General features: G+C 37.5%; 4 protein-coding genes, 1 long non-coding RNA gene and 1 pseudogene across 12 annotated transcripts in view; 2 read left to right on the top strand and 4 right to left on the bottom strand.

Annotated features, from left to right (window-relative positions):
* The window catches only part of BTBD8 (BTB domain containing 8), a 107,045-nt gene extending 17,508 nt beyond the window's left edge, over positions 1-89,537 (bottom strand). Inside the window, exons 1-9 of the mRNA XM_039236475.1 lie at positions 89,263-89,537; positions 83,452-83,649; positions 63,123-63,358; positions 56,786-56,903; positions 25,913-26,002; positions 17,813-17,893; positions 16,452-16,548; positions 9,936-10,024; positions 9,397-9,499 (exon numbers count right to left, since the gene is read on the bottom strand). Of these exons, the coding sequence (XP_039092406.1) occupies positions 9,397-9,499; positions 9,936-10,024; positions 16,452-16,548; positions 17,813-17,893; positions 25,913-26,002; positions 56,786-56,903; positions 63,123-63,358; positions 83,452-83,649; positions 89,263-89,411 (1,161 nt within the window). The 5' untranslated portion in view covers positions 89,412-89,537. The remainder of the gene's footprint in view (positions 1-9,396; positions 9,500-9,935; positions 10,025-16,451; positions 16,549-17,812; positions 17,894-25,912; positions 26,003-56,785; positions 56,904-63,122; positions 63,359-83,451; positions 83,650-89,262) is intronic.
* Positions 89,538-102,081: 12,544 nt separating this feature from the next.
* LOC120234554 lies at positions 102,082-104,050 on the bottom strand (annotated as a pseudogene).
* A 1,914-nt stretch (positions 104,051-105,964) lies between these two features.
* On the bottom strand, positions 105,965-140,065 carry EPHX4 (epoxide hydrolase 4). The gene is made up of 7 exons (XM_039236474.1): positions 139,835-140,065; positions 137,478-137,563; positions 124,577-124,734; positions 122,880-123,008; positions 119,179-119,282; positions 115,235-115,383; positions 105,965-106,565 (listed from the first exon to the last, which is right to left on the bottom strand). Exons 1-7 carry the CDS (start codon positions 140,063-140,065, stop codon positions 106,334-106,336), a joined length of 1,089 nt encoding a protein of 362 aa, XP_039092405.1. The 3' UTR covers positions 105,965-106,333.
* An 18,564-nt stretch (positions 140,066-158,629) lies between these two features.
* Positions 158,630-219,826, bottom strand: BRDT (bromodomain testis associated). 6 transcript variants are annotated; one of them, XM_039236486.1, is made up of 20 exons: positions 219,592-219,826; positions 218,153-218,253; positions 208,940-209,189; positions 208,000-208,137; positions 206,151-206,265; positions 201,628-201,800; positions 200,661-201,014; positions 196,955-197,083; positions 195,850-196,032; positions 195,109-195,275; positions 194,736-195,025; positions 194,536-194,649; positions 194,292-194,459; positions 186,651-186,709; positions 185,740-185,905; positions 182,213-182,254; positions 179,086-179,186; positions 164,776-164,981; positions 163,992-164,166; positions 158,630-158,831 (listed from the first exon to the last, which is right to left on the bottom strand). In XM_039236486.1, exons 3-20 carry the CDS (start codon positions 209,126-209,128, stop codon positions 158,763-158,765), a joined length of 2,838 nt encoding a protein of 945 aa, XP_039092417.1. In that variant the 5' UTR covers positions 209,129-209,189; positions 218,153-218,253; positions 219,592-219,826; the 3' UTR covers positions 158,630-158,762. The 6 variants fall into 6 exon arrangements, with proteins under 6 accessions (XP_039092417.1, XP_039092416.1, XP_039092418.1 ...); XM_039236485.1 differs by lacking the exon at positions 219,592-219,826 and adding an exon at positions 218,346-218,417; XM_039236487.1 differs by lacking the exons at positions 182,213-182,254; positions 219,592-219,826 and adding an exon at positions 218,346-218,417.
* A 29,160-nt stretch (positions 219,827-248,986) lies between these two features.
* LOC120234577 lies at positions 248,987-253,183 on the top strand. The gene is made up of 2 exons (XR_005529133.1): positions 248,987-249,144; positions 252,951-253,183. It is a non-coding gene; the product is annotated as an uncharacterized LOC120234577 (long non-coding RNA).
* A 20,103-nt stretch (positions 253,184-273,286) lies between these two features.
* TGFBR3 (transforming growth factor beta receptor 3) overlaps positions 273,287-288,358 on the top strand; it is a 208,871-nt gene continuing 193,799 nt past the window's right edge. The window contains exons 1-2 of one of the 3 annotated variants that reach the window (XM_039236462.1): positions 273,287-273,596; positions 286,837-286,890. The gene's annotated coding sequence lies outside the window, so the exon portion shown is untranslated. Of the gene's footprint in view, positions 273,597-278,903; positions 278,925-286,836; positions 286,891-288,358 lie in introns of those variants that run through there. The other 2 variants (XM_039236461.1, XM_039236463.1) reach the window with 2 other exon arrangements.

Raw genomic sequence — 288,358 nt, 5'->3', positions numbered from 1 at the left:
ACTCAATCTCAGGAACTGAAATCAAGAGTCAGGCACCTAGGGGCGCCTGAGTGGCTTAGTCGGTTAAGCATCCGACTTTCGCTTAGGTCATGATCTCGCGGTTCGTGGGTTCGAGCCCCGCGTCAGGCTCTGTGCTGACTGCCAGCTCAGAGCCTGGAGCCTGTTTCGGTCTGTGACTCCCTCTCTCTCTGACCCTCCCCTGCTCACGCTGTCTCTCTCTCTCCTAGAAAAAAAAAAAAAAAAAAAAAAAAAAAAGAGAGTCGGGCACCTAACTGAGCCATCCAGGCACGCCTCCTTCTTAACCAAGAATTTTTAAAAATTTTATTATATGTTTCCCTGCTTTAATTAGAGTAAAAAAAATCATGCAATGCTATTTGGGGGGGTACCATCATCCTTCCCCCATCTGATGACATCCTGAGTAACTGCTTTTAGGCAATAAGTCCAATTTGTTCTACTGTAATGATTGTTCTGGTGGTGAACCCAAATGTAGAGTATTCAAATACTTGGTAGATATCTATAAAGTGTTTATTACATATGTTATGTGCTATGACAATTTTTTAAAAAATACAGATACAATGTAAGGTTGTAATAATTTAGATTAGGACCTACTGGAAAACTAAAATATGGTTTTAAATGATAACATAGGTGGTGTGTAATTTTATTTCATACTGAACTGAATATATAACATTAAATACCAGAGTTCAAAGGAAGAAAACAAAATACATTTCTAGGCCAAACACATAAAATTTTAATCTAATTGTTAACATAACATACGCTTCAAACTTTAACAATATATAAAGACTAAGAAAAGTCTCCTTCTCTTTCCTGTCCCCAGGCACTCATTTTCTCTCTTCCAAATCAGTATTACTTATTTTCTGGGGGCCTCTAGGTGGCTCAGTCGGTTAAGTATCTGACTCTTGGTTTCAGTTCAGGTCATGATTTCATGTTTCATGAGCTTGAGCCCGGCATCAGGCTTTGCAATGACAGTGTGGAGACTGCTTGGGATTCTTTCTTCCTCCCTCTCTCTCTCTGCCCCTTCTGTACTCTCTTTTTCTCTCAAAATAAACTTAAAAATATTATTTTCTGCATCTTTCTAGAGTTACTTTATACATACACAAACAAAAATATATGTAATATAACCTTTATTTTACTCAAATGTAAACACTAATATGCATAATTCTCAATACCGTGTCCTTTATACTTAGCATACATCTTTTTTTTTTTTTACAAATAGTTTATTGTCAAATTAGTTTCCACATAACACTCAGTGCTCATCCCCACAAGTGCCCTCCTCCATGCCCATCCCCCCCTCCCCCCCATCCATCAGTCCTCAGTTTTTGTCAGCATTCAAGAGTCTCTCATGGTTTGCCTCTCTCCCTTTCCCCCACCATTTCCCCCCTTCTTCTCCCCCTTGTTCCTCCATCAAGTTCCTCCTATACGTATACTTAGCATACATCTTAAATATTTTTCTTATCAGAATATAAAGAACCTTGTTACTGTTTTAGTACCTATATAATAGCCCACAATATGGGTAAGTCGCTTAATTAATCCTCTATTTATATTTACATTGTTTCCAAATTTTTGCTGTTACAATGTTGTAATGAAAGATCTTGTAGATAACACTTTTTCACATGTGTGTGAACATATCTATAGGATAAATTCCCAGAAACAGAATTGCTGGGTCTACTACTTGTCTTAGCCTAGGTTCTGCCAAATCCTGAACCTGAGAAATAGGCTTGTATGCAAAGAGTTTATTTTGGGAAGTGATCCCAAGACAATCTGAGGCATTAGGAGAATGAAACATACCCAATGTTTTCTAGCTTCCTGCTACTCAGTGTGACCCACAACCATCAGCATCCCCTGGAGCTTTTTAGAAACATGCACTCTCAAGCTCCACCTCTGACTTACTGAATTAGAATCTGCATTTAACCAAGATCCTGAAATGTTTTGTATATATATTAAAGTTTGAGAAGCACTGATACAGTATTCACCATCATAGGTAACTGGGGCTCAGTCTCACGGGGGCCCTCTGAAGAGCCACAAAGAATGCACCTTGATTATTCTGCCCAAGGGACAAAACAGGAAAACATAACCAGTGACTCCAATCTCCCATTAGTCAAGTCTTGTCCCTTGGGCTGTTAACTTCTTTCTACTTCCAGGTTTGCATATGTATCAGAATTGCTGAGTTGTAGGTATCCTGTGTGGAGTGATAGTGAAGCCTTAGGACAAGAAATGAGAAAGAAGTGTGATGTGGCTGAGGGAAAATGCTGTCAGACTCCATGCATATGAAGCTGTATGCTGCAGCAATGATTGGAGTTCACACATCGGCCAAGAGGATATGAGGTGGGGCACCAGAAGTATCCTAAACACTGCCAATATATATTCGATGAAGGGCTGTTTTCCAAACTGTAGATTTCTCTCCTAGCAACCTACAGAAATATTTTTAGTGGCTTACAATCCGCGTTAGAAAACAAAACAAAAAAAGAGAGAAAAGAGAAAAACAGGAAATATTAGTACATCATGTAATAATGGTAAGTATTCTTTTGTGAAACTTGTTTTAGTTTTCTATGTGTGAGTGTACTGAGTTACAATGTAAAAGGAAATTCTCACTCTTGGTCACAGTGAACAAAGTTTGAAAAACACAGCAAAAGATGTGCTAATTTATACCCTTCCCAGGAATGAATAAAAGCACTTCTTCCTTACATCCTTATTAACATAGTACACATTCCCTTATTCTTTTCATTATAAAAGACATAAAATGGTTTGATACTGTAATTTTCATGTCATTTCTCTTAAATGAAGTTGAGGATTTATTAATCAAATTAAGAGGTATTTGTATTGTCTTTGTAAACTACCTAATTTCGTCCTATTTTTAAAAACAATTTTTTAACGTTTGTTTTTATTCTTGAGAGACAGCATGAACAGCAGAGGCGCAGAGAGAAAGACATAGAATCTGAAGCAGGCTCCAGGCTCTGAGCTGTCAGCACAGAGCCCGAAGCGGGGCTGGAACTCATGGACCATGAGATCATGACCTGAGCCAAAGTTGGACGCTTAACCGACTGAGCCATCCCTCGTCCTATTTTTTAAAATCAACTTGTGGGAATTCTTTATATTAGGAAAACTGGCATCAAAAGTATAATATTAACTGTCATTTATCTTTTGACTTTGCTTGGTTGTTTTCACTAAATAAAGTTTTGTGTTTTTATGTCATCAATTTTTTAAGCCTTCTGAATTTTATATCCCTACCCTCCTGTCAAGGTTATAATTCCCCCAGGGTTTATTGCAGTATTTTAACAGCTATTTTTTAATTCACACTCAAACTTTGATCTATTTGGAATGTATCCCTTGTGTACTAGGATGTGAAGTATAGATTCAACTTAAAATTTTTCCAGCTAGCTTCCTGGTTAATACCATATATTGAATGAATACTATGACTCATTTTATTTTTAATCCTTATGATACTGTGTTGATCAAATAGGTCTTAAGCTATCCTTTGGCCTTAGGAATAACAGCATAATAAATACAACTTTGATTTACCCTAGTGACCCTACTTTTGTTTCAACTTTCCTAAATTTAAAAACTCTTCATAATTTGCTTTTATAAGGGCTTAAACATTTTGGCACAGAAAAATTTAATGTTTTGAAATAGTTCAAGTAATTACATTATAAAATCATAACTTTTCTAACACCTTTCTCTCTTATACTCCTGCCTTCACCCTGCTTTCTCTTCTAATCAAAAGCAATGGTTGTACATGGTAGGAGGGAGCAGTCACATTTTACTGAACCACTGCATAGTGCAAGAAAGGGAAAAAACTCAAATCCCCTCACATTCATAAAAGACAAATGGGCGCCTGGGTGGCTCAGTCGGTTAGGCCTCCGACTTCGGCTCAGGTCATGATCTCACATTCGTGGGTTCGAGCCCCGCATTGGGCTCTGTGTTGACAGCTCAGAGCCTTGAGCCTGCTTCGGAATCTGTGTCTCCCTCTCTCTGCCCCTCCCTCTCTCATGCTCTCTGTCTCAAAAATAAATAAAAAACATTAAAAAACATTAAAAATAAAGACAAAAGCCTCCAAATATAGTTCAATGTAGTACTTTCTTATCTCCCTTGGTATATGACAGCGTTGGGCATATCACTAATGCAGTAAAGTGCCCACCATTGGCACATGAAGTTGAACTGAGTTAGAACTAAAGAAAACTAAGAAGACTGCCTGCTCTTTCACTTTTTGGATAACACACTTCTTATTTTAATTTGAAAAAATTAAAAATACTTTCTTAAAAATTTTTAGTTGACACATTACATTAGTTTCAGGTGTACAACACAGTGATTCAACTTCTCTATACATTATGCTCTGTTCACCGCAAGTGTAGCTACCATCTGTCACCATGCAATGCTATTATGCCACTGACTACATTCCTTATGCTGTGCCTTTTATTCTTGTGATTATTCATTCTGTAACTGGAGGTTTGTACCCACCACTGCCTTTCACCCATTTTGCCCATCCTCCCACCCCTTCCTTCTGGCAACCCCCAGTTTGTTCTCTGTATTTATAGGTCTGATTCTGCTTTTTGTTTATTCATTTGTTTTTTTAGATTTCACATGTAAATGAAATCATATGGTATTTGTTTTTTGCAGTCTGGCTTATTTCACTTAGCATAATACCCTCTAGGTCTATTCATGTTGTCACAAATGGTAATAGCTCATCCTCTTTATGGCTGCATAATATTTGTGTGTGTGTGTGTGTGTGTACATCTTCCTTATTCATTTGTCTGTCAGTAGACATTTAGGTTGCTTCCTTATCTTGGCTCTCGTAAATAATGTAGCAATAAACATAGAGGTGCATGTATCTTTTCAAATTAGTGTTCTCTCTCTTTTTTGTTTTATAGTTTATTGTCAAGTTGGTTACATATAACACCCAGTGCTCATCCCAACTAGTGCCCTCCTCCATCTTTGGGTAAATACCCAGCAATGGAATTACTGGACCATATGACAATTCTATTTTTAATCTTTTGAGGAACCTCCATACTGTTTTCCACAGTGGCTGCAGCAGTTTGCGTTCCCACCAACAGTGCATGAGGGTTCCCTTTTCTGCGTATCCTCACCAACACTTGTTATTTCTTGTCTTTTTGATAACTAGCCATTGTGACTGGTGTGATATGATGTCTCACTGTGGTTCTGATTTGCGTTTCCCTCATGATTAGTGATATTGAGCATCTTTTCATATGTCTGTTGGCCACCTGTGTATATACTTTAGAAAAATGTTTATTTGGGTCTTCTCATTTTTAATTGAATTGTTTGTTTTTTTTACTATTAAACTGTATAAATTCTTCATATATTTTGGATATTAATCCCTTACTGGATATATCATTTACAAATATCTTCTTCCATTCATTAGGTTGCTTGTTCTTTTTTTTTTTTTTTGATGCTTTCCTTCACTGTACAAACAGTACATTTATTTTGATGTAGTCCCAATAATTTATTTTTGCTTTTGTTTTTCTTGCCTGAGGAGACATATCTAGAAAAATGTTGCCACAGCCATGTCAGGGATATTATTTACTTTTGTTTTCTTCTATGATTTTTATGGTTTTCAATTAGGAAACCATAAAACTTCCATTTCTAAGCTTCCAAATTTAGGTCTTTAATCCATTTTGAATTTATTTTTGTGTACAGTCTTAGAAAGTGGTCCAGTTTCATTCTTTTGCATGTAGTTGTCCAGTTTTCCCAGCATCATTATAAATGTCCCATTTTTTAAATCAAAAGCTAAATATATTTTATTTACATAATAAAATATGAAAAATATATAGGGTTACTATTTCTGAAAGCCTGACTATTCATTGACAAAGAAAGATATAATTTCATGGGCACCTGGGTGGCTCTGTTGGTTAAACATCCAATTTTGGCTCAGGTCATGATCTTGCGGTTTGTGGGCTCAAGCCCTGCACTGGGCTCTGTGCTGGTGAATGGAGCCTGCTTGTGACTCTCTCTCCCTCTCTGTCCGTTTTCCACTAGTGCTCTCTCTCAAAATACATAAAAATAAAAAGTTAAAAAAAAGATAATTTCAAAATGTCAATAAACTGCATGTTTGTCTGTTCTGATGTCATCTTTTCTCACCTGTCTTCAAAGTAAAAAACAAATATTCACAAAGCTTACAAGGACCTGATTAAAGTTATAAAATAAAAATATTGTAACAGAAAGAGAGGCATAGTATGAAGGGCTTATTCTTCAATTAAACTCACATACCTAACACATAAAAAAACCAATCCTTTTTTTTTAAAGTTTATTTATTTTTGAGAGAAAGCTCAGACGAGTGGGGAGGGGCAAAAAGAGGGAGACAGAGGATATGAAACAGGCTCTGCACTGACAGAAGAGAGCCTGATACAGGGCTTAAATTCAGGAACCATGAGATTATGACATGAGCCGAAATTGGATGCTTAACCAACCAAGTGAGCCACCTAGTACCCCCCAAAGTCAAACTTCTTAACAAGGCATTCAGTTAAAATCCCTCCCAATCTGGCCTTAGCGTCTCCCCAGACTTACTTTTTCTCATTCCAGTTATAGCAGAATATTGGAACTGCCTGTCTCCAGGTCTCTGGTTACAATTTAAAAGTCTGTCAGGAATATCCTAATGTACTTGTTTTATTTTGAAATTTTCCTCCATCTTTAGGTTCATCTCAAATTACTTCTCTCATCCTTGTAATCAGAATTAATCATTTTAACCTCTATAATCCCAGATACATACCTGAATTATACTAGTTCTTTCATTTAACAATATACACTGAGTTGCCTAATATGAGCCAGGCAATGCTCTAAGGCTGAGACTACCAAGGTAAATTAGACCGACAAGGAACTTAATATTAGTACTCATCATAGTCTAACTTGTATTGTACTTATTTATTTAAACACCCATTCTTCCACCAATTTGGGAGATGATGAAGTCAGGTCCACATTTCTTTAAAGAACAATTTGCCCACAGTGAGCACCTACCATATTATCTTTAGAATGGCAGCAAATGGTTTTAAGATCTGGCTTTGGGGGTGCCTGGGTGGCTCAGTCAGTTAAGAGTCTGACCTGATTTCAGCTCAGGTCATGATCTCACAGTTCATGATCTCTGCACTGACAGCACGGAGCCTGCCTAACATTCTGTCTCTTCCTCTCTGCCCCTCCCCTGTTTGTACTCTCTCGTTCTCAAAATAAATACACAATGACAAAAAAGATATGGCTTTGTCATTTCCCTATGCTCGTACTCTCTCCCAAAATAAGTAAACAACAACAAAAAAGATATGGCTTTGTCATTTACTGACACTGTGAATTTGAATAGAGCACTTCTAATTCTCTTTTCTCTTATGTGAAATGGAGGTTAGAGTATCTGTCTTATATAAAAAATTTTAAAGGCCAAGTATGTTTTGAACTATAAAAGTCAAAAAACACCTACTAAATAATAATAATAACAACAACAATAAGAGCAATAGTAGTAAATGATGTTTCTACTTCTATGAAACTGAATTATAGCTGGGCCATTGGTTTGCCTTTATGAACAGGGAGTAGCTATTCACTGACTAAAGAAACGAATGTGAAATATTAAGAAATTAAGGCACAAAGTCCTTCATTAGCATAAATGTAGATTGAGATTTATTTTTTGCTGGTAGTATTTCACCAGCTGATGGCCTACACTTATTTTCCCAGTTAGGTTTAGATGTATCTGCTATGTAACCCTGTCTGATGTATCATTTTGGGTTCAGAGAAAGAGAACCACTAGGAATTAATTATATATGTAAAGCGTTTGTTAGAGGGATTTGATCTTATGTAATCATGGGAGCTGGTTAAATGGTCTTGGTAAATGATGATGTAGTTTGAAGACCACAGGGAAGGGAGCTGAGAAGGGAAGACAGGAAAGCAAGGACATACTGACATCCAGGAACACAAGCTGTGACCCACAAGGATGGACTCATTTCAGTTCTCACTGCCTCCAACGTGGATGAAATGGGTGTCCTTCAGGAGACGCTAGTACACTTCATCATTGTGGTAAACATATCTCTGGCACGGAGGTAAGAGCAGCCAAAAAAGGACACAGGCCAAGGTGCAGGAGGTGTGGCCAGGCTGCCGTTTCATGCCAACAAGGTGAGCCAGTAAGCAAGCAACACGTGTGAGATAAAAGTGCCTGCCCCAATAGTCCTGAGGTTTAAAAAAAAAAAAAAAAAAAGGCTGCTGCTTCACTTTTACCCTCCAAATCTCATGACAAATTGTCTCCTGTGGCCACTCAACTGGAAACATTCAAAGAGGGAAATTCTGGGAATAACAGTTTATCTGAGCCAAGCTGACAATGTTGCAAAACCACTGCAGTCCACCCCTGTGGGCTTGTCACCCATACACTTCTCTTTAAACAATACTTAATTCCCAAATGGAGACAATAACACAGTTATGCTTTTGTCTGACATGGTAGTAATATCCTGTATAACAAACATGATAGCTCTTCCCTGTAAGAGGATATAAAGTCCTTTTCTTTGTCTTTGGGAGATATTTATTGTTCTTCTGACTGACTCACACTCCCCTTTGGTATCCTATAACTTAAATATGGAGATATAAAATTAACTATTATTAACATGTCTTACATTAGATGGTAGAGATATGACACAGTGGAAAGAGTATACATAAACAGTGGTTTATGTAAACAAATATTCACGTAAGAAGAAGGAATTAATATTTATATCATAACTACTAAAGCACTCATTTCTGTAACTGGTAACTTGGTCATGGCTGGTATTTACCAAGTCAGTTGTTTCAGGATGAATGAAAACATGGTAAGACCAGTGAAATCATGAAGCAGACTTGCTTTGCTGTGAAGTGAGTTCATTAGTCACAAGTGATGCTGTGTGAAACACCGTGATTGTGGAAAGGCATTCTGTAAGACCACGGATAGTGGTTTTAGCAGAAACACTGGGAGCCAGGAAGGCAAATCTATATCTAAAGCAAATGTCTACTCCACTGAGAACACAGCACTGCCGTCTCCATGATGAAGAGGTCCAATATAATCAACTTGCTGGTCCTCTTGGGAATGTTGCCACAGAGAAGTTTCAGTGCTGTATCCAAATCCACCTTAGTGAGTAGAAATCCATGTTGTTGATACCAATGCATAACCTCTGCCTAGTAGCACCAGGCCCTTTGTTCACTAACCAGACTGGTGGTTCTGCTTCTCTGAACCCTAACTAATGAATCTGGTACAGGGGAACAAAATCTTAAGGGCAGGTTCTCAATTGGTTCTGGGTTACCTGAAATTGGGTCTCTCATCTTGCTTTTATAATAGAATTCTACATTTATATTTAAAACGTTGAAAGTACCTACACAAAATTGAATGAACTTTTTGATGACAAATACAAACAAGGGTATTCGGCTTGTACTTACTAAAGACTGAATCAACATGTTAAGACAACTTTTCTGAATCTCAGGAGGTACATTTGCAAAACTTCTCTCAGACCAAAACCTTGCAAAATGCTTTACAACCCACCTGTTAAAAAATAAAAGAATCCAAGTTAGAAAAATGAAAATATTTTGAATTATAATATTCAAACAATACTTTTATTTTCAGTGATATAAGTTGTACATATACATATGATGACTAACTCTTACCATTAATTTTGTGAACTCTATGATGGACTTAACTGTCCTCCTTTTTCTGTAAACATATATGTTAATTCTACTTTAAGTCCTATGCATAGCTTTTAACATAAATAACCATATTTCAGTTAAAATAAAATAGATGCCAAGCATCTTGAGTAATATCTAAGTCAATTAATACTTCTCAATTGTTACAACTAGTTAAACATTAAGTTGTGCAAAATGAACCCAAAAAAATAGGCCAATTCCAAATTTTCCCAGAAAATTAAGAGAATAGAACAATTATCTCTATATTAATAGCATTGACACTACTTCAAATCACTTACTTCATGCAGTCAGCAAAAAGACTGTCCACTCCAACTGAATGAGCAATAATCAGGCATTCTAATACAGACGCCAACGTTCTGGGAATAGGCTAAAATTGATAGAAAACACCACATGTATTCTTTTTCAACTCTCAGAGGCTAAAAGTATTTGGTTCATAAAGATGATGTGATTTATATACCTCAACTGCAGAAGAAATGTGCATAATTCAAAAGTCTGTTCTTTTAAAACAGAGTATCACTGACAACCTTTAGTTTTTAAATCTTGTTTATTCATTTTTGAGAGAGAGAGAGACAGAATGTGAATGGGGTAGGGGCAGAGAGAGAGGGAGACACAGAATCCAAAGCAGGCTCCAGGCTCTGAGCTGTCAACACAGAGCTTGACACAGGGCTCAATCCCACAAACTTCGAGACTATGACCTGAGCCAAAGTTGGACACTTAACCAACTGAGCCACCCAGGCACCCCGACAACCTTTAGTTTTCTAGAATAGCATTTGCGCTCTCTTAGCTGCCAGAATAAACACAAGTTTTATTTTAATTACATTTAGCTTATTTTTTAAAGAAAAATAGTATAACTTCTGGCATATCACATTGCAATGCAACCATATGATCTAATCTGCTTCCTAAAGTATATATATAACTCTAAGTGCATGTGCAATGGGAAGTGCTACTCTGACCTCAGACAAAATGATAGAAAGTAATTAGATAATACTTCTATAAAATCAATTTTTATATTAATTTTATATTTATATTTAATTTATATTAATTTTTTGTATTTTTAAAAGCTCATATATGGAAGTAACTAAGTAAAACAAAAAAAAAAGTAGATATAAGTAGTGACAACAACTCATTGCTCTTGATGTTAAGCCTCCTTGCTACATATTGCCCATATCACTTATTTTCAGGTTTTGGATTATTCCCTAAGCATATCTATTGCCTATTAGGGTGAACAGAGTTCAACTTCTCTTTGTATACATTCATTTGTTGTAATGTGGGGTTTATATACTTAATAAAGATCATCAATCAGCCAATTTGTGCATGTGGTCTCTAAGTTTAACTTTCTGATTCCCTTGCTCTCAGAAGAGCAAAAGCTTCTTTAGAATTACATCCAGGGTAGTCTTTCTAATAAGGTCAGTGATTTGCAACTTCTAAAATTATGAACTGCTATTAATTTGAGTTTCTAATACACTTCTCCTAAAAGTACTACATCAGTGTTCAATAAATTGAATGTAAATATTTTGCTTTGCATATTAAAAAACTGGTTATTCCTCTTGCATTAACTGGAGGTACTCTAGGCTATTCTAAAGTCAAAAATGCTCAGCTGATTAAGCATATGTCTCTTGATTTCAGCTCAGATCATGATTTAATGGTTTGTGAGTCAAGCCCCACACTGGGCTCTGTGCCAATGGTGTGGAGCCTGCTTGAGATTCTGTATCTCCATCTCTCTGCCCCTCCCCAGCTTGTGGGCTCTCTCTCTCACAATAATAAAAAAAGAAGTAAAACAAATAAAATAAAAAATGGCTATTACTATATAGATTAGACAGCGATAATTCTACTAAGTTAAATAATTTGCTTTTCTGAACCACTTCAGACAAGAGTATCAAACTTCTGGAAAGAAACTACTGGTATAAACATAAAAACACTCAGAAGTCTTAAAAATTATAAAAGTAAACATAAGAGTTAAAAAGTCCAGGAATCTGGGGTGTCAGGGTAGCTCATTTTGTTTAGCATCCAACTCTTAATTTAGGCTCATGTCATGATCCCAGGGTTGTGCGATAAAGCCGTGTATCAGTGTGGACCCAGCTTAAGATTCTCTCTCTCCCTTTGCCCCCCTCCCTAGCTCATGCTCTCTCTTTCTAAAATAAAAATACAAAAGTAAAAAATTTAAAGATTCTCTCTCCTTCCTTTGCTCTCTCAAAAAAAAAAAAAGAAAAGAAAAGAAAAGAAAGGAAAAGAAAAGAAAAGAAAAGAAAAAGGTCCAGCAATTTAATTTAGGAATAACCAGTTCTTTACAACACAAAGTCCATTAATTGATGTATAAGAATAACTTCCAGGGGTGCGTGGGTGGCTCAGTCGGTTAAGCATCCGACTTCGGCTCAGGTCATGATCTCGCGGTTCATGGGTTTGAGCCCCACATCGGGCTCTGTGCTGACAGCCAGCTCAGAGCCTGGAGCCTGTTTCGGATTCTATATCCTCCCCTCTCTCTGACCCTCCCCTGCTCACGCTGTCTCTCTCTCTCAGAAATAAATAAAACATTAAAAAAAAAGAATAATTTCCATAAAAAATATTAAGATACAAAGTAACTTGCTGCTTAAAGCAGAGACTAATGAACTATAGTTGTGGGCCAATCTAGCCCACCACTGTTTTTGTGAATAAAGTTTTATTGCAATACTGCTATGATGTTCCTTTACATGTTGTCTATAGTTGCTTTTGTTCCACAACAGCAGAGCTGAATAGCTGTGACAGAGAAGAGCCCATAAAGCCTACACTATTTGCTGTCTGGCCTTTTACAGAAAAGGTTTACTGACCACTGGCTTAAAAGGTTACTTTAACTCTGAGAATTTCACCTATATAAAAATGCTAATTCTCAAGTATTTTGTAACAGGATGACTGACCTTTAGTCATTTTCAAAACCTGCTTGCAGAATTTGGGAAGAGATATATTTAAATCACTACCTAAGTTATGCTTTTAAAGATGTGGCAAAAAAGGGGCACCTAGGTGGCTCAGTCGGTTAAGCATTTGGCTCTTAGTTTCAGCTAATGTCATGATCTCACGGAGTTCAAGGTCCACATCCGGCTCTGCGATGGCACTGTGGAGCCTGCTTGGAATTCTCTCTCTCTCTCTCTCTCTCTCTCTCTCTGCCCCTTTTCTATGCACACGGTCTCTCTCAAAAATAAATAAACCTGAAAAAAAAAAGAAGCACTGAAAAATATATAATGTAAACCTCATTGTAATTGTATAAATGAAGTCCAAAATTTTTAATTGTGTAAAAGGTAAAATTGTGAAGTTAATGAAATGACTAATGCTTGTCAGGTGTTTCAGGGCCAGTTACCCATTATTTTATATCAAAATTTGTATTACTGTGCAATGTGTTACAATAGGCTTACCTTATGTAAGAAACTGGCAAGAAACTACACAATTGAGATCTAAAAGTTAAATTTTTTTAATGCTTATTTATTTTGAGAGAGAGAGACAGAACATAAGCAGGGAAGGGGCAGAGAGAGAGGGAGACAGAGAATCTGAAGCAGGCTCCAGGCTCTGAGCTGTTAGCACAGCTAACATTGACACATGGTCAGTGAGACCATGACTTGAGCCAGTCAGATGCTTAACTAACTGAGTCACCCAGGTGCCCCTGAGATCTAGAAGTTAAAATTATATTTTCAGACATATATTTGTAAAGTTATACATTATAGAAATATGTAAAGCAAAAGTTTAAAGATCAAGCAATAAAAACAAAAATTATTCTCTCAAATGTGTTACCACAATAATAGATATTAAAACAAGTAAAATAAAGTAAAAAAAGTTTTCAACAAAGTACCATATTAATAATCTATTTAAAATTACATTTTATGTTGTTTTAATGTTAACAAATATGCCTTTTGTGTTTTATAAATTAAGGGAATTATTGAAAGTAAAATGTAAGAAGCTGCATATAACCTATGTATACTTATACTAAAAACGAGAGGCAATGGTCCAAAGACTGTCCATAAAAGAGATTATTTTTAAAATGATAGCTGTCTGAAAACATATATCTGTCGTTCTCTGAGTTATTTCACTCAGCATAATACCTTCCAGTTCCATCCACGTTGTTGCAAATGCCATGATTTCATTCTTTCTCATTGCCAAGTGGTATTCCATTGTATATATAAACCACATATGTTTTCACTCATATGCGGATCTTGAGAAACTTAACAGAAGACCATGGGGGATGGGAAGGGGAAAAAAAAATAGTTACAAACAGAGAGGGAGGGAGGCAAAACACAAGAGACTCTTAAATACAGAGAACAAACAGGGTGGATGGGGTTGGGGGGAGAGGGAAAATGGGTGATGGGCATTGCGGAGGGCACTTGGGATGAGTAGTAGGTGTTGTATGTAAATCAATTTGACAATAAATCATATTTAAAAAATAAAATAATAAATAATAAAAAGAAAAATAAATAAATTAAAAAAATGTTAGATGTAATTGATGTCTTGAGGAGTCTCAGTTCAGAGGAGATACTAACATAAAACTGTTTTTCCAGATAGTGCTGCCAACTATGCTGTGTCAATTTCTCCTTCTTTCCATCCCTTCATGACATTATAGGTAAATTCCAGTATTTTCTTTTATTTTTCTGGTATTGAAATCAGCACAGTACTGTTTAAACACCTATCTTACATCTAGCCTTACATCTTCCTCTCCCCCATCACTGGTTACAGTTATAGTTGCGGAGATATGGAATCGGGAGTAGAGCATGGTCTGGTCTCGTCCTGCTCCTCCATTTTCTTGGTCTAACTTCAGTGGCAGAGGGCTATGGATGGCCATATAAATAACCAGACACAGCATGGAAGTAGGTTGATGTCACTGAGTTTGCTCTAATTAAGATGTTGATGGCCTTTGCTGATGAGTCTTTTAGGAGCAGACTACATGTCACCCTAGCGTTTCAGTAGATAAAGATTCATGATGCACAGTGCTAGCATCATTTGGCCCTATACCAGCAACCTCTAATCTTCATAGAACCACTAAGGTCCTCTTCCCTCCCTGCGTACCAGGTGTAACTGGGGTGTGGAGTGGACTCCCTATACTTTTTTCTTTTCTTTTCTTTTTTAAAGATTTTATTTTTAAGCAATCTCTACACCCAATGTGGGGCTTGAATTCACAACACCAAGATCAGTAGTCGCACAGTCTACCAACTGAGCCCACCAGGTGCGCCCTTACTCTTTTCTATACATGACAAAAGCTATTGTCCTTAGTCACCAAACTAGTACTGGCTTCTCCCTTTAAAAATCTCCACATTTAAGGGTACTCTCACTGGTTTCTGAGGCATATTCCCAGGTTCTCCCAAGAAATCTCTTACATTTTCTTTTACTCTTTAATGGAAGCTCCAGAGTGGGCTGGTTTTATAGATGTGGCATATGAGGATAAGACATATCTCCTCATTTACAGATACCTTCTATCTTTATTTTTTATCAGGTATGCTTGGATCTCTTTCCTAACTTTCACTTGGCTGGGAAGATGAGGGAAGCAGATGAAAGAGAAGAAAATTCTTTCATCAGAATTCTTCACTTTCTACAAAGTTGAGGATACCACAGACTGCCCTCCTTCTTCTAGTTTCCTTACTTCTAGAGGCTGAAATAAATGATTGATTAAACATAGCTGAGAAGTTTGACATTTCTCATTAAACGCTGGGTGGCAGTGGTGGTGGTGCTATATGCAATTGTTCATGGCTCTCTTAGTACATGGGGTGCTTCTTCAGTTACAACTTATATAGAGGTAGGGAAGTCCTACCCAACACAAAAACATAAAATTTAAGTGTTATTTAAATTATTAAAATTACCTAATTAAAATCCATACAATGCATACTATTGCCTCAGGTACCCAATAAGAAGGGAATATTGATGTAAAACAATTATTTTAAGATTTGTTTTTTTGTTGATTATAAAAGTAATACATGACCACTGTAGAGAATCTGGAAAATGAAAAATAAGTAAATAAAAAATAACCTATAGTCATAGAGTAAATTAAAACAATGGAGAATCTAAGAATAATGTATAAAATGGCATTTGTAAAAATGTCTAGTAGTAGATCTTCTTTAGACAATAAACTTACGTTTATATAAACTAAACTTAAAAGTTAGTGTTTATACTCCACCTGCTGAGAAAAGAAATATATTCCATCCCAAGTAGATGCTATAAAGAAGCGTGACAGGAAGGAAGAGTGTACTTTCAGGGAAAAGAACCAATGAAACATTTGTGATAAATGTAGTTTTTTTCTTTACACTTATTTATTTTGAGAAAGAGAGAGTGAGAACGCATGCACGCAAGCAGGGGAGGACAGGGAGCCAGGGAGAGAGAGAATCCCAGGCAGGCTCCACCATGTCAGTGCAGAGCCCAATGTAGGGCTTGATCTCACAAACTGAGATCATGATCTGAACCAAGATTAAGAGTTGGACGCTTAATTGACTGAGACACCCAGATGACACTCTGATAAATGTGTTTTGTTAATGGAGAAGGTAACTATGGTTGCTGACTTCATTTCTCTTAGCTCTAAACCCTGACTCAGTCCCAGATGCACACCCTACTTTTGAATTATAAAGGATACGCCTATATCCTTTCAATAAACTCCATGTCTATTTTATTTTACTTAAATGATTGGAATTAATTTGTTTTTTTGCAAGCATATCATATGAGAGTTCCTGTTAATTAAATTGACAGTATTCTTAAGATTCAAAGCACTATTCACTATCAGAGTTAAAAATCTAGTAGGTAATAATGGGTGACTTTAAGTGCTGGGTAAAAGATTTCTGAGACTCAATAATTACCTTCTGAAAGAAATTACAGTAATCTCTTCTTAAAATATAGATTGCTACTTCTTTTAATCCTTCTAGTCCATACATATCAGCCATATTGAGTATCTGACTAAAATAAAAATAGACTGTTAATTCTCCAATTGAAAAACCAAGGACTAATACACAGTAATGTACTAATAATTATAGCCTGTTTAAAAAAATAATAACCTGAATTATTTTAACTCTTTCTGTTCTCCATACTAGATATCCTTTATGGATAACAAAAAGGACACAGGTCAAAGGTTGAAAGCACTGTCACATGACTTGGCTAGTGGAGAATAACATGAAGTAAATTTGGAGATGTTTAAATTACCCTCATATTCTGAGTCACATATTTAGCAAAGTCCAAGAATCTGCTTCAAAGGCTGTAAAAGTTATAAAACTCTTTGCAACAAATCTGTATAATAAAAACTTGGGAACAGTGCAATTAATTGATGCTTATCATATTGAAAATACTTACAAATGAATCTAAGATTGAAAACAGTATCCAATGCCTCAGTAAATTTCCATTGCTTCTTTCATTTGGCAAGAATTTCCAAGCACCACACTTACATTAGGTACTTAGAAAATCTACAAGCCTTGAGAGCATGATACAATTTCCTATAGGTTTCCAGGGGAAGAAGCTTCAGTACTTAATCCCTCTGACTCATGACACTTTCCCCCCAAAATCACACTTATTCAGTTTGTAATTTAAAAAACCAATGACTATTTAAATTAAAAAGCAGCCTTCATTTGTTTGGTATTAAAACAGCAATAAAAGAAGACATCCAAAAATTAGAAGAGCAAGGTAGATTTTATTCTCTACTATGATTTCAGCGCTTAGATGGCATTTCACTGAAGAGCACTTAAGAACCATTGTTATTCTTTAGGATGTCTATATTCCTAAAGTAATTTTAAGGTTTTTCTTTTTCCTTTTCTTTTGCTGTTTAAAAGAGTAATTCTAAAATTTGAAAATAAAGTAGTAAAATAAGTGTTCAAAATTTGATAAAGATTCCATTTTACTTTATAAAAACTTGTCTTTTATTTTCGAAAACAGATATAAGGTCTTTCTAACAAAATTTGAGTCAAATGAAGACTTTTCTTAATTTTATTACTGTGAGTTGCTAGATCATCTTTTCTTCTAAGTAAGACAACTTACTGTTTTTAGATATTCCCTAAATACACATGATATAGCAAAATAATGAAACTGAAACTTCTACTTCCTTGACACTTTGAAACAAAGCTCAGTAAAGAAAAAACAAAACAAAACAAAAAAAGCCCCCAAAGCTCAATAAAGCAGACACCACAAAGTATCAATACTTTTATATTTAAAATGATTAAAAAATAATACATACCCAACATTAGCTTTGTCTGGAAAGTCCAAAGTTCCTCCATATATAAAATACATCATTACATTCATTTCTACATGGTTTATACTGAAATATAAAAGAAAACCAAATTCAAATCCAGAAATAATTAAGGTGTAACTTATATCAATGATACATTCTATTGTCTCATAAAATTTTAGCTAAAATAAAGTTTTAATCTCACTTTTATCTGAAGAATATATTCTTCAAGTAACATCCATACAGTTATTCCATTAATTTAAAATGAAGCAGCTATAGATTTTTATATGTTATAAAATATTATTAGTATGTTATTCAAATCACTAATTATTTGTTAAGCATCTTCTATAATGAACTTTTAGAGTCAGAAGGGATCTGAGAGGTCACAGCCCAACCTCTGGCCTATTAGGAAATCCTCTCCTCAGCATCACTGACAAATGGCCTCTGGTCTTCTTAAAGCCTCTGATGAACAACTCTATTCACTAAAAAGATCTTGTTATGCTGCACAGATTTCTTAATTTGTAATACCTATACAGCATCTCTAGCTTGACCAACATCCTCATTACACAGATGAAAAGATGCAACCTAAAGAAGTAGTCTGGAGTGGTAACTTCTATGTCCTACTGACTACTGGATCCCAAACTGAGTTCATGGGCTCCTTCCTCTTCCCCACCTCTCCTAGTACCCCAGATTCAGTCTTTTTTCTGCTGTTCCTATTTTGTTCATAGCACTGTTATAGGGCTTCTTGCATCTGGTTCATGGACAACAACCACTGGTCAATGGTCCAGAGGAACCCAAGATGAGAGGTAATGTGATTTCTGTTTTTCCTTTCTTCTCTGCTGAATGAGTTTGAAGCTGGATTGGAAAAAGTACCTCTGCTATCCAATTTCAGACTTTCTTTCAAGTGGGTTGTCAAAGAAGAGACACAGTAAGCAAGTCAACTTTGGCTCTTACCTTAACACACATTTTTCTGCTTTAAGAGTTTTTATCAATAATAAAGAAAATGTTTTCTTCAACTATTGACTCTTTCATATTATTCTGAACAGGAAGAAGTACATAATTTATTGCCTCTCCAAAAACCTCTCAGCATCTACATTATCATCTAGATACCTAAATTAGAGCATGAGCTTCATCTTAATCCTCTATGCAGTGGAATCAGGGTGGGAACAGTGCTGATAAGACTCCCATCATTTGTTAAGCATAGTATCTAATATCTGCTAAAAGTAAGAAAAAAGGAAAGAAAAGAAAAGAAATGGAGTTCCACAGAACAGGACTCAGAAAGGTGCTTGATTCTTTTTTTTTTTTTTACGTTTAATTTATTTCTAGGAGAGAGAGAGAGACAGCGTGAGCAGGGGAAGGTCAGAGAGAGAGGGAGTCACAGACTGAAACAGGCTCCAGGCTCTGAGCTGGCAGTCAGCACAGAGCCCAACGCGGGGCTCGAACCCACGAACCGCGAGATCATGACCTAAGTGAAAGTCGGACGCTTAACCGACTAAGCCACCCAGGCGCCCCGAAAGGTGCTTTATTCTATGGTCTTATACAACATATGCTCAAGACATATTTGAAGAATGTTTAATGAATGGCTTACTAGGGCACTTCTAGCATTGCCCTAAACCCTTCTGAGGAATACTGAGTTGAAAATATAGAAGTATTTTTAAATTCATTTAATACATATTTACTGGCCCCCTACTATGGCTAAGTACTGGTGTCTGGTGATTCAAAAACTCCACATCTTTAATACTTAGGAAAAAAAGTCAAATCCATATATACTATGGATATGGTAAGATTTGATCTCAGAATAATCATGTCATATTATCTACAGTCTGCTAATCTAAAACACTAGCATAATTACTAGGTATACTAGTCCATGCACTTTCTATTAAAATTTCAGGAGCCATTCTTATTACTGTTAATGAGGATTCGTCATTTGTGGTTAAATAATAGTTTCTTTCCAGACCTGACTTTTTAAGCAAAAGATAATAATGAATAAATAAAAACAATAGTTTTATTAAACTAAATAGCAACATCCACACATTTGGGCCTATATATCAATATATAATTATAAAAGCAGCAAGAAAGCATTTTCCCTCCATTTTACGGATGTTTTCTTAAACTGCATTCTCATTACAGTGTTGTAACTCATTTGTATTTTGTATTTATAAAAACATGATCAAATGACCTAGAAAAACAACAAATCATCATTTTGATAGACCACAGTTTAAATGGAAAGATTGAAACCACTATCTCTCTTTAAATGTTATCAGAATAAAAGCTTTTAGAAGATGAAAACATTACATATATTCAGTGAAGAAAGCCCTATGAGAGGACAGAGCTCTAAGATCAGAGAATAAACATACACCTAGTCTACTAAAATCTCTGTGCTTTATATGTGCTTCCTAAAGTTTTAGGGTCTTGTGTACATGGACTAAGGTAACATAGGAACTCATTCATTCATTCGTTCATTCACATTCAATTGTTTACTGAATAATAGGCTCTATTCTAGACCTTAAGGATACAAGAAGCTTTCATTCTAGAGGGAGGACAGGGGCAGTAAATATGTAAACAAATATATATAAAGAACATACTTTTAACAGTAAAAAGTGCCATGAAAACAACACAACACATAATATTAAAGAGGGTAAATGGACAGGTGGGTTGTACTTTAGGTGGGATAGTCTGGAAAAACCCAGGGGCCAGATCATAGAGGGTCTTACAGGTTTGTGGTAAAGAGTTCATTTAATTCACACTGCGATGAGAAGGCACAGAGCAATTTTAGTCAGAAGAGATATACATATATCTAATTTACATTTCAAAAGATCATTCTGAAAATTTAGTGTAATCCCAGGAATCTCTCAAGGGAGATGAGAAAATCCAGATTTATGTTCCAAAGCCCCAAGCTACCAATGTAAGACTTCTATTTATATAAAAATGGAAATATGTGCAGTTATAGAAATACTGGCTGTGGTTCAATTTCCAGTATAGGATGTGGAAAATTTTCCCCTTTGTCCACGAAAACTGGAGAACTTCCACCTTTCAACACTGGGGCACAGGTAGAGCTAAGATTACAGGACTCTACTATTCCTACCTCAATTTACTGAAGGCTGTCCCTCTTGAAAAATATCATGTGCATTATAGGTCTATGAGTTACCAACTCATTAAAAACTGTAATTCTTTTCTGTGAGAACAGACAGGATTTTCATTCTAATCTACTGCAGAAAACATCCTGCAGACATCCAACAGTGGCACAGTTCCAAAAAAGGCTGCTGATCAAGCAAAAGCAGGCATTGCTGTCCTGGTATTAGTAATGGCCCTTACTTGAACCCATTTCTCTCTAGAAAATGAGAACAATCTAATCAAGGGAAAAAAGAAAAGACAAATATTAATAAGCACTATATATTACATACCAAGTACTATATCTCATTTAATCCTATATCCTCATTTAAACCACTTCAGGAAACTCTGGGAAGGTAAACAATGTCCCTAAAGTCATGTAACAAGTTAGGACTAGACACTGGACTGCCTATACTGACACCAAAGTCCGTGGTCTTTTTACTATACGACATTACCCATGCAAACACCTACCAAAGTACACAATACAAGCTCATGTGAAAAAAGAATTTGTTTTGTAGATTACTTTATTATAATATAAAATTTTTTTAAAGGTGAGGTTTTATAAAAGTGGAGTTCCTAAATCCCTTTTAGCCTCAAAATTCATAAATTCCCTTTAGCTTTCCTATGGCTTTATATCCTACGATACTAACATCATTTTAGGTAGTAATTTGACACAGTCAATTTGATACGTGGTACAAGAGGGAAAAGCAAAATGTATTGTGTGATGATAATAAAGGATATGGATGAAACCCAGTATTTGTCAGGAGAAACTTTCTTCCTTCATTTTAGTGTTAGAAAAACTTGCTTTACCAAACAAGATAAAACAGTTGAGCCAAAAAGAAATGTATCCTTATTTCCAATGTGAGATTTCCAGCAGTAAGTCACCGCTGCTGATCTAGTAGCTATAGGAAAAGTGAACCAGTGAGGAAAAGAGCCTTGCTTATCACAATCGAAGTGATAGGAAAATACTGTAAGGGGAGTGAGCCTCATCACTGCTGTCACTACTACAACATACTTTTTATTTTAATGACATTTTCTTTAGTATAGCTGACACACATCTTACTTAAGTTTCAAGAATACAACACAGTGATTCAACAACTGTATATGTTACACTATGCTCACGTCAAGTGTAGCTACCATGTGTCATCATGCAACACTATTATAATACCATTGGCTACATTCCCTATGCTGTACCTTTTATTCCTGTCACTTATTCTTTCTATAACTGGAAGCCTGTATCTCCTACTCCCCTTCACTCATTTTGCCCACTCCCACCCCCTCCACCTCTGTCAGTCATCAGTTCTCTGTATTTATGGGTCTGTTTCTGCCTTTTGTTTGTTTATTCATTTGTTTTGCTTTTTAGATTCCACATATAAGTGAAATCATATGATATCTGTCTCTGATGACCATTCACCAACTTTAGTAGCTTGATCAAGGGAAAGCCAAATTAAACTCTGAAACAAGTTTGGCTACTTCTATTTGGCTTTCCCTTGAGCAAGCTACTAAAGTTGGTCAGTGGTAGTCAGGCCATATTATAACGGGAGATATTCATCTATCCCATCCATCATAATCAAGTATAGAAAATTACAGATAAGAGAGTAGAGACCAGTAATTGATGCTACTACTTTCTTCTTATCTACTAACCTCTTAATAAATAAACTTCATCTTTAAAAGCCTATATGTTTTGAATGTTTAATCTGATCTCTCATGAGGGCTGATTAAGGACTGCCTTTATTCCTATAGCTAAACTCAGAGGTCATCTTAAACAATATAAAAGAGATAAAAGCAGAGCAGTTCTGGCTGAAGGGGCAGCCCTTCCCATATAGTTTTCCCCTCAGATCCCAATCCCCTGCCATGTGTTTCCTAACATACTACCAAGAACTTTAGGGTCCTATGGAATAAAACTTGAAAATCAGGGATTTAAACAGTGGAGAAGAGCACGCATTAGCTCAAGAATACATACCAATGGGAAACTTGGTATGTATAACTCAAATTCTTTAGTGACTGTGGTGGAATGGACACTGAATTACTTATCAAAAACCATGTGATTTATATTCAGCATAAGCACTTATTTACCAGGTGACTCCAGGAAGACATTTAACTTAACTGATCTTGTTTTTACTCATCTGCTATATACGAATTCACCTGCTCTCTCAAAGACTGATTCTAAAAATCAAAGGGCATAGTAAATGTGGAAGAAGCCCAGAAAAAACATGTCCCTCCTGAGGACAAATCTACTTGGGAAAGGAAGAAAGAGCTACATAATAGATATCAGATAGTAAAAACTGTCACTAAACCTACAAAGAACTAAGATTTCTTCTAAGAAAAAATGAGACATGTGCTTTCTGCAAATTACTTTCCCCTGCTGCAGAATGAGATCTCTTAATCACTCTTCTTTTGACTTTTTCACAGAATCATGGGATTTTTTGTGAATGTCTAAAGTTGCACTTTGATTCAAACTAGTGTTATCTCTCCATTTAAATTCTTTTTAATTCATTTCTAAGGGGAGTGGATTGATAGCTTTTTAAAATGATGTCTAAAATATCTAAAAGTTTCCAAAATTACACCAATATAATTATCCCTAGGATTGGCACACTTAGAAAGACCCTAGCCTCTACTAGCACTATTTATTCAGCAGACATTTTAAATTCATCATAAAGGAAAATATCTTATCAGTAGGATACATACACCTTTCAGATTGTTTTTCAATAGTGATAACAGAATTTCAAGAATTTCACCAACTGCTCCATCTATACATCCCTTTTATACAGGATAATGAACTCTTCAGCTTGGCATATAAAACCTTCCATAATCAGAAACTACCTGGTTGTCAGGGGCAGGGGGAAGGAGGATGGGTAAAATGGGTGAAGGTGGTCAAAAGGTACAAATTTCTAGTTATGAGATAAATAAATGCTAGGGATATAATTTACAGCATGGTGACTACAGTTAAAAATACTATATTGTATATATGAAAGTTGCTAAGAAAGTAGATCTTAATATTCCTCATCACAAGAAAAATATAACTATATGAGGTGATAGATATCAACTACATTTATTGAGGTAATCATTTTGTAATATATACATACATCAAATCATGTTGTACAACTAAAACTAACACAGTATTTTTTATAAATTATATCTCAATTAAAATTTCTAAAAAAAGTTAAAAGAGCAGTTCAGATGAAAAATAGGGAAACAGGGTTACTTAGATGTAAACATTATTTTTTTAATATCACCAAAGCAATTCATGTTATGTTTTAATGCTGTATTAGTGAGAGACAGGAAAAACAGAAGAAAACAAATCTGCCATGTATAAGTATTTTATGCATGTGGAAGACAAATTAGAGAAGACCTTTATTTTAGTAGCAATAGTAAGTAAAACGGTGGTGATTATATGTGAGTTTACATCCTCCATTATTTTCTTTATTACTATTTCATTAGTGTTTTTTATCAGTTTAAAAAACACACTGGAATAAAGGAATTCATAAAATTTCATATCATTGAAGTCACTAACGGTGACAGCTACTGAAGCTACATCCAAAAGATAGGCTGCAAAATACACTGTGATATATGTATTGAAACTGTGGTAGTATGAAGAAAACATAATCTTCAAAAGGCCCTAGATGAAGAAAATGGGGGTAGAACCTTTTGCATGTGTTTCATTTGTATTAAATGAATAAAATATGAAAAAAAAAATCCCACATTATATATTCTTACAAGTCATGTTTCAAAATTCCACTTCTTACAGAGTGAAAATTTACAAAATGATAGGCATTTGGAGATCTGTTCTAGTTAGTAAGAGAACCAGATGATTATAACCAAGAAGATCCAAGATTATAGGTTAGGGTGACAAACAAATGGTTAAGAATTTATCGATAATTTCCATGCAACCATTGTCATGGAATTGCCACTATCACTATTTCATACCCAAGATTCTGGCCAAGATGCAGAGGTGAGAGGTTCCCTCAGAACTTCCAGGCAATTTTCCTACCCAGAAAACCCTCTCCCATACTGTATACTACAGACTCTCACAGTGATTATCTGTGACCAAGGGTCCTGTTCGGGGTGCCTGGGTAGTTTAGTCAGTTAAGCGTCTGACCTCGGCTCAGGTCATAATCTCGCAGTTTATGGGTTAGAGCCCCACATCGGGCTCGGTGCTGACAGCTCAGAGCCTGAAGTCTGCTTTGGATTCTATGTCTCCCTCTTTCTTTGCCCCTCCCCTACGCACTCTCTCTCTCTTTCAAAAATGAATAAACATTAAAAAAAGAAAGGGTCCTTTTTATCATTTAAGGTACTAGTTTATCTCTTAATAACTACCTTAGCAGTTTATAAAAACTGCCACCAATTGTGTAGATTCAGATCTACCTCTGACAGATCAACAAAATCCACACCTATCCAAATTATTCTTCAAGCGAAAAAAAAGAAACTATCTTTTACATATTAAATATTTGTGTTTCCCTACCCACCAAATTCATATACTGAGCCCTAACTCCACAATGTGGCTATATTTGGAGACAGGGGTTATAAGGAATTAAGGTTAAATTAGGTAATAAGGTGGAGCCCTGCCCTGAGGTGCTAAAATAGAAGAATCACCAGAGAGCTCTCTCTCTCTCTCCCTCTGCCTTCTTTTCACCTCCCCTTGCCCTCATGCACTAAGGGAAGGCCATTAAGCACACACACAGAACAAGCTGTCTGCAACCCAAGGTAAGAGCTCTCACAAACCTTGCTGGTACTCTGATCTTGCCATATTGTGAGAAAATAAATTTCTGTTGTTTAAGCCACTCAGTAGTGATATTTTGTTATAGCAGCCTGGGAAGACTAACATGCTATCTCTATTACTAAATGTTCCCTACTATCTTTCATTTTCAGAAGATGTACTTCACTGAATTCCATAACATGAGAAACATTTCATTGAATATATGGAGAAATCAGATTCATAAAAGTGTTTTGTATGAAGTATTATTTGCAGTTGAGCTGCCTTGTAAAAATTATGCTTACCCTTGAAGAGTAATAAACTTTTGGGAGCTTTCAGCCCAACAGCCACTGAGCATTGCCGCAAAATAACTGGATCTGGCACTTAAAATGGCTCTAAAGGAAAAGGGAGAAAAACACAGGTAAACATTTACGTATTATGCAAGATGTAATTTTCTTAAGAAATTCTTCATCTTTACCTCTTAAAACATGACAACAAGCTATGTGTCTTGTTTGTATTCACTGGAAGAATTATAACAATAATAAAAATTACAAACCTATATTTATACCTAAATATTTTGATTACTTAATTAGAACATTAATACCAATGTCCTGTTTATCTTTTTTTATTTTTCCTCTTCAAAGCTCTTTATAACAATTAAAACTATTTCCATGAATAAGATAGTAATAAATAATTTACAAATGGAGAAATAAAGATGTTATTTAACATTTTGAGGGAATATCAATAAAAAGGCACTAGAACCATAAAGGTCCTGAGTTCAAGTTCAGACCCACCCAATTATGCTAAAGAATAGCTATTATCTTAAGTATGAGAAATGACAGGGAAGGTATTTTTTTCTGAATTTCCACTCTATCTTTTCATAGAAAATGGCAATGTATTATTCATTCTTTAATTCGACAAGTATCTATTCACTTCTATTTTCTGCTAGGCAGTATACTAAGTGCTAGGAATACAGCAATAGATGAGATACAGAGAACAATGTTATATTCTAATGGAGAATGAGATGGAAGGGTGGAGGGGAACAAGAAGAAAAATATACTTCTGGCAATGGCTTACTAGGTTGTCTCAGACCAACAATCCTGAAAATAGCTAAGAAAAAAGGAAGATACATACAGATATAGACATTTACATAGATACAGATTTTGTTTAAGAAAGCAAGAATGATTTGAAGGCATCAGAAGGATACCATGGTCACAGATTTTGAGATAAGTTATAAAAAAGAAGACAAAAGAGGTGACCCAAGTATTTTAGGTAACTTTCCATTAAGGCAATTGCCAAATCTGAAAGAAAAAAAAAAAATGTTTAAGAGGTAAGAAGGTGAGTACATCTTCTGGCAATCTTTATAAGCTTGGAGGCATACAAGTGGAAATTCGGGTCAATCAAAGAGGGGAGGCTTTGGTGGATATCCCAAAATTTCAGTTGGATTCTGAAGGGCTATATCTTAAATGAAAATGAACAAGAAAGAGAAAAGCCCTTATTGACACTTAAGTTCAGCTTGGAATGTGCTCAATCCCAAACTGGATTAAAGTGACCTACATCTAGCCTAACATCTGGCCAGAAGCAGAAATAAATCCAGTCTTTGTTAAAATAACATCACTTGGAAGGTCAAATTATGTCTACAAATATTCAATAAAATTTCTAGCAATCATCAAAAGATAATCTGGTGTAATAGTGAACAACTAGAAAATGAAGGGAAAGAACTTCATTTACACTATTATCAAAAGAGGTCAACAGGAAAAAAATGTAACAAAAAAGTGAAAGACTTCCACATTAAAAGCTATAAAACATTGCTGAAATAAATTTTAAAAGATCTAAGAGAGGGCTAAACTATACTTATAATTTGAATACCCAGAATTGTTAACACATTCATTTTGCCTAAATTAATTTCTAAATTCAACACAATCTTAACCAAGTTTTTTAAGTGGCAATTGATAAGTTGATTTTAAAAGGTAGATGGAAATATAAAGGAACTACAATAGCAAAATAAGCATCAGAGAGAAGAACAAAGTTGGAAGACATGATTTTCAGACTTACTATAAAGTGACAGTAATCAAGATAATACGGTATTGATATAGGGATAGAAACACAGATTACTGGAACAGAAGTGAAAATCTAAAAACAGATCACACATATATGGCCAACTGCTTTTCAACAAAGGTGTTAAAGTAATTTGATGGGGTAAAGATAGTGTTATCAACAAAAGGTACTGGAATTGGAGACCTGAAGGGAAAGAAATGAACCTCGACAGTTAACCTCGCACCATAAACAAAAACCAACTCAAAATGAACCAAAACCTAAATATAAAAGCTAATGCTATAAAATCTCTAGAAGAGAAAAGATGAACATCTTTGCAACTTTGGGGTAGGCAAAGATTTCTTAGGGCAATAAAAAGCATGAACCAGTTTGTAAAAAAACATAAAATATAAAAATTTAACAAAATTAAAAACTTCAGTCCTTTAAAAATCACTTGCAGGAAAATGGAAAGACAAGCAAAATGTTCAGAGAAAATATGTGTAAAACATATATCTGCCAAATAATTTGAATCCAGAGTATAGACGGAACTATCACAACTCAATACAAGCACATAAATAATCCAACTAATAAAAGGCATACACAAAAAAATTATCAGATATTAGTCAAATTGACAGAAGCAATCTTCCTTCAAAAACAAGTTTATAGCCAGTTGTATAATAAGATACCACATCAGGATTTGAGCATTAGATTAGGATTGAAAAAGCTATGGTCAGAACAGGACATGATTCATTTGAAGGGGGGGAAGATACATATTTGTTTCTCTATTGTTTACTTAAATTAAAATTTGTGCCAAATCACTTTCTTTAAGAGTGCTTTGAAAAAAAAAAGGGCGAAAGATGACCAGAAAAATCACAAGATATGCAAATGGCCAATAAGCTTATGAAATGATAGTCAACATTACTACTGATTAGGGGAATGCAAAATAAAGCCACAATGTGATACCACTATACATCTACTAGAGTGGCAAAAATTAAAAAGACTGACAAACGTCAAGTGGTGTTGAAGATGTGGAACAACTAGAACACTTAATAGCATGTAATAAAATGGCACAACCTCTTTGAACAAATGTTTGTCAACTTCACAAAAAGTTAACACTCACTTACCATAAAACTCAGCAATTATCCCTAGGAATTTACCCAAGAGAAATGAAAATATGTATTTACACAAAGTTTTGCACAGAAAAACCACCTTCTTTAAAGTAAAAGCTAAATGCAAGAAACAATATATTCAAAAACAGGAGAAAGAGCCAACTGTGGTATATCCATACATATTGCAATACTGTTCACCAATAAAAACTGAATAAAATACTGATATGCATAATATTCAAGGATAAAGCTCAAAAACATCATCCTGAGCAAATGAAGCCAGACACAGTATGTCTGAGTTCATTTACATGAAATTCTAAGACAGGTAATATAACCTATGATTTAAAAAACACAAAAATAGGAAAAGAACCCAATTTAAAAATGAACAAAAATATGAACACAAGGTACCAAAGAAGATATACGCATGGCAAATAAGCATATGAAACTCAATTTGTGGGGCTAGGGAGAGGGGAGGTAAAGGGACACAGGAGAACTTTTGGGTGATGAAACTTCTCTATCTTGATTGTGCTGGGAGTTCCACAGGTTTATACATTAATAACAACTCATCAGGACTTCCAGACAGATGGCAATGTACTAGGCTTCTATGCCCACCTCATCCCATGGATACAACTAGGTAAATACCCACATCAGTGTAATATCTCAGAAATGATACAAAAACTGGCAGAACAGTCTCTCCACAGCTAAAGGTAGAGAAGAGGCCACATTGAAAGGGTAGGAATGGCAGAGATGCTGTGAGAAGCCAAACAGATAGGTGGGATTGTCTGCAGTGGGAGGGACACCAGCAGTGCAGAGAGGGGCAGACCCCCACACCAGACACCCAGGTATGGGGGAACCTGCACAGAGAAGCCAATCTCCAAAAAATTTGGCTTTAAATATCAGAGAAGCCTAACAATCAGTGAGGCTTAACACCTGGAACTCTAAAAATTAGACTCAGCTCTGCAAGAGCCAGGAACACAGAATCCCTGCCCTTACAGAGAAAACAAAACAAACAACCCTGCTGAGATATAGCATAGAAGCACCAGTTTCAAAGACACCTGGGGTATACAGGAAGAGATTTATTTACTAAGCTCTGAGTATATGCCGGAGGCGCAGTGATCATTGGGAGACTTCTCCAATAACAAAAGAGGGTAGGTGCCATTTTTCTCCCCCACCCCCTAGTCTACATATATAGACACTTGTGAGAACCAGTGAAGCATGTACACTCTCTACCTTGCTTGTTAAGAGCATGTCCCACCCCACAAGTTCCCCTGGGGACCTATCTCCTTCATCCCAGCCTGCATAGGTGTTTTCCTAGGCAGCTGCAGGTCCTCTCCTGCAGCAGACTAGCTCAGACCCTCCTGACAAAGAGCATCCTACCTCCATATTCTCCTGCGAACATGCCCTCTACAATATGCCCTTGGCAGATCATCCAAAGCAGTGCACAGGCCTGGCAATGTGCAAGCAGCCCTATAAAGGGCCAGCACCACTCCAAAACAACCCCTGCCATCAGGGAGAGGAGAAGATAACCACACATACTGGTCCAACTCCAGCCCTAGCAGTGGGCTGGGGGCAAATATTGGGTCTGAGCGTGGGAGCCAACCACCAAAAAAAAAAGCTTCTCAGGAGACCACAGGAGGAAAGTGCCCTACAGTTCCATATAGTAGCATCTCTGGCAAATGCCTGGTCTGACTCAATCAAGTCCAAGGTAGCCCCAGACTGGCCCACTAAGAACACAAGGAGCAAGCCCTACCAACAATAGGCAAAGAGAGCCAACTGGACTGAAGCAGAAGTGGTTCAGCAATAACAATAGGTCACACATACACACACAAGAAACCCCACTAAGTGTGAGGTTCTGATGAACAGAGCACCGCACTGCAAAGCACTATAGAATCTCCTCTTCATAAGGCCACTACTTTGAAGACCAGGAGATGTAGATGACTTTCCTACTACATAGAAACAGACAGAGTTAGACAAAATGAAGAGAGAGAGGAATATGTCCCAAGTGAAAGAACAAGACAAAATTACAAGAGATCTAAATGAAATGGAGAATTTTAAGTAAGAGTCATAAAGATACTTACTGGATTTGAGAAAAGAGTGGAGGACCTCAGTTAGACTCTCAATAGAGAGATAGGAAACATAAAAAAGGACCAATCACAGATGAAGAACTCAGTAACTAAAAGTAGAAGTACATTAAAGAAAATAAATAGTAGTCTAGGGGAAGCAGAAAGGATGGAGACCTGGAGGAGAGAATAATGGAAAGCAATCAACCTGAACAGGGGAGAGAAAAAAGAATTAAAAATAGATGTAGGAAACTCAGCAAAACTGTCAAGTCCAGTAACATTCACATAACAGGGACACAGGAAGAAGAGAGAGAAAAGAGGGCAGAAAATTTATTTGAACAAATAGCTGAAAACTTCCCAAACCAGGGGAAGGAAACAGAAATCCAGATCCAGGAGACAAAGAGTGCCACCAACAAAATCAACCCAAAGAGGTCCACACCAAGACACATAGCAATTAAAATGATAAAAAGTAATGATGAAGAGAAAAATTTAAAGCAGCAAGGAAAAAAAAAAAAAAAAGAAAAGTTAACCCCCCCAAAAAGAAACCCCATAGAACTATCAGTTAATTTTTCACTAGAAAGTTTCCAAGACAGAAGAGAGTACCATGACATAATCAAGCTGATGAAAGAAAAAAAACCCTGCAGCCAAGAACTCTATCCAGAAAGGCTATCATTCAGAATTGAAGAAGAGATAAAGAGGTTGCTGAACAAAAAAAGTTAAAGGGATTCATCACCACTAAACTAGCCCTATAAAAAATGTTAAAGGGAATTTTTGAATGGAAAGGAAAGACCATACATATGACTAACAAAAGTAGGAAGCACAAAAGCAGTGAAATAAAGTATGTCTATAAAAATTGGTCAAGCAATTCACAAAATAAAAGGATGTAAAGTATGACACTATATACATAAAACATGGAGGGGAAGGGTGGCGGGGAGAGGTATAAAGAATGCATTCAAACTTAAAGCGATCATCAACTTAACAGAGGAGATGTTACATATAAACCTAAAGACAACCATAAATCAAAACCGGTAATAGATATGCAAAAAAATAAAGAAAAAGGAATCCAATTATATCACTAAAGATAGCCAGCAAACTGTGAGAGAAGAGAGTAAGAAAAGAAACAGAGAAGAAATACAAAAATAACCATACAAGTAACAAAATGGCAGCAAGTCTACACCTATCAAGAATTACTTTTAATGTAAATGGACTAAATGTTCCAATCAAAAGACACAGGGTAATGGAATGCGTAAAAAAGCAAGACCCATTCATATGCTGCCTACAAGAGACTCATTTCATACTAAAGACACATGCAGATTGAAGGTGAAGGAACAGAAAAGCATTTATTATGCAAATGGAAGTGAAAAGAAAGCCAAGGAAGCAATATTTATATTGGACAAAATAGACTTTAAAACAAAGACTGTAACAAGAGACAGAGAAGGACACTATATAATCATAAAAGGAACAGCCTAACAAGAAGATATAAGAATTGTACATGTTTATGCACCCAACACTGCAGCACCCGAATACAAAAGCGGCTAATAACAAACATAAAAGGAAGTAACTGACAGTAATAAATAATACTAGGGGATTTTAACACCCCATTTACATCAGTGGAGGGATCATCGAAACAGAAAATCGATAAGTAAACAGTCGCTTTAAGTGACACATTGGAGGAGATGGATCTAACAAATATATTTAGAACATTCCATCATAAAGTATCAAACACATATTCTATTCAAGGGCACATGGAGCATTCATGTATAGATTAGCATTAATGTACAGAACACATCAGGTCACAAAATAAGTCTGAACAAATTCAAAAAGATGGAAATCATGCCGTAAAGCTTTTCTGACCACAATGCTATGATATCAGAAATCAACCACAAGAAAAAAAGAAATTTGTGAAAAGAACACAAATATATCAAGGTTAAATAACATGCTACTACACAACGAAGGAATTAACAAAGAAATCAAAGAGAAAATAAAAAAATACATGGAGACAAATGAAAATAACACAACAGACTAATATCTTTGGGATGCAGCAAAAATTATTCTAAGACTACAGTTTATAGCAATATAAGCGTACTTTAAGAAGAAAAATCTCAAATTAACCTAACCTAAGGTGTAACCTAACCTTACACCTAAAGGAGCTAGAAAGGAAAAAAACAAAACAAAACAAAAACCTCAAAACCAGTAGCAGGAAAGAAATAATAAAATTAGAGCAGAAATAAACAAAATAGAAACTAAGAAGAATAGATTAATGAAACCAGAGGGTGAACCTTTGAGAAGATCAACAAAACTGATAAATATTAAACTACTCACAAACACACAAAAAAGATAGAGGACTCAAATAAACAACGTCAGAAATGAAAGAGGAGAAATAGTAACTGACAAAAATATAGAAATACACAAGATTATAAGGATATTATACAAAGGATTATAAAAGGGAAATACAAAGGATTATAAGGGAATATTATGAAAAATTATATGCCAACAAATTGGACAAGAAATGCATAAATTCCTAGAAACACAAACACCCAAAACTAAATCAGATGAAGTAGAAAATTTGAACAGGCCAATTGCCAGCAATGAAATTAAATCAGTAATAAAAATCTCCCAACAAATAGAAATCCAGAACCAGATAGTCCTGACTGAAGTCCAAAAAACATTCAAAGGAGAGTTAATACCTATTCTTCTCAAACTATTCCAAAAAATAAAAGAAGCTTCCAAATTCTTTCTATGAGGCCAGTACTGCCCTGATACCAAAATCAGTTAAAGACACCACAAAAAAAGAAAACTACAGGTCCATACCTCTGATGAATATAGATGCAAATATCATCAACAAAATATTAGCAAACCAGATACAAGAATACATTTTAAAAAATCATTCACAATCAAGTGGGATTTATTACTGAGATGGAAATATATGGTGGTTCAATTTCACAAACCAATCAACATAAAACATAAACACAAGAAAGGTTAAAAACCATACAACCATTTCAATAGATGCATAAAAAGCATTTGACAAAGTACAACATTCATTCATGATAAAAACCCTCAGCAATAGGTTTAGAGGGAACATACCTCAAAACAATAAGAGTCATATATAAAAAACACACAGCTATCATCAAATTCAATGGTGAAAAACTGAGAGTTTTCCCCTAAGATCAGGAATAAGATAAGGATGTCCACTCTCTCCACTTTTTATTCAACACAGTACTCAAAGTCCCAGCCACAGCAATCAGACATGAAAAAGAAATAAAAGGCATCCCTATCAATGAGGAAGAAGTAAAACTGTCACTATCTGCAGATGACAAGATATATACAGCAAACCCTAAAGACTCCACCAAAAAAAAAAAAAAACACAAAAAAAACCCAAAAAACTAGTAGAACTGATAAATGAATGCAACAGGGACAGAGGACATAATCAATATACAGAAATCTGTTACATTCTATACAACAGAAGTAGCAGAAAGAGAAATTAAGAAAACAATCCCATTTACAATTGCACAAAAATAGTAAGATACCCAGAAATAAACCTAACCAAGGAGGTGAAAGACCTGTACTCTGATTACTATAAAATGTGATGACAGAAAAAGAAGATGACACAAACAGAAAGATGTTCCATGCTCATTTACTGGAAGAACAAGTATTCTTAAAAGTCTATACTTCCCAAAGCAATCTACAGACTTAATGCAATCATTATCAAAATACCAACAGCATTTTTCAGTAAATTCAAACAATCTTAAAATCTGTATGGAACCACAAAATAGCCAAAGCAATTTTGAAAAGAAGAACAAAACTGGAGGTATCACAATTCAGGGTTTCAAGATATACTATAAAGCTATCATAATCAAAACAGTAAGGTAATGGCACAAAATAGACACACAGATCAATGGAACAGAACAGAGAGCCCAGAAACAAACCATGATTAACCTCTGAGGTGGATTAATTTTCATACATAATTTTTTTTTTCTAGGAGAGAGAGAGACAGCATGAACAGGGGAGTGTCAGAGAGAGAGGGAGGCAAAGACTCTGAAACAGGCTCCAGGCTCTGAGCTGGCAGTCAGCACAGAGCCCGACGCGGGGCTCGAACCCACGAACCGCGAGATCATGACCTAAGCGAAAGTCGGACGCTCAACCGACTAAGCCACCCAGGCGCCCCTGACGTGGATTAATTTTCAACAAAGGAGGTAAGAATATGCAATGGGAAAAAAGTCTCTTCAACAAATAGTGTTGGGGAAACAGGACAGCTACAAATAAAAGAATGAAACTGGTCAATTTCTTTACACAAAAATGAACTCAAAATGGATTAACGATCTAAATATGAGATCTGAAACCATAAAAACCCTCTAAGAGAGCATAGGCAATGACTCTGACATTGGCTACAACTACATTTTCTAGATATGTCTCCTGAGGGGCACCTGGGTGGCTCAATCAGTTACCTGTCCAACTTTGGCTCAGGTCATAATCTCATGGTTTGTGAGTTCGAGCCCTGGGTTGGGCTCTGTACTGACAGCTCAGAGCCTGGAGCCTGCCCCTTCCATGCTTATCCTCTGTCTCTCTCTCTCTGTCTCTCAATAATAAATAAATGTTAAAAGAAAATTTTAGATATGTCTCCTGAAGCAAGGTAAACAAAAGCAAAAATTAACTGTTGGGACTACATCAAGATAAAAAGCTTGAGAAAGCAAAGGAAATAATCAACAAAACTAAAAGACAACCTACATAACAGGAGAAGATATTTGCAAATGACATATCCAATAAATAGTATCAAAAATATATAAAGAACTTATACAATTCAACACATAAAAGCAAACAATCCAAGTTAAAAATGGGCAGAAGATATAAACAGGCATTTCTACAAAGAACACACACAGATGGCCAACAGATACATGAAAAGATGCTCAGCAGCACTCATCATTAGGGAAACGCAAATCAAAACCACTATGACATATATCATACCTGTCAGAACGGAGAAAATAAAAAACAGAAGAAACAAGTGTTGGCAAGGATGTGGATAAAATGAATCTTCATCCACTGTTGGTAGGAATGCAAACTGGCAAAGCTATTCTGCAGTATGAACAACAGTTCCTCAAAAAGCTAAGAACTGAATTACCCTATGATCCATCACTTGCTCTATTAGGTATTTACCAAAAAAAATAAAAAATACTAATTCAAAGAGATACATGCACCTGGATATTAATAGCAGCATTATCTACAAAAGCCAAATTATGTTAGCAGCCAAGTTTTTATCGATAGATAGATTACTGGATAAACACACACACACACACACACACACACACACACACACAGAGAAATATTACTCAGTCATAAAAAGGAATGAAATCTTGCCATTTGCAACAACATAGATGGGGTTAGAGAGTATAATGCTAAGTGAAATAAGCCAGCTGGAGAAAGACAAATACCATATGATTTCATTCATATGTGGAATTTTAGAAACAAAATTTCCAAACTCATTCTATGAGGCCAGCATTACCTTGATTCCAAAACCAGACAAAGACCCCACCAAAAAACTACAGGCCAATCTCCCTGATGAACATGGATGCAAAAATTCTCAACAAGATACTAGCCAACCAGATCCAACAATACACTAAAAGAATTATTCACCATCATCAAGTGGGATTTATTCCTGGGATACAGAGCTGGTTCAGTATCTGCAAATCAATCAACATGATACATTACATTAATAAAAGAAAGGATAAGAACCACACGAATCTCTCTCAATAGGTGCAGAGAAAGCATTTGACAAAACATACCATCCTTTCTTGATAAAAACCCTCAAGAAAGTAGGGACAGAAGAATCATACTTGAAGATCATAAAAGCCATATATGAAAGATGCACCACTAATATCATCCTCAATGGAAAAACACAGAGAGCTTTCCCCTTAAGGTCAGAAACACAAGAAGGATGTTCACTCTCACCACTGTTATTCAACATAGTGTTGGAAGTCCTAGCCTCAGAAATAAGATAACAAAAAGAAAAGGCATTTAAATTGACAAGGAGGAAGTCAAACTTTCAATCTTCACAGCTGACATAATATTCTATGTAGAAAACCCAAAAGACTCCACCAAAAAACTTCCAGAAATGATCCATGAATTCAGCAAAGTCACAGGATATAAAATCAATGTATAGAAATCGGCTGCATTTCTATACACCAATAATAAAGCAGCAAAAAGAGAAGTCAGGGAATCGATCCCATTTACAATTGCACCAAAAATCATACCTAGGAATAAACCTAACCAAAGAGGTGAAAAATCTATATACCAAAAACTATAGAAAGCTTATGAAAGAAATTGAAAAAGACACACACAAAAAGGAAAAATACTCCACGCTCATGGATTGGAAGAAAAGCAATCTACATATTCAATGCAATCCCCATCAAAATAACACCAGCATTCTTCACAGAGATAGAATAGTATGGAACCAGAAAAGACCCCAAATAGCTGAAACAATCCTGAAAAAGAAAACCAAATCTGGAGGCATCACAATCCCAGACTTCAAGATGTATTACAAAGCTGTAACCATCAAGACAGTATGGTACTAGCACAAATATAGACACTTAGATCAATGGAACAGAATAGAGAACACAGAAACGGACTCACAAATGTATGGTCGACTAATTTTTTTTTTTTAATATTTTATTTATTTCTAGGAGAGAGAGAGAGAGACAGCGTGAGCAGGGGAGGGTCAGAGAGAGAGGGAGTCACAGACTGAAACAGGTTCCAGGCTCTGAGCCGGCAGTCAGCACAGAGCCCGACGCGGGGCTCGAACCCACGAACCGCGAGATCATGACCTAAGCGAAAGTCAGACGCTTAACCGACTAAGCCACCCAGGCGCCCCTGGTCGACTAATTTTTGACAAAAAAGGAAAGAATACCCAATGGAAAAAAAAGTCTTTTTAGCAAATGGTGCTGGGAAAACTGGATAGTGACATGTAGAAGGATGAACCTGGACCACTTTCTTACACCATACACAAAAATAAACTCAAAATGAATAAAAGACCTAAGCATAAGGCAGGAAGCCATCAAAATCCTAGAGAAGAAAACAGGTAACAACCTCTTTGACCTCAGCTGCAATAACTTCTTATTTGATATTTCTCCAGAGGCAAGGGAAACAAAAGTAAAAATGAACTATTGGGACTTCATCATGATAAAAAGCTTCTGCACGGTGAAGGTAACAATCAGCAAAACTAAAAGGCAGTCTACAGAATGGGAGAAGATATTTGCAAATGACATATCAGATAAAGGGGTAGTATCCAAAACCTATAAAGAACTTATCAAACTCAACCATCTGAAACCAAATAATCCAGTAAAGAACAGTGCAGAAAACATGAACACTTTTCCAAAGAAGACATACAGATGGCTAACAGACACATAGAAGATGCTCAACCTCACTCATCATCAGGGAGATACAATAAAACCACAATGAGATACTACCTCACACCTGTCAGAATGGCTAAAATTAAGAACTCAGGCAACAACAGATGTTGGCAAGTATGCAGAGAAAGGTGAACCCTTTTCCACTGCTGGTGGGAATGCAAGCTGATGTTTACATTTGGAAAACAGTATGGAGGCTCATCAAAAAATTAAAAATAGAACTACCCTACGACCCAGCAACTGCACTACTAGGTATACATCCAATGGACACAGAAGTGCTGTCTCAAAGGAGCATATGCACCCTAATGTTTACAGTAGTGCTATCAACAACAGATGAAGTATGGAAAAAGCCCAAATGTCCATTGATGGATGAATGGATAATGAAGATGTGGTACATATATACAATGGAATATTACTCGGCAATTAAAAAGAATGAAATCTTGCCATTTGCAACAATACGGATGTAACTAGAGGGTATTATGCAAAACAAAATAAGTCAGTCAGAGAAAGACAAATATCATCTGACTTCACTCATATGTGGAATTTAAGATACAAATCAGAAGAACATAAGAGAAAGGAAGCAAAAATAATACAGAAACATGGAAGGGGATAAAACTTAATAGACTTAAATACACAGAACAAACTGAGGGTTGCTGGAGGGGTTTTGGGTGGGGGAATGGACTAAATCGGCAAAGGGCATTAAGGAGGACACTTTATTGGGATAAGCTCTGGGTGTTATACGTAAGTGACGGATCGCTAAATTCTATTCCTGAAAAAATTATTACACTACATGTTATCTAACTTGGATATAAATTAAAAATTAAAAATAATAATATGAAATAAAATAATACAATAAAAACACTTAAGGCTTAAAAAAAAAAAAGTAAAAGGAGACAAACCAAACAGTGGACTCTTAACTATAGAGAATAAACAGATGTTGGGGGGGTGAAACAGGTGAGGGGGATTAAAGTACACTTATCAATGATGAGCACTGAGTAATGTAAAGAATTACTGAATCACTGTATTGTACAGTGTATTAGTACTGAAACTAATATAACACCGTAGGATAACTATAGTGCAGTAAATTTTTTTTAATTTAAAAAATTTTTTAAACTCATTAAATTGGACTTTTAACTGTCTGCACTTGATTATATGTTAATTCTAACATAATAAACCTAACTGTAAAACAGAAAGAATAAAAATAAAAATTACTTAATAAAGAAAATTACAGGCCAAGATGATTTCCCTAGTAAAGTCAAATAAACATTTAAGGAAGATATAAAATCAATCTTACTCAAATTTTAAAACATAATAGAAAAAAAAAAAGAAGAAATACTTCCCAACTCATTTTATGAAGTTAACATAATCTTGAGACCTAAACCTAACAAGGACAGTACAAAGAAAAATTACAGGCCAACTTCTCTCAGAAATATAGTTGCAAAAATATTCAACAAAATATCAGATAACTTATCTAGCTATAAATTGAGTAAAACACTGCAATCAAGTTGAAATTATTATAGGAATGCAAGATTGCTGTAACATTTCAAAATCAAGTAATTTATTTTAGCACATTAACAAAATAAAGGAGAAAATTGTGACCATTAAAAACAGATGCAGAAAAATATTTGACAAAATTCGACACCAATTTATGATTTTAAAAATTGGCAATTCTAATCAAAATCTCAGAGAGCTATTTTATAGATACTGACAAAGTGATTCTAAAATGTATATGGAAAGGCAAAGAACCAAAAATAGCCAACACAATGCTGGAAAAGAAGAACAAAGTTGAAGGATTCAGACTATCTGATTTCAAGAGTAACTATACAGCTACAGTACTCAAGACAGCATGTACTTTTGAAAGAGGAGACACACAGATCAGTGGAATAGAACAGAAGCCAGAAATAGACCTACAGAAATATAGTCAACTGAGTTTTGACAAAAGCACCATGGCAATTCAGTTGTGAAAGGATAGTCTTTTCAACAAATAGTGCTGGAACAACTGGATATCCACATGCAAAAAAGTAAACCTAGACAGAGACCTTATATCTTATACAAAAATTAACTTAAAATGGATCAGATATATAAATGTAAAATACAAAACCCAAAATTTCTAGAAGAAAACATAAGATCTTATGTTTGGTGATGAATTTAGACTCAACACCAAAGTATAATTTATTAAAGAAAAAACTGATAAGCTGGATTCTATTAAAATTAAAATTAAAATTTTTAGCATGGCAACTATAGTCAAGAATATTTCATTTTTATTATTTTTTTTTAAGTTTAGAGAGAAAGCATAAGTAGGGGAGAAGAGCCAGAGAGAGAGAGAGAGAGAATCTTAAGCAGGCTCCACGGTCAGTGCAGAGCCCAATGTGGGGCTTGGTCCCACGACCCTGGGATCATGACCTGAGCAGAAATCTAAGAGTTGGATGCTCAACCAACTGAGCCACCCAGGTGCCCCTCAATAATATTATATTGCACATTTGAAAGGTGCCAAAAAAGTAAATCTTATAACTTCTCATCACAAGGGAAAAACACTTTATGTAACTTTGTATGGTGATAGATGGTAACTAGACTTATTGTGGTGACCACTTCACCATGTATACAAATATCGAATGATTAATTTGAATACCTGAAACAAATGCAGTATGTCAGTTTTACTCAATAAAGAAAATGAAAAACTCTTGCTCTGTAAAAGACCTGTAAAAGAGAATAAAAAGGCAAGGCACCATCAAGGAGAAAGTATTTGTAAATCATATATCAGATAAAGGACTTTTCTCCAAAATATAAAAGGATTCTTAAAATTCAACATTAGACAACAAACAACCCACTTAAAAAAATGAGCAAAAGATATGAACAAAAAACTCCCAATACACAGATGGTAAATAAACCTATAAAAAGATCCTCAAGATTGTTTTTTAGGGAAATAAAAAGTAAAAGTAAGGGGTACGTGGCTGGCTCAGTCAGTGAAGTGTGCAACTCTTGAACTCAGTGTTGTAAGTTCAAGTCTCATGCTGCATGTGGAGCCTACTTAAAATAATAAAAAATTTTTTAAAAAGTAAAATGAGATACTACTATACACTTATTAGAATGACTGAAATTAAAAAAACTGACAATATCAGTTGCTAATGAAGATGAGGACCAAAAGGAACTAGTGGAAATGCAAGTGCAATAGCCACTTTGAAAGATAGCTTGGCAGTTTCTCAGCAAGCTATACATAATCTTACCGTATGATCTGACAACCATACTCCTAGGTATGTACCCAGCTGATCTGAAAACTATGACCACACAAAAACACAAATGTTTACAACTTTATTCCTAACCACCAACTCTAAGGCAATCATAATGCCCCTTAATAAGTGAATCAATAAATTATGGTACATTTTTGGGGCAGCTGGGTGGCTTAGTCAGTTAAGAGTTCAACATCTGTTCAGGTCACGCTCTCACAGTCTGTGAGTTTGAGCCCTATGTCAGGCTCTGTGCTAACAGCTCAGAGCCTGGAGCTTGCTTCAGATTCTGTGTCTCCCCCTCTCTGCCCTTCCCTGCCTCTCAAAAATAAACATTAAAAAAATTTTTTAATAAATAAATCGTGGTATATTCTTTACAACAGAATACTTCTCAGTGATAAAAGACGAATTAACTATCAAGCCAAACAAAAACATGGGTGAATTTTAAATACATACTGTCAAGTAACCAGTCTGAAAAGGCAACATATTGTATGATTGTATTTATATGACATTCTAGAAAAGTCAAAATTCTGAGGGCAGCTAAAAACACTGCCAGAAATTTGGGGTAAGGGTCAATCACAGGGAATTTTTCACCTAAATCAGCCTGTATGATACTGTAATGGTAAATATAGGTCAATACACATTTATAAAAACCCAAAGAACTTTATAGCACAAGTGAACCTTAATATACTCAAATTAAAACAAAAACACTTAGGAGGAGGTCAGAGGACCCTAGGATGTAATACAGACTCTACCAAAAGTATCTATCTGCATTGCAAATGTATGAAATAACTTCACTGAAAGGAGTGGGAAAAAAAGATCCTGGCCTAAATAACTTTGGAAATGAGTAGAGACTACAGGAATAAAGACAAAGGAACTATATATAAGCACTATACTCTAGTTGGTGAAGTTGTTTCCTATGAAGTAGGGATTAACAATTCTGAAATCATTAGTGAATACTGGAACTTAACAATTAAGTACCAGATACTGGATGACGAAAGCCAGTTTGTAATCTCCTCCTACTGACAAGCAAGGGGGTAGATTCGGATGATGTATGTGATGATAGATTAGTGTTAAAGATATTAATATAAATTTATATTTAACTTAATGTAAAGATGGATTCACACAGAAATATTTATAGATGAGTGCATATATGCAGGTTAGTACATGTACATATATTTCTTTGCTCTGTCAGCTGATAGGACCTAAAAGAAACAGCAAGAAGGACACCCAGTATCCAGATACTAGTTTCTAATACCATCAGAATAAAAGAACCAAGGTTCATTAGAGAAATGGTTGGTTATAGGATAGATGATCTTAGAGCATTTTTACTGTCAGAAAGTAAGGAAATGCTACACACACACACACAAACGCACGTGCGGGTGCACACACACGCACACACACACAAAGTGATATGGGGGTGGGGGTGTAAAAGGGACAAGAGAACTGAAAGAGCTCCTGTATTTAAAGCTGGAACAATTTCAGCAACAAAATAAATAAGCCAAAGTACAAAATAAGCCAAAGCACAAAATAAGCCAAATTACAAACCAAAGTAATGATTGATAAAATGACTGAATGATTGAAATGACTGAATAAATAAGTAGGGGGCACCTGGGTGGCTCAGTCAGTTAAGCGACCAACTTTTTTTTTTTTAAAGTTTATTTATTTTGAGAGAAAGAGTGAGCAGGGGAGGAGGAAAGAGAGAGGGAGACAGAATCCAAAGCAGGCTCCAGGCTCTGAGCTGTCAGCACAGAGCCCAACGTGGGACTCAAATTCATAAGCCATGAGATCATGACCTGAGCCCAAGTCATGACCTAAGCTCAACTGACAGAGCCACCCACGTATCCCTAAGCATCTGACTCTTGATTTCAGCTAAGGTCGTGGTTTGTGAGTTAGAGCCCCATGTCAGGCTCTGTGCTGACAGTGAGGAGCCTGCTTAGAGTTCTATCTTCCTCTCTCCCTGCCTCTACCCCATTTGCATGCTCGTTCTCTCTCTCTCTCTCTCTCAAAAAAAGATAAGCACTTTTAAAAAGGCATTTAAAAATATATATCCATGAATCACTACTGATATACAGAAATGACTGAATAAATGGGGGGAAAGAGACAAATTTCTTGGGTAGAAGAATTCCAAATATTTTCGGTAGATACTATCCCCTCAAGAAGGTGGGCTATAACTTCCCATCCCTTCAGTGTGAGCTATATTGTTACTTCTTTCCAGAGAGTACAGTGTGCAAATGGAAGATGGGTGGGAAGTAACTTTGAGGATGGTGATGAGAATAACTTTACAGTGCAAGAACCAAACAAAAACTACCTTAACCAGGTGATCAAGGAGTCATGATGATTTCATGTACCCTTGAAATGATGTATTAAGAATGACACTTTATCCCTGTGAACTTCCTCACCAAAACCTGTAACTTATTTAATGATGAAGCTTCAACTGAGGACCATTTCTATACAATAATTGCCTAGAACTCAAACCGTCAAAGTCATTAAAACAAGTAAAGCCTATGAAACTGTTATAGGCAAGAGAAGATTACAGAGATAGGACCACTAAATGTAATATGGCATCCTGAATGGGATCCTAGGGGGAAAGAGACATTACGCAAAAACTAAATAATTCTGAATAAACTATGGACTTTAGTTAATAGTATCTCAATGTTGGTTCATTAACTATAAAAAATGTACTACACTAAATGTATACATAAGATGTTGATAATATGGGAACTGAGTATGGGAGCATATGAGCAATCTCTGTACTCTCTGCTCAATTTTTGTAAATTTAAAGTTGTTCTAAGAAACAAAGTATATTGGGCTGCCTGGGTGGCTCAGTCAGGTTAAGCATCTGACTTCAGCTCAGGTCAGGATCTCATGGTTTGTGAATTCGAGCCCCACATCAGGCTCTGTGCTGAGCGCTTGGAGCATGGAACCTGCTTCGGATTCTGTGTCTCCCTCTCCCTGTCCCTCCCTCACCCATGCTCTGTCTCTCTCTCTCTCTCAAAAATGAATGTTAAAAAAATTTTAAAAACACAAAGTATATTAAGAAACACTTAGAGATTCTGTCTCCACTTTTGAAAGATAACTTTTCTACATCAATGACTACAAAAGTGAATAAAATAAGACACTGGAAAAAAGAGGCAGTACAGGACTAATCCCTAAAAGAAGAAAAACAATTGAGGTAAGCCCTGCAGTTATGATGTTTATTCTTGTGGAAACAATTCCTAGATCATGGCACAGCTAGGACAAACACAAGCAGAACCTGGTTGTCTTACTCAGTTGAAAAGACTAATAGAGGAGCTTTAGGAAGATGACTCAGCTGGAATTTATGGGGCACAGTACTATTTAAGAGGGAGTTATAAGAAAAAGAGCTCCAGAAATTAAAGGAATAATCCCCTTGAGCATTTGTCTGAATATAATCTGAACATACACAGAATAAATTCCATGAAGTCATGCAAAGAATAAAAGCCAGGAAGTATATACCTATTCACATGGGACTGGTAGACATTCAAGTCCCTTTCCAGTCAGAACTGAACACTTGGAGCACTAAGTTTCCAAAAAGGTCACATCTCAGTAAAAGAGCTATGCAACATTTAGAGCAAAGCCTATGCTAAATCCACCCTAATGAAGTTTAAAAGCAAGTCTCATAAACATAAAGTGGATCCACAATAACTAAATTACCTGGTAAAACAAACTTCAACAATCTTTTTAAAGACAGACAACAAACTTCAAATACTCAACAAATAACATCCAGCATCTAAAAAATTACTAGGTACGTAAGGAAGCAGCAAACTGTTAACTATAACCACAAGAAAAATCAGCCAATAGAAACAGATCCAGAAATGAAAGATGGAATTAGCAGACTAAGCATTTTAAAAAACTACCACAGGGGTGCTTGGGTGGCTCAGTTGATTAAGCATCTGACTTTGGGTTTTGGCTTAGGTCACAATCTCACGGTTTTGTGAGTTTGAGCCCTGCATCAGGCTCCATGCTGACATGGACTGCTTGGGATTCTCTGTCTCTCTCTCTGCCCTTCCCTCACTCATACTGTCTCAGTCTCTCTCAAAATAAACTTAAAAAAATAAAAAAAATAAAAAGCAATCATAAATATGTTCAAGGATTTTCTTAATAAGGAACATAATGAAGAAAAAAATGAAGGATTCAAGAAAAACTCAGAAATTTTAGAGATGATATATACAATATTTGAAATGAAGAAATTTATGCATGAACTTAAAAGAAAATTAGATACTTAAAAGGAAAGACTAATGTACCTGTGCACAAAGCAATACAAATTATCAAAATAAAATGTATAGAGAAAAGAAACTTAAAAAAAAAACCCAAAAACCTTGGGGCTTCTATGTGGCTCAGTTTTTGGCTCAGGTCATGATCTCACAGTCCATGAGTTCGAGTCCCATGTCAGGCTCTGTGGTGACAGCTCAGAGCCTGGAGCCCACTTTGGATTCTGTGTCTCCCTCTCTCTCTGCCTCCCCGCCCCCCACCCCCGGCCACACATTTTCTCTCTCTCAAAAATAAATAAACATTAAAAATAAAAAAGCTTAAGTGAGCTATGGGACTAACATATATAGTTCCATCTGTAAAGGAGAGAAAGAAGGGGATTGTAAGAAAATTTGAAAAAAAAATGATCCTTGTAAATTTTCCAAATTTCAGAAGAAACCACAAACCATAGATCTAAGGAAGCTCAATAAATCATAAGCAGGATGAACATAAATAAAATCACAAAGTACATCATAATAAAATTGCTGAAAATTAATTCTAGAGAAAAAAGCTTTTAAAACAGCCGGAGAAGAAAGGCACTTGACACACTGATAAGCAAAACTAGGCATAATCACAAACTTTTTGTCAGAAACAATACAAGCTAGATAACAATAAAACTGTATCTGTAAAGCACTGAAGAAATTAAAAATTGCCAAGTTCTAAGTCTGTATCCAGCAAAAGTTCTTTAAAAAACGAAATCTAAATGAAGACCTTTTCTAGACAAAAGCTGATAAAAGTCACTGGAGTCTGACTTTTATTAAAAGAAATTTAAATACAGTTCTTTAAGCCTATCAAAAATTTTAACAGATGGAAATATGGACTTAAATAAAAGGTTGAAATTGCAAGAAATGGTAATATGTAGGTATATATGAAATACTTTTTCCTCATTAAAAAAAATTACCTAAAAAAGATAATTGTTTAAAAAAATAGTTACAATTTATGGTGGAGTTTAGAATATATATAAAACTAAAATGTATAACAGGAATAGCACAAAGGACAGGAGGAGAAAAAAATATATACATCTTCATATTAACTGGACATAAATGACGGGAAGTTAACTGCATATGGTAAATACTAGAGCAACCACTAATAAACATAGACAGTAATAAACACAAAGACAGTACATACACAATGTGGCTAATGTGTCAACACTAGAAATAGACTGTAATTTTTAAAAAATTTTATTTCAATTAATACAATAGAAAGGAGGCAAAAGAGGAAAAAGAGAACAAAGAAAAATAAAAATAAATAGTAAATAGTAGACTCAAACCCCAATATAACAACATTACTACACATGGTCTAAATTATCCAATTAAAAGGAGATTATGAGACCAGATAATGAAAGTAAGACACAACTATATGCTGTCTACAAGAAATACATTTTAAACCATTTAAAATATAAAGACACAGAGGGGCACCTGGGTGGCTTAGTCAGTTAAGTGTCTGACTTCGGCTCAGGTAATGATCTCGTGGGTAGTGAGTTTGAGCCCCGCATCAGGCACTGTGCTGACAGCTCAGAGCCTGGACCCTGCTTCGGATTCTGTGTCTCTCTCTCTCTGTCCTCCTCCCACTTATGATCTGTCTTCCTCTCTCAAAAATAAATAACCATTTAAAAATATTTAATAAAAAATTTAAAAATAAAAAAAAGAGTCAAACGCTCAATTGACTGAGCCACCCAGGCACCCTTTCAAGTTAGTTAACTGGAATTTAGTTTAGTAATGTAATATTAGTTTCAGGAGAATTTAGTGATTCGTCACTTATATATTAATACCCAGTGCTCATCCTAAGTGCCCTCCTTAATATCCATCATCCATTTAACCCTCCCCTTCAGAAACTATCAGTTTGTTCTCTATAATTAAAAGTCTGTTTTCTGGTTTGCCTCTCTCTTCCCATCTTCCATGTTCATGTTTCATTTCTTAAATTCCATGAGTGAAATCATAAGGTACTTGTCTTTTTCCGACTCTAGCTCTAACTACTTAATTGCAAATGGCAAGATTCTATTCTTTATTCTTTTTATGGTCGAGTAATATTCCATTGCGTATGTGTGTACATGCATGTGTGTATACACACACACCATTTCTTTATTCATTCATCAGTCAACAGACATTTGAGCTCTTTCCATAATTTGGCTACTGTTGATAATGTTGCTAAAACACCAGGATGCATGTATCCCTTCAAATCAGTATTTTTGTATCCTCTGGGTAAATACTTAGTAGTGCAATTCGCTGACTCATTGGGTAATTTATTTTTAACTTTTTGAGGAAACTCCGTATTGATAGTTGCTGCATCAGTATGCCCTCCTACAAACAGTGTAAGAGGATTCTCCTTTCTCTGCATTCTCACCTACATCTGTTTTTTGTTTTCTGTACTGTTAATTTCAGCCATTCTGATAGTTTTGAGGTGCTATCTCATTATAGTTTTGATTTGTATTTCCCTGATGATGAGTGATGTTGAGCATCTTTTCATGTGTCTGTTAGCCATTTGAATGTCTTCTTTGGAGAAATGTCTATTCATGCCTTCTTCCCATTATTGGATTATGGGTTTTTGGGTATTGGGTTTGAGAAATCCCTTACAGATTTTGGATACTGACCCTTTATCAGGTATGTCATTTGCAAATATGACTGCATCTTCTTCCAATAAGCTATTTCATCTACACTGAAAATCTGTGGTTTAGTATAGTCACCTTCATGAATTAGCTAGATCTGGATAATTTGCTGCAGCTTCTACATCAGCATTTGCTGCTTCACTTTGTACTTTTCTATTAGGGAGAAAGCTTCCTTCCTTAAACTTCATGACCCCATCTCTGGTAGCTTCCAAATTTTTTTCTACAGCTTCCTTACCTCTTCCACCCTTCACAGAATGGAAAAGAGCTAGGGCCTTGCGCTGGATTAGGCTGTGGCTTAAGGGAATGTTGAAGCTGGTTTGATCTTCCATGCAGACCATTAAAATTTTCTCCATATCAGCTACAAAGCTGCTTCATTTTCTTATCATTTGTGTGTTCACTAGAATAGCACTATTCATTTCCTTCAAGAATTTTTCCTTGGCATTCACAACTTGGCGAGTGTTTGGCACAAGAAGTTTAGCTTTCAGCCTATCTTGGCTTTCAACATGCCTTCCTCACTAAGTTTAATTATTTCAGCTTTTGATTTAAAGTGAGAGATGTGCAACTCTTCCCTTCACTTGAATACTTAGAAACCTTTATAGGGTTGTTTATTGGCATAATTTCAATACTGCTGTGTCTCAGGGAAAAGGGAGACCTAAGGAGAGGGAGAAAGATGAAGGAATGGTTGACTGGTAGAGAAGTCAGAACAAACACAACAGGTATTGATTAAGTTTACCATGTTATATGAGTACAGTTCATGACCTCCCTGCACAATAAAAATAATAACATCAAAGATCATTGATCACAGATCACCAAAACAATTATAATAATGAAAAAAATTTGAAATATTCCAAGAATTACCAAAATGTGACCCACAGACATGAAGTGAGCAGATGCAGTTGGGATAGTGGCACTGATAGACTTGTTTGATGCAGGATTGCCATAAACATTCAATCTGTAAAAAATATATTATCTGCCAAGTGCAGTAAAGCCAAGTGCAACAGAAAGAGAAGTGCCTGTATAAACAGAAAGCACGTCATGACTTACACGTGTGGCAGTCACGAGAATGCATCTCTCTGATCTTTGACTGTGTAAGTGACCTATGGCTCCAGGAGAGTACTCTGTATTCAGTAGCACATGGGTGCCAGAACCACTTTCTCACAGGCTGTTCCCTGCCAATGACTGAGCACATCAGGGACACAAAACAGGCCTATTCCAAAGAGACAGGGTCTTTTCTGATGGGTGATTGTGGCCTGGGAACTTTCTAACAGTCTGCCGACTTTCCTTAGAACTGTACCACAGCCTAAGCCATTCCTATCCATGCTTCCATCCTTGCCCTTCTCCTTTACTTAGCGTCAGATCAACATGACAGTTTAACAGCTCCTCCAATCACCTATGGAGTCTTTCCCACATTCTCTCACGTGCATTTACCTAATACATTTCTTTTAAGTCTAACCTTCATCCTCATGTCTGTTTCTCAGAAGACTTGCACTAACACAGCATGCTATTTCCATTTAAGTAAGATTAAACACATCTGAGACTTACACAATTGGCCTGACTTTAGAATATAAACTTAGAAAACATTCCTACTTAATTAGGATACAAGCCTCAGTTTCAAAACTAATGCTATAGATGGCATGGTGTATTAAAAATCCTTGCCAGATTTTTCATTTTCCAAAACACATGCCAAAAACCATTTTCTCCTTTTGATTAAATTTAATCTCAACTGACAAGGCTGCTTCTGGCTCTGTCAAGATGCCCTAAATTCCCCCTTGCTCTTGCTTTAGTACAATGCTCACTATTCAATACTTCCTGATGTTAGCTGAACTAGATTCACTACTCTAGGCAGAACAGTGGCCTGGATTACTCTGAGAAGCTGTAAAGAAGGAATTTTTTTTTTATCACAACTGTTTTTTTTTTTTAAGTAATCTTGCTCTAAGAACACTTTTTAAACTTTTAGTTCTACCAAACTAAAGGTTAAAAACCCAGGGTAGTGAATCCAAACATTCTGGAGTTGTCACTATTACCCCATGCACTTCTGTGTAAATGTTTTAGAGAACGTAAACTTTAAATAAGCCAAGAGCTTTCTCTTGAGACATTCATCTTAACATCCACTGACTACAGCTTTCATAGGATTAGTCTTTCCTAAGTTTAAAAAGTGATTTGTAAAGTGTAATGGATGCCCTGTTATTCAACAAAATTAAGACTGATAGTTGTTTGATAAAAAAATTAGGAGGATTTTAAAAATTACTTGTAGATATCAGAATCATTTTATTGTAACTTAAATATGGAAAAGTACAGCATAGGAAATACAGTCAGTGATACTATAGTAACTGTGTATGGGGACAGTGGTAACTACACTTATCATGGGGAGCATTGCATAATGTATAACTTGTTGAATCATTATGTTATACACTTGAAACTAATATAATATTACATGTCAACTACAATTTTAAAAAATAATTTTACTGAGCATTATAACATCTCCAGAAATTCTAAATTATATGGGTGGAAGCTAAAAAAAACTTCTATATTCTTCAAGGAGAGAATACCACCAATAACTACTTGATAATGACCCTGACTTCTTGCAGGAAATTAGCAGTCTCAGAAAAACTCTTTACCCCTAACAATGAACAATCCTTCCTCTTCTGAAATTCTCCAAACTGTCTGCTTGATTGGCTTTCAGCCAACCAATCACTGAGAAATGTACCTGAAGACCAGTTAGAACATCTCTCCCACTTCCAAAAACCACATCTTAATAAAATATCTGCCAATTATTTAAAAAAATACATATGTATTCATTCACAAATCTTTCACTGTAAGGCCAATCCCCCCTTTTCTTTAATGTGAGTTCACTGACTAGAGCCTTTAACTTCTTGCAAAAACTATACATATACACACCCATAACTTCTAATTCAAACTTCTCTAAAGTGAAGATGATGAGCACTTTGGTGGCTCAAATGGTTGAGAGTCTGACTGGATTTCAACTCAGGTCGTACTCTGGTGGTTCATGAGTTTAAGCCCTGTGTTGGGCTCTGTGCCATCAGTGCAGATAGCCCCTCTCTGCCTCTCCTCACTCTCAAAATACATAAATGAACTCTAAAAAAAATAAAGAATAAAATCTAAAACTTTTGTGAAGCAACTGAAGCATAGAATCATTTTAGATTTTCATAACTTCCCCTCAAACTTTTATATTGTTCATCTGTACTAAATTCAACAGCAATTTTTAAAGTCTCTCCTTCACTGGATCTTTCCAGTCACTTTAGTTTTCACTGACTCTTTTCATTTTCATGTATCATCGGTTTCTTTGATATTTTGTTAAGTTATGCCATGAAAATAATAAGTTCAAATGGCATTAAACAGATTTGGGAACAACCCAAGTGACTCCTGGAACACACAAACTCAGTGATAGGAAAGGAAAAGTAGAAGTACCCTAGAGAATGGCCTCTTAAGCCTTGACAGTTCTGCCTGCTGTGCTGTTAACACATTCTATAGAGAATATCTAAAGAGCAGTTTTAATTAAGTGTGGTTAAGGAGTTTCTACTGCAGGTGGTTTGCTCTCTTTCAGGCACCCAGAGCCTTTTGCTTTGGTTCCTCACTGAAACTTCCCTCAAAAGCCTGCGGCACTAAGGAATTTTATCACTTTTCCCTCTACTGTTCCCATATCAAACCTCGTAAGTGGACAGGGATGACTATTTATCACTTACAGAGTAATTAATATTAAGATGTCAGTGACTCGCTTTACTGCACGGTACTTTGGAATTTCATTATAATTATTTCATTAAAGCTTCCTGGCAATATGAGTAAGAGAAGGGACAGCAAACTTTTTCTGTAAAGGGATAGATAATAAACATCAGATATAAATATCAGGCATTACAGGTTACTGTTGTATACGCTTCTTTGTCTTTGGTTGTTTTATATAGAAAGAGGGCAGTGACCAGATCTGAACCATGGTTTACCAACCTCCACTATAAGATAAAGTACAATAGGCAACAACGTGTCCCTCTTCCACATACTGTAACACATTTGTAGCGACTAACATTTACTGAAAGCTTACAGTGTGCCAGCTATTGCGTTAAGTGTTTTGTGTATATCACCTGATTCAATCATCACAACTATTCTATGCTATTACTATTATTATTCTTTTCAGAGATGAAGAAATTGAGACTTGAAGACATTAAGTAACTTCCCAACCATTCTATAAATGGTAGAGCCATAATCTAAACACAGTAAGACTGACTTCTGCATTACTAAAATATACACTTCTGAAAAAGCTTTCAGGTGAACATATAACTAATACATACTTATGGCACAAACTAGAACATTGACCTGATTCAGTGCTGATTTGCTAAATGTTGAGGAAGAAAAATTTAAGGGAGAACTGAACACTTTAAGTCAATGAATGAAAGTCTAATGGTATAATATTAGGCACTGAAAAGAAACGTATTTTGGAAAGGATATCAGATCTAGAATGTCAAAGCTAAAATCAAGAATCACTGCCACACTTTTTCTTTTTTTTTTTTAATTTTTTTTTTTTAATTTCTAGGAGAGAGAGAGAGAGAGAGATAGACAGCGTGAGCAAGGGAGGGTCAGAGAGAGAGGGAGTCACAGACCGAAACAGGCTCCAGGCTCTGAGCTGGCAGTCAGCACAGAGCCCGACGCGGGGCTCGAACCCACGAACCGCGAGTACATGACCCAAGCGAAAGTCGGACGCTTAACCGACTAAGCCACCCAGGTGCCCCACTGCCACACTTTTTCAATAAAGCAGCACAATGAAATCTTAATTATGGAACACAGAAGTGTAAGAAGCAGACTATCTTAAAAATGTAACAGGTTTGGGGTGCCTGGCTGACTCAGTCAGTAGAGGGTGGAACTCTTGATATGAGGGTTTTAAGTTTGAGTCCCATGCTGGGTATAGAGATTACTTAAAAATAAAATCTTTAAAAAAAATGTAACGTTCAGGGGCGCCTGGGTGGCTTAGTCGGTTAAGTGTCCGACTTTCACTTAGGTCATGATCTCGCGGTTCGTGGGTTCGAGCCCCACATCGGGCTCTGTGCTGACTGCCAGCTCGGAGCCTGGAGCCTGTTTCAGAGTCTGTGACTCCCTCTCTCTCTGACCCTCCCCTGCTCACACTGTCTCTCTCTCTCTCTCCTAGAAATAAATAAAACATTAAAAAAATTTTTTTAAAAATGTAACATTCAACTTCTCTCAGAAAACACTACAATAATAAATAATGCCATAATATAGAAGATGGGCAATAGATTGGGTCAGGTACAAACTTAGGGGTAGGCTGAAGATGACAGAAGGAAATATAAGAAGATACAAACGTACACTTCATCTAGTGACTGAGAGCAATTTGGGCAGGGATATGATGTTACAGAGGTCTATAAAAAAGAATAAAGTGTAGTAGTGTCCCAGGAAGCAGTACTCAGGAAAGGAGTAACCTAACAAACAGGATCAATGAACTCTAATGGGTACTCCTTTTATTATATATAACCTCCCTCCTGTCAAATAAAAAGAGCTCTCTTCAGTTCTCCTTTGAGTAGAAGTATTGGAAATAACAAGGACATGAGTGAAGAGGATGTGTCAGAGGGTGAAAGACCTATGTAGATGGGAAAAAAGTACAGTAAATGTGACTGTTCCTGGAGGCTTATTGCTGTTCCACCATTCCTTGGATTGGGGGGAAATGCAGGTGATTCAAACCATGTTTCTCTGCTTGCCTCACATAAGCAAAGTGCATACAGGCGGTTGCTGCCATCACCACAAAAGCTTGTATCAAAGGCCTGGATGATAATAGCAAATACCCATACAGTACTTTAAAGTAATTTAATCCTCATAATCACCCTGTGAGATGAGTACTTTGAGAATCTCCATGTTTAATGAGGATGGTGAAGCACAGGACAGTTAAACACCCAAATTTACACAGCTAAAAGACAGTAGAGTTAGAATTCAAACCCAGGCAGAAAGGTTCCACACACAGGTCACATGCTCTTAAACACTGTTATAAAATTACTTCTTTGGCTTAACTGTGCTACCACAAGCAACTGATTGGCATGAGACTGTGTTAAAGCACTGCTGTGAAGAGCTCTAGGCACTAAGCTGGGGATCAAAATAAAGACAGGACAGAGCAACTACCAACTGGAAAGATAATCTTGAAAGATCCAGATATCAGGCATGTTTCTGAGGGAGGAACTTGACCACGAGGGAAAGACAGGGACTCAAAAAAGAAGAAACTACATCATTACCACAACAATTTGGACATATTAAACTAGCAAACTAAACTGTTATCAAATAGAGATGCAATGTGAGTATAATTCTGACCATGAATCCTGGTATTTGTGAGTACTTGCCTGATTTTTTAATATGAGTACATATAAATTACAAATTAAAAGAGCCATATCACAAATGGATTTTTAGTCACACCACTAAGATAAGTGCTGACATTGATTAGCTAGAACAAGAAGTTATTCAGAAAGTTCTGATGTTGGGCTTTAGACTACATGACATGAATATGTGTCTTCTGAACTACTGACATAATATTCCTTAAATTGAGTAATAAAATTATTATGTACTAAATAAACAGAGAGTTGTTCAAGTTTGGACTAGAATGGCAATCTTGAGATTCAGAATTTGCCACTGTAACTCACATAAGTGTGCTAACAACAAAGTAAGAACACTTAAGCCAGATCTTCTTAGCACATATGCTCAGGAAACTGCCTTTCTAGGGAGTATATATTTTTATTGCTATGTGAACAAAATAAACCAGAAATGTGAGCAAGAACTCTTCTGGAATATAAACCTAATATTCTAGATCCAGTTCCTAAAACATAGTCCACTGTCAAGTAGTACACAGAGGCCAAATATAGACACTGAGAATATACTGCAAATGATCACAAGGTCGTGCTGTTCCTGTATGACAACAATAACCTTAGGGCTCTGTAACTAAAACTCTGGGAGGATTGCATGTGGTTTCAAGAAAACCCTGAACACAGAATATAATTAATCTTTATAATAAAATTGCATTGCCCCCCTTCCACCAAAAAGAAAGACAGAAACATACACATGTATACACACACACGATTTGGGAAATGTATATCCACGATATGGAAAATATATTAATGAATCTGTATTGGGGCGCCTGGGTGGCTCAGCTGATTAAACGTCTGACTCTTGGTTTCAGGCAAGGTCATGTTCTTAAGGCTCGTTGAGTCGGAGCCAGATTTTGGGCTCTGCGCTGATACCATGGAGTCTGCTTAGGATTCTCATTCACTCTCTCTCTCTCTCTCTCTGTTTGTCCCCTACTCACGCTTGCTTCCTCTCTCTCAAAATAAACATTTAAAAGTATAAATAATTCTGTGGTATACTCTATTTTACTATATATAATGCAGATTTCATAAAAATTTGAAAAAAATGTGGATATGTATGTACTTATAGTTACAAAATATATGTTCCCAAGAGAAAAGTTCAAATTTTAAATGATAAACAGACTGATTAAAACTGGTAATCCTAGAGTTTAGTAATGTACTTCTGTCACAACTGGCAAAGTCAATATGATTTTTGAGAGCACAAACATCACTACTGTTGGCATGATGGAGTCTTATTATCTGAACCCATTGCTAATTTCATCAAGAATGTGCACCCTTGAACCTACAAGACTGCTTCTTGCCATTGCAAATAGTCTGGCTCTTTCTCTTCAGGAGAACCAGAGTAATGTATTAACATTCTATCTGAAACACAAAAAGAGGGAGAAAAAAGACTGGGCTCTTCCATTTTCTGGTTCTGTTTCTAGTCCCTTCTGAGGCCCATCTGTACTTCTTTCCCTTGAATTCCAAAAGAAAATCTGTATTTCTTATTAAAATTTGTTCTTCTTTTAAGCAGATTTTAGTTACTTGCAAAAAAGAGTAGGATTTAATTTGAAATCCAAAAGCCTAGAATGTCTAAGCAACCCAATTCTAAAGGATAATACTGGTTTTTAAAAAGTACATTGAAATATTAAACCTTCTAATCAACGCTATTCATAAGAATATCTATTCTGAATCAAAGACTTTGAGCCAAAATGCATCCAGAGAAAATACATGCTATTCATGTAAAAGTAATCATTCTCAATACGATAATGCCTGCGAAATTAAAAACTGCATTTAATTACATTTTCTGTGACAGTGGCTTTCAAACCTATTTTAGGCAACAGAATATTTTCTCCTAATGAAATCTTAGGTTCATGCCCAAAGCAAAGCAGAGACCAGCTCTGGCTGCAGCACGCACACATGCCTGGGTGGGCCGATGCGTGCCTGTGTGAGCCTCAGGCAGGAAACCCTGCCTGATGTCCAATATTTTCCCCCTGTCAGAGACCCCATGAGTCATCACCATGAAACCCTTGTTACTTTTGTGAATAAGAGCTTGAAAACCACTGTGCTAGAAAGAGACAGCCACCATTTTAATCTTTATTTTCACAACCAAGACATCAAATCAACCATGTGCCTATTTACCTGTGAGCTTTAAAACTTTTTCCATCAACATAAATATCAATATCTGGGCAACACTGTCTCACGTAAAGTTTCAATAAATCTTCTCCTAATTCAGATGCAGGATCCAGGTCATAATTATCTTTAAAAGAGAAAAAAAATAATTTATTATAAATATTATTATATTTTATATATAATTATATTATATAACATATAATATATTATATAATATATAATATAAATAATATATACTATATATTATTATTATTATAAATATTATTAACAAAAGGATTTCCCCATAATTATCTTGATTAGCTACTGAGACAGCAATAGTAACTGAAATATTTAACTGGTATATTCAAAATAAAACAATTTAAAAATCATCTATATCTTGCTTTGAAATGTAAATCTCAACTTGTATTTAAATATAAATATACCTTTTAATATATATACACATTTAAATGTAGAAAATATTATATAAAATTATATACCAAAATTGAAGCCACTTAATGAACTCTGACTTAGGATGTTAGAAAATTTTCCAATTTTGATATCCTTTTCCACTACCTAATTCCTTCCTACTTTTGTTCATGAATTTTTGGTGAGAATGACCCTAAAGCCAACAGATATTCAACTGTAACCAGTGGGATTTATGGAGTACTTACTATGAGTTTATATACAGTATAGAAAAATAAAGAAAATAAATATTTTAAAAAGTATCTCTACTTCAAAAGATTCATCATTCAGAAAGTGAGAAGTGAAATACAAAACATGTTTACATTTTAAGAAATTAAGTAAATCTGGTGAGGATCTGTCACTGGGGACAGATTCCCACTAACCAAATGTACAACTTTATAAATTATATATTTATAAACCTGAATGTCATTATTGGCTCTATACCAAAAGAGAGCCAGAATCCAACCATAACTCAGTATCTCCATGGCTACCACCACAGTCCAAGCCACCATCACCTCACACCTCGATTTCTGCGATAACTTCCCAACACATCTCCCACTCTTGACTCCCACAGTCTATTTTTGACAAAGCATTCAGAGGCATACTTTAAAATGCAATTCAAATCATGATCCATCCCAGTTCAAAACCTTATGGCTCTCTCCATTTTTTTTACAGTAAAAGCCAAAGTCTTACAATGGTTTACCAGTAAAAGCCAAAGTCTTACATCTGGCTCCTCACCATGCAGGTGGCTGGGGACTAGTCCGAGCTTTCTGATCCTGGAGGGCCACAGCTGCCCAATGCAGGCTGATGGTGTGCATACTGTGCACTTGACTCTTACCTGCATAATAGGATAACCCTTAGTGTCAGAAATGAATTGTTGGATACCCAGTTGGTACTGGAGAACGGGTTGGTGTGGGGGAAAAAACCACCCATATTTGGGTGTCAGAAGTGGTGCCAAGAAAAAAACCACAATCACAGAAACCCCGAACTCAATGCTCCTCAAACTGAAGTCATCATTCCACTCTACTCTAATCTTCCTCTGCCTATAGTCCATAAGCCTGCCAAATAGTGCCACCCAAACTCTCTAAAATGGCTTATAAGGAGGGGTGCCTGGGTGGCTCAGTCAGTTACGCTTTCAGTGTCAGCCCAGGTCATGATTTTGCAGTCCATGAGTTTGAGCCCTGTGTTGGGCTCTGTCCTGACAGCTCAGAGACTGGAGCCTGCTTTGGATTCTGTCTCTCCCTCTCTCTCTCAAAATAAACATTAAAAAATGGTTTATAAGGAAAGTGACCACTTGTCTTGTTTTGCCTGGGACAATCCCTGTTAATGCCTGTTGCCCCAGAATAATTATAAACTGCAATAATAATGGAACTTTTCACTCTTTCAAAAGTATCCCAATTTGGACAATAAGAAATAAGATCATCCTTTATATAAGGCTTTCAGTGATCCAGTTTCTGCTTATATCTCCATCTCTTATATCTTCATCTCTTACTGTGACCATTGTTTTCCCCTCTTCCACCCCAGTCCTAAAACAAACTATTTCCAGTCTTCAAAATTTGCTACATGCCTGGGGTCTTTCTGCCTCTAAGCATGTTTTTTCCTTTGCCTATATTACTTCTCCCCTAAACTCTCTTGCCTGGTTAACGCCTGCTTTTTTCCCCCTGAGATTCAACTCAGATATCACTCCTTTCCTGTAGCTTTCTCATCCTTTACCTGGACGCCCAGATCCAGGTAAAATGTGCCTTATCTATGTCCTCATCACACTCTGTGTATATTCTATCTGACTGTATCTCCTTCTAGACTTCAGGACAGGAACATTATCTGTTTTGTTCACTCTTATACCTTCAAAACCTATTGCAAAGTCAATACTCCATTTAAAAATGTGATAATTAGGGAGCACCTGGCTAGCTCAGTCGGTAGAGCATGCGATCATTGATCTTGGGGTTGTGCCCCACGTTGGGTGTAGATATTACTTAAAAATAAAATAGTTAAAAAAATGTATGTGATAATTAGAATAGCATTCCAGGAACAAAGAGCAAATGCAGAGCACAGAGGTAAGAATATACAATTCTGTCAGGGAAATGCCAAGTAATTCAGTTAAGACTAGAGCTCAAGGAATATTAGGGGGTTGTGAAGAGAAGCAGCAACAGAGTTCCAGGCAGGAGCCAGTACACAAATTCCCTTATGTCACTGGAAAGATTTTGAAATTTATATTAAGGCTATGGGAAACTACTGAAGAATTTTAATAAGGGAAGTGCCATGATCAGATCTATAGTTAACAAACATTATTCTATAATATATAAATGGAAAGTGGCACAATGAGAAGCCTGGCAACCAGCAGGCATGCAAAATCTCAAGGAAAATTGCCAGGACCCAAAATTTAAAAAATGGCATGAGGATAAAGAAGTATTTAAGAATATTTAACAGAGGGGCACCTAGCTGGCTCAGCCGGAGAAGCATGCAACTTTTGATCTCAGTGTCATGAGTTCCAGCCCCATGTTGGGTGTAGAAATTACTTAAAAAGATAAATAAACTTTAAAAACTATTTAGGAGATAAATCAACAGGGGCACCTGAGTAGCTCAGTCAGTTAAGCATTTGACTTCAGCTCAGGTCATGACCTCATGGTTTGTGGGTTCAAGCCCTGTGTCGGGCTCTGTGCTGACAGCTAGTTCAGAGCCTGGAGACTGTTTCAGATTCTGTGTCTCCCTCTCTCTCTGACCCTCCCCTGCTCACGCTGTCTTTCTCTCTCTCAGAAATTAAAAAAAAAAAAAAAATTAAAAAAAACTTTTAAAAGGAGATAAATCAACAGACAGGGTCATGGATATAATGAAGAGTAAAAGAATAACTGAGTAGACGGTTAAGAACAGAATGGGTTGGGGGGCGCCTGGGTGGCTCAGTCGGTTAAGCGTCCAACTTCGGCTCAGGTCATGATCTCGCAATTCGTGGGTTTGAGCCCCATGTCGGGCTCTGTGCTGATGGCTAGCTCAGAGCCTAAAGCCTGCTTCAGATTCTGTATCTCCCTCTCTCTCTGACTCTCCCCTGCTCATGCTGTCTCTCTCTCTCTCTCAGAAATAAATAAAACATTAAAAAAAAAAAAAAACTAGAATAGGTTGGGAGGTGGTCACTTTGGGACAGATTAAATTTTGAGATATTTAAGGTATATTTAGACAGATATGTCTACTCAGTGGTTGGATGGTAGGATACTCCAAAAAAAAATGTAGGATCCTAATTATTTAAGGGCAGAAAGATGATGTGCTCGTGAAGGAGACTGAGGAGTGCCAAGAAGGAAAATCAAGAGAACACAGTGTCATAGAAGTCAGAAGAAGTTTCAAGGAGGAAGACAATGACAGTCAGAAAGACTGCAAAGAAGTTAGTAAGGTGTAAACAAGTATCTGTTAAGCTGGTAGACATGAGGGTTTTCCAGGGAGTAATGGAGAAAGTAGTTATAAGGTAGGAAGTTGAGGGGTAAAGGAGCTCTTTTCTCTTACATTAGCAACTTGTTTGGCCACTTTAATGGGCTGCTGTGGAGCTGTGGCAGAACTCTACATGAGAGCCTAGAAAAATGGGTATAAATATCAGCTGTGCCAACTGCTCTATCTGTGTGGCCTTGCAAAAGTCCCTTATACTATTTTAGAGTCCTCATCTATAAAAATCAGCCTACAGGGGCACTTGGGTGGTTCAGTCGGTTGAGTGACCAATTCTTGATTTCAGCTCAGGTCATGACCTTGAGGTTAGTGAGTTCAAGCCCCTGTCAGTGTGGAGCCTGATTGGGATTTTCTCCCTCTCCCTCTCTCTCTCTGCACCTCCCCCCCGGCCCCCCAACCCCCGCCCCATGTGCTTTCTCTCTCAAAATAAATAAATAAACTTAAAAAATAAATAAAAATCAACCTATAACCACTTACTTTTTAGAGCTATCTGAGATTAAATGAGATAAACTATATGAATGTATCTACTTCAAAGCCTAAGAGAGACATCCATTCATTGATTCACCATAGTTAGATATGGTTAACATACATATGAGGACTGTAAGTGGGCTTAAATCAATTTGGTTATTGTTATTGTTGCTGCACTAACCATCAGTAATAAAATCCTTTAGTTAACAGATATTTTCATATACATTACATTCAATTTTGCTACAATGCTTGTTTTGAAAATATCAGTTTGAGCTAACACAATTGATACATTAGGGAACAATTTGAGCATAATGTGAAATTTTCATTTGCTTTCATGCATTTCATTTCCTTATAGTTCATTCACAAGAAACACTAGGTCTGTGTAAAAATCTGCACCCAGATGAATGGAGCCATGGAAGAATACACAGAGCACACACAAACACCTTAAACATCTCCCAGATACCTCAGTTCACTGCATATGTTATGAGCCACATCCTCCACATCTGGTGTTACAAATTACCATCTGATAACCAACTGTTAGGAGATCATTTTCTATGAATATTTTTGCTTTTCTGTATAGTCTGACTTTAAAAAAATTTTTTTTAATGTTTATTTTTGAGAGAGGGAGAGAAACTGTAAGTGGGGAAGGGACAGAGAGAGAGAGGGAAGGAGACACAGACTCTGATGCAGGCTCCAGGCTCTGAGCTGTCAGCATAGAGCCTGACACGGGACTCGAACTCACCAACCACAAGATTATGACCTGAGCCAAAGCTGGACACTTAACGGACTGAGCCACTTAGGTGCCCCATGCATGGTCTGACTTTTCTGAGCAGAGCGTTGGAAAATTTGGATTAAGAAAGATTAAAGAACAAACATGTGTTGGAAGCTAGAGACAATGTGATGTTTCAGAAAGATGTGCAGATTTTCCTCCCCTCAAAATCATTTCCCTGAAAACAAACAAACCAACAAACAAACCATTTCCCTATACTCCAGGGTGGGGAAGCTACCTTTCTCACTCTTTACCAGGGAAGACTTATTTGGTAAATAAATACCCCTCCCTCCTACCCTACCTCCTTGTCTCTCTCTCTCCATCTCCACATCTACCTCTATATGCTGGGGAGGATGGGCAGATCTGCCAGTAGCCTATGAAAGTCTCCTAATTTTGGTGTTCCTCTCTTGTGTTGCAACGCCACTCCATGTGCAGGGTAACATCAGGCCACATAACCTTGTGGGAACTGGGGGTTAGGAACTGGTACTAAGACACTATGTAAGTAATAAACAGTCAATTTTCTGATCCAGAGACTTCAAGTTTCCTGTTAGAATATCTATTACTGTATCTGTATCATTTATACTTCTGTCTATCTGTACCTATTCCTGTACACTTAACATCCTCCTTCTGCCAATTCACAATAGTTCACAAACTGTAACCCTTCTGACACTCAATTCCACAAGCTAAAGTTACTTTTCAAGGTCAAACACCATATTTACTGTAGTGTTTATGTATCTCTTAACAACTTAACATATGTAAAACCATATCATTTTTGTCAGATTCCTATTTTTTTGGAACATGTCACAACAAAATTTTCAGTATTTTTTTGTCACAATAAAATACAATGATGATTTTTATGTTGCATATTGTTTTTAAGTAGTGCATACATTGTGTTATAACAGAACTGACTCTATAGTCTGCTAAAGCTTTTACTGGTATAGATTAGAATAAGGATGATGACATGTGGAGGTTTAAGAGGAGAATTGTGAATTATATGTGTATTCATTCATAAAAATCCCATCCTAAATTGTTTGGGAAAACTAGGAGAACTAGGAGTTGACTATAGTTCACTTACCCATAAAAAATTTACTTTTATTACATCTACTTTCATTTTACCTTTATTTCATTTACCTATAAATTGAGATCAGTGGAGCTGATTTTTGAAATGTGTTTTTCTCCAACTGTATGAGATTACTTTCTCAGCTATAAAATTTTATAAAAATCCACCAAAAAATACCTCACCATTAGAAATTAAATTGTGCACTCCATCACTGATATCCTCTGGAACTTCATACTTCTGGAGAGAACAATCAGATGACTTTTTACTGAAGAACTCTACAGATGATCTTCCATTGTTATCAGTGCAGATTCCAAAGCTGGAGTCACATTTCTTTTGTGGCATTCCCCTCTCCACTATCTTTTTCCTAAGAATTTCTTCTTCATAGTTTCTTATGTTTCTGTCTGATGAATATACAATCCTAAAAGAAAATGTAAAGTATTACTAAAAATGTTAGCTCTTCTTAAAAATTAGTTTACCAAGTGCTGCTTTCTTATAAAACAACTACATAATTTTGACTATATCTATCTGGACCAAATGGAAAAAGATCGATCTTAAAGAGCAGAAAATTTTAAAAGTAGTCTATAAAATATTTTGATGTTAGGAATATATAATGCTATCAAACTAGATAACCTAGATGAAATGGACAATTCCTAGAAAGACACACACTACCACACCTGACTTAAGAAAAAACAGAATAACTGAACAGACCTATACCAAGTAAAGAGACTGAACTAGTAATCAGAAACTTTCCACAAAGAAAAATCCAGGACTAAACTGCTCCACAGGTGAACCTGACCAAGTGTTTGAAGAATTAACACCAATCCTTCACAACCTTTTCCAAAAAACATAAATCAGAACACATCCTAACTCATTTGGAGGCCATTATTACCCTGATACAAAAGCTGACAAAGACATCATAAGAAAACTACAGATTAATATTCCTTATTAATATGGATGAAAAAAATTCCTTAGCAAAGTAAAGGCAAACTGAATCTAGCAACATATAAAAAGTATTATATACTACAAACAACTGGGGTTTATTTCGGGAATTCAAGAATAGCTAAACAAATAACAATCAATATTATACAATATATGCCATAATCTGAATATCTGTATACCCTCAAAATTCATAAGTTGAAAACTAATGCCCAATATGGTAATATTAGGTAGGAGGTGGGGCCTTTGAGAGGTAATTAGGTAGAGCCCTCATTAATAGGATTAGTGCCTTTATAGAGGAGGCTCCAAAAAGATCCCTCTCTTCCTTCTACCACGAGCACAGTGAGAAGTCAGCATCTGCAACCCAGAATAGGGTTTTCACCAGAATCCTACCGTACTGGCACTCTGACCTTGGATTTCCAGCTTCCAGAATGGTGAGAAATTTTTGTTGTTTATATGCCACCCAGTCTGTAGTATTTTGTTACAACAGCCCAAAGACCTCACAAAACCCTTTAAACTTAGTCCTCTTAGCAGGACTAAGATACCTTATCAACAGGACAAAAAACCACATGATCACCTCAATAGATGCAGAAAAAGCATTTGACAAAATCTAATACCCTGTCATGATAACACACTAAAAAACACTAGGAATAGAAGGAAAGTCCCCAACCTGATAAAGAACATCTATGAAAAACCCACAGCTAATACTGTATTTAATAGTACAAGACTGAAAGCTTTCCTTCTAAGATCAAAAAGGATGCCTGCCTGCTCTTACTATTTCTATTCAACATTTACTGGAGGTTCTAGCCAGGGAATTCGGCAAGAAAAAGAAGTAAGAGGCATCTGGATTGAAAGAACAAGGAAATCTATCTCTATTTACAAATGGCAAACTTATATACAGAAATCCTAGGAAATCCACTCCAAAAACTATTTGCTAAACAAGTTCTATAAGGTTGCAGGACACAAAATCAATATGCAAAAATCAACCATATTTTTAGATACTAGCAATGAACAATTCAAAACAAAATTAGAAAATAATACCATTTATAAAAGCATCAGAAAGATAAAACACTTAAAGATATATTTTAGAAAAAAGCATGACTTGTACGCTGAAAGCAATTTTATAAATGGAAATACATTCTACATGATTTAATATTGTTAGGATGGCAGTACTCTGGGGCATCTGGGTGGCTCAGTAGGTTAAGCATCCAACTTCAGTTCAGGTCATCATCTCTTGCAGCTTGTGGGTTCAAGCCCCATATAAGGCTCTCTGCCGTCAGCGCAGAGCCCACTTCAGATCTTCTTTCCCCCTCCCCGCCCCTCCCCCACTAGCACTCTCTTTCTCTCAAAAATAAATAAACATTAAAAAAAAAGGTGGCAGTACTCTCTCAATTGATCTACAGATATAATGTATTCCCTATCAAATTTCAACTACTCTTCTGCAGAAATCAAAATGCAAGGGACCCAGAATAGTCAAAGCAATCTTGACAAAGAACAAAGTTTGACGATTCATAAGTTCCCAAATTCTAAGCTTCCTACAAAGCTACAATCATCCATATATGTGCTACTGACATGAGAAAACGTATAAATCAGTGGACTAGAACTGACTGTCCAGAACTACATATATGTGCAACCAATTTTTAACAGTGTTGTTATTTTTGTGATTTATAACATTAAATATATATTTGGTCTTTGTCTACTGTTCCTGGCACTTATTTTCTAAAGCCCTTATATGTAATTTCCTATGCAAGAGCCATAGAGACATCTTTTGTTATAACACTTAGCTTTGTTCCTGGCTTCTGAAATAGCTCCAGAGGGATAAAAGTGAAATGGATGGCTTTTCTTATTCATAACAAGCCCTTTGAACCACAGCAGAGTTTACCTTAATGAGCCAAGTGACATTTGGAAAGCTACCAAGGATGGGCACTGGTTGGCAAGAAAGAATCATCAACAGCCAATAATTTAATCCATCAGGCCGAGGTCATAAAGCCTCCATACCTAAAGGATGGGATTTGGAGAACCTCTTTGTTGGTGAACACATGGAGGTGCTAGGAGACTGGTACACCCAGAGAGGGCATGGGAGCTCCAAACCCCTTCTCATATCCTAGCCCTTTGAATCTCTTCCATCTTCTTGTTCTTGAGTTATATCCTGTTTTAGTAAATTTGCAATCTAGCAAATATAATCTTTTCCTGCATTCTGTGAGCTATTCTAGCAAATTAATTGAACCTAAGAAAGGGGTTATGGGAACCTCCAACTCACATCTGGTTGGTCAGAAGCACAAAGAAGAAACGACTTGGACTTGCAACTGGCATATGAAAAGGTTGGGGACAGCCTTATGGGATTGAAGTTTTAATCTGTAGGATCAAATAATATCTCCAGGTAGTGTCAGAATTGAGTTAAATCTGTAGGACACCCAGCTGCTGTCTGGAGAATCTCAGAATTGCTTGATGTGGGGAAAAATTCCCACCCATTTAGTGACTAGGAAGGTCAGAAGTGACATATTCTCTGAGTAGAGTATTAAAAGTAAAGGAGACACACAGTTTTTCCTTTATAGGTGTCCAGACAATCCAACAGAAAAAGACTTGGCTCTTCAAAAGTTGGTGCTGAGACAACTGGATCTCCAAATGCAAAAAAGCTGGTACGAGCTTCACAGTAGACATAAAAATTAATTGAGAATAGTTGAAAGATCTAAATGTAAGAACTAAAAAAGTATACACAAGCATAAATCTTCATGGCCTTGGATTAGGCAACAGTTTCTTACGTATAACCCCCAAAACACAAGTAACAAAAAAAGACAAATAAAATGAAAATCATAGAAATTATAAACTTTTGTACTTTCAAGAACACTATGAAGAAAGTTAAAACACAACTCACAGAATGGGAGAAAACATTTGCAAATCACATATCCGACAAGAAACTTGTACCTAGAATATATAAAGAATTTTTTAAATCCTTTTATATAGAATAAAATTCTTATACAGAGATTATATAACAAATAAAAACAGGGTGCTTAGGTGGCTCAGTCAGTTAAGTAGCCAGCTCTTGATTTTGGTTCAGGTCATGATCTCACGGTTCATAGGATGAAGCACCATGTTATCAGGAAAGAGCCTGCTTGGAATTCCCTCTCTCTCTACCCCTCTCCTGCTTGTGTGTACTCTCTCAAAATAAACAAACATTATAAAAATAACAAAAAATAAATACAGAATATATAAAGAATTTAAAAATATAAACAATTCAATAATATAAAGATAAATGATTCCATTTAAAAATGGGCAAAGAATATGAATAGAGATCAGGACACCTGGGTGGCTCAGTTGTTTAAGAATCTGACTCTTGATTTCAGATTGTGTCATGATTTCGCTGTTCATGAGTCCAAGCCCTGCACTGGGCTCTCCTTGGGATTCTCTCTCTCTTCCTCTCTCTCTGTGACTCCCCAGCTTATGCTCACACTCTCTCTCTCTTTCAAAATAAATAAACTTTTAAAAATTATATATAAAAAAAAGAATGTGAATGCAGTTTACCTAAGAAAATATATAATAGCCAATATGCACACAAAAAAGATATTCAACATCATAAGCCATCAGAGAAATGCAAATCAAAACCACAATGAGATACCCTTCACACCTACTAAGGTGGCTATAATCAAAATGACAGATAATAACAAGTGTTGTCAAAAATGTAGAGAAATTTGGAATCCTCATACATGCTGGTAGGAATGTAAAATGGTGTAGCCTCTTTTGAAAAGAGTCTGACATTTCCTCACAAGTTTACCATATTACCCAGCAATTTCCCTCCTAGGTATATAATACAAGAGAAATGAAAACATGTTCACACAAAAATTTGCACGTGAATGTCACAATGAAATTATTCATAACAGTCAAAGAGTGAGAACAATGCAAAGGTCTATCAACTCATGAATGGATAAACAAAATATGGTATATTCATATGCATAGAAGAGATTTAATATAGCAGCCTTGACTACTATCTTTTAGAAGATTTAATTATAAGGTTTATAAGGTTTAATTATAAGGTTATAAGGTTAGCCCTTGGCTGGTATCTGAGAACATGATTTCTAGAGTTTTCCTGGCAGTCTAGAAATGATAAGGGTGGCTTGTTATGGCTAAACTATTTACACGAACAATATGGTTAATGCTAAACATCTGCTTGCCTTCCAGGAGTATGGACTATGGATGCACAATAGACACAGGGTGCCTAGAGGACAAATGCCTAGTAAAAACCCTGGGCACTGAGCCTCTAATGAGCTCCCCTGGTTGGCGACATTTCAGAAGTGTTGTCACAACTCATTGCTAGGTGAATTAAGCATGTCTTGTGTGACTCCACTGGAAGAAGACTCTTGGAAGCTTGTGCCTAATTTCATGGACTTCACTTCATATGCCTATTCTCTTTATTTCTTTTGTAATAAATCATAGCCTAGAATATGACTATATGCTGAGTCCTAGGAGTCCTCCTAGCAAACCATCAAACCTGATGATGATCTGGGTGATCCTTTATCCATCATACAATGGAATATTCAGCCATGAAAACCAATAAAGTACTTGATAAACACCACAACATCAATGAACTTTGAAAACATCACACTAAGTTTAAAAAGCCAGACATAAAGGGATATGTACTATATGATTCCATTTATAGGCCATTAGAGTACTAGCTGGTAAAGTATTAGTTGGAAGGGAAATGAGGTCAAGAAAGGGTTCTGTTATTTTCAAGGTGGGGATAAAATATCGTGTTTATACACTAATGAGAAGATTCAAGAGAAAAGAAACTCCTTTGGGGAAATTTGAAGTTGCTGGAGCAATGTCCTTCAATAGGTGAAAAGAAATAGGGTGAGATCTGATAGACAAGTGGAGGGAAGGTTATAGAAGCACTAATAGTTCATCACTAGTAATGGGAGAGAAGACAAAACATACGGTGCAAATGCAACTAAATGAATATATGTGGGAACAGTTTGTGAAATTTCTCTTCTAATAGCTTCGATATTCTTAGTGAAATAGAAAGAAAGGTCATCAAGTGAGAATGAAGAGGAGGGAAGAACGGCAGAAGGTTCAACAAAAAGGAGCTGTGAAATAATCTAAGACAAAAGGAGAGCAAATGAGACTAGGGAAATAAAGTATGACTGCATGCAGTATGACTGACAGTCAGCACTAAGTGCCTACTTAAGGTTCATGGCCTTGATTTAAAGTGAGACCAATTAGCATGTGTTTTTCTCCAGCTATTCAATTGTGTGGATGCTGGAGTGGAATAGTCAAAGAGCTGGATTTAAGGTTTGGGGTTTTGATTTGCAAATAAGACAAATTCAGATGGGACAAGGGAAGAGAGACTGTATGTACAGGAAGTGATATAATGACAAAAAATTTTAAGCTAAGTAAGGACAGAATTGAGCACGTTAGAGGATAAGAGACAATAAAAGTGAAAAAAAAAAAAGTCATTGCAGGCCCTGATAGAAGCAATAAAGTATTAGATTTGGGAGTTTTAAAGGAGTGTGCTAGAAAGATAGGAGGTAGAAGTCGGAGGTTGAAATGCTCGGAATCAAGATTATAGAGGGTTGCAGTTATTGATAACAATACGACTTCGGATTTCACATGGTACTGTAGTGTAGAGAACAAGATTATTGGAAGACAAGAATTAAAGAAATCAAGAGGCACATACTGGAAGCAATACTTACGTGGCAACTGTAATAACCAAGAATTACACTGCCAGAAAAACTGACAAGAATTTCTTTGAGAAATGAGGAGGACTGACTTCTGGAAAAGATGGTGGAGTAGGAGGATCCTAAACTCATCTTACCCCATGGATATAACTAAGTAACACCCACATCAGTGGAAATAGCCCAGGAAACAAACTGAAGACTGGCAGGACAGACTCTCCACAGCTAAATGTAGAGAAGAGGCCACATTAAAAAGGGTAGGAAGGGTTGGAGATGCTGTCAGGAGGCAAAGAGCCCTTGGGGCTGTCCTTGGGAGGGAGGGAGGCCATGGGTGTGTAAAGGATGCAATGGGTATGAAGAGGACCAGACTCAGCAACAGGGGATCCATAGGGAAAGCTGAATCCCCCTAACATTTGGCTTTGAAAATCATGCGGACTTAACACCTGGAACTTCAAAAATCAAAAGCAGAGCTGTAGGAGAGCCGGGAGTCTCTGCCTTTAAACAGAAAGCACAACAAACAGCCATGAGGAAATACAGCATAGAGTTAGCAGTTTGAAAACTGCCTGGGGTTTATGGGAAGGGGATTTATTTACTAATCCCAGAGTGTGTAGGGACAGGGATCTTAGGGAACTTCTCCATGAACAATAGAGCTGAAGGGCACCATTTCCCTCCCCCACAGCAAAGCCTAGATGCACAGACACCTGCGGGAACCAGCATAGCATGTACACTCTCCACCTAGCTTGCTAATGGTGTGCCCCTCCCCCACTCCCATTCTCCTATAGAAATGCCTTCCCCATCATGACCTACGCAGGACTTTTCCCCAGGGGCTGCAGGCCTTCACAGGCAACTGACACAGACGTACTAGCTCCTCACAGCCCATCCTGCATTCTCCTGCAGATGGGCCCTATTCAACACACCCTTGGCTAGAGCCCATCCAAAGTAGTCTACAAACCTGGCAGTGTGCAAGAAGCTCTATGAGGGGCCATCACCACTTCAATGTGACTCCTGCTCCAGGAGAGAGGGGAAAATAACCACACACAAAGGGAGCCCCAGAGTAGGCTGGGGACAGACATCAGGTTTGACTACAGGCCCCACCTACCAATGAAAGCTTTTTAGGGGACAACACAGGGAGCGTCCTTCCAGTTCCATGCTACTGCATCTCTGCCAAATGCCTAGTCTGACCCAATTAAGCCCAAAGCACCTCCAGACTGGCCCACTAATAAGAAAGGGACCAAACCCTGCCCACAATAGGCAAAGAGAGCCATTGCAGACAACTAGACTGAAGGCAAACATGGCTCAGCCACAACACTGCGATGCACGCAACCTCACATAAAAGACACCTTGAAGCACCAGGTTCTGGTGAACAGGGGATATTATACTGCAGTGCACTATGGGACCTCATCTTCATAAGCCCACTACTCGCAAGAGGAGGAGACATAGATGACTTTCCTAACACAAATAAACAAATATTTTCTCTCTCAGAAAAGTAGACAAAATGAGAAGACAGAGGAATATATACTATATGAAAGAAGAGGACAAAATCTCAGCAAGAGAGTTAAATAAAACAGAGATAAGTAATATGTCTAATAAAGAATTTACAGTGATGGTCAAGAAGATACTCACTGGACATAAGAAAAGGGTGGAGGGCCTCAGTGAGACACTCAACAAAGAGAGAGAAAATATGAAAAAGAACCAACCACAGATGAAGAACTCAGTAACTTAAATTAAAAATATACTAGAGGGGTAACTGGGTGGCTAAGTCGGCTGAACATCTCTTGATTTTGGGTCAGTTCATGATCCCAACGTTGTGGGATCAAGCCCTGTTGCAGGCTCCATGCTCAGCATGAAGCCTCTCTTCAGTGTAAAGATTCTCTCTTCCCACTAATACTCTCTCTCTCTAAAATTAAATTAAATTAAATTAAATTAAATTAAATTAAATTAGGGGCATCTGGGTAGCTGCGCTGGTTGAGCATCCAACTTCGGCTCAGGTTACAATCTTGTGGTTCTCGAGTTCGAGCCCCATGTTAGGCTCTGTGCTGAAAGCTCAGAGCCTGGGACTCCTTCAGATTCTGTGTTTTCCTCTCTCTCTGTCCCTTTGTCCACTCACACCCTGTCTCTGTCTCTCTCTAAAAAATAAACATGAAAAATTTTGATTAAATTAAATTCACTAAAGGGAATAAACAGTAAGGAAATGGATCTGCAACCTGGAAGACAGAGTAATAGAAAGTAATCAAGCTTTACAAGAGAGACAAAAATAATAAGAAAAATTAAAATGACTAAGGGAACTCAGCAACACCATCATACACTTGCATTTGCATTTCCATTATAACATTTGCATTATAGAGATCTCAGAAGGAGAAGAGACAGAAAAGAGGGCAGGAAATATATTTGAAAAATGATGCCTGAAAACTTTCTAAATGTGGGGAAGGAAACAGAAATCCAGATCTAGGAGGCACAGAGAGCACCCAACATAATCAACCCAAGGAGGTCGACACCAAGACATAAAGTAATTAAAATGGTGAAAAGTGGTTGTAAACAAGAGAGAATTTTATTTTTTTTAAAAGGGAATTTTTAAAGCAGTGAAAGAAAAGAAAACAGTTAAATTCATGATTTTTCAGCAGAAACTTTGCAGACCAGAAGGGAGTGGCATGATATATTTAACATGGTGAAAGGAAAAATTCTGCAGCCAAGAATACTCTACCTAGCAAGGACATCATTCAGAATAGAAGGAAAAATAGTTTCTGAAGCAAACAAAAGTTAAAGCAATTCATCCCACTAAACCAGTTCTACAAAAAATTTTAAAGGGAACTCCTTGAGTGGAAAGGGAAAACCATAAATAGTTGTAATAAAAGTCAGAAGTACAAAAATAGTAAAATTAAGTATATCTACTAAAATCAGTCAAAAGATTCACAAAATAGAAGGATATAAAGTAGGACACCATATACCTAAAACAGAAAGGGGAGGAGCTAGGAATGGGTTCAAACTTAAGGGACCATCAACTTAATACAAACTACATGTTTAAGACGCCATATATATACCTAATGGTAAACATAAATCAAAAGCCAGTAATAGATATGCAAAAGATAAAGGAATTCAAGTATATCACTAAAGAAAGCCAGCAAACCATGATAGAAGAGAGTAGGAAAGAAACATAAAGAACTAAAAAGATAGCCATAACACGTGACAAAATGGCAATAAGTCCATGCTTATCAATAATTACTTTGAATATAAATGGACTAAACACTCCAATCAAAAGACATAGGGTGATGGAAATGATAAAAATACTAAGACCCAGGGCACTTGGGTGACCATCTGGTTTAAGTATCTGATTTGATTTTGGTTCAGGTCATGATCCCAGGGTCATAGGATCAAGCTCCACACTGGGCTCCATGATGACCATGGAACCTGCTTGGGATTCTCTCTCTGCCCGTCTGTCCCTCTCCCCTGCTCACGCTGTATCTCTCTCTAAAAAAAAATTTTTTTTAAAAAAGTAAGACCTATCTATGTGCTGTGGATAAGAAACTCATTTCAGACCTAAAGACACATGCAGATTGAAAGTGAAGGGATGGAAAAGCGTTTATCATACAAATGGAAGTGAAAAGAACATCAAAGGAGTAAAACTTACAATGGAAAAAATGGACTTTAAAACAAAGACTATAACAAGAGACAGAGAAAAACACTATACAATCATAAAGGGAATAATCCAACAAGACGATATAATAAGTGTACATATTTATGCACCCAACATGAAAGCACCCAAATACATAACACAGTTAATAACAAACATAAAGGAATTAATCAATAGTAATACAATAAAAGTAGGGGACTTCAATTCCCCACTTAATTCAATGGGCTGATCATCCAAACACAATCAACATGGGAACAGTGGCTTTGAATGACACACTGGACCAGATGGATCTAATGGACATATTCAAAACACTGCATCCTAAAACAGCAGAATACATACATTTTTCAAGTGCTAATGGAATATTCTGCAGAACAAATCACCTATTAGGTCACAAAATAAGCCTCAAAAAAATAAAAAAGATCAAAGTTGTACCAAGCATCTTTTCCACTCACAATGCTATAAAACAACTAACTATAAGAAAAAATATGGAAAGAACACAAATATACAGAGGTTAAGTAACATACTACTAAACAATGAATGGGTTAACCAAGAAGTAAAAGAGGAAATAAAAAAATACACGGAGACAAACGAAAACAAAAACACAGTGGTCCAAAATCTTTGGGATGCAACAAAAATGGCCCAAAGGGCAACTCTATAGCAATTTAGGCCTACACGTCAAGAAGCAAGAAAAATCTCAAATAAACAACCTAACCTTTCACCTGAAAGGAGCTAGAAAAAGAAGAAACAGAACCCAGAACTAGTAGAAGGAAGTAGTAAAGATTAGAGCAGAAAAAAATAAAGGAACCAAAACAAAAACAAACAATAGATCAATAAAACCAGTAATTGGTTCTTTGAAAAGATCAACAAAAGATCTAGCCAGACTATCAAAAAAAAATTATAATAATAAAAAAGAGAGAGAGAATGAGAGAGAACTCACAGTCACAAATGAAAGGGGAGTAGTAACAACCAACACCACAGAAATACAAACAACCTAATAAGAGAATATTATGAAAAAGTATATGCCAACAAATTGAATAGCCTAGAAGAAATGGATGAATTCCTAGAAACATATAACCACCCCAAACTGAATCAGGTGACATCAACAATTTGAACAGACCAATTACCAGCTATGAAATTAAACCAGTAATCAAAAAAAAAACCCCACAAACAAAAGTCCAGGATCATATGGCTTTACAGGGGAATTCTACCAAACATTTATTTAAAAAAAATTTTTTTTAATGTTTATTTATTTCTGAGAGACAGAGAGAGACAGAGTACAAGTTGCGTAGGAGCAGAGACAGGGGGAGACACAGAATCTGAAGCAGGCTCCAGGCTCTGAGCTGTCTGCACAGAGCCCCAAGCAGGGCTTGAATCCATAAACCTCGAAATCATGACCTAGCCAAAGTCGGACGCCTAACAGACTGAGCCACCCAGGTGTCTCTCTACCAAATATTTAAAGAACAGTAATACCTGTTCTTCTCAGGCATTTCCAAAAAAACAGATGAGAAAGGAAAATTTCCAAATGCATTCTACGAGGCTAACATTACCCTGATACAAAAACCAGATAAAGATACCACAAAAAAAGAAAAACTACAGGTCAATATGTCTGATGAATATAGATGCAAAAGTCCTTAACAAAATATCAGCAAACCAAATTCAACAATGCATTAAAAAATTGTTCATCACAATCAAGAGGGATTTAGGGATTTATTCCTGCAACTCAATCAACATGATACATCACATCAACATGAATAAAAATAAAAAGTATTTGATCATTTGAATAGATGCAAAAAAAGCATTTGAAAAAATACAACATCCATTCACAATAAAAAAAAAAAAAAAAAAAATCCTGAACAAAGTAAGAACAGAGGCAACATTCCCTCAACATAATAAAGGCCATATATGAAAAATTCACACCTATCATCCTCAATTGGAAAAAAAACTGAAAGCTTTTCCTCTATGATAAGGAACAAGACAGGGATGTACATTCTCACCATGGTTACTTAACATAGTACTGGAGGCCCTAGCCTGAGCAATCAGACAAGAAAAAGAAATAAAAAGCATCTAAATCGGCAAGGAAGAAGTCAAACTTTCACTATTTGCAGATGACATGATACCCTATATAGAAAACTCTAAGGGCTCCACCAAAAAGCTACTAGCTACTAGAACTGATAAATGAATTCAGTAAAATAGCAGGATACAAAATCAATGTACAGAAATCTGCTGCATTTCTAAACACTTATAATGAAGCAGCAGAAAGAGAAATTTAAAAAACTACCCAATTTACAATTGTAACAAAAATAATAAAATACCTAGGAATAAACTTATCCAAGGAGGTGAAAGACTTGTACGCTGAAAACTATAAATCATGGATGAAAGAAACTGAAAACACCACAATGAAATGGAAATATATTCCATGCTCTTTGGGGCACCTGGGTGGCTCAACGGAGTATCCAATTCTTGATTTCGGCTCAGGTTGTGATCCCAGGGTCATGAGATCTAGCCCTGCACCGAGTGTGGAGCCTACTAAGAATTCTCTCTTTCTCCCTTCTGCTCCCTCCCCTATTTGTGCTCTCTCTCCCTATAAAAAAAAAAAAAAATGTGTGTGTGTGTGTGCACGCATGCGCATACACACATAAACTCAACACCAAAAAACAAATAATCCCATTAAAAAAAGGGCAGAGAATCTGAGTAGACACTTTTCCCAAAGAAGAGCGACAGGTGGCCAGCACATGAAAAGATACTCAATTGCATTCATCAGGGAATTGCAAATCAAAACCATTAATTAGCTATCACCTCACACCTGTCAGAATTGCTATAATCAAAAACACAAGAAACAAGTGTTGGCAAGAATGTAGCGAAAAAGGAACCCTCATGCATTGTTGGTAGGAACACAAGCTGGTACATCCACTGTGGACAGTAGTATGGAGGTTCCTCAAAAAATTAAAAATAGAATTACTAAATGATCTAGTAATTTCACTACTGGGAATTTACCCAAAGAATTCAAAAACACTAACTGATAAAGATTATATGCACCCCTATGTTAACTGTAGCATTATTTACAATGGCAAAATTATGGAAGCAACCCAAGTGTCCATTAATAGGTGAATGGATATAGAAGATGTGGTATATATACACAATGAAATATTACTCAGCCATAAAAAAAAGAATGAAATCTTGCCAATTGCAATAACATGGATGGATCGAGAGGATATAATGTTAAGGGAAGTAAGTCAGCCAGAGAAAGACAAATACCGTATGATTTCACTCATATGTGGAAATTAAGAAACAAAACAAAAGACAAACCAAAAAGTGGACTCAACTATAGAGAACAAACAGATGGTTAGCAGAGGGGAGGTGGGTGAGGGAATGGGTGAAATATGTGAAGGGGATTAAGAGTACACCTATCATGGTGAACACTAAGTATTGTACGGAATTGCTGAATCACTGTATTGCACAACTGAAACTAATATAATATGGTATGTTAAATACACAATTAAAATTAAAAATTATTAATTAACAAATTTTTTAAGTAATAAAATAAAGAAATGAGTCGGACTGACCTGTAGGTCTACAGATGACTGGCTAGTGGGACAGGCTGCTAAGATGAGATTCAAAGAAAGCAGTATAAGAAGATGGAAGAGAGAAAGATGTAAAGGTAGCAATGAAGTTTTCAAGCATTTTAACATGCACCTGGGAATTGGCTATATTCAGGTATGCTGAAGCCAAATGATTAGGCAATGAATGCCATTGAAAAAACAGTTTATAATATACAATTCCCAAGCAGAGAGGCACACCCCAATCAGGAATGGCCACATGGGGAAGTAATACGGTTAGTCTGGAGGCTGAAGGAGGGAAAGCAAGGCATAGGCAGAACGCTTTCCTCTTTTTTCTGAGGGAAGGCATGGGTGAGGTAAGGTAAGCAGCTGAAGGAGCTTAATATTAGATAGTCTGAATAATCAGGGCTGGGGTAGGGGGTGAGGTGGGGTGCTCTGGGCTCTAAGGGTGGCCTTTAATTATCTGATACTTGGCTCTGGGAAGATTAGAGCAGAGGAATATTGCCTTCTGGAGTATAAGAACCAGATAAAGGAGGTAGGTGTTGGAATGGATTCAGGATTATTTGGTGTGCTCACACAAATTACTTAACCGTGGGAGGAGCAATCTCTCCCCAGTGAGGCCCCAGATGTCAGAGCATCAATAATACAGAAAATATAGTTAAATACAGTTACAACAAAACACCTATCCCACCCACTTCCAGCCCTACTAATATAACAAATATGAGAGAGAAAATAACCACTACCTGAAAAAGCTGCAGGAGAAACAGAATCTTTTCTTCTGTGCTGTTCTATGTGTTTACCTTACTGACAAGTTATCTTGGCATCCCCCAGTTATTGATGGTAAGTTGAAAATTGAAAGGTTATTCCTCTTAAAAAAAAAACAAAAACAAAAAAAACAGAACAATGGCATAAACAGGTGAAAAAAGGTCTTTCCTCTTTTCTTTCCTCACACACACACGCACATACATAAACATGCATACACTCTGACAACTTTAACAGGGTAAGTCTTGGGAAATCAAAGCTTTTTATGATACTAAGTTAAGTTGAATTTTAACCATGAGGTCATGAAGGAAGAACTATGTTTCACTGCCAACTCTTTGAACTATATATGATTACACTGTATATAAAACAATTTTTCAAAGACTGCATTTCCCACTCTAACTCAAGTGCATAATACCAAAGGACTCTACAGTGAGTAGCAATATAACAGTACTTCAAAAATTTTATTGGTTATCTAAAGAGAAAGAATGTGCAATAAAGCCACTAATAATAGGGCTGAATTTCATAAGTAAAAATTTTAAATATTAGTTTTTAGAAGTTTTACTAAAAGAACTAATCTCAATATTTTACATTATAATCCTCTCCTTACACTTTATATTAATACAGACAAATCACAATGCAATCTGCTGAAAAAAAAAATGGAGTACATCACAAGCATTTTCTATGTGCAAAACACTATACAAAATACCAGTGAGCATGTTCACATCTACGAGATGATCTAATTTCAAGGAGCTTACATAACCACAGACATATATGACTAACCTAATACAAAACAAAATGTGATTAACTGCTTAAAATAGAGGGCTGTGAAGTGCTATGAAGCACAAAACCATCTACTCCAAACCTCCTTGTTCTAAATATGAGAAAAATGAGGCTCAGAGAAATCATAACACAAGATAATGCACATCCCAGAGGCAGATCTCTGCCTTGCTGCCAAGTCCAATGCCTCCTCCACTCTACCATGCTGTCTCTCAATCTTTTCATCTATCACTTTTAATGACAATAAACACAGGAAAACATTAATGTCGTTTCCCCCTTTCTCTGATATGTAAAAATGTGACAGATCCCATCATCTCATCTAAACAAACAGTCAAGGGGTGCCTGGATATCTCAGTTGGTAGAGCATGGAACTCTTTATCTAGGGAATGTGATTTCAAACCCCATGCTGGATGCGGATTACTTTAAAATGTTTTTTAAAAAAGAACAAAATAATAAACTTACACTCAAGAAATGTGTCATGTTATAGGACCTACTACTATAAACAACTTATTAAAATAAGTTGAATAAAATATATTCAGTGTTTACTGTATGCCAAACCATTGTGCTAAGTGCTTTATAAGCATCTCATTTAACCCTCACAATAACACTCTGAGTAAGGTAGATATTGTTATGTCCATTTTTCAGATCAGGAAACTAACAGTAAGTGATTAGTCAAAGTTCACACAGTTAGAAGTGAGGCCTGACTACAGAGCCTGCTCTTATGACAATATCACTATACCACCTCCTAGAACAAAAATAGTACACATTTTAAAACTGATATTCAGAACTCAGTGATGAGCCTAAGATCATTTTATATTGCACTTAAAGTATCTGTTTAAATTATGTCATACTATTCTTACACACAGAGTGAGACAAGGTTAGGCAATTTTCCAATTATGCATATAGGAGTTTCATATAACAAACTCTGAAATAATTAACAAATCAGATCATTCAAGCATGTCAGAGCATAAAAAGAAGAAAAGTAAGCCAAATGACACAAATATACTTAAAATTTAATTACCCAAAAAGAATTTTCTACACTAAAGTCAATATGATTTGGATTACAGGCAAAATGTATGTCAGCAAATAAATAAAAGACTAGGATGCAGGACATAAAAACACAAAAATCCAACTTCGATTTCTCACAAAAGTCCAACTGACAATTGGCACTGGCATTAAAGACAGACATACAGACTAAGAGAACAGAATCGAAAGACCAGAAATAAACCCTAACATTTACATGTGGACTAGCTCAGGCTATCATAACAAAATATGGCTAATGGCTTATGGTTTAGGAGTAAGACTGGCTTCAACAACAGAAATTTATTTTTCACAGTTCTGGTGGCTGAACATGCAAGATTAGGGAGCCACCATGGTTGGATTCCAGTAAGAATTCTCTTCATAGCTTGTAGTCAGTCACCTTCTTACTGTGTTCTCACACAGTACACACGGTATAGAGAGAAAACAAGCTCTCAGGGGAGTCTTCTTTTAAGGGCACTACTACAATCTTGAGGTGGGACCCTCATGACCTCATCTAAATCCAATTACCTCCCCAAAGCATAATCTCCAAACACCATCATCTTGGTGGTTAGGGTTTCAATATATGAATCTGAGGGGGAAACAATTCAGTCCCATAGCAGTGGGCAAGTGATTTTCAACAAGAGTACATAGACAATCCAGTAGGGAAAAAACAGTCTCTTCAAAAATGGTGATGAAACTAGATACCCATACACAAAGAATGAATTTAGACCCCTTCTTTACATTATACATAAAAATTAACTCAAAATGGATAACAGACTTAATGTAAGAGCTAAAAGCATAAAACCATAAAATTCTTAGAAGAAAATATAAGAGTAAATCTTTATAACCCTGGATTAGACAATGGTTTCTCATTTATAATATAATATAGCAAATATAATATACCAAAAGCACAAGTGACAAATGAAAAATTAGATAAACTAGGCTATATTAAAATCTAAAACTAAAAAAGATTAAATAAAATCCAAAACTTCTGTGTTGCACGTGACACCATGATGAAAGTAAAAAGACAACCAATACAATGGGAGAAAATGTCTGCAAGTCATGTGTCTGATAAGAGTCTAATAACCAGAATATATAAAGAATACTTATAATTCAATAATAAAAGATAAATAACCCAATTGAAAAATGGACAAATGATGTGAATAGACAGTTCTCTAGAAAAGATATATCATGACAAATAAACACAGGAAATATGCCAACATCATTAGCCATCAGGGAAATACAAATGAGTATGAGGTACCACTTCGTATTCCCTAGAACATTTATAATAAAAAAGAAGATAATAATATGTATTACAAGGATGTGGAGAAAATGCAGTCCTCTACATTGCCAGTTAGGATGTAAAACAGTACAGCCTCTCTGGAAAAAGAATCTAGCAGTTCCTCAAAAAGTTAAACAGAATTGCCATATGACCCACAATTCCACTCCTAGATATATACCTAAGAGAAATGAAAACAGGTTCACACAAAAAAATGGCATACTAATGTTCACTGCAGCATTAGTCATAATAGCCCAAAAGTGGAAATAATCTAAATATTCACCAATTGACAAATGGGTAAAGAAAACATGGTATAGGCATACAATAGAGTATTATTTGGCAATTTAAAAAACAGAGGTTCTGATTCATGTAACTAAGAGGAAGTCTGAAAATATCATGGTTACTGAAATAATCTAGTCACAAAACCCCACAAATTTTATGATTCCATATCTGTGAGAAGTCCACAACAGGCAAATCCATAGACATAAAAAGTAGGTTAGTGTTACCTGGGGCAGGGGGGTGAGGGAATGGAAAGTGATACCTAATGGCTCTTGGGTTTCTTTTTGGAGTGTTGAAAGCACTCTAAAATTAAATTATGGATATGGCTGCACAACTCTGTGTAAATACTAAAACCACTCAATTATATGCTTTAAATGGGTGGATTATATCTGTGGTATATAAATTGTATCTCGATACAGATATTCTTGGGGCACCTGGGTGGCTCAGTCGGTTAAGCGTCTGACTTCGGCTCAGGTCATGATCTCACGGTTTGTGGGTTCGAGGCCCATGTCAGGCTGTGCCAACAGCCTGCTCAGAACCTGGAGCCTGCTTCGGATTCTGTGTCTCCCTCTCTCTCTGACCCTCCCTTGCTCACACTGTCTCTCTCTCTCTCTCTCTCTCAGAAATAAATGAAACGTTAAAAATTTTTTTTAAAAATACAGATATTCTTAATAACTGGTAATTGACAAATGTGTAGTACAATTCAGTGACATCATTGCCCGTACTGGCTTTAAAAGTTAGTTCCACATTTACTTGTCATCATTAAGTACTCAAATCAAGAACCACTAACTGGTACATACCTAGCCCTATACACAGAGCCCTGCACATAATTGGGCACAATAAATACCTGCTGAATAAGTATATGTGAGGGGTGGTATGACAGAAAACCACTAAAATATTTAGAACAACATCGACTTCCATATATTAGAAAAGGGGAAGAAATGGGAGGGCAGGATTTAAAAAACTGAAATGAAATACAAATAAACACCTCAACATTTAAAAACATAAAAAACTTAGTGAATTTTTATGATGCTTATTATGTGCCAGGCATTTTACATCTGAGGAAATTCCAGGCACAGAAGGATTAAGTTTGTGACACACAACTACCAAAGGCAGAGAGAGGAGCAGCGTTGGTGGTATAGTGGTGAGCATAGCTGCCTTCCAAATGGCAGAGAGAGAATTTGAACTCAGGAATTCTAGCCTTAGAGTCCATGCCATTTAAATGTCATAAAGTCTAAGAGATATAATTTTGAGGAACTACGTTAGAAAATAATTCCTTCCTGGATACATTTAGCAAAAATGAGTGTCCAATAATTACACATATGTGCAGAAAATAATAAACCATTAAAGTGAAATTCTATTCAATTAGAATGGGGATTAATTTAAACTGATTTCTCCCATTACTTAGCTGATGAAATCTCTAAGTTGAGCAAACACAAGTCCCCAAAATTACTAGTGAGTTCAATGGATATTATATTTTCAAAAATTTTGACCATGTACAAGCCATATGAATAAACAGTTATGGGAAGCCTGGGTGGCTCAGTTGGTTAAGCGTCCAAATTTGGCTCAGGTCATGATTTCACAGTTTGTGAGTACAAGCCCCACGTCGGGCTCCAAACTGACAGCTTGGAGCCTGGAGCCTGCTTCAGATTCTGTACCTCCCTCTCTCTTTGCCCCTCCTCTGCTCTCATTCTGTGTGTATGTCTCTCTCTCTCTCAAAAATAAACATTAAAAAAAAGAATAAAAAGTTATGATCTCATATTTTTATAAACATAATCTATTTAAAGCTTCGCATACCAACAATACAGAAGTTAGTAGGGGCACCTGGGTGGCTCAGTTGGTTAAGCACCTAACTTCAGCTCAGGTCATGATTTCACAGTTTGTGAGTTCAAGCCCCATACTGGGCTCTGTGCTGATAGCTCGGAGTCTGGAGCCTGCTTCAGATTCTGTGTCTCCCCCTCTCTCTGCCCCTTGCCCTCTTGTACTCTGTCTCTCTCTGCCCCTTGCCCTCTTGTACTCTGTCTCTTTTTCTCTCTCAAAAATAAGCATTATAAAATTTAAAGATATATATAAGTGGTTACATAAATACATATGTGAACTTATATGTTATATAAATACATAGCAATGGTTCTTAATATGGGGTTAATTCTACCCTCAGGAGGACATTTGGTTATGTCTGGCAGACATTTTGGTTCTCACAATTGGGGGTTGAAGGAACTCAGGAAGGATGCTACTGGCATCCAGGGGCCAGAGGACAGGGATGATGCTAAACATCCTAAACTGCACAGCACAGCCCCCACAACAGTGAATTACCCAACCAAAAATGTCAATAGTGCCACTGTCGAAAAACCCTGGCAAGGAGTAATTCACTTGAATTACTAGAGAACACACCATTTCTCCTCTTTCAGGCTTGATCTCAAATTAGTACTTAGTCGTTTCCAATACTAAGGCTCTAATACTCTAATACTAATACTTAGCCTCTACTAAGATAATTGGAATTTAAATGAATGGATTTTTCTTAGGTTATAAAACAGATATGAAATGTGTTTAAAAGATAAGCAATCATATATTGGACTTTAAGAGAAAAAAGATAAAGAAAGCGCTTACTGTAAAAATCTTCTAAATTCTGAAGCTTCAAAGTTCTCCACAAAAGCAGGCTCATGATTTGTTAAATTATCTGATGTCTGTCCAATAGTATGAAAATAGAAGTCAGGAACCCTTGCTAAAAGGACTGCTTTGTGTGCTTTGAACAAAGTACAGCCTATAGAGAAAGTAACATCTGTATGGATTTCTTCTGTTAGGAGCCTGAAATGATAAAAAGGAACCATAGTTTAATTAGTGATACTCAGAAATATGTAACATACCCATTTTTATAAAATAACTTTTCAAAATAACTAAAAATTACAGAGATAAGGTAACAAAACAAAAATAGGTTAACATGAAATGGAGTTTGTTCTCCATTCATTCCAAAAATACTATTTAATATTAGCTTAGAATCTAATTTTCTAAAATTTATAGTGAAAACAAAGGTAATTACACTAAAAAGTAGGACTTCTGGAAAATTTCTTTTTAATTTCCTCTGGTAATAATAAAATTTATCTTCTGCTATTTGTGTTGATTTTCCTTAAAAATGTACCTACTTGAGACTTATTTCAGAAAAAGAACACAAAGTAATATTGTCACTGACTATTGAAAAGAATCAATTTTTTAAAATCTTACTAAAAGAAGCAAAAAAAGTAAAATGTCAACAACACATGCAAACCGAATATAACAATAGACAATCCCAGATTAGAAACTGGTACATTTTGTTCCAACTATTGTTAAATACCAAGTCTGAAAAGGCAGGCTTGGCCATCAAGAATGTGACATTTAAGCCCTTTTCCATTTTTTTCCTCACACATGCTCTAATTTATTAAAATGGGCTCATGGGGTAACCCATTCAACTCCTTTTTACTAATACACAGGCACAGTTATGGTAAAGCCCATTGATTACATGTCAAGAGATGGAAGAACAGAAGTCAGCATCATAATACAAACTGTCATAATCTTTTGTCCCTGTGGAAACTCTATTTTTCTACTCTCTAAATACTAATACTTCCTATGACTGTATCATTATCCTTGGCAAAGTATGTATTTTCAGGGGATTTCTGTATTGCAGAATAAAACTGGCAATCACACCAGTACGCTAGAGGAGGTACAAGTAATGGATTAAGATATCCATTACAGTGAAAGCTTCGAATGTTACCACTGACACTCATATTCCCCCAAGACCAAGTTAATGGCTCCTGCCTCTGATTCCAACACACTTGGTGCATACCTCTACTACAGCACTTGTCATGGCATCATTATTTGTGTCTTTCTCTCTACTAGATGATAAATTCCCCAAAGGCAAAAACTGTATATTTAGTATGTACAGCTCAGTATCTGCTTGTTGAATTTTGTTGTATTTTACCCTAAACAAAACAAATGCTTCAGAGCACAAAACTTTCAGAACCCTGGAAACAATGAAAAGGCAGAAGCATTTTAGACAATATTTTCATCAATAAATAATTTCCATAAGTGGTTTTTAAAGTTATGCAAAAATGTATTTGTCTCTCAAACATTAATAAAAAAAAACTGTACAAATACTCAATTTGTTCCTTTCTCCCACCCACCTTCACTCCATCCTACACTCCTCCTCAAATGCATAAGGAAGCAATGCAACTAACAGCCATATAACCATTACTAGGGTATCTCCCTTGTTCATAATGCATGCTCATGAGTATTTGTTAAATAAAAAAAATTAATATGTTTAAAAAATTGTTAATATGAAAATATAGTGCCCTCTTTTTTAAACAAAATCATATCAGTTACAAGGAAATGTTGTGTGTTAAAAGTAACAGAGGTATCTGACTCAGACTGGCTTAAACATTAAAGAGGTTTATTGGCTCACCTAATAGTATAGTCTAGAGGAAGGACAGGTTGGAGCAAAGCTTCAACCATGTCAAGGCCCAGCTTCGTTCTATGACATTTCTCTGCCAACTATGCATTAACCTATCTAGTGCATTTTGGACTGACTATCACTATGTGCATGTATGATGTACCAAGCACTGGGGACAGATAATGACTAAAACATCTTATGTACACTCAAGAATTTTATTGAATAGTAGGAAAGACAGGTCTGAAAACTACAGAGTGTGATAATTCAATAACCCAAATAAGTAAATATTTTTCAGAGACAGACATGTAAAAAGACCTTATAGAGGACACACAATAAAGAGATTTTAAAGATTGAATAAAAGTTGGTCGGGGGAACAAGGCAAGGTCCCAGAGAGTTCTTGGTTCCATGTTCCTTGCTAAGGTATGTGTGAGTGTGGAGCTACAAAATGGTCAGCAGAGAGTACTGAGCGACTGAGAAGTGACAAATGAAGATAAATAAGAGGCAAAGAGTTTCACTCTATGTTACAGTTGAAGGGGAATCAAATGATATGAAACATGGACAAATTCATGTTTCAAAATATCATCTATTAGTTGTGTAGAAGAGGAATTAGGGGGAAATGAGAACAAAAATGAGGAAAATGCTGCACAACACAGATGAATGATGTTAAGGCTTGAGCCAGGAGAGATCAATGGTGACAGAGAACAGGGGATAAAACTAAAATATACTACAGTAATAAAACTGGCAGGAGCTGGTGATCGGATGTAGAAGGTGAATGGAAGAGAATACCCCCTCTTTTTGGCTTGAACAACTGGGTGCTGATGGTGCCACCAACTTTTAACGTATACCTGCTACTCCAACTTTCATCCTAAACTCCAGACGTATTTCCAATTATCTCCTGGATACGGTTTCCTGAACATTCACCATACTCCTCCCTTTCAAATGCTCTAAGATTTGTTTCCCTTTCCCTATACCTTCACATGTAATTGGTCACCAAGCCCATCAATTGCACATGTGAATCCCTTTCGCTTTTTCCATTGCCACTGCCATTACGTATCCCTTGACTATTACAAAAATCTGCTAGCTGATTTCCTTGTTTCCTATTTCTCTTCCCTCAACTCAAGATCTAAATATGTTAATTCTCTCTCTAAAAAATACTCTCCACTGCTTCCACAATACATTCCAAACTCTTCACTGAAGAAAAAAGGCCTCCATGGTCTAGTCTTAGTTTCCCCATTCACCCTCATCTGCTGTCGCTTTGAATGGAAACTATACCCACAAGCCTTTCCCCAAAAGTTACCAAATTCATTTATCATTTATATATGGCTCAGCTTTGTAGCACATGACCCTGATGCTCATAATCACATCTGAATGGACAATGGAATGAGCCAACATTTGCCATTAGCCAATGTGGTAAACAAGTCAACTCTAGCAGAGATGTTCTATAATAAATAGCAACCGACTGATGACATTCTAGGAGAGTTTCAAAGCAAATCCAAGGTAGAATAAAAAAAAGAAGTGGGTAAGGACAGAAGCAGAAATGGAGGAACAAAATTAATGGAAGATCAGTTTGCATAACTACTGCAGAGAAGGTAGACTCACTGGGTTCATAGTCTGGTCGTGTGACCTTGAGCAAATCACTTTCATGTCTCTGGAGTCAGACTAGGCTTTTATTCTAACTCTACCACTTCACCCATAATGTTCAGTTTCTTTATCTGTTAAATGGGAACAATAACAAGACTTACCTCACAGGGTAGTGAATAAAACATTACATGTCAACCCAGCATCTAGCTAAAAGTAGAATAGGCAGTATTAGCTATTTGCATTACAATTGTCCTGAATATTGGTCCACTTCTCAGGGAAGTCTTACTGTATAATTGCTGTCATATCCCAACTTTCCAACTCTACATCAGATATGGCTTCTCAACCACTGAAAGTTTCCTATGTTACTCATTTCTCCATATACCTTATTATCTCAAGTAACCCAGAGGTATCTCTGTTCCTTGCTGTTGGGAAGAATCTAATACAACTTGCTTTCCCAAAATAAATCAAACCCTTTCAAATCTCTGTGCCTAGTTGTAAAAGCAATTCCCTTTGTTTAGATATCCTCTGGCTTCTCTCTTCCTAATCTTTACCTAATCAATTTTTAATCAATCCTCAACAGATCACTCAAATGTCACCCTAAAAAGCCTTCCCCAAACTCACCCCAGTTCCCATCACTATTGTTTGGCTATTATCTCTTTAACTAGAGGGTAAGCACAACACCAAAGCTATGTCTTCTTAATCTTTGATTCTTCAGGACCTAGTACAAATCTAGGTACATGGTGGTTGTAGATATTTCATTAATATTTGCAGAATAAATCAATTATATGGCTGTGCTTGAAAAAGATTCATTTGGCACAGCAACTAAGGTGGCTGGGTGCACATATGAAGATTTATGTTTAAAAGGGGGGGGAGCACCTGGTTGATGCCATCAGTTAAGCGTCTGACTCTCGATCTCGACTTGGGTCATGACCTCACAGTTTGTGAGTTGGAGCCACACATCCAGCGCTGATGGCCTAGAGCCTGCTTGGATTTTGTCTCTCCTTCTCTCAGCCCCTCCCCCACTCATGCTCTCAAGTGCACACGCATGTTCTCTCTCTCAAAATAAATAAACTTTTAAAAAAAGAATTAAACAAGAAAGAACTGCTGCATCTATTTTGCTTTGCTTGTAACAGGAACTTGGGAGTTCAGGGTTCTATTCTCAATTACTACTAGGATGAGCATAAACTGTTCACTTGCTATACTCTAATTTTATTTTCTTTACATAGACACATTATCTTCCTTAAAATCTTGACACCTTAAGCCAGGAGAATAAAGCCACTAAAGAGAAGGAGTGCCTCATCCTTACAGATTTAGCCTAGAAACGGAACAACTTCAGTTTTATTTTTCCATCTTTTACATTAATCTCCCACTGTTGGACTCAGAGCAGCATCTTGGGCAGATAGGCCCAAATTAAAAAAGGAAATTTTTTTACTTTATAGAAAGCTCATCTTACAGCTGCTGGAGCCTTAAGTGCGGGCCACAGAAAGCACAACAGTTGGTTATTAGTGGTAATTATGTTTACTCTAGCTCAGTGTTCTTAAAGTGTAACCTGGGCCATCGGCATCACCATCTCCTGGGACCTCATTAGAAATGCAAAAGCTCTAGCCCAGACCAACTGAATGAGTACAATGGTCTGGGACCTAGTAAATCTAAACTTTAACGAGGCCTCTAGGTGATTCTGACCAACACCAAAGCTGGGGAATCAGTTTCGGTGGAAATGGCAATTGGCTAGGGAACATTCCTAAGCTTCATTTTCTTTATAAACTGAGATGTCATTACCTGGATTCACCAAAGCCTGAGTTAAGGTTCATAACAACCCTCCACTTGCTTGGGCCCTCATGGGAGCTGGGAGTTGCTGGGAGCTGTAAAGTGTTTTAGGTGGAGAGGGGAAGCCAGGTTACAACCAGGAAGTATTTCCATGCATTTTTGATAAACTGTTTAAAGAGTGCTCGGAAGAAAGTGACCTGTAATGCTACACTAATTGTTCTATTTTTCCTTAACCTAAATATTTATTTTCATACCGAATTTTATCATTTTTCTGAAACTCTTTAAGCTTATTTTTGTTTTAAGTGTACTTTTCAGGACCATGAAATCTGGATCCAACTCGACCTTAGCGACAGGTCTTTCCAGAACTAAGCCTGCTCGTGTTATTTCGGCATAAACTGGTGCTGCACGTAACTATGATGATAATTTTGGTTTCCTTTTTGAATCTGGTACATAGTCTCCGAGGTGCTCGGGGCTTTTTTTAGGGCGAGCGAACGGCTCTGTAGTGAGGAGACTGGTACTCGTCCCTCAAAAGCCTGAGGCGAGGAGAACGCGGAGAGGAGGGATGAAGAGGCAGAGAAGGAGCCACCGCTGCTGGGGCGGAGACGGATGCCTTAAGAACTGAGGCAGCCAGCGTTCCCGCCTCCTCCTACCTGAGCAGATCCTGGCTCAGCTGCTCCGATATCACCGCCTTCAGCCGGCGCCGCTCACAGGGCCCTTTCCTTTGCAACCCCTTCCTGCAAACTCCAGGGCCCCTCAGAAGTACCACGGGCGCCGCGCTGCCCTCCCCACAGCGGGCCATGTCCCACAAAAGGAGCAGCGGCGCCCCGCAGGCCCAGTAGCGGCTCTTAATCTCCGGCGGTGGAAGAAAGGGGCGTTTCCGACCCAACGCTCCTCTTCTACCCAAATCCTCTCCTCAGGGAAAGGCTGACGCCTCCGGTCGGTTTGCACACGGTCCCTTACTGCAGCCACACAGCTATCTGGGGCATTCTCGGAGGCCGGCGCCTGCACGTGACCCGGGAAGGGTGTGCGCAGGCGTAGTAGCTCTGTTTACTTCGGCCGGCGAGCACCCCGCCCCGATTGCCCAGGGATCAAACCATCTCTGGGGATAATCAATCAGTGCGACTCCTTGTCCTCTTCCGCTTTGCGTTGCGGGTGGTGCTAGCTACTCATTTTAATAGATGTTTTATGGCGAGGCGATCCCTTAATGTAAATCAACCTGCGCGCGTTTCCACCACATTATATCTTATTGGGTTGTCAGAGCTTTTTTTCTAGGGAAGAACAGGTTCACGAGGCCTTTACTGTAGCGAGTCACGCTCCCTCGCTTTGTTGTTTTGGGCAAGAAAAACGGGATGTGAGGAGCAGGGAAAGAACTCAGTAAAATCAGCAAGAGTTAGAACATTCATGAATCCCCTGAAAAGGTGTATCCAACGTCTAAAAGACCGCCATCGCTTTATAATCCAGTGAGTGGCTCATAGAACTTGTCATCAACTTTAGGTGAGAAATGTAAGGATGTATTCCAGCGCTTTGCATATAAGGCCATAATATTTATGACGAGGAAGGGAGAAGGTAAGGTTTAAGGGGCAGAGCCTTTAATTGTGAGGGGAAGTGAGTGGATTGGTGAGGTAGAGAGTTTTGAATATTTTGCCCTGAAGAAAATAGCTGGACTGGATATCATTTTAAAATCTTTTGGTGTTTTTTAAATTTATTTCCTCCAAAGGAAGAAGGCTCAATAGTTCTGCTTCATTGAGAAGTTCTACCCAAGGTATCCTTTATAGTTGGTTGGTTTGAATTAGTTTTCAAACGTTTCAGTGGTTACATTTGGTTTTTATGTCTCCTGAGTCTCTTCTAATACCAGGGATTTGGAAAATGTATGGACCTCTTACCATAAGATTGCACAAAAAGCAGTCGTTTCTTCAAATAATGCCCCTTTCACATATTCAGACACATTATGGAAAGTATAACTGGAAGTAGTAACCGTAGAAAAGAGGAATGTCAACGATAATATAATAATAGCTCATATTTATTGAGTGCTTATTAGGTGAGAGAACTGCTTTCCTTGCTTTATACGCATTAACTAAATCTTCACAACCACCATGTAGGTAGGTACTATTATGAGTCTAATCTACAGGTGAGTAAACTGAGGCGTGACAACATAGGGCCAGGTCATACAGCCAGTATAGTGGTAGTCTAGATATTAAAACTTAGGCTGACTAGCATCCAACTCTTCTCCTTCAAAGTCGTGCCAGATTTCTACCATGCCCCTTTATCAGCCGTTGAAGTAATAGTTGATCACTTTTATTATGCACAATTGCATTTATCATTAACTCTGGTTAGAAAAGGATGACAGAATGGTTTCTGGTTCATGTAATTTAATTCTCTTAAAACACTTTAGGAAACTGACTACATGAAATGATTAAAGAAAAAGCCCCCCTTTAAAAAACAAAACTCTCATTAATTATGCTTCACATTAGAGAATTTTTAAAGCATTATTTTTACTTTAATTAAATCAGGCTGTGAAGTTATTTACCTTGATGTGAGAGAAATTATCTGATTTTTTTTTTCCTGAAAGACTTTCAGGAAGAAAAGAGAGTTCTAAGAAACTAGTAATGGGAACTTTGAAGGTAGACACAGCTAAACCCATAATTTTGGTTAGGATTGGCCTTAATTATCATTCTCATGTGTGACAATTTTAGGTAAAATTGCCTTGGAAGGCAAAAGACTCTTCCAAGGGCTACAATTTCATGAAAGAAAAGTGATTTTTTTAGGAGCATTATTTTTTCCTTCTTTAGAAATATTTTAATATGATATATTTCAAATTTTTTATTTTTATTTTTTAGAGAGAGAGCACATATGAGGGAGGAGAGGGCCAGAGGGAGAGAGAATCCAAAGCAGGCTCCATACCTGGTGCATAGCCAACAAGGGGCTCAATCCCATGACCCTATGATCATGACCTGAGCCAGTATCAAGAGTTGATTGTTCAGCTGAGCCACCCAGGCACTCTTCATATGAAACATTTCAAACATACAAAATAAAGAGAGATACAATGAACCTCAGTTTACACATTACCAAAATTCAACAATTACCATGATTGGGCATATATGCTTTATCGAGTCTTCTTTCTCTTTAGTCCTTTCTTAACTTTTTCCTTCTTTCCTTCCTTCCTTCTAAAATTTTTAAAAGTAAAGCCACAGACATTAATTTTATTCCAGCATACTTCAATATGCATCTCTAAAAAAAAAAAATTGGATGTTTCCTAACATAAACACATTATATAACCACTAACATTCCTTACAAATTAATAGTAACTCCATTTACTATATGGCCCATTATAAAAATTTTCCGGGGTGCCTGGGTGGCTCAGTCCATTAAGCATCTGACTTTGGCTTAGGTCATGATCTCATGGTTAGTGGGTTTGAGCACCAGGTCGGGCTCTGTGCTGACAGCTAGCTCAGAGCCTGGAACCTGTTTCAGATTCTGTATCTCCCTCTCTCTCTGACCCTCCCCTGCTCATGCTGTCTCTCTCTGTCTCTCAGAAATAAATAATTAAAAAAAATTTTTTTTAAAAATAAATTTTCAACTGACCTAAAAAATATACTGTACAAATGGATACAGAGTCAGTTTTCAAATGATTCAGAGGTTGCATTTGGTTCTTATGTCTCCTGAATCTCTTCTAGTCTAGAACAGTTCCCTCTCATTTTTATCTTCATGCCATTGATGTTGTGGCTGAAGCTTGGCCAACTAAGCTGTAGAATATGCCACATTTAAAATTTTACTGTTTGTGTTGTTGTAGGATCACTTACTATGTCTATGTGTACCATACATTTCCTGAAAATGTATGTTTCAGAGGCTTAATTAGATTCAGGTTCAATTTTTTAGCAAAAAAAAATTAATAGATGGTATATTAGTTTTCAACTTCAGCTTTAATTCCAAAAATTTAGTGGCTTAAAAGCAATGCAAATTTTTTACCTTCAGTTCTATAGGTTGGAAGTTCCACATGTTTCTCACTGGGCTAAAATCAAGGCTTAGGCAGGGCTGCATTCTCTTAGGGATGCTCTAAGGGAGAGTTTTCTTGATTTTGCAACTTCTAAAGGCTGCCCGTATTCCTTGGCTATTGGCTTCCTTTCTCCCATTTTTCAAGCCAGTAGGTTAAGTCTTTCTCACATTGCATTATTCTGACATCTTCTGCCTCCTTCTTTCCTCTTCTAAGGACTCTTGTGATTACACACAGTGCAATTGGATAATCCAGGATAATCTTCCTGTTTTAAAGTCAGCTAATTAGCAACCTTAATTCTATTTGCAACCTTAATTCCCCTTTGCCATGTTCTGTGATTAGGACAAGGACATCTTTCAGGAGGGTGGGGGCAGGCATAATCCTACCTACCACAGGTGGTAATTCGTTTTGATGGTATCAGGAGGCATATAATGTTTGGTTATCCTTTTAATGTTGCTAAAATGTATCATACATTTCATCTGATAGTTTTGATAATTCTTGTTTGAACCAACTAGGGATTGCAAAATGATTTTATAATTTATCACAATCTAAATGTATTTGCTGGAAATTTTCTGGAAATATTTCTTAAAGAAGAACATCGGTTAGAAATTGGATATCCAGAAAGACATTTCACACTGTAAGGGCAGGATAAATGCTTAATTCTCTTATTTAAGTTATTTTTCAGACTAAGAAGTTGGTATCCTTGTTAATTCCAATGTGTTCAGTTCATTTTTGTTATCTTCATGAACCCATTGATTTTTATAAATTCAAGGGTGATAGCATTTATTACTCTTTTTGATGCTCAGTCTGCTTTATCTGGTCAATGGGAGTTCCTTTATATTGGCTCCTGTGTCCTTTTGACACATTCTTTAATCTGTGATAGTATCTTACTTTCTGGCACAACCAGATACCAGATACCTTGTTTACTTCCCACCTCAGCTATTCCTCCAAAGAACTACAGTTCCTCCAAAGTGCAGAATGATGGGTAGAACCCACAATCTGGGTGCTAAGTGTGCTCACTGATATTGAAGGGCCATGTTGTTTCTAAGCAATTTATAGTTTTATAAGAAAAACAAGTTGCTGGGGCACCTGGATGACTTAGTTAAGTATCTGAGTCTTCATTTCATGGCTTAGGTCATGATCTCATGGTCATGAGGTCAAGCCCTCCATCATCAGGCTTTGCAGTGGGCCTGGAGCCTGCTTGGGTGCTTGGGATTCTCTTTCTTCCTCTACCCCTCTCCAGCTCAAGCACATTCTCTCTCTCTCTCTCTCTCTCTCAAAAAAAAATTAAACTTAAAGAAATTGATGAATTTATACCATATCTGATTCAAATTTAACATTATGAGATTTTTCAGATACTTTATTTTTAAACTCCATTCTTTTTTCTTTTTTTCCTGCACTGAAAAACTCCTGGTTCCTAACAACATTAACAGAATTACTTATCAATATGTTCCTGTAGGAGTTTATTAGAGTTTCATAATAATGTGAATATTACTACTAACAATTAGATGGCATTCAGTTTAAGGTATTTTGCATTATAATGATGAGAATATCAAGTTGGGTGGATACTACAGAATTACTGTTTGTGTCCTCCCAAAATTCATATGTGGAAATCTAATCCTCAATGTTATGGAATTTGGAGTTGGAGACTTTAAGAGGTGATTAGGACATAAGAGTAGAGTCCTTATGAATGATACTAGTTCCAGTATAAAAGAGACCCCAGGGAACTCCCTTGCCTCTTTCACCACAGGAGGATTCAGGGAGAAGACAGCTGTTTACACACCAGGAAGCAAGCTCTTCTGAGAAACCAAATCTGCAGTCCATTGATCTTAGACTCTGCAGCATCTAGAACTATAAGAAATAAATGTTGGTTGTTTAATCCACTCATAGTATTTTTGTTACAGCATCCTGAATTAAGACAGTGAAGATTATAAAATATCATTTATCCATCTCCATTTTGCATTAAGAAATGCATGGAAATGATCTCAAACCAATATTTAGGGGTACCTGGGTGGCTTAGTGGGTTAAGTGTCCTACTCTTGATCTCAGCTCAGGTCATGATCTCACGGTTCTTTGGTTTAACCCCATGTTGGGCTTCTCGCTAACAGTGCAGAGCCTGCTTGGGATTCTGTTTCTCTCTCTCTACCCCTCTCCTGCTCTTTCTCTCTCTCTCAAGATAAACTTAAAAAAAAATAACAATATTTAACTTTTTTCTTTCCCTTTCCTTAAGCTTTCCTCTTCTGCTCACCTTCCCCTCACTCATCTCCTCTTACTTTCTTCTCAAAATATCAATATTCCTGTATGGTGGCACCAAGTGGCTACATTTTTGGGATATGACCTCAATGAAACTAAGTTAAGGATACAGTAGTTTGGGCTACCAAGGGATATTTATTGGTTCACAGCCATTTCTACATGTAGATAATTGTTGCTCCCTGTTCTGGGCCAGGAATTGTTTCTAGGAATTCTTCACTGAATCATCCTGCATAGTGACATGAAGGGATAGGGCCCACGGTCACATCATATCACATGTGAAGATGTCTTACAGCAAAGGGTACTAGATGTAAATGGATAGTAAGGAGCTCTACAAGATTAAGTAGAGGCTCCAGTTCTCATCTGTGCCTAGTCACAATAAAAGGAGTATTCTCAATAATGCAGACTATGCAATTATAAACACAAATTTCCCCTTTGATGAGACTCAAACAAAATAGAATTTATCAGAATTCTTGTGTTTATATCTTATGTTGGTGATATTAGTGAGGTTTCCAGAAATTGTAGCTTGTTGTAATTTCTTTACTAATTCTAAATAATCACTTTCATATCTAGAAAAAAAACAATTTTAAATAGCAGCCATTATACCGTTTATAATCTTTTCAATGTTATTCCCAACACTATATCTTCCTGATATTTGTTTTTATTCTGCCTTGTAAGAATAACAATATTTGGACTATTTTGAGAAAGAACAAAGAAGCATTTATCCAGAAGATCCTTCTTGGAGACAATAAAAATGATAATTTAGTGTACTTATTTATTACCAGTGGAGCTCTTAATGAGATTTTTTCTCTGCAAAAATGAAGTACAGGTAATGAGCTATTAATGCTCCTCTGGCCTTACTTTAGCACTAAACAAAATGAAGGCATTCACTAGAACAAAGTGAACAACATTTATGAATAGATCTCTCTTTTCTTATCTTACTATTTTAAGTTTGTATTTAAATTCCAGTTAACATACAGTGTAATATTAGTTTCAGGTGTAGAATTTAGTGATTCATCACTTATATACAACACACAGTGCTCATCACAACAGTGCCCTCATAATTCCTATCACCTATTTAACCCATCCCTCTGCCTGCTCCCCTCCATAACCCTCAGTTTGTTGTCTATAGTTAATGTATATATGTTATATTACATTATATATACTTTATTGCCAATAATGCTGCTATAAACATCTGGGTGCATGTATTCCTTCAAATAAGTATTTTTGTATCCTTTGAGTAAATACTTAATAGTGCAATTGCTGGATCATAGGGTAGTTCTATTTTTAACCTTTTGAGGAACCTCCCAACTATTCTCCAGAATGGCTGTACCAGTTTAAATTCCTAACGGTACAAGAGGCTTCCTTTTCTCTGCATCCTCGCCAACATCTGTTGTTTCCTCTGTTGTTGATTTTAGCCATTCTGACTGGTGTGAGGTGGTATCTCATTGTGGTTTTGATCTATATTTCCATGATGAGTGATGTTGAGCATCTTTTCATGTGTCTGTTAGCCATCTGTATGCTTTCTTTAGAAAAACATCTATTCATGTCTTTTGTCCATTTTCTAACTGGATTATTTGTTTTTTGAGTGTTCAATTTTATAAGTTCTTTATGTAATTTGGATACTAACCCTTTATCAGATATGTCATTTGCAAATATCTTCTCCCATTCCATCAGTTGCCTTTTAGTTTTGTTGATTGTTTCCTTCACGGTGCAGAAGCTTTTTATTTTGATGACATCTCAATAGTTCATTTTGTTTTTGTTTCCTCAGGAAACCTATCTGTTAAGAAGTTGGTTTAGCCAGTATAACCAAAGAGGTTCTCCTCTAGGATTGTGATCGTCTTCTGTCTCACATTTGTGTCTTTAATCCATTTTGAATTTATTTTTCTGCATGGTGTAAGAAAGTGTTCCAGTTTCATTCTTTTGCATGTTGCTGACCAGTTTTCCCAACACCATTTGTTGAAGAGACTGTCTTTTTTTTCCCATTGGATATTCTTTCCTGCTTTGTCAAAGATTAGTTGACCATATAGTTTGGGTTCATTTCTGGGTTTTCTATTCTGCTCTCTTGATCTATGTCTTTTTTTGTGCCAGTACCATACTTTAGTCTTGATGACTAAAGCTTTATAATATACCTTGAAGTCTGATGCCTCTAGCTTTGCTTTTCATTTTCAAGATTTCTTTTGCTGTTCAGGGTCTTTGTGGTCCCATACACATTTTAGAATTGTTTGTTCTATCTCTGTAAAAACATGCTGGTGGAATTTTGATAAGGATTACATTAACTGTGTAGATTGCTTTGGGTAGTATTGACATTTTAACAATATTTATTCTTCCAATCTATGAGCATGGAATGTTTTTCCATTTCTTTGTGTCATCTTCAATTTCTTTCATGAGTGTTTTATAGTTTTCAGAGTACAGAACTTTTATCTTTTTTGGTTAAATTTATTTCTAGATATCATGGGTTTTGGTGCAATTGTAAGTGGGATAGATTCCTTGATGTCTCTTTCTGATGCTTCATTATTAATGTATAGAAATCCAACAGATTTGGGGCACCTGGGTGGCTGAGTTGGTTAAGCACCCAACTCTTGATCTTGGCTCAGGATTTGTGAGTTCAAGCCCTGAATCAGGCTCTGGGCTGATAGCATGGGACCTGCTTGGAATTCTTTCTCCTCTTTCTGCCCTACCCAACTTGTGCTTGCTTGCTCGCTTGCTCTCTCTCTCTCAAAATGAACAAACTTAAAATTTTTTTAAAAAAGAAATGCAACAGATTTCTGTATGTTGATTTTGTATCCCATGACTTTACTGAATTTGTGGATCAGTTCTAGGAATTTTTTGGTGGGTTATTTTGGGTTTTCTATATAGTGTATCATGTCATCTACAAACAGTGAACGTTCCACTTCTTCCTTGCTGATTTGGATGCCTTTTATTTCTTTTTGTTGTCTGATTGCTGAGGCTAGGATTTATGTTGAAGTATGTTCCCTCTATCCCTACTTTGTAGAAGGTTTTTATTATGAATGAATGTTGTACTTTGTCAGATGCTTTTTCTGCATCTATTGAGAGGATCATATGGTTCTTATCCTTTATTTTATTAATGTGGTGGATCAAATTAATTGATTTGAGAATATTGAACCACCTTGCAGACCACTTGATCATGGTGGATGATTCTTTGAATGTGCTGTTGAATTCGATTTGCTAGTATTTTGTTGATAATTTTTGCATCCATGTTCATCAGGTATATTGGCCTGTAGTTCTCTTTTTAATTTGAGTCTTTGTCTGGTTTTGGAATCTGGGTAATACTGGCCTCAGAGAATGAGTTTAGAAGTTTTCCTTCCATTTATATTTTTTGGAACAAACTGAGAACACTAGGTATTAGCTGTTTTTAAATGTTTTGGAGAATTCCCCTGTGAAGCCATTTATCCCTGGACTTTTGTTTTGGGGAGATTTTTCATTACTGCTTCAATTTCTTTGCATCTACCTGGGTGGCTCCATCCATTAATCATCCAACTCTTAGTTTTGGCTCTGGTCATGATCTCATGGTTCATGGGCTTAAGCCCCATGTTGGGCTCTGTGTTGACAGTGCAGAGCTTGCTTGGGTTCTCTCTCTCTCTCTCACTCTCTCCCCCCTCTGCCCCTTCCCTGCTCATGTTCTCTCTTTTACTCTCTCAAAATGATTAAACAAACAAACAAAATAAAATAAAATAAGTCTCTGGGGTTCCTGGGTCCTGGGTGGCTCAGTGGGTTAAGCATCTGACTTCAGCTCAGGTCATGATCTCACAGTTTGTGGGTTTGAGCCCCATGTCTGACTCTATGCTGATAGAGCCTGGAGCCTGCTCAGATTCTGTGTCTTCCTCTCTGTCTGTCCCTCCCCCACTCATTCTCTCTCACTCTCTCTCTCTTTCCCTCCCTCCCTTTCTCTCTCAAAAAATGAATAAACAGTAAAAAAATGAGTCTCTTGTAGGTAGCATATATATGGGACTTGTTTTTTGTCCATTCTAACACCTATGTCTTTTCATTGGAGCATTTAGTATATTACATTCAGAGTAATTATTGATAGATATGTATTTAGTGCCATTTTATTACTTGTTTTGTCATTGTTTTCAGATATTTTCTCTGTTCCTTTCTAGTTTTTGTCACTCTTGGTCTTTCTCTCCCACTCAAAGTGTCCCCTTAGATATTTCTTGCAGGGTTGGTTTAGTGGTCATGAACTCCTTTAATTTTTGTTTGTGTGAGAAATTCTTTTTATTTAATTTTTTAAATATTTATTTTCGAGAGAGACAGGGAACCAGCAGGGGAAGGAAAAGAGAGAGGCAGACATAGAATACAGAGTAAGCTCCAGGCTCTGAGCTGTCTGCACAGATCTTGTCGTGATGCTGGAACTCACGAACCATGAGATTATGACCTGAGTGAAGTCAGATGCTTAACCGTTTAACCAACTGAGTCATCGAGATGCCCTGAGAGACTCCTGTCCTTCTATTCTGAATGCTAGCCTTCTTGGATAGAATATTCTTGGCTGATAATTTTTTTTTCCCATTCAGCATGTTGAATATATCCTGCCACTCTCTGGCTTGCCAAGTTTCTGTAGAGAGATCTGCAATTAGCTTTACTGGTCTTTCTTTGTAAGTTAGGGACTTCTTTTATCTTGCTGCTATTAGGATTTTTTTCTTTATCAATATATTTTTGCAAATTTACCCCAGTATGTCTTGGTGTTGCCCTGCTTTTGCTTATTTTGATGGGAGTTCTCTATGCCTCCTGAAAATTGGGTGTCTGTTTCCTTCCCCAGATTAGGGAAGTTTTCAGCTATTATTTCCTCAAGTAAACCTTCTGCCCCCTTTTCTCTCTTCTTCTGGAACTCCTATAATAGAAATGTTATTATGTTTGATGGACTCATTGAGTTCCCTAAGACTACTTTCATGACCCATAGTTTTTTCTCTTTTGTTCAGCTTCATTATTTTCCATTATTCTATATTCTATGTCACTTATTCATTTCTCTGCTTATTTCAGCCAGTCTGTTTTGCATCTCTGTTATTGTATTTTTCATTTCTGACTGATTGTTTTTTAACTCTTCTATCTCTGTGGTAAGTCTCCCTTATGTCTTCCATGCTTTTCTCAAGCCCAGCAAGTATCCTTCTGATTGTTGCTTTAATTCTCTGTCAGTCCTAGTACTTATATCTGTTTCGATTAGATCCTTAGCTATGGCTTTTTCTTGTTCTTTCTTTTGAGATAAACTTCTCCATCTTGGCATTTTGTCTAGGTCTGTATCTTTTTCTATGAGTTAGAAAACCCCGTTGTGTTTCCTACTCCAGAAAGTAATTGCTTTATGAAGAAGAGGTCATATAGTGTCCAGGGCCTGGCACTTCAGGGAGTGTCTCTGGTGTGTGCTGTATACACTCTGCTACTATGTTTTGGCTGCTTTATCCCTCAGGTCAAAGGGTAGCATTTGGACCTTAGCCAGAGTGTATTGTGTTTTAATTAGATGTACTCTGGTCTGCTTGTTAGATAAGACCTGATACTACTTCCACGAGAAATGAAGCCTTGTAGAACTCTATGGTTGGTTGACATCATGCATGTGGGGTTTGTGCTGATCTACTAGGGAAGAGGCCCACTGCGCTGGTTCTTGGCACATCTGCCCAAGAAAAGCAGCACCAGCAAAGTGCAGAGCAGTGAGACTTGGTGTAAGTAGGTTAGGCAGCCACTGTGCTATGCTACTTACTGAAGTTGGATTTATGCTGAGGGGTGGGGGAAGGAAATGGCAGTAGCCAGTTCCTTTGTCCCCAGACAGGGGTCTCCATGCTTGCTGCTCTTAGGGAAGCACCTCCCCCCCAGAAGATAGAATAATTTTCCCTCGGGGCGCCTGGGTGGCTTAGTCGGTTAAGCGTCCGACTTTCATGATCTCACGGTTCGTGGGTTCGAGCCCCGCGTCGGGCTCTGTGCTGACTGCCAACTCAGAACCTGGAGCCTATTTCAGAGTCTGTGTCTCCCTCTCTCTCTGACCCTCCCCTGCTCACGCTGTCTCTCTCTTTCTCCTGGAAATAAATAAAAATATTGAAAAAAAAAGAATAATTTTCTCATCCATCTCAGGCGTTTTTCAAATAGCTGTTTTCACGCAATCTGTCTCTAGGTTGCTTTACTTCCTGGTGCAGAGCAGTGCCCTTTGGGCTCTATCGCAGCCAAGCCTGCTGACTTTTAAACTCCAAACCTTAGGGACTTGCTGTGCAGGGGGTTTGTGCTGGTTTTCTGTGGGAGGGATTTGCCATGCTGGACGGAGAAGGGCAGTAACACCAGAGCACAGAGGCAAGGGATTTGGAGCAAAGCAGGGGCTAAACAACCAATGTCTGGGTTAGGCACCTTCACCAGGTGTTTCTGTGCCTATGCTAAGGGGAGGGAGAAGGAAATGGTGCCTGCCAGCTCTTTTGTCCTCAGAGAGGCAACTCTGCAAATGCCACCTCTCACAGATGTACTCCAAGCAAAGCAAACAGTCTCTCCCCATGTGCTTAGGTGATCCTCACATTAGGGCCATCTGCCCCAGGATTGCTCACATGTCTTGTCTTCAGTAGAGCAGTGCCCTCAGGGCTCTATCCTAGCCAATACCACCTAACCTAAAACCCCAGTCTTTGAGCCCCAAAGGTTGCAAAAACTCATGAAGATCAGCTCCTCTTATCTTCTCAACCAATGGCTTTATGGAAGTGCTCTCCTTGTGTGCTCCCTTGTGTGCTCCACTCTCACTCACCTTTCTCTGTGACCACAGCTCCCTCCACTCTGCAGCACTACTGATCCATTTCTCCCCCAAAGCAGGTCTCGGTCTCTGCACTTCCTACCTTCCTCAGTGACGCCTCTTATCTCCCTCTAGTTGTGCAGTTTGTCCTTTCCTTTCTCAGGTTGATTTCTTGGGTATTCAGAATGATTTGATAGTTATCTAAGTGTGTTCATGGGATGAGGCAAGCCGAGGGGTCCTCCTACTATGTTGCCATCTTAGCTTCCCTTATGAGTAGATCTCTTACTCTATCTTTAGTCACACTGAAACAAACATATATTAAGCAACATAGGTACTATAAGATCTAATTGAATTATATATTTCTCAAGCACATTAGACATAGCATAGTTAAGTGCTGAAAGTAAAAAAACTATAGTGTTTTTCCTCAAAGGATAATTTTATTTCAATCATAGTTTCTATCTGGAAAGTAACTTCAGAATTTTCAGGGCTGACTTTAACATTTGAATACAGCAATTAAACTCATACTTGATGTGCTAATGAATATATATAGGCTGCCTCGAGGTCCAAGTATGACTTAAATAACTTGTTATATGCTGAATGCTTCAGGCAAATTTCTTAAAGTTCTTATACAATATGTACTCTGAATTTTGTCTATCTATTTCCTGAAAGAGTCTGGAAACATCAAGATCTGGCACTCTAAAGGTTGCCCAAAGTATAGCAGCTAACTCTTGCTGTGTTATGAAACCATCCTCATCAAGATCAAAAAGCTTAAATGACATTTGCAGAACCTTTTCAGTGTTGATAGGATTGCACAGGGCAGTCAGTCCTATCACATATTCTCTGATTTTTATGCTACCATCATTATTCCTGCCAAAGGAGGCAAAAAGTTGTTCCAAGGGCTCTGAAATTAGAATTTTTAAATAATTTGCAAACTCTTCAAGTCCTATCTTCCCTCCATTAGAGGCAACTGCAATTGCAGTATATTTGTCCAGATGCTAAAGAATATTATCCCAGTCTCACTTCTATTTCTGGTTAATTTCTATGAATTCCACCAAACTAGCTTCCATGGGTAGTTAAAGGTTACCTGTGAAAAACGTTAGTCTCCAGTCTTCATAACTGTGGTCTGTCATAGACACTCAGAGCATTTGCCACTTTGATCCTCACTATATCAGCAAAAGGGACATGTCATCTTTTTTCTTGATTATTTGGTATATAAATAGGCATAAACTCCACTTCTTCTCTGGTGAAGAGTTGACTCAAGGTCAGTATATAGACCTAAATACCTGTAAATCCCTGCTAGATCTAGGTCACTGTGTCCAGTGTGTTTGGGTACCTAGGTAGCACTGGCTGCTCAGAAACACCCAGAAAGAAGTCCCCTAGTTTAAAAGTGACCAGGCAGGTGCAGTTGGTACACATTCCTTCCAAGAAATCAGGATCCATGGCTACTTCCTTTCAGATGTCAGTAGCTTTAGGATTTCATTCCAAGTATTCTTCTTGGAATTGGGATCCTATCGGGTCACAAGCAGAGGCTGTGTTGATATTAGGAGTTTTCCAGCCACTGGAATCTGTGTATTTTGACTTGGCAAGTCCACCAAGGGTAACCCTGCCACCACACAGGCAATTGGGTCAAAGAAAATGGAGTGCGACGCTATAACAAAGATGACAGCATCCTCTCAGGCTGCATTTTCCCCTTTCACTTTAACCAGGAACCCTGCTAAACAGAATATTGACTGAAAGAAGAGTTTGAGGGCTGGCTGCAACAGTTTCTTCCCCCAGCTCTTAGTGGTGTTGGCTGGTTGAGCAGAACTGCCCTTGGTGGAAAGTGTGGCCACTGGCCAGAGGCCAATGAAGAGAAAGGCAATGCAGGATTCACATCCCAGCACCAGCACAGTCCCAATGCAGATGGTATAGGCCCAGTGCCACTGGCTGCCATGCCTCTGCCATGTGAAGGGGTTGGCTACTGCAGGTGGGTATGACATGCTCATCCCATGGCTCACAGAGGTCTGCCACACCTCCACCTCAAAGTCCAAGTTCTGCTGAGCCCTGTGGCCAACTTCTGAGTGGTCTCAGAATGTGGGGAGATTGGATCTGTGGACAACCCTCAGAATGCATTCCTTCCCCCACATTCAAGTGCTCTTTCTGTTCACACATAATTAGAACTCTCAGATATAACGAGGGCTAATAGGAAATGATGATGAATTACCTCTAAAATCAGAAAACTTAAAAATGATAAATGGTGTAATAGAATTAGAATCAAATCAAGAGTACAATCATTTTTGCTTTTTGAAAATGTTTTCCTTTTGACATACATACTAAATAAATTATTTTCACATAATTTCTGACATTTATTAAAGGACATATTATAAACCTACTAGGGATATATTAATTTAAATAGATGAATATTAATTACAACTTTTTAATTTAAATGCTGTTACCACTAAAGCTTACTTACTGTGAGATGCTTTGGGAGCTGGTAAGTCAGATTCATTTACTCTCCCTACAAATTGATTTCTACAGAGACAGTAATATCACTTCATGCTAAGAGGTTTAACTGATGGCACCCTTGAGCCTTTATATCTGTTACAAGCACTCTTCCACATGCATAGAAAATTAGAATACATCCGTTATCATAGGCTGGAATTTGCCATGGCACATTTGATTCATATTCTTTTTTTTTTTTTAATATTTTTATTTATTTCTAAGAGAGAGAGAGACAGCGTGAGCAGGGGAGGGTCAGAGAGAGAGGGAGACACAGACTCTGAAACAGGCTCCAGGCTCTGAGCTGGCAGTCAGCACAGAGCCCGACGCGGGGCTCGAACCCACAAACCGCGAGATCATGACCTAAGCGAAAGCCAGACGCTTAACCGACTAAGCCACCCAGGCGCCCCACATTTGATTCATATTCTTAACACGAGTCCCCACGAACCAGTCAGCATTCCAAAATGACATTAGGTAACAACAACAAACCCTAAAATCACCCTTGTCAGTAACAAGTTTTCAGTAAAGTAAGTCAGGACTATTTTACTGGGTCAACATACACTGTCAATGAAGTCCTATTCCTCCCTTTGTTGCTGCCCTACAGAAACAATCAAGAGGAAAACGTAATCAAAGTTGGTGTGAACCAGGCTTTCTTCTATACCTTGTAAAATCTGCAATTCTGACAATGCTATATAGGATATTCTTATATTTGCTAATTACTGACATAAATTCCTTTTCCCAGGATTGAAAGTCAAATTGTTTCTGAGAAGCATTTCTATTTATTGGAGCACACCAGATCACTAATAAAACAGAAAGAGCAGTGTAGATATAGAGTCTGCTATCTTACTGGAAAGATTAGAGGCTTTATAACCAGATGAATCTAGGTCAGATCCTGGTTCCAACAATTATGCTGTGGGCATTGGCCAACCTTGTTTTCACATCTATAAATCGGTAATACTCTCTACCTTGCAACGTTACTATGAGGCACAAGCACAAATGTATACAAAAAATTGGGGTTTTATTAATACATTCAAGTTGCTTAAGATACAATGATGAGAATTCTTAGAGACATTCCGCTTTCTTCTGTCACTCTCAGAACTACACTTAGTGAGGAAGACATTTTTTCCACCAGCTTAGTCTTGTTTAGGAACACAGTTGCAGTTTCTATGGAACCATAATTTGGCAATGTTATTGGTTGTCTCCCATGTTAAAGGAGAGCAACCCAAGAGAATGAGTAGTATTCCCTTGAGTGTGTATCATTCTCTATTTGTAACTCTTCCCATTCTTATTTGTAATGTTTATTTCTACCCTTGAATCCTTGTTTAACTTAACTGCATTGTGTGTATGCTTCTTTAAGGGAAAGTTCCATGTTACCATGTCATATTTCCTTTATATTTCCCCCACAGTGCCTAGCAGTGTGTCAGATATGTTATTTATTCATTAAGCAAATATGTGAGTGCCTACAATGGAGCCAGGTCCTTATTCTAGATGCTGGATATATGCCTATTAAGAAAGCAGTAAAAAATTCTCTGCCTTGTGGGGCTTAGATCCTAGTGCACATAGGAAGTACAGAATTCAATTCTGGTTCCCTTCATGGGGCAAAAGGACATTTTGATCCTTTGTCTAAATCTCTCACCAATTTAGCTGGAAAATTTAGACAAGTAATTTGATGGATGTGCTTTCCTACTTTGCAATGTTTAATACATATATATGTATACATGAGAATTTCTACATCACCTCTTATTAGTCTTCCCAGTATAAGTAGTATTATGGCCTGTTTTAAAAATGCGTATTCTTCTAGTCATATTTGCCCTCAAACTAATAAATATACTATAAATCCAAGAGATTTGACACCAGAATTTTTTAATGGTTGAAAAATAGTAAAAAGAACATTTGAACAATAAAATAAAAATTTATACCATTGTAGGTCCCCCCCGCCTTTTTTAAATATGGCACAGCTAATCTTTAATTTACATTTGTAAAAGGCACCAGATGTTAACAGGGTAAAAAAATGCAAGAAGCCAAAACTGAGCCATTTTCCCCAATTCCTTTTTGTACTATTGTACACATTTTAAGGCAGATGCTTTTCTGTGCAAAATTCAACAGAAGAAAATTGATATCATGTTACAAGTTCACACATTCTCAGATTTTTTCTTCAATATGGTTTGTCAGGGTACTTATGATAAAGGATATTAAAACAATTTTTCCTAATGAGCTTAAAGAGGTTGATGAACAATTATTAAAAATTATTTAGAGATTTCATTACAGACCCCTCATAGAAGATATAGAAAAGTCAATCTTTTTTTCTTGTTTCTTCTTTCAGAAATGTCCATATCAGTTTGTTCACTATGTCAGGTTGTTCTTGCTGAAGCCAGTGACTGACTTCTGACAAAATGGTTAGCCTGAAATAATTCTTAACATAAATCTTTGTGACTTCAGCCATTTCAGCCTCCATAAATGCATCTTTCTCTCCCCACAGTAGGAGTGTTGGAGTGGTTACCATGTGATGTTTGAGAGGCAGGCAGCTATAAAAACAAAACACATGGACTTGAGACTCATTGTAAAAGTTAAAGTAACATATTCCCATTATATTCCTTTAGGCCATACATGCTCATAGGAAGCAGTATTGACACCAATGGGGTGAAATTTGGTTCCCGGGAGAGTGATAAAAACATTACTTTCTTTATATGTAAATCATGGATATACACATAGTACATAAACAAATATTAAAATTTCATAGGGTGGGGAGCAATTGGGGAAAAAACATCTAAAATGGCACCTTAAGGAGGTGATGATTAAAGAATGAATGGTTAAGTCGATTAAGCATCTGACTTTGACTAAGGTCATGATCTCGCGGTTTGTGGGTTCGAGCCTCATGTCAGGCTCTGTGCTGACAGCTCAGAGCCTGGATCCTGTCTTCAGATTCTGTGTCTCCCTCTCTCTCTGACCCTCCCCTGCTCATGCTGTCTCTCTCTGACTCTCAAAAATAAATTAAAAACATTAAAAAAAAGAATCAATGGTTGAGAAACACTGCATTAGGCAATCAATCTATACAGTAAAAAATTTTAAAGGTTTAATTGGATGAGGCTAACAACATTTATAATGAAAGTTATAATTAATTATGCAATTCATCACTGTAAGGAATAATTTGCTTCAAAAGGATACCAGAATTTCTGAATGGTGTGATAAAAGTTTTAGATAATGTCACTTTATATTCTAAGTTGTTTGTCAGATAACATAATGCATTTATATGAAGTTGGAACTGAGAACAGAAAATATATACGGACTGAGCTTTATCATTAAATAGTACTATATTTATTTTGCAAGAAGATTCTATTTTTATATAGAATATTCTATTATATATATATATTCTATTCTATATATTCTATTATATATATATAATGTGTGGATTATGTATATATATTAGAGAGAGAGATAAAGTGGGGGAGATAGGCAGAAAGAAAGAGAGAGAATCCCAAGCAGAATCCATGCTCAATATAGAGCTTGACACGAGGCTTGATCCCCACAACCCTGTGATCATGATCTGAGCCAAAATCAAGAGTCGGATGCTCAACCGACTGAGCCTCCAAGCACCCCAGAAGATTCTTTTTAAAACAACATTTTATTGTGTGTTTTCTTCAGCATAAAGAATAAAATCATGCATAATTCCATCATTAAAAGATAACCTTTTGGTCACTTTCCATGCATACAGTTGAAATTGCAATAAATATACATAATATATATACAGTGCCCATAGTCAAATTTCACACTGCATTATAAATTGGGAATTTTCTCATTTCATGTTTTATATAAAAAAAATTGTAAAAGATACTATTCTATGGTATAATTACCCATAAATAACCCATAAATGACTATTCTCCTAAAATTGAATATTCAGATTATATCATTAGTTAAAACAAGGGGATGTTTTAAGTGATGCTATAATGAGCATTTTGTGCCCAAATGTTTTTTGGGCATTTTAGATAATTTCTTTCAGCTAGATCCCTAGAAGTGGAATTCCTGAGCTAAAGAGTATAAATATTTTTAAAGCTTTTGACAGCTACTGCTACACTGTTTTTCAGAAAGGTGGGATAGCATTAATTACAATCCTGTTGACTAAGCATGAGAATGAACATTTATTGTCAAGTGGGTTTCCATATAACACCTAGTGCTCATCCTCACAAGTGCCCCCCTTTTTTAATGATTGCATTTATTTCTGCTTTTTATCTAATTTAAATTATTTTTCTTCCAATTTATTTTTGTTTACATAGTGTTCTTTTCCTAACTTCTCAAGTTATACTCTTAGGTCACTAATATTCTTTTCTAATATATGCATGGAAAACTGTTAATATGTTTCTTCCTACATATTGTTTTAACTGTATTCCACATGTTTTGATATTATTATTTTTTCCTATGTTTTTACTAATTTCCATTATGGTATTTTAAAATGTCTCTTTATTTTGAGAGGGAGTGTACATATGTACAGGTGCAAGTGGGAAAAGGCAGAGAGAGAATCTCAAGCAGACTCTGTGCTGTCAGCGTGGAGCCCAATGCGGGGCTTGATGTCACAAACCGTGAGATCATGGCCTGAGCTGAAATCAAGAGTCAGACACTTAACCAGCTAAGCCACCCAGGCACCCCCAGATCTTTTTTTGATCCATGAGTAATTTTTTTAAGTTTTTATTTAAATTTCAGTTAACATATAGTATTATATTAGTTTCTGGTATACAATATAGTGATTCAGCACTTCCATACAACACCCTGTGCCCATCACAAGTATTCTCCTTAATCCCCATCATCTATTTCACCCAGCTCCCCTGATGGGTAACCATCAGTTTGTTCTCTATAGTTAAGAGTCTGTTTCCTAGTTTGTCTCTCTCTCTCCCTTTTTCTCCTTTTTGCTCATTTGTTTCTTAAGTTCCACATATGTGTGAAATCATATGGTATTTGTCTTTCTCTGACTGACTTATTTCACTTAGCATTATATTCTCTAGCTCCATCTAGGTCATTGCAAATGGCAAGATTTCATTCTTTTTTATGGTTGAGTAATATTCCATTGTGTGTGTGTGTGTGTGTGTGTGTGTGTGTGTGTGTACACCACAACTTGGGCTGTTTCATAGTTTGGCTATTGTAGATAATACTGCTATAAACATCAGGGCACATGTATCCCTTTGAATTAGTATTTTTGTATTCTTTGGGTAAATACCTGGATCATAGCCAGGAGTAATTTAAAAGTTTTTAAAATTTCCAGGGGCGCCTGGGTGGCTTAGTCGGTTAAGCGTCCGACTTCCGCTTAGGTCATGATCTCGCAGTTCGTGGGTTTGAGCCCCACGTCAGGCTCTATGCTGACTGCCAGCTCAGAGCCTGGAGCCTGTTTCAGAGTCTGTGACTCCTTCTCTCTCTGACCCTCCCCTGCTCACGCTATCTCTCTCTCTCCTAGAAATAAATAAAACATTAAAATAAAATAAAATAAAATAAAATTTCTGACTATATGGAGTTTTCTAGAAATTTGTATAATTGTTAATTTCTAAGTGAATTGTGTTCAGAGAACACATCCATATGATATTGATCCCTTGGTATTGGTTAGCATTTACTCTATAGTCCAGTATGTAATCAATCTTTGTAAACATTTCTATGTGCTTAAATATATTGTGTATTTTCTAAGTATTGGATGCAGGATTCTAGACTTGTTCATCACACCAAAGATGTTAATTGGGTTGTTCAAATATTTTGTATCGTTATTAATTTTTCCCTGCTTGATTAACTTTTGAGAGAGGTGGGTTAAAATCTTTAATAGTGACAGTGGATTTGTCATTTTCCCTTGTGTCAGTTTTTGCTTTATATTTAGTGCTTTGTTATAAGTTTAAACTTATTTATCTTTTTGCAGGTTAGATCCTATAGCTAATCCAGTACCTAGTTCATTCTGGTTCCTTGGCTCCAAATTTTGGAGAGTCCTTGGATGAGGCTATGGTCCTGGGAAGGGTGATAAATGAGGGTGATTTCCATACCTGAGTATATGTACTATACCTTATGAATAGTCATTATATATTGTATAACCATTTTTAATTATGTACTTGGCCTTGATTACCCTAATATAAAGAACCATCAGAGGGAGTCAATTGAGCTTCCAGAAGACTCGATGTAACCTTGACCTAGCTAGATTTAACCTATATCAATCTAGCTTAAAACTTTCACCTTTATTTAAAATTGTTAAGTTTTGACCTTCACAGGCCTGATTTTTTTCCTCTTTCTCTCTCCATGCTAATTAGCAGGATTCTAGAGCTTACTTTTGGGAATGCAGGTCCTCCTACTGAACAAATGTTAGTAAAAGAGCTTGAGAAAGATCAGAATATTTTCTTCTTTTTCCTCGTAGCTACTTGTTTTGTATCACAAAGCCAGCTTTGATAAAGGGATAAATCAAGAACATTTAAAAACTATTATTTTTTCTCCTTTTCAAAATTTAAACTTGTATTAAAATTTATCATTCTATTTCCTCTTATAATTCTCTTTACAAATGTTATTTGTAAAAAACAAACAACAAATGACAAAACATGGACAATATTACTATATAATATGAGATATAACCTGTAGCCTCTGCAATGTTAATCATTGCCTTGTTTGATAAATGGGCACCTACAAATATCTTTTAAATTAAAATATTTGTCTTATCAAAGATATTTACATTTATATTTGTAGATTTTGTTGTGGTGGTGGTTGTTAGTCAAAAAGGATTTAGGTTTGCCTCTTCTCCCTCATTCATATAATCTCTTGACTGCCCTTGGATTATGTATTCAAATAATTTGATTTTGTTTTATTTATTTATTTTTAAATTTTTTAAAAATTTACTTCTGAGAGAGAGAGAGAGAGAGAGAGAGACAGACAGCATGAGCAGGGGAGGGTCAGAGAGAAAGGAAGATACAGAATCTGAAACAGGCTCCAGGCTCTGAGCTAGCGGTCAGTACAGAGCCTGATGCAGGGCTCGAACCCACGAACTGTGAGATCATGACCTGAGCCGAAGTCAGATGCTCAACTGACTGAGCCACCCAGGTGCCCCTCATTTTGTTTTATTTAAAATAATACCTTTGGGGCACCTGGATAGGCTCAGTTGATTAACCATTTGACTCTTGATTTTGGCTCAGCTTATGATCTCATGGTCATGAGATTGAGCCCCACTTCAGGCTCCATGCTGAGCATAGAGCCTGCTGGGGTTCTCTCTCTCTCCCTCTCTCTATCCCCCTCTCCCACTCACACACACTCTCTCAAAGTAAATAAACATTAAAAAGGTAAAATAAAATAAAATAAAATAAAATAAAATAAAATAAACAATTTCTATAGGAGCACCTGGCTGGCTCAGTGGAACATGCAACTTTTGATCTTGGCATCGTAAGTTCAAGCTACATGTTGGGTGTAAAGATTACATAAAAATAAAATCAATTAAGCAAGCAATCAATCAATCAATAAAACACCCACTATAACTTTTTTCCATCCTACTTTCAGCCTTTTTATGTCCTTATGCCTTGTGACTCAATCCAATCTGATATTTTGTTTTTTCACTGGCAAGTTTAATACATTCATATTTATTGTGCTTACTGAAATATTTAAATTGATTTTGACGTCTTATTTTGTGCTATTTACTTTGCTTCCCTTTCCTCTTTCCTGCCTTCTTTTGAATTGATAGTTTTCTAGTCACCCTCTACTGGTTTGAAAATAATACATTCTATTTCCATTATTTTATTTTACTAGAAAAAAATTCTTAGCATCTATATATATGCATGTGTATCTAATTCTATCTTTCATCTATCTATATAACTTTCATGGTTTATTTATTTATTTTGAAGAAAGAGAGGGAGCACAAGTACGGGAGGGTGAGAGAGAGGGAGGGGATCCCAAGCAGGCTCTGCACTGTCAGCACAGAGCACAGTGTGGGGCTTCAACTCACAAACCATGAGCCAAAGTCATATCCTTAACCAACTGAGCCACCTAGGAACCTCAATATATAATTTCTAATTTCATCCTCTATGTCAAATATAACCTGTTTTTTATATTTTTATTTATCTCTGTAAGCTATATTCTAAGTAATTTTTTTCAGAGCTATCTTCTAATTCATAATTCTTTATGGATTGTCTGATCTGCTATTTAACTCACTAATGGAATTTTAGATTTCAATAGCCATATTTTTCATTGCCAGAAGTTCTTTTGTTCTTTTTCACCTTTTTCCAGTCTATCTTGATATTTTCTTATTCTTTTTCCATACATTTTATTCTTTTACATATTTAATGATTTAAACATACTTTATAATCTCTGTTCAATATTTGACATTTGTGAGTCCTGCTGCAATTGTATTCTGATTCGTTAATGGTTGATTAGTATTTTTGGTAATTTGGATTATGAACTCATCTTCAGGGGACTTTACCTGTGGGAATATTGTAAGTCTGAGCTGAGATGTATCCTCTGGAGAAATTCTGTCTTTGTTTCTACCAGGCTTGCTGGGAAGTGTTACCCGCTTAAGATGATATTGAAATATGATGTTTTCCCTCAGAATTCTAGTGTTATGGAGATAGCACAAATTCAAGCCTCTAAACCTTTTCAAGGCAGGCTGTGGTTGCTAATTACCAAGGGAAATCTTTTTCTTCTATCTAGAGTCTAAACCTGAACAGACAAATCTCCTTATCTTGTCTTTCATTCTATACTTTCTCCCTAGACAATATCTTCTGAAAAAAAAGCTTCATTTGTGTCTATCATCAACAACAAGATTTTATATAACTTCATCACAGATTCTCTCCTTTGAACTTCAAACCCTTGTATCCATCTGCCTATTTGAATATTTAAGATACCACATCAAACTCAACTAGTTTAAGGTCAATAAAGTTTATGGCCTTCCTTCAAAACCAGTTCTCTTCTAGTGTTTTCTGTCTCAGTGAATGGCTTGACTATCCATATAGCTATTAAAGCCAGGAATTCAGGAGCCATCCTTGGTATCCCTCTTCTTCTCATTCCTTCCAATGCTTCCCCAACCCCCTCATCTCACCCATCACCAATCCCTGTCAATTTTCCTCTTAAATATCTCTTAAATTGACCCATTCTCTCCATCTCCACTGCCTTTAGGCTATTTCAGGCTACCATCATCTTTAGCCTGGACCACTGCAGTTTCCTCACAGTGAATGAATGGATACAAACACAGATTACATTGTTTCTCTTTCCGGGTTGAAATGCTCATTTACTAGCTTTACATTCATGGCTCTTAAGTACTTAATATGGTCTACTTGGCTTTGCATGACCAGCCACTGCCTTCTCTTGGAGCCACTCTCATTTCATTGCCCTTTTCTGTGCTCTAGGCACACTGGCTCTCATTGTAATCCTTAAAACCACAACTCTCTATCTTCCCACACTACTTAGGCACATGCTGTTTCCTCTTTCTGAAATGCCAATTCCTCCATCCCCAGCTTTAGTCAGTATGTAACTCATCCTTCATTTCTCTCTTCAAACATCATTTGCTCAGTCCTCATCCCTTTCTCTCATGGTCTTTGTTTGTTTATAACCATATATTCATTACTGTGGTTATACACTTAATGTCTGTTCTCCTCACTTGGCTAGTGAGATCAGGATCCTTTGTCTTGTTTTGCTCAATACTATATTCTAAGTGTTGGCATAGACTAGAACATAGAAAGTGATTAATATATAGTTCGAATGAATAGTGATAATTAAAAATATGATTACAAATATACATCTATTCACAATAACCCAAAGGCAAAGAAGAAGTGGATACAGTTATGGATAAAACAAGGGACAACTATATGGGGATTCCATTATATTATTCTCTCTACTTTTCCATATGTTTAAAGTTTTCCCTAGAAAAAGATTATGCAACTTACAAAATCAGAACACTTTTGAGTCTTTGGATAAACTGTGAACTTAATCTTGAAAATAAAATATTGACAGGACACCTGAGTGATTCAGTCAGTTAAGAGTCCAATTCTTGGTTTTGGCTCAGGTCATAATCTCGTGCTTCATGAGATTGAGCCCTGCATTGGGCTATGCACTGACATGTTGGAGCCTGCTTGGGATTCTCTCTCTCCCTCTCTGTGCCTCCCCTGCTTGTGCTCTCTCTCTCAAAATAAATAAATAAACTAAAAATATAATAAAATATTGGCTATTGCTTATAATATTGCTATAAACATCAGGGTCCATGTATCCCTTCAAATTGGTATTTTTGTATGCTTTGGGTAAATACCTAATAGTGCAATTGGTGGATTGTAAGGTAGTTTTATTTTTAACTTTCTGAGGAAACTCTATACTGTTTTCTAGACTGGCTACACCAGTTTGCATTCCCACCAACAGCATAAGAGGGTTCCCCTTTCTCTACATCCTTACCAAAACCTGTTGATTCCTGTGTTGTTAATTTCAACAATAGCCAAATTCTGGAAAGAACTGAAATGTCCATTGACTGTTGAATGGAAAAAGATGTGGTATATGTATACAATGAATATTACTCAGCTGTAAAAAAGGAATTAAATCTTGCCATTTGCAACCATGTGGCTGGAGCTAGAGAGCATTATGCTAAGCAAAATCAGTCATAAAAGACAAATGTCATATGATTTCACTCTTACGTGGAATTTAAGAAACAAAACAAATGAACATTGAGGGGGAGAAAGGAGAGGCAAACCAAGAAACAGATGCTTAACTATAGAGAACAAACATGGTTACTGGAGGGAAGGTGTGTGGGGGAATGGGTTAAATAGGTGATGGGTTTTTAGAAGAGCACTTGTGATGAGCACTGGGTGTGGTATGTAAGTGATGAATCACTAAATTCTACACTTGAATCTAATATTGCACTATATGTTAACTAGCTGGAATTTTTTAAAATGTTTATTTATTTTGAGAGAGAGAGTGTGTGTGTGTGTGTGCATGTGTGTATGCAAGCACACAATTAGGGGAAGAGGCAGAGAAAGACGAAAGAGAGAGAGAAGAGCAAGAGAATCCCAAGCAGCATGGACAGCACAGAGCTTGATGCAGGGTTCAGTCCCATGAACCTGAGATCATGATCTGAGCTGAAATCAAGAGTTGGAGGCTTAACCAACTGAGTCACCCAGGAGCCCCTAACTAGCTGGAATTTAAGTAATACTTGGGAAAAAAATAAAATATTGGCTCTTTAGGGAATGAATATTTTATTGAACTAAAAAGAAATTATACTGACCTGAAGATATTTCGGTAATGGTTAATTGGACCACTTAATGCTCCAGGCTGGGAGAAGACATAAATATAAGCCTCAAGATCTTCTGTTGTTAAGCGACATCCTTTCCTTCCAATACCAGTGCTGTGACTGGTAAACAGATGTTTCAAAGCCTAATTTAAGTGAAAAGAAAATAATTAAAACTTTTTAGTTACATAACAATAAACCTTTGGCTTTGGAAAGAGAATGATGGTCAGTGCCAGTGACAACTTCCCATTTCTGCTCTAGCCAGGTAGGAGACCTCACTGTTTACATATTATATACATTTTTTTTTTTTTGCTTTCCTGGCTTTACTTCTGGTATTCTTCCCTTCAAATCCCCCATGTACACTTTATGCTTATGAAAAGCAACCTATGTTCTTGGTACCTTTTCACATTCTATAAAGCTAAGTTCAGATACTATTGCCACCCTAAAGTCTTCTCTAATATTCTAGTTAATAGTAGTTAATCTTTTTACTGACAATCAATCTACTCTCCCAACAATTGTTTGCACTTTTTTGGACTATAATCCAGAGTAACAAATGCATTTTATGTCATGATCCAGTTCATACTCCTATACATACTTTTTTGAAACAAAAGTTTAAAGAAATATCTCTTGGGGCCCTGGGTGGCTCAGTGGTTTAGCATCCAACTTTGGCTTAGGTTATGATGTCACAGTTTGGGGGTTCGAGCCCCACATTGGGCTCTGTGCTGACAGCTCACAGCATGGAGCCTGCTTCCGAATCTGTGTTTCCCCCTCTTTCTGCCCCTCCCCTGTGCATACTCAGTCTCTCTTTCTTTCAAAAATAAATAAACATGAAAAAATTTTTAAAGAAATATCCCTTACTCTTATTATAGTGTGTACTGATATTTTCAATTCACTTCTGTTCTATTTTATTTTTTAAAAAATTCAAGCAAGCCACTAACCTGATTTCATGACTCACTATATGAGTCCCCACCCACAATTTGAAAAACACTGCTCTATACCAGCATTTCTCAAAGTGTAGATTTAAATCACCTGAATCAGAATCATTGGGATTCTTGTTTAAAATGTAGATCCCTGGGAGCTACTGGGTGGCTCAGTCGATTAAGTGTCCTCCCACACACTCTCTCTCAAAACTAAACATTAAAATAAATAAATAAAATGCAGACCCCTGAACCCCAAAACACACCTACAAAAATATGAAATGATTTATGCAAGAGGTGATTAATTGAAACATTATTTGCAATAGCAAAGGACTGGAAATAAAAAATGTCCATCAGTGGGGCATTAATTGAATAAACTATGATACAGTCACACAATGGTGTGTTATGTGTTCTTACTACTCCAAGAGAAGATGGACATGATTATATGCTAATATGGAGTAGCTGATCCCCAGGACATATTTTTAAGGGGGGGAAAAATAGAAAGGGTGGAAAACAGCGTTTATAGTATGTTACCTTTTGTGTAAGAAGGAGTAGACAAATATATATACATCTCCTTATATTTTCAAAAAGAAACAGTAAAAAAAATGAAACAAACATTAACCAAAATGGTTTCCTATGGAAGAGGGAGGAAATCAGATGGCAGGAAACAGAAACCTAAGCAAGACCTCTCTGTGCCTTGTATTAGAATTTTGACTTGAACCAAAGAAACTTGAACTTTTTATAAAATATAAAATTAAGCAAAATTCTGTGGTTCTAATTTTGCTTGGAAATATGAACAAGAACTCATGGTTTTTTTCTCTCTAAAAAATACATATGTACAATTTCTGTCCAACAGAAAGATCTAGAAGCAATAAAAACCCAGTAAAAATGATCACCTTGACACCCACTGTCGTTTCTAAATACCATTTCCTACTAATGGGAGCCAGAGTTCCTTCAATGAATGACTGATTCCAGATCTGGGGCAGGAATAAAAGATGACCGTAGGACATTAAGAAACTAAGCTATTACTGACTGAAGGATTTATGTCAAAAGGACACAGGAGCCAACCTGTAGGAGTTTCCACTTGTCTATTATGCCATATTGCCTAATATGAGGCAATCTGAATGAGTATCAGAAAGAATGACTGCAATTGATTGATACATATCAAATATATTTTTAAAACTCATGACCTCCTAATGATATAGAAAAAAAGAAAACTTCATTGGTCATCATTGGAGATTTCTAGGGCACCAAGTCATTACTCTGGAAGTTGTATATAAAGGTAAAGAATGAAGCATTTATCCTGCCATTCTTCTGTGTGAATTGTATCTCAGAATAACCAAATAGTAGACATGGATCATTCTTCTTTAAGGAAAAATTCCAATTAATATAAGCAGAAGAAACTGATAGAATTGGAAAGTCACCATTTTGCCAATCCTAATAAAATAACAGATGTAGGCAATGATGATCAAGATATGCTAAAATTATTTGGTGAAAGGTTGTTAGGAAATTTAGATGGGCTGATAATTAATGAGCCCACTGCTCAGTGTTAATGTTGCTGAAACTGAGACAACTAGATCTTAGGTGCTTCTCTGATGTGATGCATTAGGAAATACACAGCAACACTTATGAGTATTCTTGTTGAATTAAAACTCAGTTTAACAAGCCTTTAGATTAGTAGCATCTCAGCAGGAGAAACAAGGATTAGCAGAACAAGTTAAATAACACCATGATGAAGTAGTCAGCCAAATCCAAAATATGGGTCATTCCCCAGGACAAATGACCAAATTTCTTCAGTTAAAAAAAATAAGAAGGAACTGTTATACACTGAAAAAACTATAACAATTTGTTATAGTCAAAACTATAGCCAATCTTTTGGCTCGTGATTCAAACAAATAAAATGTACAAAGACCATTGGTCATCACCTTTCAAAGATTAATAGTACCAGAGACTAATATTTTAATACCAAATGAAGCTCTCATTTAGCAAACCTCTTGATGGAAATTTTAACATAATCTAAAATCTGTGCAGATTTTTTTGTACCCCCAATAAGTTGTTCAAAATTGAAAAAAAAAAAGACAGTTGAGACAGTTAAGGAAATGTGAATAGGTATTAAATGATAGTAAGGAGTAATTATTCATTTTGTTAGGTTTGACAATGGCATTGGAGTTATGTTTTTAAAAAGTCCTTATCTGTCATAGATATGCGGAAATATTTCCAGGTAAAACAATATTATCTTTTTTAAGCCTCCCTAAATATATCTAATACCATGTTGGACATATATAAAAAGCATTCAGTAAACTTCCGAGAAATAGATACAACATATGACTCCTGGTTGTAGATGTATATGGTACACCAATACCCTCATGCATACTTTGTTTAAGGGTTTTGTTTACACCCAAGGGCCTCCACTTCCGCCATGTCAAATTCTCTCACCTGGCATTCATATTCCCTTGTCTCCCCATGGAATGTTCTCTAAAAAGAGGTATGCCTCTAGGGCGCAGGCTCTCACAAAAAAATTGAACAACCAGGTACTCAAATATACAAACAGAGACTATAAAAATAAGTATGCCTATAGATGAAGTCTTAGAAGCATTTATTAAATTTAAGCATTTGCACATTTTTCTTTCTGAAGGATGGACTTTAATTTAAAATGTTTTTCAGAAACAATAATCCATTATTTGTTTGACTTGTCTTTTTTTTTCTTGCATTAAGAGAAAATGCCTAACAGTGGACAGCAAATAACAGTCAATAAATGGTTATTTTAAACAAATCAAGTGACATAAGCAGGACCAGTTCTTTCTTTTCTTTCCTTCTTTTCCTAGTGCTGCTGTCTGTCTTTATTTTTAACTTCCTAATTTTGTCATCCTCTTGGACTCCAGTTTTTCAACTTTATTATTGAGGTATAATTGACACACAACATTATATTAGTTTCAGGTGTACAACATAATGATTCAATATTTGTATACATTGCAAAATGATCACAATAAATCTAGTTAACATCCATCACTATGTTTGACTTACCTTGAAATCATTTATTGAGAACATAAATTCTGGGAACCATGGTATTTGGAAGAAGTAATAATGGCTGGATTTGAACAGCTGGGCAGGGTGTCGTAAAATATATTCTGAAATTAAAATGCCACATTAGACCTTATCCAAGGGGTATAAATTACTTACTATTGAAAGAGCTTCTTTTCAAGGCAATTTCACCTTTGAGATGATCCCATAAAAATATCCACAAATAAGCCTTCTATATATTTCTCTTTGGAACAATTTCTATGTTCTTATATTTTACTATTGATATTTCTAATATTTAGAAAATTTATGGCACTTTAAATAAAAAGAAAGTTTATTTAAAAAGTCTTGACTCAGAAGGGAACAAGAAACCCAAACGACACTGTCTTTTCTCCAAGGTTATTATCAGCGACCTCACACTTTTCCTAGGGATAAATGGGGACGTAATTTTCTGTTGTTTAAAAGATTTTCTTTACAGGTAGATTTGAATACCTTATTCATTTGGCCTCTACAGAAACTAACATGTTTCCTGTAAATTCATTTATGGATCTAGAAAATTCCTTCATTCAAGGAATATTTTAATATCTACCGTGTTGTGAGGAGACTTAGCAGTGATCAAGACAGAAGAGGTTCCCATTAATAAGTAATTTATACAACAATTACCAATATTTAAAAAGATCATTTTAGATAGCAACAATACCATAAATGAAATTAAAAGAAGGTAATCTGACTGAGAGTGATGACTAGATAATGTGGAGAGACTATTATTCAGCAGAAGTGGTCAGAATAGGCTTCTCTGGGTATGCGATGTGTGGACTGAGCCCTGAACAGTAAAAGAGGGAGTCAGCCATGCAAAGATCTAGGAAAAAAACCCAGGCACAGAAGGTAGGTCCTTGGCTTGGCACACTCAAGAAGCAGAAAGAACGTCCATGTGGCTGGTGTAGTGAATGAGGAGAAGGAGGTGGCATGAGATGAATCAGAGAGCAAAGCAGAAGCCCAGTCAAGGAGGGCCAGAGGATACGGATTTTAAGTGCTTTGGGAAGACAATGAATGTTTAAACTGGAGAGTAGTGTAATCATACATATTAAGCGTGCATACTTGTTGTTTCTTGTGCACCGGCTTTTAAATTTCCTTTGCTATAGAGGTACTTTTTTCCTTATTTCTAATTTTGTAACTGTATTTAACATGGTTGGAATTTTTAGAACTACAATTCTCAGGTAAGTGGAGCATCATTATGCTATACTTACTGTAAAGTCATCATTGAAGAAAATTTATTCAGCCCTGCATTAAAAGATATCACTATAATTAAGGAGAAAATGTAGGCATATAACTTGACTAGGGTTGAAACTATTATTGATAAAAACAATTCCAGAAATATTCCAAGAATATTCTTGCTGAAATGACCAATTACAATTTGTCCGTATAGCAACATCACAAAAATAACATTTATTCAAGGGTCCCAATCAATGGCATAAGCAGGTAGCAAAACTTCTGCTACCTAATGTATGTAAGAACAGTATAGTGAATCTTAGTTTGATATTTGAAGCCTAAGCATCCATCCTATCACCTCAACAGAGATAGGACAATTGGACAAATATCTAAAATTCAACTCCTACATTTATATTATACAAGATCTCAGTAGTCATGTTCCCTTTTCCCTTGTATATAGTCATGTTTCCAACATGGATATATGTTGTTCTGAGTTTTTTGTTCTCTAGTGGGCTGCTGAGGGTCATAGCAGTGCCTGAATCTCAGGAAACTTGACAAGGGTAGTTAAAGAGGACAAGATTATAATTTTTGAGAAAACCAAATAAAAATGTGCCTATCATGGTTCACATGTCTTTGAACACGCTGAAGATTTTAAGAGTTCCCTTTATAGCAGAGGTTCTCAAAATATAGTCCATGTGGACCTCTGGGAATCCCCAAGGCCCTCTTAAGCAATCCAGATAAGCCAAAATGATTTCATTACACTACTAAGACATTAGCTTTTCTCATCTGGTTGACATTTGTGCTCATGGTACAAAAGCAATGGTAGATAAAACCATTGCTGCCTCCATTGCTGCCTGAGCACAAATCAAGGTAGTGACACTAAACAGTACAAGTAGTCATTGTATTCTTCACCACCACACACTTGCAGCAAACAAATACAGAAATACATAAAGTGCCAGTTTCACTTAGGAATGTCCTAGATAAAATAGCAAAATCTATTAATTTTAAATTTCAACTTTTGTGTACACTGCTTTTGAACACTGAGATGAAACAGAAAGTACACATAAAGCAGTTCTGTTGAACACCCACGTATAATGGTTGTCTCGAGGGATAGCACTTCTGCAATTCTTTGGGTTGATTAGTTGAATTAGCTACATTCTTTATGGAATAGCATTTTTACTTGAACAGATGACTAGCAAACTATCATCGGTCAGACTTGAGTATCTGACAGTCTCTTAAAAATGAATGAAGTGACCTTGTCACTTGAGGGAAAACAATCAATAGTATTTGTTGTCAATGACCAAATTCAAGCTTTCAAATGAAAATTAGAACTTTGGAAACATGTATTTGCTACCGTGAGCGTGACAGCTTTGAAATACTCAATGACTTTTTGATGAAATTGGGGTGATATTAATGAATGCGAGTCTTTGATATAATATTATAAAATGTGTCAACTTATGGAAGATCTGCATAACTCGATGAACCAATATCGTCCACTGCATGATGATGTAAAATCATGCATTGGTAAAAAAAAAAAAAAATCCATTCAAAGTGCTAGAGAGACTAATGGATTTTAAGGTTAACAGTACAAATGGTTCATTAATATGACATCGGATTCTACATTGTTACTAACCTTTAAGAAACCACCAATTTTTGAGTTTGGTGTAGTATTAAGGAAGAAAATCCACAGTTATCTGAAAAGGCTATTAAAATACTCCTCCCTTTTCCAATTACAAATCTGTGAGGCCAGATTTCTTCATATACTTCAATTCAAACAACATATTGCAACAGATTGAATGCAGAAGTAGATGTGAGAATCCAGCTGTCTTCTATTAAGCCAAAAATTAAAGAGGTTTGCAAAAATGTAAAACAAGGACATTCTTCTCACTAAAATTGTGTTTTTGAAGATGTAGTTAGTTTTCATTAAAATGTTACATATATTATAGGTACTGGATTTATTACTTTTAATGAATTAATACAGAATTTTAAATTTTTTCCCATTTTTAATTTCTAATACAGTAAATATTTATATACATTACCCATATAAACACAAGCTCAATGGGTCCTAATAATTTTTAAGAGTACAAAGGAGTCCTGAAGCCAAAAATTTGAGAACTATAGCTTTAAAGAATGCTGTCATTCCTAATAGCCCAAGCAGTCAGGCAAAAGGAGAATTTATTTCTAGGTTGTCAAGATTCATTACTGTCAAAGTAATGTTACTGCATATTTCCCTTTATCCCTCTCCAAGTTAGCAGTAAAATGTTCTCCAAAAAAAATAAAATAAAATTACGCAAGTAAATATGAAGCCACAATTTATCAGGCTCTTGAGGAATATTTAAAGCCAAGTTATCTGACATTGTCATGTGTGAATATCATATTTTAGTAATTTAATTAAGAAAATGCTGTTATTCAGATTTTTCTGTTTTTAATCTAAAGTGTCAGTGACAATAGTGAATTGTCACATTAACAAAGATATTTTAATGAAAATTTAAACTCACCTGTAAATACATTTGGATGAGGGAAGTTAATAACAATAAGCTTCATCACCATTTCGGGATAACAGATGGCAATTAGCCAAGCAATCATTCCCCCCCAGTCGTGGCCAATAAGAACACATTTGCTGTATCCTGTAATGGACAAAAAAATGTTGACATCTTCTAAAGGAAACAGGTGGATGCATTATTACCTCACATAAAATGGTAAATGGTATTCTGAAAATAAAATCTTCCCATAACCTGACTGTAACTAGGCACTTCATGCAGATAATGAATTCCATGTTTCCAAAACCTGTATGTCCGAACCAGCTAAGTAGCTTTTTAGAAAATTTAGAAGTCCAACCTCCATTCTAGACCTACAGACTTAGAACCTCGCCCAGGAATCTTTTTTTTTTTTTTTTTTTTTTAATCTGAAATAGCTAGCCCAGCTCTTGTCCCACGAAACTGAGTTTGAGAAACCATGGTAAAAATTACACATAATTAAGTCATAAGAAAGATTATATTATATCATTGATTGCCTAGAAAATTGCACGAAGACAAATTTAGGCCAAGTCTGACTGAATCACCACAAAAGATGAATGAAATATGGGTGTTGGAAATCAATGTCTTTGAGTCTATTTCATTGTAATCAGACTAAATGACAACACTGCATTGATACCCCCAGATCTCATTCACTTTTTTCCTCCTCTTAGAAATTTGGCTTGATCTATGCTCTCATTAGATTATTTTGGAAAGGGCTTTAATTTGATTTCATGGCTTTCTCACTATATTGGCTCCATTAACATTCCATGGTAGCAGCTGGGTTTTAGTCAAAAGAGATGTAGTGGATTCGATTATTGTTAAAAAGTATTTACTCCTCCCCTCTCCCCACTGCCATAAAAGAAGTATACCGTATGACCCCTCTGATAGTAGACTTAGCTGTATGATTTGCTGTGGTGATATGGTGGGTGTATGAATGACTTTGGGCTCAGCCGTATGATTTGCTTTGACCCATGAGCTGCACACAGAAACTTGAAATATGCTTCTGCAGCTGGGCTCCTCCTCTTGCCATTTCCGCCATTGCCATCACCGGGAGTGGAAGAGCTACCGCCAGGTAGCTGCTCCCCTTTAGCTTGGGCTCCAGTCCAACTCAGAGGGAGAAGCCAGTCCCAGCAAGACCTGTAACCTGAGGTAAAGACCCAGGGGTCCAGCCTATACTTGATGTGCACATCCGTAAGAATATGAATAAACGCCTATGGCTATCTGTCACTGAGTGTGGGATGTTTGTTATACAATAATATTATGGCACTAGCTGATCAATAAAAGAAAGACTGTATAAATGCTTCTGCATCTTATAGCATTTTTAAATGAATATTTTAGATGTGGGTTCTGAAGAAATAAATTTTCTGAGTTCAAGAATCAAATCTCCAATAATTCTGAAAATAATAAATTGCATACATTAGATCTATTTTTAAAAACAAATTTCGAAAGTCATTCTTGGCTGGTGGACTGAATAGTTATTCCGTATTGAAATAATAGTATTATTTTCAGTTTCTTTTATAAATATTTTCAGCTGTACGCTCGAAACCATGGTGACAGGATCCAGACAGCAGCTCAGGTAAATGGAAAATGGTTCCTCCCAAGAAATGAGGTTACCAATTCAGTTTGTTGAATGTTAGTCCCTTAAAAAGGATTAATAATGTTTTTTTTAACTGACCTACCTAAAGAGTCTAAAATATCCTTTACATCTGTAATTAGACAGTCCAATTTATAATTCTCTCGATGAATGGGAGCATCTGTTTCTCCATAGCCTCTCAGATCAAGGGCTACAACTCGATATTCACTTTTAAATTCCCTTAGTTGGTGACGCCAAGAATACCTGCAGGAAATAAGAAACATTAAAAATACCACAGTAACTAACTGAAAGAGTTACATTACAGCTTTTCTAAGTGGACAATTGTAAGAAACTTTCTATATTAAGAATTAGTTATATAGGGGCACTTGATTGGCTCAGTTGGTTAAGCTCAAGTCATGATCTTATGGTTTGTGAGTTCGAGCCCCTGTGTTGGGCTCTGTGCTAACAGCTCAGAGCCTGGAGCCTGCTTCCGATTCTGTGTCTCCCTCTCTCTACGCCTCCCCCCGCTCATGCTCTCGCTCTCTCTCTCACTCTCTCTCCCCAGAATAAACATTTAAAAAAATAAAGAAACGTTATTTAGCTGTGTGTGAGCCAGAGGAAGGGACATGTTTGAGAAGGGTACATTGTTGTTCTTTATTAAAATTTATCGTTTTTTTTTTTTTTTACTAGCTCCAGTGGGATGTAAAAAAGGGCCAATATTTACAGAAAGTACAGAGTATCTGATACTAAAACCAATATACTTTTTATTTATTTTTTTAATGTTTATTTTTGAGTGAGAGAGAGAGAGAAAGAGAGACAGAATGCAAGTGGGGGAGGGTCAGAGAGAAGGATACAGAATTGAAGCAGGCTCCAGGATCCCAGCTGTCAGCAAAGAGCCTGACACGGAGTTCGAACTCAATAACTGTGAGATCATGACCTGAGCTGAGTCAGATGCTTAACTGACTGAGCCACCCAAGCACCCCTAAAACCAGTATACTTCTATATGTACATAAGAAATCAATTTCTAAGCTTTTCTTAAATAATGCTGACAACTATCAGGGAATCTGTACTTATAAATGATTCTGTATTGCAGAACCATGTGATTCATAAAAAAAAGTTACGAGATGAAAATCTATTTCCCTAAAAAATAGATTTTATTCACTTTACTCCACTGTAAATATGGCTCCAAGTTTTTAGTAATAAAAATTTACTTGTGGATGAAAAAGTCTGAAGAGTTTTTAAAAAGATTATCACTGAAAGAATCAAATATAACAGCTGCTTAAGATAAACATTTGTTTGCTAAAACAAAACTCTTCTGTGGAGAAGATCCTGAATGAGTACAAGCAAGTGTGATACTAAAAACATGTAACAGGGACACCTGGGTGGCTCAGTCAGTTAAGCATTTGACTCTGGTTTTGTCTGGATTTCTCGGTTTGTGGAATCAAGCCCTGTGACAGGCTCTATGCTGACAGTGCGGAGGCTGCTCGGGATTCTCTCTCTCTCTCTCTCTCTCTCTCTCTCTCTCCTCCCCCTGTTGTATGCATAAGCTCTGTTTCTCTTTCTCAAAATAAATAAATAAACTTTAAAACCAAAACAAAACAACCATTTAACAGCCAAAATGGCACTGGCACTGACCAATTAGAATGGCCAGAGTGTCTCTGCCAAGTCCTGGAGGTCTCTGCAGGGGCAGGTAACCCCCCTGTGCCTGATCATGGAACTGCATTATTAAATGATATATAGAGATCTGCGAGATTTTTTCTTTTCTTCCTTCCTTCCTTCCTTCCTTCTTTCATTCCTTCATTCCTCCCTCCCCCCCACCCCCCTCCATCTGTCTATCTTTCTTTCTTTTTAAAGATTTTATTTTTGAGTAATCTCCACACCCAACATGGGGCTCAAACTTACAACCATGAGATCAAGATCACCCTTTACCAACTGAGCCAGCCAGGGCACCTGGTCAGTGAGATTTTCCTCGCATAAGCAAAGCATTTGGATAACAATCGGGGAAAAAAAAAAAAAGACATAGATTTTTCAAAGTTATTCGCATGCTGTGGAATTCCAAATATGCATTTAAAAAATGGATCTGGATGCATATCTGCTCATGAAGAGAGTTAGAATTATCTGACACAAGCCAACAGGGAGAAAAAAATTTTGGAGTGCAATAGTCGAGTGTATACAGGGATCTGAGATTGTAAACTAATAGTGAGAGAGACTTTAGTGTCAAGGGACACAAGGCAGTAAGATCAATGAAAAAATTATGTACTTTATATCAACAGGTCTTTAGGAAGCGTATCAGCCATGGATACAGAATCTTTCATCTGTCATTTGAATATTTATGATTTGTAAAAATCTACAAAAGCAATACCATTTAAGACAGATTTGAAAATGTTAATAAAAAGTGTGTTCTTAGAGAGGTCATAGCAATCATATTAATTGTGTCTTTGGGCTGTAACAAATAAAGCAGTTTCTTTAAAGATACTCATCTATCAACACATATGATATTATTTTTCTCATTAGCCTTACTTAAAATTTTCAATTGATTTCTTTTATGTCTTTGTAACTGGAGCCCGACTCTTCCCTCTTTAGGGGTTACCTCATCCCCAATCAATAAAGTTCTGCAGATTTTACCTTTTAAATATTTATTTATTCACTTTTCCCGTCCATCCCTACTATCATTACCTTAATTCAGGCTTCCATTAAGGCAGCAACCTATCGATTGGTCTATCTATATTTCATTCCCCTTAGCTCTATCTTCTACAAAACCAAGTGTCATGTAATTTCCCTGCGTAACATCTTTTCTTGAATCCCTATTACATCCATATCTCAGACATATTGTGGGTTTGGGTCAAGACTACCACAGAAAGCAAAATATCACAATAAGGTATGTTAAATGAATTTTTGGTTTCCCAGTGCATATAAAAGTTATGTTTACATTGTAGTCTATTAATTGTGCAACAGCATTATGTCTAAGAAACAATGTATGTCTTTTTTTTTTTAATATTTTTTATTTATTTCTAGGAGAGAGAGAGAGACAGCGTGAGCAGGGGAGGGTCAGAGAGAGAGGGAGATACAGACTCTGAAATTGGCTCCAGGCTCTGAGCTGGCAGTCAGCACAGAGCCCGATGCGGGGCTCGAACCCACGAACCGCGAGATCATGACCTAAGCGAAAGTCGGACGCTTAACCGACTAAGCCACCCAGGCGCCCCAACAATGTATGTGTCTTAATTTAAAAAGTATTGCTTGTGGGGCACCTGGGTGGCTTGGTTGGTTTATCGTCTGACTTTAGCTCAGGTCATGATCTCACAGTTCTTGGGATCAAGACCCACGTCAGGCTCTACACTGACAGCTTGGAGCCTGCTGGGGATTCTCTCTCTCTCCCTCTTACTCTGCCCCTCCCCTGCTCTCCGTCTCTCTTAAAAATAAATAAACATTATGGGGCCCCTGTGTGGCTTAGTCGGTTAAGTGTCCGACTTTCACTTAGGTCATGATCTCGCGGTTCGTGGGTTCGGCCCCGCGTCGGGCTCTGTGCTGACTGCCAGTTCAGAGCCTGGAGCCTGTTTCAGTCTGTGACTCCCTCTCTCTCTGACCCTCCCCTGTCCACGCTGTCTCTCTCTCTCCTAGAAATAAATAAAACATTAAAAATAAATAAATAAATAAACATTAAAAAAGAATTTAAAAAAGTACTGCTTGTATAGAACTGTTGAGTCACTATATTGTACACTTGAAACTAATATAACACAGTATGTTAACTACACTGGAATGAAAATTAAAAGTGTAATAAAATGAAACAAAAAGTAAAAGAAAAAATACTTTATTGTTAAAAATGTGGTACCCATCATCTGAATTTTCAGTGAGTTGTAATCTTTTTGCTGGAGGGTCTTACCTCAATATTGATGGCTGCTGACTGACCAGGGTGGTGGTTGCTGAAGGTTCGGGTGGCTGCAGCAATTTCTTACAAGAAGACAGCAATAAAGTTTGACACATCAATTGACTCTTCCTTTCACAAATGATTTCTCTGTAGCATGGGATGCTGTTTGATAGCATTTTACCCACGGTAGAACTTCTTTCCAAATCGGAGTCTTCTCAAACCCTGCCTCTGCTTTATCAACTAAGTTGATGTAACCTTCTAAATCCTTTGTTGTCATTTCAACAATCTTCACAGCATCTTCACCAGGAACAGATTCCATCTCAAGAAAATACTGTCTTTGCTCATCCATAAGAAGCAATTCCTCACCCATGAAAGTTTGATCATGAGATTGCAGCCATTCAGGCACATGTTTAGGCTCCACTTCCCATTCTAGTGCTCTTGCTATTTCCATCACATCTGCTGTTACTTCCTCCACTGAAGTCCTGAGCTCCTCCAAGTCATCCATGAGGGTGGGAATCACCTTCTCCCACTCTAGCTCATGTTGACATTTTGACCTCTTTCCATGAATCATGAATGCTTTTAATGGCATCTAGAATGGGACTATTCCAGAAGGTTTTCAATGGACTTTGACCAGATCAATCAGAGGAATCACTATCTATGGCAACTATAGCCATATGAAATGTATTTCTTAAATAATAAGACCTTAAAGTCTAAATGACTTCTTGATCCATGGGAAGCACAATGGAATTTGTGTTAGTAGGCATGAAAACAACATTAATTTGGTTGGACATCTCCATCAGAGGTCCTGGGTGACCAGGTGCATTGTCAATGAGTAGTAATATTTTGAAAGAAATCTTTTTTTCTGAGCACTAGGTCTCAACAGTGGGTTTAAAATATTCAGTTAACTATGTTGTAAACAGATGTGCTGTCATCCAGGCTTTGTTATTACATTTATAGAAAACAGGCAGAGTGGATTTAACATAATTCTTAAGGGTTCTAGGATTTCCAGAACAATCAATGAGCATTGGCTTAAACTTCTCAAGTCACCAGCTGTGTTAGAAACAAGAGAGTCAGCCTGTCCTTTGAAGCTTTGAAGCCAGGCATTGACTTTTCCTCTCTAGCTAAGAAAGTCCTAGAAGTCATCTTCTTCCAATAGAAGGCTGCTTGTCTACATAGAAAATCTATTATTTATTATAGCCACATTCATGAATTATATGAGCTGCTTTACCTAGGGCTTTTCGGCTATGGAGATGGTTTCTGTCCTTAAACCTCATGAACCAAACTCTGCTAACTTCAAACTTTTCTTCTGCAGCTTCCTGACCTCTCTCACTCTTCATGGAATTGAAGAGAGTTAGGGCCTCGCTTTGGGTTAGACTTTGGCTGAAGGGAATGCTTTGGCTGGTTTGATCTTCCATCCAGAGACTGCTACAACTTTTTCCATACCAGAAATAAGGCTGTTTCACTTTCTTATCATTTGTGTGCTCAGTGGAGTAGCATCTTTAATTTCAAGAACTTTTTCATAGTATTCACAACTTGGCTAACTGGCACAAGTGGCCTAGCTTTTGGCCTAGTTTGGCTTTCAACATGCCTTCCTCACTAAGCTTAATCATTTCTGGCTTTTGATTTAAAGTGAGAGATGTGCAACTCTTCCCTTCACTGGAACACTTAGAGGCCTTTGTAGGGTTATTAATTGGCCTAATTTCAATGTTGTTGTGTCTCAGGGAAGAGAGAGATGCAAGGAGAAGGAGGAAGACGGGGGAATGGATTACTGGTGAAGTAGTCAGAACACACACAATGCATATCATCAAGTTCACCATCTCATAAAGGTGTGGTTTGTGGCACTTCCAAGACACTTACAGTAGCAACATCAGAGGTCACTGATCACCGAACACCATAACAAATATGATTATAATAATGAAAAAGTTTGAAATCTTGCAAGAATTACCAAAATGTGACACAGAGACACAAAGTGAGAAAATGCTGCTGAAAAAATGACCCCAACAGACTTGCATGCCACAGGGTTGCCACAAACATTTGTTTGTAAAAACCATCGTAGCTGTGAAGCACTATAAAACAAGGTACACCCATACTCATAACATGCAGGCCGAGCTCGTCATTCCTGCAGACAAAAACCTCTGAGGTTTGACGATTGCCCAATCTTCCAGCCTGATTACTTTATGGTCTTGTCATTTGCTAGATAATAGAAAGAGCTAGCATTTATATCATTCTCACTACACGCCAGGCACAATTCTAAGTGTTTCACATATAGTAATGTTGATCTTCAAAACAAAATTATGAAGTAGATACTATTATTATCTCCACATTAAAGCTAAAGAAACAAAAACACAGAGAGGTTAACTATCTTACCAAAGGTCACAGAATTAGCAAACAGCAGAGCCAGGATTCAAACCCTGGTAGTCTGGCCTGAGTCCATGGTGCACTGCCTTCCAGTGCTAAGGCACTTACAGTGAACAAATGCGGTGTTGCTTTTTGCTTTTGAGTTTGTTCACCAGATTTCCTTTGTCTGAAACAGCATCCTACTCCACCATTCCCCTACTCCACACAATCTCTACTCTTTCCCTTCACTGAATTCCTTATGCTGAGCATGTCCACTTCCAAGAGACTTCCCAGGCGTCCACTTTTACAGGCGGGTAGGGTGCCCCTTCTTACTCTCCCACTTGTACATACACTCGTCAGTGTACTGGACACGTGCGTTATAATGACCTGGGGGTGTCTGGTGCTGCCACTCAGTTGGGAGCTCCCTCAGCTGTCAGAATATTTAGTGTAGGTGCTCAGATGAATGAAAGCCCTGAATCTTGACAGTGCTAGAAGTACCAGCTGTTCAATAAAGCTTGAACCATGAGACAATGAATGACAATTAAAGTTCCCAAGTTCCATGGACACTGAAACTTATATTCAGTGTCCATGAAAATGTGCATTGTTTTAATGTCTGAAGTATCTGTGTCTTCATTTAGAATTCATTTAATTAGTTGGGGTGCCTGGGTGACTCAGTCAGTTGAGTATCTGACTTTGGCTCAGGTCATGACCTCAAGGATTGTGGGTTCAAGCCTCATGTTGGGCTTTGCCCTGACAGTGCCAAACCTGCTTCAGATTCTCTGTCTCTGTCTCTCTGTCCCTCCCCTGTTTACTCAAACTCTCAAAAATAAATATAAAAAAAAAGTTTTAAAAAATGTTTATTAATTTTGAGAAAGAGAACACAAGTAGGGGAAGGAGAGGTGCAGAGGATCCAAAGTGGGCTCTACGCTGACAGCAGAAAGCCTGATGCAGGGCTTGAACTCATGAACTGTGAGACCATGGTTGAACACTTAACCGACTGAGCCACCCAGAAGCTTCCCCAAAATTTATTTAATTAGATATTGCAAGGTAGAAATTTGAGTCAAAGTAATGTGTAGAATGCTGCAATATTTTACATTTAAAATTTCATTAGAGATTATGCAGACACAATACCTGCATATTTTGTTCTCTTATTAATAATTTAAATGTCTTACAAATAAATTCAACTATTGCTGTCATCCATGAGAGGAACCAAAGAACATCTCAAACATTTCTAAGAAATAGGGCAGCTGGTAGGGTACCTGCATGGCTCAATTGGTTAAGCCTCCAACTCTCAGTTTCACCTCAGGTCATGATCTCACAGTTCATGAGTTCAAGCCCCACATACATCCTGCTCTGTGCTGACAGTGTGGAGCCTGCTTGAGATTCTCTCTCTCCCTCTCTCTCTCTCTCTCTCTCTCTCTCTCTCACTCTCTCTCTCTTTCTTTCTGCCCCTATCCTGCTCTCTCTCTGTCTCTGCCCCTCTCCTGCTCTTTCTTTCTCTCTCAAAATAAATAAATAAACTTATTTAAAAAAAGAAGTAGGGCAGCTGCTATCTTAATAAATTGCAAAATTTTTAAATGTAATCTTCCCAGAATTCATAAATAAAGCACATTTGATTCACACTTTAAACTGAAAAAGAAATCACCCCAGTGATAGATTGATGGCATTTCATTCATATGATATAAAAAAAAACGACCCCCTTGACATAGAAATGAAACAGACTATAAAATCAGTAACTCCTAAAAATATTCTAAATAAAGAAAGCAAGCTATTTTCATCCACATTTTTTTTTTCTAGGACCTTTAGGTTATAGCAGAAGACACTTTTGAAAAAGCAGCCTCTTTCCTAGTGATTACCCTTGACATAAGAGGGCTCCTGGTTTACCAGGCTAGTCACATTTAGATGTAGAATATCTTCTTCCCCTTCACAACAGAAAAAAGGCCACAGTCATCAGCCTCTCTGCTCAGCTGTGTGTATGAGGAGCCCTCCCTTGCCTCAGCACTTGAGTAATGACGAATGCATTCCATACAGCTGGTGATGAAAACTCAAAGGAACTGCTTGCATCAGCTCCAAATATTTTTAAAAGCGATGCAAATTGAGATGGAGAGAGAGTGGGAGAAAAATCATCTTCTGACAATTTTATTTTGGGATAATTTAGCTAAAAGTCTCATAGATGTATCTGTTTGATATTTCCTTTAGCTTTTAAGAAAGAAAACCCAGAATTTTTATTGTTTCCATGCAACAATATTAAATGTCACCAATTCTCAATAACTATTCCTAGGTAATGATGATAAATACAGATAACATATTGCATTTGTATACTGCTTTTCTGTTTAAAATAATTTTGACACTCGTTGCTAATTTAGGATATTTTGTTTTCGTAATATCAAATATTCTGATCTACTCAATCTACAAATAAGCTTATAATTTCATTTAGGGAAAACTTGATTAATAGAGGAACAATATTTACACTTATTCTTAAATTAAAGTTTATTTACTTCAAGAGAGAGAGAAAGAGCAAGTGGGGGAGGGACAGAGAAAGAGGGAGAGAGAATCCCAAGCAGGGTCTACACTGTCAGCAAAGAGCCCCGTGTGGGGCTCAAACCCACGAACTGTGAGATCATGACCTGAGCTGAGATCAAGAGTTGGACATTTAACCAGTTGAGCCACCCAGGCACCCCTATTTACACTTATAATGTAAATTTACATTGGCTTGAAGTGTCAAAGTTTTTTGTTTGCTGTTTTTGGCTTTTAAAGAAGATAGAAATGTGGAGTGCCTAGGTGGCTTGTCAGTTAAGTGTCCAACTCTTGGTTTCAGCTCAGGTCATGATCTCATAGTTTTGTAGGGGTGAGCCCTGCATCAGACTCTTCACTGGCAGCTTGGAGCTTGTTTGGGATTTTCTCTTTCTTTTTCTCTCCCTGCCCCTCTCATACACTGTCTCTGTCTCTCTCAAATAAATAAATAAATAAACTTAAAAAATATAAAGAAGATGAAATGTCAGAGAAGGGGCTCTGGGAAAAAGGGAAGGGAAAGCCAAGAGAGACACCTGAAGTGGTTTAATCAAAACAGCTTTGTCCTGACCTCTAAATCTGACTTTTTCCTGAATGGGGTACCTGAATGGAATTGACTAGATTCCTAACAGGTAATAGTGGTAATTTTATTGGGAGGAAAGACAAAGTAAGACTCAACATAGATGTATTGTTTTAGGGTATGATATAGTCAGATAGAGGTGTCTGATTTCCAGTAATGTCCTTGTAGTTGCTTTAGGACTTTCCCTGAACAAAGGGGTAGCTTTCAGATTAACAGCTGGCAAAGTTCAGTGACTTCAATATGGTCTATTTGAGTAACTGAGTTATCAGGAGTTCATTGTTGTTGTTTTTAAATCTCCTAGAGTAACACATCCAAGACTTGACTTTACTGGGGCAAGTGGGACTGGTGTCCAGGGGTCAGTGCTGGGCCTCTCCTAGGCTGTCCCATTCACTGAAGATTAGAGAACATGTACAAGAATCACCAGGCATTTCTATTTTGAAAAAGGACTCTTAGGAAGAGTAAATAATGGAACAATACTATGAAATATGCACAAAAATGTATCATTCTTCAGATATGACAGAGAGCATCTACTGTCCTATGTTGAAAGGGCATCACTGCTATTTGCTGTTTCTTTGAAACAATTACCAAGTGGTTCAACAAGTTTTAGGTTTATTTTTATCTTCATGGTAGACTGTTCCACATGTAAAGAAGTGAAGTTCCAGGAGAGAAAAGAACATGGACAAGTAGTGGGATTGGTGTGAGGTAGAGAGACAAAATAGCTTTTAAATCTTTTGTCTCTAAAAAGTTACATATCAACCCCTAATCCAACAGATCATGGATTTTATTTAGAATGATGATCCAAAATGTTAAAGTGAGGTGTTCTAACATTGTTAGCTAACTTTTTAACATCCTCGTGAATGTTTCTTTAAAGTGTGAAATTTGAAGGATGAAAATCAGTGTATATTATCAGATGAGTATCATTTCTATATACTAAGAACAAGTAGAGGTCAGCTTTGAAGTTCAAAAACGAGGTGTGCCTTAGGTTTAAATGAGATGATGTACACAAAACACTTAGAAGAATGCCTGGCACACAGTAAATGGTCAGTAAATGTTAACTATCACCATCATCATCATCACCAGATTCAGGAAATTGTCTTTTTACAGGCCTGGGACAATGGCCTGTCCCCAGATTTCTTCATTACTATCACTTTTCTAAAGAATTTAAATCCAAGTTCACTAACACAGTGTAATAATGATTTCAGAAGTAGAATTTAGTGACTCATCACTTACATATAATACCCAGTGCTCATCCCAACAAGCGTCCTCCTTAAAGCCCATCACCTATTTAGCCCTTCCCCCATCCCACACCTCTCCGGCAACCCTCAGTTCTCTGTATTTAAGAGTCTCTTATGGTTTGCCTCCCTCCCTTCTGTTACTCTTATTTTCCTTTCCTTCCTTTATGTTCATCTGTTGTGTTTCTGAAATTCCATGTATGAGTCAAATCATATGATATTCATCTTTCCCTGACTTATTTCACTTAGCATAACACACTCTAGCTCCATCCACATTGTTGCAAGTGGCAAGATTTCATTTGTTTTGATTGCAGAGTAATATTCCATTGCTTTACTATCACTCTTAAACCTAGAATTCCACTATCACATATTCTTCACCTTCTTTGAAGTTTTAAAGATTTTGAAAAAAAAAATTTAAAAAGGGAGGGCGCCTGAGTGGCTCAGTTGGTTAAGCATCTGGCTTCGGCCCAGGTCACGATCTTGTGGTTCACAAGTTTGAGTTCTGTGTCGGGCTCAGTGCTGACAGCTCAGAGCCTGGAGCCTGCTTGAGATTCTGTGTCCCCCTCTCTCACTACACCTCCCCTGCTCTCTCTGTCTCTCAAAAATAAACATTAAGAAAATATTAAAGACTTTGTATCATCCAAAGTCTGGATTCAAAATGCAGCTAGCTCTCAAAGAGGTATGATGTCAATGAACTTTAGTTAATACTTTATCAGTGTAAGGGACTTTATTAATAAATGCATGGAGGACATTAGTGCTGGCACATGGATCTCCTCACTGAGTGAATGGGAATGAAGAAAAGGAAATATTTATTGAGTATTCTCTGGGGCTATGTAAAAGGCTTTCTGCAAGCCTCTCTTTATCTTCACAACAACTCTGTGAGATTATTGCAGATGATCATGCAGGATCCTGCAGCAAGTAAGTGATTAAGCCAGAATTCACCGCCCATGTTACTTTCTGCATATTTGACTAAGGCTCCAAACTTCCATCTTCTTGTGAGCCAATCATTTCAAGCACTCCACTAAACGAGTCCACATACATATGCTTGAATTGCACTGGGCTGTTTACCACCTAATTAAGTTGTCTCCAGATGGAAGAACAGATAAAAGTTTAACATGTAAACGACTTATGTTTATTCATGCAGGCAAATGCAAGGAGAGAAAAATCTTTGTGAAGGGAATATCTCAGAAAAAGACATCTATAGGCTTTTTGCTCTGGAAAAATGATGAGGTAAATGGGGTTTTGCCATCCTCCATTCTTTTCTTCAATGCCTAATACTTCCTAGTGTGCTGACATTCTCAATGTATTTATTAATATAATCTGTTTCACTGATAAAGTATGAGCTAAAGCATATTAGGGGAAGACCTCTTTCAGAACTGGGTGCATTTTTAATCAGGACTTTGGATAACACAAAGTCCTTAAAACTGTGAAAAGGTGCAGAATATGTAATGGTGAAATTCTAGGTGTTAAGAGTGATAATAAGGGAGAAATTTGGAGACAGGGCATTGTCCCAGACCTTAAAAAGACACTACATATTCTGTCTTTCCGTCAGCTCAGAGAATATGATGATTTTTCATCCATTTCTTATAGTTTGTGAACTGTCTCAAGATCATAGCTCTGTGTTATCAAAAATCCAGTTTTCTTTTTACCACCATATGCAGCATCTTTTAAAAAGATATTCATTTTTTAAGAAATGTTTATTTATTTTTGAGAGAGAGAAAGAAGAAAGCAGAGAGAGAGAGAATCCGAAACAGACTCCATATAGTCAGAGCAGAGCCTGATGCAGGGCTGGAACCCATGAGCCGTGAGATCATGACCCGAACTGAAACCAAGAGTCAGATGCTTAACCAACTGACCCACCTAGGCACCCCAAGATATCCTGTTTTTAAAAGTTTAATCATATGTTGTTTTCATCTGTCCTCAGGTTCAAAGGAGAAAAGAACATTTTCTCCTAGGTAACTAACAACTATGTATTTTTGGTTATAGGTTTTTTTTCCTAATGTGAAATATTCAGGTCCTTCATTTGTCCTGCATTCATATGAGCCTGTTGCTGCATGCTGGGGAAATAGTTCATTCTCAAATTCCATGAGCCTTCTTCTCTCTCTCCACCTTTCTCTCACCCCAGGCTTCACCCAAAGCTTCCAGGCACTCTATGCCTTTGGTTTCTTTCAAATCTCCTTTTCCTACCCAATGTTGTATTTTGCTGGCAGTAAATACTATAAAAACTGTTCTGTAGCTAGTTCATAAATTTTAAACACTAAACCATACTGATTTAAATTCTCAAAAAAAAAAAATAGGCTGGTACCATGAATGTTCCTTTAGAATAGAAGAATAGAAGGAAAATCATTCCTGTGATTCAGGAACATTAAGGAAGGATAACTGGGTCAGTAGGCATAAAGTCTATGAAAAGTCATAACAAGAAAATGATACTGTGATAAGACAAGTCCTTAAGGAACAAGAAAAAGTTGGTTGGTAAGTTTACCAGAATTCTGGAAATCCATGAAGCAGCAGCATAAGTGGTTTGCCTCTTTCACCAGCAGCAACATAATGAAATCTTAACCCCGAATCCTGCAGTAGAAAATAGAGGGCATGGAATTTTAGTGATATCTTGAATTGATTGTCAAAGTAAGTGCATTTAGTATTTCCATTTCATTAAAGAAAAAACTTGGCATTATTTTTAATATCAAGAAATAAATATTATTAAATTTCAAAAAGAAAACAATCCCATGATTTATCAATAGCGTAGAGTTACTTTTCTAAACGTTGCCCTTTGCAGTACCTTCCATCTTCCTTTCTTGTTCTACTTACAAGGTCAATTTATATGTTATAAGCTTTTGGATCAATGTCACAATTTGTGACTTTCATCTTACTGATGTGTCACATTCCATCTCATTCAAATTCTGTAGGACATGTAAATAATTCTGATCTGAATTTATATTCCTGCCATGTTTACCTCCTAGTCATGTACTTTTCTCAGCTTGCCCGTCAAGAGCTGTGCCATCAGTTATATAATTCACACCTCCTTTCCTTATTTTTAGTTCTCTTCTTCCCACATTATTATTTTAAGTTGAGTGTTGTATGTACTGTTCCCCTGGCTTCCTGCTCCTCATGTCATGTCAATGTATTTCCAACAGCAGAATGCTCTGAATGCTCAAGACTTTTCTCTGCACACAGGAGACAAGACTGCCCAAGGAAAATGAAAAGCATAGGGGTGAGACAAGGATGTAGCAAATAGAAGGCAAACTGAAAAGAGGAAAATGGAGAAAAAACAAGAAAGGAAAACAAAAACTCAGAAAGAAGTGAAGAAAGAAACCTAGAACCCAAAGCTGAGCACAGAGACTGGGTTTTATATCAGGTAACCCAAGCAAGGGGGTTTCCAGATGTGAAAAAAATCTTAAAAGGTTATTTAATTCAACCCCATCATTTTGACAGGTTAGGAAACTGAAGCTCAAAGATACTAACATGAGTCATAAAGGTGTTTGGGAGCAGGGCTGTGACCAGAACCCGTTTTCTTCTAGCTGGCAGGACAATATTCTTTCTCCTCCATGGTTCTGTTTCTGGGCCAACTCTTGAGAGTGACCAGGGTCAGAGGAAAAGCATTATGAGGAATTCCAGATGATTCTTTCTCACTGCTTTTCTTCCTCAGGTTGGACCAAGATAACAAACCTGACTTTGCCCTCATTTGCAGAATGCCTTTCTAGAATTTCAGTGACTTCTGTTATTGGTGATGAATCATGGCTACTTGATTGGATTTAGTGAACAGATACTTTATTGCACTTACTATGTACTAGGCACTGTTCTGAGGTTTTATTTGTTGTTTTTTAAAGTTTTTTTTCCCCCCAAATATTAATTCCTTTCATTCTCATATCAACCGTAGGCTGAATAAGGCTAAGAAAAATGTGCCCTTGGTCTTTTGAACTCTAGCTGCTGGACACTCTAGCTCCTAATAGGAATCCTCCACTTGGTGACATAATATCCCCTCATGTGAGTCTAGTTTTGAAAGTCCTGTGAGTCAGACTGCAGGGTGCCTCATGAAGGGCCATATCTCTTCACCACCTGGAGCCTCAGGAAATGGAATGTCCGTGGGCTGCCAGGAGGTTTGGGACAAGCACAAACAGCTCCAGTCTGAATGCATGATTGACATTTACTTTTTATTCCATTCCTTTGGCCTCTGACTTCATAAGTCTGCTTCCTTGCCCACAAACATACACCATTTATTTAATGTTTCATGATGGTTAGGTCATCTGCGAATGCTCCATTCCGCTACTCTGAATAAAGTCCTATTTCCAATGACTTACTCTATTTACTCTTTCAATCTCTAAAATTTGGGCAAGGACAGCCTCATGAGGCAGTAGGGCGCCTAGGAACAATCCCCTACAGCTGATCTGAGCTCTAAAGGGCAAAAAGGTGACAAGAGACAGCCTTCCCTTACAGGGAGCAGAATTATACTGGGTTGTTGTGGTGGAGCAGGAGGGGATAGTAATATATATAGGACCCTGATGAGAGACCCTCCACATAACCTATTCTCAGTTTCTCTCTCTGTCTCTCTCGGTCTCTCTCTGTCTCTGTCTCTGTCTCTCTGTCTCTCTCTGTCTCTCTCTCTCACACACACACACACACACACACACACACACACACACACACAGGTCCGACCCCTCACCCGCCACACCTCGCCCCGCTTGCTTCCCCTTGGCATCCTCCCTGTCCCCGCCGCGCGCTCTGGCGAGACCCAGGAACACTAAGGGGACGCTGGGCGTCATGGAAGGAGCAGCCCCGCGCGCTCTGCTCTCACGGCGGTCACGTTCCCTCCCGATACCGCCGGGCCGCGCCGGCCTTCACCTTGATCCGCACGTAGCAGTGGGTACCCAAAGAGGGGTCGTTCAAACACGCGGGAGGGTGTTCCCGGGCGACCCTCCGGAAGGTCTGCGCCGGTCCCTTGCCGATGCTCCACAAAAGTTTGAGCAGGTAGATGGAGGCGCAGAGTCCGCAGTAGCAGTAGACCAGGGACCAGAAGAGCAGGGACCGGATCGTGACCGTCAGGCGGAGCAGGCAGTCCCGCAGCCTCGCCATCGGGCGGGGCCGGCGGCAGGGCCCGCTGGCCTTCCGAGGCGCGGGAGCTGCGGCGCACACTCGGGCTGCGGAGCGAGACAGCCGGCGCGGCGGCGCGCCAGGCCCGCCAGCCGGTCGTCGGGAGCCGGCTCCGCGCGCGCCTCCCCGCGGGGCCCCCGGGCGGCTGCGCTCGGCCGGCGTCCCGTGGCCCGGCCGCGGGCTCCCGCGCTCACCGTGCGCGCTCGGGCCCGCTGCGCCCTGCCCGGGAGCACGCGGGGCAGACCCCCTGCCCCGAGGGTTCCGCCCGGGACTGGGCGAGGGCGGAGACCGGCCTTCCTCCGCAGAGTGAGACCCCGGTTCTAAATGGCCAAACTGTGGGGGAAAATGAAGGTGAGACTTTCCCAAATCATTCTCGGAACCGCAGAAGGAAGCTCCGCTTCTTACTTTGGCCGGTGTTCAAGTCCTCGCATTACCTGGTTAACTGTTGGAGTTTTATTAGGCCTTTTCTGGATCATAGAATTGTAGGGGCGCGCGGACAAGAGAGGCAGTGAACGATTTTCATACTAGATGACAGACGTTACTACTTTCTTCATTCCTAAGACTGTTCTGAAGGTGTTGCTATTCTCCAACGAGGTTGAGAGTGGTTATGAGCCCAGCTAGGCCTCTCTGGTTCCAAAGGCTCGCCTCTGGAAACCCCTGGTCTGTTTTCTCTCCCTGTACGTTTTCCTTTGTAAAACTGATACAAATGGAATCATGAAATATGTAACTTTTTGTCTTTAGCTTCTTGTAGTCAGCGAAATGCATCTGAGGTACAACTATGCGGTTACATATATTGTTTCTTGTTTATCGCTTGCTAATGTTTCAGTGAGTGGATGTGCCATGCTGTTTATCCATTCCCCACTTAAAGGACATTTGAGTTTTTTCCAGTTTTGTGGTTACGAATAAAGCCACTGTAAACACTCGTGTGAAGTTTTTTGGGTGAACTTAAGTTTTGGGTAAGTACTTAGAAGTGGGATTGCTGGGCCAGGTGTAAAATGTGCATTTAACTTGAGAAACTGCCAGACTGGCTTCCAAACTGTACAACTTGGAATTCATGCCAGCTACCGGTGAGAGTTATGGTTAGATTATATTCTTGCAAGAAATTGGTGTTGTTGAAAAATATTTTTAATTGTTGTAATTGCAAGAAGTGTGTAGTATCTCATTGAGATTTTAATTTACTTTTCCCTAATGACTAATAATGTGTGGGCATCTTTATGTACTTGTGTGCCACTCGAATATATTTTTCTTTGACAATGTGTCAGTTAAAATCTTTGACTTGTTTTTAAAAGGTTGTGTTGTTTGTTTTCTTACTATTTAGTTCAAGATTTCTCTATATATTTTGGATACAAATCCTTTATCACATATAATGCGATTTGCAAATATTTTCCCAGACTGTCTTCATTTTCATAACAGAGACGTCACCTGGGCCAGCCAGGTGCCGCCCAAATTTCTTAATTTTGATGCCATCCAATTTGTCACTTTTTTTCTTTTATAGGTGGTACTTTTGGTCTTGTATGTAAGAAATCTTTGCATAACTCATGGTTAAAAGGATTTCTTTCTCCTGTGTTTTCTTCTAGAAGTTTTATGGCTTTATTTTTTATATTTAGGTCTATGAATGATTTTTTCCAAAACTTTTTACTTATTGTTTTAAAAAACTTAATTGCAGTATAGTTAACATACAGTGTTCTATTAGTTTCAAGTGAATTCACCTGAAAATGCACTAATTCACCTGAAACTAATAGTAATTCAACAAGTCTATACATTACTCAGGGGTCACCATGACAAATGTACTCTTAATCCCCTTCACCTATTTCACCCATCTCCCCACCTACCTCTACTCTGGTCATTGTCAGTTTGCTTTCTGTAGTTGAGAGTCTGGTTTCTTGATGTATCTGTCTTTTATTTTATTTGTTCATTTGTTTTGTTTCTTACATTCCACATGAGTAAATTCATGTTATTTGTCTTTCTCTGACTGACTTACTTTGCTTAGCATTATACCCTCTAGATCCATCCATGTTGTTGCAGATGGCAAGATTTCATTATTTTTTATGGCTGAGTAATATTCCTCTGTGTGTGTGTGTGTGTGTGTGTGTGTGTGTGTGTGTGTGAGAGGGAGAGAGAGAGAGAGGCATCTTTTTTATCCATTCATCTATGGATGGACACTTGGGCTATTTCCATAATTTGGCTGTTGTAAATGATGTTGTAATAAACACAGGGGTGCCTATATGCTTTTGAATTAGTGTTTTTGTACTCTTTGGGTAAATACCCAGTAGTGGAATTACTGGATTATATGGTAATTCTATTTTTAATTTTTTGAGGAACCAGGTTTATGATCCATTTTGAGTTAATTTTTTATAAGGTACAAAGTATTGATTGACATTTATGTTTTGCATGTGATGTTTAATTGTTTTGGTATGATTTGCTGAAAAGAATGTTCTTCCTCTACTGAACTGCCTTTGTACCTTTGTTGAAAATCACTTGATTTGTGGGACTGTTTCTAAGTCTCTAGTCTGTTTCATTGATCTGTGTTTCTTTATTTTCTCCAGTACCTCACTTGTCATGCCTTTTCAAAGTATTATAGTAAGTCTAGAATTCAGATAGTATGAGTCCTTAAACTTTGTTCTTCTTTATAAAAATTGTTTGGGGGGATGCCTCTAAGTTACTTAACCTTTTCCAAAACAGTTTTTAGTATTTACTATTTTTAGGCAAAAATCGTTTATTGGCATGCATTGAATCTATTAATTTTGGAGAAAAGTGATATTTTAACAATATTATGTTGTTCAATCCATGAACATGACATATCACTTTATTTAGATCTTCTTTGACTCTTTCATTTGTTTTTTTATCATTTAAAACATGCAAATATTGCATTTATTTTGCAAGATTTATACCTAAGTACTTCTTTTTTATATTATTATAAATGCTACTTTTTAAAATTTCCAGTTGATTATTACTAACTTTTATTTTTTGTCTTGGATCCTGAGACCTTGCTACACTCACTTATTAGTTCTAGTAGATTTTTGAAAGACTGGGATTTTTTATGTAGGTAACCATGTCCTCTGAGAATAGAGACAGTTTTATTTCTTCCTTTCCTGAATGCTTGCCTATCATTTCTTTTTCTTACCTTATTGCACTGGCTAGGACCTCCAGTGCAATAATGAGCAGGAGTAGTGAGAATAGACATCTTTACCTTATTTCTGATCTTAGGGGTAAAGCATTCAGTCTTTCACTATCAAACATAACATTAGCTAAAGATTGAATTAGATGCCATTTATCATGTTGAGGGAGTTCTTTCAAAACTGTTTCTGGTTTTGGAGAGGTATTTTTTTGTTTTGCTTTTCATAAATGGAGGTTGAATTTTGTCAAAGGCTTTTGCTTCTCTTGAGATAATCATAGTTGTTCCTCTTTAATATTTTTATTTGATTCATTACATATAAAATATTTTGAATGTTGAAACAACCTTTCATTCCTAGTTTAAACCCTGGTCACGAAGTATATATATTTTTTATACATTGTTAAAATCAACTTGTTAATACTTGGTTGATGATTTTGGCATCTATATTTCTTATCTATTTTCTTATATATTCTGGAAGAATTTATATAAAATTAGTATTATTTCTTCCTTAAATGTTTGGTAGAATTCTCCACAAAAACCATCAAGGCCTCGAGTTTTTTTTTTTAATTCATTTTTTAAAGATTAAGATAGAAGCTTAAATGATTGATTTGAAATCTTTGTTATTTTTTAATGTAAGCATTTAATGCAAAAAAACTTTACTCTTAATGCTTCCACTGCATGCCACAAATATGAATATTTTGTGTTTTCATAAAATTCAAAGTATTTTCTAATTCTTTATGTGATTACCTGTTTTACAATGGGTTATTTAGAAATGCTTCATTGCCAGATATTTGAGGGGATTTTGCAGATATATTTGTGTTGTTAATTTCTAGTTTCAATCCAGTACGGTCCAAGAGTTTAACTTGGAAACTACTTATTCTTCTGAATTTGTCAAGGTTTATTTTATGTGTCTGAATATGGCCTATTTTGGTGAATGTTCCAACTGTATTTGAAAAGTTGTTGTTACCTGGAGTGTGGCATAAATGGTAATTAGGTAAATTGATTGGCAATGCTGTTCAGGACTGTTAGGATCCTTACTGATTTTCTGTCTACTTGGTTTATCAATTGCTGAGAGAAGAATATTGAAATCTATCAATAATGATGGACTTGTCTTTCTTTCTTTCTTTCTTTCTTTCTTTCTTTCTTTCTTTCTTTCTTTCTTTCTCTTTCTTTCCTTCTTTCTTTTTCAATGCTACTATTTTTCTTTAGATAGTTATATTTTGGAACATTTATAAGTGAGATAAAATGAATTTTTATAATGACCTCCATTTATGCCATTCTCAGTATTCTTTATTCATTATATAGATAAAAGTTTCTCTCTGGTATCATTTTCCTTCTACCAGAGAACTTTAACCTTTATTGTAGAATAGGTCTGCTGGCAATAAATTCTTTCAGATTTTGTTTATTTGAAAAAGTATTTATTTCTCTTCCAATTTTGAAAATGTTTCCAGTGGATATAAAAGTTAGGTTGACAGGATTTTCATTTTGGAACTTTAAAGATGACCCTTCATCGTCTAATGGCTTTCACAGTTTCTGATGAGAACTCTGCTGTGTTTTTATCTTTGTTCTTCTGTATTTAATGTCTTTTTTACTTTGAGTATCTCAAAATTTTTTGTTTGTCTTTGCTTTTAACAGTTTAAATATGATATATCCAAGTACGTGGGATTGGGGGTGGGTGGGTATCTTGTTTAGCATTTTATATGCTTCTTGAATTTATGGTTTTGTATCTGTCATTATGTGAAATAATGGAAAAAATATATTGGTCTCTGTCCCTAGTTCCTGTCACAGAGTTCTTAAAACCCTTGTAATTTCCTAAGTGATGAGCCCATTAGGAACATCTCTTCTTCTAATATTTTCTCTTTAACCTGTTCCTGACACAGGGCTCTGAAGACCTTCATAAATTCATCATGGTAAGAGCACTAGGAACATCTTTTGTTCTAATGAGGTGACTCAATGGGTTCCTGGATGGTGACTGGTTACCAGAAAGGCCAAGTCATAATTAGAAGCTTGGACTTTTCAGCTCCCTGCCTCCTTCAGAGGGAGAGGGGGTGGAAATAGAGTTAATAACTGATCATGCCTATGTGAGGAAGCCTATATGAAAATCTCAATTCTCCAGGGCTCAGAGAGCTTCCAGGTGGGTGAATGCATCCAGGTACCAGGAGGATGATGTACTTCAACTTGACAGGGATGGAAGTTCCTACACTCAGGACCCTTTCAGACCTTGCCCTATTTATCTCTCCATCTGACTTTTCATCTGTATCCTTAATTATATCCTTTAATAAATTGGTAAACATAAGTGTTTCCTTGAGTTCTGTGGGCCACTGTAGCAAATAATTGAATTCAGGGTGAAAGGAGTTCATGGGAACCTGTGATTTGTAGTCAAGTTAGATAGAAGCTGTGAGTAACTTAGGAATATACTAGTTGCAATGGGCCCCTGAGACAGGGATCAGTCTCATGGGATCTGATGCTGTCTCCAGGTAGATAATGTCAGAATTGATTTAAATCACAGGACACCGAGATGGGATTATAGAGAATTGCTTGGTGGAGGGAAACCCCCACATATTTGAAGATCAGAAGTGAAGTGTTCTGTGTGAGTGGTAAAAGAGGTACACAAGAGAAAGAACTGAGGATTTCACCCTACTTAGAAGGAAAACCTGGAGGCTTTTTCCAACATATAATAATCTTGAAGAATTCTCAGCTTTTGTCCTTTCAAATATTTTTCTAATTCCAGTATCTCTCTCTTCTCTTTCTGAGATTTCAGTTTTATGTGATACTACTTAATATTGCCCTGCAGCTTTTGGATATTCTGTTTTGTGTTTTCCACCACACATCACTTTTTGTGTTCTTTGATTTTTTGTTCAGGTAATTTTTTTAAATCAATGTTTAGGTTCACTAATTCCTTCTTTGGATGTATTGATTCTATTGGTAAGCCCATTAAACACTATCTTCATTTCTGTTACCACTTTTTTCATTTCTGGCATTTCCATTTGATTTTTTTTCTTATGGATTTCTGTCTCTCTATTGGAATTACTCATTGGTAACTTTTTTAAAGTTTTATGTATTTTGAGAGAGAGGGAACATGTGCAGGATGAGCAGGGGAAGGGTGGAGAGAGAGGGAGGGAGAAAGAGAATATTCCAAGCAGGCTCCACACTCTCAGCACAGAGCCTGATTTGGGGCTCAGTCACGAACTGTGAGATCATGACCTGAGCCAAAATCAAGATTTGGATGCTCGACTGACTGAGTCACCCAGGCACCCCTGAAATTGCCCATTTGATCACACATTGTCCATTTTTCCTCTAGAGCTTTTAATACATTAATCATAGTCAGTTATTTTTTTTTATATTTTCAGCTATGAATCATCTTTCAGTCTTTTTCTTTCTTTTGATTGCTTTACCTTTACCAGTGGGATTTTTGTTTTCCTTGATGTTTTGTACATTTCAAGTTTTGTTGAAAGACATTCTGTGTAAGACTATAGACAAAAGTATCTATTTTTTACCTGAAAATTGACACATGTTTTCTTTCCTTTACTTTTAGTGTGGAGGTTGTGTCAATCTAGTCAGATGTTGAGTTGGATTTGGATTTTATTGTTGCTATGGTTATCCCCAGCAATACCACAAAGTTCAAATTTCTCCAGTGTTTTCATGTGTTTAGGGTGGAGACTGGTTTGCCATTCAATTTTTCTCGGTATCTGCTACATGCTCATCTTCAAGTCTTATACTATGCTTGGTGATAGACTGTCTCTCTCCATGCTTTTGCTCCTCTGATAGCAGTGGACTGCTTCTGTTACTGAATGCTTATTACCCTGGTGGTAGGAAGTATAGGGGGGAGAAGGGCATTCTCTGCTGCCCTAATTTGACCTCACAGGCAGGCACTATGAATGTCAGGAGCAGAGAATCTTGGATATCCAGTGCAGGGTAGGATCTTCTCAGTGGTCTTTCCTGTCCCTGGTGACAGGGTCCCTCTAATGGCCTAGACCCATGATCTGTTTCCTGCCCCTGTCCCAGATTAGGTTTATTTCTGTTTTCTTCTCCCCAGCTGTAGTAGGTCTTGATCAGTGCCCTATAGTTGATAGGGTTTGCTCTTCTTCCCCCAGAAGCTTAAGGCTTGTATTTCTTAAGGAAGACAGGGAGTGGGGGCGGGAGGCACCTGGGAGGCTCAGTGGGTTAAGCGTCTGACTTCAGCTCAAGTCAGTTAGTTAAGCTCAGGTCATGATCTCATAGCCTGTGAGTTTGAGCCCCACATCAGGCTGTGGGCTGACAGCTCAGAGCCTGGAACCTGCTTCTGATTCTGTGTCTTCCTCTCTCTCTGCCCCTCCCCTGCTCAAGCTCTCTTTCTTGTAATTACTGATAAGGTCTGCAGAGAAGACCTGCAGGTGGTTGCAAATTTCCCTTGTGCTGTCAAGGATTCTATGTTCTCAAGCTAGCCCACACCCGACCTTTAGTAATTAGTTATTTGTCTTTGATTTTGTTTGTTTATTTTGTTACCAGATTTTATAGCAGCTTAGTTAGGTAGGCCACTACTTATGTCTTGTCTCTCCTTTGATGCATTTGTCTTTTCTTAGATTCCAGGTTGTTTGGTTACCCTATAATCTAAGCCCTCAGATTAATGTCAAAAATGTGAATTTAAAGATTTTCTGGCTTTTTAATTTGTTGTAATGGTGGGAGAAAGTGCTTTTTCTAGTTTTCTAGATCCCAAGTGGAAGCCTGAATTTCCACATATTTAAAAGTTGAGGTATAATTGACATATAACGTATTAGTTTTGGGTGTACGACATAATAATTTGATATATGCGTGTAAATGTACATTTCTTTTTAGTTTTGAATATATACCTTTTTAAAAAAAATGTTTATTTTGAGAGAGAGGGTGAGCACACACGGATGAGGGGCAGAGAAAGGGAGAGAGAGAGAATCCTCAGCAGGCTCCTGGTGTCAGCACAGAACCCAATGCAGGGCTCGATCCCACAACTGCAAGGTCACCACCTCATCCGAGATCAAGAGTCTGACACTTAACTGACTGAGTCCCCCAAGTCCCCCAAGTATTTACCTTTTGTTTAATTGAAATTTTAAATGAGATGATTGGAAATGTATATGCAGTCATGAGAAACGGAAAAATTGTGGACACTTTAAACAATGTGTACTCTATAATTTTATTATATATGTTACCATAAATATTACATATGTAGCTTTTTGTACCCCAAGTACACACCAAAGTAAAGTGTATAGAATAGTTCCATAATGACAGGGGTGTCTATATTGTCCTTTTATAACCACACTCACAGCTTGTCCCTCACCCCTGGTAACCACTGATCTGTTCTCCATTTCCAAAATTTTGTCATTTCAAAAATGTTACATAAGTGAAACCATGAAGTAGGTAACCTTCTGGGATGGGGTTTTTTTCCACACCACATAATTCCTTAGAAATTCACATGATCATAAGTACCAACAGCTCATTCCTTTTTACTGCTGATTAGTATTTCAATTTGTGTATATGCTACAGTTTGTTTAACCGTTCACCAACTGAATGACATATTGGTTGCTTCCAGTTTTTGGCTATAACAAAGCTGCTGTGAACATTTGTCTACAGGTGTTTGTGGTACCATAAGTTTTCATTTATTTGGGACAAGTTTCCAATAGTCCAATTTCTGGGTCATATGGTCAAAAAACATGTATGTTTTTTGTGTTTGTTTTTGCAGTTCAAACTAATTTCTCTTTTATTGAAGTCCAAGTTATTATTACATGATCTGGTACTCAATAAAGGAAAACTTGTTCAAATAAAGTAATATATTATCAGTATTGCTAGGTGATTGTTTACAATCGAGTAGCATTATGAATAAATCTTGAGAAGCCCATCCATGGGTTTACACTGTGTCAAGGCCCAGTTTCTCTGGAGTGGAGATTCCCAGTTCATTTAAAGTTGGTCTAAGGCAGGGTGCCTGAGTGGCTCATTCAGTTAAGCATCAGACTTCGGCTTAGTTTATAGTTTCATGATTTGTGAGTTTGAGCCCTGGGGTGGGCTCTGTGCTGACAGTTCAGTGATTGGAGCCTGCTTCAGATTCTGTCTCCCTCTCTCTCTCTGCCCCTCCCCTGTTCTGTCTCTTCTCTCTCTCTCTCAAAAATAAATAAACATTAAAAAAAAGTTGGTGTAAGTTCCTGGGTAACATACGGGTAGATTTCCTCGTGAGGTTCTACTTTGTCCTTAACAACTTCTAGGATGTGAACTGCGCTAGCAAAATCATTTAACTGTATCAGTTAACACAGAGCAGCATCAACGATTTTGGGTTCTGGAACTAGATCATAGCCAAGAAGTGTGTTCATCCCTTTATGACAATTCAATATCTGGCTTGTTGAAGCATGTTGCCCAGCAAGCATCAAACTCCTCCTCTGTCTCATGTGACCTTGGGAGCAGCAGAGTATTGACTAACTGGACAGCGGCAGTGGGGCTGGAGGACAGAGCTGGAGGCCTAGGGGCTGGCACCAGTGGGCGCAGCTGCTGCTAGAGTGCAAAGGGGTAGAGCGGGCGCCAGGCATGGTGATGGCAGCGCTCAGTCTAAGGCTAAAGGGAAGCTGGGTGAGGCTTTGCATGTTTTATTTATAAGAAAGTGACAACTGGTTTCTAGTGTGGCTGTATACCATTTTACATGCCCAGCAGAAATGTATGAAGATCCAGTTCCTCTGCATCCTTGCCAGCATTGTGTGTAGGCACTATTTTTTATTTTAACCTTCCTGATAGGTGTGCAGTGAAAGCTCATTGTGGTTTAAATTTACATATCATGGATGGCTACTAATGATGGTGAACATGCTTTCATACATGTGTTTGCTATATGTATATGCTGTTTGGTGTTCCTGTCTTTTGCCCATTGTAATTAGTTCTTTTTACTGTTAAATTTTGAGAGTTTTAAAAACATATTTCTCTTTCTTGTCAGACATGTGGTTTGTAGATATTTACCTAATCTGTAGCTTACCTTTTCACTGAGCAAAAGTTCTAATTTTGATGAGATGCATTTTATCAGGTTTTTCATTTATGGATCATATTTTTAGGATCAAGTCTGAAAACTCTTTGCCTAACCACAGAACCTAAAGGTTTTTTTTTCTCTAAAATTTTTATGTTTTTCTATTTTACATCTAAATCCATAATCCATTTTGAGTTAGTTTTTAGATAAGATACAAGTTTTAGGTTGAGTTCACCCCCCACCTTGCCCATTTATATCCAATTGCTCCAGCACCATTTGTTGAAAAGACTATCCTTTCTCCATTGAATTGCACCATTGTCAAAAATCATTTGAGCATATTTGTCTGGGTCTATTGCTGAGTTCTTTGTTCTGGGGTCCACTACTTCACTAATACCACATTTTCTTGATTACTGTAGCTTTATAGTAAGTCTTAATATCGAACAGAATTATTCCTCTCACTTTATTTTTTTGTCAGTGTTTATTCTAGGGCCTTCGCCATTCTAAGTTGTAGCATAAGCTTGTCTATGTCTATGAAAAACTTCACTAGGATTTTGACAGGATGTGCATTAAAACAGATCAGTTTGAGAAATGAATCTTTGCTATGTTGAGTCTTCAAGTCGATGAATACAATATGTCTATTTACTTTTTTCTTCTTTGATTTCTTCCATAACCATTTTGTAATTTTCAACATACAGATCCTGTACATTTTGTTAAACATATACCTAAGTATTTAATTTTCTTTGGAGTGATTAAAATGTTGCTGTTTTAAAATTACCATATGCTCATTAGTAATAGAGATCAGATTTATTTATATATGTTGATACTGTATCCTATGAATTTGTGTAAGTCATTTATTAGTTGTAAGAGGTTTTGTAGATTCCTTGAGATTTTCCATGTAGAAATCATGTGCAAAAATTCAGCAGCTATTCATTAAAGCTAAATTAATTCAAAAACTCCTTAAATGTTAGTTACCAAAAAAAAAAAGTCCCCATAGCTTATTGTGAAATCCTGTATTTTACAATTGTAATAAGAATGATATGGGGCGCCTGGGTGGCTCAGTCAGTTAAGTGGCCAACTTTGGCTCAAGTCATGATCTCACAGCCAGTGGGTTTGAACCCCGCATCGGGCTCTGTGCTGACTGCTTGCTTCAGATTCTCTGTCCCTCCCCCACTCACTCTCTGTCTCTGTCTCTCAAAATAAAATAGATAAAAAAAATTAAAAAAGAATGATTACTATTGCTTCCATTATTTGATATTATTTTGGTAAATTTTAGCTAATGAAATTAGAAAAAAACCAACTGAAACAATCTATATGACCTTTTCTTGCTTTAATTACATTGGGTGGAATTTCTAGTACTACGTTGAATAAGAATGGTGAGAGTGGATATTCTTGCCATGTTCCCAAATGTAGAGGGAAAGCATGGAGTTTTTCACCATTAAGTATAAAATTAGCTGCACACTCTCAACAATAGCCAAAACATGGAAAGAGCCTAAATATCCATCAACTGATGAATGGATCAAGAAGATGTAGTTCATCTATACAATGGAATACTACATGGCAATGAGAAAGAATGAAATCTGGCCATGTGTAGCAACATGGATGGACCTTGAGGGTGTTACCCTGAGTGAAATAAGTCAGGCAGAGAAGGACAGATACCATGTGTTTGCACATATAGGAGGATTAGGAGGAACTTAATGGAGGACCATGGGGGAGAAGAAGGAGGGAAATAGTGGGGGAGAGGGAGGGAGGCAAACCATGAGAGGCTCTTGAATGCTGAGAACAAACTGAGGACTGATGGGGGTCGGGGGTCGGGGAAGGAGGGTGATGGGCATGGAGGAGGGCACTTGTGGGAATGAGCACTGGGTGTTATATGGAAACCAACTTGACAATAAACCATTAAAAAATAAAATAAAATAAAATAAAATAAAATAAAATAAAATTTCTCTCAGCAAAAAAACAAACAAAACAAAACAAATAGCTGCAGATTTTCTGTGGATGCTCTTTATCAGATTGAAGTAATTTCCCTGAAAGACTTGCTGAATCCAAACAAGTTGGATTTTGGATCACACTGATTAATTTTCAAATGTTGAAATAGCTTTATATACCTGGAATAAATCAATTGATTATGATATATAATTATGTTCATCCATTGTAGCATTTAGTTTGCTAATATTTTGTTGAAGATATTTCTGTCTAACTAAATTCATTATAGATGATGGCCTGCAGCCTTTTTATTGTTGTTGCTTTTGTATTTTCTTTGGTTCTAGTATCAGGGTAATATTGGCCTTATAAAATGAGTTGGGAAGTGTTCCTTCTTCCCAATGATAAAATTTGTCCTGTCATGGGACACCTGGCTGGCTCAGTCAGTAGAGCATATGACTCTTGATCTTGGGGTTGTAAGTTTGAGCCCCACATTGGGAGTAGAGATTACATGCAAATAAAACCTTAAGAAAATTTTTGTCCTGTTGATAAAAATATATATAATAGACCAATTTCTGGAAGAGGCATCTTCTGGAATAGATTTTTCGGGAAGAGACTGTCTTAAATTAGCACTAACTCTTCTCTAAATGTTTGATATAATTCTCCAGTAGAACCATAAAGGCTTGGAAATCTCTTTCTCAGGAGCTTTTAAATTATGAATTGAAATTGTTTGATGGTACAGGGCTATTCAGATTATTTCATTTTGAATTTTGGTACTTTATGATTTGAGGAATTGGTCCACTTCTTCAATTTTTTGAATGTAGCTATTGGTAGTATTCCTTTTTAATGGTCGTAGGTTCTTTGGCAATATTCACTATTTCATTCCTACTGTTGGTGATTTGTGTCTTGTTATTTTGCTGTTTAAACACTTAACTTTTCTCCCCCAGCCACCAGCTTTTTAGTTGTTTCAATTTCATTAATCTTTGTTCTGGTCCTGCTTTGGAAGTGCTTTTTCTAGGTTGAGTTAGGGAACTAAGATTATTGATTTAAGACTTCCTTGTTTCTAATGCAAGCACTTGGAACTTCTAAATTTCTTTCAGTGCTTTTTAACAGCATTCTACATATTTCAGTATGTTGTATGTTGACATTCATTTCTGTTTTTAAATTTTTCTTAGAAGATTTCCTTTTTGGGGTGCCTGGGTGGCCAGTTGGTTAAGTATCTGCGTCTTGATTTTGGCTTAGGTCATGATCTCACAGTTTGTGAGTTCGATCCCCACATCAGACTCTGCACTGGCAGCATAGAGCCTGCTTGGGATTCTCTCTCTCCCCCCTCCTTTGCTTGCCTTCTGTCAAAATAAATAAATAAACTTAAAAAAGATTTCCTCTTTGATCCATCAGTCATTCATAAGTGGATTGTTTAGTGCTTCTGATTTTCCTATTGTCTGTATTGATTTGTGATCTGATACTATTATAGTTAAAGAACATACTCTGGATAATTTCATTTCTTTTAAACTTGTTTCATGACCCAGGAGATGGCGTCTTGGTGAACATCCCATGGGTGCTTTAAAAATAAGTGCATTCTGTTCTTGCTTATGAAATGGCAGTATCTATTTACACTCCTCAATAGCAGCTATATGATTCCCATTGATCCTCTCCAACATTTGATAATGTTAGAGACATCATTTTTACTAATTCGATAGATAAAAATTGGTATTTCTTATGGCCTCAAACTTTCATATGCCATACATAAGAAGACTGAGTATCTTTTTGTGTTTATTAACTATATGAATTTCCTCTTAAGTGAAATTCTTGTGGGTGACAGAGAATTACTTATATTCATATGTTGCTCTGTAGTCAAGTATGGCCAAGTGTGTTCTGGCCCGAAAGATATGACTGTAAGAAGTTGGTCTCTACCAAGTCTAGCCCTTAAAAACATGCAATGTGATGCTATCTTGCTCTGCCACATCAATTTTAGAGGCCATATGGTCCAGGTGGCATAATTACAGGATGGAATAGGGCCTCTCAAACTGCCATACTTTCCATGAAAATGGAACATCCCTTACACTTTTGCTTTAGGGTAAAACATTTTGTAGTAAATTTTTATTTCACTTTCATTTTGATAGTTCTGCTGGGTACAGAATTCCAAGCTGGTAATTTTCTTTCTTATTTAATCAAAGACTAGTAATAAACATAAATACAGCACAATTAACCTAAGATCACTCTTCATACTGTATACACACAATGTATATAGACTATATACAATCTGAAAGAAACCTGCATTCAGCAGTCAAATGTTTAGATTTTCCTTCCCTCCCTAAAGAAAATTTTTTTAACCACCCAAATTTAGAATTTCATCAACATACACTCTCCTGTAACCAACAGTTCAGACATAGAAACTGCAAAAACAGGATGCTAACATGAACCTCTGTTAATAATAAACAAACAGAAGCAGCCATGATTGAGATGTATTGTTACTGACAACTGTGCCCTAAGGTGCAATATCAAAAGATTGTGATGCAGAGAAAAGCTATATATACATACACAGTAAGAAAATAAACTTCACAATTAACACATGCATGTTTAATTCTGGAAAAATCACAGCCCTCCAAAATTTCTCCACATTTCAAGCTGACAGTTATTTTTCTCTCAAAAATGTGAAGATTTAATTCCACTCTTTTTGGTGGTCATTGTTGCTGGTAACTTATTATTTCTATTTGGTGATCACTCCATTTATCTGACTGCCCGCTTAGGTATTGTTCAGGCCTCTGAAGAATAGCTTAGGTATGGATTTCTTTTTATTTGTCCTATATGGTAGGGATGAAAGGATTCAATTACATAATTTTAAGAAAATCACAATCACAGCCTCTTCCTTGTTTACAAAGATTCCGATTAGATATATTAGACACTTTCATTTCATCCTGTAGGTCAGGGATTGGCAAACTCTTAGTAAAGAGATGAGATAGTAAATATTTTAGGCTTTAAGGGCCAGTTTGTTACACCTATTGAACTCTGTCATTATAGCACAAAAGCACCCATTGGCTGTATATAAAAAAACATGAGTACATCTTTCTTCCAGTAAAACAAAAACAAGCAAGCTAGATTTGACTTATGGGCTGTATTCTGCCAATCTCTGCTATAGATAGATCTCTTAATAGCTCTTAACATTTCTTTCTCCCTGTCTGTGCTATATCCTGGTACATTTACTATATATAATTTCTAGCTGATTTTCTCTTTACAGGTGTCTAATTGTTTTAACCCATCCACTGGGTTTTTGTTTTTAGTTTATTTCAACACTTTCTTTCCCAGAAGTCTCACATTTTCCAAATCTACCCATTTTCCTACAAAAATCTTATTTTTTTCAACATTTTACAAATAGCTAGTCTACTGCAGTCCAGGGAAGAGGGTGATGAACTATATTTGTTGTTCATTGTTTCTGCTCTCACCCACTGTGGCTTGCTTTTTTGTGTCATTCATCTTTTAATACTAATTCTTTTTACCTTAATTTGTGGTGATTGTGCTTATGTCTCTAGCCAGCCTAAAACCACTTCAGCCTCCTGACAACCTTCCCTCCACAATGGTCCTGGCATGTCAGAGACCTCGAGAAAGCCCTACCATTGCAGTTGCTTACTGCTCTCCTCCCAACCAAATGTGTGTGGCAGGGAGGGCAGTGGTCCCGAGAGAGCTTCCCCTGCCTCTGAGACTGGCAATGCCTTAGAAAATGGGTCTCATGCAGGATATATTTGTAATGCTAGAAACAAAATTGGTAGGTCTCTAAACTTAATTCTAATCCAATCCAATCAAAATTCTAATGTTTATTTTCAGTCAACTTTTACAAATTGGATATAAAGTGATTATAAATTTCTTAGAGTGAGAGCTATTGGAAGTCAAAGATTAAGTAAACTATGACAGCATAAATGATAATTCATTTAGAAAAAAAGAAATATGGTTCCCTATCTCCCATGTGTTTCTGTAACCACAACAACTTCATAGGTGCCAAGCAGGTAGTCAGATTGAACAAGGATTTGGGTTTTGCCACGTGAATACAACAAGAAAGTAAATTATAATGAACAGAAACTTGCATAAGGAATGAAGTGGGGGTATGAAGGGGGGAAGCACCCATGAAAATCTTTAGGATTAATGGGTTCTAAGGTCATGGTGAGGCCTAATAATTGTTTGAGTCAAAGGCTTATCTGGAGTAAGCTAGAAAAAGATACGAGGAAGTAGTAAGAAACCAGAGTGCTTGAAACTGAGATCAAGCAAAGATTTTAATTATTGGCAATGACAAAGGAGTGGCTAAAGTTAATGAGCTATTTTGATCATTAGCAGAGAGGTCAAGGGACTGAGAAGTGTCCATTAGAGAAAAATACTGAGACAGAGACTAAAATCTCTGGTGAACAAGGAGTGAACCAGGGATGGTAAATGACTACGGGTGGTATAGTCTGATGATCATGACAAACTTAAAGCTGGGGATACAAAGGAGGAACGGGAGGTGGGGGAGGGTGGAGTGGGGAAGATGGTCCGCAAGTGGCACCCCAAAGGTAAGAAAAACACTAGTGAAGAAACAGGGACTAAATGAGAGCCTGCAAGAGAGAGCCAGGTTCAGTCAGAGCAGTGGTTCTCCAACTTCACTGTGTATTAGAATCACCTACAGAAAGTGTTCTACCAAGGATTATTGGACCCTACACCCGGAGTTTCTGATCCAGTAATTCTGAAATCTGAGAATTTGCATTTCTAAAACATTCTCGGATGATGCTAATGCAGCTGGTCCTGGGACCAAACTTCCAGACAACTCAAGAACAAAAAGAGGGAAAAAACAACCAAAAAAGTTTGATTATATCAGGAATGTTATTGATGACTGATCACAAATCCCAGAAAACACTATGAAACAGTTTTAGAAGTTGGAGAGGAGTAAGAGATGTGGACAGAAATGTGGTCCTCACAAAACTAGGCTTGAATTGAAGGCAAATATGTTACATGTAGTATTTCACACAGAAAATTAACAGAAATAAACTCCATACAAGAAGTTAAGAAAAGCCAAACAATCTTTGACTAAAAAATAATGCCTAATATAGTAAGGATCAGTTATAAGCTGGTATTTTCTCTGCTTAAGTGACTTCAACTAAGCTACCAAAAAGTTTGTTGACTGAGCAAAGGTTAAAGTATTAACATGGTTAAGCAAAACACTAATAACCATAACAGCTCTCATCAGGGCTGCCCCAGATGTTCATGGGAAAACTTCAAGTAAGCCATTATTCTTTAATATAATATGATGCCAATAAAACTGAACCTTATTTTTTCAGATGCAGACAATGATCGAGGATTCCTCAGTTTTATTAGTTATTTACCTAAAGGCAGCTGATGAAACATTTAATGTGTATTTGAGGGAAGTAAATCCTTACTATTTTCACTATGTCTTCAAAATGGAAAATGTTCCACATATTTTTAAAGTATTACATAATATGAAAAAGAGAAAATACTGACATGTCTTAAATGAAAACCAAAACCACCCTGTAATTCCCTCACCTAGAGCTAATCACTATGTATATCTGATGTATCTCCTTTAAAAAAATACACACACACACACATATACATATATATATACACACAGATATATCTAATCTATAATCTTTGATGAAAATAGCATAATGCATACTATTTATATATACACACACACTAATATCTTGGTTAAAAAATAGCTATAGTTGATTGGGTATGACTACCACTTTAATTCTAGCTGTTTCCTGGAGGTATCACCACCATTTTAGCTACTAGTTGATCATAATTTTGAAAATGGCTGTAATTTAAAGATATTTCAAAAAATTATATTGATTATAAAACAACTGAAGTCAAGAAAACTTTTCTTCTTTCTTTATATAATACAAACTTTGAATTTTTATTATAGGTGGCATCTATTAGTGCCTAAATCATGTTACACTTCAAGAGTGCAAAATGTTAAGATATATGAAGCAGATACACATGATTTATACATAATTGCAACTTGAGAATGATGAAACAAAAATAATTTACAGATTTAAATTAAAGACTATATAGTTAAGTAAAAATGCAAACATTCATTGCTATCACATATTTACATTAAAAAAATGTTTAAGTTCCTATAGAAACTTACATCATATTTACTATTATTTTGCTCAAATGTAACATCATCCAAACCATAGGTAACATTTTATTTAAGTAGATTTCAGTATCAACTTTGCATACAGAATTAGCAGAGAATTTTATGTAACGTGATGCTCAAAGAAACCAAGTATTATTTGTTAGAGGTTCTAAATATTTTTGAAGGTAGATATGTTATAAAATTTAAAAAACTCAAAAGGAACTGTTTTTTATATACTTTTATATATTTTTACATTTTTAAACAAGAAGGGGTTATTTCTTTTGGATTTTCTTTGCTTAGACAGGGCCTATAATACATAGCATACTATTATTTACAAAATAACATCTGGGAATTTATTCAGTTTTTAGGGATTAAAATTATAAAATTTCCTATAAATTATACCATTTAGAAAATGAACATATAGCTATTAAAAATATAGGTGAAAATTTTTAATCATTTTTGAGCCATCAAAAGTACAATATGAGATTGGTATCCTGGTGTTTGAAAGCAATCATTTTACCATATGCATCTTAATCTTTTATATCATTCATTTTAAGTTGATGGTTAATTTTAAAAAGTTTTAATCAAAGTTGTTTTCAAACATTGTCATAATGTCGCTTTGAAGAGTCATATCAATGGTACCAGCCATCTGTAGAAAGAAGGGAAAAAATTCAATGTTACATTAAAAAATGTATGCCTTCATTATAATTATATAAAAATGATTACACATTTGGAACAAATTATACAAAATGAACACTGTTGAACATAATGAGTTTATGCAATTTTCTATTTATGTTCAAATATTGTCTAATTTTTGTTAAAATATTGCTTGTGTGATAAATAAAGGTTAAAACTTACAAAAACACTAAGAACAAGTTTCACTTCCCTCTTCAACTAAGAGAGTAAAGTCTCGGCATTGGCAAAATATTAATAAGAATGTGAACTGAGATTATATTGTTTCATCTATCTCTGTAATCAACATAGTGTGCTAAGACACATAAAATTATTTTCTGAATGAACCAATATCTTAATTATTCAAAAAAGCTGTAATATGTCACATTAAAGCTACAGGCTTTCCTTGATTCTGCTACTTACAGTGTAACCTAGGACAAATTATTTAACCAAGTTTTTTACATATTGCCAAATATAGGTATTTATGAAGATCAAACCAGATTGCATATTTAACACTCAGCACAATGTTTTTCATTAAATGCTAAAAAGCCATTAAAAATAACAAAGTAAAAAAAAGCTAATTAAGACAAAGGAAATAAATGTTTCCTATATTCTGAAGCTTTCTACAAATGCCCATGTGATACAAGTTAGTCTTTGGCATCTGAAATGATACTATGAAATTTAAAAAAATATATTTCTTATCAGTAAACAGTAACAGCCCAGAGTGGTGGATAAATGTGCCAATTTGCAATCAATTGGGTTAACTTCTTTGATGAGATTCAGTATTCTCATCGGCTATATGGGAGAAGATTTGGAATAATGATTTATCTACCAAAAGGATAATATGTGTGAATCTTATAAACTACAAATATTTTTTTTTAAATATGCCATTAAGCAAAATAATTTTTTTTTGAGAGAGTGCATGTGAGCAGGAAAGGGACAGAGGGAGAGAGAATCCTAAGAATCCCTCCCTAAGGGAGAATTGTGGGGCTCAACCTCAACAACTACGAGATCATGACCTGACCCAAAATCAAGAGTTGAATGTCTAACCAACTGTATCACCCAGACACCCAAGAATAAATTCTTAAATCTTTACCCAGGTTACTTTTTTCCTTTTTTTTTTTTTTTTTTTTTTAATTTTAAGGTTTTATTTCTTAAGCAATCTCTATACCCAATGTAGGATTGAACTCACAACCCTAAGATTAAGAGCCTCATGCTCAGTTGGTTAAGTATCTGACTTTGGCTCAGATTGTGATCTTGCAGTCAGGAGTCTGAGCCCTACGTTAGGCTCTCTGCTGACAAGCTCAGAACCTGAAGCCTGCTGTGGTTTCTGTGTTTCCCCCGCTCCCCCTCTCCTGCCCATGCTGTCTCTCTCTCAAAAATAAACAATAGGAAAAAAAATTCACAATCTAGAATTCTATATCCAGCAAAAACATATTTAAAAAAACAAAGGCAAGTTTAAAACACATCCAAACAAAAACCTGCCACACAAAAATTTATAGTGGTTTACTGTAATTGGTGTAAGCTGGAAACAACCAAGATGTCTGTCAATAGATGAATGGATAAACTGTGGTACATCCATATAATGGTAGTATTTATTCAGCAAAAAAAAAAAAAAAAGCTACAAAAAGACAGAGGAATTCATATTACTTAAATGAAAGGAACCAATATGAAACATCTACGTATTGTATGATTCCAACTATATGACATTCTGGAAAAGGCCAAACTCTGGAGATAATAAACAGATCAGTGGTTGGAAGGGATGAGTAGGAAGCACACAAGCAACTTTTTTTTTTTTTAAAGAAAAATAGACTTTAAAAAATGTTTTATTTATTTTTGAGAGAGAGCACAAGTAGGGTAGGGGCAGAGAGAGAAGGCAACAGAGGATCCAAAGTAGGCTCCACGATGATAGCAGTGAGCCCAATGTGGTGTTTGAACTCCCAAAATGTGAGACCATGACGTGTGCTGAAGTCAGACATGCAACTGACTGAGCCACCCAAGCACTCCTAGGAGACTTTTAAGAAAGGGAAATTATTCTTTTTTAAATTTTTTTGTAGGCTCCATACCCAGCATGGAGCCCAATGCAGGGCTTAAACACTCAACCCTGAGATCAAGACCTGAGCTGACATCAAAAGTTAGATGCTTAACTGACTGAGCCACCCAGATGCCCCAGAAAGGGAAATTACTCTGATGGTACTGTTATTGTTGATCGAGGGTCACCATACATTTGTCAAACCCATAAAAAGCACAACACTAAGAGAATGCTGAAGTAAACTATGGATTTTGCTTGATAAACTAAGGTTGACAGTGATGTGTCAATGGTGGTTCATGGACCGTGGGATGCTGATGGTGTGGAAAGTTTTGTGTTGATGGGGGCAGGGAAGGAGTATGTGGAAACTGTATTTTAGGCTCACTTTTTCTGTGAATCTAAAATTCCCTAAAATATAAAGCCTATTACTGATACAAAAAGGCCAAATAAAGATATTTTCAGATACACAGAAGCTGAAAGAAATCATCACCAACTGACCTACACTACAAGAAATAGTAAAAGTCCTTAAGGAAGAAGGAAATTGTATCATTTGGAAATCTGGAACTAAGTGAATGAAGAGCACTGGAAATTGTAACTACACAGGTAAATGTAAAATTCTAACTTATTTAAAACTTTTAAAAAGGTTATTTGATGGCTTAAATATTTGCATAAAAGCATGGAAAGGAGAAATGGAAGTGTACTGTTGTAAAGCTATTCTATCAAATGTGAAGTAGTATAGCATAACTCACAGGAGCACTGTACTAAGCTAATGTATGCACTACAAACCAGAAAGCAACCATGAAATGACAAAGTGTTACTGATAATAAGCCAATGAAGTAAATAAAATGGAATCATAAAAATACCTGATTAAAAGAATGCAGGAAAAAAAGAAAAGAAACAAAAAGAAAGGACAAACAGAAAAGAACAAGATATCACACTCAAACTTAACCATATCAATAATCATAGTGAATGCAGTTGGTCTAAACGCTCCTATGAAACACAGCATTGGATTAAGAAAAAAAAAAAAGACCTCACTACATTTTGCCTACGTGAAACTCACTTCAAATATAAAAACACAGGTAGGTTAAAAATAAAAGGATAAAAACATTTTTTTAATGTTTTTTATTTATTTCTAGGAGAAAGAGACAGTGTGAACAGGGGAGGGTCAGAGAGAGAGGGAGTGACAGACTCTGAAACAGGCTCCAGGCTCTGAGTTGGCAGTCAGCACAGAGCCCGACGCAGGGCTTGAACCCATGAACCGCAAGATCATGACCTAAGCGAAAGTCGGACACTCAACCGACTAAGCCACCCAGGTGCCCCGGATAAAAACATTTTTTAAACCATGCAACACTAGTCATACAAAAGGTGAAGTGGTTATATTTCAGAGTAAATAATAATATCGGGAATCAACAAGATCATTTTGTAATGAAAAAGGGGGTCAATCAATCAAGAGGCCATAAAAACCCTAAATATTTAGGTACCGAACACTGCAGCATCAAAATACATGAAATCAAATAGAATTACAAGGATGAAAAGACAAATCTACAATATATAATCATAGATGCCAATGTCCCTTTGATATCTGATAAGCACGCAGAAAATCAGCAAGAATATAGGAGTCTTGAACGACATGATCAACCAACTTGGATACTCACCAGCAGCAGAACATACATTCTGCACATGTGCACACGGAGTATTTATCAAGGTAGAGCATAATGCGAGCCATTAAAAAAGTTTCAGTGGGGGTGCCTGAGTGGCTCTGTCAGTTAAGCATCAATTGTCAGATCGAGCCCTGAATTGGGCTTTGCAGTAAGCTGAGAGAGTGGAGCCTGCTTGGGATTTTCACTATCTCTGTCTGCCCCTTCCCCACTCATGCTCCCTCTCTCAAAAATTAAAAAAAAGTCTCAATGAATTTAATACATTATATATTCTCTGTTTAATTAGAAATTAATAACAAATTATGAGCCAGATAATTCCCAAATACTTGTAAACTAATATACTCCTAAATAAATAATCCACGGATGAGGGGCACCTGGGTGGCTCAGTTAGTTAAGTGTCCGACTCTTGATTTCAACACAGGTCATGATCTCATGGTTTGTAAATTGAGCCCCAAGTCAGGCTCTGTGCTGACAGCATGATGCCTGCTTGGGATTTTCTCTATCCCCCCCTCCCTGCCACACCCTGCTCTCAAAATAAATAAACTTAAAAATGAAACAATAAATAATCCATGGGTGAAAGAAGAAACCAATTCTGGTTTTTAGAACGTCATTTTCAGGGTGACTGGTTGGCTCAGTTGGTTGGGCGTCTGACTTCAGCTTAGGTCATGATCTCATGGTTTGTGGGTTTGAGCCCTGCGTTGGGCTCTGTGCTGACAGCTAGCTCAGAGCCTGGAACCTGTTTGGGATTCTATGTCTCCCTCTCTCTGACCCTCCCCTGCTCATGCTGTCTTTCTCTCTCTCAGAAATAAATAAGCATTTAAAAATTTTTAAAAAAACATCATTTTCTGTGTATTAAGACTCCTAAACATGTCAGGTTTTTTTTTTTTTTGGTTTTTTTTTTTGCTTTCCAATCTTATTAAGATACAATTGACACATAATAGAAGTCAACTTCTTCATCTAGTGTTCAACTAAAGAAACACCTGGGACAGATGGCATGACTTTGGGCCACAATTTATAGATAGTTTATTGATTTTTCAAGAGTAATAACAGGAAGTAATGAACCACTTTACCTATGTGCCAGGCACTTTCCTGTGTGTTTATTACATATAAATTCATTCCATCTTCAAAATAGGCATTATTTTTTACAGACAAGGAGATTGAGGGACAGAGGGGTTAAATAAATTGCCCAAGCCCCAAAGTCTAGTAAATGGCAGAACTAGTATTTGAACCCATGCAGTCTACTAGCTCTAAGACTATAACTTTATGATTATATTCTAGATCTTTGAATATAAAATTTTTATTTTAGGCTCTGATTTTAGAACTTGATCCTCACTAAAGATGTAACTCCACTGTCGCTGAAAACCACCCTGAATATATCTTTGAACATGTAAAAGACAATACTCCATTAAATCATTCCTTAGTTAAACTTAATGAACTAAAATTTACTTACTGCTTCTCTCCTCCTCCGCTCTTGCTCTTTCTCCCTTGCTAAATTACGGTCTTTGGGAAGCAAGACTTTGTATTTATCTTGAGTTTCCGAGGACTTCTGATGTTCTTTCTGCTCTTTTCCAAGGCACTGGTTTTGCATTTTGTTTGAAAAAGATTCTTGAGTAAAGCCAAGGTCCCTTAAAGAAACAGTATAGCTCAAAGTGGGTTTCAGGTTCCTTAAAAGTTTTTATTACTAAGATATGTTATTAAATGATAAATATAAAGCAATATTTTAGATTCCCCCTTGTAATGTAATTTTTAAGCTTGACTTTTGATGTCAAATTTTACAAAGGCAATCTATATTAACAAAGAGGTTTATATAGAAACTCTGACCAACGTTATATAAAAGTGTATGTTCTTACACATAGAATGGAAACAATATTAAGACATTTCTGGCAAACAACAATGTCTTTCTAATTTAGTTACATTAGTATCTTTAATAGCTTAATCACATGATAATTTCTATCCTCTTCAAAGTAGATACTACTTGTTAATTAAAAAATCAACAAAAATTTGCTTTTTGCAATTATAATTTGCTCTGTAGTCTACTAAATAGCTTAATCATGGTCACTTGACAAAAAAAGAAATTTAATATATTTAGAATTACATGTCCACCATAGGGAATGGAGTTGCTACACATAGTCAATGCATGCAGATATGAATAAATACTTGAATAAATAAAAAGGAGCTGATAAAAGAAAAAAAAAGTCTGTATCTCCCGAGCTGTAATCCAGTAAATTACAGACCTCTGATATTCTTGAAACACTTTTGGTTCCTTTGTATTCTGTTCTAGATGTTTCCGAATTAGTTCCTGTGTTCGAGCTTTTACTTCTTTTTCTATTGCTGCTTTTCTAAATTGGTTGAAGAGCTCATCTGAGGATTTTAGTACACCTGATGTTTTGACTGGTTTGCCTAAACTTTTCCAAGAGTCTGCATTCTTGATCTTTATATCCTAAAACAAATAGTTGATTCAGTCTGTGTCTACAGATGTCAACCACATTTTGGAAGGAAAATGATTTTTGATATAGTAATAGGTCCCATAAGATTCTAAAGAACTTTATATAATTTTTTTAAATACTTAAGTTAAAAGTAACTGATGTCAGAAAAAATACGAAAATATGATTAGCAGATAAACCCATTAATCATCTAAGACCAACTTAAAATAGCATACTTATCAATTATTTCAATTTAATGTAAAACATATACAAGTTGACCCGTGAACAACATGGGGGTTAGGGGTGCTGATGCATAGTCAAAAGTCCATGTATAACTTCTGACTCCTGCCTCCAAAAACCTAATTGCCTACTATTGACTAGAGGCCTTACTTAACCAGTGACATAAGCAGTCAATTAACATGTTTTCTATATGTATTATATACTGTATTCTTACTGTAAAGTAAGCTTGAAGAGAAAATATTATTGAGAAAATCACAATGAAGATAAAAAGATCTTTACAGTATTATATAAAAAAAGCTGGCTATAAGTAGACCCACACAGTCCAAACTCTGTTGTTCAATGCTCAACTGTTATTAAAAAAATATTTTTTAACAGTATTCATTTTTGAGAGAGAAAGAGTGTGAGCGAGGGAGAGGTGCAGTGAAAGAGAGAGAAAGGAGAGAGGGAATCACAAGCAGGTTCCAGGCTCTGAGTTGTCAGCACAGGGCTTGGTGCAGAACTAAAGTTCATGGACTACGAAATCATGACGTGAGCTGAAGTTGCATGCTTAACCCACTTAGCCACCCAGGTGTCCCAAGGGTCAACCGTATATTAGGAGTATGAGAATCTGCAAAGAATATAAAAATAAGTAAACTAGTCACTTTAAAAAAAAAAGATATTTTTGGTCCTGTAGGGAAAATAAACCAACATACAAATTATTAATAAGAGGCAAAGATTATGCCTTACTTGTTGGGAACCCTCTGACATGCCTTTGTCTTTCCTTTCTTAAAAATTAACTGATTATGACTGCTGTTCTTTTTTTTTTAATTTATTTAATTTACATCCAAGTTAGTTAGCATATAGTACAAAAATGATTTCAGGATTCCTTAATGCCCCTTACCCATTTAGCCCATCCCCCATCCCACAACCCCTCCAGTAACCCTGTTTGTTCTCTATATTTAAGTCTCTTAAGTTTTACTCCCCTCTGTTTCTATATTATTTTTGCTTCCCTTCCCTTATGTTCATCTGTTTTATATCTTAAAAGTCCTCATATGAGTGAAGTTATGTGATTATGTGTCTTTCTCTGACTAATCTCACTTAGCATAAAACCATCCACATAGTTGCAAATAGCAAGATTTCATTCTTTTTGATTCCCGAGTAATACAATACTCCATTGTATATATGTACATATATGTATATATACACACGTATATATATACATATACACGCATATGTACATATATATACACACATATACACATACATGTATATGTGTGTATATATATGTACGTGTATATATATGCATATATACGTGTGTGTGTATATATATGTGTATATATACACATAAAGAAGATGTGGTGTGTGTGTGTACATATATACACACACACACATATATATATATACATATATATGTATACATATATATATGTATACACACACATACCACATCTTCTTTATCCATTTATCCATCGATGGACATTTGGGCTCTTTCCATACTTTGGCTATTGTTGATAGTGCTGCTATAAACATTGGGGTGCAGGTGTCCCTTTGAAATAGTATACCTGTGTCCCTTGGATAATTACCAAGTAGTACAATTGCTGGGTGATAGGATAGTTCTATTTATAATTTTTTTGAGGAACCTCCATACTGTTTTCCAGAGTAGCTACACCAGTTTGCATTCCTCTTTCTCCGCATCCTCGCCAACATCTGTTGTTGCCTGAGTTGTTAATGTTAGCCATTCTGACAGGTGCGAGGTGGTATCTCACTGTGGTTTTGATTTGTATTTCCTTGATGATGAGTGATGTTGAGCATTTTTTCATGTGTTGGTTAGCCATCTGGATGTCTTCTTTGGAGAAGTGTCTATTCATGTCTTTTGCCCATTTCTTCACAGGATTGTTTTTTTGGGTGTTGAGTTTGTTAAGTTCTTTATGGATTTTGAATACTAACCCTTTATCTGATACGTTGTTTGCAAATGTCTTCTTCCTTTCTGTTGGTTGCCTTTTAGTTTTGCTGACTGTTTCCTTCGCCGTGCTGAAGCTTTTTATTTTGATGACATCTCAATAGTTCATTTCTGCTTTTTGTTTCCCTTGCCTCTGGAGACGTGTTAAGCTGCTGCGGTGGAGGTCAAAGAGGTTTTTGCCTGCTTTCTCCTTGAAGATTTTGATGGCTTCCTATCTTACATTTAGGTCTTTCATCCATTTTGAGTTTGTTTTTGTGTATGGTGTAAGAAAGTGGTCCAGGTTCATTTTTCTGCATGCCACTGTCCAGTTTTCCCAGCACCAGTTGCTGAAGAGACTGTCTTTATTCCATCGGATATTCTTTCCTGCTTTGTCAAAGATGAGTTGGCCATATGTTTGTGGGTCCATTTCTGTGTTCTCTATTCTGTTCCATTGATTATGAGTGTCTGTTTTTGTGTCAGTATATGACTGCTGTTCTTAAAGGAAATGTGTCATGATCTTGAGCAGTGCAAACCAATAGAAATATATGAGGTTTAAAAATTTCCAGTACAAGGATTATATATGGAATAAGGTGGAGGAAGAGGATCCTAAGCCTACCTTGTTCCATAGATACAACTGGGTAACACACACATCAATGTAAGTAACCCAGAAAATGACCAAGGACTGGCAAAACAGACTCTACACAGCTAAATATAGAGAAGAGGCCACATCAAAGCAGGTAGGAAGGGCTGAGAGGCAGTGGGAAGCTAAACAGATGCAATGGACTCTCTGTGGGACTGTCTGCAGGAGAGAGGATGCTGATTGCAGGGAGGGGAAAGAAACAGACACCTCAGGCACCAGGAAGATGAAGCCCCATAATATTTGGTTTTGAAAGATAGGCCAAATTTCATAAGTTCTTACAGTCAGCAGGTCTTTAACACCTGAAACATTAAAAGTCAGAGGGCTCTGATCTTGGAAAATGGGGAAGGTGGAGTCCAAGTACTTAAATATACCTTTGACAGGACCATCCAGAGTGATTCCACAACCACAGCAGTGTGCAAACAGCCCTGAAAGGGCCAGCACCACTCCAAAGTGACCCCTACCATGAGAAAAGAGAAAGATAACCACATATGCCAATCCAGCTGCAGCCCCAGGAATGGGCTGGGGGCAAACATCTATTCTGGCCGCAGTACCCAACCACCAATGAAAGCTTGTCACAGTGGGGCACCTTGGTGGCTCAGTCGGTTAAGCAACTGACTCACTGTTCGTGAGACTGAATCCTGCATTGGGCTTTGTGCTAACAGTACAGAGCCTGCTTGAAATTCTATGTCTTTCTTTCTCTCTCTCTGACCCTCCCTGACTCTATCTCAAAATAAATAAACAAACATTAAAAAATAAAGAAAGAAAGCTTGTCAGGGCAAAACACAGAAAAAGATCCCAGAAATTCTATGCTACTGCATCTCTTGCAAATGCTGGGTCTGACTCAACTCAAACCCAAGGCAAGTAAAAACTGGCTCATTAAGAACAAGGGACCAAATCCTACCTATAACAGGCAAAGAGAGCCATTGCAGATGACTGGGCTTAAGGCAAAAGTGGCTTAGCCACAACAGTAAGGCACACACAGCACACATAAGAGATACCTCTGGAACTCCAGATTCTGGTGAACAGGGGCCACTGAGTTGTAGGGCTCTACAGAACCTCTTTTCCAAAGGCCATTATTTTCTTTTTTTTTTTTTTTTTTAATATTTTTTTATTTATTTCTAGGAGAAAGAGAGAGCGTGAGCAGGGGAGGGTCAGAGAGAGAGGGAGTCACAGACTCCGAAACAGGCTCCAGGCTCTGAGCTGGCAGTCAGCACAGAGCCCGATGCGGGGCTTGAACCCATGAACCGCGAGATCATGACCCAAGCGAAAGTCGGACACTTAACCGACTAAGCCACCCAGGCGCCCCCAAAGGCCATTATTTTCAAGTGTAGGAGATGTAGATGACTTTCATAACACACAGACACAGACACAAAGAGTTAGACAAAAAGAAGAGACAGAGGAATGTGTCCCAAATGAAAGAACAGGACAAATTCGCAGCAAGATATCTAAATGAAAGAGATAGGTAATATGCCTGATGGAAAAGTTAAAGTGTTGGTCATAACTATACTCACTGGACTTCATACAAGAGTCAAAGCGACTTCAGTGAGACCATTAAGAAAGAGAGAAAACATAAAAAAGAACCAATCAGAGATGAGAAACTCAGTAACTGAAATGTAAAATAAACAAGGTGGTAGAAATAGTAGACTCGAGGAAGCAAAGAATAGATTAGTGACCTGGAGTAAGGAGTAATGGAAAAAAAGCTGAAAAGGAGACAAATAATAATAATGATAGATGAAACGACACTTAGGGAGCCCAGCAACACCATCAAAAGTGTTGAGAAGAAGAGACAGAAAAAGGGCAATTTATTTGAAGAAATAATAACTAAAAACTTCCGAAATCTGGGGAAGGAACCAGAAATCCAGATCCAGGAAGCACAGAAAGCTCCCAACAAAAATCAACCCAAGAAGGTCTACTCCAATACAATATAGTAATTAAAATGGCAAACCATAGTTTTAAAAGCAGTAAGGGGCGCCTGGGTGGCTTAGTCGGTTAAGCGTCCGACTTTCGCTTAGGTCATGATCTCGCGGTTCATGGGTTCGAGGCCCGCATCGGGCTCTGTGCTGACGGCCAGCTCAGAGCCTGGAGCCTGTTTCAGAGTCTGTGTCTCCCCCTCTCTCTGACCCTCCCCTGCTCATGCTGTCTCTCTCTCTCTCTCTCCTAGAAATAAATAAAAATATATATAAAAAATTTTTTTTTTAAAATAAAAGCAGTAAGAAAAAAGAAAAAGTTACATACATGGGAAAACCCCACAAGGCTATTAGCTGATTCTTCATCAGAAATTTTGTAGGCAAGAAGGGAGAAGGCATAATACATTCAAAGTGCTGAAAGAAGAAAACAATCTGCAATCAAGAATACTCTATCTAGGGGTGGCTGGGTGGCTCATTCAGTAGAGAATCAGATTCTTGATTTTGGTTCAGGTGATGATCTCATGGTTTGTGAGGACAGGGCCCGTGTTGGGTTCTGCGCTGACAGTGTGAAGCCTGCTTGGGATTCTTTCTCCCTCTCTCTGCCCTTCCCCTACCCACATGTTCTATAAATGAATGAATGAATAATAAAAAAAATTCTACCCTGCAAGGGTAGAATTCATAATAGAAGGAGATCTAAAGAGTTTCTCAAACAAAAGTTAAAGGAATTCAGCACCACAAGCCCTGCAAGAAATATTGAGGATTCTTTGAGTGGAAAGAAATATCATAAGTCGGAATTCAAAAGTAGGAAACACAACAAAAGTAGCAAAATTAAGTATAGCTATAAAACTCAGTCACGGTATTCACAAACTATAAGGATGTAAGGTATAACACCATATACCTAAAACATAGGTGGGGAGGACAGGAGTAAAGAATGGGTCCAAACTTAAGGGACCATCAACTTAATACAGACAGCTATATGCAGAAGATGTTATACATAAACCCAATGGTAACCCAAAATCAAAAACCAATACTGGATTTGCAAAAAAATAAAGAGAAGAGAATCCAAAGTTTGTTACTAAAGAAAACCTTGAGAGAAGAGAGCAAGAGAAGACAGGAATAGGGAAGAACTACAAAAAACCCCCATAAACCAACAATGAAGCAACAGAAAGAGAAATCAAGAAACTGATCCCATTCACAATTTCACAAAAAAACATAAAGTACCTAGGAATAAACCTAACCAAGGATATAAGAGATCTGTATGATGAAAACTGTAGAAAACTTATGAAGGAAATTGAAGAAGACACAAAGAAATGGAAAAACATTCCATGCTCATGGGTTGGAAGAATAAATATAGTTAAAATGTCATTACTACCCAAAGCAAGCTACACATTCAATGCAATCCCAATCAAAATTGCACCAGCATACTTCTCAAAACTAGAACAAACTATTCTAAAATTTGTATGGAACCACAAAAGACCCTGAAGAGCCAAAGTAATATTGAAGAAGAAAACCAAAATGGGAGGCATCACCATCCCAGACTTTAGCCTCTACTACAAAGCTGTGATCATCAAGAGGTGCTGGGAGAATTGGACAGCAACATGCAAAAGAATGAACCTGGATCATTTTCTCACGCCATACACAAAAATAAACTCAAAATGGATAAAGGACCTGAACGTGAGACAGGAAACCATCAAAACACTAGAGGAGAAAGCAGGAAACAACCTCCTTGACCTCCACCGCAGCAATTTCTTACTTGACACATCCCCAAAAGCAAGGGAATCAAGAGCAAAAATAAACTGTTGGGACCTCATCAAGATTAAAAGCTTCTGCAAGGCAAAGGAGACAATTCATAAAACTAATAGACAACCGACGGAATCGGAAAAGATAGTTGCAAAGGACATATCAGATAAAGGGTTAATATCCAAAATCTATAAGGAACTCACCAAACTCCACACCTGAAAAACAACAACCCAGTGAAGAAATGGGCAGAAGATATGAACAGACACTTCTCCAAAGAGGACATCCAGATGGCCAACAGACACATGAAACGATGCTCAGCATCCCTCCTCATCAGGGAAATACAAATCAAAACCACACTGAGATACCACCTCACACCAGTCAGAGTGGCTAAAATGAGCAAATCAGAGAACTCTAGATGCTGGCGAGGATGTGGAGAAACGGGCACCCTCCTACACTGTTGGTGGGAATGTAAACTGGTACAGCCCCTCTGGAAAACAGTGTGGAGGTTCCTCAGGAAACTAACAATAGAACTCCCCTATGACCCAGCAATAGCATTGCTAGGAATTTACCCAAGGGATACAGAAATGCTGAGGCATAGGAGCACATGTACCCCAATGTTCATAGCAGCACTCTCCACAATAGCTAAAACATGGAAAGAGCCTAAGTGTCCATCAACGGATGAATGGATCAAGAAGATGTGGTTTATCTATATGATGGAATACTACATGGCAATGAGAAAGAATGAAATCTGGCCATGTGTAGCAACATGGATGGACCTTGAGGGTGTTATGCTGAGTGAAATAAGTCAGGCAGAGAAGGACTAATATCATATGTTTGCACATATAGGAGGATTAGGAGGAACTTAATGGAGGACCATGGGGGAGAAGAAGGGGGGAAATAGTGGGGGAGAGGAAGAGAGGCAAACCATGAGAGACTCCTGAATGCTGAGAGCAAACTGAGGACTGATGGGTGTGGGGGGGAGAGGGGAGAGATGGGCACGGAGGGCACTTGTGGGGATGAGCACTGGGTTTTACATGGAAACCAACTTGACAATAAATTATTTGTAAAAAAACAAACAAACAGTATAGTAGTGTTTGACCATAAACACATTGATCAATGGAACAGAATACAGAGCCCAGAAATAAACCCATGATTAATCTTTGACAAAAACAAATCTTTGACGAAGGAGGCAAGAATATGCAATGGGAAAAAGACATTCTCTTCAACAAATGGTGTTAGGAAAAGTGAACCACTTTCTTAGACTATAACATAAAAATAAACTCAAAATGGATTAAAGATCTAAATGTGAGACTTGAAACCATAAAAATCCTTGAAGAGAGCAGAGGCAGTGATTTCTCTAACATTAGCCATAGCAACATCTTTCTAGATAGGTCTCCTCAGGCAAGGGGAACAAAAGCAAAAATAAACTATTGGGACTACATCAAAATAAAAAGCTTCTGCACAGGAAAGGAAACAATCAGTAGAACTAAAACACAACCTACTGAATGGAAGAAGATATTCATTAATGTAATACTGGTCACACAGTTAGTATCTAAAATATATAAAGAACTTGTACAACTCAACACCAAAAAATACAAATAATCCAAGTTAAAAATGGGAAGAAGACATGAAAAGGCCATTTCTCCAAAGACAGATAGATGGCCAAAAGATTCATGAACAGATGCTCACCATTACTCTTTAGGGAAATGCAAATCAAAACCACAATGAGATCACCTCACACCTGTCAAAATGGCTATAATCAAAAACACAAGAAACAAGTATTGGCAAGGATGTGGAAAAAAACCAGATGCTTGTGCACTGTTGTTGGCAGAGATGCAAAGTGGTGCTGCCACTGTGGAAAACAGTATGGAGAATCCTCAAAAAATAAAAAAATAGAACTACTCTATTCCATTACTGAGCATTTACCCAAAGAATATGAAACACTGATTCCAAAAGATATATGCTCCCCTCTTTTTATTGCAGCATTATTTACAGTAGCCGAGTTCTGAAACAACCCAAGTGTCCGTAGATAGATGAATGGATAAAAAGGTGGTATATATACACAATGGAATATTACTCAGCCATAAAAAGGAATGAAATCTTACCAGTTGTAACAACATGGATGGATCTAATGAGGATATAATGTTCAGTGAAATTAGCTAGTCAGAGAAAGACAAATACCATATGATTTCACTCATGTGGGATTTAGGAAACAAACAAAACAAAGAACAAAGAGACAAACCAAAAACCAGACTCTTAATTGTAGAATACAAACTATTTGTTACTAGAGGGGAGGTGGATAGAGGAGGATCGGTGGAAGAATTGAAGGAGATTAAGAACACACTTAAAATTATTAGCCCTGAGCAATACATAGAATTGTTGAATCACTATTTTTGCACACCTGAAAGTAATATAACACTATAGGTTAACTACACTGGAATCAAAATTTTAAAAGATCTTCTAATACATTAAAAAGTTTAAAAAGTGTAAAATTTTAGTATTTATCCAAATATACTCAAAGCATTATTATTTCAACATGCACTCAGTTTAAAAGTCTGAAGATAATTTTATATTTTTTGTAAATCTTCCAAATTGGTGTTTAATATATATTTATAGCACATCTCAATTCAAATGTTAAATTGATTAGAAACAATTGATTTGCAATTGCATTTCAGGAAACATACAGCTGAAAAAGTAGATATGTACAATCAAGCTGTTTCAAACATACATAAATTTTCCAGTAAAAACTGAGTATCAGTTTTGAAATTTAAATCAATTAAAAAATAAGGTTTAAAACTAATTTTCTTTTTGGTTTGTCTCTTTGTTCTTTGTTTTGTTTGTTTCCTAAATCTGGGTGGCTGAGTCAGTTAAAATCTGACTTAGGCTCAGGTCATCATCTCATGGTTTGTGAGTTCGAGCCTCACGTTGGCTCTGTCCTGACAGCTCAGAGCCTGAAGCCTGCTTCAGATTCTGGGTCTCTCCTCCCCTACCCTGCTCATGCTCTGTCTGTCTGTCTCTCTCTCTCAAAAATAAATAAACATTAAAAAAATTTTTTAAGCTAATTTTCTCAGTTGCACTAGCCACATTTCAAAGTCTCAATATCCATATATGGTTAGTGGCTACCGTATTAGACATTGGACAATTCAAGTCTAGATGGCCCTTCTAAGAGTTAACCTGCCACATTCTACAGTATAGATCAGGTGCTATGCCTCAAAACAGTTAGTCTGCATAAATCTAACTTAAATTATATCGACTTAAATTATATTATATTATATTATAACTTAAATTATATCAAACATCATTCCTGACCACAAAAGTATGTAACTAGGAATCAATTACAATAATAAAACTGAAAAATTCACAAATATGAAGATTAAACAACCTGCTACCACTGAACAACCAATGGATCAAACAAGAAAGCAAAAAATAAAAAATATCTTGAGACAAATGAAAGTGGAAATATACCAAAATGTATAGGAAGCAAGAAAAGCAGTTCAAGAGGGAAGTTCAAAGTGATAAATGCACACATCAAGAAACAAGAAAGATTTCACAAAACCTAGCTTTATACATCAAGGAACCAGAAAAAGAAAAAAGCCCAAGGTTTACAGAATGAAGGAAACAAAGACCAGAGCAGAAATAAGAGTTTTAGTGGAGGTGGGTGCTTCAGTGGATTAAGCATCCAACTCTTGATTTCAGCCTCAGGTTGCAATAGCATGCTTCATGAGTTCAAGCCCTACAATTGGCTCTGTGCTGACAGCTTGGAGTGTGCTTGGGTTTCTCTCTCTCTGCCCCTTCCCCACTCACACTCACTCTCAAAAAAAAAAAAAAAAAAACTTAAAAAAAAGTCCTAAAAGACATAAGATCAATGAAACTAAAAGCTGACTTATTGTAAAGATTTTATCTTTACAAATAGACAAACCTTTTGCTAGACTCACCAAGAGAAAAAAGACTCAAATAAGTAGAATCATAATTGAAAGAGATATTACAACTGATACCACAGAAATACAAAGAGAGATAAGAGACTGCTATGAACAATTATATGTCAATGACATGGACAACCTGGAAGATACAGATAAATTCCTAAAAACATATAAACTTCCAAGGCTGAATGATGGTGAAAGAGAAAATCAGAACAGAATGATTACTAGGGAAGACACTAAGTTAGTACTCAAAAACCTGCAAATAAAAAATCTAAGACCAGATGGCTTCACATTTAAAGAATTAATACTAATCCTTCTCAAGGTCTCCCAAAAAATTAAAGGGAAGTCTTTTTTTTAAAGGCTTATTTAAAATTATTGTGTGTGTGTGTTTGTGTATGAGAGAGAGAGAGGGAAGAGAGGAAGAGGGAGAGAGCAAGAGAGAGAGAATGAGAGAAAGAGAGAGAGAGAAAAGAGAGAACCAGTGGAGGAGGGAAAGTGGATCCAAGGGAGACAGAGGATCCAAAGCAGGCTCAGTGCCGACAGCAGAGAGACCAATGTGGGGCTCCAATTCACTAACTGTGATATCATGACCTAAGCCGAAGCTGTATGTTTAACTGAGTCACCCACGTTGCTCTGAAGGGAAAGTCTTTCAAGCTCATTTTATGAGGCCAGCAATACCCTGATACCAAAACCAGATAAGGACACAAGGAAATTATAGGCCAATATCCCTGATGAACATACATACAAAAGTCCTCAACAAAATATTAGCAAACCCTATTCAACAACACATTAAAGGCATCATGTACCACAATCAAGCAGGATTTATTCCAGGGATGCAGGTATGGTTCAACATCCAAAACTCAGTGATATACTAGATTAACTAAATGAAGAATAAAAACCATGTTTATTATCAATGCAGAAAAATCATGTAACAAAATTCAACTGCTGTTTATGGTAAAAACTCTCAATAAATAAAGTGGGCATCGAGGTCAGATACCTCAACATAAAAGCTGTATCTGACAAGCCCCACAGCTATTACCATACTCAACAGTGAAAAGATGAAAGCTTTTCTTTTCCTCTAAGATCAAGAACAAAATAAGGATCCCCACTCTTGGCAATCCTATTCAACACAGTACTACAAGTCCTAGCAAGAGCAATTTGGCAGGGTGAAGGTAAGGCAGTCAAATCAGAAAAGAAGAAATAGAACTGTCAGTACTTGCAGATTACATGATAGTATATATAGGAACAACAACAACAAAAACCTATTGAAACTATTAAGTTCAGTAGAGTTGCTGGACACAAAATTATGTGAAAATCTGTGCTGTTCCTATACACTAGTAACAAACTGTCAGCGACATTAATAATACAATTCCATTTACAATCATATCAAAAAAGAAAACAAAAAATCTAGGAATAAACTAAGGAAGTCAAAGCCCTATACACTGAAAACTGTAACCCTGGTGATAAACTAATGAAAGAAATTGAAGACGACACAAATAAATGAGAAGATATTCCAAGCTTCTGGACTGAAAGAATTAATATTGTTAAAATGTCCATACCACCCAAGGCAATCTACAGATTCAGTGATATCCCTATCAAAATTTCAATGGCATTTTTTTCACAGAAATCAATCTTTAAATTTGTCCGAACAACAAAAGACTTCAGGCAGTCAAAGCAATCTTGAAAAAGAACGAAATTAGCATTATGCTTCCTAATTTCAAACTATATTACAAAACTATAGTAATAACACTATGGTATTGACATTGAAACAGCCCCACCCCTGCTCACTCTGTCTCTGTCTCTCAAAGATAAACAAAATTTAAAAAAAAATCTTTTTTTTTAACACAATATGGTACTGGCACAAATAAGACAAAAAAAAAACCCAATAGAAATTACAGAGATGGCAGGAACCCTCCACTATAAATCTGCTGAATGCAAGAAAATTAAGAACAGAAATGAGTTAGTGTTGGTAATGAGACATCTTTTCCTGAGACAGAAGTAAGAGAAAAATGGTAAATCTAGGGATTCTGAGTAAAAAGACAAGAGTCTGAGTGTTTGTTGAAAATTTTTTGGTCTTAGTCCCAGCTCTTATTTGGGCAGGATGCTCGAACCATCTGGGTTGCAGTTTATTCATACAGACTAATTCTCAAAGAGCTCTTCTCGCACCAAAATTTCATAGCCTCTCTTTTCAATAGGAGGTAATACTACTGATAGCAAGGGAGCTATGGTGTGAAGTGTCAACAATGCAAAGTCTGTTGTGAAGAGAATAAGCCCCAGAATCCCATTCATTCCTCCTGAAGCTTTCATGTCAACATTTCAGTTCCTGCTGTATGCTAGACATTGGAAATAATCAGAGTAGAATTATGTCATTTTTATCTATGGCACAAACTTCAACTATATGACATATACTAGATGTTTTGCTGCTTATTTTTTGTCCTTTTGGAAATTTTCTTATTGTTTTTGAACTTCATTTTGGGTCAAAATTATAAACACTTATGTTAAATTAGAAACATAAAGATTATAGTAAACCAAGTATTTAAGAAATTTTGCAGCACTGGGGCACCTGGGTGGCTCAGATGGTTATGAATTTGCCTTTGGCTCAGGTCATGATCTCGTGGTTCACGGTTTAGGGCCCTGTATCAGGCTCTGTGCTCTCATCGCAGGGCCTGCTTCAGATCCTCTGCCTCCCTCTCCCTGCCCCTCTCTTGCTCTCACTCTCAAAAATAAAATTAAAAAAATAAATCCTGCAGCATTATCTCTTCCATCCTATAGGGGATAGGTAACACTTCTGTTATTAAAACAAAAACCAGAGAGTGCCTGGGTGGCTCAGTTGGTTAAGAGTCTGACTTTGGCTGAGGTCATGATCTCACAGTTTCTGAGTTCAAGCTCTGAGTCAGGCTCCGTGTGTCTCCCTCTCTCTGCCCTTCCTCTGCTCGTGCTTTGTCTCTCAAAAATAAACAAACATTTAAAAAATTTAAAAATTAAAAAAGACAAAAACCAGTAAAATAAATAAATTAATGCTGGATTATCAGTAAAGACACTTTTTATAAAATGGTTCTTATCAATAACAAAACACCAAATTAAACATAATCTTCAATGATAGTAATTATTAGCACAACATTATCTAAAAGAATTAAAGTTACTAAGAAAACACAAGGACCAAATCAGTATGCTCCTTATGGTAAAATCATATCCCTAAGTGTGCCCGAAAATAGGAGTAATAAGACTCTGAAGTATTTGCAAGGAAAAAGGGAAGAAAGGAAGGAGGGAGGGAGGAAGGAAAAAAGAAGGTATATAAACATTTCCTTCATAGTAATTTTTTGAGAATGACTCAAATGCCTAGAATAGTAGCTGAGATATTTAATTTATCCCAAGTATCTATAACATTTGTTGAAAGGATGATCAATGTGTAGTTTGAGATTAAGTACACAAAAGACTCTATTAGGAAATCTCGCACCATAAATTCTAAAAGATAGCTTTATGGCATGCTTTAAAATCTGGATAGCTGGCAAATGCAGCATAATAAAACTTAAAATTAAACACAAGCATGGGAACTGATGCTAGAGGATGGGGGAGGGTGCTGCTCACAGGTAATTTTTTTTTAATTAAATAGGTAAAAAAAATGTTTTTTGTTAAATAGGCTTAGAGATCCAAAATCTCATTCAAGTTAAGGCTTAAAATATCTCTTGTGCCACTTCCATAGTCAGTTTTAAATCCCTTCAAGATGTGTGAGAAAAAAAATTACATCACTCTTACCTTGTGCACAGGTACTGGACATTTGGATTCTAACACCGTTGTGTCATTACCATCAGAGGGATGCATCATAGTTAGGCCATTCAAATGTTGTTCACAATCACCTGGATGCACACATTTTTAGAATAGTATAATCAAGATATTTCATCTTATTTGTCCATAATTTGACTTTTTCTCCCCCCAACCCAGGTCAGAAACTATGAAAACAAAAGGATTAATTTTTTTATGCTGTTTAACTTTGCAATATTCTTAGTTGAGGAACTGTTATACTGAAAAATAAACATTTTTCATTTGCAACTTATGTCCTCTTGCTTTGTTTACATAAAGGATAACTGACACTGTGGGTCACCCACCAAATTCTGTGTTTTCTGTCCCTATGGTATAGCAGTCCCCCAGTGTGCAGAATGATCTCTGCTCCAAAGATGGTTTTAATTAGGCCAAATCAATCATGGTAATCCTACCCTAACCCAAGTGAGTCATTTAGGAAAGAGCAGGATTAAGCCAATGCAGGGGTCCTAGGGAAAGAAACTTCTTGGTGGCCAAATTGAAAACAAAGATAACAAAGAATGGAAGAACGAAGACACTGAATGAATACCTAGGCTAGCTTGTAAGAAGATAAAAAGCACAAAATGTAAAAAGTTGGCTTGACTCTGAGGTAAAAAGAACAAACTATGCAATCCTAGTAGATGTTAAAATGTTTCACTTATTTTCAGTAAAGATAACTACAGAAAAATAGCTTAAGCTTTGGTCAAACCATGCCTAGACTGACCTACCTTTGGACTAGTGGTTGTATGTAACTAACAAAATTCCCTCCATGGTTCATGTCATCTCAAACTGAGTTTTCTGGCATATGCAACCATGAGCATCCTGATGTAGAAACTTAGTTGGGTCATTTCTCTTTGAGTTCTCCCTAATTCTTTTCTACAGGCCCTAACAAGTAGCAAAAGGACAGAGGAGAAAAATGACAACTAAGTTACTATCTCTGTTAACTGATTCAAGCTCACAAAATCCTGGCCACTTCCATATTGTAGGAACTTACATTTAAGCTTCTAACATCCATCAATCCCTTGACTGACTCTCCAGCCAAATCCTACTAGTTGAAGTTGAGGCTTGAAGAAGAGAGGAATGTTAAAAGATGGGAGTGATCATGGAAGGGTGAGAATAACCACTGTTAAACTAGAGGCATGAATGAAAGAACAAAGTTTAAATTTGTATGTCCCTACATGGTACAACATATCTATGTTTTCTCCATTCAACAAGATATGGAATGACACGGAGTAAAGCTCAAAGTATGGAACTACATTACATCCCTTCTGTGCTTGAGGCCATATATTATTTAAGAAGTAGAGAGAGTATGCACGTCAAGAGAAGAAAATTCTCAATGACTCAGTTTGCTGACATAGGTGGTGGCAGTGCTATTATTAAGTATTAAAGAGGAGCAGTGCTGCCGCCTCCTGGTCACAAGCTGCATGCCTGCTCCATGCAGACATGGCACAGATGTCCAGCCCTGTTTTCCAAAAGTATGCTGGGAGGAAGGCTAACAACTGCACCTCTCCAAGAAAGACTTCCCAGCCTTCATAAAGAACCAGAAAGACCCTGGTATCCTGACTGCATGATGAGAAAACTTGACCTCAACTGTGATGGATGGCTAGATTTCTAAGAATTTCTTAATCTTATTGGTGGCATAGCCATATCTTGCCATGACCTACTTTATTAGGTCTACCCATTTCTGGAAGTAAATCAGAGATGCTCTTAGGCCTGGCCTGCAGACCAGCCCCTCTCCTTCAAAAGAGCCTCCCAATCATCATCTCATCCTCACATCCTACATGTACCCTGAGCCCAGAGCACCCACTGCCCCATGCAGCACAGTCCACTGGTAGTTAATAAAGTAACAGTGTTTTTTATTTCTCTTAATTTATTTTTATTTTTTTAGGTTTATTATTTTTGAGGTGGAGGAGGGGCAGAGAGCAAGGGGAGACAGAGAATCCCAAGCAGTCTCTGCACTGTCAGCATGGAGCATGATGTAGGGCTTGAACTCACAAACCATGAGACCATGACCTGAACCGAAACCAAGAGTTGGATGCTTAACCCACTGAGCTACCCAGGCGCACCAGTCATAGTGGTTTTTAAAGCAAAAAATTAAAAATTAAACAGGAAAGATTAAAATCAAGAAATTCAGTTTGGGCATGCTGTGCTTGACATGCCTATGTGATGCTGAACAAAAGATGTTTAGTAGAGTTGTATAAACATGCATGGGGCCTCAATGCTTGATCTGTAAAGTGAGACCAGAAGTCACAGACACCAAGATCACTCAGGCACAATGTATAGATTACTACCTTCCAACCTTTTACATGTTATAATAAGTAGAAAATGATCAATGTATGGCAGATCTGGGTCAATGAGAAGGCTGCTCCAAGCCTATTGCTTTGAAAGTGGAGAGGATCGCTAGCTTAGTAAACTCGGGCTTTGGAACGTGGCAGGAAAGCCCTGAAGTAAAAAGATAAGGCTTAAGGCAGATACAGAGTTATTTGTAAGGAATATTTGGAGAGATGGGATGATCACGAAAATAGTATCATAGAAGCCTAGGAAGTGTGTCCAGGGTCCAATGCTCTAAAAAACATTTTTATGGGGATTACCCTCTGGAACCCAAAACACTACAGAATTCATCTTTCCTAAGATTTATGTTCTTCCACCTGGACCAGTATCTAGCCCATATACTCTGAGCCACTGAAGTTTATATTCCTTTGTTTTTAAAACCTAGCATATATTCATATTTTGCAGACCTGCTCATTCTACCCTTATAATTTTTTTCACCCTTACCCTTTTCCTTCTTTCCATGACTTTTTTTTCTACTACTGCAAAAGCCCAATTGCTTTCTCTTCTTTCTCTGTTCCCTATGGCCCATTCCTCCAACTGGCCTACATAATATTGGCATATTAATTACCCTGAAGCACACCTTCAAACCTTCACTGGCTCCCCACTGACTATTCCATTACCATTAAATCCAAAGTCTCTAGATATCAAGGTTCTTTATGATCTGAACTGGTCTACCTTTCCAAATTCATTTCCCCATATTCCTACTTATCCAACCAAAGCTTTAATCACATCCAATTATTGATTGCCTAAATACCTTCATGCATGTTGTTTCCTCCATCCAAAATGCCTTTCAGTCCTAGATATACATAGATAAGTCTTACTTCTTCCTCCAATATCCAGCTCAAATGATACTTAATCTGTAAAATACACATCTGCCAAAGAGATCAGGTAATTTTGCCTTCCTCACCTTAAATTTCATTTTGATTCTTTTAGGGAACATTACTTTTATTTTGCATACCCAGTTGTTTATTTCTCCTACTAGATGACTAACTCTTTGCTTAACCTTTTTCTTTGCCATGTTAATTCACATTGATATGACAGCATCAGTATTTGTTTTAATTCTTAATATAATTGAGTGAAGTTTTTTATAAGCTGGGAAATGGATAAGTTATAAGAATAAGGCTAATAATCCTTTGTAACTAAAAACTTCAACTTATTTTAAGGAAAAAAAAAGAGGCTTCTAGTTCATATGGAGATGATGGCAGTAATTTTGGAAAAAGCTGGTAACACTTCATTCAATTTCTTAAAGCTTTTATGTACTCCTAACATTTTTCAGTCTTTTGTCATTAAGAAAACTTAGGTGAAGAAAATCTTTATTGTTTAAAAGACTTAACCAAGTTTTATTTCCCTCGAGATTAAACTCCAGAAAAGTAAACTTCTACATACATTTTAGCTTCTAGATAGGCATACATTTGCAGTTTCCCTTGGGCATAGTGCCACCTACAGGTAGCAAATGCAAACCACTGGATTCTGAAAAACCTCGTGCAACGGAAGAGCCACTCTGGCATCATCCAAAATTCTTTTCACACACTATGTTACAATCACATGTAAGCCAAAATTGAAGTAAAATACAATAAACTTACCCTGACTGAAGACTTAGATATTGAAAGCCTGCCTTTTCACAGGTAGGGTGTTTTCTCAAAATAAGAACAAAAGACCATCTTGAATGCATTCTTTCTGTTTTCCACTATTTCTTCTTCAGGGCTTTCCCTAACAATTGTTCTGCAATTGTGCTACAATGAAAACAGCAACCTTTTCCCCTACTATGGCTCTTTCTGATCAACCTTCACACATGTTCAAATCTCTCTGATTCAAAAACTCAAACATAACAACTTCTCCCAGTCTTATAAAACAAACAACAGAAAAATAAAAACACCAAACCCTCAAAAAACAAAAAAGAAAACCCTATTTTCCTGTTAAAGTCACAGCTATCCTCTCCAACAAACTTCTTGAATGACTGGGTTACATTCAGATTACTTCTCCACTTCCAAAAATCTGGCTTCTACCCCAATCACAATGGCCACTAAAAAGCCTTTTGCAAAAGTAAAAATCTCAACCACCAAGTTTAATCCTCACTCCTCATCTTACTTTGATTCATTGTAGTATATTCTTGTGGTACTTTTGTACTTTGGTGACTTGATAACATCAGCTTTTAACTTATTAATTTTTTAAAATTTTTTACTGAGGAAGTTTGTTTCCTAGAATTTTGTCCTTGACTTTCCTCTTCTTGCTCTGTATGTTTTCTTGGGTGTTTTCATCCATTCTCACAGTTTCAAGTAGCTTCTATATACTGGTAACTCATATAGTTCTTGTTATACCCTATTACTTCTAGAAGCCTATTTCTAGTTGTATATTTCCAATCAGATACTCTAGTACCTCAAATATGTCCAAAGTGAGCACTGCCTCTTATTTTCAGTCTGACTGTTGGATGATACCTTGGTGAGACATTCATTCTAACAAAGCCTATACACTGTGCCACAAAAATATTTTTCTAATTTATCCACATCCCTTCCATGCTTACTTCCTTCGTTATGGTCCTCATATAATTTCTTTCCTAGACTGTACAGCACTCAGCTTCCTTACTTGGTCCCAACTACATCAGAGCATCTTCATCTTAAATCTGACTGTCCCCTATATAGTTAAGCAACAATCACTTCCTACTATAAAATCTGACTTTGTGAAGCTCGTATTTAAAGCTACTTGGGGGCACCTGGGGGGCTAAGTTGGTTAAGTGTCCAACTTCAGCTTAGGTCATGATCTCATGGTTCATGGGTTCAAGCCCTGCGTCAGGCTCTGTGCTAACAGCTCAGAGCCTGGAGCCTGTCTCTGGATTCTGTATCTTCCTCTCTCTCTGACCCTCCCCTGCTCATGCTGTCTCTCTCTCTCTCTCTCAAAATAAATAAAATAAAATAAAATAAAATAAAATAAAATAAAACAACATTAAAAAAAAAAAAGCTACTCATTGTTGAGGGGTGCCTGGGTGGCTCAGTCGGTTAGGCGACTGACTTTGGCTCAGGTCATGATCTTGCAGTTCATGGGTTCAAGCCCCGCATCGGGCTCTGTGCTGTCAGCGCAGAGCCTGAAGGCTGCTTCAGATTCTCTGTCTCCCTGTCTCTGCTTGTGCTCTGTCTCTCAAAAATGAATAAATGTTTAAAAAAAATTAAAGCTACTTGTTGTGTACAAAATAAAAGACTCAAACGGAACACATACAGTCAAGATTTCATGACCTAGAATTACTACATCTTCAGTTATGCTCCTGGATACTTTGAAACCTTTTTCCACAAAAGGATGAATAGAAATATTTTATACTTTGGCTGATCTTTGTTTTGTTTTTTAATTCCTGGGATGCCTTCCAGTGTTGCTGTAGGTATTTTCTCTTTTGATCTCCACTCCCCTCTCCACACTGAAGAGCTATAACTAGAGTTAGATACAAAATGAAATACTCAAACACAGAACAGAGAGGTTTCACTGGAAGCACTAAAGGAGGATCAAAACTTCTCTCTTCCTCTTAATCTGTAGTGTAGTAAAACAATTTAGAAATTTCTTCTGCTTTGGAGAAAACCCTGCCCTTAGAGGCCAAATAGAAGCTAGTGAGCAGCCTACTAAAGGGAAGGTGACATGAGTAAGGAATATTCCACACCTGCTTCTAGGCTACACCTGAATACTGTCTCAAGGTTCAGGTCCTCCCTAGGCTGGGCTCATCAGTACTGGAGAATTATCCTTTGTGCATGCATGGCAAGAGAATCAGGATGAGATAGGCAATAGCTCCAATTCTGACACAACTATTGGACAAGATATTTGTAGTCAAATGAATTTAACGATATAAAAATCTAGCCCTGGTTTGGAAGATGATTTTGGTAAATGGGAACCACCACTAGGCAAGTATTTCTGGCCTAAGTTTCCTTAGCTGTAAACTACTTCTCATGTATAAAACTTAATTTCAACCTATAAAATCTCTGTCTTTTCCTTATTCAAATAGGAATAATGGAACTTTATTCCTTTCCAACTCAAATAGGAATCATGGAAATCTCAGAACTCAGCAGTATGGGCTCTGGCAGTGAAAAGTTTTAATATCTGACCCACTAGTCAATGTATATAATCTATATGAAAGTAAGTTGCATGTCAACTGTACATATAATTTTCTTATTCAAATGTAATGAATACCTTTAAGTATAAAGTAGATAATTTCGAACAATGTGCTTCAGTGATTATTTCTAACCTGAAATTTACTAGTTATTTCTAACCTGAAACCTACTAGTTATTAACTAGTTAATTTCTTACCTGAGGGAGGCAGAATTTGCAAAGATGAAATGTTTTTCACACTCTGTAAATGTTCTAATTCTTGATGATTAAATGCTAGCTGATGGTGATCTGGTGGTGTTTCACATGAAGTCTGACTAACAAAAGTGGTTTTTGCAGAGGCTTTATCTTGTACAGAAGACTGTATCTGTTAAGACAAAGATAAATACAATTGTTTTTCAATGTTTTAACCATACAAGAAGTTCAACTAAAAAAACAGAAACAGTAAAACTAATCGTAGATGTGATAAAGTTAATAGCTGCTAATTATAACCTTTATCTTTAGAAACCATACCTACCATTTTCCTCCTACCTTTAGAAATCCCACCTTACTGTGCACACCCTGCATCCTACTATGTGCACATAGGGAAAGCAAGGCCTTTCTTCTGTATTTAGTCTCAAGACTAACTCAAAACTTCTATAATTTTTTCTAATGACTTATAGAACAGTTATATCTTATTAGAAAAATGTAGCCAAAAAGTTCCTGTATTCAGTTTTAAGAAGAAATCTTCGAATATTTAAGTTGACAAACTAAAAAGTGACAGTTCTTCATTATAAACAAACAAACAAAAAATTTCAATGAAGCTACTACTATACCAGTGAGTTATAACATACATTTTAAAATTCTAAGGTAAGGGGCACCTGGGTGGCTCAGTCGGATAAGCTGAGTCGGGTAAGTCCGACTTCGACTCATGTCATAATCTCACAGTTTGTGGGTTCGAGCCCCACGTCGGGCTCTGTGCTGACAGCTAGCTCAGAGCCTGGAGCCTGTTTCATATTCTGTGTCTTCCTCTCTCTCTGACCCTCCCCTGCTCACGCTGTCTCTCTCTCTCTCAGAAATAAATAAAACATTAAAATAAAATTCTAAGGTAAAAAAAGAGGAAATTAACTTACCTTTACTTGTTCCTTAGGAGAATCATTCTGTTTTACTTCAGTAAATTTAGGAAACGTTTCTGCAAATGTATATAAATAAACATTTCAACATTTGTCAAATTAAAACCTTACCATTTAAATTATACATTTTTTTCATATTAGAAATAAAATGGTCATTTTAAGAAAATGCTTTTAATACAAACCTCTTATAAATTCTTATAGTTACCAGGTTTTTGCCCTTTGAGTGAACCAAAATTCTAAAGGGATATTTGCTTTTTAAAAGGGATATTTTCTTTTCTATATAATTGAGTAAATATCCACTCACAAATTTCAATTTGGATTATTTAGGTAAAAAGAAGAGCATAGTAAAGAGGTTGAAAAAGGTATAGTTTAAAAAAGAACAAGTTACAACACAGAAAAGGTTTTAAACAAGTAGAATGAATTATAACAAAGTCATCTTTTACCAAGTAGCCATAAATATAGCCATAACGAACTTAATTGAAGTAATTAAGAATTTACTATAAGAAAAAGGTGTGTCACTTATCTGAGATGGTACAGTCTTTATGAAAAGTGAAGCTATTTGATTTCATGGTAAAGTCTGCTCTGCTTACTAAGCATTATAGGAAAGATCCCAAATAATTAATTCTTTTACTTTCTAGGAATTTGGCAGCCTCAACTATGTTGCAACAGATGGTTTTTATAGTACCTTCTTTACCTTTAGAAATTTCTTTACAGCTAGCTGATAATCGTGGTAGAGTGGATATAAAAAGAGATCTCTGACATGGTGCTCATCAGTTCCTTTCTTTATCTTATAATATTTTCTGGTGCTATCCTCCCCAGTTCATAAGCCTAGGTCAGTTCAGTAAAGCACCAAACTGGAAGTTAATGCCTTGACCCATCTCCAGGCCAGCATTCATGAGCAACCTTAGCATTTGCTTCAGGCTCCAGGGCACCAAAGCTGGTTAACACCAAATCTTATTCAAACTTAAAACATTCTAATTTTAATAATTACCTTCTGCCTCCTGAAATGCCATCAGTTTCCACTGGATGTGTTACTGTTCTTTCCTCTCCTAAAATGTTTGATGCTGGACATTGTTAAAATTGCTAAATGCCACTTAATGACGTGCTTTAATTTAAAGAATTCAAGTTTTGAAATGACACGAACCATCTTAATGTCACTCCACTAAATATTATTTAAGTGTTGGGGGCTAGGTGGAAGGGAAGGGAAGGGAAGAATACAGACAGCAAAGATTGAGGGTATAGATCCAGGTAGCTTTCACATTTAGGGGACAAATTATGGTTTCAGCTTTGAAAAAAAAAACAGACTTTATTAATATGGTCATAATATATGCGCATCTACACAGCTATCTTAAATATTCAAGTATGCACCTAAACTACCTTATTCTATGATTTACATAAACTCTTAAGCATAATAAAATATGACATACATTAATGTTCTACTAAAAAATTCAAGGGCATTATCTTAGTTTTCTGATATAATAGCTCAGAATTTTAAAAATTCTCCGAATCTGAAGACCCTAGGAAAAGACATCAAAAGTTTTTTAACTAGAATGGTAACTAGACTTATTGTAGTCGTTATTTTGCAATGTACACAAATGCCAAACCACTATGTTGTACACCTGAAACTAACAGACTATTATTGTATGTCAGTTATACTGCAATAAAACGTCAGAACCATCCGATATAGTATGTTTCATAAAAGTCCTACAGACTATGGATAGAAGAATAATGATAGCCTAAAACTCAGTATTTTGATTCTCATTCTAATCTTACATAGTTGACTTTCTAGAAACATAATAAAGTAAAACTGTTTGTTTATGGGTTCTTGGCCCTTGAAATTAAAAGGCAAACATACACATTTTCACTATCAAATTTAAGATTCCATTGCAGTTAGTGAAGAAGCCCTTCAGGTCTTGCAAATCTTAATGAAACTGGGCACTATAGTGACAACATAAATACTTGCAACTAATTTCTCCAGGGAACTGTGATAATATGCATACCTACCTTAAGAGGATCAAGTCGGGTAATATATGTGAACTTGTTTACTAAACAAATGCATATCATGCATGTTATGTAACCTGTTCTATTTTCACATCTCTGCCGAAACCTCAATATAAAACCTTGAAAAGTTTTCATTTTAGGGGTGCCTGGGTGGCTCCGTTGGTTGAGTATCCAGCTTCGGCTCAGGTCATGATCTTTGATTCACTGAGTTTGAGACCTACATCAGGCTCTGTGCTGATAGCTCAGAGTCTAGAGCCTGCTTAGGGTTCTGTGTCTCCCTCTCTCTTTGTCCCTCCCCTGCTCACCCTCAGTCTCTCTCTCTCTCTCTCTCAAAAATAAACATTTAAAAAAAAGTTTCATTTTAAACTAAGGCAAAAAATTTTAGTCATTAAATAAAAAAGATCAGGGATCAAATATTTGATTAAGGAGTGCTATCAAAGCACTGAGGTAAATGCTCCAAATGTTATCAGGAAGATAGTATGGACTAAGAAAAGTTTAATAAGTGGAATATGAATATTTGCATTCTGTAATGCAAAACCAGATGTTATGCCATATTAGAGCAGAAAAAATTAATGAAGATTTTTGAGTTAGAAAACTAAATCACACTTCTGTCACACAGGACAGGGTTTAAAAAGGTGTTGGAAATCACTACCTGGTTCTGTTACCTTATTTTATAGGAAAAAAGCATGTCCAGAGATATTAAATGATTTGCCCAAGCTTATCACCTAAGACATGGTCTGTTGGTTAAAAAACCAAACCAAACCAAACCAAACAAACAATTTGTCTTTGAACTAAAAAAATTTTCACTGAAGTGTTTTGTGCTATCCGTCCATCTCAAAAATAAGTGAATAAACATTTCTAACAAAAAAAATATTTTAAAAAAGTAGAAACAAAAAAACCCTAGATCAATGGTTCTCAAACATGGCAGCATATTAAAGTCATTTGGGGTACTTAAATATCAGATATACCTGGCCCCATTCTCCATTAATTCAGGTTTGGACCCTAGCTTAAAAGTTTTGCAGGTGATTCTAATGTACTGAGAAAAACTATTCTAGACAGCCTGCTTATTCAGGAAGACCTGCTAATATTTGAACAGATTAAAATTATCACTATTTTTCTAAGACTTAAGGCTCAAGTATGGACCTCAATATATACAAGTGTTTAATCAAGGCTGCATCTTTGAATTATCTTTCTGGTGCTTTGAAAATACTTTCATTGATGAGAAAGTCATCATAGTTTTAAAAATTTAAATGATAAATGAATCATTTCTTTTAAATGGCAAAAACTATTCCCCAACTGTCATTGTATACTTCCTACATGCACTAAACCATCCTCCCCCTTAAAAGGTATAACAGGGGCGCCTGGGTGGCTTAGTCGGTTAAGCGTCCGACTTTCGCTTAGGTCATGATCTCGCGGTTCGTGGGTTCGAGCCCTGCTTTGGGCTCTGTGCTGACTGCCAGCTCAGAGCCTGGAGCCTGTTTCAGTCTGTGACTCCCTCTCTCTCTGACCCTCCCCTCCTCACGCTGTCTCTCTCTCTCTCTCTTAGAAATAAATAAAACATTAAAAAAAAAAAGTTATAACAAAATCCAGATTTGAACCAAGTCCATTTTGTCCTTTTTCCCCTTGCATTAAAGAAAGAAATCATATCCTTGTCACTTCTACAGAAAACCTAGGTTGTAAAACTAAAAAAAGAAATTGTTTTAGTCCTGTTTGTAAGTCACCCATAACTAAGGAAGTTTTTTTAAAAAGACTCTGTTAAACAGCTTCATAAATTTCCTTCTCTGAATATTACACTGAAGCCAATAAAAGCAAAAAACCTAAAGAATTAAGTGACAAATTTGCTTTGTCTTAATCAGGTAAGGAATTGATGCAATAACCACCGAGTTTGTGTGTAACTATTAAACAAGTGAAATTATAAACATTCCTGAAAAATATTTTTTAAATTTATTTTATTTTTGAGAGAGAGAGAGAAGGGGGAGAGAGAGAGTGTGTGTCAGCAGGGGAGGGTCAGAGAGAGAGGGAGACACAGAATCTGAAACAGGCTCCAGGCTCTGAGGGGTCAGCACAGAGCATGACACGGAGCTCGAACCCACAAACCATGAGATTATGACCTGAGCCGAAGTCGGACGCTTAACCGACTGAGCCACCCAGGCGCCCCCCTTAAAAATACTCTATTCCACACTAATCAAGTATCTGAGCTTACATTTAGGCAGTTCCTAAAGTTAGTTCCTATAATATTTCAGTCAGAAGTACTACTACTGATGAGCTGATCCCATTTCATTAACTCTCAGTAATATTACCTACGGATTTGAATCTATTAGTTATATCCCTCCCTATTATATCACTCAAGATAGCCAAAGCTATTGAGAGTTAGAACTCTCAGTAGGAAAAAAAGAAGAAGAAGAAAACTCTCAATAGGTTATGTGTACATAGTAGCAAAGCCCTGCTAACATAGGATATAAGCGTCTGGAATTCATTTTACTGTTAAACCTCATTTACATCTTTGATCTGATATTTGGTGATAGTTTGATGGTTATGAAAAATCGTTTATAAAAGGTTTATATGTATACCAATGTTTAATAAATGTTCTTGACTAAGCTAACATGACAATTTGCATATACTGATGTCAGTCAAGAAAATAATTTAAATGATTAAACCAAGTTACTATAAATCTGTAATCAAGTACTGCTTCTACTCCAAAGATATCTCATTTATATTTTTCAAAGATTTGGGATTTTATTCCAACTCCATCTTAGAACTGATTCAGTATCTTATTTGAAATTTTAATTAAGAATTTTTAAATAAAAGTTGTCTTGGAAATCAGAGCTTGGCCATTTAACTTAATCCTATTTAACAAAGCAGAATCGCGCCTATATTTTTCAAAAGTGCATAAAATAAGCTTTGAAAATACATGGAAGATAATCATTTAAATAATGTGGAATAAGCAACTGTAACACAATTTACAACACTTACATGTTTTTCATAGATGTTGTCCTTCAAACATTTCACACATCTAAATGGAATGCTACTGCAGTTAAGACAGACCAACTTATAAAAGAACCATGAGTCAATAATATTAAGGAACTAATAAAAGTTAACTTAGAGTTCCATCCTTGATAATGAAAATTACAAAAGATTATGACTTTATTAAGACAATAGCATATAGCCAAACTGCTATAAAATTCTAGAAGGCAGGTATTAAAAAAGATAAAAAATTACTAAAGATCAATATCCTTCTGTCAGAAAAGAATGTCCCACAGAAGCTTTCAGAAAAGTTTCCTCTATTAAAATTTTGAAATGAAATTATATTTACATCTCCTATCTTGAATAAATAAAAGCCTTATTAACCCGAGTTATGGCAATGAAGATATTCCAACTCTAAGTTTCAGTTCTGAACCTGTATTTATGTAACAGAGACAGTTTTTGCTAACATTCCTAATTTTCACAAATTGTATTTTCTCAGTCAGTAGCTCCATTTCCCTCCATCCTGAGACTTGACTTGAGATTTGTTGTCTGCTCCTTGATAATGTCATATACATAATTAAGAATGGTAGATGCTTTTTACTATTTTTACATTATTATGATTGATATGGTCTGACTTAATTATTTTTCATAATTTATAATCCTTTCACTTATAGTTTTTGTTCTTCTCAAGAAAGTAAAAATTTTCTTAGCTTACACACTAGAAATAAAAAGCCTCATAGTATTATAATGGGTACAACTGAAGTTAATATTTAGGACAAAGGTCCTATTGCTTCATTTACTAATTTATTTTGGCAAGCAAATAAAGCAAAAACAAAACAAAACAAAAACCAGAAGAAAACTTAATGCTCATTTAAGGTAAGCATTGAGCTTGCATTTTATAACACACATGCAAGTGTTTTTCCAAGTACACAGTCTGAATGTTTATAAAATAATAAAAATTCAAAGAAAATTACAAACTCATACTATCATGTAAGAAGACAAACTGACCTTAGTGTCACAAACCTATACACTCTCATAATGTAGGATGAAACATAAAAATCTGCTACTTTGATTTTAACAATGTTTTTAAAAACAATACCTGTTATTGAAAAGATAATATTAAATAAGAACACCAGTCATTAAATAAAAATTCAACACAAATATGTTAAAAAATTATAATTCTGAGGCCAAGTCATTCCACTGGAAAGTTAGGAAACCATATATAAGAATCATTCTAAGAACACATAGTAGATGATAAACATTCTTCCTGTAAGAAGTTTTGGAAGAATCTATCAAAAACAAATTTGACTGAAACACTCTGAATATAGTACTTTTCCTTTAATGCTCAAGGCATTTATTGATCAGTAGCCAATACATAATTAGATAACTCAAAGAGCTTTATCTTACAAATAAAAGACAAAGTGCTCTAACTTATTAGGCCACAAATGCTTTATTAGATGAAATTACAAATGCTAATCATTACAATTTAAAATTCTAAATGCAACTTTAGTTTTTCCAACATTGTTTTATGCTTTAATGTCAAATATAAGAAAATAATGTATAGAGCCCTAAATTAATCTAAAAATTTTCTAGTATTACAAATTCCAACAAAAGTAAAAATTGGGTTCATTCTAACAAAAATGTTCACCACTATATACTTTAGACATGTTAAAAACAAAATGCAGCAATCAGCACCACATAAATGCAAACTGAACAGAACCAAAAGTGAAACAAAAGGGGCTGCATGCCAGCAGGCCCTCACTATCAGACTGAAATAAGGGGGGTATTCTCACAAGTGGTAAGAATCTCTGATGTGATTCTTTTTTTTTTTTTTTTTTTTTAAGAGAACTGAATTTCATGAGAAACAAAAAGCATCTCATTCAAAATAAAGCAAAATTGTGGGTACAGAAGTGCTCTATATTCTGAATGTGCCTTCTGGTGGACACTGATGGACTGCCACTTGGGCATCCTTGGGGCAGTGATTACTTGTCAACTATATAACCATCAGTGAAACAGCCCAAAAAAAACATGAATCAGTTAAGCTTGATACAGTTGATGAAAATCTACCCAAGGTAATATGGTACTTCAGCGTAACTGAAAATCTCAATTTGAAGTACATTTTTCTCTTAGAGGAAGATAATATTCTACAATGAAGAAAACACAGAAGTGAATAAAATTCTCCTTTCAACATTTTCTGGGATGACTGGTTTAATTAAAAATGATTTTTCAATCATTCAATATATTCAATCCGAATATATTGTCACAACAGGACATAACTTTGCAACATTAGAGTGGTCTCATATATCATGGAGAGTAAAGTGAAAACTGTCCTCAAATAATCCTTTACTTTATAAAAATGAATTTCAGAATTTTATTATTTGTTTTCTCGCATTAAGATCTGATATTATATATTCAGAAACTATCTCCCGCCTTTAGTAAACTTATTTTCAACATTATACACCTCTAAGTCATATATGCATAACATGAAGTTTCATTTTACACAGCATCTCTTTTAAAGAAAATAGTTAAGATTTTCAACATGCAATTCAGTAATAAGTGTGGCATCCAAACCGTAGATCTGGGTAAGTGACAGACATTTCTTAAAAATCAAAGTCTCTATAGTACAAGGAAAAAAATATCTGCACAAACAGAGGTACACTTAGGGGGACAGCTAACCTGATTCGGAATCACTGCTGTCTGAGGAGCTGGAATCACTGCTACTGCTTTCAGTCTCTGATGAGCTGCTGCTGCTGCTGCTGCTGCTGCTGCTGTTGCTGCTACTGCTGCTGCTTTCGCTCAATCTGGAACCACTTCCGACAGCCTTGGCCGACTGCATCTTTCCAGCTACAAAACAGGGAGGTACGTTACAGCGCCAGCAGAATTACATAATCACAGGAACATTTAAGGAACTGCCACCTACATTTAGGTTGACATTTTCTAGAGTTTAACTGATTATTGACATCTAGTAACCGCTTCTCCAACTCCCGTTTTTTCTGTAAATGAAGTTCTTCTTTGGACTTTATTATCTTCTTACCTATGTGATTTAAGAGGAAAAAAGAGTATTACCAAACACTAACACAAATACCAGACTGATTTCTACTGCTGCACAGAAATACATACCGTGAGGCTTTAGTGCTCTTTTTCTTAGACATGCAGCAACATACTTTTCTAGTTCTCGCAGTGTTGATGCTTTCAGTGTTTCAAAGTCTATCTCTATCTCATCAGGGTTGGAATTTCTCAGTGAAGGCTCTCTTGACTGTATTATATGAACGACTCGCCCAAGTTTATCTCCAGGGAGTTTGTTTATATCCAAGCTTAACTGCCTTTTCTCATCATAGTTCATAGGTTTAGCATTAGCATCATCTTCAGATTTCAGAGCAAACACCTGCTGTTTCCTCTTCTTTCGCTGACTAAACAAAAATTAACGTTAATCAAATTTATCTGAGATAATATTATGATTTGAATAAGGCATTATAATAAAAAAGGTACTCACTTGCTTTTAGATTTTTCCTTTAATTTCATTTGCTTAAACTTTTTCCTTGGATTTTCATCCCTGTTATTAACCTTTTCTTTCTTCTTTTCCCTTTTAGATTTCTTTTTCTTTAGCTTACGGAAAGATCCTTGGGACAGAACTTGTAGCTGTTGATGAACAGCTTTCAGCTGATAAAGAAAAAATACTTTAAACATTCATGGCTCTGAATAAAGACATTAGAAAAAAATGAAGGCACTCAAAAGTCAAGACTATCCTTCTGAAATTCATGTCCTTCAGGTTCTTATTTCATTTCACAAATTTATTATTTTGAAGGGCATACATTAAATAAGAAATACTATCAATGTGCTCAACCCATAAACTTAGATACTCATCTAAAAACATATCATGAACATTAACACTTCCAGATAATCTTAACTTTTTTTTTTCAGGCTTGAGCTCAGAGAAGGTTAACATTTTATCACAAAAGATTGCAATGTTAAACAAAATTCATAAAGCATCTTAGATTACATGATCTAAATCATTTCAATGAGAATCAACTCATTGAAGTTAAGAATTTTAAGATATATAGATCTTTGGGTAGGAAAGACTATTAAACATTACAAATGTGACAATAAGTAAATAAAGCCACAGTTGCTAAGTGATCTAAATGTAACAGCTTTTAATCTATTGAAAGCATTTTATAATAGATCTGCAGCAAGAGCTCACAAAACTACAAAAACTTTTGCCGATACAATCAACTACCTGCTCCTGAAGTTTTGCAAGACGTTGAACTCGTTCATCTTCAGAATCACCAGATGAGTTATTTTCAGAGGAAGCTTCACTTCTGCTTTCTTTCCCATGGACTTCTGTGGTATTTGTTTTGATGTAGCATGAACTCTCAGCAGGTTCATCTGGGATCTTTGCAAAATGCATTTCAAAGATATCCTATAATGGAAAATTAGACTATAAAGATGTTCTATATTTCCAATTTAATGCAGCAATAACACCTTTTAACAAAATTGGCATATTTTGAGGATAATTCTGTTTTTCCTTGTGGTAATTGTTATATAATATATACATCAGGTCATTATGTTGTATACCTTAAACTTACACAATGTTAATTTACCCAAGAAGAAATGTAAGACTTGTGCTTCCTTGCCTGCTAACCTTAGCAACTTTTTCTCTTCTCTTCTAGGTATGACAGAACTGTCAAATTGTATAGAGGACGTTCTTTCAAGGGTCTCCTGCCCCATGGTTTGATGCATCATTCCACTACCTCCCACTGGCTCAGCCTCAAAAGTCCTCAAGCTTTCCCTCCAGGAAGACATGGGCTCCAGGCAATCCTATCTCAGATATCTACTATCCCCTCTTCATTAATATTTCTCCAGTATCCTCTATGTGCAGGGCAGCCTCATTAAAAGATTTGCTGTTGGGGCGCCTGGGTGCCTCAGTCAGTTAAGTGTCCGACTTTGGCTCAGGGCATGATCTCAGGGTTTGTGGGTTTGAGCCCCGCATAGGGTTCTGTGCTGGCAGCTCAGAGCCTGGAGCCTGTTTCAGATTCTGTGTCTCCCTCTCTCTCTGCCCCTCCCCTGCTCATGCTCTGTCTCTCTCTGTCTCAAAACTAAATAAAAACTATTATAAATTAAAAAAAAAACACTGAAAAGGAAAAAAAAAATTTAAAGGTAATGTATGCTATACCTAAAACAAAACAAAACGAAACAATCTCCACACTTTAATAAGAGTCTAATTAATAAATTATGCATTATATTTGGGGAGTAGGGTGTTCTTTGTCTTTTCAGTTATGGCTTTAAAGTTTCCAAACTATGTTCAGAGGAAACTCACTTTCAGAGCACATCCATCAACTTACCTGGAATGCTTTCGCCATTGTCACTACTTCATGGTCTGGAGGATTATACCTGTAGCAATTCATGAACATTAATCTAACATCTGCCGCAAATTCATAGGCGTCTTTATATTCTTGGTTGTCCATTTTTCCCTAAATTAAGGAAAAAGTACAGGATTCACAAACAACATAGCTCAGTAATTATTTAAGCACCTATATTATGAAATATTTCAAACAGAAGAATATAGATAATACCAAAAACAGATACCCATCCTCCAAATTTGACATATGTTAAAATTCTGCTATTTTTGTTTTTGTAGTTTCTGGCTTTAAAATTATCCAATGAGGGGCGCCTGGGTGGCTCAGTCGGTTGGGCGGCCGACTTCGGCTCAGGTCATGATCTCACGGTTCGTGGGTTCAAGCCCTGTGTCAAGCTCTGTGCTGACAGCTAGCTTAGAGCTCAGAGCCTGGAGCCTGTTTCAGATTCTGTGTCTCCCTCTCTCTCTCTCTGACCCTCCCCTGCTAACGCTGTCTCTCTCTCTCAGAAAAAAAAAATCCAATGAGTTTTGACAAGCAGAGATAAGGAAGGAGGACATTCCAAGTTAAAAAAAAAAAAAAAAAAGCCAGGAACAAAATCACAAAAGCAGGAAAACAATGCATTTTCAGATAACCTTGGATAAATAAGTTTGATCCTAGGAAAAGTGGTGAAAAGATAAATTCCTTAAATGAGCCCTGAATATCTAAATGAAACATTTTTGCTAAAATTCTCCTAAAAATTAAAAGACATAAAAAACGGAAGAGAATTGGTAAAAGAAAGAAAATAATATCAAAGCTAAAATAAATGAGAGACAAAAAAAAAAAAAAAACAAAACCCACAATAGAAAAGTACAATGAAACCAAGAGCCAGTCCCTTGAATAAATAAAAAAAACTGATAAACCTTTAGCCAGATACATTTAAAAAAAAAAAAAAAAAGGACTCAAATAAAATCAGAAATGAAAGAGAAGTAACAACTGGCATCACAAAAGTACAAGGGATAAGAGACCATTACAAAAAGATAATATGACAACAAATTAAGACAACCTAGAAGAAATGGATAAATTTCCAGAAACACACAATATCCAAGGCTGAATCATGATGGAATCAAAAATCTGAATAGACCAATTACTGGTAATGGAATTGAATCAGTAATCAAAAAACTCTCAAGAAAACAAGCTGAGAATCATGAGGCTTCACAAGTGAATCCTACCAAGCATTTAAAGAAGAGTAATACCTACTTTTCTCAAGCTATTCCAAAAAATAGTAAAGGAAGGAAAACTTCTAAATTCCTTCAATGAAGCCAGCACTACCCTGATACCAAAACCAAAGACACTACAAAAAAAATAAATAAATTACAGGTCAACATCTTTGAAGAACATAGATGCAAAAATCCTTACCAAAATATTAGCAAAAGTAATTCACCATGAGCAAATGGGATTTACTCCAGGAATGCAAGAATGGATTCAATAATATGATACAACACATGAACAAAATAAAGGATAAAAACCATATGGCCGTCGCAATAAATGCAGAATAAAGGGGTGAACTTCAACATCTTTTCATGAAAAAACTCTCAACAAAGTGGGTTTAAAGAGAACATACCTCAACATAAAGACCATATATGAAAAACCCACAGTTAACACCATATCAATGTAAAAAACTGAAAGCTTTTAAGACCAAGAAGACACGAATGTCTATTCTCACCACTTTTATTCAATATAGTACTGAAAATCCTAACCACAGCAATTACACAAGAAAAAGAAGTAAAAGGCACTCAAAGCAGTACAGAAAAAGTAAAGCTTGCTATTAGATCATGATACTATATATAGAAAACCCTAGAAATTCCACCAAAGAACTATTAGAATAAATGAATTCAGTAAAGTTGCAGGATACAAAATTAATATACAGAAACATGCTGCCTCTATATACTAATACTGAAGTAGCAGAAAGTAAAATGAAGAAAAACAATCCTATTTATAACTGCATCAAAAAACAAAAACAAATTCCCTAAATATAAATCTAACCAAGAGGGTGAAAGACCTGTACTTTGAAAATTATAAGACATTGATGAAAGAAATGTCTTTTCACTAATGAAAAGATAAACCATGCTCATAAATTGGAAGAATTAATATTTTTAAAATGTCCATACCACAAAGAAATCCACAGATTCAATACAATCTTGATGAAAATGCTAATCATAGTTTTCATAGAACTAGAACAAGCCATCCTAAACCACAAAGACCTTGAATAGCCAAGGCAATCTTAAAAACAAACAGGGGGCAACTGGGTGGCTCAGTTGGTTAAGCATCCCACTCTTGGTTTCAGCTCAGGTCATGATCTCATATGATTTCATGGGTTTAGCCCTGCATTGTGCTGACAGTGCAGAGCTTGCTTGGGATTCTCTCTCTCCCCTTCACTCTGTCTCTGCCCTGCTCACGCTGTCTCTCTCTCAAATAAATTTTAAAAAAGAGAGAGAAGACCAAAGCTAGAGGAATCATAATCCCAGATTTCAAAATATACTACAAGGCTATAGTAATCAAAACAGTGTGGTACTGACACAAAAATACACCAATAAATCAGTGGAACAGGATAGAGAGAGCCCAGAGATAAACCCACACTTATATAGTCAATCTATGACAAAGGAGGCAAGAACATACAGTAGGAAATAGATAGTCTCTTCAAATGGTACTGAGATAATTGGACAGCTACCTGCAGGAGAGTGAAAATGGAACCACTTTTTTACACCATACACAAAAATTTAAAACAGAATAAAGACCTAAATAAAGCCATAAAACTACTAGAAGAAAACATAGGCAGTACTCTCTTAGACATGGGCTTTAGCAACATTTTTCTGGATGTGTCCTCAGGCAAGGGTCATAAAAGCAAACATGAAGTATATCAGATGGAAAAGTTTTTGCACAGTAAAGGATATCATCAACTGAATAGGAGAAGATATTTGCAAATGATTTATCTGATAAGGGGTTAATAGCAAAGATATATAAATAATTCATATAAGAAAACATAGAAATTCATCTAAAGGATACAAAAATGCTGATTCACAGGGGCAGAGGCACCCCAATGTTTATAGCAGCAATAGCATCAATACCCAAATTATGGAGAAAGCCCAAATTTCCATCAACTGATGTATTACGAAGATTACGAAGATATATGGTATGTTTGTGTGTGTGTGTGTGTGTGTGTACATACACACACACACACACACACACACACACACACACACACACTGGAATACTACTCCATGATGAAAAAGAATGAAATCTTGCCATTTGCAACAATGTGAATGGAACTGGAGGGTATTATGCTAAGTGAAGTCTGAGAAAGATATGATTTCACTCCCATGTGGAATATGAGAAACAACAGACATAAGGGAAGGGAAAGAAAAATAAGAAAAACAGCCAGGGATTCAGATCATAAAAGACTTATGTATAGAGAACAAACTAAGGATTGCTGGAATGGGGCGGGGGTGGGAGTGGGGGTTAAATGGGCGATGGGCATTAAGGAGGGCACTTTTCGGGATGAGCACTGGGTGTCATATGTAAGAGATGAATCACTGGGTTCTCCTGAAGGCAAGACTACACTGTATGTTAACTAACTTGAAAAAAAAAAAAATCAGAACGACAAGAATACTCCTATAACCAAGAAAAGAAGTTCTTCCTATTAAGATAAATTTACCTTAATAGTTCCAAGATCCATTGGATTCTTCACAATATCATAGTAGTTATGGAGCCCCAAAGCATTAACATCAACAGGATTATAAAAGGGCCATGCATAGGGTAAGTGTTTCTTCGCAAGCATTTCTTTAAGAATCTCACTACAGTGCCTTAATTGTTTGGTCACTTTAACACTCTTTACAACTTTACATAGTTGCTGAGAATCTGGCAAAACAGTATTCGGCACATTTTCTTTTATAGGTGGCATTTTCACTGATGTTTTTTCTGCAAGCGTTGGGGAAGTTGCACCACTTGCTTTAACTACTGAAGTTGTAGGAGTTGTGGTATCTGCTTTCCTCTTCACACCCCTTGTAACCTGAAACAATTCAATAAAAACAACTATAATAAAGTGACATTCACACCAACAGTTTTCAAACTTTTTTGATGGATACCCTTACAGTTAAAAAGCAAAACAAAAAAAATAAATAAATAAAAATTACCAATAGCATGTCTTCTATATATTAAATATTAGTAAAAGTTAACTTCGCTTTTAGAGGCAAAATAAATAGCTCAAACATTTTCTTCCTACATCCTAAAGAATGGTTCTATGCAAACCTTTGAGATCTATGACAGACTGGAAAAATAAAAGTCCCAGTTATGCAAAAACAAGTCTGAATACCCAAAATCAGCTATGGTATACAGTTTTAAATTATCAACCCATCAAGTTGCGATTCAATAGAATTTACATAACACACACAAAATGGGTAGTTGGGCAACTGATATTAATATAAAAATACAGTAAACCAGTTCAAATTCTACATGAGAAATCTCTAAACTTTGATTCACATCCTAGATCTCTGTTTAAAAATGTACACAGACAAAAATATTGACTGCAGTATGTTGAAGACCAATTTTCAGATCAACTTGAAAAAAGGCTTAGTCATTACAACCCCTTACACTGAAACATTTTAAAGTCACAGGAAACTTACTTGGGCCACTGTCTGTGAGGTAGAGTTGAGTGGAATACCTTGTGCCATCTCTGAAGGAGAAATAGATGTCTCAGGAAATACAGAGGGAATCACTTGCTGTTTAAATACCTTTTCAGGGGCTTTGGAGGATTGTTTTTCTTTACCAGAAAGAACTGCTACATTATGATGAATGCCTAGCCAAATGTGAACCAGAGTAAATATGAGTAAAATATAAAACTATTTTTCTGTTAGTATTCTATTTTAATTTACTTAATTCAGCTTTTTAGCCATAAAAACACAGTACACTCCCATTCTCCTTTGAAACCTTCCCATACATACTTGCTAACATTTGCTAGACCAGTTTAGATACAATATTAGAGATTTCAAACCAGATATTAATGGTGACTTACCAATTTTATTCAAAATATGCCTGGCTTTAACTTAGTCTAATAGAGCTCTGTGAGTACCTCCAGTAAATTGCAGACATCCTGGAGATCAGCTATATAATACTATGTGAGGTCTCCAGAATGCTCTGCATAAATATCCAAGAACTTTAAAACTGACGTAGTCCAACATTGGCTGACACAAAACAATAGACGTGAACATAATTTTCTTATCAATATGTCCTTCAGATGATTCTGCCAAAGGAACCATTGTGTATGGTCTTCTGCTCTGCATGTTCCCAGAGAATACCATGACTTAAGACATTTGGATCACATTGCTTGGAAATCTGTTATTTCAAAAGTCCATCCTTGTATCCAGGTAACTCCATTCTTCAGACTATGAGACTGACGTGCTGCCAACTGCACCAAGAAGGCTGCTAAGGTAATTCCATTCTTCTAATCACTCAAGCTAAAAACCTTGGAGTCATCTTTGACTCCACTGTCTTTCAAACCCAATATCCCAATCCATCAACAAACTCTTTTGGCTCTATCTTCTTATCCAGAATCTGACTACACTCATAGGTGGTAATCACCCTGGTCCAAGGTATCAATTCTTAAGTGGATTTCTGCAGTAGTATCTGATGAGCCTTTTTTTGCTTTTATGTCATATACTCTGTTCTCAAAATAGCCATCGAAGTGGTATTTTAAATTCAAATAAGATCATGACACTTCTGCTCAATGCCCAATGACTTCTAATCTTTTTTTCAAATAAAGGCCAAAGTCCCTACAATGCCTTGTAAGGAGTACCCGTATGATCTCTCTACCTGCACTTCTGCCGTCCCCCCCACCCCCCGTGCCTACCTCTGCCCTCCTTCCAACCACACTTCCTATCACTCTAGCCCTTCACTTATTTTACTTAGCCTACTGGCCTGCTGTCCTCAAATCTGGTATGCATAAGCAGACTATTTGCTCCGCCTTAAGGAGACAGCCTGTCAGCTATTCCTTAAGGGCATACTCCAACATTCCCTTTATGCCTTCACTGAAATGTTACCTTATCAAACCACCTTATATAGGACAACTTTCTCCTTCCACTCCCACTACTTTCTTGTTCTCTTATTCTTATTTTTTTCCTTGCCATTATCACATTTGACATATAGGCACCCCTGACTCTCCAAATTCTTGCTAAACAAATTCAGGAACAAAATAGATTTGAATATATTTTAAGACAAGGCTTATATGCCTCAATCCCTGAGTTCTCATCACTCACTAACACTTAGGAACCAAATAGACTGAGATAACCTGTCTTCCACCTATGGCTCTTTGAATTCAGGAGCTAAACAGAGAAGTATAATGAGAAATACTTAACATTTACTTAATTTTACCAATTTCCTCAACAAAAACAAAAAGCTCTGTCGGGGAAGGGAACTTTGCTTTGATCTCTACAATACCCTTGTGCCTAATATAGTACTTGGGACCTAAGAGGACTCAACGAATATCTATTGTATGCTTATCATGTATCAGGCCAACATTCTAGGTGCCAGAGCCCAATAATGACCACGACAGACACAGTTTCTGTCCTTGTTTAGCATGTTGTCTAGTGTAAGAAATAGAAAAAAATAATAATCAAGTTGATTACAAATGATGCTAAGCACTAGAAAGGAAGTATATGGAGTGCTGACTAAAGGCAGAGACCTACTATACAATAGATAACCAAGGAAGTTTCTTTGAAGAGGTACCAATTAAGATGTTACTGGCAGTAAAAATGTATTCCAAGACACTCAGCAGGGAAAACTTCAATGAGTGAGATGCAAGTAGCTCAGGATGAGAACAGAGAAACGGGCAAAGTCCTGATCCCAAAGGGGCACAGTAGGGATTTAGACTTCATTTTAATATGGGAAGCTTAAGAGAGGTTTTAAGCAGGTTAATGATGTATTCTAGTTTATTTTTAAAAGACTGCCTTTGGGGCACCTGGGTGTCTCAGTCAGTTAAGCCGTCCAACTTTGGCTCAGGTCATGATCTCACAGTTTGTGGGTTTGAGCCCCGTGTCAGGGTCTGTGCTGACAGCTAGCTCAGCCTGGAGCATGCTTCAGATTCTGTATCTCCCTCTTTCTCTGACCCTCCCCTGTTCACACTGTCTCTTTCTCAGAAATAAATAAAATATTAAAAAAAATTAAAAAGAGAAAAGAAGAGTCAGATGCTTAAAAAAAATAAAAGACTGCCTTTATGTGGCACATGGGTGGCTCAGTTGGTTAAGCATCTGACTCTTGGTATCAGCTCAGGTCATGATCTCATGGTTCATGGGTTTGAGCCCACAATGGACTGTGTTGATGGTGCAGAGCCTGCTTGTGATTCTCTCTGTGTGTTTCTCTCTCTCCCTCTCTGCCCCTCCCCTGCTTATGCTATCTCTTTCTCAAAATAAATAAATAAACTTAAAAAAATAAATATAAATAAAAGACTGCTATTGTATAGAGAATAGACCACAAAGAACAATCTGGATCATGGGGACTAAGAAGACGGTAGGCTAAAGTAGTAGTATTGCAAAAACAATCTGAGGAGTCATTACAAAGAATACCTAATGAACAGAATGTGAGAAAGAATCAAAGCAAGGAAGGAATCAAGGACAACTTCTAACTATTCTGGCTTGAATAGCTGTGTATCCATACCATTTTCTGTTACACAGAATAATCTAAGGAAATTCAGTGTTTAACTGCAAGCAAGGTAAATGAGAGAAGTGTATAAGACATCCAAGTGGAAATGTCCAGTGCCTTGAAGATAATCATTGGTTTCTCAGAGAGGACTGTGTTAGAGACATAGATTTGGGGATTAATAGCATGCAGATGGAATTTAGAAAAAGGATACCTAATATCAAACCCTAAAAAGAAAACCCCAATACTTTCTATGTATTTTTTTTTTTTAAGTTTTATTTCTAACTACAATGCAAATTGAACTTGAGAGTCAGGGTGGTTCTCTATCTTTGTAACCCCCACAGTATGTGCATTTTAAGTGACAAACATCCAAATACATAATGACAGAGAAACAAAGTCAAAGAAATTTTGTCTGAGGGAATCTTATGCTTTTAGCAATAATCTGAGCATCTGAAGCAGGTAGGTACAACTTAACCATCAAGAAAGTATTAAAGATTTTTTTTTTAAGGGAAGCATTCTAAAGATAAATAATTTTTACTTTGCTTGATAATATTTTATGTCATCACTTTGCTTTAACAATTTAAATAGCATACTGATATCCTCTTGCAGAACCCTAGGCCATATATTGTCAGACTTAAGATCAACCTTTTCCAAAGGTAAGAATAAAATAAGAACTTTAATAAACAGTGAGTATCTCACTGGATTGGCTAAAGCTTTAAGTCATGACCCATCTTAAAGATCTATCAACAAGGAAAAAAGGACACATTATTATCAATTAAAACAACCTTTACAGTGGTGTAAGTCCCCTATATCCCAGCCACTTAACTATATACTTTACAAACACAAAAGCTAAATATTTTCCTGATATTATACATGAGGAAAGTATCATGGAATAGTGATTAAGAACTTAACCAAAATGTACACCTGCAGTGATCCAAAAATAAACCCACATTTCATCTATGACAACTTTGGTTACTTCTACAATAAATCCAACTGAATACCTAAGATTAGTTTTGTAAGTTCATATTTAATATTATTAGCTGTAAAATATTTCTCTCTAAAGTTTGTTTATTTGTTTTGAATTAAGAGAAAACAGGAGAATCCTCAGACTCAACAGTAACATTTCATTCTTAGCTATGGGATCTTTTGTTACAAGGAACATTGACAATTTGGGCCCTCTTATTATATAGCAGAGATGTAAGATCCACTAAAAATACTAATAAATTTACTGGGTGCCTACTATGTGGCACTGTGCTATAGGGACTCTCAGCCTCCAAAGCCATAATCCATACAATCCTCTCTAACCTTGTATATATAATGGCCATCCTTGTTTTCAAAGTTTGCCTTACTGTTTAAATGGACCAATAGAATATGATATAGAAGGACATCTGAATGTATATCCTTTGAGAGATTTATTATTTAGCTCTAGTCATTATATTTATACACGCACATGTACACATTCATTTAATACAAAACACAGAGAAAGAAAGAAAAACATAAATCTTTTCTGCCTTACCTTTCTTTATTCTTTCCTTACCACCTACAATTTGTTCTTCTTGTGGCATCTGAGATAATTTCTGCCTAAACAACTTCTCTAGAGCTTGTGCCATAAGAACAATGTCATCTCCAGGCTAGAAAATATAGAAGATCATACACTATGGTCAACAAGTCAGACTACCTTAGAGAAGACAATGACACAGTACTCTTAGTATTTATTTAACAGTATTTAGTGCTTCTAAATTAAGTTTAGAAAATGGTGTAGCGGCTCATATTTTAAATTCTAACAAGTCATGTTAGACTGTAACGTGTAACTTCTAAAAACAACCCAGGTAGCCTTTATGAGTAATAGGAGGTTACAGTCCAACCAACCCTACTAATACAGAAAGGTTTTAGAAATTAAAATCTCTACCTCACAAATAAGTGAAAACATATTCATGGCTGTGCAAAGTACATGATTTGACTTGATGTGATTGTTTTCAATTAACTATAAGTGATAAAATGACACTGAAGAGCTGTTTTCGTTTTTAAATCTTTTTTGAAAATTTACTCTGCGAGAGCACGGGCAGATGGGTGCAAGCTGGGAGGGACAAGTAGGGAGGAAAGCAAGACTTCCAAACAGGGTCCACCCTCAGCTCTATCCGTGGGTGACCTGAGCCGAAATCAAGAGTCAGTCACTTAAATGACTGAGCCATCCAGGCGTCCTCTCCCCCACCTCCTTTTTTAATCTTAACTACCTGCTTAGAAATCTTCAGTTTGCTTTACTCATTACTGACTTAAAAACAAGAAGAAAAACAAAAACAAAACTAAATCACAAAGCAAGAGCCTAAAGCAGAGAACACTGACTTTGAGTCAGGTATGTCAGGAAAATTACTGAACTTCATTTTAAAATGTTAAATATAAAAGTACACTTGGGATTGTTAAATTAAAACGAAGTTGTCAATGGCACTTTCAGAATACCATTAATTCTGATGTTTTAAAAAAAATCATATTGGCTAAAAGTCTTAAATTTAAGGTGGCACCGATAGTTTGGGAACCAAATTTCTATTACATTTCAGCATCACTAGTGAATTGGAGTAAATGCAATGCAAGTTTTAAAATTTTTAGATATCATGTAGCAGCTTAAAAAGGATGCAGTACTCTAGAAAAAAGGAATACTATATGGAGAAAAAGCTCAATACACAAATCCAGTTTTATGGATGAACGCAAAAGTGAAAATTAAAGTCAAAATGTCCATATACAGTATCAGACAAGCTAATGCATCAACACAAATGCAAACACTACTACTAGAAAACAGAATGTGTCTTATCTTTAAGTTAACTTGTCATGAAGTTTAGATATATATAATTTGTTTGATATACCATGAACATTTAGTTTAGATTAGTATATAATAAAGTTTATCATTTATAACCAAAATGGCAGAAGTATGGTAAAGAACACTTTGAAATGATCCTTTATTCACAGAAACCAGCTATCATTGATATTTTGGCTCAGGTTATGATCTCATGGTCTGTGAGATCAAGCCCCACGTTGAGCTCTGCACTGACAATGCAGAATTGGCTTAGGATTCTTTCCTTCCCTCTCAGCCCCTCTCCTGCTCATAAGCATGCTCTCTCTCTTCCCAAATAAATAAACATTTCAAAAAATAAAAAAAGAAAACATAAAGAACGATTACAGTTACTCAGGCAAAATTATGGCAGATAGATTGTGAATATTGACACGTAAAAATTATGAAATCCAGTAAAAAACAAACATTATCCATAAATATGTAAAACACCCCCAAATCAAGACATGAAATCTAAAATCAGCACACTTCTTATGTATGTAAAAGCAAAAAAAATTATCAAGTATAACATAAACCTACATACCTTGTTGTATAAATAACAATTTGAGAACATTGTGTTGAAGTCTTCTATACACTCTGAAGCCTTCACATAATATTTATGTTCTAAGCGCTTCTTAATTGTATTTAAATCCATTGGGGTTTTGATAATGGTGTAATAATCCTATGATTTTCATGAAAAAATTCTAAATGTTAGCAGTAAGTACAAATTCATTACAATTATTGGTACGCAAAGAAATTTAAGAAACTATATACTTGTAACTAGAAAGAACAATTGATTCCCTTTAAAAAGCTACAATCAAGAAACCCAAATTTTTGTGATGAGAAGCAAAGCTGACTGCCATGACATTTTTTTTTTCAGAGAAAAAAATAAACAACAAATAGGAATAACAAAGACAAGAAAGTAAGAGTAGAACTATCCTGGAAAATAAAAACTGAAAGGCATGTAGAAAAACGTAGAATTTATGAAGTATGACAGATCCAGAATATAATCCCAATGCCATGATTTACTATGTAACAAATTACTTAACCATTCTGTTATCAGAATGGCTAATATAGGCTAAAAATTCCTAACATAAGACCTAAAGTTGAATCCTATGTATGATGCCCCTAAGTCTACCAAAAAGTGTCAAGAGCAACTTCATGGAGAAGGAGACATTCATGACAACCTTGCATCAAAAGGTCAAATGACACATTCAAAAAAAAAGTCAAGTGACATATTCTATAACAAGAAAGCATTTACTATAATTTACTACAGGCTGTTAAAATACAAATTTAAATGCCCAGAAAAATGAGCTTTGTCATGTAAGAAAAAATACTTATTGGGAAATTCTTCAGTGGTGCAGAATAAATTAGGTCTTTATCAAATTAAATATATTTTATAATATTAAAGACTAGTTTATTTCTTTCAGATATTTATGGGATTTTTCTCTTTTATAGTTAACATAATCATAGGACACACTTACAGGCAGCTTTAGCTTCACAGCATCCACAGGTTGCTGAAATGGCCACGAAAAACTATGCTTCCATAAAGCCTTCAGGACAACTCTTTGTAGATATTGCAGTTGATTTGTCAATCGCCCATTTTTCTTAGTATTTATATATTCTGGTGGTGGAGGGTTAACAACTGCTGTTTGTCGACTTGACAGAGACATTCTTAACTGCGTCAAACACTGATATTACAATGTTGCCTACAGGTACACGTCCTTACACGTCCTTAAAACACAAAAACAAAACGAAGTTACCTTCAAAGCACGTTTAATATAGTTTCTATAGGAACTAAAAAGTGTTAGAGTAGTATATTTTACAGCACATCATGAGTAAGACAAAAAAGCCAAATGATAAATGAATCCATTTGTACACAAATACAAACCTTTTTCTATATAAATACTAAGAGTGGTTTCATTATGTATGCCTTAGTTTTAGATAATTTACGGTATTTAAAATTTTCACTGTATTTCTTCTGCCTTTCTAAAACACAAATTGAGGTCTTAGCAGGAAAAGTCTGTCAGTTCCTGGTAAAAAAGAATTAATAGGAAATGTTTACAGTTACTCTACAATTATTAATTTAGTGAAAGAAGAAAGGCAAAATAAAGGATTTTTTTCTGGCTGATTTAAATAAGATGACTTTTTTTTTTTTTTTTTTTTTTTAAGTAGGCACTATGCCCAATGTGGGGCTTGAACTCATGACCCTGAGGTCAAGAGTCACATGCTTTAACCGACTGAGCCAGCCAGGCACCCCTAAAGCGATTTAAGACCTCATTATTGGGGCGCATAGGTGGCTCAGTCAGTTGAGTGTACAACTTTGGCTCAGGTCATGATCTCACGCTTCATGGGTTTGAGCCCGACATTGGGCTCTGTGCTGACTGCTAGCTCAGAGCCTGGAGCCTACTTTGGATTCTGTGTCTTTCTCTCTCTGACCCTCCCCTGCTCATGCTGTCTCTCTCTCTCAAAAATAAGTAAAAAACATTAAAAAAATTTTTAAGCCTCATATGACATATGACACATATTAAAATGCTATTCTTTAGTGTATATTACTACATCTAAAATAAAACTTCATATTTAAGTAAGACAGTATTAACATTCCTACACAGCATTATTACTTTAAGGAAAAAGGAGCAAAGGTACTACAAAGTACATCAATGAAACAAAAAGTGTATTTAAATTGTCCATTTTTTTTAGAATAGTGTTAAATTTAGCCAGTGTTATTTGTTTGCATTAAAGCGGTATTAGTTCTCAACCACATATTAGTCACTTTTGGGTCTTCCTAAAAAATTATGATAAAATACATAACATAAAATTTACCACTTTAACCATTTTTAAGTGTACACTTCAGTTGTATTAAGTATATTCATTCTTGAGCAACTAATCTCTAGAACCTTTTCATCTTCTAAACTGAAACTCTATACCTATTTAATAACTCCTCATTCTCTCTTCTCCCCATCCTATCTTGTTTCTATGAATTTAACTACTCTAGGTATCTAAGTGGAATCGTATTATTTGTCTTAGCATAATATCCTCAAGATTAATCTCTGTTGTAGCATGTCAGAACTTCCTTCATTTTATAAAGTTTAACATTTAATTATCTGTACATAACACTCTGTATATCCATTCATTCATCCATAGATACTTGGTTAGCTTCCACTTCTTGACTGTTATGATTACTGCTATAAACATAAGTGTATAAATATCTCTTTCAGACCCTGCCTTCATTTTTTATGGATACACCCCAGAAATGCAGAAGAGAGAATTGCTGGATCATATGGTATTTTTTTTTGAGGAGACCCATACTGTTTTCCATAGCACCAGCAATATTTTACATTCCCACCATCTACAGGTTCACAATACTTTTTATTTTCTTGTTGGCTTTTCATTAGCAGCCATTATAATGGGTGTGAGGTGTGGATCATTTAAAAAATACCAATGATGAATGTCCAGACCCCAGTCTTTGGAGATGGGGCTTGCTAATCAGTTTGCTCTTCAAACTTCCCAAGTGCTTGAGATACATAGACAGGATTAAGAACTACTGCACTACAGTGAACTAACTTGAGGTGTCATATTACTCTTCTCATGTTATACAAATATGAACTACAACTTTTTTAATGTTGTTTTGAGAGACAGAACATAACCAGGGGAGGGGCAGAGAGGGAGGAAGACACAGAATCATAAGCAGGCTCCAGGCTGAACTGTCAACACAGGGCCTGACACGGGGCTTGAACTCATGAACCATGAGATCATGACCTGAGCTGAAGTCACTTAACTGAGCCACCCAGTTGCCCTGAACTATAACTCTTAATGTTATTAAGAACAAAGGGGAAATTCTAGTTTTGCAACTAGAAATTCAGTTTTGCAACTAAAACTAGTTCTGTTTTGTAATTAAAGTTAACCTATGTTCGGAGTGTCCCAATCACTAGACTCTCCTCTTCTTCGCAGAGATAGCCACTAGGATAACTTTTATCCCCATAGATTAAATTGTGACTGCTTTTAACCTTTACATAAATGTAGTATTATTTGCTATGCATTACATTGTGTGTAGCCTTTCACCAATATCATGTTTCTGAGATGTATCTGTTATTTGTTCATCTTCATTGCTATATAGTATATTATGATTGAATTAGACTATAATCAATCCATTCCTCTTGTGACTTTTGGGTTGCTTCCAGTGTTTGAGGCATGTTTGTTGTACGTGCTATGAACATGCTTGTAGTGAATATGCACATACATTATATTGGATATAAACCCAGAAGTGAAAATGTTGGGTCATAGGTTTTGTGTGTTCAACTGTAGTAGATAGCAGTTTTCAAAAATGTACCAATTTATAAGAGCATTTTTGAGAATCCCATTTATTCCATATCCTTGTCAATATTTAGTGTTATTGGGGTGCCTGGGTGGCTCAGTCGGTTAAGGCTCATTGACTCTGGTCATGAGCTCATGGTTAGTGGGTTCGAGGCTTCATGGGCTCTACATGGACAGTGAGGAGTCTGCTTAGGTTTGTCTCCCTCTCTCTCTGGCCCTCCCCTGCTTGTTCTCAAAAAAATACAAAAAATTTTTTTTCATCTAAAAATATTATCAATGTGTTTCATTCATCCATTCTGGTGAGTGTATGATGGGATCTCATTGTGATTTTAATTTGTATTTCACTGAGGATTCAGGTCATGAGAAACCTGTTTAATATGTCTATTGGCCACATGAATATCTTCTGTGTCAATTGCCTGTTGAAGTGTTCTACTCATTTTTGTATTGGGTTGTCTGCTATTATTAATTTTTAGTTCTTCATATAGTCTGAATACAAACTTTGTTATGCGTGTTCTAAGTATATTCTCCATGCTTTTCCTTTGCAACCTCTTTTTAAATCAGCATTCTTATCCCCTCCTCCCAAATGCTAATCCATCAGCTATTATTACTCTGCTTTGCCACTACCTTATTTATGTACTTGTTGACTATCTCCCAACCCCTCTCTCCTGCTTTGTCTTGATCTAAGACATTTTGAGGTCTTGTCTGACTAATGCCTAGGACAGAGCCTACAGGGGCTGAATTAAAGTGTTCAGATTCAGTTTTATTTTAGAGATAGAGTAGATGTGATGTTTTTATATAAGGGGAAATAGGGAAATCAAGAATGTTTCACTTTTAAGGTGCCTAGGTGGCTCAGTCAGTTAAGCACTTGTCTTTAGACCAGGTCATGATCTCACAGGCTGTGAGTTCAGGCCCTGCACACGACTGTGCTGACAGCTCAGAGCCTGGAGGCTGCTTCAGATTCTTGTCTCCCTCGCTCTCAAAAATACCATTAAATTTAAAAAAAATTTTTTTTTTTTAAAAAACAGAGTGTTTTACTTTTAGGTCCCATTGCTCAGGAATATGCCTTTAAAAAAAGATAAATTAATTAATGCTTATCAATTAAAAAAATGACTTTTCCAAACCTGTTCCCCTCATCTAAACCTCATACCCTTTTGCAAAGGATCTGTTTATGAGAAACCCTTTATTTAAAAAAAAATTTTTTTCCATTTGCTTTTGAAAGACAGAGAGACAGAACACTAGTGGGAGAGGGGCAGAGAGAGAAAGGGAGACACAGAATCTGAAGCAGACTCCAGGCTCTGAGCTGTCAGCACAGAGCCTGATGTAGGGCTCAACCCACAAACTGTGAGAACATGACCTGAGCCAAAGTTGGACACTTAACTGACTCAGCCACATAGATGCCCTGAAGAGAAGCCCTTTAAAAATTAATTTCCCTTGACTTCTTTTATTTCCTATTCTATTTCCCATTACTTCATAAGTGCTTCACCCCTTTTCCAAAATCCTATTATTTCATTAATCGTTCCTTTATTTCTGCTATTGTAGATTTCTTTTTAAATTAGGCTTAAGGCTTTCTTCTACTTAAAGAGTATATAATACATAATCTTATTTCTTGATCTTCTTAAGAGTATATTTTCTATACTCTTATTTTTGAGTCTTATTTATAATTTGCAATTACAAATTAATCATTTGTAATTAATTTCTGCTGGTATTTCTGTCTGTAGATATGCTCTAGTCATCCTTAAAATTTTTCCTTAAAAACACCTTTCCACACAAAAACCTGCACACAGTTGTTTATAGCAGCTTTATTAAAACTTTGCCAAAACTTGGAAGCAACCAAGGTGTCCTGCAGTAGGAGAATGGATAAACTGGAAAACATCCAGACAATGGAAGGTTATTCAGCAACCTATCAAGAAATGACCTACCGAGACAGGAAAAGACAGGGAGGAATCTTAAATGCACATTAGGCAAAAGAAGCCAATCTGAAAAGGCTACATACATAGTGTATGATTCTTATATATGAGATTCTGTAAAAGGCAAACTGTGGAGACAGCAAAAAGATCAGTGGTTACCAGGAGCTGGGGAGAGGGAAGGAGAAAAAGATGGAGAACACAGGATTTTTAGGGCAGGGAAAAGACTCTGTATTAGATCATAATAGATACATGCCATCATACATTTGCCCAAACCCTCAGAATGAATACCACTCTTACGTGAACTCTCATGCCAACAAAGGACTTTGGGTGATAATGAGCTATCATTGTAGGCTCATCTACATATTTTGCCAAAAATATGTAACAAACTTTAAGACTTAACTTTCATATAACAGAAAATTAAAGGGTGAGGGCACCTAGGTAGTTCAGTGGGTTAAGCATCTGATTCTTGGTTTCGGCTCAGGTCATGATCTCTCGGTTCATGAGTTCAAGCCCCACGTCAGGCTCCACGCTGACAGTGCAGAGCCTGCTTGGGATTCTCTCTCTCCCTCTCTCAAAATAAAATAAACTTAAAAAAAAAATTATTAAAGGGCTAGAGCTGCACTGTCCAATATAGCGACCTTTAGCCACATAGAAGAATTTAAGTTCAAATTAACCAAAATTACCTAAGTCAAAAACTCATCCACATTTCAAATGCTCAATAGCCATAAGTCTACTGGCTACTGTATGGGACAATGCAGCTATAAAACATTGCCATCACTGCAGAAAAGTCCTGTGGGACAGTGCTAGAAAAAAGTGAAACAAAACCATTAAGAAAAAAAATGTAGAATATATAATATTCTGTAAGACAAAACCAAAACAAGTAAAAAAGAAAAAGATAAATGGCCTATTTTTATAAAAAGATTATAAAAGAAAATGTGAGAAACTGAAGACATAACTAAACTCAGTTTTATCATCCTAGGTCAAATCTTGGTTTGAGATTAACAATTAAAGACTTCTTGGGCACAACTAGGGAAAATCAGGGAATTGTTCACTTTGACAGGTGTGAGAATACATTATGACAGGTGTGAGAATAGTATGGTGATTATGAAAATAAAGTGATTAAGAAATTGATGTTAATAATATCTATCAAAATAGGTTTTAAATGATTTGGGACAAAAAAACCCATATACACAAGCAAACATGGCAAAATATTGACAATTGTTGGTAGATATACAAGTGTTCCTTGCCCATTTTTCTATATATTAGGAATTTTAAGGGGCACCTGGGTGGCTCAGTCAGTTAAGCGTTTGACTTTGGCTCAGGTCATGATCTCACGATTTATGGGTTCAAACCCTGCATCAGGTTCTGTGCTGGCAGCTCAGAGCCTGGAGCCTGTTTCAGATTGTGTCTCCCTCTCTCTCTGACCCTCCCCTGCTCACGCTAGGTCTCTCTGTCTCAAAAATAAAAATCTATAAAAAAAAATGTTAAGCAATAAACTTATGGCACACTGTGGCTGAAGACTGCAGATGGACCATGAATAAGACCTCTGATTTATCACTGGGCAAAAGAACAGTTAATATTTTATAATCTGATTATCTCGGGAGTAAGCTCTGCTTTCTTTGGCTGGAGTGTGTGAGGTGTGTGATGTGAGGTGAATCTCTAGTCCAGCAATAGAGGACTAGGAATTGTTCCCTTTATAAAATATTCTTTATAATCACCCCAGTCTTTCTGTTCAATGTATTTTAACCTTCTGTTTCTTAAAAAAAATTAACTTTAAATGTTAATTATGTTTTAAAGACAGGAAGAGAGAGAGCACAAGTGGGGGAGGGGTGCAGAAAGAGAGAGAGAGAGAGAGAAAGAGAAAATCTAAAGCAGGCTCCAGGCTCTGAACTATGTCAGCACAGAGGCTGCTACAAGGTTTGAATTCAACAAACCGTGAGATCATGACCTGAGTCGAAGTCAGATGCTTAACGAACTGAGCCACTCAGGCACCCCTTATTTAAAATTTTTTTAAAGGAGTTGTGGTGTTTTATACTTGGCAAATTTCTGTTAATTGATACTAAAGCCTTTATCTTATTAATTTTAATAATTTTGTTAATTTGTTATTAGAAAATGTTCTCAATAGAAAACAGAAAATGCCAGCATAATGGTTCAGCAACACACACCCACAAAAGATTTACACCTTATTTGATATAATGGTGGGTCCTAATCAGCTGAAAGGTGTCACTTAAACGCCAACATGATTAAAGTTTGGAGTTACAAGTATACTGGCAAATATACATAACCTGTAGCCTCTCTCATCTCTGTTAAACTTGACTGTTGTTTCCGATGTTTACGGTGAGTTGTCATTTTACTGTTGTTTCTGCTTTCAGACACTTTTTACTAGTGGAAAGACAGCATGGGAAGATGAAATCTAATCTCAATAAGAATTCAATGTTATATAACAACCACCACTGACAACTGCACAAAGACAATGTACCATGAATTATGAAAAGTTCTGGTTTATTTACTTTGATGAAGATAATCACATAATGCGTATCACCTTGTCAGATCATTTTATGGTTCCATGAGCAAACTCACTGAAAATCAGATGTTTATTTTATTTGAGAGAGAGAGAATGCCTGCAAGCAAGCAGGGGAGACGGACAGAGAGAGAGAGAGGGAGGGAGAGAGAATCCCAAGCAGGCCCCACATTCAGAACTGAGCCCAATGCAGAGTTTGATCCCACGACCCTGGGACCATGACCTGAGTTGAAATCAAGAGTCAGACCCTCAACTGACTGAGCCACCCAGCTGCCCCCAAAATTAGATCTGTTTTGTCTACTCAGTAGTTCATTGTAAAACAATCTTTTGAGTTCTGGAGAAGGTCTTAAAGATGATGTACTATTTACAGAAGTCATTTAAAAATGAGTTTATTTGAATTTTAACATCCACGTGGTATGAAAGGCATACAACAAAGTTTCCTTTCCTATTCTTGTCCCTTAACCAAATAGGACCCCTCCTTACTTTTAGCAGTTTCTTGTACATCCTTTTAGAAACAGTGTCTTTTACATTTAATTCATATTAGAAATTGTCCCAGGGCAGCTCCCTCTATTTTTTTAAGTTTATTTATTGAGGGAGAAAGAGAGAGAGAGAGAGGTTGAAAGGGAGAGAGAATCCCAAGCAGGTTCTGCACTATCAGTGCAGAGCCTGACATGGGGCTTGACCTGATGAACTGTGAGATTATGACCTGATCAGAGATCGAGTCACTTTCTTAACCAAATGAGCCTCCCAAGTACCCCTAGTCCCTCTATTTTTAATGGCTTTCCAGTATGAAATTATATGAATATGGACGTACAATATTATATATAATGTTGCAATCAATATCCTTATAAATATATCATTGCATACATATGTCAATACCTATTAGAGATATTTTTTTGATCTGGCCTTTGGATATACTTCTATTAAGATTTTTAGGACACTTTGAAATATTGCTATATGTTTAATTGCCATTGAGAGATTATTCTAATTTATATCTCTACCAACAACATACAAGAATAAAAATTTAAACTTCTAAACAAGTCTTTGAAGTAGTTGTGAATATTCCAGTCATTCCTGACAAATACTTATAAACCAAATCAAAGGTTTCCTGAAATGCACACATGAGCTAAAACATGTTTCCAAAATGTTACAAGAAATATACAAGTTCACCTCTAATTTAATGTAGACACAGACATATCAGGAACAGTCTGATCTCTTTAGCAAAGGTTTCACCCTTCCAAAAACATAAAAACCAATCAGCTGCTTGAGTTTGCAAGAAAAAAATATTTACATAATTCTTCAATTATTACTGCCCTCAGTGGTGCAAGTATTAAATTGTGTTGCCCTATATGCTTACTGAAGTCTCAAGGAATTGAGCTGATTAAAAGACAAAAATAGTATAAATTAATATATCTGTGCCTAGAAGACTTAATTTTAGAAAGAATTGAAATTTTGAGGTTTTGAGTAAAGATTGTTTAAAAACCTCTTCCATCATTTCGATAAATGGCAGAGAATAAATTATTCTGCTGTGTGGTGGCACTTCTGGTTGAACTTCAGAGCAGATCTTACACATGCAGAGAAGCAGCACAGCAAAGAACTTGAGTTTGGATTCTGAATACCAAGTGGTTCCAGGGCTCAGAAAAGTCAAAGGCAATCCAACGGGTGTGAGCTCAAGTACGGATTCCAAATCCTGCATCATCAAATGAATAGTCTCCAATTCAAGGGAGAAAATGGTTTCTTCAGAATAAAATCAGGCTTCACTTAAAGCCAAACAGATGATTTCTAGAAAATGTATATTCTTCACAATGATTCAATCTTCTCTTCTACTCCTCCCTTCAGTCTAGAAATGGGACACCCTCACTGTCTAGAACTGTTCCCAGGTACTCTACATAATGAGATAACAAAAGTCCTTGATCTCTCTTGCCTATATCATCAGCATTTCTATACTAGCTTACCCTCCATGTACACTTTAAGTCTCCTTAAAAATTCTTCTCTTGATCTTATTGTCTCCTTGAAGCCTCAGTCTTCTCTCTTCTGTACCTCACACCGGAGCATCCTAAAAAATGACATTGTCTTTACTCCCCACCTCAATTTTGTCCCTGCCATGCTTCTAAAATTCCTCCTACACTAAGGCTAATTAATACTTACCATACTTAGTTGTTAAATAGATTCTTTTTGAGTCATATCTTACTTGACCTCTCAGCAACATCTATCACTAGACTATCGTGACTCTCTTGAAATTCTTCTCTGGTTTCCAGGATACCACAATTTTTTTCCAGATTCTATTTGTTCACTTATTACATACTTTTAAAGCACCTACAATGGTGCCAAGCATTGAACTAGGAACTGAGGATACAGTCTCTTTAAAGAGACTTAATAGGTAATTACAACAGGATACATATAATTACTGCTTTGATAGAGGTAAGAGCTGGGTGATAAGGGAATAGAGTCAGATTGGAAATCCAGAGGATGTTACCTCCTTCATAATCTCATTTTCTGCTAACCCATTAACATCCTCCAGGGTTCTTCCCTTGCTCTTTTTTTTTTTAACTCCATCTACACACTCCCTGACACTTGGATATAAATTTACATATTCTGAATACTTAGGGTGTTCCTATATTCCAACCCCCAAACTGCTTTTTTTGTTCAGTCCCTTGTTACTCCCACCTGAATTGATACAAAAGTGAGGTTTTGAGTTTTCTTCAGTAATTTACAGCCACACTGTTCATTCAACCCACTGCTGTTCCTGATATACACATATATAAACCCCTTGCCTATCTCATTAGACTTCTATGTTGCTACTATCTCAATCCCCAACCTGTGTCAGCCACACTAAAAAATGTGCAGTTCATGTCCCACCACACTTTGTGCTCAACACCTGTCCATGGCTTTGAAAAATTTCTTCTGCTTACCAGAGCTCCTCTCCCCCATCACATTTTAGGCTAACTTCTATTTGTCTTTCAAGATACAGCTCAGTTATCACTTCTACCCAGATACCTCCCTCATCCCCTTCTACCCACTCAGGTCCTTCCCACGGGCCCAAAAGCACCACACAGATTACCCAAAATGAACAATAATATACCAGCAACAACTAAAGCTTCGTACTGTCTCCTGCATTCCCAAAACTACAGTATATCCCGCGACCCACCAAATCAATCCTAGGCCTAAGAGAAGCACAGAAACCAGGAATGTTTTTCAAGAGTTGGGGGAAGGCGGTTGTGTAACCTGAATGTCACACCCTCGCCCTAATCTCCTTCTTCCCACCCCTTCTTTGCAAAAAAAAAAAAAAAAATGCCAAAGCGTTTGTAAGAGTCAAGTCCCCAGTTTTTAAAAGGGTCCACTGGGGCAACAAGCTTGAAGTTGGTAAGCCAAAGGAAAGCAACTGGCAGCTCACCTGGGCAGCAAGGCACGCAACGGGATGGCCTCGCCAACTGCCTCGCCGGTCGCACAGTGTTGATGGGGGAGGGGAGAAGAGCAAACAACGGTTGCTTCCTACTCAGGATCCCGCCGAGGGCCCGGATCCCAAAGCGGAGCACCACGTAGAGGCTCTGTCACCTTTGGTGAAAAAAAGACCTTATCTGATCGTTCCCTCCAGCTTATATCAGATGAAGCGGTGTGAGGTAGGAGTTCTTCGCCGACCGTCACCACCAGCTCTCGCCCTACTGGCAGCCGCCACGAGCCGGCACTGACAGGCGCCTTTATCCGAGGCCGGCTGCAGGCGGCCCACCCATTGGTCTGAGCGCGTCACGTGGTCATGCCTGGAGCGGGGCGGGGAGTAGGGTGAAGTCTCTGCTCCGTGGCCAGGGCTTTCAGCCGAGGTTTAAGGTCTTGCCTCCGGGGAGTGCACGTTTGTTGAGCCTTTACGGAATGCCAGGTACAGGGCAGAGAGCTGGGGGTTTAGGAGTAGGAATGCCACCCAAGAGTTTATCATTAAAACAATTCACTGAATTAGCACGATGTTGTTGGGGGGGGGGGGGTGGTGCGGGGCGTCGTGAGTTTGGGCTTGTGTTGTTTCCGTCGTTTTCATACTTTTCTCCAGTCCTCCCCGCAGTTCCCATCTCCTGCACGTAGTGAATGCTCGGTATTATAATAGCAGCTGAAGTGGGAGCCCACATGAGCTCGTTGGTTTTAAAATGGCACTTCAGAGCATTTTCACAGCAGCTACGTGCAGAGAGTGACTTAGGATTTTGAGAGTCTTGGAGACTACCTCCATTTTATTTGTGGACGTGTATTAAAAGAATGTATTTGGGGGGCACCTGGGTGGCTCAGTCGGATAAGCATCCGACTTCAGCTCAGGTCATGATCTCACAGTTTGTGGGTTCGAGCCCCGCATCAGTCTCTGTGCTGACAGCCAGTTCAGAGCCTGGAGCCTGTTTCAGATTCTGTGTCTCCCTCTCTCTCTGACCCTCCCCTGCTTGCTCATGCACTCTCTCTCTGTCTCTCAGAAATTTAAAAAAAAAAAAAGAAGAATGTATTTGGCACCGAAGTGCCGTTTGGATCCAATCACAAACAATTTCTAAATTCTTAATCATTCCCAGACAGATAAGTGGTAGCAAGGATAGATGGGGGAGGGGAAGATAAAAACAGCTGATGAGCTGCTCGATAAACCCGATAAACCCGTCAAGAACCAATCTCTAGTTTCTTGAAGTGCAAATCTGGGTGTCATCAACAGCTTGGCATATCTTAGTTCTGTCCTGTGAGAGTAAAGGTCCTCAGGACAATGTGTTCACAAAAAAAACAACACAATGCTAGAGGTCACATAATTAAGTGGAGCTAAAGGAACTTTTACTTTGGAAAGGCTCTTCTTAACTTAAAATAGTGAAAATGGCTTACTTTAGTCAGAGAAAGGACTAGAAGGCCTTTACTTCCAGGTAACTGAATAATCAAGGATTATATGGAAAGTGTATAGTTTGCTTAGATTTGATGTTTGTGTTCTTGTTTTTGTTGTTTAAGATCTTATTAGGTAGGAAAAAGATAGGAACTAGGGTGTGATCTAGGTATAGACCTAGGGTGTGACCCTTACACTGGCAGAGGCCTAAGGGAAGTCAAAGGAGATAAAAGCCAGGAATGACTCCGTGCAAATCTTGTTCACCTGTCAGTATTTTGGCTCTCCTCCTGAGAACCAGTAAGGGAGAAGTGCATACCCCAGTGATCTTTTAAAAAGCTAAATCTCATCTTGTTAACACCCTTAAAACCTTTCAGTTACTTTCCATTATTTAAAGATAAATATCAAAACCCTTAGATGAGCTATGGGGGGGGGGGTAAGGGGTGGGGCACCTGGGTGGTTCAATGGGTTAAGCATGGAGACTCTTGATTTCACCTCGAGCCATGATCTTACTGGCTCAGGTCATGATCCCAAGTTTGAGCCCCTGCAATGGGCTGTGACCTGATGGCCACAGATGCTTAGGATTTTTTCTGTCTTTCCCTCTCTCTCTCTGACCCCTGTCCCACCCCCACGAACATGCACTCTCTCTCTCTCAAAATAAATAAACTTAAAAAAAAAAGAGCTACATTTTTGAGAAGTATGCTGGTGCAATTTTGATTGGAATTGCATTGAATGTGTAGAGTGCTTTAGGTAGTAATGACATCTTAACTATATTTATTCTTCCTATCCATGAGCATGGAATGTTTTTCCATTTCTTTGTGTCTTCTTCAATTTCCTTCATAGCAGCACTCTCCACAATAGCTAAAACATGAAAAGAGCCTAAGTGTCCATCAACGGACGAATGGATCAAGAAGATGTGGTTTATCTATACCATGGAATACTACATGGCAATGAGAAAGAATGAAATCTGGCCATGTGTAGCAACATGGATGGACCTTGAGGGTGTTATGCTGAGCAAAATAAGTCAGGCAGAGAAGGACAAATATCATATGTGTGCACGTATAGGAGGATTAGGAGGAACTTAACAGAGGACCAAGGGGGAGAAGAAGGGCAGAAATGGTGGGGGAAAGGGAGAGAGGCAAACCATGAGAGACTCTTGAATGCTGACAAAAACTAAGGACTGATGGATGTGGGGGGGAGGAGGGATGGGCATGGAGGAGGGCACTTGTGGGGATGAGCACTGGGTGTTATGTGGAAACTAATTTGACAATAAACTATTTGTAAAAAAAAAAAAGAGCTACAAGGTCCTACTTGAATTCTCTATCTTCAGCTCCATCCACCCCACCAATAGTACCCATCCCCAGCCACACTGACCTTTTAGCTCTTCCCAGTACCCTGTTATCCTCCCCTCCCTTCCTTTACCTCCCTCCCCTCAAGGCTTCTATAATGGGTTCTTCTCTCTACTCCTATCCTATGCTCAGGTCTCAGCTCAGTCATTTCCTCAAGGAGGCCTCCACTAAATTGGTCTTCCTATAATACACTCTTATTACAACCATATTACACAGCACCTATTACAGTTGTAATTATATAGCCAGGCACATTGTTACTGTCTATTTTGCCCAGAACACAGTAAGCACCATGAATGCAAAGTATCAAAAGTCAGAATGTAGTATCATTAAGTACATTATCCTTTGATCCTGCCAGCTTTTAAGGACTGTGGCAAATCAGATTTGAATCAAGGGTGTGGGTAGGTAGTCAGCCGGCAATGACAAAAACAGATTTGAGTTTTTTAAAGAAACTTAAAATGGTTGTAAAATGGAGAATATCGAGAGTGGGTTTATTTGGGAGGTAGACTCCCAACGATTTGCTGTTAGACTGGATGTAAAGAGGATATGGTGTTTCTGGCTTGAGCATTTGGAGGAAGGCACCATTTACTAGACAGGAAATTGTAGGAGGGGAGCAGGTTGCCGGGAGGAGGAAGATAATGAGTTCACTTTTGAACATAATGAATATAGGGTGCCTGTAAAATATCTGGATAGAGATTTTGAGTGGGGAGTTTATTATACAGCTCAAAATTCAGTTTAAGCTGAAGATGGGAGAGAAGGGCAGGAAAGAAGTTAGAAGAGTAAAATAGTTTTGAAATAGTTTTTATGGAGAAAAATCTTGAGTGGGAAATGTCTTAGCAAGACATATTTGAGACAGGTGATTGTACATGGAGAAGAACCTTCCTTTTCCCCCGTATTGAGGTTTGCCAGGGGATGTGTGACAGAGAGAAAAGTTGCTTCGAAATTATTGGGGGAAAAAAGTGGCTGAAGACCAGTACAGTATAGTAAGAGTAGGATATCATAAAGCTATTCTGTGACATATAAAATAGTTGTAATTATGTTTTTTTAGAAAAACATCAAAAAGTTCCATTTTAGTTTAAATCAATATATCACATGAATATAGATGAAAGACATTATCAACTTTCCATCTTCCATTCTAGCATCGGATTCAACAAGAGGAAGCCCATCTTTCTGGTCTATGGATTCACAAGTATCCCCAGATAAATGAGAGAATTTAAATTTACACGGTGTCTAGGTGGCTCAGTGGGTTAAAGGTCTGACTCTTGATTTTCTGGCTCAGGTCTGAGTCAGGTTCTGTGCTGGGTGTGGAGCCTGCTTGGGATTCTCTCTCCCTCTCTCTCTGCCCCTCCCCCGCTCTCTTTCTGTCTCTCAAAATAAATAAACAAAAAAAGAATTTAAATTTATAAATGATTTTGTATAGGAATTTGGAGGTAATTTAATACATAAAGTATAGAGGATAATTTATTACTAAAAATAAAAATATGTTAACTCTGTGTTGCTAAATCCAAAAGTCAGCTCCTGCTAGTTCCTTCTTCTCAGTGTTGGAATTATCCAATGCTTGGTCCTTAGGCCTTCTTCCTACTTAAACACCTGTAAGAAGACCACATCCAGTCTCAAGGCTTAACTGTCCTTGGCTCCCAAATTTACGTATCTGTCTTGAACCCTTTTCCTGAACTCTAGATTCATAAATCCAACTGCTTACTGCATATCTCCATGTGGAAAGTCTAATGAGCATCTTAAACTTGGTATTTATGTCCAGACCTGAGTTCTTGATGTCCCCTTTCAAACTGTTCTGCCCACAGTCTTCCACATCTCAGTATTTGGCAGCTCCAGTCTTATAGTTACTTAGGCTAAACATTCAGTCATCCCCTGTTTCGCATCTTATAGGCAATCAAGTTTAAAAGGGTTTGATTCATCAGCAAATCTTTGTGGCTACATTTTCACAACCTATCCAGAATCTGACCTAGTCCAAATCCATATAATGTTTCATCTAGTTTATTGAAACAGACTGATCTCCAATGCTTCTGCTTCTCCCTTTGGCCTCCTTCAGTCTGGCCTCAACATGGCAATAGAATGATCTTGGTAATCAGTTCATGTCATTCCACTCCTCAGAACTTTTCAATGGCTACCCATGTCCCACATAGTGGAAAAGTCCTGCAGTGATCCTCAAGACTCTACATCATCTGCCCATTAATTGACAAAGCATGAAAAAATGTTTTGTATCAAATAACACATACTCTTACCTCAAGGGGAGGTATGACTTACAGTACCAGTCTTGCTTCTTCCCTATTCAATTTCATAGTTCAATGCCTTAGATATCAATATTTTTATTAGCAGCCTTTCCATTATTTTTAAAAATTTTTTTATTAAAAAAAATTTTTAATGTTTATTTTTGAGACAGAGAGAGACAGAGTGTGAGCAGGGGATGGGCAGAGAGAAAGAGGGAGACACAGAATCCCAAGCTGACTCCAGACTCTGAGCTGTCAGCACAGAGCCCAACACAGGGCTCGAACTCACAAACTGCAAGATCATGAGTTGAGCCAAAGTTGGATGCTCAACTGACTGAGACACCCCATCCATAAAATGAAATGTTTTTAAATGGTTTTAACAATAAAATGTGTAATTAGATATGATTTATTCGGTATAAGCTTATTTCCTTTATAAAAATTATTTTGGAAATAGTATTAAATATAATTGAATATATATTCCTCATATATTTGGATGTGAACGAACATGTGTAGCAAACAATGAATTATCTGAATCATTTCAAATAAAAATCAAATAATTTTGGAGAAGTGGGCAGTAATCATGAGCCTCATCTTCAGAAAAGAAGCCATTAATTTTATATAGTACTACCACAAAATTTGAGTTTAGTTAATCAGCTTAGGAAGATTTATTTGTAAGATTTGGTCCCATTAACCCTGTAAATCAAGATTTTGTAAATAATAAAATAACACTGGAAAATACTAAAAGTTAATTTTGTATCTACAGTGATGAAACTATATGACAAAGAATTTCTATCAGCATAAAAAAATATAAATCAGATATAGTAGGAAGTTAGAAAATCTGTGAAAGGGCTATCACCTAATCTGGAAGCCCTCAAATTCCCAGCCATCAAGAGTAAGAAGGATGCCTCTCTATTTGGCCATGATTGCACTTTCAGGCTCTTTATGAGAAGAAGACCCATTACGAAGGAGCGTCCATTTGTCCAAGTCTAGATTCCTAAAGGGCTAAAGAGGCATGTTGGTGAGCCACACATTCCAAAATAAAAATGGAGGCTCAAATTTCCATGGGGCTTCTGATTTTCATCCCAGGACAGAATTAGGAACTTAAGGACCTCCAACAATCCTTGACCTCCACTGGAATCAGTAACCCATTAACCGTGTCACCTTTTTGCTACTTTTTGCTACCTACTGTCCCCTATTCCCTTCTTAGCCAGCTTTCATATTATAGCCAATCATGATAATCCCTTCTTGCAATCACTCTCCACTACCTCCTCTTCCTTCTTATTTCATGGTTGGCAAGATTACAACCTTTATTAAACCTTAAATTTAATTCTTATTAGGTCTACATCTGCTCTTTGCCTTATAGTTTAGTGTGACTGAAGGAAAAGTCACAATGGTGCTTGTCAGGTTGTCTTTTAAATAAAAGAGCAACCACCACTGTCATTCCCACATTCCTGAACCATTTTCCATGCTATTGTTTTCTTCATAGCACATATAGCCATCTGATAAATTGTAGAATTATTTATTTAATATATCTCTCTCTCCCTGGAATGGAAACTCAGAAAAGAAATTTTTGTCTATTGGGATACCTGGGTAGCTCAGTTGATTAAGTGTCCAACTCCAGCTCAGGTCATGGTCTCAAGGTTCCTGAGTTAGAGCCCCGCTTCCAGCTCTCTGCTGTCAGCACAGAGCCAGCGTCAAATCCTCTGTCCCTGTGTCTCTCTGCCCCTCCCCGGCTCGTGCGCTTTTTTTCTCTCTCTCAAAAATAAATATTATAAGAAATTATGGTCTATTTTGTTCACTGACTTATTCTCAGTACCTATTAGAGTATCTGACACATTACAGGTATTCAATTAATAGTGGTCTAATAATGAACAAGTGATTTATGCCTAAAGACCCACTCTTCACCAAAAGGGACAAATACGTAAAGGGATATATATTTCTCAGTTGAGAAATCCACTGTCCAAAGTGAAAAGTAAAAGGTAGTGCCCTGACTTATGCTTGAGAAGAGGTCTGAAGTTCCCTGACACGCCACTGTATTGACTGGGACAGGGCAGGGGGACTATCTTGTATTGGAGTGGATTAGGGAGTTCCTAAGTATTTGCTGGTCTTGCCCAGCAGTTTAAACAGGCTACCAGCTTTCAAATATCTTTGAAATTATAAAAACTATATGGATCTAAATCCCTACCAATTGGCTGGAAACTGGCATGTACATTTTCTGTTATACTGAAAAAGCAAAGAGACCACAGGAAAAATTTACATGTGTAAGAATGACCTGGTCTTTTGTCTGCTTTCAACACTTATAACCCATATTAGGAGACTGAAGAAGATCCCCTTAGTGATCCAGTGGGTCTTTCTCATATCTGAATTCTTTGATCAGAACTAAAGTGGTTCAAAAGGGTGAAATTCCCCTCTGACAGAATCAGACAAAGAGCCATTAGTAAAATGAGAGCACTTACAACAAATTCAAAGGAAAACAGACCATTTTGTCAAGGTTCTTTTGTTGTCTATTCATTGCTTATTCATTGTTTCTTAGGAGCCTTTTTTTTTTTAATGTTTATTTATTTATTTATTTTTTCAAATAGTTTATCGTCAAATTAGTTTCCACGTAACACCCAGTGCTCATCCCCACAAGTGCCCTCCTCCATGCCCATCCCCCCTCCCCCCCTCATCCATCAGTCCTCAGTTTTTGTCAGCATTCAAGAGTCTCTCATGGTTTGCCTCTCTCCCTTTCCCCCACCATTTCCCTCTTTCTTCTCCCCCTTGTTCCTCAGTTAAGTTCCTCCTAATCCTCCTATACGTGCAAACATATGATATTAGTCCTTCTCTGACTGACTTATTTTGCTCAGCATAACACCCTCAAGGTCCATCCATGTTGCTACACGTGGCCAGATTTCATTCTTTCTCATTGCCATGTAGTATTCCATCGTATAGATAAACCACATCTTCTTGATCCATTCGTCTGTTGATGGACACTTAGGCTCTTTCCATGTTTTCACTATTGTTGAGAGTGCTGCTATGAACATTGGGGTACATGTGCTTCTTAGGAGCCTTTTATGTTAAGTTTAGTGAATTCTGATCCCTCATCCTGACCTAACACATTCTAGAGATTCGTTTCTATTGGAAAATTGCACATGGTAACTCAGCCACTTCCTAAATTGTTATTGGCACATAGGTTATTCTTACAATGTACACAAAGGCTCGTCAGAAACAAATAAGCAACAGAAGGATTTTATTTTGACAAATCAGAGCACAGACCATGAAAGGGGAGGAAATTCTTATTCACTCATTTTGGTTTATTTTCCTTTGAATTTCTTTTACTGTACTTTGAGAGATGACTATTGACATGTAGGTAAAAGTTTACATGTTATTAGTGGTAAAAACAAAAAGGATTTTTGACTGTGTTTAAAATGGTAAAATTATTTGATAAAAAAATTTTATATAGCTGTATCTATAACTTATATGTATTCACCTAGAAATGCTGAGATTTGAAGTCAGAATTAATAATGCCTATATATTTTTTAAAGATTTTTTTGTTTGTAAGTAATCTCTATACTTAATATGGAGCTTAAACTCAAAACCCTGAGATTGAGAGTCACATGCTCTACTGACTGAGCCAGCCAGGCACCCCAATAATGCTTATATTTAAGAATGTTTTTAAGTGTAGTTGACACACTATGCCACATTAGTTTCAGGTGTACAACATAAGGATCCACTTCATCTCTGTACCATGTGCTGGGCTCACCACAAGTGACACCATCTGTCATCATACAACACTGTTACATAATCAATGCTTATACTTCTTGACCCTAAGTTCTACCAGAAGGTGAAGGAATTCAAATTATAAGTAGTGAGATATTGTGTTATAACCTATGATCCCTTAGTCTAATAGAATAAATAAATTGTCTCTCAAAAGTACAATAAGGTAATATAATTTCAGAGATAATTAATGCTACTTATTTTAAGAATGTACATACCTTTCACTCTATTTTAATCAATGTTGTTACTGTCTCTTTTATAAGCAAAAGTGTCCAATGCAGTAATTGTTGAAAATGAGCAGTTCTGTTGTTTTTTTCACTATCATCTATTTAACAAATACTTGAGTATAGAATCTAATTGATGTACACTTTTTATGCTTTTGAATGGCATTCAAGGAACTTATAAAGTTCAATTTTTTAAAAATCTTAGAATCCCAGTTGAGAAGTTTCAGCTGTAGAGTTCTGGATTGTGTCCCTGGGCTGTGCTCACGCCAGTGTCCTAAGTATGTAAGGAACCTCTAAGCAGGCCCCGCCGGGCACTCTGCACAAAAAAATGAGGTCAGAGGCATGAAGGACTCTGGGCTTGGAAGCAGTTGGAACAGGGTTTTATAACCCTTTCCCAATATTAGATCCTTTTTAGGCTAAGGATCAGGGAAAGGGAAAGCGGAAATGAGGTCATCCAGCTGGGAAGATAAAAGAGAGAAGGGCAAGGGACCAGAGTTACAATAGGAAAAAGCAGGTCAACAAGCTCAGGCGAAGGGGAAGGAAGAGGGATGTGATCAGAGAAAGAAAACTCCCTTTGAGGGCCTGGAGGTCATGCGGTTCTGAGTGAGGGCCAGGTCCAAGAGGGATGGATGAAAAGCAGTAGAAATGAAAAGTCTCTGGAGTTTAGGGGTTTGAGAAACAGGCAAGAGTGTCCTGGAAGGAAGAGCCATCTCTGCTCTGCTCTTTCTGGCTCTGTTCTCTCATTTCCTTGTATTCGTGTCTTCTTTATCTCTAGTTTCTTCCTTTAGTTCACTAAGTAGACAAAAACACAAATAACCAAATAACGTAGTTGATGGCATGGAGTCTAGGTTTTTCATTAATACTGATTTTACTTAACATGGAATGTATGTTGAAATGCTGCAAATCAATGGATTAAAGTGTGGGAAGAACTCACTGGTGAGTGACTTGAAATGCTTCACAAACAACAGCAATAAAAAACAGAATCACAACGTCATGAAATTATTTTGTGTTTGATTCTCTTTTACTCCTTATTAAACCCAGGAGAATAGGTCAGTTTGGTGCTGGTTTGTCTGGAATACAGGGCTCAAGAAATAGCATTTAAGGGCTACCCTGGGGATTCTGACGTACACGTCCATAAATAACATTTGGGAACATGCTGACATAGACCAATCCAGTTTGTGTGTGTGTTTGATCAAGTATCCCATTAGTAAAAAATTTTAGCATACACCCACAATATTTAGTGTAATAAGTGATATAGTGAGAGCAATACATTTGTATATATTTGTTACTTTTTAAATTAATGTTTTAGATTTTTTTGCTTTTTTCTTTTTCCTTTCTTTTTTATTAAAGTATATTTAACATACAATATTACATTAGTTTCAGATGTACAACATAGTGATTTGACAGCCCTATGTGTTATGCTATACTCATCATGAGTTTAGCTACCACCTGTCACTGTACAACATTATCATAATAGCATTGACTGTATTCCCTATGCTGTCTCTTTCACCCCTATGACTTATTCATTCCATAACTGGAAGCCTGTACCTCCATTCTTCTTCACCCCTTTTTGCCTATCCCCCCACCTCTCTGTCCTCAGGTCACCATGAGTTCTCTGTATTTATGGATCTGTTCCTCCTTTTTTGTTTGTTTGGTTTGTTATTCAGATTCCACATGTAAATGAAATCATATGGTATTTGTCTTTCTCAATCTGACTTATTTCACTTAGCATAATACCCTCTAGGCCATCTATGTTACAAATGTCTGTGTAATATTCCTCTCTCTCTCTCTCTCTGTGTGTGTGTGTGTGAGAGAGAGAGAGAGAGAGAGAGAGAGAGACAGAGAGAGAGAGAGAGAGATCTTCCTGATCCATTCATTTACCAGTGGGCACTTAGGTTCCATAGCTTGGCTATTGTAAATAATACTGCAGTAAACAGAGGGATGCATATATCTTTTCAGATTAGTGTTTTCATTTTCTTTGGGTGAGATATCTAGTAGTGTGGGGGGCGGGGTGCCTGGGTGGCTCAATCAGTTGAGCATCTGACTTTGTTTCCGGCTCAGGTCATGATCCCAGGGTCATGGGATAGACTCCACACTGAGCATAGAGCCTGCTTAAGATTCTCTCTCTCTCTCTCTCTCTCCCTCTGCTCCTTTCCCACTCATGCTCTTACCCTAAAATAAATTTTTTTTAAAACCCAAGAACCCAATAGTGGAATTACTGTATCATATGATATTTCTGTTTTTAATTTTTTAAGGAATCACCTTACTGTTTTCCACAGTGGCTACATTCCCGCTGACAGTGCACATAGTTATTTTTTTCTCCAGGTCCTTATTAATACTTGTTATTTCTTGTCTTTTGGACACTAACAATTCTGACAGGTGTGAGTGAAATCTCATTGTGGTTTTGATTTGCACTTCCCTGATGATTAGTGATGTTGAGCATCTTTTCATGTGTCTGTTGGCCATCTGTATGTCCTCTTTGGAAAAATGTCTATTTGGATCCTCCACGCATTTTTAATGCGATTATTTGGGGTTCTTTTTGTTGAATTGCATATGCCTATATATATTTTGAGTCTTAATCCTTCGCCACATATATCATTTGCAAATATTTTCTCCCATTTAGTAGGTTGCCTTTTTGTTTTGTTGATGGCTTTCTTTGATGTGCAAAAGTTTTTTATTTGGGTATATTCCCCGGAACTTATTTTCGCTTTTGTTTCCCTTTCCTGAGGAGACATTATCTAGAAAAATGTTGCAAAGGCACTGTCAAAGAGATTACTGCCTTTGTTTTTTTTCATGAGTTTTATGGTTTCAGGTACCAGGTTTAAAGATATAGTTCAGCTTATTTTGGTACTGGTTTTAATGACAATTCTATCTGATAAAAATATCTCACCAAGATACAAAGATTCAAATGGAAATACCCTGGGGCGCCTGGGTGGCTTAGTCGGTTAAGCGTCCGATTTCGCTTAGGTCATGATCTCGCGGTTCGTGGGTTCGGGCCCCGCATCGGGCTCTGTGCTGACTGCCAGCTCAAGAGCCTGGAGCCTATTTCAGTCTGTGACTCCCTCTCTCTCTGACCCTCCCCTGCTCACGCTGTCTCTCTCTCTCTCTCTCTCTCTCTCTCTCTCCTAGAAGTAAATTTAAAAAAAATATTCAAATGGAAATACCCTGTTGCCCGTACTTAGTAAGTCTTTTTTTTTTTTTTTTTTTTTTTAAAGAGAGAAAGAGGGTGCAAGTGAGCGAGAGACAGAGAGAGAGAGAATCCCAGGAGGGGCAGAGAGAGAAAGAAACAGGACTCACCTCTAGCGGGGCTCAAGCTCACCCACTGTGGCACTTGAACTCATGAACTATGAAATCATGACCTGAGCCAAAGTCAGACATTTAACTGACTGAGCCACCCAGGGGTCCCTCCTCCCCATGCATTCTTAAAAAGCAGATATTTTCTTCTTCATTCTAGAACTACTTGTAATATCTAATTGATTGCTACACTGTTTTTACCTGGAAAACTGATAATATGTCAATTTTGTCACTTTTTTTTTTTAGCTCCTATTTATTATTATTTTCACTATGTGTTTTATTGGCAGGAACCTTTTAAAGTCAAACTAGATAATGTGTGATTTTTCTAACACCAACAACCAGTTCTCCAATAACAATAGGGTTTCTAGTAATTTACTTTGATTCTGACACTGCCAGGAGTTACCACAAACCCAGTAGGTTAAGGCTCAGTCCCCTAAGACTGCCCATACTTCACATGCAATTCACAAGCGGGGTCCCCAGGCCACTCACACTTCTGCCCGTTGGGTTCCCATGACCCCTCCTTAGGTGCATAATTTGCTAGAATCTCTCACAAAACTCAGGAAAAAATACTTTTCTTACATTCAGAGGCTTATTATAAAGGATACAACTCAGGAACAGCCAAATGCAAGACATGCACAGAATGAGATAAGGGGTGGAGGTGAGGGGAGCCCTCTCCTTGGCAGCCAACCTGCAGACACTTCAGTGTGTGTTGACCAGCAGGGAAGTTCTCTGTACCTTCTTGTTGAAGAGTTTTTGTGGAATTTAATCTCTAGTCCCTCTGTCCCTACGTGGAGGTCGGGGATGGGGCTGCAAGTACCAAACTTCTAATCAATGTTTGGGCTTTCTGGTGACCAGCTCACATTTGGAAGCAATCTAGGGGCCTCACCCAGAGCCACCTTGTTAGTATAAACTCAGGTGTGGTCACAAGGGATTTGTTGTGAATAACAAAAGGCACTCCCTTGTTTCTATCTGGAGATTCCAAGGGCTTTAGGAGCTCTGTGCCAGGATTGGGGAACAAAACTAAATACTATATATTTTCTTATACCACATAATATTCTCTGTGGCTCTTAAGCAGGACCATGAAAATTGCAACTAGAGTGTGCTTAAAATGAACAATTTTATTCCTATTAATACTCACTATTGAGTAAAGGTTCCACTATTAACTCCCACTTACACTCACAATATCTCACTGTATCAGAGTTTCCAACTCTGGATAAAAAAAAACAGAATTTAAGCAGGAAAAGGGCCAGGTATTAGGGAGATCAAAAGATTGTTGAGAAGTCTAGAGAAACAAACTCAAAGCTAAATTTCAGGAATATTCCACACCTGCTGTGAAACTAGCCTGAAATGAAAACTGCTGCTCTCAATTGCCCCACTAAACTTTACTCAATTTGCTCCTGCCATCTTTCACAGTGACCTCTCTGCATCAGGAACTTGACCTTGCAGTCCTCACCCCCCCACCCCCCCACCCCGCCCACAGTGGATGCCTCTGCCATCAACTCTGCCATCAAGGATAGACATTCCCTTCAGGGCCCAATTTCCTTTCTTGCTTACTCCTGAATCAAGGAATCAAAGTCTGATGGTATCACTAATTGGCTGAGCCACTGCACCTGCTATATACTCAAGTGAGGCAAATGGCCTCATAATGTGAGAATTTCTTTTTCTTTCTCTCTTTCTTTCTTTCTCTCTCTCTTTCTTTCTTTCTTTCTTTCTTTCTTTCTTTCTTTCTTTCTTTCTTTCTTTCTTTTCTTTCTTTCTTTCTTCTTTTCTTCCTTTCTTCCTTTCTCGCTCCCTTCCTCCCTCCCTTCCTTCCCTTCTCTCTCTCCTCCTTCTTTCTTTTTTCTTCTTTCTTTCTTGTCAAATTGATTTATATACAACACACAGTGCTCATCCCAAGTGCACTCCTCAATGCCCATCACCCATTTTCCCTCTCCCTCACCCATTCACCCTTAGTTTGTTCTCTGTATTTAAGAGTGGTTTGCCTCCCTTTCTGTTTGTAACTATTTTTTCCCCTCCCCTCCCACCTGGTCTTGTGTTCAGTTTCTCAAAATCCACATATGAGCGAAAACATATGATATCTGTTCTTCTCTGACTGACTTATTTCATTCAACATAATACTTACAAGTTCTATTCACATTGTTGCAAATGGCATGATTTCATTCTTATTGCCAAGTAGCATTCCGTTGAATATATAAACCACATCTTTATCCATTCATCAGTTGATGGACATTTCCGCTCTTTCCGTAATTGGCTCTTGTTGAAAGCGCTGCTATAAACATTGGGGTATACATGTCCCCTATGCATCAGCACTCCTGTATTCCTTGGGTAAATTCCTAGTAGTGCTATTGCTGAGTCACAGGGTAGCTTTATTTTTAATTTTTTGAGGAACCTCCGCACTGTTTTCCAGAGTGACTGTACCAGTTTGCATCCCAATGTGGGAATTTCTACCCATATTGAAAGGCTAATAAAAAAAAAAATTCTGGGCATCCATGAATATAACAAATGTCTACCTACATTCCTTAGTCTAGGTACCTGTGTCATTGTGTATATTAAATATTACTATAGTTTACTTACTTTCTTCTTTTTTTGACTAAAAAGCAGATATGGAGCAGGGGACAGAAGCCCTGTTAGCTTCACCACCGAGGATGCTCTTCAGGCATGTGGCATGTCTTTGCTGGGGCTCTGGGCTCCTCTGGCACCTTTGAGCCCCAACTGCCACAGCAGATGGCTGCATGGGATTGAGGCCAGAGTGAACTGTCTGAATAAAGAAGATACTTGTTGGTGCTAAGCTCTTGTTGAGATTTTGAGAGGCCATGGCAATGCAGCAGAATCTCTTACTGAATAATCCGTGGGTCTAAACAAGTGAATAGAGGAGATGAAGTAGTATTAAGAAGTCTGAGAACTTCATAAAGTTGAAGACATTAACTATATTCCACACTAGTAATATGCAAGAAAAAGACAAATCAGAGAATTGCAATAAGAAAACTAAGGATTGTGTATGTTGCTGGAGAAGCTTCCATTTACTTTAACACTTAAAATGAGTGAGTATGAAGAATAAAAGTTTAAGTTGCTAATAGCTAGCAAAAGAAGTGACCCTTGTATAATAATGATGCTAAAAAGCAGCATTCCTAGGGGTGCCTGGCTGACTTAGGTAATGTTAATATTCTATATTTTGATGAAGTTTAGGGTGATACAGGCATATTACTTGTCCAAACTCTGTGAATGTTCTCTTAAGACTGAAACTTTTATTGCATATACATTTTACATCAAAAGAAATTAAATTGAAAAATATTTGACACTGGTCAATTATATACATTTAAAGTATGTAGGGGGAAGTGTACTGATTTCTCAAATGTACTTGGAAATGCATCAGAAAATTAGATGGATTAATGGATCAATAGAGGAATGGATAGGTGATAAAACAAGTATACAAAAATGTTAATGGTAGAATGATAGATAGTGACATCCTGGCACTCACTTAAATTTATTTCATCTTTGTTCTTTGAAAAGTTTCATAATAAAGTATTGGGAAAAAATAGACATACACACAAAAGCAGAATGAATGTTTTAAATGCATAATAATCAAAAGAAGTGCTTTAATTTTAACTAATGGCTTACCATAATTGATGCATGCCTAACAATTGTCCACAATTTGTTTAAGGTGGAGAAGTATATAAAGTGCCATCTCAGAAGTAAAAGACAAAGCAATAGTAATTTCTAAGAAGGTAGACATTATATAATACATAATTCATAGGTTAAAAAACTCAAAGATTAATTTTAGGTTTTGAGTCTATCACTAAGATGTTTTCTTCTTTCCTGGTTGATCTTTAAGTCTATTTATGTGACATTTATCTGACAAAGTTTCATATAACTAGCTGGGAATGAATTTCAACGTAAATTGGGAATCTTTTGGTTTAGGGAGGCATTTACTCTTTTTAAGACAGTTATTCTTTTTATTTTTTTATTTTCTATAATGTTTATTTTTGAGAGAGAGAGAGAGAGAGAGAGAGAGAGAGAATGAGTGGGGGTGGGGCAGAGAGAGGGAGGCACAGAATCCAAAGCAGGCTTCAGGATCTGAGTTGTCAGCACAGAGTCCAACACAGAGCTCAAACTCAGGAGCCGTGATATCATGACCTAAGCCAAAGTTGGATGCTTACCCCACTTAAGAGATACTGTATTTGTTTACAAATACAAAGTACCACAGGCTGGGTGATGGGATATAACAGAACTATATTCATCCATAATTCTGGAGGGTTGAAGTCTGAGATCGTGATGTTGGCAGGGACATGCTCCAGGGGATAATCTGCCCATACTTTTCTCTTAGCTTCTGGTTTGCCAGCAGTCTTTGGCCTTCCTTATCTTGTGGACACTGCATCTTACATCTCAGTTATGTGTGCAAAGACCTTATTTCCAAATAAGATGACATTTGCTGATATGGGGATAGAGAGCTGGACTTGCATATACTTTTTTGGGAATATAATTTAATCTACAACAGATACCAACAATAATAAGTGATTATTATTATTATAATATTATTTTCATGGGTCAACTCTTGGGCTTCCTCTGCTCATTGCACCCCATTTTTTAAAACCTAGTAGAAACAAGATTGCAAACAAAGTATGTAAAAAAATTTTTTAGGAAGATTATCAAATTCAAGAATAGGCTTTTACTTTAAACAAATTGGAAAATCTTTTTCTTGCTTTGTGCTGATTATAGGTATAGGGGAGGAAAAATAATTTTTTCTCTACCTTTCTGGGTTCTTAGCTGAGACCCTTGTAATAAAAGATTAACAAAAACAGAAGTTTAATTGCATGTATGCTTCATGTATATATGGAAAATACCCAGAAAGAGTAACTCTCTGAAATGGCTTAGAATTTAGACTTAAATTTCGTCTTAATAAGGAAAAGGAGGGGGAAATGTAGGCTCATTAGGGAAGAATAACTGATTTTTAGGAAAGGTGAATGAGCCCTTGGAAGAATAGATGTGAGGTATGATAGCTTGTGACAAGGTTTGTCAGGGTTTGGTGTTGACTTCTGGTCTCCTGTGATAAGAGTCAATCCTCCCTGGTTGATGAAACGCCTGGGGAGAGGATTTATGACAATTGAATTCCTGTTAGAGGATCTCTCTTGTGCAGAAAAAGGTTTTCCCTGAATTTTCTGTTTTCAAGTACATATAAGTCAAAATAGTCGGTGTACCAAAGCAATATATTTTAGAGTGGTATATTTTGCTACTCTTCATAGGATAAAGGGATAAACCTGAAATAAGAATGAAAAGTAAGTTTAAATACAGCATACCCACTTATAATAAACATATATTAAAATTAGCACATGTGAAAATAATCACATTCACAGATTAAAGGAGGAAAACAACACGATTTTATCAATAGATGCAAAAAAAGCCTTTGATATAATTCAATATCCATTCATATATCAACTCTTAGCAAGTAAGGAATAGAGGTATTTTAGTCTAAATTATGTAACCCCCTCACCCCACAAAATTGTATGTTGATGGCCTAACCCTTAGTACCTCAAAATGTGACTGTATTTAGATACAGAGCCTTTAAAGCGATGATTAAATTAAAATGAGTCTGAAGAGAACATAAATTGGTGCAAACACTTTGGAAAAGAGTTTGGCATTATTTTCTAAAATTGAAATTTCACATACTTCATAACCCAACAATTACACTCTTAGATATATCCCCAAAAGAAACTTCAGCACATCTACACCAAGTAACTTGTAGAGAATGCTCCTAACAGCACAGTTAACAATAGCAAACACCAGGGAATAACTCATCTGCTGACAGGAGTGTGAATGAATAAACTGGCATATAATAATGACGTGTCATTCAACAGATTAAGTGAAAAAATATATGTCCCAAAAGTTTATAACATGGTATTCTTTGAAGAAAATCATAAACAACTCAAAATTACTTTCAGGAAATATCTATCATCTATGTGTTAAAACAGACCTAATAAAAGGAAAGTAAGTGGGACCTCCTGGGTGGCCCAGTCTGACTCTTGATTTCGGCTCAGGTCCTGATCTCATGATCTGAGAAATTGAGCCCCGTGTCAGCTCCATGTTGGGTGTGGAGCTTGCTTAAAATTCTCTCTTTCCTTCTCCCTCTGCCCCTCCCCCATGCTCACTCGTGCACTCTCTCTCTCTCTCTCTCAAAGAAAGAAAAAGGAAGGGAAGGGAGGGGAAGGGAAGGAAATTATGGAGACAAAACTGAGAAGCAGGATTCCCCCTGGACGAGTGAGGTAGGGGATAAGAAGTGAGGTGTGGATAGAGCAAAGTTAGGTGGTAGGTTTTGTGTTCTGGCTGGGTTCATAGATGATTATTTGCCTTATTAAAACTAACTAGTTAGTTTATTATTTAATAAAGGATGATCCAATGATGAGACTATGTCACAAAACAGGGATTATTCTCAATCTAATTCTATGCACCTGACAGCCTTTAAATAAGCAAAAATAAGGAAAACTTAATTTATCTTCTCATCCAAGGCTCTTCAGTTTTTCATCTACTTTTCCAGTTTTTTTAATCATTCATTCATTCATTCATTCATTCATTCAGTGTTTCCAAGGACCAAGGAGCAGCCTATAAACAAAGAGAAAGGTCCTCTGTTCATAGACTGTACATTCAACAACTAGTGCATTAAACATTTAGTGTCTCTCAAAGTTCTTACTCTCTTTTTTGTGTTTAATATATTTGTCATACATATTCTCTTCCCGCGATCAGACTCAGAGCAAGACCTATGTCACATTCTTTTTTGCATCTCCTACAGTACCTAACACAGTCTGCTTGGCATGAGTTCAATATTGTTTAATGAATGAAGATAATAGAAGAGTAGAGAAGTGAAAACAAAAGAGGGAGGAAAGTGGCCACTATTTAGCCTTGATTCTTGCCCTTTTCTGGGATGAATAAGATTTGGCTTTCTGCTCACTCTCCTCTCCTGCTTGGTATTCTCTCTCTCGCTCTCTCTCCGCCCCTTCACTGCTCACGCATGGGCACTCTTTCAAAATAAATAAATAAATGTTAAAAAAATATCTAGGATATAGGATACAGATGAACATCCAGATGGAAGAGATGTGAAGGACAAGGTATATGGGAAGGGGTGGGGTAGCTTTTGTGCCCTCTCCAGGCACCCTACTCCCCCAGCATTTCATGTATTCACCAATCTGGAAGCTTCCCGAACCTTGTAATTTGGGATTTTTATGGGGCCATCATCCGTAGGTGTGATTGATTGTTAACTCCACTTTCAGCCCTTCTCTAAGAGAATGGAGGGCAGGCTGAAAATTCTAAGCTTCTAATCATGGCTTAGTCTTTCTAGTGACCAGCCTTCCTCCAGAGTCACCTCCTTAGAACAAGACAGTCCTATCACCCGGAAAATTACAAGGATTTCAGGAGCCCTGTGTCAGGAAGCAGGGTCAAAGACCAAATATTAGAACCAAAGATGCTCCCAGTGCGCTTGTCACTTGGGAAATTAACAAGGGTTTCGGGAGCTCTGTGCCAATAACCACTGGCAGAGACCAATAGATATTGTCCATTATTTTATGTCTACTTACTTTCCATGTGGGTGACTATCTAGCACCTAGGTCTGTACCCTTTTTCTAACCAGCATACTGGTCATTCTCTCCATGGGCCCATGAGGCACCATTCCAACCTTGAGTTAATAAGTCTGAGAATTCCATAAGCTCACTGTCATTTTCCTGGTGGTGGTGTGCAAAAGCAATGGACTATATATTTAAATTTTTATTTATTTTTGATAGAAGAGAGAGAGCAAGTGGAGGAGGGGCAGAGAGAGAGGGGAAGACGGAATCCAGAGCAGACTCCAGGCCCTGAGCTTTCAGTACAAAGCCCTATGTGGGCCTCGAACTCATGAGCTGTGAGATCGTGACCTGAGCCAAAGTTGGTCAGTCAACAGACTGAGCCACCCAGGCACCTGAAATGTCTTTTATTTTTAAGTTTATTTATTTTAAGAGACAGAGACAGCAGAAGACAAGTGGAGGAGAAGCAGAGAGAAAGAGAAAGAGAATTCCAAGCAAGCTCCACACTGTCAGCACGGAGCTGGATGAGGTAGTCAATCTCACTAACCATGAGATCATTACCAGAGCTAAAATTGAATCAGACGCTTAACTGACTGAGCCCCCCCAGGCACTCCCATAAGTGTTAAATATCTTATGTAACTGATTGACTACTAAAAGTGAAAACCAGGATAGTTGTATGGGTACAGTGTGTTTGTAGGCATACTGGTTCTGTACCCTTGTGATTGTGTGGCTGACGGGAGCTTCAGCTCACTGCCCAGCTTCACAAGAGAGCGTTGTACTGCATATCGCTAGCCTGGGAAAAAGATCACAGTTCAGAATTCAAAGTGTGCTTTCTGCTGAATGTATGTCACCTTCACACCATTGCAAAACTGTAAATCAAACCATTGTTAGTCATGTGTCATCTATATCTTGCGAAATGATCACCACAATAAGTCTAGTTATCAACATTACCATACATAGATACAGATTTTACAGATTTTTTTTTCTTGTGATGAATTTCTCCTGGTTCTAAAATTCTGTGAGTCTCTAATTCCAGGCATAGCTTCTTGCCCTTTTTGGGTTCTGTCCTAGACCCAGGCCACCTCTCCTAGACCCGGCACCCACCGTTTTCCCTGCCTCAGTTCCCACCTGACATGTGTCCCTCTGTACTCACAAAGCCCTTTCTCCCATGAACTGTGGCCTTGGCACTGGCTCCCCTTCAGCATTTTTACATTGGTTTGTGTTGTCTTTTACGTGTGTGTGTTTTACCTCCTCAGATGTCTTATGAGTGCTTTTAAGGTTAGACTCCTGTCCTGTTATCCAAACTGAACTTGCCAGATCACCTGCCTGTAGTGGACATTCAGTAAATATTTATTTTCTGCATTGAAGGGTGTCTTTAACATTTTATGCATCATTGTTACCAAAGCTTTTTTTTTTTTTTCTTTTTCTGAGGCAATCCTGAGTAAAAATTACTCTGGCTTTCTGGACTTACTTCACTGTAAAGATGTTCTGCATTCTTCTCTCTCCCCCCCCCCCCACCGTGAGTTCCCTTAAAAGAGCTGCTTGTATAAACGTTTTGAGAAATTTATGTTCTTACGGGAACCATTTCTCCCCAGGCATTCCATTAAACTTGTCTGTCAAGTTATTTGGTATTTTATTTTGTTTGTCAGAGGGTTACTTGGAATGATTAGTTCATTCCACTACTCATAACCCTCCAGTGCCTTCCTACTGGACTCGGATTCCAATGCAAAATGTGAATTCCTAACCGTGGCCTATACCAACCTGGCCTCCCTGCCACCTCTGTGACCTTGTCACCTACGCACCCCCTTAACTCTCTGCTCCACTGGCCTTCCTGTTCTTCAATCACGTCAAACATATTCCATTTTCAGGATTTGGTACCTTGTGTTCCCTCAGCATCAAATAGTCTTGCCCCCAAAATATCATCGTGTTTTTCTCCTTCACTTCCTTTAGGTTTTTTTCTTTTTAGTGTTTATTTTATTTATTTTCTGAGAGTGAATACTAGCAGGGGAGGAGCAGAGAAAGAGAGAGAGAGAATCCCAAGCAGGCTTCATGCTGTCAGCGCAGAACCTGAAGCCAGGCTTGATCCCATGAACCATGAGATCATGACCAGAGTCAAAATCAAGAGACGCTTAATTGACTGAGCAACCAGGTGCCCCCACTTCTTTAGGTTTCCTATCAAGAGGCTTTTCCTGATAACCGTATCTGAAGTAGAACACGTACTGCCTTGCCAGTCATTCTCTATTTCCCCTACTCTGCTTGGTTTCTCTTCATAGAACTCATCATCAACTAACATATTTTATATTTATCCATTGATTATCTCTGTCACTATGATGTAAGCTCGATTAAAAGCAGAAAATTTTTTTTCATTGCCTGCTGTAGCCCTGGCACAAAGTAGCACCTGATAACTACTGATGTTAAATGACTATATGCTGGGAGGGAAAAAAAATCCAGATCTGACATGAAAAAATGTGGTGTTGGGCAGATTATATATAAATTTTAGTTCAAATAAATTACTTTTTTAAAAATTTTTTATTTATTTCTAGGAGAGAGAGAGAGACAGCATGAGCAGAGGAGGGTCAGAGAGAGAGGGAGTCACAGACTGAAACAGGCTCCAGGCTCCAGGCTCCGAGCTGGCAGTCAGCACAGAGCCCAACGCGGGGCTTGAACCCACAAACCGCGAGATCATGACCTAAGCGAAAGTCGGACGCCCAACCGACCAAACCGCCCAGGCGCCCCTGTAATTATGTTTCTGATTGTTTTTGTAATTATGTTTCTGATTATTTTTTCTGCTGCATCAGCGACATAACATTTATAGAGTCAGTTAAAGTTGCTGGGAAATTTGATAAGTTGAGTGGATTGGTTCAAAGTTTCTAAAAATGTTAACAAGGTTCATTTCTTTAATTTGATCTTAATACCAGGAGCAAAATTAAAAATAATTTCTTCATATGGCCACTAGGTGGCATGATATCCATGCATACTTTGCAAATGGAGACATTTTTCTCAGGTTCATCTTTTGGGAGCAGTAATATTAATTATTTGAGGAATACTTTATAGTAGGCAAAATAGTTTCATAAACAATATCTCATGATTCCCCTGTGAAGTAGGAACAACAGATTTTTTTTTCTGTTTATTTTTAATCTGTTTTCGTTTTCAAGCAGGGAAACTGAGGGCCAAGTTTAAGGGATTTATCCAAGAAGCTAAAACTAAAGCTAGAACTAGAATCCATGTCCTGGGCCTCGTAGTCCAGGCTTCTTTTCACAGTTTTACTCAAGTTGAGGAAAATGACCTTCCTGGAAATTTGCTATTCAGTCTAAATTTGCCCTGGTGAGAAAGTCTGAAAATACAAAACCATATTAGCTTTTAAAAAAGGAAACAAACCAGGGGCGCTTGGCTGGCTTAGCTGGTGGAGCGTGTGACTCTTGGTCTCAGGATTGTGAGCTCAAGCCCCGTGTGGGGTGTAGAGATTACTTAAAAATAAAATATTAGAAAAAAAAGTAAACAAACCATAAAAGCTTTCCAACCTCCCGCTTTTGGCTTGGGATATATCCTGAAATGCATCGTCCCAAACTTCAAAGTATGTTCAGGGAGAAAAACAGTTTGAGTTACGAAGCTTCCGGGCTATGTCAGCAGACAGTCTCAGTGGGTAGCAGGGTGACTTGTCACGTGACTACTTGTCCCTGACTCTTAGAAGTTTCTGCCTCTTAAACGGTTGAGTGCTTTCGGGTGTGCTTTCTGTGAAGAGCTGGCGTGTGCAATTCACATTAGTATTAATGAGAACCGCACATGCACTGAGCCCTGGAAGGGTCTGGAAGGCCACTAGAGTGGAAGAGCAGAAACTACCACTTAAATTCATCCAGTGATTGATCTTAGGTTTTCTAAGTTTCCTATTGGTGTTTTTTTAGCTTACATTTTTATTGGCAGAAGCGTGATTTGACAAAGTTTGCTTCATTAATTGTACCTTGCTGCAGTGTGGTGTGGCATATTAGAGAGAATGTAGACTTCGAGACTCAGTTCTTGGGTGTGGTCCTCATTTACCTGCTCACTGCTTGTGAGATCTTCAGCAAGTGATTCAGCCCTCCTCAACTTCATTGAACTTTCACTTGTGTGAAAAATAATATAATAATACCTGCCTCACGGAGTTGGTATGAAGGTGAAATAAGATGATTATGAAAAGGTTTATAAACTAACATTCCTGGCTGAATCAGTCAGCTTGCAATTCTTGATCTCAGGGTTTTAAGTTTGAGCCCCATGTTGGGTGTAGAGATTACTTAAAAGTAATAAAATCTTTGGGGCACCTGGGTGGCTCAGTCGGTTAAGTATCTGACTCTTGATTTTGGCTCAGGTCATGGTCTCATGGTTCCTGAGATAGAGCCCCGTGTTGGGCTCTGTGCTGACAGTATGGAGCCTGCTTGGGATTTTCTTCCCCTCTTCCCCTACTTGCATGCACTCTCTCTCTCTCTCAAAAATAAGTAAACATTTAAAAATAAATAAATAAAATTGTAAATTATAAAACCCCAGTATGTAAGGTGACTATTATTATCACTGAGTCAGGGGAAAAGCTTGTTTTTTTTTTTAAGTTGGAGGTCCTGGGTTTTGTCATTACTCGCTGTTGACCTTGGGTTACTTTATATAAATTGCCAAGCCTTCATTTTCTTGCTGGAAAAAAAAAATGAAGTAACCAGCAACGCATTTAGTGAGGGCTTCCTCAGTTCCTGGCACTCTTCCATGTTCCTTATATAATAACTGAATTTCTGTAGCCACTTCTGAAGCAAATTTGTTAAATAAATTGATTGACTATTAAAATTTTGTCATTTTAGACCTAAAGGAGGCTTTACATAATATGGTCTAACCTCTTCTTTCACACATAAAGAAAACAAACTGAAAGTCAGTAAAGTGTCCAAGGTCACATGGCTACTTGTGGACAGAACTGAGACTAGAAAATAGTCCCTGGATGGTTTCTGGGGCATTGCGTTGTCTCAATTCCTATAATGTCAATTCAAAGAAGTGTAAAACAGAGAGTTACTACTATACCTTTGAGTCCGGTTTTTGCCGCTTCCAGGAGGTAAAAGTGAGAATCACTTGAAACAGTTTGTGGCATAAAGCAGCCAGAAGAGAACAGAGGTGGGAGAGAATAACAGGTGGAAGTGATGTCAAGAAGGCTTCCTGGAAGGGGAGAGATTTCAAATGGGCTAGAAAAACAATCAAGATGTAGTAAGCAAAAGGAAGGAGTAGACATTCCACTGGGTGCCTGGATGGCTCAGTCGGTTAAGCATCCAACTTCGACTCAGATCATGATGTCACAGTTTGTGAGTTTGAGCCCTGTGTTGGGCTGTGTGCTGAAAGCTCAGAGCCTGGAGCCTGCTTCAGATTCTGTGTCTTCCTCTCTCTCTGCCCCTCCCCTGCTTGCTCTCTGTCTCTCAAAAATAAATAAACATTTAAATAATTTTTTTTTTTTTAAAAAAAGAAGGAGTAGACATTCCTGCAGGAGAAAATGGCATGAATCAAAGTGGGAAGACAAGACAATGGAATTCTGTAGGAGCCGGGGCTTCCCACTGAGAAGTGGCCAATGAACAACATAGGTGGTAGGTGGTGACTAGACTACAGGGACCTGGAATGCCAGGCAAGTTTTGTTCTTAGTTCTATAAGCTATGAGGAACCATTAATCAATCGGCTCAATCATTTGTTTAACAGACTGTTTATTGGGCATCTACCATATGCTCAGCCAATCACTGGATATATAGTGCTGAGTAAGAAGGCTTGGTTCCTACCTCTGTGGGGTTCAGTCTAGTGTGGAGAGATGACCACTAAACTGGTAAATGAATTACAAGTGGAGTAATGCTGGGGCGCCTGGGTGGTTCAGTCAGTTAAGTATCCAACTTCAGCTCAAGTCATGATCTTGCAGTTTGTGGGTTCGAGCCCCACTTCGGGTTCTGTGCGGACAGCTCAGAGCCTGGAGCCTGTTTCGGATTCTGTATCTTCTCTCTCTGCTTCTCCCCCACTCATGCTCTGTCTCTCTCTGTCTCAAAGATAAATAAAAACTATAAAAAATTTTTAAAAAGAAACAAGTGGAGAAAGGCTATGGAAGTCATGCACAAGGTGCTGTGTTATAGGGGAGCTGAGAACACCTTACTCAGGGCAGCCAGAGGCAGCCTCTCTGACCAGTTAGAGGGAGGCCCACGTGGCTGGAACACTGTTTGCAGGAGGGGCTGGTGGAATGGCTGGGGACAGGAGCAGGACTGGATAATGCCACATTTTGTACTAAGTACGAAAGGAGCCCTAGGTGCACTGGAAGTTTTTAAGCAAGTGAGTGATAGGGTCTGATATGTATATTTAAAAAGCTACTCTGTAGGGAATGAACCCTAGAGGAGGGGCCGAGAGTAGAAGCCAAGACCAGTGCCGCCAGGGAGCCATTGCAGAAATTCTCAAGAAACACAAAGTACCTTTAGGGGGCCATGGCAATGAAGCATGGAGCATAGCATCTTCATAGCAATGAGGAGAGAGGCTGAGAGATACAAATTGAAGATACATTCTCTAGGCATTATGGATGAATTTGGGTTGAATGATGGTCCCTCAAGAGATATATCCATGTCTCTCCATTGCCCTCAGCTTCCTTCCTTTTCTGCCGTAGCCTGGAAACTCACCACCAGACTTCCTTCCCTCTCCCCCGGTGTAGTGCTGATGGAATCTAAGTGGCAGACTCTTCTCCAGAATGAGAAGAAAGTGGAAGAAACCCCAGTGACACACAGCAGGTGGCTTTACTCTATGATGAGAGAAAATCTATTGCATGGAATTTGCAGCATTTTAAGGACTGTTCTGAAGTTTCTACTTTCTCCAAGGTGATGGTTACTTTCACTAGCCTGTCGCTATTATCATCTCTGGTCTCCATTGCTCCCATCCTCAGTTTAGCTCCAGGCCCCCGTGACTCTCCTGCAGCAGAAACACTGTGAGAGAGCCCCACACCTGGCCCGACTGCCCCAGCCCTCCGCCTGCCCCAGACCCTCCGGCTTAGCTCTGCTGCCAGCGTGAGGATTTCAACATGCAAGGACACTTCTCACCCTTCAGTGTCCTTGGAGAAAAAACGATAAAGCTTTTCTTGATCTAACTATGGCCCGTGTTTCTGACTTCATCTCCTCTTCCATCCCTACCAGCTTTGCATCTGACATTCAATTGCACTGACATTCATCCAGTTTCTCCAAATCCTCAGGCTCCTTCCTCCCTGCGTCTGGAATGCTTTCCTTTCCCCAATTTTCTCATTCCTTCCCCCCACCCCCAGTACACCCACTTCATTAGGGAAGCTATCCTGACATGTCCCTCTTCCCACATCCCCCTATTTTCAGCCTCAAGCCACTGTATAATTTTTATGCCTAGTCCTTATGATAGTTTTAAGTGTGTATATAGGTTTGGTGTGTGTGTGTGTGTGTGTGTGTGTTATATATATATACATATATATAGTGTGTGTGTGTGTGTATATATATATATTTATTTATATTTATACAGAGAGAGTTACCTATCAGTTTCCACTTATGAACATCAATTCCCACACCCAACAGAAGACACATTCTGCATTCTTTCAGGCACCAGGAGAAATGGTGTTGCTTTTGTGATATTCCCTGCCAGCATACAGAGCCAAACGTCACCCCACACTCACACCTTAATAATGTGCATGGTTATTTGGCAGTGTGTTTGGCTTCCCTTGAAGAAGAAAGATGATAACCAAACTCAGTTACTTCAAATAAAAAGGAGAACACATGGGCTAAACTTGATAGAATTACCAAAAAATGTTAATTTAGGAGAAGAGTCAGTAACATGTCTCAAACACAGTTCTTTTGAATACTAAGTCTCCAATACATGGCTCTAGTCTTCAGAGTGATGAAAATATGGTGTGCATCTGTACATTTTGTTTTTTCATGGCTTGTGTTTAATTATCCACAAAGAAAAAATAATTCACAAAATGTTTCATGTTCTTCTCTTTTAACTGCCAAAATAGAAACTTCTAAGACTGACAGAATTGGTGGGGAGCCCTTTGAAAGTTTTATTAATGTAGGCAGAATATGTTTTTAATCTTTTGTATTTTGATCACTAAAATGTATTTTCTATGTTTCGTTCATGCTTGCTTCTACCATATTTTAAGTAAACAAGGAGTCAGCAGTTTTGCCTTGTAAAACATATTGGGCTTTTTTTTTTTTTTTTAGTGCAGAGCTAAGATGATTAATGAACAAGCCAAATATTATATCAGAGGACTCTACTTTGTCTAGAACAGAAAGGAGGCCTTCAGACTCATTGAGAAATTAGTATCTACTGTGAGCATATTTCTTTCCTCTAAAACATAATGCTGTATATGGATGTTGTATTTTCTAGGTATTTGTAGATGTAGAAATATAAATAAATGTAAATGCTTACTTTGGGTTTCAATTGATATTTGGAGTGGGCAGTTGAAACTTAAAGCAACACATGATATTAGTAGAGTACTAAACATACTAGTACTCTTAAACTAGTACTAGTGCTTTTAAACATAAAAATGTGCAGGAGAAAATATTGAATACTGCAGCTAATCTGTTATCATTAATTGTCTTTTTTAAATTTTTAATGTTTTTATTTATTTCTGAGAGAGAGAGAGACAGCATGAGCAGGGGAGGGTCAGAGAGAGAGGGACATACAGAATCTGAAGCAGACTCCAGGCTCTGAGCTAGCTGTCAGCACAGAGCCCAACACAGGGCTTGAACCCACGAACCATGAGATCATGACCTGAGCCGAAGTTGGACGCTTAACCAAATGATCCACCCAGGCGCCCCCATAATTGTCTTTGTTATTCATGTTTTTCAAAGCTTCATTCCCATTTCACAGATCTCATTGTTTGGGGTCTATTCAAAGTGTTTGGAGCATAAACAACTGGCTGCTTATCAGTAGATGCCTTAACAGAAACACAAGATGTCTTGTCTTTGAGATGAATCTGTAAGAAGAGTTTATCGCAAACAAAATAGAATTTTGGAGTTAACAGTCTCAAAGCTGACATACTGCAAAGCCCAAACAAGAAGGCACTTCTGTAAAAATAGAAGTCAAAAAACATTTTATTGAAATAAGGTAATCTAATTTTTTTAAATAAAAAGTTTATTTTTAATTAGTGCTTTTGACCTTGTAGAGTTAAAGCCTCAGGTCCTCATTGTTTCTTGTTATTGTTAAAATTGCACTATAATCCAGGGGCACCTGGGTGGCTCAGTTGGTTAAGCACCCAACTTCAGCTCAGGTCATGATCTCAGTTCGTGGGTTCAAGCCCTGAGTCAGGCTTTAGATTCTCTGTCTCCCTGTCTCTCTGCCCTTCCCCCACTCATGCTTTGTTTCTCTCTGTCTCAATAATAAATAAACATTAAAAACTTTTTAAAAAATAAAATTGCTCTATAATCTATACAAAACAAACGAAAAAAAAAACAGTACTTCACCAGATCTTGCCTGTGTTACTAGATTTTACAGAGACGTGAACCCTCTTGCCTAACAGAGTATTATTTAAGGATTGAATAGAATGCGTAGTAATGGGAAGTTGCCCAGCAACTTGTAAACATCAGGTGATCTGAGATAGAAGCCCTGACTGCTCAACAGAAAGAACCATTTTCCATTATCCTTTTGTTCACTAATTGAGCAAGTATTATAGGGCTTCTTACATACCAGGCATAGCTCAACATGTTGAGGACACAGAAGAGAACTAAGGAGATGGTTTTGGGGAGCTTTTATGCTGGTAGGTGGAAGTGAAATGCTTAACATTTAACCACATCTTAATCTAGGAATAAATCACCTGCTATCAAAATACTTTTGAGATCTTCATCTGTGATAAAGATCTTCAATCATAGATTGAGTCCAAGAACACCAATGGAATAAATATGATACATTATTTTTCTTGATTTAAAAAAGTTGAAAAGTTCACCATGTTAGCTCCTAGTTTATCACATACAAGTGATGGCTTTCTCTATGATTAAATTTATATACATCTCCATAGAAAATTCTGCTTTTCTCTGTAGAAGAGCCAAAAAGATTTAAGATTACCCAGACAGTTAGTGGCAGAGCCAGTAACAGATTTTGCTGTTTTATTTGCAATCCCTTGATCTGATTAGTCACTTTATCTTAAACTTAGAACCTTGCCAGAGTGATCTGTTCTGGATTGGAGAGTGAGAACTGACATTTATTAAGTATTTGCTATGAGCGAGGTACTTGACATGTAGGGAGAGGGAGGTCTTATCAGACAGAATTCAGAAAGGAGGAGACTTTTCTGAACAGATAAATAAACAATAGGTAACAAGGCTGAAGTTTGGACATTGTTCCTCAGCTTTCCTCTGTGCCAGGCTACAGCTAAGTGAAAACAGTACATCTCTTTACATTTAGATTGCTTTTGAATCCAAAGTAGGGATAATAATCAACATTTAAATTCCTGTCTAACAACAGGTTCTAATGATAATTGACCTGTAATAGTACTTATTGTGCTAGGTACTTTATATGGAGCGTGTCATTTCATCTTCACGGCAACAATTACTAACCCCCAATTACGACTGACGAAACAGCTTCAGAGAGATTCAGTGGCCCGTGGTCAAACAGTTAGCAGAGCAAGGACTCAAACTTGACATTGTTGTTGGGCTAGTGCCCAGATTTCTAACCTATTTCTTCAGTGAATGTCACCAATAGGAAGTGGTGAGAGGGAGGGGCAAATGAGGGGACACTGCTTAATCTGGGACAGCATCCCACATGATTAGAGAACCTCTTCCTTGTTATCCAGCTCCCTAGTATGATGCACAGCAAAGTGGGCCGTCCCTCTCTTTCCCCTTGGAAAGAGAAACTTCAGGACACTTAGGTGGCTCTATTGGTTGAGCACCTGACTCTTGCTTTGGGCTCAGGTAGTGATCCATCCCAGAGTCGTGGGATCAAGCCCCAAGTGGGCTCTGCACTGCGTGTGGAGCCTGTCTGGCTGGGATTCTTGCTTTCTCCCTCTGCTCCTCTCCTGATTGTGCTCTCTCGCAAATAAAATAAATAAATGTAGAATGGTCTCTCTCTCTCTCTTTAAAAAAAAAAAAGAAAGAAACATATCCCTTAAAAAAAGAAAAAAAAAAAAAAGGAAACTTTAGCCAGAGACTTGCTGACTTGCTGTTGTAATTAGGGCAGATGGGGTGAGGGTCTGTAGTGGGTTTACCTGGAAGATAACAGAAAGAAGTGGTTCTCTGCTTGAGCCATGAGCATTTCCTGAAGGCACCAGTGGAGGAAGAAAGAATGGTTTCTTCACACTCATTCAGCAAAATAAGCATTGGCACAATAAATGCTGGCCAAAAACACACATGTTGGGAACAGTATCTTCTCTTTTTTTTGTAACTTTTTTGGGTCTTTTAGTCATTCACTTAAGGAATGCTGTCTGAACACCTAGGCTATATAAGTGGCCCTATGCTAGACAAAGTAGGGGACACGAAGGCATACTTTAAAGGGACATTGGAAGTGAAAACTGCAACAGAGTGATCTTAATCCAAATCTAAATGGACTTAAAAATCTGAATCAAAAATGAGTTTACAATGAAATTAGAATGTTAGGGAAGAAACTCCATAATTCAAACATAGATCTAACATAGAATTTTACAGAATAGAATAAATATCTGTCTTAATTGTAGTCACTGAATAAGCTGTCCAGTCTACCTTTCACATTTGGCTGTATAGATCATTGTTAAAGGTTGGTGGTGTTACATTATACCCTATTTCGGTAAAGTGAGATGGTACGGGTAAGGTACAGAAACTGTCATGATAGAACTTAGCAAATATTTTTTAATTTATTTTTTTAAGCTTTTATTTATTTTTGAGAGAGAGAGAGAGAGCAGAAGCAAGGGAAAGGCAGAGAGAGAAGGACACACAGAATCCAAAGCAGTCTCTAGGCGCTGGGCCGTCAGCACAAAGCCCAATGTGGGGCTCAAACTCAGGAGCCATGAGATCATGAACTGAGCCGAAGTTGGGCTAACTTAGTATTTTGAGAATAGTTGAGGAAAAATTAGATTTTCAAAAAGTGATACTAGTTACTTACCATGCATGAGAGTGCGCACAATGTCCATTGTCCTTCAGAAGGGCTCTGGAGATAAACCAAAGGAAAAAAAAGTCTTGATGTTCAACTCACAAGAACATCTCACAAGAACAACTCACAAGAACAAGCTTGCAAAAGCTTCCTCATTGCAATATTTCATTTCTGGGATGTCAGTTTATTACATATTAATTAATAAGTTGGTGTTTGAATGTGATGTCTTCCAGATGGGATTTTTAATGAAATATCTTGGTGATTTCAGGAAACACTCTACACTAGATTGATAATAAGGTGTCAAATTTTGGGTGTGTCACTCTTGGGAGGATGTCTTCACATTGCTCATCTCATTCTTTCCATGTTTCCATCGCAAAGGGTGACTGTTTTTTCTAACCTCTTCCCCATATTCTGTGACTATCCCCTATTTGGATTGTATCAGAGAGTTTATATATATAGCATGGATTTCTTTTTGATTTTTAGAAAAGTTGTATTATGGGACTTATGTAAATATTTTCCTTTTTTTCCTCCCTGATCATAAACTTGCCCTTGCTCCTGGATTTGGAACATAACCAAGCTGAAAGATGAGATCATGTTTGTAGAGCAAAGTGAGGTCTCAGCAAGAATCTACTAATTTGAAAGGCATCAGTATTTTATGAACTTGTGTACTGAAATGCCGGGGAATGAAATCAGGAGTTTAAAAGTGATTTTCATCAGTGGGGCTAAACAAAGAAAATAGAGTTTTGATTTTGCACTTTTTTCTTGTATTCACAATTAACTTATTTTCCCTTACAAAAAGAATTATTTCACTTAGAAAAATGGACTCAATAGTCATTTGTTAAAGCAAGTAATGTTAATGTCTTCCTTTTGCTTTATTTTTGGCATTATGTAAATCAGTTATAGAATGGTAACTCTTTTGTTCTTATTTTGAAGTTGGCAAAGTTTTAGACTATTATTTATTAATTTCCCAGGGTCCTTTTTTTAATATGGAGGAATTTATTTCTTTTTCATTAACTGTACATGATTATTATTTATTAATAGTCTTATTTGCTTTTGCAATATGGAAAATAATTTCCTTTTTTTCATGTAATTACACACATACTATACTGCTTAGGATGCAAAACATGAGGATAACAAATTCTTTTTTTTTTTTTGCACATGTTTACCACATGTGGAGCTTATGAAGAATAAGCATGAGTCAAGAATGTCCCACCCCAATGCCCTTTGAAACATTTTTATGTGGTTCCATGAAATAGAGTATATTTTAAGAGATGCCCTGATGGCCTTGCTAAGGTCCTTGTTTTCAGACAATCCAATTTAGACTATCTGCTGTGGGTATCTCTTGTTTTCACTTACTCTGCCATCCTCCTCTGTCAGGAATCAGATCATGATTTTCTTTTGGGAATCTCCTCTCCCCAGGCCAAGGTTCCTAGTGAGATGACCACAGTGCCCCACCTACTCTGAACTAATAAGAATGTTCTCTGAGATTTGTTTCTCTCCGATCTATAGCTGCCAGGAGAGAGAGAGAGGAGCTCCTTTTACTCTGCTGTCAAGCTGAAAGAACCACATAAGCCTGCAGCTTATGGTCCTAACCCCAGGCTTCACGGAAGAAGCTCTCTGCACAATGATGCCAACACACGAGAGAGCTGGAGTTCTGGCAACGTTTACCACCATCTGAAGCGAACTCAAGCCTTCAACTTTCCAGTCGCTGGAGCCAATACATTCCCTTTTTCTTAAGCTAATTGGAGTGTCATTTCTATCACTTTCAACCAAAAGAGCTTTGGATATTACTTTCCATCTAGAGGTGAGAATGATCAACTAACTCAGTGCAAGCAAAAGTAACTTGTCAACAGTTCTGAGTAATAGAAAATCTTATCAAAATTTCTTTTGGAAAAGTAGTAAGTTTTTGTTGGTTTGGAATACTAAATTTAGAAAGCTCAAATAACTGACATTTTCCTGTACCCTAGAGACAAGTGTTAAGTAAAATAACTGACCCTAAGGATTATTCAAATATGTAATTCCAAGTTATGTCAGAGTATCATTATAGATTCAGCTTAATCACCTATATCTTCAACCTCAATAGGATTATTCTATAGGAGTTGATGCCAAGAGAAATGATCCGGAGGCTCTGTGCTAATACTAGGTACAATGTATTGGCACATTTCATGTGCCAGGAAGTGTGGAAAGCCTGTCATTGTTTTTCATTTAATTCTTACAGAAATTTTAAAAAGTAGATGTTGTTATTTCCCTTTTACAGGTAAGGAATCAGGGTCAGCAGTACGCTCAAGTTCACACAGCTAGCAAATAGTAGAACCAACATCTAAGCCTGTATCTTTCTTTTTTTTTTTTTACATTTATTTATTTTTGAGAGACAGAGTGAGACAAAGAGCAAGCAGAGGAGGGACAGAGAGAGAAGGAGACACAGAATCTGAAGCAGGCTCCAGGCTCTGAGCTGTCAGCACAGAGCCTGATGTGGGGCTCCAACCCACGAACTGTGAGATCATGACCTGAGCTGAAGTCGGATGCTTAACTGACTGAGCCACCCAGGTGTCCCTAAGCCTATATCTTTCTAATTTCAAAGCTTAGGCTTTTACCACTGTTCTCTCTTTAAGTTTCCAAAGTTCATAAGAATTCAGTCAGTTACCAATTTTCCAACATATTTTGGAGATATTCCTGGCTTCTAGTGGATATATCTATATCCATATATAATTGTATAATATATAATAAATGTATTTTCTAGAAGGTAATTATATATATATAAGTTTTTATGAACTTATAAATATATGTGTATATACATATATATATATTTTTTAAACCTACTATGAGCCAGGTTTAAGAATTTATAATTCACATGAGAGTCTTATTTCAAACCTCTTATGGGTAAATCACAATTTGCCATCAGCAATTCAAGATCTGATTTTTATTTGTTTATTTTTAAAATTTTTAAAAATGTTTTATTTATTTCTGAGAGAGAGAGAGAGACAGCGTGAGCAGGGAAGGGTCAGAGAGAGAGGGAGATACAGAATCCAAAGACAGGCTCCAGGCTCTGAGCTAGCCGTCAGCACAGAGCCCAATGCGGAGCTCGAACCCACGAACCGTGAGATCATGACCTGAGCTGAAGTCAGACGCCCAACCGACTGAGCCACCCAGGCACCCCTGAATTTTATTTATTTTTATTTTTTATTTTATTTTATCTTACTATTGATTAATTGGTTGAATGATTGTATGAGACCTGAATTTTAAATTTTTTGTCTTATGAGAGAAAGAGGCCTAGGCTGGAATAGGAAAAAACAAAACAAAACAAAACAAAAAACAAAGTGAACTAACCAATCCACTAGACTTTTAGCAGAATCTAGGGTTGCTGTTGTTTCCAAAAATGCACAAACCCTCAGTAATTTTGGAAGCCTTGGAAGGCATGTCTGCTGATCTATGAGATCCTAGGCATCGCAGGCAGGCAGGGAGTGGAGAGTGTGGCACGGGTCCTCATCTACAAACTTCTTCTTTCATAAGCCAAGTCTCATGTGTGGGTGTGGGCTGCTGACCCCCGTCATCTGGATGTGTGACAATAACTTGTTTTCATGTGGACTCTTCATAACCGGGAGCTGTATTGGCATTGCATGTTTGCTTTAACTTCCCACACAGAGACTAAGTCCAAAATGTAATTAATTGAGCCCTTATTTGAAAAAAGGGGGAAAAAAAGTGTTCTGTGTATTTAGGGTCCCTAAAATGATGTGAACAAATATTTTCAAAACTAAACTAATCCAAACAGAACTATGGTTTCTAATGGAGGAGTGAAAAGAGTTAGGGATTTGGAGAGAGAACACCTTGGCTTTGAGTTTCAGACAACCACTTAATATATATATGGTTTTGGACAGATAATTTGTACCTCAGTTTTTCTTTGTTTTGTTTTTTAAAGTATATTTATTTTGAGAGAGAGGATAGCATGAGCGGCAGGGAGGGGGGAGTGAAGGGAGGGTCAGAGTAAGAGGGAGAGAGAGAATCCCAAACAGGCTCTGCACTGTCAACGTGGGGCTCAAACTCACAAACCATGAGATCATGACCTGATTCTAAATCAAGAGTCGGACACTTAACCGACTAAGCCACCCAGGCACCGCAGTACTTTGTAAGTTTTAAAGTACTAATATTATAATAGGCCCTCCTAATATTGATGAGAAAACTTCCTAGAAATCTCTTGAGAATCAGAGAAACACACACCTTCATTCTGATATGTTTATTTCCATAGAATTTCAAAAAGAGTTGAAAAAGTCAGCTTAATATCTTCAAACTTATAATGCAGTATGCAGTAGTGTTTGTAATGTTCAAATATATACAATGCTATTATTTAAACAAATAGCCGAGTAAAACCAGATTCAAATCTTTCTTATCTTAATCTTATGAAAGATCAAGCAATTGCAAAAATGATTCTCTTGTTTCGTTCTGATTTTTAAATATAATTTACCTTAATTGTATACTTGTAATTTTGGTTCTTGCTGTGATTTCCTTTCATATTGGAGAAATTACTTATTTTTCTTTGGAGACCACTTGTTTAAGTTCCAGGTAATTAAATATTTGAATTAACAAAGAGTTGTTATATATTTTTCAAGGAAGAAAGGGAATAAAAATATACATAATAAATACATAAGACTATAAAAAAAACCCAACAACCAGAAAATAAGTGTTGTGGGGGGATGTGGACAAAACCCTTGTGCGCTGTTGGTAGGAATGTAAAATTATGCAGCCACTGTGGAAAACAGTATAGAATATCCTCAAAAAGTAAAAAATAGAATTACCTTACAATCTAGCAATCCTACTTATGGACAAACAGACGAAAGAAGTGAAAGCAGGGTCTCAAAGAGATAGTTGCATTCCCATGTGCACTGTAGCATAATTCACAATAGCCCGGAGTTGCAAGCAACACAAATGTGCATCAGTGGACAAATTACTAAGCAAAGTGGTATGTACACAAGGGGATATTATTTGGCCTTCAAAAAGAAAATCCCATAACATACTGTAACATGGATGGGCTTGAGGACATTATGCTTCATGAAATAAGCCAGTCACAAAAGGGCACGTACTGTATGATTCCATTTATAGGAAGAGTCTAAAATAGTCAAGTTCATAAAAACAGAAAATAAAATGGTGTTGTCAGGGGTTGGGGGAAGGGAGAAAGGGGAAGTTGTTATTTAATGGGTATAGAATTTCAGTTTTACGAGATGGAAAAGTTCTGGAGATGTACAACAGTATGAACACTGAACTGCAAACCTAAAAATGGTTAAAATGGTAAATTGTATGCTGTGTGTTTTTCACCACAATTTTTAAAAGACTGTATATGAACCCAGTTTAATTTGGGAGGTGATTCAGAATACTTCTTTAGTATCTTAATGTCTGATGGTAATTTATCTTCACACTGGAGCTGAGAAGCAGCAGCTCAGATATTTGACTCATATTACAAAGAACTGAGGTACAGTAGTCCGTAGACCTAGTGTTTGTCTCAAGGTGGGGCAGTAGGCAGCATCTCAAGTCAGGGAGTTTCTTACCGTTTTGTGAGGACTAAGTAAAGGCCATTTGTAGGCAGAAAGGCAGACAGAGAAGAAAAGGGCCTGAATTTTGGTCTAGAACTCTTTCTCTGAAACGTGAGCCAGAGACAACATTCTGGAACCTCATTCTAGGAGATATCAGTCACCAGTAGAGGAACTATTTGTTGATGAAATACACTGATGAAATGCATAACTGTTTAAATTAAATAATAAACCATGTTTTTTAATCTTATATCAGAGTTTCCCAGATTGTGTTCTGTAGAACATTAGTTCTATGGGTATTATATTGTAAAAAGGATACTGGGGCCAAAATGTTTGGAAAATGTGGAGTTAAAAAGAGTTAAAAATATGATTTTTTTTACTCTAGAACTTTTTAGAGGCTTTACTATGTTAATGTTAATATTAATGTAACTGCACCAACATTAAATATTAGGTGGTAATATTTAATGGTTAGTATGTTGGCATTGATGTTAATACATTAATTAATATCCATGTGGGGTGCCTGAGTGGCTCAGTCAGTTAAGCGTCTGACTTTGGCTCAGGTCATGATCTCACGGTTCGTGGGTTCGAGCCCCACGTTGGGCTCTGTGCTGACAGCTAGCTCAGAGCCTAGAGCCTATTTCAGATTCTGTATCTCCCTCTCTCTCTGACCCTCCCCTGCTCACGCTGTCTCTCTCTCTCAGAAATAAATTTTTAAAAATCCATGTGAATATATATTTTTTAAAATTTTAATGTTTATTTTTGACATTGAGAGAGATAGAGTGTGAGTGGGGGAGGGCCAAGGAGAGAAGGAGACACAGAAGCTGAAGCAAGCTCCAGGCTCTGAGCTGTCAGCACAGATCCCAACACAGGGCTCAAACCCACAAGCTGTGAGATCATGACCTGAGCTGAAGTTGGATGCTCAACCAACTGAGCCACTCAGGCACCCCCACCATGTGAATATATTAATGTTTTTCCTAATCCTATCTAACCAAGGAAGCAGTCCTTGGCATACTAGTGTGAGAATGCTGCCCTACATTATAAAAGGTGTGATATTTTTGTCAGCTGCTTTCCTTAAGAGAAAAACTTTCTTTCATTTCCCCTGAGTTTGCGGTGAAGTCCATCTCTTTCACCGTGAGCACCACTGGGGAAATATAAAGAAAGTAGCGCTGCTGCAGTTTTCATATTCATTATTTTGAAATACTGTAAAGCTGTATGATGATTTGGCTTTTCTGCAATACCAACTATTTTCTAAACAGACAGCTTTAAAATTGGACCACCTTGTTGATTTTGCAAGGGTATCAACTTAAAATAGTGAGTCAAGAATACATATTGCAAGGTGAAAATAGTCAAGGTATGGAGTTTCTTGTGTGGGATACTTTATTGTTTTGATTTATAAGAAAAATCCTGCTCTTGTATTAGGAAATTACAGTTGGCATATTTTGAATTCTCATTACTAGATATTTTGAATGTTACTGTTACTAAAATGATGATAGTTAGCTTAGACATGGCCCATTTAAGGGGTGCCTGAGTGGTTCAGTTGGTTAAGCATCCACCTCTTGCTTTCAGCTCAGATCATTATCTCATAGTCTTGAGATCAAGCTCTGCATGGGCTCTGCTATGGGTGTGAAGCCTGCTTAAGATTCTCTCTCTCTCTCTCTCTCTCTGCCTCTGCTCCTCCCCTGCTTGTGTGTGCATGCACTCTGCTCTCACTCTGAAAAAAAAAGAAAGAAAGAAAAAAGAAAAAGAATAAAAGGAATAGCCCACTTAAGAGATAACAGATTAGATTTAAATAATTAAGCTTAGTAGGAGTGGAGAGTGGTTTCTAGGAGGAATATATTTCAGAATCCTAAAAAAAAATCAAGAAACAAAAAAAAGAACCCTATTACAGAGTTAAAGATCTAAATGTGAGACCTGAAACCATAAAAATCCTAGAAGAGAACACAGGCAGTAATTTCTCTGACACTGGCTGTAGCAACTTTTGTCTAGATATGTCTCCTGAGGCAAGGGAAACAAAAGCAAAATTGAATTATTAGGGTTACATCAAAATAGAAAGCTGCACAATGAAGAAAACAATCATAACTGAAAGGCAACCTATGGAATGGGAGAAGATATTTGCAAATAACATAAGCGATAAAGGGTTAGTATCTAAAATATATAAAGAACTTAAAAACTCAACACCCAAAAAAGAATCCAGTTAAAAAAGAGGGAGAAGATATGAACTGTCATTTCTCCAAAAGAGACAACCAGATGGCCAACACATGAAAAGATGCTCATCGTCACTTATCATCAGGGACATACAAATCAGAACTATAATGAGCACACCTGTCAGAATGGCTAAACAACACAAGAAGCAACAGGTGTTGGCAAGGATATGGAGAAAAAGGAGCCCTCTTGTACTGTTGGTGGGATGGCAAACTGGTGTAGCCACTGTGGAAAACAGTACGGAGGTTCTTCAAAAAGTTAAAAATAGAGAAGTGCCTAGCTGGTGCAGTCAGTAGAGCATGTGACTCTTGATCTCTAGGTTGTAAGTTCAAGCCCCACGTTGGTGAAGAGATTACTTAAAAAAAAAAAAAAAAATAGAACTACCCTGCAATCCAGCAATTCCATTACTGGGTATTTACCCAAAGAATACAAAAACACTAATTCAACATTATTATAGCAGCATTATTTAAAATAGCCAAGAAGCCCAAGGGTCCATAAATGGATGAATAAAGAAAGAAGATATGCTGTATACAATGGAATGTTATTCAGCCATAAAAAAGAATGAAATCTTGCCGTTTGCAAAGACATTGATGAAGCTAGAGAGTATAATGCTAAGTGAGATATGTCAGAGAAAGACAAATACCATATGACTGCACTCCTGTGGAATTTAAGAAACAAAGCAAATGAGTAAAGGGGAGAAAAAGAGAGATCCAAACCAGGAAAGAGACTCAATTATAAGGAACAAACTGATGATTATCAGAAGGGAAATGGGGGGGGGGGTTTGAAATGGATGAAGATTAAGGAGTGCACGTGTTGATGAGCACTAAGTGATTAAAATACAAATTTAAAAAGAAACCCTTTTACAATAAGTATCTACACACAGAATTCAAGTCAACAGTCAGAATCAAAGCAGTTTCTTCCTACCTTAAGATTCCTTATATGTGCTACCTTTTCAGCTTAAAACTCAGGGTTGCTATGACTACACTCAATTAATGTTCTTTGTTTTATTTGTAGTCAAAGCCAGGATACATGAGAGGGAGGATATGAAATCCTTCTGTGTAGACTTTTCATAGTGAGTCCCTGATAAAAGTCACCTTGGTTAGGGAAATAGTCAATGTAATAGTGGTATATGGTGACAGATGGTAGCTGCATTTGTGGTGAGCATAGCACAGTTTTTGGACTTGCCATCACCATGCTATACACCTGAAATTAATGTAATATTCTGTGTCAATTATATTTGAATTTTAAAAAATTCACTTTGCTTAAGATGTTATCATTAGAAGAAGCATTTATTTTGAACCCAAAAAGTAGACCCATAAGAGTCATTACAAGAGATAATGTGATTAGGAGAGAGAAGTATTTTTAACTTTTTTTAGTATATAGTTTTATCTTTAGCAGAGCACTATTTCTGACATGCTCCTTCTAAAATTACCCATTGCCTTACTCCTTTTATTTATTCATTCAGCAAGTATTTATTGAGCACCTATTATTTGCCAAATGGTGGGTTGAACACTGATGATACTTGTTTTACTATCATTTAAAGAACCACATTTTGGGGTCACCTGGATAACTCGGTTGAGCGTCTGACTTCAGCTCAGGTCATGATCTCATACTATGTGGGTTCAAGCCCTGCATTGGGCTCTGTGCTGACAGCTCAGAGCCTGTAGCCTGGTTCAGATTCTGTGTCTCCCTCTCTCTATGTCCTTCCCCCACTCACACACACACACTCTCTCTCTCTCTCTCAATAAATAAGCATTAAAAAAATTTTAGAGAAGCATATTTTTATTTGCATTAAGAAAAATTAAGAAAACCAAAGCTGCAAGCATCACAGTCCTGAACTTCAAGCTTTATTATAAAGCTGTAATCATCAAGACAGTATGGCACTGGCATAAAAAGAGACGCTCAGATCAATGGAACAGAATAGAGAACACAGAAATGGACCCACAAACATATGGCCAACTCATCTTTGACAAAGCAGGAAAGAATATCCAATGGAATAAAGACAGTCTCTTCAGCAAGTGATGCTGGGAAAATTGGACAGTGACACGCAGAAAAATGAACCTGGACCACTTTCTTATACCATACACAAAAACAAACTCAAAATGGATGAAAGACCTAAATGTAAGACAGGAAGCCATCAAAACCCTAGAAGAGAAAGCAGGCAAAAACCTCTTTGACCTCAATCACAGCAACTTCTTAATCAACACATAAGCAAAAATAAACTATTGGGACCTCATCAAAATAAAAATCTGTGTAGCGAAGGAAACAATCAGCAAAACTGAAAGGCAACCAACGGAATGGGAGAAGGCATTTACAAATGATATATAAAGGGTTAGTATCCAAAATCAATAAAGAATTTGTCAAACTCAACACCCACAAAACAATCCAGTGAAGAAATGGGCAAATGACATGAATAGACACTTCTCCAAAGAAGACATCCAGATGGCGAACAGATAAATGAAAAATTGCTCAACATCACTCATCATCAGGGAAGTACAAATTAATACCACAATGAGATACCACCTCACACCAGCCAGAATGGCTAAAATTAACCAGTCAGGTAATGAGGATGTGGAAAAAGAGGGTCTCTTTTTCAGTGATGGTGGGAATGAAAACTGGTGCAGCACTCTGGAAAACAGTATGGAGATTCCTCAAAAAATTAAAAATAGAACTACCGTACTACCCAGAAATTACACTACTAGGTATATATCCGAGCGATACAGGTGTGCTGTTTTGAAGGGGCACATGTACCCCAATGTTTATAGTAGCACTATTGACAATAGCCAAAGTATGGAAAGAGCGCAAATGTCCATCTATTGATGAATGGATAAAGAAGATGTTGTATATATGCACACAATGGGGTATTACTCAACAATCAAAAAGAATGAAATCTTGCCAACTACGTGGATGGAACTAGAGGGTATTATGCTAAGTGAAATTAGTCAGAGAAAGACAAATATATGACTTCACTCATATGAGGAATTTAAGATACGAAACAGATGAACATAAGGGAAGGGAAGCCAAAATAATACAGAAACCTGGAGGGGGACAAAACATAAGAGACTCTTAGATATTGAAAACAGAGGGATACTGGAGGGGGTGTGGGAAGGCAGATGGACTAAATGGACAAGGGGCATTAAGGAATCTACTCCTGAAATCATTGTTGCACCATATGCCAACTAACTTGGATGTAAACTTAAAAATGAATTAATTAATTAAAATCAGAAAAATTGAAACAGTTTATTCCACATGATGTACAAAAGTAGAAAAAAATGTTTTAAGATACCAGTTTGAACATTAAATACTTATGTCAAAATTTTAATATGATTGCTTTTTGAGAAACTAGTTTTTAAATATCTTTTAAGGTTTGCTTATTGTAGGAATTGAACATGTGTCACAGAGAAGGAAAATTGAGTGGCTAACATATGAAACCATGTTTGACTTTCAAGGTAAAGCAAGTCACTTTAAACTTAAACTTATATGAACTTAAAATGTTCATATATTTATTTTGGGAGAGAAAGGGAGAGAGAGAGCACAAGCAGGGGGAAGGTCAGAGACAGAGGGAGGGAGAATCCCAAGGAGGCTCCATGCTATCAGTGTGGAGTGGACGCAGGGCTGCATCTCATGAGTAGTGAGATCATGAGTTGAACGGAAATCCAGAATTGGGTTGCTCAACCGACTGAGCCACCCAGGTGCCCTGGGAATTGATAAATGTGAAATGGTATATTAATAATGTAGAATATTATCTAGCAGCTAAGAGAAATGAACTCAGCCCACATATACAACACAGATGGATTTAACAATAATAACTTTGGGGGCACCTGGGTAACTCAGGTGAGTTGGTGAACTCCTGTACCATGACTTCAAGTCCTTCGTGGAGCTCTGCACTGCTGGTGCTAACAAGCCTGCTTGGCATTCTCTCTGCCTCTCTCTTTGCCCCTCCTGCATGCTCTCCCCCTTGCAAAATAAATAATAAATAACCTTTAAAAAATAAAACTTACAACTTTGAATGAAAAAGCAAGTTTAGGGGCGCCTGGGTGGCTTAGTCAGTTAAGCGTCTGACTTTCGCTTAGGTCATGATCTCGCGGTTCGTGGGTTCGAGCCCCGCGTCGAGCTCTGTGCTGACTGCCAGCTCAGAGCCTGGAGGCTGTTTCAGTCTGTGACTCCCTCTCTCTCTGACCCTCCCCTGCTCACGCTGTGTGTCTCTCTCTCTCCTAGAAATAAATAAAACATTAAAAAAATTAAAAAAAAAAGCAAGTTTAGATTATATGCTACTTATGTAATGTGAAATAGATACATTTGTATTATAAAGCATTGCTCTCTCTCTCTATATATATGTTAACATATATGTATATATTACATACAAACACAAATATATGTCCATGTAAAAGTATAACAAAACAGTCTGGAAGGACACACACTAAATTCATGAAAGTGGTTTCCTCTGAAGAGATTGGGAGGTTAAGCAGTCTGAACTGGAGTGGAGCGGGAGACCTAGAGACTAATTTTATCTTCAGTTTTATATTTCTTAAATGGAAAGACAATGAATTTATTAAAATGTTAACAGTTATCAATTCTGGGTGCTGACACATGGGTATTTGTTAGATTCTTTGTATTTTGAAAATTTCTTATAAACAAGAACTGGTTTTTGCTTGTTTTTGTTTTTCGAGGTCAGTCTTCTACATTGCTCCTAATTTGATAAGTTGCACCTATTTCAGCCCACACAATAGTAATAAATGGGTCTTGGAACAAAACGCACGTAATCCTCTGCATAGCTGCACAGCACATTCTCACCAAGCCAGCCTAAAAATAACTGAAGAGTAAAAGTATTATTGGATAGAGGGCCCCTCAGTTGACCTTCAGGATTTTGGATTGTCCATTCAGTTAATCTTGTCACAATCACATAATTATGAGGTTGGTTTGAGCTTAATGTACCAATATATACAAGGAAAATACTCTGTAGCCAGAACCGTGCCACATCAAAGCCCTTGGGACAAGATGCTTTTCTAGTGTTTCTACATGAGGTTTTCCTAAAGATAACAAAGCCTTTAAAAATATGCTTTTCAGGCATGTCATCCTTTCCAACTAATATACCTCTCCCCCAAGTCAAGTTGTATGTTGTCCAGAATGCACTAATGCTGCACATCCACCACCTGAATACCTGGATGCTGCATAATACCCTAGTGGACTACAATAGTTGGATGGAGCAATACTTATAAAAGGAGCATAATTCTATAGAAAAGACCATTATATCCCCCTCTGAAAGATCATCGCATAAGCTGAAATACCAGTCAGTAAAAAAAACACAGGAAAGAGAAAAGCAAGCAGGCCAGGATACAAGTGCCCTTGACTGACGCTTGAAATTCCAGCTGAGTTGAAGTTGAAGTTATTTAAGAAAAGTCAAATATCTGAAGAACCAGTTTGGGAGCCTCAGTCTGTTTTCTCTCTCTGTCTCTCTCTCTCTCTTTTTCTTTCTTTCTTTCTTGAAGATACATACCATTTAGCTCTCTGGAAAAAAATGTTGCAAGAGATTTCTATCCAACAGAATGAAATCTGAGACTATCCCAGGTCAAATGCAAAGTTATAGTTTAGAATTCCCAGTGAAAGTTTTCTTCCCTCCAAACTTTGTATTTTGAAATTGTTCAGGCCTTGAGAAAAATTGAAATACCCAGTGAAGTTTTGAAGATATTTGGCACAATGAAAGACTGGAAGATAATTTGTATGAGGGGAAAAAATCTGTAAAATTTAGTAATTTGTATGTAAGTTTTTACAAATGTTCATGAACTCTATAAATGTATATCCTTTGCTTATGCTTTTAATATAAAAATTTTTCATTTTTAATTAATCAGTATACTCAACGTGGGGCTCAAATTCACAACCCTGAGATTAAGAGTCCCATACTCTACAAAATGAGCCAGCTAGGCAGAACTGCTTATGCATTTAAATTTAGTAAAATTACATTTAAGGAAAAACAGGGGTAATTTTGGTGAAGGGACAAGAGAAGGAAAAAAAAAAGTAGAAAAAAGAGGAACATAAAACTTAGGGTCTGAACAATTGATTCACTTGACTTTTATTTATTTATTTATTTATTTAATTTTTTTAATATTTTGTTTATTTCTGAGAGAGAGAGAGAAAGAGAGACAGCATGAGCAGGGGAGAGTCAGAGAGAGAGACACACACACAGAATCTGAAACAGGCTCCAGGCTCTGAGCTGTCAGCACAGATGCGGGGCTCGAATCCATGAACCGTGAGATCATGACCTGAGCCGAAGTCGGCACTTAATCAATTGAGTCACCCAGGCACCCTTTTTTAAAAATTTATTTTTATTTATTTTTATTTTTTAATGTTTTATATGACTCACTTGATTTTTAAATCAGAGTTGAAGTTGCTTCCACTTTCTATAGAGAAAGCCAAAGGGGGGGACTAGTGGGACTGTGTAGTGTAGTGGACCAGAGGAAAAGAAGAAAGTATGCTGTCCTTTCTCCAAGCGAAAAGGTAAGTGGGAAGGGAGAAGTCTTGAAGTTAATGAACGCTTCCTTCCTTTCTCTCACATTTGGGGAGTAGCCAAAGATCCTTTAACTTCTGTTTTTTCTCCTATAGTATCAGTGCCTTTTGTATTTCAAGATGGCCAGCATTTTCCAGCAGGATGATAGTAGTATGGATATGATTTTTATCTCTATCATAGAATAAATTAAGACTGGTATGCTAAGGCATTATGTATTATTTCCACTCTTCATGGCATGTAACTCTCTCCTTTCAGCTAACTTTAGTTATTGTGCTTATTTGCTATGGTCTGGGGTTTGGTTTATCTGTTAACAGGTTTGGCTGAGATCAGGAAGCCCCTTCCTCTTGCCAGTACCTCTGGCTTCCAGGTTAAGCTTCATTCATGATGCTTATACCACATGCTTGCTTTGTGTCTGGATAAATCGGTGCCAATTCTTCCCGATTCAATGTATTATGCTCTCTCCCAAGTCCTGGCCTGCATAACATCCAAAGCCCTTGGGTCAGTCTCTTGTTAAGCCTTTAGAGGTGTATCTCTCTCAATGGTTGTTACAAAATTTCATTGTTCTTAGTCTCTCAACTGTGGGTATTTATCTCTGGAATGAAGCCATTCATTAATTAGGTTAAATTTACTGGATACTTGTTAGATGTGAGACATTCTGCTAGCAGAAGGGAATATAGTGTTGATTAAGATAGTCATGGTCCCTCCCTCATGATGCCTGTAGTCTAATGTGATCTCACACAGGAAGCCTGATCTAAGAAAGAGCCAGGTTATACACTAATATGAACTGTACAAAGAAAATACTGAATAAATGGGGCACCTGGGTGGCTCAGTTGGTTGAGCGACCTACTTTGGCTCAAATCATGATCTCATGGTTCTTGAGTTCGAGCCCCACTTCAGGCTCTGTGCTGACAGTTCAGAGCCTGAAGCCTGCTTTGGATCCTGTGTCTCTGTCTCTCTCTGCCTCTCCCCCACTCATGCTCTCTTTCTCTCTCTCCCCAAAATAAATAGACATTTAAAAAAATTTAAAAAAGAAAATACTGAATAAAGATATTTGTGTGCCTACATGTATGTTAATGGGTGGGAAGCAAGATTAGAAGCAAGGAGACTAGAGTTATCACAATTGTATAGGTAAAAAGAAAATGGTTTAGACATTGTGGTATTTAACTGGAACAGAAATAGTGGGGAGTAATGATTTGAAGGAAGAACTAACTTGATTTTTCTATTGAGCAAACTGAGGGGAGATGTTGGGATGTCAACTAAATACGTGAGTTTGGAGTTCAAAAGAGAAGTGTAGACTAGAGATAAAATTCTGAGGATCAAATATGTAGATACACTTAAAGAGATGGATCTAGATGATAACACTTTGAAGAAAAAGAGGTCAAAGACACTACCCTTGGACAAGTCAACATTTAGGGTCTGGGAGCAAGGAGAAGAGCCAGCATAGGTGACTTAGAGGGAGTAGCCAGTGAGATAGGGAGCAACACACTAATGCTCCATATCCTTGCAGCCAAATAAAATGTCTCAAAAAAGAAGAGTGAGGTCCTGGGTCATAAGCTATTGAGTGGTTAAGTAAGATGAAAAGTGAGAATTTGTCACTGGTCTGGCCAGGGAGTGACCTTGACAAGGGTGATCTGATTGGAGCTGGTTAAGGAGGAAATGGCAAATGAAAAAACATAGGCAAGAAATGTAGATACCCCTTTGGAGGAGTTTTACTACAGAAGGAGAGGAGAAAAGGGAATGAGATGCAAATGTGAGGTCAAGTAGGATTTTCTAAAATCAGAAACTTTATAGTATGTTTTAAGTTGATGGGGATGATCTGAGAATGCAGGTGAAAGAAGAATTATTACAGGATAAAATTCCATGATTAGTTGAGGGAACAGAATCTAGTGCGCAGATAGAGGGAGCAGGACCAGTTTATGCAGGGCAAAAAGAAAGAAATAAGAGCAGAGAAAAATAGACACAGATAAATCCGCAGATGTGGTGGCAGGAAGATGAAGCTATTTTCTTCTGAGGACTTCAATATTCTGCCTAAGTGTCCATCAACGGACGAATGGATCAAGAAGATGTGGTTTATCTATACCATGGAATACTACATGGCAATGAGAAAGAATGAAATCTGGCCATGTGTAGCAACATGGATGGAACTTGAGGGTGTTATGCTGAGCGAAATAAGTCAGGCAGAGAAGGACAAATATCATATGTCTGCATGTATAGGAGGATTAGGAGGAACTTAACTGAGGACTTCAATATTCTTAGTAAAATGTGAAGCAAGGACATCAACTGAGTTCAAGTAGGGGATAGAAGGTATAAAGATTTGAGGAAAGAGGAGGAGAAATAAAATAGCCTCTTGGGGAATAAGAGAATGAGCTGATAAGGAAAAAACAGTAAGATTGCTGAGCAATGTTAAGAACCCAATGAGGATTGTGGTCTTAAATTTAAAGTGAGACCACACATGGTTGTGGACAGTGAAAACGTGGCCAATGGATTAGAGATCCTGGTGTGGGGGGATTGGTGGGGAAGGGGGTTGTCAAAGAATTGTTGGAGCCAAGATACTGGAGGCCATGAGTTGGAACAATAAAGACTGGGGGTCATAGAGAAATGCTTGAAACTGAGATTTGGGAGGCATAATAGTTATTTCTAATGAAAAGACCTGTACCTAATACATTATCATGGTACTAGACAACTGAAGTAGGGTGGAAGAGCAGCTTGCTAGAAGGGAGAAAGTCAAAGAACTGAGAACCCAGAGTTTTCCAGAGGTGGAATATACAAGGAATTTTAGTGTTAATTTGTCATAAATTTCAGAGGGCAAACTGGAAGGCTGAGAAAGGAAGAAAGATTGAATTAGATAAGGGGATGTTGAAAGCCATATGGTGTTAAGAATTCAGGTGATGAGCAATGACTTGGAGGCCTTAGATGGAAAAAGGATTGTGAGACCCCCCTTTCACTGCCCCCTGACCCCAGCCTCTCATACAGAGGTTAAATAAAGTTAAATAAACTTAAAAAAAATAACCGTTATGACAGAGGGTCAATAACAAAGGCAATAGTAATCTTAAAATTTGGGTATTTTTAGAAGTAGAGTTTCTTGTATTTGTTAAAATGAAAGCAATGAGATTTGTAATATCTACAGATATTAATATATATCCCGAGTGCTCCTTGTCTGTTCTTGGTTTCCCACATAAAATAACATGCTAGTTTGTGATTTTATTTTTCTTCTCCAGGCCAAAACAAAAGTTTTCTGCAGAGCAGCTATGGGGGGTGGGGGTGGGGTGGGGGAACAGGGTGAAGTCTTCCCTCTGGAATCTTTGCTCCCTGACACAGAGAGAGAGCAGGCACTCTGCCACATTCCCTCAGGAGCTGAGAACGCAGGGATCTCAGAGGGGTTGTTACTTTGAAATGGTGTGAGGTTTCCTGCTTTGTCAGAAGCCCTACTGAGGGGGAAATTGAAGGTGCATTGTGGAAACCTTCATTCCTGCACCGGCACAGGAAATGACAAGTTTTCAGGAACTCTGTGGTTACTGTAAGGGAACTGGCTTTGGATTTTTATTTCTAAATTCTCTGAATTTAGGTGTCTATTTTAGGCTCTGCTCTGCATGCAGGTTCATCTGACAGCACTTTTTCATCTTTAAATTGAAATTGGCTAGCTGCAAACTTTATCAGTGAAAACTAAATTCAAATCTTGGGTATTGATATATAGAAAATGCGGCTTGCGATTATGGCCTTAGATTATGATGATATAGGTATGAATTGGAATCTTTATAGGCAAATTTTAGAAATAAAGTCATAAATTTGCCTGTGGTAATATGTCAATCAAGCAGAAAATAGGAGAATATACCGTAGTTTGTAGACTAGCATCCTGTCACAACATTTTTGGGATATTTGGTTCATATTCTGTCACACATTCTTAAGAACAGTTATGCAATTGCCTCCAAGATGTTGGCTGTTTCAGACAACCTTTAAAGTTAGGGTCCTTTCTCCCCTCTTTATTGGATGCAAGTAATCTGTTTTTATGTGGTGGTAGAGGGTGATATTTCTCCTAAACAAACTTCTGTTTTGATCTTTCAAAATTTTTAAAGAATTGAGCTTAAAAAAATAAGACTCTCTCTGAGTGGAAGGTGGCTCACTTTCACCTGTTGCAGCCCAAAGTGGAAGTTCTGAGCAGACTCTGTGGTTAGAGAACCAGGCTCTGCCACATGTGTGACTCTGGAGAAGTGACTTAAGCTCTCTGCACATGCTTTCCAATCTGTGAAATGAGAATACTAGAGCTATTATAAGGTTTTAGTAAGTTAAAATTTGTCAAGTGCAAATCATGTGCTAAATACTATATGAGGACTTGTTTAAAAAAAAAAAAAAAGCAAAACCAGGGGCACCTGGGTGGCTCAGTTGGTTGCATCTCTGACTTTGTCTCAGGTCATGATCTTGTGGTTCATGAGTTCAAGCCCCACATCGGGCTCAATGCTGTCAGCACAGAGCCCACTTCAGATCCTCTGTCACTCTCTCGCTTCTCCTTCCCTGCCTGTACTCTCAAAAATAACACATTTTAAAAAAGAGGTAAAGCCAAATGATTTTCTAATGATACAGTCTTTCAGAAATTTGAGGTGTTTGCTTCTGTAAGGAACAATAACAAGTTAGTCTGAATTTGTTCAGTTGTCTGCTAATCAACAGTATCTAGAGATCTAACACAAAATATGAGTCCTCGTAAAATGGTGGGTCTGCACTTGTAGAAGGGGTGTTTCCTTGTAAGGAACACAACCTCAGTAAATTACTGAGACTCTTACTGTCAAACATTTTTATCCAAGTGTGATAAAGTGTAGCTCTTTATTTCAGCCCTCTGCTTACAATTTTTGAAATATTTCTGAACAAATGACCAAGACACCACCTTGGACCAAAAGATTCTTGTATCTTATGGTGTCAAATACTATACCTTGAATGCAGTCCTGATTTGTAACCAATGAAAGGAGAGGCTTCATCCTCAGAAATCAGCTAATATTGCCATTAGTAAAGGATAGGGGTATCCTTTTCTTTAAGAACTTTGCTGGGGAACCAAAAATTTATTTTAAAGCCTTGCTCAGTGCTTCAGGTGTCTGGATTTAGGCAAATAATATCACATTATTAGCGTAAAGATTTAAAGAGAAAACATATCTAAGATATTGTCAGTTTTACAAATTCGTATATAATTTCTTGTGTTTTTTCATATCATCTACTCAACTAACTAAATAGCCCTGAATTTTATTTATCTTAAAAAAATGTTTTTAGTGTTTTATTTATTTTTGAGAGAGAAAGTGCATGCAGGGGAGGGACAGAGAGAGAGGGGGACAGAGGATCCGAAGCAGGCTCTGCGCTGAGAGCAGCAAGCCCCATGTGTGGCTTGAACTCACAAAGTGTGAGATCATGACCTGAGCAGAAGTTGGAGACTCAACCTACTGAGCTACCCAGGTGCCCCAAATACCCTGAATTTTAAAGATGTTTTGCCAAAAACAACCAAACCAACCAACCAACCAAACCTACAATAAAACCCAACCAACCCCAAATCTTTCAAACCGTTCATTTTGCCAATATATAAAGTTTTGGGGAGAGGATGTCCTGGTAGTTGAAGACTTTGGCTAAGAGCTAGATGGATGTAGGCTTGAATCCTGACCCTCCCACTTATTAGTTATACTATCTTGACACGTTATAAGGCCTCAGTATACATGTAGGTTTGTTCACAGGCCTCAGTTTGTATATAGTTATAGGGCTGTAAGAAATGAATATATTCACAAGTATGGAATGTTTTGGACTCTGCTTGGCACAGAGTAATTGTTCAACAGATGTTGATGGTTACATGACTGAGAATCTGGCTCCATTGTGAACAATCATTTCACTCTTTAAAGACAAGACACTTCCTAAGAATTAAGTTACCTTGGTTTTTCTCTCTCTTCTTCTACAATGCCACTCTATCTAGAAATTAGAAAGCCTTGGGGCACCAGGCTGGCTCAGTCAGTAATATCAGGCCACTCCTTGATCTCGAAGTTGTGAGTTGGAGCCACGTTAGGGTAGGGTTTACTTAAAAGAAAAAAAGAAAAAAGAAAAAAGAAATTAGAGAGCTTTGACATGATTGATACATTTAAATGTGGGATTAGATATTCACACCCAATTCGAGTGTTACTGTCTGCACTTGAAACTTAAACTTGACAATGTGAGGCATGAGTACTATGTAATTTGAGTCTATGTGAAATCTAAGGCCTTAAATCTGGAAAGACTATGTCAAAGTTGAGGCTAACTTCACCTAGACTCTTAAGGGTAGTATGCTTATGTGTATCTCCAAGGCCTAGTTCAACCCTTTCAAGCAGCAGGCTCTCAATAAATATTGTTAAGAAACAAATGGTTCATGGAGGAGGTTTGCACAGGTAATCAGGTAATCAAAGGCCCTTGACTTTTATGAAAGCATGTAGTGGATTCCCTATGTATAGGCACAAGACAAAGAGCATAAGAAATACTTCCTCTTCTCTCAAAGTAGGGAAATCGAGTAACTTTCTAAATAATGATACAAGCAACAGGATAAGAAACCTCCCTATTCCATTCCAATATAGGAATGGACCTATTTAGTAGGGTCCAGAGCACTTCAGAGCTGGGAGAGGTGTCCTAGGCCAAGGTCCTCATTTCACAGAGGAGAAAACAGACTTGGAGAGTTGAAGTCATCTGTCCAAGGTGCCACAGCTGGTCTAAGGGTAAAGACAGGACTGGAAGTCCAGTCTCAGAAACTTGTCACCACATGATCATTTCACCTGCCTGTTGGGAAAACAGTGTCCTGTGCCTTAACCATGTCTTTTAATAGAAAAAGGAGGTGTAAACTGTAGTGTCAAAGTGGGGTTCTGATCACTGCCTTCCTCACTCTTGCAGTGCACGGTTCACAGGCTCAGGGACGCAGAAGCTGCACCTTCGTTTGCATCGCGCAGATGTTAGGATCACGCCAGTAGTGTTGACTTAGCTCCTTTTTTTGTATTCATTTATTTATCGAGCAGGAGAATGGCTGGGTTACTGCGCTCTCTGCTGTTAGAGAGGAGGCCGCAAGACCCCGCTGGCGCCCACCCTCAGAGCGCATCTTGAGATAACAAGCAGGATCGCAGGTGGGAAAAACAAACAGGGATACAATAAATGTGTGCATGAAGGGGCTTTGCTAAAAAGTGGGCAGGAGGGTGTGATCAGTTTACTGGAGTAGATTTTTTATATCGAGGCTGAGGTAACCAAATAAAAACCCAGCGCCTCCAGAGACCAGGAAAGTTTGAAGGACGTAGTCCGAGGGAGCAAACCCCCGCACCTAGCGTCCGCGTACCGCCACCGCCCGCAGGACTGTGACGCCCACTCGCCGCCCCCCATCTCTGGCGCGCAGCAGCCGGGCAGTTCCGGGTGCTCCTCCTCTCTCCCCCACCACCCTCAGCCCAAAGGGAAACGCTGGCTCCAGCGGCGCTCGGGGCTCATCCATCAGCCGGGGAGGAAAAGGGGGAGGAGGGAAGGGGCGGGCGGCGGGAGGAGGAGTTTCTCCGCCGCGCGGAGCCCTCGGTGGGGCGGCGGGGGAGGAGCGCCCTTCCCCCCGCGCGCTGATTGCTGTGGCGTCCCGCCCGGCCCCGCCCGCGTGTGTGTGTGAGGGAGAGCTATAGCGCAGGGTCGGCCTGATGGGGGTAATCGAGGGTTTCGGGGACGCCGAGTGGCGTTTTCCTCTTCCCAGTGAGTGAGGGAGGGCGAGCGGCGGCTCTCGTGCTCGGCCACTTTCCCCGGGCGATTCCCGGAGCTCCCTGCAGGAGGTGAAAGTCCCGGCGGGTCCGGATGGCGTAGTTGCGCCGCGGCGCAGCAGCTGCTGGAGCTCACCGCCGCCGAGAGCTGGGCGGGGAAACTTTCCTCCGCTTGCCTCCAACTTGCGGCGGCTGGATCTCTGCGTGACACACCGCCTCCGAGGTACGTGCGGGCCCGGCCCCGCGGCGCTGCAGGCTGCGCCGGGACGCCCCTGGCCGCGCCGCCAGCCCTGCACACGCTCCGGCCTCGGGCGCTGCAGGCTGCGCGGTGCCTGTCGGCGCTGCACGAGCCTCCGTGCCTGTTCGCGGCCGGGGTCGCTCCGGCCGCACGGACCCCTCGGGCTCGGGAGGGGGGCGTTGGTCCAGCCCTGTTTACGCTCGGAGGAGCCGCGACCCGTGGCCGGCGGTGCGTGGGGAGCCGCCGTCTTGGGTCGGGTGGGCAGCGCTCCCGGCGATGCGCTGTCCTGGGGAAGACGTCTCCTCCTCCACGCCTGTCCTCACTCTTCCTCTCCACGGTTTTTTCCGACCCCTGCGGGGCGCGCCGGCTACTTCCCTCTGGGCGCGTGAGAGCGTCGGTGGGAAAGGTTTGTTGTGGGTTTGCACTCAACTGCCGTTGCAGAGGCTGCGCCCGGAGACTGGCGCACCGGCTCGAGGTGCGCTCCCCTCAGCCCGCGCCCTCCGGGTTTAGTGCGGGCGGCGCGGAGCGCTGCAGCGCGGGGCCCCGCAGGGAGCGCGCCCCCTTTTAACAGATTAGCCCCTTACCCAGTTCATTTTGAAGGCTTCTCTTAGCGTCTTCATTTGGTTAGAACAAACTGGAAATCTTGGGCTGTTGCTAGAAGAATCTGCTTGCAAACTTGTTATTAAAGTGGGCATTTGCCCACTTTCCAGAATCACGTAGGGTAGGGAGTCGCCGTTGTCGAGCGGGAATTACCTTGGCACGGTGGAACTTAATTTAGTGCGTACCAAAAGAGCTGAGAAAAGAAAATCGCTCAATATCCTTAGCTGTAAAATGGGAATAATAATAGTTCTGGTCTCATAAAGTCACTGTGAGGACTGAATGATTTAATATGTGTCAAGTACTAGAACAGTGCCTGGCGCCGAGCAAGCGCTGCACAGGTGTTAAAGCTGCTTGTCCAGAGCCCCGAGGTGATGGGAAAAGAGCAAAGAGGGTAAAGGATGGTGGGAGTGACAGCCGGAGATGGGGAACCACGCGTTTTCTGAACATCTCTCTTCTAAGAAAAGTGAGCGGTTTGGGTGGAAAGAGGCATCTATCAGTAACAAAGCACGTGACAAGACCTTTTACTTGTCCTGAAATGGTACTTTCAGGCTGCAAACAGTTACTTCACTGTGAAATCAGCTATTTCTCTCTAGTAATAATAGCTAATGTTTATTGAGGCCAAACTGTGTGTCGCTCTCCTGTATGCCTTGAGGATCATTTAACCCCCACTCCAACTCTAGGTAAAAGCATTATCAGGCCCATTTTACGGCTGAGATTATAGAGGTTAGTTATTTGCCCAAGCTAACACATAATTTTCTGTCAGTTCTATCTGACTCCAGAGCTAGCTTAGCCAGGGAGAGCAGCAAGTGCAGTCAGATGTGTGTGTGGTGAGCCCAGGCGTCTTCTGCTGCTGTTCAGTTTCCCATTCGAGTTGGACACATCTCTTGAAACAGGAACAAGGTATCTGTAATTAATTTAGGTGATAGACTTAACTGGGATGCCAAATTACAGTTCTGAAACTGGATCCAAGTAATTAGAAACAGAATCTTGATTTGGATTAATTCATATGAATACTTATTCTTAATTTCTTTTATTCTCTACACATTGTCAGAGTTACTTGGCTTCCTTAGGAAACAGCTTGGGGTTGGCACAGGAGGCAGGGAAATAATTCTTACCCCCTTAAGGGCTATTAAAATGAAATTGATTTCATACCATTGTGTCAGTTAAAGGATGTTGCTCTGTTTCTTGGTGTTCTCTGCTTTTGGCTTTAATTCTGCATTGTTTAGTGTTTCAAGGCTTCAGCATAGTTTCGGCCCTTCAGTTTGTCTTTGTCATTTGTCAACTTTAATTTTTCCTGTTTTGATGGAATCTGACCATTACATGGCAGCTTTGCTTAACAACTGTTGATCCAGCTCATGTTTTTAAATATAGAAATCACCAACTTACTTTTGAACCCCAGCACTTCAAAGGCAACCCTGGGGGAATTCATTGTTATTTTGAATATTAGCCAATAGGGGGAGCATAACACACTATTGATGTCTATCAGGGACTTAAACCAGTTTTTAGAGTATTAAAAATGCATTTCAGAAGTGGAAAATGCTGCTTTATCTAGCAAAATCACCAAGTTGCTTTCTGAGTTTACAGTGGAAAACTGGGTTTAATTTCAACTGATTATAATTAGAATGACTTTGAGGACCAGGCCTATATGTTGGATATATGTCAAGAACTCTCTGGTGGCTGGACAGATATTAAATACACATGCATGTAGTTTTTTTCCATTTGTTTTCCCTAAGAAGTGTATGTAAGATAATTTTGTATAATTTGAGTAATATTTCAAGTTATCCAGGTGAACTAGGAGTCCAGAGAGATCCATTGTGAATCCCTTTGTAATGATCCTCATTTGTCTTTTGTGGAAAATTGGATGCAGCGAATTTGTTTTGGGGAAGGTTGATACACTCACAATCCTGTCATTATCATTCTTCATTAACATCTTCCAAGTGTAAGACAATGAGGGATTGTTATCCTGAGTAGCAGCAATTCTAGGCATTCTTCAGAGGCTTATATTTTAGTATATAGTAATAGTTCAGAAGTATCATATTTGTCTCGTAGAAGTGTAATGTGTCTGTTGACACTCATTCTTGTAAACAAAATATAAACATTAAGAATTAACATGCCTGGGGGCACCTGGGTGACTCAGTTGGTTAAGTCATCCGACTTGGGCTCAGGTCATGATCTCACTGTTCCTGAGTTCAAACCCTGCATCTTGCTCTGTGCTGGTGGTGCAGAGCCTGCTTGGGGTTCTCGTGTTCTCCTCTCTCTCTGCCCCTCCCCCTCTCATGCTTTCTCTCTCAAAATAAATTTTTAAAAAATTTAAAAAAGAATTAACATGCTTGTAAAACAATTAATGGTTTAGCAAAGTTTTCAACCTTTGCCTGCAGTTTTGTATGCCAGTTTCCCTTCTTTATTCTTCTCCTCCTCCTTCTCCCCCTCCTCTTCTTCTTCACTTAATTATTTTGAGAGAGAATGTGTGATCAAGGGAGGGGCAGAAAGGGAGAGACCCCGAAGAGCCTGATGTGTGCCGATCCCATGACTGTGAGATCATGACTTTAGCTGAAATCAAGAGTCTCAACTGACTGAGCCACGCAGGTGCCCTAGCTTGTTTCTTGTGTAGTAGGTAATTTTGACTTTATTTCACTTAGCAAGTTAGGGTCATGTGGATCCTTTTAAAAAATAACATTAGGGGCTCGGTTGGGCATCTGACTTCGGCTCAGGTCATGATCTCACGATTAGTGGGTTAGAGCCCCGCGTGGGGCTCTGTGCTGACGGCTAGCTCAGAGCCTGGAGCCTGGTTCAGATTCTGTGTCTCCCTCTCTCTCTGACCCTCCCCTGCTCTCTCTCTCTCTCTCTCTCTCTCTCTGTCTCTCAGAAATAAATAAAACATTAAAAAAAATTTTTAAACAATTAGAAAAAACTTTAAAATTTAGTCTCTCAAAATCTCAGCATTGCAAAATACTACTTCAGGTTAGCATTTTATTTAGGATTTAATTTAGTTTTCCATGCTCTCACGTGGCTTCTACTCCTTCAGCAAACATTTTTCAACCCCCCCTACTTCTTCTGATAGGCTTCTGGTTCCTGGTCTTGGAGTTTGGCAAATTAGCTGTCCTCCTTCAAGCCTCTGATAGCAGGGGGCCAAGATGCCTTAAGGCTTCCTGAGGCTTGTCATGGAAAGCCTTTATAGATTGTCAAAATTGGTTAATTTAAAGGACGGGATTGTTCAATTTTTTGAAGACTACTCACAGGAATTAGGGGCACCTGGGTGGCTCATTCAGTTGAGTGTGTGACTCTTGATTTTGGCTTAGGTACTGATCTTATGGTTGATGGGTCTGTGCTGACAGTGAGGAGCCTGCTTGGGACTGACACTCTCTCTAAAATAAATAAATAAATAAACAAACAAACTTAAAAAAAGACTCAAAGCAATTAGTTTTTCCTTTTTGTGTGCACACTTAGTTGTAGCTTGTAAAAAAAAAGTCTGGTGCGTTTCCTGAAGGGAGAATCTGGGACTAAGCGCTCAGGGAACTCAAAGTGTCCTTTTGAGTATGGTACTAAGAAGGTGATCACTACTGACTTATTTAGTACTGAAATGATCACCCGTTTCCTGGGGTCATAAATCTGTGGAAAGTTCTGACTTTACATTCCAAGCTTCACAGAACAGTTAGAATTCAGACTGAGAAGTATTAACATTGCTGTAATTTTTTTTCTGGACGAATTTGCTATCATCATTGTGAATTATCCCTATTCTTGATAATCTGTCTTGAAAATTTTTTTTTCCTTTGTTGCTATTGGACAAAAACTAATTATAACTGTCAGGTTCATTAGTTAATGACAGTCTTCCCTTCCCCCCCCCCCTTTATTTTGCTCTTAATAGCTATTTGGAAAATGATTTTTATTACTTTTCTGTACATTGGATCATTTTCTTATTTTTTTTAACTTAAAATTTTGAAACTTAAAAAATATTAACTACTTCTTGAAATTTGCATAATTCAAGTAAGTGTTTTTCAGGGATCTTTAACTTATAAGTGACCTTGTATCACCTGTAGCAATACTGGAATGTAAAAGAGTAATTTGAGGTCATATGAAAAACTAGCCTTTCACAAGTAACAGTTAGCCTTTAGTTTCAGTGAGAGCTGTTGTAGCTTTGGAAGAAAATAACTGCACCAAGATCCATGGTAGTAATTTCTCTGGTACATCTTCAGAGTTAATACTTGGAATGATATAGCATTGTCTCTTAATTTGTTTGGTATCCAGTCAAGCTAAAATAACACAGTTTGGAATGACTTTATAAAAAATGATCTAGGTCTTTTTCCTGGGTTCTGTCCATTTCTGTACCTTTTTGAAATAGAACATGTGTTTGGTAACTGACATTGAGCTTTATTTTCTCTGTTTGCAAAGTCCTTGCTTAACATTTAGGACAAATTTCCAAGCAATTTTCCTTCTTCCATAGAGAGGAATGATTTTTATCCCAACCAAGATGTGTATGACATTTAGTGTTTGAAACCACATTTGTTAAAATTCTGCATGAGGCCACTCGCATTTGGACCTTACACTTTTTTTTTATTCTTTAGTTTCCTAGGCCAACCATCAAGACTTCTAGAAAGACAACTAAGGGCATCTTTATAAGGGACGGTATCTTTTTAAATTGAAATTATTATTGAAGGTCTGAAATAGGAGCCCTAGAGTCATGCTCTTAGTCCATCCTGATATCTCCTGCTGAAGGTAATTATAGGGGGAAAAAAAGATTAACACTAGTGTTTGTGCTGAAAGCTTCTTAAAGAATGGGAAGAGGACTCTGAATAAGAGTAGAGCATGGCAAAGTTCATATTTAGGATTTACTGTTAAATTGTTGCCACAGTAATAATTTAAAATAAAATCTAAAATGCAAGCTCTATCTATATGAAAAAGGATGATAATATAGAAGCATATACTTTCCGTATCTTTTGGACACTGAACTCCAGGGGAAACTGGGTCAGAGTAGGCTGCTGTTTGCGGAGGAAGAAGCACCTGCTTGTTTGTCCTTCCAAGTACATAATTCATTTCCCTGGTACATGCTGAAGGTCAGGATTTTGTGTGAAACTGCAGATGGAACATTTGTAAAAACACATTTAAGTTGATTAGTCCTTGAAAAAAATGATCTTTAGTAAACAGTCTTTATGGATACTAGTCCTTGAGGTTTCCTGTTGATTGGATTGCTCTGTGAGAGAAGGTCTGCACAGAGCAGTTTTACAGGTATGATGACTAACCACCACTGATGGATAAGAACACCACATAAACCAGGTGGACCGGCTAGCAGAACTTTGGATTTCTTTGTTTATTCTTATTCATGGAAACTTGATGAGTACTTAATTTAAATTTGGTATGTGAAAAGATTCCCTTTTGAGAGTATAATTCTATTAGCATTTATAGTGATTTATGTGTTTTGACGGTATGAAATTGGTCATTGGATGCAAAAATACACTGGTGTCTGTTTGCAAATTTCATTTCATAATTCACTGTATGATGATTGCTGGAGCAGAATGTGGCTTCCCCTCCACCCCACCCCCACCCCCCATAATTGGAAGGTTATTTTAGGTGAAATACTTAGATCCCAATGTGATACCCAAATACTTTTGTGTGGTATTGCCTGTGTTGTTATAAGTGATCTCTTTTCTGTTTTTCCTTTAAAACAAAACATACTCAAACACAAACACAAACCTCTCTTCTGAGTGTCCATAAAGAACAATTGTCTCCTTTTGTTATATTAGACTTTGTGCAGTTGGCTGGCAAATTAACTTCAACTTTAAGGGAAAGCACCATTGACTCATTACATACATTTTGCATTATTACATTGTAAGGTCTTCCCTATGTGTGTGGGAGAAGTTTCTGATCTTCTAAATTGGCATGTGTACTGTTGCTGGTCTCTTTTTGTCAAAGCCTTTCTGAGCAGACATTCCTTAGCTTTCTTATATTTTATAGAGATTGTTACCTCTCGTGTATTCATAATATACCATCTGAGTCACAAAAAAAGATATTTAAGATAACAACCAACTTTGTGAAGGCACTCCTGTCTTTTTCTTTTGAATCCATCATACTCATCCATGACAATTTGACAATTGTCGCATAACCATTGATTCCATGATGTTTTTGGAGCCTGACGAAGGATGACCTCCTTTTGATACATTTCATACTTACTTTGTGTTTATGCCTTTTTCAGTTTGTGGTATCTTTATTTCATTGTTAGAGTGGTTGCTTTCTAAGATATTCAAGATTTTAATTTCATTCAGTGTGTGGGCAAACAAGGAGTTTCCTGTAGAACAAGTCCTACTAAATTCTTTTAAAAAGTTCCAGAAGGTACCCATTTAGACGCCTTGCTGGGTGTAGGGCTTTTGGTGATGTTCAAATGGGAGACAACTGCACACAAAGCAGGATTCCGTTTAGTTTAACCAGGTAGAAAGGGGGAAGGTAGCATCTAATACCTTAGGACAAAATTCACTTTTGTATAATAATGAGCACTTCAAGTGTTTTCTTTGGAATTCGTACATATTTTAAGTAGGTATATAGGTAAAAGGTTTGCGAAAGAAACTTTGCTAAGGCTGAGGTCCTGAAGTTGGCAACTCCTGTAACCCCAAAGATCCTGTTCTCTGAAGCCAGGAAAAAGCAGTCTGTTTCCAATTATATATCACAAAAATAGGGAAATTACGCCAAGAAAAATGATCTTTTGGGGTTTGGGTTGCTTTTTTGTAGAGGGTACAGGAGGAAGGACTATAGATGAACATTTACAAAAATCTGTTAGTCTTTCTGGTTGGCTTTCAGAATTTTCTCAGGTGCTGTATATTGGAAGTGTAGCATAATTTGGGGATTAAAGACTCCTCCTTCGGGTCCTTTTTGTTTCTCACAGAGCGAACGGAAGAGTAGTCAGACAGCTGCTGCTGACACCAAGGGGTTTGGTCCCAGAACACCGGGTATTTCTGGTAGAGCCTTTTCCAGTCTGAATGGTGCCATGCTCTGGGCTCCCACCATCATACCAGGTAGTTGGCGCTGTGGATTTTTGGTACACGTTTTACCATACTTGAATGGAAGTGTGGTCCCTGCAGCTGAGCAGTATTCTGCTGGTGAAGAAAGGCTAGGGATGCTGGTCTGAGAAGCCTAACTGAAGCCGGATGATGCATGGCTGCATGTAGTGTCCTCAGCACTTGTCAGAAGCACCTAGCCCTTCAAAGTGCCTGTGGCTAGTTTCAGGATTAGTGGTCCCGTGAGACCCAGGTATTAACTAAGAAATCTCCTTTCTGCCCCCGGAAGATCACCCCCAGCAAATCTTAGTTCCTGTTTCTCACACCTTACACCTCCACAGAGTGTTGAATAAAACTTTCCTAATGCTACAGAATCTTTGGTAACAACATAGTTTGTTCGGGCTAGTGGCGTTTGTCTATTGGCTCATTTTTTCTCACCTCCCATTGAAGTCCTCAGTCAGGCTCCCACACCTACCATACCAAGACAGGGTGCTAGAAAAGGTGCAAAGTGCGAAACTTGTGCTTGCTTTCAGTCGGCGTCTGCATTGCCCTCTCTCTGGGGCTTTTGCTGCTTAACTCTTGTCTTTCTCCCCACCTTTTATCACCTTAGTTTCCTTGGAGCTACTTCTTCTGGTTTCCCCCCTACCTTCTCGATCTCTCTTCAGGTTGCCTTTCCAGTGCTTGTTTCCTATGTGTTGGCATTCTCCGAGGTTTTTTATTTTCCCTTTCCCTTCTCTTCTCAGTTTGCATATAGTTGCTCATATTTCCATGCCTCAATGGCCAGGTCTCTGCCAGTAACTTTCAGTTTTATATTTCCTACCCTTATTTCCAGCAGCTACCTGATGGTTCTGTAGGTCTTTCTGCTAAAACCACGCCCCAAACCCAACCTACTATTTCTCTGTGGTCTTCAGTCTCCATCCTTTCTTTCCTGTGTCAGTAACTGGCACCAGTTACCAGGGAACGAGCCTCAGGCACACTAAACTTCCTTTTGCTTACTTCCCAGTCACTGTGGCTTACCTTTAGCACGTCTCAGTTGACATTATCTTCTCCCTTTCCAAATCAGCATCTCACCTGCACTGCTCCAGTGATCTTCCAGGTGGTTTTCCTGGCTTCAGCATCTCTGTCACCACCTGTTCATTCATTTTGGTTGGTCCCTTTTAAAACACAGATCCATGTTTTCATTTCTTGCATTTTATTTTATTTTTAAGTTAATTTATTCTGAGAGAGCTTGAGAGAGAAAGCATGTGTGCACATGCAAAAGCTGGAGAGGGGTAGAAAGAGAGGTAGAGAGACATAATCCCCTAGGCTCTGTGCTGTCAGCACTGAGCCCGTTGCAGTGTTCAATTTCACGAACCATGAGATCATGACCTGAGCTGAAATCAGGCATGGGACATTTAACTGACTGAGCCACCCAGGCACCCCATCTTTTCTTGCATTTTAATGTTTATTTTTTTTTTAATTTATTTTGAGTGATGCAGAGCATGAGTCGGGGAGGGGCAGAGACAGGGAGACAGAATCCGAAGCAGGTTTGAGGCTCTGAACTGTTAGCACAGAGCCCGATGCAGGGCTCAAACTCACGAACTATGAGATCATGACCTGAGCTAAAGTCAGATGCTTAAATGACAGCCACCCAGGTGCTCCTTTTCTTGCATTTCAGAAGTCACTTGCCTTCCATTATCCTTGGCAGGAGATGTCTGGTTATTAACAATGTAGCCTCAGGACACTTTTTCAAGCCATTTCTCCTCCTTCTCCCTAAACCTCTCTCTGCCCATACCAGAGTCCTTGTGGATTCCAGAGCATGCCAGGTGCTCTCATGCTCCTTTGCTTTTTGTACTTGTCTCTCCTCTAACATATCCTCCCTTCCTTTCTCTGGTGGTCTCTTGCTTACTCATCCAGGCTCGCTATCTATGTTGTCAGCGTCTGTGGTGAAGCTACACATGGCTCTTCCTGGCAGGTGCTTGGTTGCGTCTTCTTTACTTTATTTTACAGCTACATCTGGAGAACTTATTTTCTTTCTCTGTCAGATTATGGACTTTTCTAGAGCATTATCAAGTCTCATCATCTCTGTATCCTAGGAGTGTAGCATGGGTTTGGTATATAATATATATTACATTGAATTCTTCAACTCAGTTCCACTTCAGTTAAAGGTTTGGGGAGAGGTGAAGCTTACGGTGGATATGACTGTAACCATACGGAAAATGCAAAGGAAATAAACTCAGAATCATAGAGTTTAGGGTTAGAGCATGGGTTAGAAATAATCCTCTTTAAGTCCCTTTAAAGAGGAGAACAGGGAGGTTAGGTGCCCTGCCCAAGATCACATGGCTGGGGAGTAGTGCTTCCTTTTTTGTCTGCAATATATTCCACCCAACAGCCAGAATGGCCTTGATGAAGCCCAAGTCAGATCCTGTCATTTCTCTGCTTACAACACTCTGATTTTCCTATCTTCGAGTAAAAGCCAGAGTCCTTACAATGTAAAGCTCCACACAACCAGCCACCACTCCCTTGCCTGTTACCTTTTTGACCTCACTCATGTGCCCTCTGGTTCGCTCACTGTGCTCCAGCTGCTTGGCCTGCTCGCTGTTCCATAACCATGCCAGACATGCTGTCTCAGGACCTTTGTATGTGCTGTTTACTTTGCTTGGTATGTTTTCCTCTCAGATATCCATAGAGTTCACACCTGTAAGTCCTTACCCCAAACAAAGCAACAAACCAAACCAGAGACCCCAAGTATTTCCTTTCTTTCTTCTCTGCTCTGTTTTCTTACTTGGCATTTATCTCTGTCTCATATACAGTTATATATTTTGTTTATAATTTGTCTCCTCTGATTAGAAGGTAAGCTCCATAAGGGCAGGGATTTTTGTATGTTTTGTTCTGTATTGAATCCCTGTACCTGGCACAGTGCTGGCATGGAGCAGGCACTTGATAAATATTTGTTAGATGAATAAATCAATGAAAAGATTTTGTGGATTTCTTATAGCTCCAGTTAAATGTACACTTAAGGCATTTCAAAGGGAAAGCTATCAGATCTGATTTGTCTAGGAGGAGAATCTGATGTTTAAAATGCTTCATTCAAGACTTGTCATACTAGAACATTGACCTCTTTTTAATTGACGGAAAACAGCAGTCGGTGGGCTCTCCCCAGCCTTACAAGTGGTTTGGGAAGACTCCCAGTTTACCTCTCACAGGCTTGGGCTTGCTGTGGTTTCTCTCTGCCTGTGATTTGCCCTTTAACCCATTGGGCTGCATAGATGAAAAGTAAACATAGCATTAAAGAAAAGAGCAGGGGGAGAGGGTATAGGGCAGAGGAGCAGAATTTCCCTGCGGCCCTGACATCTTCCCCTGGCTCTGGGCCCATCCACAGGGCCATTCACCGTACCTTCCTGAGTTGCTTTGGGGTGCGCTCTAAGGAATAGTCTGGAGACGGCCAGGCCAGATGACTCTTGAATTTGCTTTGATGTTCTAATTTCTTTGAAAAGAAAGTTAAGTTTAGGCCAAAAGGACAATGGAGAAAGGTTTTTTTTTTTTTTTTTTTTAAGTTAAATTACCATCTTCATTTTGAAGAGAAGTTTTAACCCTTCTCAAGACAGGATTGCAGCTGAAATTACCACCTGCTTCTGTCAGTGATGCTAGTGAGGAGTTAAGACTGGTGGGATCTGTTTTATGAAACCAGTGACTTAAATCCAAGGGACAGTAGATCACAGTTCTGAAGAAGCATCCGATTCTTTGGGGGTAGGGGTTATGTTGAGTGAAGAGCATAATTTGTATTAGTTTAACAGTGATTTTCCTCTTGCTCTTTTTTTTTTTTTTAGGTTTATTAATTCATTTTGGAGAGAGAGAACATGCAGGGGAGGGGCAGAGAGAGAGAGGGGGAGAGAGAGAGAATCACAAGCAAGCTCTGTACTCTCAGTGATGAGCCTATCTTGGGGCTTAAACTCCCTAACCGTGAGAACATGACCTCAGCTGAAACCAAGAGTCTGAGGATCAACCATCAACTGATCAACCAATCAGCTGACTGAGCCATGCAGGTGCCCCCTCCTCCTATTCTTGTGATAGCATCAGTATGGTTCCTACAGAGTCCTCATCAGGACAGGAAGTCCAGCTAAGGAAGTTAAAGGCTTAGGAGGAAGTCATTGGCCATGTACAAAGCTAACAGCATAATTTAACCCTTGGATTCAAAACTATCAAATTGAAAATAAATTGTCTTGATGGAGATGTTATCAATGACCTGGTTAAAAATCATAACTACCATTTCCTGAACCCTAGGAACATACTGAGTGTCAAGTGCTTTACATGTTACTAATTTACTTAATTCTAATAACAGCCCCCTTAGGAAAATAGAATCATAATTTCTTTAAAAAAATTTTTTTTTATACATTTATTTAGTTTTGAGAGACAAAGAGAAGCAGAGCACAAGTGGGGGAGGGTCAGAGAGAGAGGGAGACACAGAATCTGAAGCAGGCTCCAGGCTCCGAGCTGTCAGCACAGAGCCCGATGAGGGGCTCGGACCCATGAACTGTGAGATCATGACCTGAACCAAAGTCGGATGCTTAGCCGACTGAGCCACCCAGGCGCCCCTAGAATCATTATTTCTATGTTATGGATGAGACTTCGAGGTATTTAGGAAGTTGCCCACAGTTCCACTGCTAGGTAGAGGCAGGGCAGGGATTTGAACCTAGAGAGGCCTGGGGGTGGGGGGGCGTCCCCAACACTTTGCACTCTGCTGTATGTAATCTGCTCCAGCAACATCAAGCATGCACTTCATATTTACTAACTGCACTATCTGTGATGCTTTTCTTTCAGATATTGTCATAGCTCTTTCTTGCTCTGTCCTGCTCTGTCCCTGTGCTCAAACGTCACCTCATCTGAGAAGTCCTTTAAAAAGATTTCTGGTAACCAGTTCCTATGTGGTAGGGGGACTGTCTTCCCACACATCACCAATTCTGACACTACTTACTCTCTACCTGGAGAGAGAACATTCGATTCCACAGCACCACAGGACTGCCCTTTGCTTGGCCAGTCACAAGCCTAGGCTATAGATTGGAGGTTCCCACCACGCCCTCCTTGGATTTGATTAATTTCCTAGAGCTGTTCACAGAACTCAGAAAAACATTTTACTTACTAGATTTCTGGTTTATTGTAAAAGGATATAACTCAAGAACAGCCAGACAGGAGTGATACACAGGGCAAGGTATGGAAAAAGGGCATGGAGTCTCCATGTTCCCCTGGGCAAGGCACTTTCCCCAGTCTCCAAACTCCATCCTTTTGGGTTTTTAAAAACGCTTTGTTACATAGGCATGATTGATAAAATCTTTGGCGATTGGCAGTTGAGTCCTTCTCTGAAAAAGAACTGAAAGGTTCAACCCCATAGTGACCTGTTGGTTCTCTTGGTAAGCAGCCTCCATGCTGACGGTTGGTCCAGCAGTCACCTCATTAACACAACAAAAGACACCTCTATCCCTGTCATCACTTAGGAAATTCCAAAGATTTTAGGAACTTTGTGCCAGAAACGGGGGACTAAGACCAGATGTATATTTCTCATTATAAATCACAATATCACAACTTCCGTGACCACCCTGTGTCTAAAATAATACCCCTCCTCTCAGCGCCTCTTCTCCTTAACCTGCTTTATTTTTCTTTCATAGGACTTCCATCATTTGACACATTACAAGTTCGTTGTCTTTCTCCTCCATGAGAAGGTACGCTCCATGAAAACAGTGCCATGTTTAGTTCATTGCCGTGTCCCTGGCTTCCTGAACTCGTGCCTGACACGTATTAGGGGCTAATAAATGTTTATTTAGTGAATGAATGAAGTAAAGTAAAACTGCCCATTGAGCCTTGCCTCTCTGGTTTCAAAACAAAATATCTTGTCATAGGCCAGATTGAATCAGACTGCCCACGGCAGTGCTGGGCCTGGTTGGCATCCATAGAGGAAGAGCTCTTGTTTGTCAGACAAACCTGGGCTCAAAATCTGGTGCCAGGGCGTAGTAGCTGGTGACCCTGGGGCTGTTGAGCCTCTCGAAGCCTCACTTTTCTCACTATCAAAGTAGTAGTCTGGGGTTGAGAGGATGAAATGAGAAATTGTGAAAAGCACACTAGGTGCTCCGTAGGTGGTAGCTGAGATATTTTGTGGGGTCGGAAGAGGAAAGCAGGGTGTTAGCCTCTAACAGGAAGGGGAATGTGGAGTAAAAACATGAACAACCGCAGAATAATTACAGAGCAGTATGTGGACGCGTCTTGGCTGTGCTGCAGACTAGCTGTGTAATGGTGGGCCAGTCCCCGAGCCTTTCTAGTTCCTGGTTTGCTAATCTGTGAAATTAGAGGGCTGGAGTAGATGTTATCTATTTCTAACATTCTGGGTTGGCTCTGAGTAGAAGATAACATGGAACAAATTATCCACAAAATGTTAAGGATATTGTGTTCACAGTGGGATGGGATTAATCAGAAAGGTTTTTGGAATGAGGTAAAGGGGATGAGTAGGGTTCTTGGAGTTTTAGGAATAGAGTAAAAATGGCAGTTTTGGTAAATTGGGCGGATCTGACAAAATTTAGGTTTTGTGTGTGCTTGCACTGCTCAGAAAATAATGATTTAAGTATGTTTTGTTGAGGGGCACCCGGTTGGCTCATTTGGTTAAATATCTGACTCTTGATTTTGGCTCAGGTCATGATCTCACCGTTTGTGGGATCGAACCCTGTGAGTGGAGCTCTGCATTGACAGTGAGGAGCCTGCTTGGTATTCTCTCTCTCTCTTTCTCTGTCTCTCTCTCTCTGTCCTCCTCTACTCACATGCTCTCTCTCAAAATAAATACACTTAAAAAAAACTTTTGTTTATATAAGCTCTCTATTAAAAATAACTACTATAGTATTCGTATTTTATTTACACTTAGGTTGTCAAATTGAATGTTTTTCTTGGCTAATACTTTCCAGTTTTGTAAGTCATTCATGCTAGACATTACATCTCCATGTATTTCAAATGTCCACAAGTGTGTTTGAAGTCTCATTTTATAGGAGGGATTCAGGATTAGTTGTTAGTAGGTATAATGACAGCTGTAAGTAAGGTATAGAATAAAAGATTTTCTTGTTTAATCTCTTCATATTAGAGATGAAGAAATCAAAGCCCAGAATGGAGTGACTTGTCTGAGCTTTTAAAACATGTTGATGCCAGAAT

This window comes from Hyaena hyaena, unplaced genomic scaffold (assembly GCF_003009895.1).
Source record: "Hyaena hyaena isolate Hyena2069 unplaced genomic scaffold, ASM300989v1 scaffold_111, whole genome shotgun sequence".
In the NCBI taxonomy this organism is placed as follows: domain Eukaryota; kingdom Metazoa; phylum Chordata; class Mammalia; order Carnivora; family Hyaenidae; genus Hyaena; species Hyaena hyaena.
This window is presented reverse-complemented; position numbering and strand designations above follow the sequence as displayed.

Excerpts from the sequence above, each read along its gene's own strand:
- BRDT (XM_039236486.1), bottom strand. The coding sequence starts at position 209,128 with ATGTCTCTGTCAAGTCGACAAACAGCAGTTGTTAACCCTCCACCACCA. Across the intron at positions 208,138-208,939 it reads CTGTGAAGCTAAAGCTGCCT|GATTATTACACCATTATCAA; the intron begins GTAAGTGTGTCC and ends TGAAAATCATAG. Across the intron at positions 185,906-186,650 it reads CTCCTAAGGAACAAGTAAAG|ATACAGTCTTCTGTACAAGA; the intron begins GTAAGTTAATTT and ends TTGTCTTAACAG.
- EPHX4 (XM_039236474.1), bottom strand. The coding sequence starts at position 140,065 with ATGGCGAGGCTGCGGGACTGCCTGCTCCGCCTGACGGTCACGATCCGG. Across the intron at positions 137,564-139,834 it reads ACTGCTACGTGCGGATCAAG|GATTCGGGGTTAAGATTTCA; the intron begins GTGAAGGCCGGC and ends TTTCTACTGCAG. Across the intron at positions 124,735-137,477 it reads CATGGATTTCCAGAATTCTG|GTATTCTTGGCGTCACCAAC; the intron begins GTAAACTTACCA and ends TATTTCCTGCAG.